The sequence below is a fragment of the Mauremys reevesii genome, linkage group 2, assembly GCF_016161935.1.
Source record: "Mauremys reevesii isolate NIE-2019 linkage group 2, ASM1616193v1, whole genome shotgun sequence".
Taxonomy (NCBI): domain Eukaryota; kingdom Metazoa; phylum Chordata; order Testudines; family Geoemydidae; genus Mauremys; species Mauremys reevesii.
The window spans coordinates 221,158,072-221,394,877 of NC_052624.1; the positions used below are offsets into that span (position 1 = coordinate 221,158,072).

General features: G+C 43.3%; 2 protein-coding genes and 1 pseudogene across 9 annotated transcripts; all 3 read left to right on the forward strand.

Moving 5' to 3' along the window:
• Window positions 1-29,707: 29,707 nt before the first annotated feature.
• LOC120396583 lies at window positions 29,708-46,584 on the forward strand (annotated as a pseudogene).
• Window positions 46,585-48,181: 1,597 nt separating this feature from the next.
• On the forward strand, window positions 48,182-93,822 carry TGS1 (trimethylguanosine synthase 1). 3 transcript variants are annotated; one of them, XM_039527542.1, is made up of 13 exons: window positions 48,182-48,443; window positions 56,059-56,123; window positions 57,698-57,876; window positions 62,315-63,176; window positions 65,375-65,495; window positions 66,261-66,347; window positions 67,215-67,389; window positions 70,893-71,238; window positions 72,523-72,705; window positions 73,738-73,881; window positions 77,929-78,145; window positions 80,082-80,160; window positions 93,501-93,822. In XM_039527542.1, exons 1-13 carry the CDS (start codon window positions 48,343-48,345, stop codon window positions 93,615-93,617), a joined length of 2,676 nt encoding a protein of 891 aa, XP_039383476.1. In that variant the 5' UTR covers window positions 48,182-48,342; the 3' UTR covers window positions 93,618-93,822. The 3 variants fall into 3 exon arrangements, with proteins under 3 accessions (XP_039383476.1, XP_039383477.1, XP_039383478.1); XM_039527543.1 differs by lacking the exon at window positions 93,501-93,822 and adding an exon at window positions 90,481-90,856; XM_039527544.1 differs by lacking the exons at window positions 77,929-78,145; window positions 80,082-80,160 and having other exon boundaries at window positions 48,183-48,443.
• Window positions 93,823-107,203: 13,381 nt separating this feature from the next.
• LYN (LYN proto-oncogene, Src family tyrosine kinase) lies at window positions 107,204-230,937 on the forward strand. 6 transcript variants are annotated; one of them, XM_039524486.1, is made up of 13 exons: window positions 107,204-107,222; window positions 178,577-178,713; window positions 180,388-180,436; window positions 180,528-180,633; window positions 181,345-181,443; window positions 181,553-181,656; window positions 182,476-182,625; window positions 185,263-185,415; window positions 200,387-200,569; window positions 201,453-201,529; window positions 213,567-213,720; window positions 215,219-215,350; window positions 228,420-230,937. In XM_039524486.1, exons 2-13 carry the CDS (start codon window positions 178,582-178,584, stop codon window positions 228,620-228,622), a joined length of 1,542 nt encoding a protein of 513 aa, XP_039380420.1. In that variant the 5' UTR covers window positions 107,204-107,222; window positions 178,577-178,581; the 3' UTR covers window positions 228,623-230,937. The 6 variants fall into 6 exon arrangements, with proteins under 6 accessions (XP_039380420.1, XP_039380422.1, XP_039380421.1 ...); XM_039524488.1 differs by lacking the exons at window positions 107,204-107,222; window positions 228,420-230,937 and adding exons at window positions 147,509-147,979; window positions 221,430-221,900; XM_039524487.1 differs by lacking the exon at window positions 107,204-107,222 and adding an exon at window positions 147,510-147,979 and having other exon boundaries at window positions 178,577-178,650.
• The last annotated feature ends 5,869 nt before the right edge of the window (window positions 230,938-236,806 follow it).

A 236,806-nucleotide genomic window follows, 5' to 3' on the forward strand; every position in this document is an offset into this window, starting at 1 on the left:
ATAGTTCCAGTGGTTAATTACTTTCACTGTTAGATATTTGCACCTTATTTCCAGTCTGAATTTGTCTAGCTTCAGCTTCCAGCCACTGGATTGTATTAAACCTTTCTTTGCTAGACTGAAGAGCTCATTATTAAATATTTGTTCCCCATGTAAGCACTCAGAAACTGTGGTTCTTCTCTGAACTCTCTCCAATTTATCAACACCCTTCTAGAATTGTGGACTCCAGAAGCAGTCACACCAAAAATAGAGGTAAAATAACCTCTCTACTCCTATTTAAGACTCCCCTATTAATGCATCCAAGAATTGTATTAGCCCTTTTGGCCACAGCAGCACATTGGGCGTTTATGTTCAGCTAACTATCCACCATGACCCGCAAAGTCATTGCTTCCCAAGATAGAGCCCCCCCCTTCCCCGATTCTGTTAGTATGGCCTACATTCTTCATTCCTAGATGTATATATTCACATTTAGCCATATTAAACCACCTATTATTTGCTTGAGCCTGGTTTACCAAGCAATCCAGATTGCTCTGTACTAGTGACCAGTCCTCTTAAGTATTTACTACTCCCCCAACTTTTGTGTCATCTGCAAACTTTACCAGCAATGATTTTATGTTTTCTCCTAGGGTTTTGGTAAAAATATTAAGTAGCATAGGGCCAACAATATATCCCTGCAGGACCTCACTAGAAACACACCCACTCAATGATGATTCTCTGTTTAAAATTACAATTTAAACCTATCAGTTAGCCAGTTTTTAATCCATTTAATACATGCCATGTTAATTTTATATTGTTCTAGTTTTTTAATCAAAATGTCATGCAGTACCAAGTCAAACGCCTTACAGAAGTCTAAGTATATTACATCAACACTATTGCCTTTATCACCCACACCTATAATTTCATTAGAAATAGAAGTCAGGTTAGACAGGATCTATTTTCCATAAACACATGTTGATTGGTATCAATCATATTACCTTCCTTTAATTCTTTATCAGCCACTCCCAGTTGATGTCAGACTTGCAGCCCTATGATTACATGAGTCATCCTGTTTACCTTTTTAAAATATTGGCACAACATTAGCTTTCTTCCAGTCTTCTGGAACTTCCCTAATGTGCCAAGACATAGTAAAAATCAACATTAGCAGTCCAGCAAACTCCTCAGCCAGCTTTTTTAAAATTCTTAGATGAAATTTATATGGAACTGCTGAATTAAAAATGTCTAACTGTAGTAGTTGCTATTTAGCATACTCCCGAGATGAGACTATATGATCTGTTTTTCCCCCAAATATAGAACAAATATTTATTTATTAAACACATCTGCCTTTCCTGAATTGTTATTGCTAGTTCTATCATATCTATCTAGTAATGGACCACTACCATTGTCAGGATTCTTTTTCTTTCTAATATACTTGAAGTCCTTATTGTCCTGAACTTTGCTGGACATAGATTTCTCCTTGTGTCACTTTGCTTCCTTTATCAGTTTTCTACAGGTCCTAGCTTCTGATTTATATTCATTACTATCAACTGCCCCTTTCTTTCATTTGTGATATATTATATTTAATAATGAAGCTCTTTTCAAGCTCTTTTTCTTAACTTTGAGTGCTAGAAGCTTTTATTAAAAATGAGAACTGATTCTTATGCAATTGCAGGACTGCGTGAGCTGAGGCTTAAGAAAAGCTCAAACTGTTGCGACATTCGCAAAGTAACAATTTAAATTGTGGAAGTTGACTGCACCACCTGCCCCTGTAATGCCTTCTGGCACTGACACTTAAATCCTGCCATGTGGAGCTGCTTACCAAATGGCCAGAATAGTGTTATATTGCTAAGAAACACTCTGCGGTTCCAACCCAAAAAGCATTTAAGCATGTGTGTAACTCTAAGCAGGTGACTATTTCTACTGAATGCCTGAATGCTTTGCTCCATTGAGGCCTCAATGACTCGCTTTACTGAGTGAGCTTTTTTGAGCCTTGAGTGAGATGGGATCCTACAAATCTCTCCTTCACAGAGGTTGGATTGTGCAAGTAATGGACAGCACGTAGTTGCACTGCCCCAGGAGCACCTATGAAAGTCACAGTGTAGCTCCGGTTTCCTCCTTGTTCCACAGGGGAAAACAGCTGCCCCTGCACTTCTCCTCCATGCCACCTGGCTGCAGTGGCTGGTGCACTGGGTGTGGTGAGCCAAGTGTCTTCTCCCATCAGTGAGAAGAGGAGCAGCAGCAACTACTCTCTTCAGCATCACCCTGTGTATGGTCTGATGAGGCAGATAATCCATGCAAGGGAGTAGGAGTAATTCTCACTCCCCCTTTAGTCCCATGTGTAAACATACAGCCAGGCTCAACTGCATCCGTAAGTTTATTATATCACCTTGTATGCATTGTCACTCAGGTCACAGATATCCATTCTTCAAATATATGGCATTAAGGGGTAGGCTGGGTCTCCAAGGATAAAAGACGGTTACTCACCATTGTAACTGTTGTTCTTCGAGATGTGTTGCTCATATCCATTCCAGTTAGGTGTGTGCGCGCCGCAGGCACGTTCGTCGGAAGATTTTTACCCTAGCAACACTTGGTGGGTCAGCTGGGCGGCCCCTGGGGTGGTGCCGCCATGGCGCCGGATATATACCCCTGCCGACCCATCCGCCCCTCAGTTCCTTCTTGCCGGCTACTCCGACAGTGGGGAGGGAGGGCAGATTTGGAATGGATATGAGCAACACATCTCGAAGAACAACAGTTACAACTGTGAGTAATTGTCTTTTCTTCTTCGAGTGCTTGCTCATATCCATTCCAGTTAGGTGATTCCCAAGCCTTACCTAGGCGGTGGGGTCTGAGTGAGACATTGCAGAAAGCAAAACTGCTGAGCCGAAGGCTGCATCGTCTCTGGACTGTTGGACCAATGCGTAGTGTGAGGCAAAGGTGTGAATCGATGACCAGGTAGCTGCCCGACATATTTCCTGGATGGGGACATGAGCCAGGAAGGTGGCAGAAGAGGCCTGCGCCCGTGTAGAATGAGCGGTGGGATGGCGTGCAGGAACGTGAGCCAAGTCGTAGCACGTTCGGATGCAGGATGTCACCCAAGATGAGATTCATTGGGAAGAGACCGGCATGCCCTTCACGCGGTCCGACACCACTACAAAGAGCTGGGGTGAACGCCGGAAGGGTTTGGTTCTCTCTATATAAAAAGCGAGAGCCCTACAGACATCCAAAGTATGTAGTTGTTGTTCCCGGTGCAATGAGTGCGGCTTCGGGAAAAAAACTGGGAGGAAGATGTCCTGATTGACGTGAAAGGCAGACACCACCTTAGGGAGGAAAGAGGGGTGTGGCCATAGGTGTACCTTGTCCTTGTGGAAGACAGTATACGGGGGATCAGCCGTCAAGGCACGAAGCTCTGAGACTCGCCTCGCCGAGGTGATAGCGACGAGGAAGGCCGTCTTCCAGGAAAGGTACAGCAGGGAGCAGGTGGCCAGAGGCTCGAAGGGGGCCCCCATAAGCTTGGTCAACACCAGGTTTAGATCCCAGGTGGGGGTTGGGTGCCTAACTTGTGGGTACAACCATTCCAATCCCTTAAGGAACCTGGAAACCATGGGGTGAGAAAAAATAGAACGGCCACTTTCGCCCGGGTGGAAGGCAGAAATAGCTGCCAGATGTACCTTTATAGAAGAGACCGCCAGGCCCTGCTCTTTCAGGGACCAAAGGTAATCGAGGACAGTAGGGATAGACACCTGTCCGGGAACTAAGTCACTCTGAGCGCACCAGTGTGAGAAACGCTTCCACTTTGCGAGATAAGTCGTCCTAGTGGAAGGCTTTCTACTTCCCAAGAGAACCTGTTGCACCGAGGGAGAGCAACACAACTCAGATTGGTTCAACCACGTAGGAGCCATACTGTGAGATGAAGGGACTGCAGGTCTGGGTGGTGAAGCCTGCCGAAGTCCTGCGTTATGAGGTCCGGCCACAGTGGCAGGGGGATCGGATCTGCCACTGAGAGGTCGAACAACAGGGTGTACCAATGCTGCCTCGGCCACGCTGGAGCAATGAGGATCAGGTTGGCTCTGTCCCTGCGGAGCTTGAGTAGGACTCTGTGAACAAGGGGAAATGGCGGGAAGGCATAAAATAGGTGCCTTGTCCACTGGAGGAGGAATGCTTCTGAGAGGGAGCCCGGGGAGCGTCCTTGGTAGAAGCAGAACACCTGGCATTTCCTGTTCTCTCAGGAGGCAAAGAGGTCTATGCGGGGAAAGCCCCACCTCCGGAAAATGGAATGGATGACGTCGGGACGGATCGACCACTCGTGAGACAGGAAAGACCTGCTGAGGCGATCTGCCAGAGTGTTCTGGACTCCTGGGAGAAAAGACTCTACCCAATCGATAGAGTGGGCTATGCAAAAGTCCCACAGGTGAGTGGCTTCTTGACAAAGGAGGGAGAAGCGTGCCCCGCCCTGCTTGTTTATGTAAAACATGGTAATTGTGTTGTCTGTGAACACTGATACACAGTGGCCTTGGAGATGGACCCGAAACACCTGGCATGCTAGACGGACCACCCTCAGCTCCCTCACGTTGATATGCAAGGCCAGCTCCTGGGGCGACCAGAGGCCTTGAGTGTGAAGGTTCCCGAGTTGGGCACCCCAACCCAGAGATGATGTGTCCGTGGTTAGTGCCACCAAGGGTTGAGGTGGGTGGAACGGCATCCCTGCGCAGACTAGAGTGGGGTCTAACCACCAAGTGAGGGAGTCGAGAACCGACCTGGGGATAGTGATCACCGAATCTAGATTGTCTCTGTGTGGACGGTATAGTGATGCAAGCCAGGTTTGGAAGCACCGAAATCGCAGCCTCGTGTACTTGGTCACAAAGGTGCAGGACGCCATGTGACCTAATAGGTCGAGGCAGGTGCGCACCGACGTTGCCGGGAAGGATTGAAAACTTCGAATGATCGAAGTTATTGCCTGAAAATGTGGCAGAGGAAGGCAGGCCCTGGCCAGATTGGAGTCCAGAACTGCCCCAATAAAGTCTATTCTCTGCGTTGGAGTCAGAGTAGACTTTTCTACGTTGATCATGAGGCCTAGCCTCCCGAAGAGGTCTTTGACGATACACAGGTGCTGTGATACTTGCAACTGGTAAGTCCCTCGAATGAGCCAATCGTCAAGGTACGGGTAGACGTGTATTCGATGATGGCAGAGGGAGGCAGGTACCATGGCCATACATTTGGTGAAGACTCTTGGGGCCGTAGAAAGACCGAAGGGAAGCACCGTGAACTGGAAGTGCTGTTGTTTGACCACAAAATGGAGATACTGTCTGTGCGGCAGGTAAATGGCAAAGTGGAAATACGCGTCCTTCATATCGAGGGCAGCATACCAGTCTCCCAGATCCAGGGATGGGATGATGGTCCCCAGGGATACCATGCGGAACTTCAGCTTTATCATGAATTTGTTGAGTTCTCGCAGGTCCAGGATCGGTTGGAGACCGCCCTTTGCCTTGGGGATTAAAAAGTAGCGGGAATAGAATCCCTTGCCCCTCATGTCCTCTGGCACCTCCTCTGTGGCTCCCAGATTTAGGAGCGTGTGGACCTCTTGTAAGAGGAATTGCTCGTGAGAGGGGTCCCTGAAGAGGGACGGGTAGGGAGGGTGGGATGGGGGTAGAGAAACAAATTGTAGGTGGTATCCCGTTTCCACCGTGTGGAGGACCCAACGGTCAGAGGTCAGCTGGGACCAGGCAGGGAGGAAATGGGAGAGGCGGTTGAAAAAGGAGGGAGAAGGATCCGGCAGGGAAACTGGTGGGCTGTCCTCAGATGTCCTATCAAAAGTTTTGTTTTGGCCCTGTAGGTGGCTGACGGGGCGGTTGACCTTGGTTTCCCTGAGGGCCAGACTGTCTCCGCCAATTCCCCCTGCCGCACCGTCTGGTGGTATCCTGACGCGGCCTAGGCTGGTTGTAAGGGCGGTATGGTTGGGGCCTGAAGGACCTACGTTGGGTCACCGGCGTGTGCATACCCAACGAGCGCATTATGATTCGATTTTCCTTCAGACTCCGCAACCTGGGGTCAGTTTTGTCTGAGAAAAGGCCCTGGCCCTCAAAAGGTAAATCTTGAATTGTCTGCTGCAATTCTGGGGGAAGGGCTGAAGCCTGTAGCCAGGAGATACGTCTCATCGTTACGCCGGACATGAGCGTTCTGGCTGCCGAGTCCGCTGCATCCAGAGAGGCCTGGAGGGAAGTTCTTGCCATTTTTTTCCCCTCTTCAAGTAGGGCCATAAACGCCGCGCGGGACTCTTGGGGAAAGAGCTCCGTAAACTTTCCCACAGATACCCACGTATTAAAATTATATCGACTTAGGAGGGCTTGTTGATTTGCCACGCTAAGTTGGAGGCCTCCAGCCGAGTAAATTTTACGGCCTAGGCGGTCCATGCGCCTAGCCTCCTTCGCCTTAGGAGCTGGTGCTTGGCTGGCCATGACGCTCCTGTTCATTCACCGACTGGACAACCAGGGAGCAGGGAGGTGGGTGGGTATAGAGATATTCGTACCCCTTTGAGGGGACCATATATTTCCTCTCTACTCCCCTAGCTGTAGGTGTAATCAAAGCTGGGGATTGCCAAATTGTGTCCGCATTAGCTTGTATAGTGCGGATGAACAGGAGAGCCACTTGAAGGGGTGCATCCGCTGATAAGATGTCCACGACCGGGTCCTCTATTTCAGGAACCTCCTCCATCGGTAAATTCATGTTCTGGGCTACTCTCCTCAAGAGATCTTGATGGGCCCTGAGATCGATAGGAGGAGGAGGATGTTCCTGCTACGGCCTCATCGGGTGAGGAGGAGGAGGAGAGGCCCGGTATCAACGGGTCCTGAGGGGGGGTGTGGACTGGTGGGGCACCATCTGCATCAGGTGGAACTTCAGTGTCTGCAGACTGAAGTGGATCCTCGTCCGTGCCCGCCGGGGGAGGACGGCTCATTGTCGCTTCCGGAACCCTGTGCTCTGAGGGGCCTGAGCGTTGAGCCACTGATGAGGCACCTTGGACCTCATGGTATGCCCACAGAGTCCAAAAGGGCCAGTGATGAGGACCTTGTTCATGGCTTTGTGTCTCTGGGTAGTGGCTGGGAGCATCAGAGCCGCGTTCCTCATGGTAGTAAGCACTACCAGCCTGAGACGACACTGATGGTTGCCTCGAAGGCCACGGTGGTGCCGAGAGATCTTGGGGGGGTGCCACTGATCTTGGTGCTCGGTCCTGGGGTGGTACCGGTGATGAGTGGTACCGGGCTTGTCGGTGCCACGAGCGAGACCGGGACCTTCTACCGTGCCGGTGCCGGGAGGTCGACCGGGATCTCAAGTCCCTGTGCCGGGAGTGACTGTGGGACGCATGGTACCGAGATCGGTACCGAGAGTTGGATCGGTACCGGGAGTATCTGTCTGGTGACCGAGATATTGAGCGTCTCCGCGAGTACGACCAGTACCGCGATGGAGAGCGGAGCCGGGACTGCGAGCAGTGCCGGGATCGGGAATGGCGGGAGTGGGAGCGTCTCCGAGACCACGACCTGGAATGACGTCTCTCCGGTGGACCGACGGAAGGAGGCCTTATCAGGGCCGGCTTGCCGACGGATTGGATAACCCACACCGGCGGTGCCGGGGGTTGAGGCTGCATCGACTTGGTCAGCACGATGAGCTCTCTTGCCGTCGAGAAGGTCTCCAGCATAGAAGGGAGAGCGAGCTCAACCACAGCGTGAGCCGGGGAGCTATGTGGCACCGGACTCAACGGCCCTTGTGGAACCGGAATCGACGGTGCCGCGCTAGGAGGAGCTGCCAACTGCGGTGCCGGTGTTGACGGTGCCACAGAAGTTACTGGGGTCTGACGGACGGACTTGGATGCGTGCTCCTACTATGGCGTTTCCCAGTCGGGGAAAGGGAGCGGTGCCGCGAAGCTGGTGCTGGCAGATGTCGGTGCCGGGAGTCCTTCTCGGTACTGGAGTGAGCCAGTGCCAAAGGTGCGCTCCTCACCGAGGCAGTCTGTTGAGTGGTCATTGCCAGCGCCGCAGGACTCAGTGCCGACTCTATGAGGAGCTGCTTTAATCAGAAGTCCCACTCCTTTTTCGTTCTTGGTTTGAACGACTTACAAATGCGGCACTTGTCCGTCAGGTGGGATTCTCCTAAGCACTTTATGCAGGAGTCATGAGGATCCCCTACTGGCATCGGCTTCTGGCACGCCAAGCACGGTTTGAATCCCGGTGCCTTGGGCATGGGCCCACATCGGGTTGGAGGAAAGGGGCTAATCCCCAATCCCCCGTTCAGCTATATACACTAACTATGAATATAATTACTAAAACTAACTATAACTACAAGCACTTGAACTATAAACACGATAAAGAGTAAATAACTATGAGAAGCTAGGGATGTGGAGGTCAGCAAATCCGCTCTCCACAGTTCCAACGACCGTCACGGGCGGTAAGAAGGAACTGAGGGGCGGATGGGTCGGCAGGGGTATATATCCAGCGCGATGGCGGCGCCACTCCAGGGGGCGCCCAGCCCACCCACCGAGTGTTGCTAGGGTAAAAATCTTCCACCAAACGTGCACGTGGTGCGCGCACACCTAACTGGAATGGATATGAGCAAGCACTCGAAGAAGAACTATAGGCATTTCAACAGCCCCAACAGTAATTTTCTGGTCTGGGAAGTAAGTCCCTTCCTGCAGCTGCTCAAACAGCCCGGAGTTCCTAAAGATGCAAGCATCATGCACCTTTCCCAGCCATCCCATGTTGATGTAGGTGAAGCGTCTCTTGTGATCCACCAGTGCTTGCAGCACCATTGAGAAGTATCCCATGCGGTTTATTTACTGGTTGGCAAGGTGCTCCGGTCCCAAGATAGAGCTATGCATTCCATCTATTGCCCCACCCCAGTTAGGGAACCCCAATGCAGCAAAGCCATCCACTATGTCCTGCACATTTCCCAGAGTCACTACCCTTGATAGCAGAACATCAGTGATTACATTGGCTACTTGAATCACAGCAGTCCCCATAGTAGATTTCCCACACCAAATTGATTTCCGAGTGACTGGTAGCTGTCAGGCGTTGCAAACTTCCACATCGCTTCTCAACAGTCAGGGCAGCTCTCATCTTGGTATTCCTCCACAATGGCTGGTGATGGTTGTGTAACATCCACTCAGCCATTTGGTCAAGGGCCTTGTTGCCTTCTGGGCTACTCCCAAATTTGCAGCATATTCATTAACACCATACAGCACAATCTCATAATTTCATACACTTTAATGATATACATATTTCGACAGAACAGTGGGTTTCAGCAAATCATAACCTTTCCCATGATACCTTACATGGCATGCTTTATATGGAATATAAAGAATATATACAAATGATGACTATGGGGCTTACAGAGCACAGTACACCACTCCCCCAAGGTATAGCAGAGAGCAGTGGCTCTCAAACTTTTTTACTGGTGACCTCTTTCACATAGCAAGCCTCTGAGTGCGACCACCCCCCTTATAAATTAAAAACACTTTTAATATATTTAACACCATTATAAATGCTGGAGGCAAAGTGGGGTTTAGGGTGGAGGTTGACAGCTCGTGACCTCCTCATGTAATAACCTTGCGACCTCCTGAGGGGTCCCGACCCCCAGTTTGAGAACCCCTGGTATAGAGTGTCAGCTAGAAACTCCAAGGCTTGAGACTTTTAAAAGGAGACTGGACAAAACATGCAGTAATGATCAGCCCTGCATTGGCAGGGAGATGGACTGAGCCAGGATGATCACAGAGGGCTTTTGCCCCTGTAACTTCTATAATTCCATCTCACTCTCCTGGGAGTACAAATTCTGGTACTAAAGACCTGGTGCCTGGATCCCATATTGCCTTGCACTGGGATTTGGAATTAGTGCCCTGACGTGCAACTCCTTTTATTGGGCCAGTGTAGATCCTGCTGTTAGTACAGCTATTTGCAGTGTCCTTGTGTTTAGCTGAACCCTTGGACTCAGTCCCTGACTGTATCCCCACTAAACTGAGAGCTAAATTGACACTACTATCCTGCTGTGTGGATCCCAGTGTGCTTGTACTGTGAATTTTTGGCATGCACACATGGCTATATTTATCTCATTGTGCTGGTAGTGCTACTTCCTTGGTGTGATGATGACATTATGTTAAGATGAATCCTGAAAATACTGCCCTGGTGTGATGCTCACTCTGTGCTGTTCATGTGAATCCTGCATTTTTGTATGCTGTGTTGTTGTAGCCCGGTTGTTCCCAGGAAATTAGAGCGACAAAGTGAGTGAGGTAATATCTTTTATTGGAGCAACTTTTGTTGGTGAGAGAGAGTGACAAGCTTTGGAGCTTTCACAGAGTTCTTCTTCCTGAAGAAGCTGGTCCAATAAAAGATATAAACTCACTCACCTTGTCTCTCTAATGTGAATAGCCTCCCTCCAAAACTGGCAGAGGTGCTTGGAGGAGGGGGGGAAAAGAAGCGAGCGGTGAGCAGGTGGGGGAAGAGATGGAGAGGGAGTGGGGCCTAGTGAGGGCATCCACTGGCAAACCCAAAAGTCAGTACCTATGCCCCCACGAAAGACAAAAGTTTTGCCTAAGCAAGTGGCAGTGTGAACGCAGCTTTGTCGGCAGAAGCGCTCCCCTGCCGACAAAGCTAACATTGCTCCGGCTGGAAGTATTTGATCAGCAAAAGTGCCAACAAAATACCGACAGAGAGCATTTACACACACTGACTTAAAGCAACAAGGCTGTGTCAACACAGCCTTGTCGCTAAAAGCTGCATAGTGAGACAAGGCCTTAGTGAGATCACACTGACAGTTTTTGCATTTTTACAGCATTTTTTTTTGCTACTCTGTTTGCTGTCTCTACATGTGGCTGGGATCCAGGCTATTTCAATGTTTACTCCCATCTGTGCCAGTAACAATTTTTCATTAATTATATCATTTCTGCTATCTGAATTCCCATTTTTGATTGCCCCTGTCCTGATAGTGAATCTCACAAGATGACAGTGGTGATAGGTTGCATGTCCAGTATGCACTATAACATCAACATTATCCCTGCTAGTTTGACCATCACAATGGCTACAAAATTTGATAGTCTAATCAATTTCTTTATTCCAAGTGTTGGGGTGCAGAATGCTGTCCCCATCACCTGGTTTTCTCATCTTCAGACTTCTTTGTAAACATCTGGAAATGTTTGCCCCACCCCCATATATCACTTTATATTGATTTGCTACATTTAATACATTTCGCTCTCCTTTCCCCCTTTATATAGTTCCACATTTATTTTGGGGAAGGCATGATTTTCCACTTATAATTCATTTTCTCATGGCTATATGTGCCAATTTCTTTGAGGTCTTTTCTCTAGTTTCTTTGTCCATAATTTAATTATATTAACATGAGGTATTTTTGTTTTTTCCCTCCATGGTGTCCACTGACTTTCCAGCATTTTCATTCTTTAATATTCCAGCCATTTCACCAGCAGCTATCTGCACTACACACAAAGGGGTCATGATAAAGTCATCACATACAATGCATAATGCCTGGGCTTGAATTGCATCTAGCTTCCTTAGGTTCATTTTTGATGCTGAATTAAATGCTTGACATCCACACTCAGTGCCTATTCTTATTAATGCTCTAAAAGCTTTACTATTGCTTTCCTATCTGTGCCCCAAATGATTCTGGAAACAGTTTTGAGTAGACTGATTTTATGTTTACATTTATCTACAATATTTTCAGTGTGATCCTTCCATGTTAGCTTGCTAGCAAATGTCACACCCAAGAATTTGTAGCTTTTAACTACACTTAATAGCTATCCATACAGAGACAGTTTGCAATCTTTTAAAATTTTCCTTTAGTTTTGAGAATTGAAAATGTAAAGCCTCACATTTCCCCATTCTGCATGTTTCCTATGTGCTTTATTAATTTGCTTCTCAGATATTTCCTGGTTTCTGTTTTTATCCCATATGGCACAGTCATTTGAAAACAAGGAAATGCCTATTCCTGCACTCATCCTTGGTGGGAGATTGTTTATCATTATATAGAATTAAGGTAGGGATGATGACACTTTCCTGTGGAGTGCCATTTGTGATTGCTAGAGTAGGCACAGATTGCCAAATCTAGTATTTAGGAGTTTCTATGGGAAAAGGACAGTCTGTTAATAAAGATAGAATTCAGGTGATAGCATCCTTACCCATTTCCACAGATAAGGCAGTTTTGCACTCCTTGAATCTTGGTATAGGTTCAAGTACCTGACGCTGAGGTTGTCACTCCAGAACATAAATACAGTCCTTGCAATACAGGAGGCCATTCTGTAGTCGGAACTTGGAGTCAGGTCAGGTGCCAACATTGTTCAGGGTCTGGAAGATCTGGGTTGCAAACGGGTCATCGGGGAACAGGGGGCAGATTGACATCAGATTGCTGTTTATCATCCTGTGGACAAAGCTGAACACCTTGAGCACGGTGACCAAGGGCTCTTTGTCAGGTTTGGAGAACTGGACAGATGGTCCTCTCCTTTCTTCTTCCTCTGATCCTAAAGGTCCTTCAATAGACTCTTATACAAGGCCAGACAGTTCTCTGTAGCTTTTGGTTGGCCTTTCTTGTCCCAATGAACTAATCATGCTTTTAATAAGAGATCCAGTACTGCTTCCTAAAACCTCAAATTGTCTGTTCGACAGCAATCTAAACGCTTCAATCCCTCGCATGGATGTTAACCACAGAGATTGAAAAGTAGAAATTTCCATCAAGCCCTTACTACTCAGCTAAAATTTTGATGCCCTATCCATTCTAAAGTATTTTACAGAATTTGCAGAATTCTCTATCTAGAGCTCTAGTAGAAATGTTTCTAGCCATTGGTTTGTGTTCGTGAGTCTAGCTTTATTTAAAGAAGGATTAGATTAAGAAAACATCAATTCAAGGACCTTAAAGATCCAAGACTCTTAGAGAAGTTTGGTTTGATTTCCAAGGAAAGCTTTAGTCTCTTCCTCCTCCCCCCTCCTCTGGGTAAGTCTAGATTTAATTCTCCTTCTCTCCTTTGTATCTAGGGGAAGATCTCCTCAGGGCTAACCCAGGCCCAGGCCAGGGCTTTGGCCTACACACTTGCATTTTTAAGGGATTTTCCCCCTGTCTTTGTTTAAAGATGCAGACAGCTAAATCCTGAGTTGCTATTTTGATACTTGATTGTTTAGAGGCTGATGCCAAGTTTATGGCACAGGCTACGCTGCTCCAAACAGTCAGCCAAAGCTTGCAGACTAAGGTGGAGAGTGGTTGCAATACCAGACGTGGCTCTGAAGGCGAACTACAGAGCAGCCCCACCTCCCACAGATGCACCTATGTAATTATGGTGGCAGATAAGTAAGCCCTTTTGTTTTCAGTTTAAACTGATTTTTACCAAAAAAAATCACAAGTTTTACAAAAAGTATTATTCAGGTTTTTCTTATTTTCACTTTACTTTTGTATCATTCAAATATATATATAAAAAACTTGTTTTATTAGGAAAATGCAATACATTGGATATATATATATAAAACGATAATACATTGGTCTGTGTGTATATGCAAAGCTGCCTGTTGAAGTAAGGCTATGTATTAGTCTAGAAGATACACACAATAAACAAACAGGCACACACTCTAGCTATGAAGTGTGTGTGCATCTGAATGTACTGATGAATCTCACACCCACCAGTTAGACATTTCAAGCTGCTAGCAGATAACCGTTTAAAGATCTGACAGACTAAAATGATAAGAAAAAAACCTGTATCAGAATACATTTCAGAACACAAAGAAGTATTCGGAAGTTTAAAAAAAAACAAAAACAGGAGAAAAGGATGAAGTTGTGTGTATGCACTGCAAATGGTGTGGCCCAATTATTAAATGTAAATATTTATAGGCTAAAACTTCTAAGTCTACAACAGTAAACTATTTATGCAAATGAAAAGTTTTATTTGGGGATTAGAGATATATTGTTTTCTTAAACTCAGAGGTGGCATTGTGTTTTGAGTTCTGTTTCGGTTCTGCAGCAAACCACATTGATGAATGGAATTCAAAGCTGAATACCTTGCTCCCCTGTCTTTCCAGCCACCAAAATAAACCCTGATATTTACCCAGAAAAATTATTATTAATTTTTTGCACTGATTTTCACCAATTTTTGTTGTTGTGGTAATAAACACTGATAAATTCCTGGGAAAAATTAAATACAATAAAAACTGAAAACTAAGGACCTTACAGATCAGCTGCTGTGCTGGCCCAGACTGAACTCATGACTTCTGAGCAGATAATGTGGCTGTACTAGCTAGTCACAAAATCACTGTTTTTGGTGGGTTTTGTGGTTAGGCCCCTAATGTTCTATTCAGCTTGAACTAAAGCCTCAGACTACCAGACTCCATACCTCAGCCTTGGTCTTATCGAGTTGTCCTATCACCCTTGCTTTGTGCTTACTCCCCATGGATAGTTCCTGCTCTTCTTGCTTCCAAGGTCAAACCAATTTTTAAATGCCGCAGTTCTCAGGCCCCATCTCAAAAACTCTTATGTAGAAAGAAGATCTTGAGGCTCTGATCATACCAGATGACTGCTTCGTGCAACAGATATAAATAATTTACCTGTGTGGAATCTTGTATCTGAAACTGTTTCCTATTCAGAAGCCCAGGACTAGCTTAGGTAATACTTCAAGTCAGTGTAAAGCAAATCTTTTGGGGAAAGGCTGTGATCTTGTAGAGGAGGAAACAAAGCAGCTAAGGGACAGAATGTATTACTGAGCTGAGAGGGAGGAAAGGAAAATTAGGAAAGCTGCCAACTCCCTTTCTCACATGGGCTAGCCCTACTCTGACATCTCTAAGGCTTCGCCTTCACTGGGGAAAAAAGCATATTCTAAACTTGAGTTAGCTAACTCAGGGTAAAATCCTAGGGAAGACAAGGCAGTTAGCAAATCAACTTGAAGAGAGGGAAGAGAGGCTATGAAGACTCACTTCTAGTGTCCTTGTAGTGTAAGCAGGACACTACTTACTCATTACCATTAGAAGGTACAGGAGAGGTTCACTACCCATGATTAACTCAAAAGTGTACTTAAGGCCTAATCCAAAGTCCATTAAAATCAATGGAAAGACTTCCACCGACTTCACTGGGCTTTGGATCAGGCTTTTTAGTGGAAAAAATGAGTTATCATTGGGAATGACACTTGGCAAATATCATTATAAAGGGCCTGGAGAAGAAATCGATACATAGTAAATATAAAATCAATTCAATGGAAGTGAATCAACTCTGGCTCCAACTGAAACTGTATTTATATCTAGGGCTTTGTATATACCACATGAACAAAACGTTAGATTTGAATGACTAATGAAGTACATTTAATATCTAGAGAGAAGAAACACTGCGTTTGGTTTCTGTATATCTTTCTGTTTTAAATCCCACCAACCTGCCCATCACTTTTTGTTGTCTGCCATTTCTAACAGAAACATGGAACCATGGTCAATCTTCTGAGGTCAATGCAGTGTGAGTGTAGACATCATGGCAGTAAACAGGCTAGTGGCATACAGGTCTGGGCAGTTTTAGGACACCAGCAGCAGCTGTGCTCTCTGTGCCTTTGTCAGAGGTGAAAGTCAAATTGAACTCTTACTGGTACGGCTCTGGACCCCCAAGAAGGGGCGGGGCTGGGGGTCAACGTCCCCCAGCCAGCCCATCCACACTGCCCAGTCTGTGCCACCCAGGGCTCCAGCAGCAATTTAAAGGGCTCAGGGCCCCGGCTGCTGCTGCCATGGTAGCAGCAGCGGCAGCTGGAGCCCTGGGCCCTTTTAAATTGCCGGCCCCAGAGCAGCTGCTCCTTTTGTCCCCCTCACCCCCATCGGCGGGACCCGGCAAGGTTGCTGATGGGGGGCACAAAAGGGCCAGCGACGTTAAAGCGCTGTTATGGCAGCGCTTTAAGCAGGGTCCTTGAAGCGCTGCCATGGCAGTGCTTTAAAGTCAGTGGTACAGGCCGGTATCTGTAGCCACTTTTTACCAGTATGCTGTACCAGCCATCCCATACCGCCTTACTTTCACTCCTGGCCTTTGTTACCCTCGGAAGTGAGATTAGCTAGACTAACCACCACTTGTGGAAAATAGTGCCAATATTCAGTGCTATTTTCCTATACTTGTACCTACAGAAACAGGGACTGAAATTGTATTGTTTCATACAATCAAAAATCTTTCCCCCTGCTCCTGCTCCTCCTCCTCTCCAACCTCCTCCCTGCCCCCCCAGCCCGGCTCTCCATGGCTGGAGTTGGAGAGTAGTACTGTGCTGTTGGTATCCTGAAACTGCTCAGGCCCATATGCCTGACCACAGATGGCGGACAACAAAAAAGGGCCAGGAGGGTTTGTAGGCTTTAAAAAAAGTTGTGAAAATTAGGTGATGTGGCTGGCATTAGAGGATAGAACAAGTTACAAGATGGGAACATGATGCCTAGATCCCTCTGTGACTCATTTCTACCCCACAACATGTTGCAAAAATTTCCCAAATGGCATTGCGCCAGACAGTGGCAAACTGGGAAACCTACCCATAATGCACCACACTTCATTGTCGCAAGCATTCCTGGTGAATATGTGAAGTGCCAATATAAGTGATCAAGTATACCTGCGCACAAGCGATTTATTAACTTTGGTGATTGTATGCCAATGTAACTTGCATCGACCAAAGTTTGTAGTATAGACATGGCCTCAGAGAGGTTTTCCAAGTCTCTTCTTAAGGCTGTGCCTACACTACAAAGCCTATACCTACATAGAAATGTCAGCGTAGCTTTGCCAGCATAAACCTGTAGTGTAGATGCAGCCTACACCGATGAGAGGGGTGTTTCTATCTGTGTGAGAATACCACCTCCCTGAGTGATGGTAGCTACATTGATGGAAGCATTCTTCCATTGACATAGTTGTGTCTACACTGGGGGTGAGGGTGACATAGTTACATCCGTCAGGGGTGTAGCTTTGTTGACCTAACTTTTAAGTGTACACCAAGCCTAAAATGTTTCTCAACCCTTTACATGTTAATAAATGCCTCAATGACCAGTTCCCCTCTGAGTCAGGATTATGTGAATCACTGCCCTTCCCTTTTGCAACCCTGGGACAATTAAACTGATTGCTTTCATGAAAAATAAATAGGGAAAGCTTTTATTGTAGTGTTCTTTCAGTGTAATTTACTAGCTGGTAACAAGTTAAACCAGCACCTGTGACCAACCAGCTGTCCTTTCGTATACAGCAAGTACTCTATGCATCACTGTTTGGAAACCTCAGGTGTAAATTACTGAGGGAGTGTGGCAGGGAAGAGGGTTCTGAGATTAAAACTAGAGCTGGCAAATCTCAGAATTTCCATTCCACAGGAAATTCCAACATTTTAAAATTTCCTTTAGTCCTGAATCAGAATGAAAAAAGTAAAAATTTCAAAATGTGCTGCACAACAAAAAAATTTTAAATTTTGTTTTGGAAATTTCAACACTACTTTATCAAAACTTTTATGTATATTATAATGATAACATTGAAATGAAGCACTTTGCTAATGTTTCATCAAACATTTTGACAAAAATCAACATATACCTGCAAAAGGTTTCAGTTTAATTGAATCAGCATTTTCTAATAGAAAACTGTTCTGTCAGAAAATTTTCAACCAGTTCTAATTAAAACAATGTACAAATCTATCAAGAATTATGAGAATTTAAGACAACGAGGTCATGAATAAATGATATCATAACAACAGCTATCTGTTAGTGAGCAACTGTGTAACAGATGAGTGAGGTACTGTAAGAAAGCATTACTTTATAAGAAATGAATAGACAATTTAAATAGAGAACACTGGTGATTTCTCTTTTTAAACAGAGAATCAAATTACTGGTGGGGGTCCCCACGTGCTAATGGAATATAAATAAATAATAGGCAACTCTCCTCCCTTGATTGTATCAACCTTGCACTGCATCAGATAAAATGAAGACTTTCTGGATAGAAGTCAGCATTTGGTTCTGGAGGCACAACATGCCAAAGAATCAGAGAGGGCAGCGCAGAACGGGGAAGAATATTGGCAGCATGTGACCTCCTGAAGAAGAATGAGGGAGAACCCATGTACCCCCTATGCAGATAGAGGTAAGAACCCGTTTTCAAGCTCTCTGCACAGGTACTACTGTGGAGAATGATTTGGAAGAGCCATCTGAGGGAAGAGATCAGAAAGAGACCCCATTGACCAGAAGGCATGAGATGCATTGTTCTATGGATTGGGGTTCCATGACCACCACTCCCAAAAGGAGGAGATGGGTGGTGGTGGTGGTCGGGGGCTCTGTCTTACGGGGGATGGAGTCACCCATCTGCCGACCAGACGGAGAGACTCGAGAAGTGTGCTGCTTGCCTGGAGCTAGAATTCACTAAGTGATGGAGAGACTGCCGAGACTGATCAAGCCCTCGGATCGCTACCAGTGGTGAGCTGAAGACAGTTCGCACCAGTTTGCACGAACCGGTTGCTAAATTTAGAAGCAACAAAGAATCCTGTGGCACCTTATAGACTAACAGACGTTTTGCAGCATGGGTGAATACCCACTTCTTCGGATGCAAGTGGTGGAAATTTCCAGGGGCAGGTTTATATATGCAAGCAAGAAGCAAGCTAGAGATAACGAGGTTAGTTCAATCAGGGAGGATGAGGCCCTGTTCTAGCAGTTGAGGTGTGAAAACCAAGGGAGGAGAAACTGGTTCTGTAATTGGCAAGCCATTCACAGTCTTTGTTTAATCCTGAGCTGATGGTGTCAAATTTGCAGATGAACTGGAGCTCAGCAGTTTCTCTTTGAAGTCTGGTCCTGAAGTTTTTTTGCTGCAGGATGGCCACCTTAAGATCTGCTATTGTGTGGCCAGGGAGGTTGAAGTGTTCTCCTACAGGTTTTTGTATATTGCCATTCCTAATATCTGATTTGTGTCCATTTATCCTTTTCCTTAGAGACTGTCCAGTTTGGCTGATGTATATAGCAGAGGGGCATTGCTGGCATATGATGGCATATATTACATTGGTGGACGTGCAGGTGAATGAACCGGTGATGGTGTGGCTGATCTGGTTAGGTCCTGTGATGGTCTCCCCCGCCCCTTGGAATTCTGGGTTGAGATCCCAGTGCCTGATGGGGCAAAAATCATTGCCGCGGGTGGTTCTGGGTAAATGTCGTCAGTCACTCCTTCCTCTGGGAAAACAACGGCAGACAATCATTTCGTGCCCTTTTTCCCTGGATTGCCCTGGCAGACGCCATTAACATGGCAACCACGGAGCCTGTTTTGCCTTTTGTCACTGTCACCGTATGTGTACTAGATGCTGCTGACAGAGGCGATTCAGCAGCGCTACACAGCAGCATTCATTTGCTTTTGCATGATAGCAGAGATGGTTACCAGTCATATTGTACCGTCTAACATGCCATTGTAAATTGGCAATGAGATGACGGTTACCAGTCCTTCTGTGCTGTGCCATCTGCTGCTGTCATAGGTGGCCCTCGCTGAGATCAGCCGGGGGGCACAAAAGACAAAATTGGGAATGACTCCCCAAGTCAATCCCTCCTTTATGGTATCTAAAAATAGAATCAGTCCTGCCTAGAATATGGGACAAGTGTACTAGAGAACCAGTGTATCAGAGAACCAGAGAGCACAGCCGCTCCGTGTCAGATCCCTCAGAAATGATGAGCTGCATGCCATTCACATGGGGTGCCCCTGCAACAACCCCACCTGTTGCTTCCCTCCTCCCCCAGCCTTCCTGGGCTACCATTGCAGTGTCCCCCTATTTGTGTGATGAAGTAATAAAGAATGCAGGAATAAGAAACAGTGACTTGTTAGTGAGATAAAATGAGGGGAAGGCAGCCTCCAGCTGCTATGATAGTCCAGACAGGACATTAAGCAGTGTGGGGGAGAGGAGCCCAGCATCCCGCTGCTATGATAGTCCAGGCAGTACAGAATCTTTTCTTTACACATGAAGGGTGGGGGCTGATGGAGCTCAGCCCCCTGTTGCTATGATGAAGACGGTTACCAGCCGTTCTGTACCATCTACTGGGAATGACTGGGAGGCCAGCCAGGAGCACTTATGGGCTGATGATGAGGACGGATACCAGTCCAACTGTACTATACCATCTGCCACAAGGCTGATGATGACGATGGATATCAGTCATATTGTACCATCAGCCACCAAGGGGGGGACTAGGATGCTACAGTTCACTGCCGCAGCATCGCATCTACCAGCAGCATTCAGTAGACATAGGGTGACATTTAAAAGAGTCAAGAGATTATTTTTTTCCCTTTTCCTTCTGGGGGTGGGGTGGGGGGTAAATTGACGAGCTATGCCCTGAACCATCGCGGACAATGTGTTTGACACTACAGGCATTGGGAGCTCAGCCAAGAATGCAAATGCTTTTTGGAGACTGCAGGAACTGTGGGATAGCTTGAGTCCTCAGTCCCCCCTCCCTCCCTCCATGAGCGTCCATTTGATTCTTTGGCTTTCCGTTACGCTTGTCACGCAGGAGTGTGCTGAGTCCCTGCTATGGCCTCTGTCTGGAGATTTTTTAAAAATGCTTTGGAATTTCGTCTTCTGTAACGGAGATCTGATAGAACAGATTTGTCTGCCCATACAGCGATCACATCCGTACGGTCCATGCTGGAGCTCTTTTTGGATTTGGGACTGCATCGCCACCCATGCTGATCAGAGCTCCACGCTGGGCAAGCAGGAAATATTATTCAAAAGTTCACACGGCTTTTCCTGTCTACCTGGCCATTGCATCCGAGTTCTGATTGCTTTCCAGAGTGGTCACAGTGGTGCACTGTGGAATACCGCCCGGAGGCCAATACCGTCGATTTGTGGCCACACTAATCCTAATCCGATATGGTAATACCGATATTAGCGCTACTCCTCTCGTTGGGGAGGAGTACAGAAACCGGTTTAAAGAGCCCTTTATATCGATATAACGGGCCTCTTAGTGTGGACGGGTGTGGCGTTAAATCGGTGTAACGCTCCTAAAATCGGTTTAAACGCGTAGTGTAGACCAGGCCTTAGGGTTACCATACAGCCAGCAGCCACTGCTGCTGCTGGGAGACGAGACACCTCGCTCTGTGCAGCTAGAGCGTTCTTTGCCCGAGAGCTACCTTCCCCTGTTTGCCTCGCAGCCCCCCGAACCTCGTCACCCCCAATTCCTCTCCCCCCCTCAGCCTCATCACCCCCGGATTCCTCCCCTCCCCCGATTCCTCCCCTCCGAGTCTCGTTTTACCTTGGGCTCCAGCAGGCTGATTGAATCAAACTGAAGCTCTCCTGCCCGAGCTGATTCAGTCACTCTGCGGGAGCCCAAGGTAAGACGAGACTTGGAGGAAAGGAATCCAGGGGTGACGAGGCTCGGGAGGGGGAGAGGAATTGGGGGGCTGCGGAGCAAACCTGGAGAAGGTAGCGCTCGAGCAAAGGACTCTCGGCTCTTCAGCTGCACAGAGCTGAGGTGCCTTGTCTCCCAGCAGCAGCTGCCGCTGCTGCGAGGGGAATCAGACTGCAGCTGGCAGCCTGCGGAGCCCAAGGTAAGAAGGGGAGGGGAGGAATCAGAGAGTGACGGGGCTGGGAGGGGAGAGGAATCCAGGGATGACGAGGCTCGTGGCGGGAGGAATTGTGAGGTGACGAGGCTGGGAGGAGGAAGAGGGATGGGATCCCAGGGTGGCAGTGAGTTCCCTGTCTGTATGTACTAAATAATAACAGCTGTTCCCCTAGCAAAATCCTCTCCTCTACATTTCCTTTCTATTTTTGCCTCATTTTCTCCAGTCTACAGTTCTGTTTTTAAAGCCTATATTATCTATTCATGTTAATCTGTCTCTTTGTTTCTGAAGGGTTAAATCTGTAACTTGTTTTACATAGAAAAATAGCTAGAGAGATAATGGTAAGACTATATCACCCAGCATTCTAAAGAGGATCTGTCCTTTACACTTTGTGACTAGGAAAAACAAAACTTGTCTTTGAATTTTATTAACCAATGTAATTGCTTTTAACACATCAGGAAGAAAGGCAATAACTTTAAGACCTGTTTGTATAATAATGGAAATACTATAGTTTCTCACTGGCTAACTGTTAAAACATCATTTCTTTTGTTTACAGCCACTGGCAGTAGCTATATAATCCCTTACCCCACAATGGTGTTCTGTAACATTTGCCATGGCTACTGTCTAAATTCTTGCCAAGCTTTTCATCATATCCACAGAACAGAGATTAAATTAATGTAACTGCTAGCTTCAATTCATACTAGTGCTTGTAAAAACTGCTTCATCAAAGCACTTAGTTCAATTTTGCAATAAATATCAGAATCCAATAAAGACTATTAAATCTGACTTATTGGCTACATACGTCTTATATTTGGAGATGCAGTCAGCTATTATTCAACAGTGAGTTTCGGGGGGCGCCTGTCAGGGGGCAGGGGTGTGGAGGAGGTCGGGGCAGTCAGGGGACAGGGAGTGGGGCGAGTTGGGTAGGGGTGGGGACCTGGGGGTAGTTAGGGTGGGGGGATCTTGGGAGTCGGTGGTCAGGGGACAAGGAGCAGGGGTGGGGTTGATGGATTGCAGGTTCTGAGGGGGGCAGTCGGGGGCAGGTTGTGGGGGGGTGTTGGATGGGGAAGACAGCTGTTTTGGGAGGCACAGCCTTCCCTACCTGGCCCCTGATACAATTTTGCAACCCCGATGTGCGGGGCCAGCTTTAGGAAGTGTGGGGCCCGATTTGAACAGTTTTGAGAGGGCCCTGGCAGGGATGAACTTAAAAAAAAAAAAACATAAAAAAACACATGGGGCTTACTCACCAGGCAGTGCTCCAAGTCTTCGGCGGCACTTTGGCGGCGGGTCATTCACTCGCTCTGAGTCTTCGGTGGCACTGAAGGACCCGCCGCCGAAGTGCTGCTGAATACCCGGAGCGAATGAAGGACCTGCTGCCAAAGACCCGGTAGGGAACTGGTTGTTAAGATTTTGGCAGCTCATCACTGATCGCTACCCTTTCCTACTTCTCCCCGTGGGCACCAATGATACTGCCAAGAATGACCTTGAGTGGGTCACTGTAGACTACGTGACTCTGGAAGAAGGATAAAGGAGTTTGAGGTGCAAGTCATGGTCTCATCTATCCTCCCTGTTGAAGGAAAAGGCCTAGGTAGGGACCATCGAATTGTGGAGGTAAATACGTGGTTATGCAGGTGGTGTCGGAGAGAGGGCTTTGGATTCTTCAACCATGGGATGTTGTTCCTGGAAGAAGGTTTGCTAGGAAGAGATGGGGTCCACCTAACGAAGAGAGGGAAGAGTATCTTCGCAGGCAGGCTTGCTAACCTAGTGAGGAGGGCTTTAAACTAGGTTCACCGGGGGACTGTGATGTAAGCCCTGAGGTAAATGTGGAAGTGGGATACTGGGAGGAAACACAAGAAGGAGGGTGCAACGGGGTGGGAGGGGGCTCCTGATTCATACTGAAAAAGCAGGGCAATCGGCTAGTTATCTTAGGTGCATGTACACGACTGCTAGAAGCCTGGGAAACAAGCAGGAAGAACTGGAAGTCCTGGCACAGTCAAAGAACTATGATGTGACTGGAATAACAGCGACTTGGTGGGGTATCTCACATGACTGGAGCACTATCATGGATGGGTATAAACTGTTCAGGAAGGACAGGCAGAGGAGAAAAGGTGGAGGAGTTCCACTGTGTGTAAGAGAGCGGCATGATTGCTCAGAGCTCCAGTATGAAAATGGAGAAAAGCCTGTTGAGAGTCTTTGGGTTAAGTTTAGAAGCAAGAGAAACAAGGGTGATGTCATGGTGTGTGTGTACTATAGACCACTGGACCAGGAGGATGAGGTGGTTGAGGCTTTCTTTGGACAATTTACTGAAGTTTCGAGAACGCAGGCTTTGGGTCTAATGGGGGACTTCAATCACCCTGACATCTGCTGGAAAAGCAATACAGCAGTGCAGACAATCCAGGAAGTTTTTGGAGAGTGTTGAGGATAACTTCTTGGTGCAACTACTGGAGGAACCAACCAGAGGCCGTTCTCCTCTTGACCTGCTGCTTACAAACAGGGAAGAAGTGGTAGGGGAAGTAGAAGTGGGTGGCAACCTGGGCAGCAGTGACCATGAGATGGTTGAGTTTAGGATCTTCACAAAAGGAAGAAAGGAGAGTAGCAAATTATGGTTCCTAGACTTCAGAAAAGCAGACTTTGACTCCCTTAGGGAACTAATGGGCAGGATCCCCTGGGAGGCTAATATGAGGGGAAAAGGAGTTCTTTATTTTAAAGAAGCCTTATTGAAGGTGCAGGAACAAACCATCCCAATGTGCAGAAAGCTTGGTTTAATAGTGAAATCTTCTGTGAGCTTAAACACAAAAAGGAAGCTTACAAGAAGTGGAAACTTGGACAGATGACTAGGGAGGAATATAAAAATATTGCTTGAGCATGCAGGGGTGTAATCAGGAAGGCCAAAACACAACTGGAGTTGCAGCTAGTAAGTGATGTGAAGGGTAACAAGAAGGGTTTCTACAGGTATGTTAGCAACAAGAAGAAGGTCAGGGAAAGTGTGGGACTCTTAATGAATGGGAGAGGCAACCTAGTGATGGATGATGTGGAAAAAGCAGAAGTACTCAATGCTTTTTTTGCCTCGGTCTTCACAGACAAGGTCAGCTCCCACACTGCTGTCCTGGGCAACACAGTATGGGGAGGAAGTGAGCAGCCCTCAGTGGTGAAAGAACAGGTTAAGGACTATTTAGAAAAGCTGGACATGCACAAGTCCATGGGTCCAGATCTAATGCATCTGAGAATGCTGGGGAATTGGCTGATGTGATTGCAGAGCCATTGGCCATTATCTTTGAAAACTCGTAGTGATTGGGGGGGGGGTCGATTGGAAAAAGGCAAATATAGTGCTCATCTTTAAAAAAGGGAAGAAGGAGAACCCGGGGAACTACAGACCGATCAGCCTTACCTCAGTCCCTGGAAAAATAATGGAACAGGTCCTCAAGGAAACCATTTTGAAGCACTTGGAGGAGAGGAAGGTGATCAGGATAACATGGATTCACCAAGGGCAAGTCATGCCTGACCAACCTTATTGCCCTCTATGATGAGATAACTGGCTCTGTGGATATGGGAAAAGCAGTGGACGTGACATATCTTGACTTTAGCAAAGCTTTTGATACGGTCTCCCACAGTATTCTTGCCAGCAAATTAAAAAAGTCTGACAACGAAAATGATCAGGGGGCTGAGGCACATAACTTAAGAGGACAGGCTGAGATACTGCTCTTGTTTAGTCTGCAGAAAAGAAGAGTGAGGGGGGATTTGATAGCAGCCTTCAACTACCTGAAGGGGGGTTCCAAAGAGAATGGAGCTCGTCTGTTCTCAGTGGTGGCAGATGACAGAACAAAGAGCAATAGTCTCAAGTTCCTAATATCCAATAGGTTGGATATTAGGAAACACTATTTCACTAGGAGAGTGGTGAAGCACTGGAATGGGTTACCTAGGGAGGGAATGGCAGGGACCAGCGGACCCTCCGCAGGCAAACCACTGGAGGCAGCCTGCCTACCGTGCTTGGGGTGGCAAAATCCCTAGAGCCGCCCCTGGATGAATCTACTCTGGTTACCTCATAACAAGTTTTTACACAGTTAGAAATCCATTTTTGATAGTCTTTGAGTCAAGATTACCTTGCCTTTCATCATTGCCCTCAAATGACAAAGAATCTTGGTGAAAATCTGAACTGCATTGTCCTTTGAAGATAGAATGCATGGGTGTGGAGAGTTTCTTCCATCTTGGAAGCATGCAGCTTAGGAAAGAATATGGGCAGGTGAATTTGTTGATTCAGATGGAATCCCATGACCACCTTAGTTAGAAACCTCAGGGGCTGAATTCTTGTACACGCACCCAGTGCCATTATCACTGGTTGTGACAGCTGTGAACAAGAAGTTGCAACAAAACAGAGCTACACCAAGAATTGATTTATTTGGCTGCAGTGCCAGGCATACTCTTCGGTGAGACTACAGTTTTGGGTCACCAACTATTAGACTTTTATGGTCAGGTACAATTTCCATATCTTCAAGAGCTGACACCCTTTTCCACCACACTTCCACCAGTGGCCAGAAAAGAGTCTGTCTTCTTAATCAACAAAAGTCATTTGGTGGCAAAGTCCAGTCTCCATGCTGCATTGGATACAGCAGACACTGCCTCCGATCAATGGCCACAGCAGTGATTATGAGTCAGTCTTACTGATTATACACTATTATAAAAGCTGGAGGTGAAGTGGGGTTTGGGGTGGAGGCTGACAGCTTGTGACTCCCCATGTAATAACCTCATGACCCCCTGAGGTCCCAACCCCCAATTTGAGAACCCTTGATTTAAACATATCACAAAACAGAAAGGAGTTCATAAAGATAAAACTGACCTGCAAAGTGTTTTTAAATAGTTGGGCTTGTGCCCCTTTTTGCTTCTTTATGAGGCATGGACAATTTGGAAGGGTTTGTTTGACTAAAAACAGTTTGGATTTTTTGCTTGTTTTTTTACTTTAGAAACTTCAAAAAAAAATCTTAGTTCTGGTTTTACTGGAGAATTTTTTTTGAGGATCTCAGACATGAATTGTGAACTCCCCTTAACTGAAAGGTTGGGGCAATCCTTTGGCATTGTGTTATATTGGGTGCTAGCAAAAAGAACATATAACTCCCCCTTCCATCCTGTGCTTTAAACAGTCTAACTTAAAAACCTGTCTCTAGTCAGATTCTCGTGTCACGTGATGTCAGCATTGCACTATTTCTCCAGTAGAGACCCATATTTGCCTTTATTTTACCCAATCACAGCCTTTTAGTATTTGCTATTAATTTTTATGCCCTAAAGGGGAAAATGTTGTATTTAAATTACAATCTTTTTGCAACAGACACTTGCTTAAAACAGCAAGAGTAAAATCTTATCAAGAAAAAAATACCAACCTTTCTAGATATCAAAGTTAGGCTGACTGATGCATAATTCCCTGACTCCAGTTTCCGTCTCTACCTCCCCCTCCTTTTAAAGATAGATTCTATGTTTGCCCTTCTCCAGTCCTCTGGGATCTCACCTGTCATCCAGAGTTCTTGAAAATAATTTCTAATGGTTCGGAGATTGCTTCAGCTAGTTCCTTAAGTACCCTAGAATGAATTTCATCAGACCCTGCCAACATGAGTACATCTAACTTATCCAAATATTCTTCAACCTGTTCTTTCCCTGTTTTGACTTGCATTCCTTCCCCCTTGTTGTTATTAATTTGGTGAATATCTGGTCACCATTAAACTTTTTTGTGATGACTCAAGCAAAATATGGATTAAACACCTCAGCTTTCTTGATGTCATCACTTATTAGATCTTCTTCCCCCTAAGTAAAGGACCTACAATTTCCCTTGTCTTTCTCTTTCTCCTGATGTATTTTAAAAACCTCTTCTTCTTGCCTTTTACATGTCTTGCTAGATGTAACTCATTTTGTGCCTTAGCCTTTCTGATTTTGTCTGCCATGTTTGTGCTTTTCTTTTGTACTGCTCCTTAGCAATTTGTTTATGTTTCTACTTTTTGTAGGATTCCTTTTTGATTTTCAGATAATTAAAGAGCTCCTTATGGAGTCATATTGACCTCTTACTATTCTTTCTATCTTTCCTTTGCAGTGTGATAGTTTGCAGTTGTGCCTTTAATATTGTCTCGTTGAGGAACTGCCAGCTCTCCTGAACTCCTTTTTCTCTTAGATTTGCTTCACATGGTACCTTAGCTACCAGTTCTCCAAGTCTGTTAAAGTCTGTTTTTTATTTGAAGTCCATTGCCCATATTCTGTTGCTCCCTCCTTTCCTTAGAATCAGGAAATCTATAATTTCATGATCATTTTCACCCAAATTGCTTTCACCCTTCAGATTTGCTACCAATTCCTCCCTGTTGGTCAGAATCCAATTTAAAATGGCTGCCCCCCTGGTTACTTCCTCCACTTTCTGTAATCCAGAGTTGTGCCCAATACATTCCAAGAATTTATTGGAAATCTTGTGTTTTGCCATATTACTTTTCCAACAGATGTCTGGGTAGTTAAAGTTCCCCATTATTTCTAAGTCTTGTGTTTTGGATATTTCTGTTGTTTGTTCTAGAAATGCCTCATAAACCTTCTCTTCCTGATTTGAAGATCTATAGTAGATCCCTGCCATGACATCACCCCTGTTTTTTTACCCCTTTTATCTTTACCCAGAGACCCTCAACTAGTCTGTCTCTCACCTTCTTCTGGACCTCAGAACAAGTGTATATAATCTTGATGTATAATGCAACACCTCCTACCTTTTTATCAAGCCTATCCTTCCTGAACAAGCTATACTCCTCCATATCATATTCTATCATAAAACTTAGCATGCCAAGTTTCTGTGATGCGAATTAAGTGATAACGTAGCTCATGTACTAATATTTCCAGTTCTTCCTGTTTATTCCCCACACTCCTTGCATTTGTGTATAAATATCTAAGATGTTGAGCAGATTCCCCCACTGATTTCCCTTTTGTTGTTCTTGTGACCCTATGATAATTTTCCATGTCCTCTACAATATCTAACCCTCTATAAAGGTCACCCTTTTTTATACTTACCTGTGGGCTTTTGTCACCTGTCCCCTTTGAGCCTAATTTAAAGCCCTCCTCACTAGGTTGGCAAGTTGGTGCGTGAAGATGTTCTTCCCCTTCTTGATCAGGTGGACCCAACGGCGTCAGAACCAGAGAAGCCAGGGGGCCATGCCCAGCAATTTTAACATGGGCATAGTTTGGAGGGCAGGGAGCAGTGTTGTCCACCCAAACTGAAAGTCTCGGGAAGGTGTGGAGCAGTTCAGCTCCGCCACCACGAAGCGCAGCCCCTGCCAGTGCCATTCTGCTGATTATAGTTGGAAATGATCTACTTTATAGAGGGAGTCAACATCACAAAATTGGTTTTACATCTGTTTCCCCTTGCTAATGGGAGAATGACAGCCCACGTCCAGACTAGATAAGACATAGATATGTTTTAAGAAAGTTATATGATTATTTATGTATGTATTTTGTAATATCTTCTCTGGAGAAAAACTGTAATTTTTAAAAGTTACAGTAAATTATGTAGTTTTTAATATTTTACAACAGAATATGTAAATTTAAACATACTGGTAATCTTTCCAAGTCAATTAACCCAGGCTCTGAGACTCAGCACTGCAGGTTTTCTTTGAGGTGTTAGACATACAGCCTACTGCCCCCAAGGAGCCAGGGGCCACAGCTTCAGAGGGGATACAAGAATCAGAACTGCTGAGGTAACATCAGGGGTGTGGCTTTGTCCTACGACTGAGTAATGTAGTTATACTGACCTAATCTCCTAGTGGAGACCATACCTGAATCAGTGCAAAATTGTGTTTAGAAAAAAGCCTTTGTTTCATAAAAAGTAATGGATTGTTCAACACTGATATATTTACAGAAGGATAGGAAAGTAAATTTTAAAGATAAACCTGTTTTCAAAAATATACAAATTTGAGCCCTGCGCACCCAATATAACCAACACCTGTCCATTCTGACCATACCACTGTGCACAGGGCTTGCTTTAGGAATTCAAGGAGGGCTGATGAGCAGGACTTCAAAGTCTCATGAATTTCACATGACATTCATACATTCAGCAGCTTTGTCACACCTTCCTGCATTCCAGCTGGGATGTCACACTCGCCTTGCAGTCCTATGGGATTTCCTCTGTAGTACGTCATCCCCCACACCAGGGGATGCTGTGGCAGTGCACAGCTACAGGTAACCAGGTGCCCCCTTTGTTTCCTCTCATGCTGATGCCGGGTTCTCTGCTGGATTGCAGCCAGCCAGGCAGCCACTGGGGAGGGGCGTCTGCACACCCATGGCCGGCAACGGTGAGGAGAGCGCAGGGATCACGAGCTCCTGACTCCCAGCCTGATGCCTCGTGCCCCCACCCAACTGTCCTGACACCCCCCAACCGCCCTGACACCCCCCAACTGCCCTGACACCCCTCAACTGCCCCAACACCCCCAACCGCCCTGACACCCCCCAACTGCCCCGACGCCCCTCAACCGCCCTGACACCCCAACCACTGACACCCCCCGACTGCCCCGACACCCCAACTGCTCTGACATTCCTCAACCGCCCTGACACCCCCCAACCACTGACACCCCTCAACCGCCCTGACACCCCCAACCGCCCTGACACCCCCAACCGCTGACACCCCCGACTGCCCCGACACCCCCAACTGCTCTGACATTCCTCAACCGCCCTGACACCCCCCAACCACTGACACCCCTCAACTGCCCTGACACCCCCCAACCGCTGACACCCCACAACCACAGACACCCCCCCGACTGCCCCGACACCCCCAACTGCTCTGACATTCCTCAACCACCCTGACACCCCTCAACCACTGACACCCCTCAACCGCCCTGACACCCCCAACCGCTCTGACACCCCCTGACTGCCCCGACACCCCAACTGCTCTGACATTCCTCAACCGCCCGACACCCCCAACTGCTCTGACACCCCAACCGCCCCAACACCCCCAACTGTCCTGACACCCCCACCTACCTGTTCTGACACACAACTGCCCCGACATCCCCACCCGACTGCCCCCACACCCACCCACCCCGGCACCCAACTGCCCCGACACCCCCAACCAACCGCCCCAGCACCCAACCACCCCGACATCCGAAACCCAACTGCCTCAACACCCCACTGCCCCAACACCCCCCAACCAACTGCCCCAAAACCTCCCACCCATCTGTCCTGACACCCCACTGCCCTGACACCTCCCACCCACTTGTAGTCTTAGGCTCTGATCCTGACAATGCTTATGAACATGCTTAACTTTAAGCATGAGTATTTCTATTGAAGTCAAGCATACATTTGTGGGATCAGAGCTTTGGACTGGAAGCTGCTTGGAGCAGAGACATATCGTAATATGTGCTTAATTACAGTGCCCAGTACAATGGGATACTATCTAATATAAATAAAAAATAACACATATTTATATGTAACCATAGTATTAGCCATATATCAAAGTCCTAGTTTACATAGGACAGTAAGTTAATGTTAAGAACACCATTTAAATTAAATTAAAATGTGTGGAACTTCTCTGCTAGTAGGAAGAATAAAGGATAATGTCATCTTTTCCTAGTGGAAAAGCTAAGAAAACTGCCTTGACTATGAAGAGTTTTGGACTTAGTTTGTTTCATTCTCTTTTTAACAGGAGATGCTAAGCAGAAGTAAATCCAGTATTTCAGAGCAGAAACTTGTAAACTATATGACCTATCTGATTTACATATTGGAAGAATTGACTGGTCTGGAGCACCTTAAGACTATCTGGATTAGGTGTTCTACTTCTTGTTGCTGTTAATTCCATTTATAATGCTGCTTGCATTTCATATCGTTCTGTTTGGTGTTCTCTACCTTTCCAGTCTTCTCCTTCATGTTTACAAGAGAAAGAATCACCTAAAGGGGGATTATTCCAGTAAGTTATGGGACAATGGCAGGCAAATGGTGATATGTCTTTGGGACTTGTATGGAAAGTTATGGCATGGTAAGCAAGATTTTTTTTCTTTAAACATGAATCCAAGCCCTCTTATATAAAGTGACAGCACTAAAGAAAACCCTGGTCTCCAAACAAATACTAGCTGGTTACTTCCTACCCCATGCTGGCTGCTCCTTTAACTATTCCAGAGCAAGTTGGCTGGCTGGTTCAGTGTGACAAGGTCTTTTTTATGATAAAAAAAAATCCTGTGTCAATGCCCTGTCATTCACTCAGACATTTGTGTTCCAAACTGATGCTTAAGCCTTTCAATATTATGAACACTTACTGCTATATTTGAACTGAAATCGCTTTCCATAAGAAACTAAATATTACAGAATTGAGAAGGAGTATTTAACAGTCCTAGGGCTAATATGTTATCCCTCCAGTACTGTCTTTTACAGATTGTTCCCTATTGCATTAGCTTAATATTTCAAAGGACACCGATTCTTGGGTGATCTGGTGGTATCTAGCTTTGCAGCTGTATGCCTTCCAGGTGCAGGTATGGACATCTCGGTGAGATGGCTTATGGGGAGTAGAACACCAGCCATCCAAGTTGGGAGGTATGTAATGGGTGGTACACTTTGGACCCCAAAGAAAGGTGCTCTTGGACCTGATTCACCACACCAAACTCCCAGTTTCTGTAAAAAGCAAGGCAATATCCACCTAGATCTCTTTGCCACCCGCCCCAATGAATGGCTAACCTTCCCCCCAGCCCCCGATCTTGTTCATGATTCCCAGAACCCCAGGTCTCTCAGGCAGGATCTGTTCTGGTCATAAGGTCATATTCATGTTTCCTATTCTTCCCCACTTCACTGAATCATAAAGGCTACAGCCCATTGAGCAGATGCCTTTATAATAGCTACTGTGAAGCAAAGACAGTTTGCTGTAGAGGTTTATTTCCCTCTTACACAGTTCCTTCAGTAACAACATCACCTTATAATCAATTTTACCTTGATATCAGTGACATGGCAAATGAGAAGTTAATCTTTGGTGCAATTTCCTTTATAACTTCCTGCTGGTATCTAGTAAGGAACTTACGTTAAATCACAGCATGACTGGTAGAATGACTTTGTGTACTTTGTGTACTTCACAGGTTATGAGCTTCATGGTGTGGAAAACATCCCAGAAGGACCAGGGCTGATTGTTTATTACCATGGTGCCACACCTATAGACTATTTGTACTTTCTGGCTAAATTATGTAACCAGAAGGGCAGACTCTGCCACTCAGTAGCTGATCACTTCACCTTTAAAATGCCAGGTAAAGCATTTTCATTGTACTGGGCAAGTGAAGGGATAGGAGGACAGTTAGAAATATTTTAAATTCAAAGATACTTGGTGAAATTCATACATTAATACTAGAGATACATACATTAGTACAGGCACTTTCAGATTGCTTTCCAGTGTGTACTACAAAAAATAGTGTAATTTCAAATGTCTGAGGAAATCTGAGGTCTTCTGAAGTTCATAATAGCTATTGGTTCACAGATTTCTAAAAACTTTGCATGTGGCATTAAGATAAAGAAGGGGCAGTGTTCTTTCTTCTGTTAAGTATCCCACTTAATATTTTTGGTATAATTAAGGCTGTTGTGAGTGAAAAGAATGCACTATTAAACTAGTTTTATTATTGACTTTCAAAGTTGTAACTAATATATAAATAGGGCCCTACTAATTCATGGCTATGAAAAACACGTCACGACCCATGAAATCTGGTCTTTTGTGTACTTTTACCCTATACTATATAGATTTCAAAGAGGAGACAGCATTTCTCAAACTGGGGGTCCCAACCCAAAAGTGGGTCAGAGGGGGCATCATAAGGTTAATGTAGATGGGGCCGCCCAGCTATGAAGGCAGCAGCGCAGAAATAAGGGTGGCATGGTATGGTATTGCCACCCTTACTTCTGTGATGCCTTCAGAGCTGGGCGGCCGGAGAGTGGAAGCTGCTGGCTGAGAGCCCAGCTCTGAAGGCAGCAGTGCAGAAGTACGGGTGGCAATACCATGCTGTGCCATCCTTACGTTTATACAGCTGCTGGTGGCGGCGCTGCCTTCAGAGCTGTGCTCCCAGCCAGCAGCTGCCACTCTCCAGCCACTCATCTCTGAAGGCAGCACTACCGCCAGCAGCAGCACAGAAGTAAGGGTAGCAATAGCCAATCCCCCTACAATAGACTTGTGACCCCCCCACAACCCCCTTTTGTGTCAGGACCCCTACAGTTATAACACCCTGAAATTTCAAATTTAAATATTGGAAATCATGACATTTATTATTTTTAAAGTCTTATGACCACAAAATTGACCAAAGTGGATCATAAATTTGGTAGGGCCCTATATATAAACTATTCTATTAAAGAAACTTTCTGTATCGGCATGATAAAATGTTATATTTTACTTATGTAGGAATGTGTCATATGTATCAACATTCCTCCCCTCAAGACATCTGTCCTCCAAGTGTACATATTAACTGTTCTGTTTCTATTCTATTCAACAGAGGTTTTTATACTGCACTCATCACCTTAGTATCTGAGTGCTTTCCAGTAGTGCATTAAGCCACGTGACTACATATCTGTCACATGTTGTTTGTTCTCTCATCATCTCCCCAGAGGGAGAAATGTGTGCAGCGGAGTATCTTGTTTTGGTAGGGTGTGACTTTTTAGAAGGCAAAGTCAAAGAAATGCACCTTGCACCTGAATTGATGATGTTTATGATGGTCCTTAGTTCCTGGGGGAGTTCATTCCAAATTCTCAGACACCCCCCAGAGAAAGTTTTGTCTCCTGCATAGACAAGTTTTACTCTTATTGTTGAGAGTGCCATTGTGCCAGAGGAGTCATCAGCCATGGTCTTCATTCCAGAACTTTAGATGGTTTTTCACATATCCTGGGCCCAGGTCATGGAGTTCTTTGAAGATCAGGACTGATTCAATATTCTATTGGAAGTCAGTATAGAGAGTGGAAGACAGATCTGATATCTTCCCGGTAGCCTGTGTTGCTGAAGAGATGCACTGTGGCATTCTGTACTAGCTATAGTTTGCTAAATGCTGAAGGTTTCATGCCTGAGTCTTCATAGAATCATAGAACTGTAGGGCTGGAAGGGACCTTGAGAGATCATCAAGTCTAGCACCCTGTGCTAAGGCAGGACCAAGTTAGCCTAGAGTGACCATCTCGGACAGGTGTTTATCTAAACTGTTCTTAAAAACCTCCAGTAATGGGGATTCCACAATCTCCCTTGGAAGCCTATTCCAAAACTTAATGACCCCTATTGTTAGAATTTTTTTCCTAATATCTAACTTAAATCTCCTTTGCTGCAGATAATTCATTACATCTTGTCTTACCTTGAGTGGACATGTAGAACAGTTGATCACTGTCCTATTTGCAACAGTCCTTAACATATCTGAAGACTATTGCCAGGTCTCCTCCTCAGTCTTCTTTTCTTAAGTCTAAACATGCCCAGTCTTTTTAACCTTCCTCGTAGGTCAGGTTTTCTAAGCCTTTTATCATTTTTGTTGCTCTCCTCTGGACTCATTCTAATGTATCCATATCTTTCCTAAAGTGTGGCATCCAGAACTGGACACAATTATCCAGCTGAGGCCTCATCAATGCCAAGTAGTGTGGGCCAGTTACCTCCCATTTCTTACATATGAAACTCCTGTTAATACACCCCAGAATGATATTAGCCTTTTTCACAACTGTGTCACATTGTTCATTCATAGTCAATTTGTGATGCAGTATAAGCCCTAGATCCTTTTCAGCAGTCTTTCGAAACCACCAGTAATACAGTAGGGATGAATTTACCTGGCAATTTTTATGTATGTCAGCACTTTTTCTGGAACAGGTATATTTCAAGATTTCTTGTATTGTATCTTTCAACTGATGTTCTAAAAGACATCAGCTTGCACTGATCAGGGCTGCTCACTACCAAATTCCTCTGGCAGTATTCCATCCATCTTAGCTGTTTTATTCATTGTAGGACAAAGGCCTCTCTTGACAGTAACTTTGTCCATCATACTATAGTATACTGTACAACTGAAGCAACATGTGAGGGGGCATGTGGGGGTCAAATGCCCCCACAGATTGCTTGGTCACATGGTGCAGCCAGGCCCCCTCCCTGCGAGGCAGCTGAACCGGTGAGTTGAGAGCTGTGCCAGGCAGGGAGAAGCAGAGGTGGAGGAACAGCCTGGGAGCTGCAGGGAGGGGCTGCTGCTTTCCAGGAGGGGGGGGAGCACTGCTTTCTGGGTGGGGGTGCAGCCTCAGGGAGCGTGACTCCAGCTGTTCTACGGTTGTGCCCCCCCACCCCCATCAGCAGGCACAGACCGTCTCTGCTGTTTTATACCATATAGGTTCTTATATTGACCTCACCACCATAGTATCTAAGCGCCTTCCAGTAGTGCATTAAGTGGTATGACTAACATCATTTGTAGTTTGTCACAGAGTTTATTCTCTCACACTCTTCTCAGGGGGAGAATTTTGTGTACAGTGTGGCGTTCTGTTGCAGTAGGGGGTTTTGTTGTTTCTTTCTTTTTTTTTTTAATCTACACAGTGCTATGTTGTTTATGCTAGAGAAAGCAAGGTGAAAGAAATGCACCTTACACTTGGTACTGAAGATGGGGAGGTCTGTGATGGTCCTTAGTTCCCATGAGAGTCCCTTCTACAGAGAAAGCCTGGTCTGCACAGATGAACTTTACCTTTAAGGTGGAACGTTTCATTGTGCTGAGGAGTGACATTGCTGACCATAGTCTTCAGCCAAGCCATTGAGCACCTTGAAGATAAGAACTGAGACCTTGAATATGACTTGATATTCTATGGGAAGCCAGTGTAGGTAGTGGAGGACAGGTTTGACGTGATCACTGTAGTCCATGTTGCTGAGGAGATGTGCTGGAGCATTCCGTACTAGTTGAATTTCCCTAAGGACTGATGGCTTCGTGCCCAGGTTGTAGCCAGAATTTTTGCTATAGTTTGAAAGTGCAAATGCCTTTCCATACAATGGTGGCTGAACATGTCAGAGTGTCAGTGCCAATAATATCGGAGGATTTTGTTATGCTAGACTTGTTGCTATTGACTATAACAAAATGTCTTGTCTGATCGATATTTAAAGTGTAGTAACTTTGGTTGAATGTGAGGACTAAAGAGAGATTGTGTGGATTACCAATAGGTACCTTATTTGATTTGTGCTCATTACTACCCTGGGTTTCTGGCCATCCCAGGTACTGATGTCTGGATAAGAAACATCCAGTTTACAGAACTTTCCAATTTTATATAAACAAAAATCAAACAATAACATAAAATAAACAAATCAAATTAAGATTGGTCCATTGATACTAACCTGATTAATCTAATTATCAGGTTAATTACTGCCAAATACAATAATTCCTTCTCCGCTTTATCTAATAATTTGGGAAGGTGGCAGACCATTTTTAGCTATCAGCCCCAAAATAACAGGGTACTGTCAATCTCAAGGTCTATTGATATTACAATAAAAAAGCTATGTTAAAAGAACATAAAGGTTGAAAAATCAAGCAGTCAAAAGTTAGGAAATGTTAGAATTAAGGTTGCTCATACAACGTTACTTTGTCCCCCTTGTGCGTACGCATTATGATACAGTCTCTAATTACATGATCATATACTATTTTTCCACAAGACCTCTGCCTTATTCAGTACACAAGATAGACTATGCTCTGAAAATGCATTAGAGTTGTGTAGGCTGTTGGTTGTAAGACCCTGGCCCTATTTGTTGCAAATGTTGGAAGGTGTGTTGTGAAAGAGGTAGGGCATTGCAGAATGAGAAGGGATGGTCTCATGGTTAAGGCAGCTGAATACCACTCTGGAGAATTAGATTCTATCCCTTCCTCTGCCACAGAGTTCCTATGTGATTCTGGGCAAGTCATTTAAACCAAACTTTTCACAGGGAGTCACTAATTGTGCATTTTGCATTTTCTGGGAGCCCAGCATTTTGCATTTTCTGGGAGCCCTAGGGCTGATTTGTAAAAGTGTTGAGCATTCACAGCTGCAACTGAAGTCAATGGGATCTGTGCACTGAACATATAAAGTGATATAGAATGCTAAATACTCTGAAAATCAGGCCATATATTTCCAAAGTGGGCACTTCAAATTAATGGACACTTCGGAGCTTAATTTCTCTGTACCTTGGTTCCTCATCTGTAAAATGAGGATAATAATAGTGCCTCATCTCACAGGATTATTATGTAGATATATTCTTCAAATTCTGTGCAGCACTCAGATACTGAAGTGATGAATGCCTGTGATGGGTATACAAACCTGGGACCGGCCAAGTGAGGGTTAATGAAAAGCTCTGGGCCAGACTGTTTAACCCCACCTCAATCTTCAATGAGTGGGATGGCCTAAAAGGGAAAACCATAGCTCAGATAGTGGCATATGTGGGAGAAGAGCATCTCCCAGAGAAGAGTTTGGTTAAGAGCAGGGATTGCTCAAACAATTACTTCCTGCTGGAGCCCTCTGAGAGTTCCATTATAATGTAAACTGGACATATTTCTTACAGGTATTAAACTGCTTTTAGATATTTTTGGTGTGATGCATGGTGGAAGAGAAGAATGTGTTCAAATTCTGAAGAATGGCCACTTATTGGGTGTCTCGCCAGGCGGAGTTCGAGAAGCATTCTTTAGTGATGAAAACTACAACCTCTTGTGGGGTAATCGCAAAGGCTTTGCTCAGGTGGCTATAGATGCAAAAGTGGTAAGTACCACCTCCTGCATGTATATACAGATGTATTTTCTATCTTGAACATGGGATCCAAAGACTAACAAAATAGTTCAAGTATGTTTTATAAGATAATGGATTTATCTTGCCCTCAGTGTCAGAGGGTGCTTCTTCAGTTACCCCATGAGCAGTGCAGACTAGCTTGTTTTCGTGGCCTCTCACTCAAAACCACACACACAATCCATTTCTCTTCCACCACGTGAACCTTTAATCCTTGCTTTCTAAACAGTATTGGACACAGGTATTGAACAGGAGGAGCCTGTCACAAAGCTTTCGTCACCCTCTGAGATTTTCAAGACTCCCTGATCCTTCCAAATATATATCCACCCAGTTACTGAGCCAGTTGTCTCATTAGCCCAGCAGTTATCACCCAGGGTCAGTAATTCCCGCTAGGAACGTGTTGATTGACCCAGTCAAACCTGCAGCCTTCTCTGTGCTGCAGCACCTTCAGTGAACAGGGGACTATACCCAGCACTCAGTCATGATCAGTCACACAATCTGTACCTCTATGTTCACCCCTTTTACAAGAATATGATAAATTTTATACAAAGTATGCCCTGTGAGGCATAATTTGAAAACTCATAATTTGCTGATCATTATTGTCCTGGTAAAATATGTGTGGCAACGTTGCATGTCAAGTTATAAGATTCCTCTGTATGGTATCACTGACATTCCACATCTGGGGAGCAGCCACAAACCAGTTCCTCAGAGACAAAAGGCTAGCCAATGCCTCAGTTGGGTGTCAACAAAATCAAATGGACCATCACCTGGTTAAGTGGCCATTCTTTGGCAGGAAAGAGGATGTGGGTGAAAATTTACATCTTGACAAAAAAACAGCTGGGGGTTCCCATCCACCCAGACTTTGTCTCCTGAACCTCAGCTGGAGATGATCCTCAAAGAGGAGAAAGAACTATAAGAAGGGAGAGCAGCTGCACCAAATTATCTCTCCCTTTCTCTCTAACAATCCAGAACACCTGAAGAAAAAAGGAAATAGCTTTGGACTGGGAGAGGGATCCTGACTGAAAGAAATTCAGCCAGTAAAACTGCTGAAACGTGGGGAGAGAGACCTTGGCTTTGAATTCACGTAGCTTGTTAAGTTAGGCATTGGACACATTATACTTTTATTTTCCTGTAACCAATTCTGAGTTTTATGCCTCATTATTTGTAGTCTCTTAAAATCTATCTCGTTGTAGTTAGTAAATTTGTTTTATTGTTTTATCTAAACCAGTGTGTTTGGGATAACGGGATTTGTGCATGTCATTTTCTATTAATAAAATGACATACTTTATAGGAGCTTTTATTGTCAATGAAAGAGGTGGGCAGTACAAGACATACATTTCTGGGAAAGTCTGGGACTGGGAACTTGCTGGTGTTTCTCTGCAGTGTAATGCATGAGCAGCTGGCTAGAGCACTCATACACTATAACTGGGAGTAATTTACATGCTGGAGGCTGTGTATGAGCAGACCGGAAGTGGTAACTTGCACAGTAAAGCAGTGTAAAAGGCACCTGAGGGTAGAGAACTGAGGGGACACAGCTGTTCATGGTCCAGATTACACCCTGGGTAATGTCAGTGACAAATAAATTCAAACTTAGTTAACATTTTTATTTGCATAATATTAAACCTGAACAGAGATAGCAACATATCTTGAAAAATACACAACCACAACTCTGTGGCAAGTACAACAGCAGTCTTGTCAAGCTCTGAGACTACTCTTGTGAACACAAGAGCAATTTGAATAGAGCATTTCAGTGTTTCAATTGATCATCTCCAACCAAGTAATATATTATCTGTAAAGCAATAGTCTCATTTGTTATATATGTATGTTATATATTTATGAGAACCTATATAAAATGTCGTTATCTAGTATTATCTCATACCACTATGCAGCTTTGGGAGAAAATATTTCCTGTACCAGAATACTTCTTGTACAATAAGCATAGCAAAATTTACCTGCCCCTAATGAAACAGCACTGAGGAGAGTGTTATTTTGTATGCTTCAGAGATCCCTATCAGCAGTCAGTAGGGAGGCTAACCAACCATAAGGCAGACAGTAGTGGATAGGGAGTAGTGATGGAGAGCTCATTTTTTTCTCCCCACCTCATGCCATCTATATCGGCTCTTCTAAAATTGCAGAATCTGTGCAAATTTCCTTTAGGACTTTTGCTTCATTTGGTTTGCCTACCTGCAAGAGTTTGCAGCCAATAATATATCCGGATATTTTTTGAGCTTGCTATTTTAGGCAAAACCACAAAAAACAAACAAAATCCACCAGGATTATGCAGGGCCGGTGCAAGGAAGTTTCGCGCCCTAGGCAAAACTTCCACCTTGCACACCCCCTCCAGCCCTGCGATAGCTCCCTGCCCCCCCTCCACCCTGAGGCGCCCCCACCCCGCGGCAGCTCCCCTGCCCTGAGGCTCCCCCCCCCCAGGGAGCCGTGCAGCACATCCCCACCCCAACTCACCTCTGCTCCGCGTCCTCCCTGAGCACGCTACTCTGCTCTAATTCTCCTCCCAGGCTTGCGGCGCCAAACAGCTGATTGGCACTGCAAGCCTGGGAGGCAGGAGAAGTGGAGCAGCGACCGCGTGCTCGGGGAGGATCCGCTGTAAAAAAAAAATTGGGGGCACCACTTTTTGGCACCCCCAAATCTTGGCGCCCTAGGCAACTGCCTAGTTCGCCTTAATGGTAGCACCGGCCCTGGGATTATGTCTCTGATGCAGTCCCTTTGGAATGGTTCTGCACATTTATGCAATCTGTTCTTTCTGCTTCTAAATTTTATGCTAACTATCAATGTTGTTTTAGTGTTTGTGTACTTTGGGACTCTATCCAACACCCCTTGAAGTCAATGGAAAGATTCTTATTGAGAATCTCCCCTTTTAAGTTAGATCAAGCCCATGGTACATAACTAGCTGTAGTTTTTCTAAACAAACACATGACTTCTTTCATTTACTAATAAAAATTTATCAGTTTCATTTCAATTTAGTGAGATGATAACATTAGCTATGATCATGTGATAGATGGAATGCCTCTCTAGTTCAGAGATGATGGATTTTTAAAAAATTAGACTGAAATATTGTCCAAATCCTCACCACTTCTTTTTTCTCATTTATTAGCCCATCATCCCTATGTTCACACAGAATCTTCGGGAAGGATACAGGACACTTGGAAAAATATGTAAGATATAATCCATATGTATCCCTTCAAGTTTAGGATTTTTTTAATATGTGCAATATATACTATATGTTAGAAATACACTTGTAAATCTATGGAGACTTCTGTTTTAACTCTGGTAACTTTTTTTTATTGTATTAATAAGGGTGCATATCAAATATGTATGAGGTAAAGCAAGGGTAAGTAGAGGGTTTGTTTCCCCACCATCCCCCAAAATTCTATGCCATGCAAACTGTCTTGCTTATTTTGTCATGGCTTTGGTAAAATGCTCATCACTTTGCAAACTAAGGCCTGGTCTACACTGGGGGGGGGGGTCGAACTAAGGTACGCAACTTCAGCTACGCTGAACTACCTTAGTTCGAACTACTTACCTGTCCTCATGGCGCAGGATCGAAGTTCGCAGCTCCCCCGTCGACTCCGCCACTGCCGTTCGCGGTGGTGGAGTTCCGGAGTCGATGGGAGCGCGTTCGGAGTTTGATATATTGCGTCTAGATGAGACGCGATATATCGAACTCCAAGAAGTCGATTGCTACCCGCCGACCCGGCGGGTAGTATGGACGTACCCTTAGCAATCCAGGCATTCTTTGGATTAAGGAACTCAGCTAGCTTCTAACCTATCGCTCGCCATTTACAATTTTTTTTTTAACTCACAGGGTCATTTAGGTGGCTTTATGAATATACTCGATTGCCAGTAGTTCCTCTATATGGAGGGTTCCCAGTCAAATTTCGCACATATATTGGCGATCCCATACCATATGATCCAAATGTAACTGCTGCAGAACTAGCTGAAAAGGTAATTTGATTTTCTGAATAGTCAAATCTCAAGTATTCTATATTTAAATTGTTGCTTTTCAAGGGTATAAGGCAAAAATAAAATGTCTGATAGTTTTTTATAAAGTAAAACAGTTTTATAGTCATCTGTCACATAGTGAACTATTGCCCACTAACAGATGCTAGTGACTGTAATTGGTAATCGGTGGTTGCCATTGGCTCCTGACCTCATTGTCTTAAATTGTCATAATCTTTCATAGATTTGTACATTGTTTTAATTAGAGCTGGTAAAAAAAAATTATGATGGAACAGTTTTGTGATAGAAAATGCTGATCCAACTAAATAAAAAACTTTTGCGGGAATGTATCGATTTCATTAAAAAAATTGACACAATTATCAAAGTAATTAATTTTGACTTGATTGTTTTGATATATATATATATAAACATTTTCATATGGTTGTGCTGATATTTCTGAAAAAAGTGTTCTGTACATTTTTGTTTTGCAGGAAATTCTGAAACTTCTATTTTCTTCATTCCAATTGGGACAAAAGGCAATTTTGAAATGTCACAATTTCCTGTAGAATGGAAATTGTGAGTTTCAACCAGCTCTGGTTTGAATCTCAAAACCCTTCTCCCTGCTGCTCTCCCTCAATAATTTACACCAGAGGTTTCCAAACAATGATACATGGAGTACTTGCTGGTTATTTATGGAGAGCTACCACGGGTGCTGGTTGGACTTGTTACCAGCTGCTAAATTACATTGAAAGAAGTAAACATTTCATTAAAAGCTTTCCCCATTTCTTTTCCCTGGAAGCAATTAGCTTGTCACAGGGATGTTACCTCGTTGCAAAAGAGAAGGGAGGTGATTCACATAATCATTACTCAGAGTTAAAGGGTTTGGGAAACCTATTCTATTCTATTCAGTGGAGTGGAAAACGTGATGCAAAGGCAGTCAGTTTCAGGGAACTTGATTATTGTCAGCAGGTAACTGGCCTCTTTAAAGGGAGATGGGGCCAGCCCCACCTGTGCAATAATTAATTAGCAGCTTCCCACACTGAAGGGTAGAGACAAGGAAGCCAGCTGATGCTCTATTAAACACCTGAGCCTTATAAAAAGACAGAGGCATCAGTCTGGGAGTGGAACTACACAGGGCAGAAATAGGCAAAGGTTTCGTAACAACTCAGCCTATCTGACACATCTACTATTTAAATCCTACCTCTAAACCTCATGAATACATATCAGAACCCTTCAAAATGTGTAGCAAAGGATCAGAATCTATGGTCTCTTTTTGCCTTCAAAAATAGACAATCACACCTCTGAAAACATTTTTCAGTTGTTAATATATGGACCTACTGAATTCCAGCATCCCCAGTCTTTACTATCTACCACTCAGTTTCCTCCCTTAAATATTTCAGTTTTTCCTCCCAGGTAGCCTCTTCTGCATGGGGAAAAACTCCCTGATAAAATCTGATCAGCCACTACCTCATCCTTCTCCAAAATCCTCCTTAAAACTCTCCACTGCCACAATGCTTACAAAAGCCAGCATGCTAATCATAGCTAGTTACAGAGTGGTAGTCGTTTTAGTCTGTATCAGCAAAAAGAACGAGGTGCCACCAGTACTCCTCATTCTCATAGCTAGTTAGATGACAAGCTGTGATTATTACTATTCTCCTATCCTTTTCCTACACCCTTCCTGTAAAACCAATTTAAAAAAACAACCCTACAATGCACGTAACTGTAAGCAAAGATGAGTCAATTCTTCATGTTATTAATTTGGCTTTGTGCATATCCCCATCCCCTACCCTTCATGTGTTTGTCTCTATAGATAAGAAGTCAGGGAAAGGGCTCTCTCTTTTTCTGTTTGTACAGGTCTCAGTAATGATTGGGGCCTTTGCGTACTACCATAGTATAAATATTTGTTGTCTGGAAGTAAAAATTGTTAGAGCCATTGGTAGTAGTAAATAATCTGAATATATAGTATTGTATCTTCCCTTCAGATAGTCAGTAAATTCAATACAGACATGGTCTTCTCCCAGACTTTCCCAGCCTTCCTTTACTTAATTTCTTCCTCCATTCTCTCCCTAGGTTATTTGCTTGTGTGGTCTGACGAAGAGTTCACATGCTTAGCTAACACTGGGCATGACCAGGATATAGCCAAATCCTGCAGTGAGCTCCCTGAGGGCACACCCCATTGCAGGATTGGGGTTATATTCAAATATACTGGGGGCTTTTAATAGCTAAATATGTAATACTTTCTCATCATGAGTTTTAAAGGATATTGAGGGGGATTCCTCCTCTCCCCCTCCTAACAGCATTTTCCACAGATTATTAAAAATATGCATCGTTAGCAAGCATGATAGTGAGTCTATGAGCTGCAGTGTTCTTATAAAGAAGTAAAATTCTCTGTTTCTTCTGCTTAACAGGCAAAGACTGCAATCCAATCTCTAAGAGACAGACACCAAAAAACACCAGGAAATATACTAAGAGCTCTATTGGAACGATTCGATAAACATCAGAAAGATGACTAGTGTGTTTAAATATACTGAAACATTTACGCATTTGCTAGTAAAAGAGCGTTACAATTGCATGTATTACTGTAACTTGTGATTTCTTTTAAAAAGCATTATTGTTAATTCTTCAATAATTATTGCTGTGTCTCACCTGATGTGCTCCGGACATAAACAGTACCTTTCCTACCAGCAGAAAAAGGGTAAAAACAAACAAAAAAAAAGGTTTTTTTGGTGTTGATTTCCCCATATAAAGTAGATCACTTCCAGCTATAGTTGGTTTCCCCGCTTTGCTAAAGGCTTGTCTACCCAGGAAAACTTTCTAGATTAGCTCCGCTTGTAGATGCTCTATTCTAGAATAAAAGTAACTTTGTTCTAGAATAATTTGTGTGCCAAGTGCTAAATAAGTATAATGAGCAGAATAAAATTTAGCAAGAATGTTTGAAACAGCACTTGGTTGGCTAGTGCTCTTTTGCTCACATTTTTCCATTACTGTTGTAATGCGTTTTACTGTGATGTTGTCATTTATGTTGCAGAAAATGTTCCTTGCTGTGAATTTCTAGTTTGTAATTTATTTGTCTTTGACTTAAACTTGAAGGGTTAGAATTTAAGCAGTGAAAAGCAATATTCTTTATGCAGAAATCGCAAGAATCTTAACTATATACACTTGTCTGTTTGCAATCAAGGGAAGCCTATATACCTATATAATGACAGAAAATACATTAGATAGAAAGTATCCAATTATCCTATTGCTCTATGGAGATTTTACCCAAACAAGTAGGAACGACAACTGCTCCTACCCCTGGTCTGCCAAAATGATTATTAAAACCAGACTTTTGATTTTAACATTAATTTTTAAATGTTATCCACCACAGAGGTGTCTGTCTTCTTATGGCTCAGTTTTGCATTCCTGTGTACCCATGAATGAATGAGTTTGGGCTGACAAATAAGGAAGATCAAGGCCTTGCTGTTCCTTTGTAATGTACTTAAAACAAAGAAAGTGATTTACAGTGTTTCTTTCCAGTTTCTATTATCAAACTTAAATGTGCAAATCATTTATATCCTGCTTTTGTGCACAGGGAATCAAATGCTTAACCATTCAAAATGTTTGAATATATGACAGATCAAACAGTTCCTGCAAAGCATTTTGAAATAATTGGGTTTTTGTCCCTTTTTGCTTCTTTGAGGTATAGACGCTTTAGAAGAGTAAATTTTACCAAAAAGAGTTTGGATCTATTGGGGTTTTTTTAAGCTTAGAAAGGTCATAAAACGTAGATTCTGGTTTTGCTGGAGAACTTTTAGAGGATATCGGATGTGTCCTGTGAGTTGTTCATTGAAAGTTTGGGGTGTTCCTTTGTTGGAGTGTTTCCATTATGTTGTTATATAGGTGCTAGCAAAAAGAACAAACAGCTTCCCAACCCTCCCCCAGTGCTTTAACCAGTTTGACTAAAAAACCTTTCCCTGCTCAGCTTCCAGTGTCCTGTGATGTCAACATTACTTCTCCAATATCAATACATTTTGCCTTTATTTTACACAGCCATTGATTGTTAGTATCTATTAATTTTTACGCCCTAAAAGGGCAGACAAATGTTTATCCTGTTGTCCTTTGAAATTTAATCTTCATGTAATAGCCACTTGATGAAAATGGTAAGACTAAAATCTTATTGAGCAAAATTAGAAATAATTTGTCTTTTAGTACAAGGTGTTTTATTTAGTATTTAAAATGTGTCCACTGAGTTTGAAAAGTCAGTGGTCATTTTGCATAAAAACAAATGCACCTCAGAAGTCTTTAGATGTTTTGTCTTCTTCAAAATCTGATTTTTAAAGTGTGGAAACAGAACAGTGTTCTGGTGTCAAAATCAAATGCAATAACTCTTCTCTCAATGTTAAATGTACTTGTTTAGTCATTCAAATCAATTTGATATGTACAATAGATAAAGCCCTAAATAAAAATAAAGTTTCCATTGGAGCCAGAATTGATTCACTTCCATTGAACTGATTTTATATTTATCATATGTGGATTTCTTCTCTAGATCATATACAATGCTATTTACCAAATGTTATCCCCAATGATCACTCATTTTTCCACTAAAAGTCCTGATCCAAAGCCCAGTGAGGGCAACGGAAGTCTTTCCATTAATTTCAATGGTTTTTGAATTAGGCCTTACATGCACTTTTGTGTTAATCATGAGTAGTGAACCTCTCCTATACCTTCAAGTGGTCAAGAGTAAGTAGTGTTCTGCTTACTCTATAAGGACACTAAAGGTGAGTCTTCATAGCACCTCTTCAAGTCGACCTGCTAACATATGTTGAAAACTGAAAACTTCCTTGTCTTCCCTAGGATTTTACCATGAGTTAGTTAACTCAAGTTTAGAATATGCCTTTTTTCCCCTGAGTGAAGACAAGGTCTTAGATGTCATATTTTCCTTTCCTCCCACTCAGCTTAGTAATACATTCTGTCCCTTGGCTGCTTCATTTCCTCATCTAAAAGATGTCTGTTTCTGCACAATTGTGAGCAATGAGGGAGAAGTAAACAGGTAGCAGACACTCTACAGGGACAGAACAATGATGAAAAACCTGACCATTTTGATGAGTGACCATACTGGTCCCACGACAGTTGAACATGATGTATTTGGTGATCTATTTAGCCTGTGGTTTCTACCATATTAGAGTTGAGCCTTGAGTTAGGCTTCACATGCCTGCTAGGAAATGGACAATTACACAACACCTAAATTAGGAGGAGGTGATATGAGGGAGCATCTCTTTGGCAGGGGCTCCCAGATATATGCTGCTGACTATCCATTGAAAGAGTGTAGCATATGATGAGGCTAGTACTGCTGTCCCCTTGGAACGGTCATTGCACTCAGTGCCAGGGATGGAAATGAAACAGGTGTAGTGGAGGCATGTCCTCCTCCAGTCTGGTGAACCTGTTAAAGAGTTGTGCACCATCTAACAAAGCTTTAAGGAAGGAAAAAATACACCATAAATATAAAGAGAGAGAAGATAAAATACCTATAACAAATGCAGAAATCACCGAGAGACCAACATGTACTTAAAAGGCACAAAGAAGGACAGAAACAATATGTTTGAAATGTCCTGTATACCAGACACCTCTGCCCACTTAAAGAGGACTCCAGTACTAGAACAGCACCTTATCTCAGGAGAGGAAATCACTATTGTAGGGACTTGAGAAGCCGCGTCCAACAGTGTTCAGATAACAGAAGAATTTGTTCTTAACAAAAAAGCCTGGTAGCAATTACCGCGCTGCAGGGCGCGGGAGCGAGTCTGGCAGGAAAGCAGCGCGCTGTGAAGCACGTGGGGACAATTTCCGAGGAGTAGAAGGCGGCCACCGGCTTCATCCCCTAGTGCCCGGGACACGGACTCTGCCCCAGGGCCAGCAGGGCGCCCTGCGCTTCACTTAACGCGGGAAGCGCCGGTGACGAAAGGCTCAGCCAGCTGCGGGGTGAGCTGCTGGCCGGGCGGCCCGGGCTCCCGCTCCCACCCTCGCCGCGGCAGCTCCCCCTTCGGCCCTGAGCCATGAACTCCGCCCGGACCCCATTGGGTGCGACACCCCGACCCCGCTGAGGCCGCTTCCGGCGGAAGGAACGCGGGGCCTTTGCGTGCGCAGCGCCCCCGCTTCAAGCTCGGGCTGACCCGCGGCGGCCGCCAGACTTGCACAGCAGCGCGTGCCGGCTGCGCCCCGCCTTTCCCGCGGGCCGCGTGCGGGATGCCGTACGAGCCGCGGAGCCGCCTGGTGGCGGAGCTGCTGCTGCAGGCGGGCGAGGGAGCGGGCAGCATCCTGTGCCTCTGTTCGCGGGCCTTTGTGGAGTGAGTACGGGCCCCTCCCCCGGGGGTGGCACCTCAGCTCCCTGGGCGGGCCTGGGGGCGCTAGTGCAGGGGCTGCCTCTTTCCATGGCGTGGGTCCCTCCCTGTGCACTGGGAGGGTCGGGGCTTCACCTCTCTAGTGGGTGTCACCAGAAATGTCAGGTCAGCAGGGGAGATACCTGTGTGCTCCACAGCAGGGCTGGGCATTGGACCCGTCCCCAAATAATTGGTCTGGGGACTGGCCAAACATTGGTCCAATATTTTCAGAGTGTCAAAAATGATAAAATGTTTAAAATTGCTATCATATTAGAATGGTAACAAAAAGAACAAGATCATGGCTACGCAATTAAGTTGGCCTATGTTACATTGACATACAGCCACCGCAGTAATTGAATTGTTTTTGCATGTCCACACCATGGTCCTTGTGTTGGCCGTGCATGTCCTCACTAGGAGCGCTTACCAATTTAACTGTCTATGTAGGGCATTGCGGGATGGCTTCTGAAAGGCAGCAACTGTCAATGTGAGCAAAGCAGTATCTGCACTGACACTGCATCAACCAAACTACATCGACTTCAGCGCTATGCTTCAGTTAATAAGTCGGTGTAGTGGGCAAGTTATATCAGTGGGATCTACATTTTAGTGTATACACTTAGAGTTAGGTCAGTGTAAACTGCCTTATGTTGATCTAACTCTGTAATGTAGACCAGGGCCAAGTCTTTTTGGTCTCCAGTAGGCTCAGCCGTATTACAAACAGCAAGTTATTTAACTATGTTATTTTAACGCAGAAAAATCTCCAAAAGGAAAATAATGTCTTTACAAATGAAAGAATAATTATTAGTGGCTTTTTAGCCATGTTAGGTGGCATACAAATGAGAACATTATTCAAGACTGAGCAGTTTCAAAGAAAAATAAAATTTAAGCAGCAATAAAACAAACACATAGCAACTATAAAAGAAAAAAGTCATTTTTAAATGCACGCCTGCTAGGTAAGCAGCTGGTCAACTCTTCAAGCATCTTTCTTTTTTTATCTTCATTTTCTTTGTCAGCTTCAACGGCTTTGTCGATATCTTTGTCCTCATCATCGCATTCATCGGTATCTCCTTCCTCTTTATCTGACATATTGAGTCAACTTTTCATCTACATTTTGTTCTCCAGTCTTAAATTATGATATGTTGTCACCAGCTTCCCAGAAAGAGGAGGTCTTCAGTTTCTGGTTTTTGAATGGATGGTTCCTCAAATGGACCAGTTTTGTTTTGCACATGCAATAATACATATGTTAAGAAAATCTGCCACTGTAACTATAGTGCAAGGAGTACACAACCCTCACCACAGTGAAGGAGAAATCTGTTTTCATTCTGCTGCTGAGACTGCACTCCATGTTATTTTATGACTGAATGGTCTACCTTTTGCTTTATACTTTCTTACCTTGTTAGTGGTGTTTGTTCATTTGACTATCCTTTAAAATTTGCAATAGCCAGTATGAGGTCGCCAGTTGAAACAAATTAATCATCAGTAAGGTCTTGGCCCTAGAAGCATAGGTTAAAAAGCTAGGCAGCATTATCGGTGGGAATGATCACTTGATTTTTCTGTGATTATTTTTTTCTTCAGCTTTTATAAGTGGACTGTGTTTTCCCAAATATGTTCTTAACTTTCAGGAACTCATTCTTGGCATCAGACAGTGTAGAACAGGGGTTCTCAAACTGGGGGTCGGGACCCCGCAGGGGGTTGTGAGGTTATTATATGGGGGGGTCACACTCAAAGGCTTGCTGTGTGGAAGGGGTCACCAGTACAAACGTCTGAGGACCCCTGATGTAGAACTATTTTCCGTATTCGGAATGGACTGAAGTAGGGTTCACGCAGTAAAATTAATTTTGAATTTCACATCCAGAATTCATTGTCATCAGGAATGTCAATGCAGATAACTCGGGGACAACGTCGCTTACGCCGATTGAAGAGCTTTCTTGTGTATTTGAAAATCTTTGAGACATTTAATAGAAGATGCCCATAGGGTACCACAGGACTTACTTGGAATGGATGAGACTGAGTACTGTACTAAATTATGCTGAAAAACGTGTTTGTTTTTTAAAAGCTTGTCAATGCTTTTTAGTTCTGACAGATGTGATAAGAAAGTTGTCAGCTCTTCAACCTCACCAATGAAAAGGTACGTCGTATAGGCAGCACATCAGTAACACAGAATGTTTGTATTCTCATTTATCAACTAAAAGTCCAAGCAGCTTTCATGTTACTCCGTTGTAGGTCACAACCAAAATAACCTTCCATGGATCCAATTCATTGATTATATTTTTTAACTGGTTAGCAATATATTGGGCTGCGTGGGGTGATTCTCAGTTGTTCACTGGAATGAGTAAACACTTGTTGTGGAGTTATCATGAAGGTGATGATGTCCTCATTGCAAATATTGCTCCAGATACTAGAGACATGTGAGGAGCTTTTGCGATAAAACCAACTCTCTTCTTCATAATTCTCTTTGACATTCAGAAGACTGCCTGCACTCTGCTTCCTAATAGGTACTTTGTAAATTGGACACAATTTATGAAAACATTCTAGCATATTTTTATATTTATGCCATTTCATATAGACATCTAGCAAACACAGTGAAATTTATTTTTCTGGTCATGGGACATTCTACCCAAAAATCTCTTGATACCAGTTTGATGAACATTGGAAGACTTTCCAGGAGTAGAAGTTTTTGATGCTGAAGCAGATGGGGTAGCAAAATTCATATTAGAAGATGAAGAAATTAAATTAGCTTCACTTTCATTGTCACTTATATCACTGTCCTCATCAAAAGACTCCAGACTTCATGATGGTGCTGCCAAAGACAAAGTAGAAGGAGAATGCACACAAGAAAACCAAATTTTGATGCACTCCAGTTTTCCCTTTTTTGTTGTTTGACTGCAGTAATCTATCTTTGACAGCAGCTGGACATATACCACAAGAATTCAACAAATGTTACTCCATTCTACCTACATGTGTCACATACTCAGAAAACCAGAGGTTGCACTTAACTTTGGCAGTTGTTGCATGTTCATGTCTATTAAAAAAAAAAATGTCCATGCAAATTATTTTGGCTTCCCCTGACTCTGCATAATAGATTATCAAGTATCTCTTAGAACTGAATGTCTACGCTTAGATTGAAATCTATTTCTAACTCCTGCTGTTCCAGAAGATTCCAGCCAATCAAAATGTTTTTGGCCATGCTGCCCTCTCCGTCCTAGGACCCTTACAGATTCTCAGATCCTGTGGAGAGGGCGGGGAGCAGATGGCCTCTCCTCCCCGTAGCAAACATAAGGGACTCATAAGCAGCAGTTGGAGGAGGAATAGAGCAGGATTTTTGGGAAGGGAGGGGCCTCTACAGAGATATGATGTCAACACTCCTCATTAGCATAAAATATTTTATATTCTCAGCAAGATTTGTGTGGGAGGGCTTATGAAAGGGATTTTTATTGAGGGGAGAAATGGTTTATTTACATGGGCATTTAATGTGGGATGTTTTGTTTGGTGTGAGTGGGGAAAGTGTTTGAGGGGGCTTAATAGCTGTGATACTTTAGTTAAGGGAGAGGCTCAGTGGCTGCGCATCTTTTCTCTGTGTTGGGAGAGGAGGTTTAATGTCTATGAATGTGCTTCTTCCTCCCCCACTCCCTTCTAAGTTAACTTTTGTATATTTGTCTAGTTTGTTTAAGTCAAACTCTTTGGGGCAGAGCCAGAGTCGCTTAACTTGTTTAATGTGCTGTCTGGACTGCCACAAACATTGATGGTGTCGTATATAAGGTATCCATGTGTACATTGTTTGTTCAAGAAAATTCCAGCCAACCAAGGTGCTCAGCTTTCACCCAGTTTACCTTTTCCCCCATCAAGTGGCTGTAAGCTGGCATGGCTATCCCTCCGCATCTACGTGGCGGGGGGGGGGGGAGGGGGCACGCCTCCTCGCAGTTTGGGTCCATTAGAGCCTTCTCCGAGCAAAGGAAAAAAGGGGGGAATTAGCAGTTCTCAAGGGGCCCATCCTTCAAATGGAGCGAGGCCATAAACAGTCTGGGCTCTATCCTGTAACCAGGCAGAGTGGTAACAGTCTCTTCGCCCAGCCATTAAGCAGGGTGGGGCAGCAACCACCCAAGGCTCTGACCGGCAATCAGACAGCTCTGTAGTACCAGCCCAGTGTAGGGGTGAGCGCCACACTCAGTCCCTGGGGGTGTTATACCAATATAATAAAAACCAGCAGGATCTTATTAAGAGGGATAAGGCAAAGATGCCACATTTATTGTAAATACCATAACAAAACAAAAAACTATGTTTTTCTACTTGTTTCTATTACTACTTATTCCTTATACATACATACATACATACACACACACACATATATTCATTCACACAATCATTCATTCAGGTTCTGTATAGATGTTATAGTTACCAGCCTAGATGTTGCTCATGCCAAGTTACTGGCCAGGTATCTTGGTCATGAGGATGGAGCCGAGTCTGTGTCAGATGCATCTGGTGCTCCTGGAGGCTGGCAGCAGAACCATAGACTCAAAGTTCTTATTCTTTAGAGTCCAGTTTTATAGGGATTTTTCCCTATGTTAGTTCATAGGAGTTGCTTCATTTTGCTGTTGCTAAATCAATCAGCAGGTGGCTGGCTTCATGTTGTTAGATGTTTTGTTTTTCCTTCCTTTGAGGTGTGGTGGGTGGATTCCAGTTTGCCCTCCGGGGGTCATCTGGTTGATCCCACTTGACACCTTCTTCAGCCAACACTGAATTCTTCAGGCTGGTAACTCCCTAACCATTCATTCACATACATTCTCTATCTTAATCACATCTATTTCACTGTCTCTTTACCTTTTGGGGTGTGACCAATTTATGTGAGACTCCCTGTCTTTTAACAATCAAAGATAAAGTGAGATGAAAACTTACGGAGGGTGGGGGTCTCTATTTATACACTATAACAGCTACTGTTTTGGCTTACTTAGAGTTAATTAATGTTTAACAAGTTTTATACAAAGTATTTCTTTGAGCAGGCTTCACACAGACACAGCTGGTGGCTTGCAGGTTAGAATCACAAATTTACTTTTAACATAAACCTTTAGTTATAAGGCATCAGTTAACAATAAGTCATTTTTCATATAAACCATGTTTAATATAAACCTTCTTTAATATCCCTACAGGGGCTCAGGTACGGGGTGAGCTGAGGAGCACAGGCCTCCTGGCCTAAGGAGGGGGAGCATTGCCACACCAGTGGCGGGGCGGACATGGGCTTGCCCAACTCTACCGCGTCCCAATCCAGGGCCCTAACAGTGGCGGAGCAGTCTGCCACTGGGTCAGCGGGGATCTGCCCACAACATGCTGACCTGATTTGAGGCTCACTCTCTACCAGACTCTTGCCCGGTTCTCCTGCATTGCTTCCTTCTCTCTGCCTCGGGCATACTTGTGTTCAAGGGTCGTCCTCAGTCTCCCTGAGATACACTGCCAGAGGTAGTGGTAGCAGTTCCTCCACTTTGAGAATGTTGTGGGTCCCTGGGGCAGCAGCGGTTCTCCTTGGTGCTTCATTCCAGCAGCGGGGAAGAAACATCTGTCTCCTCCAGCAGCTCCCTCTTAACAGCTCCTGGGCTGGCCTTTTATATTTCCCCTTCCTGTCCCGTCCCCCCCTGCTTCTGGCATGCAGGATGTGGCCCTCCTGGCACTGCCCACCAGGTGGCTTGTTGTGCTCCCTCCGTGTCCACTTCTGAGAGGGGCCACACCTCCTCACTACAGTGGCCTTAACGTAGTAAAGCGAGTGATCAAGACTAGGGCAGCCAAGCGATTAAAAAAATTGCACTGTTAAATAAATGGTATTCTATTATTGTTTAAATATTTCTGGATGTTTTCTACATTTTCAAATATACTGATTTCAGTTACAACACAGAATACAAAGTGTACAGTACTCACTTAATATTTATTTTTTATTACAAATATTTGCACTGTAAAAAACAAGAGAGTATTTTTCAGTTCACCTAATATGAGTACTGTAGTGCAATCTCTATCATGAAAGTTGAACATACAAATATAGAATTATATAAAAAAAAACTTGCATTCAAAAATAAAACAATCTAAAATTTTAGAACCTGCATGTCCACTCAGTCCTACTTCTTGTTCAGCCAATTGCTCAGACACACAAGCTTGTTTACATTTGCAGGAGGTAGTGCTACCCGCTTCTTGTTTACAATGTCACCTGAAAGTGAGAACAGGTGTTCTCATGCCACTGTTGTAGTCGGCATCGCAAAGTATTTACGTGCCAGATGCGCTAAAGATTCACATGTCCCTTCATGCTTCAACCACCATTCCAGAAGACATGCATCCATGCTGATGACGGGTTCTGCTTGATAACAGTCGAAAGCAGTGCAGACCGACGCATGTTCATTTTCATTATCTGATGCCACCAGCAGATGGTTGATTTTCTTTTTTGATGGTTTGGCTTTTCCAGTTTCCGCATTGGAGTGTTGCTCTTTTAAGACATCTGAAAGCAAGCTCCACATCTTATCCCTCTCAGATTTTGGAAGGCACTTCAGATTCTTAAACCTTGGGTCAAATGCTGTAGCTATCTTTAGAAAGCTCACGTTGGTACCTTCTTTGCATTTTGTGAAATCTGCCGTGAAAGTGTTCTGAAAATGAACAACATGTGCTGGGTCATCATCTGAGACTGCTGTAACAGGAAGTATATGGCAGAATGCGGGTGAAACAGAGCAGGGAACATACTCCCTCAAGGCATTCAGTCACACAAATGTAATTAACGCTTATTTTTTTAATGAGCATCGTCAGCAAGGAAGCATGTCCTCTGGAATGGTGGCTGAAGCATGAAGGGGCATGTGAATGTTTAGCATATCTGGCACGTAAATAGCTTGCAATGCTGGCTACAAAAGCGCCACACAAATGCCTGTCCTCACTTTTGGGTGACATTGCGAATAAGAAGAGGGAAGCATTATCTCCTGTAAATGTAAACAAATTTGTTTGTCTTAGCGATTGGCTGAACAAGAAATAGGATTGAGTGGACTTGTAGGTTCTGAAGTTTTACATTATTTTGTTTTTGAATGCAGTTATGTAACCCAAAAAACCCTACATTTGTAAGTTTCACTTTCAGGACAAATAGATTGTACTACAGTCCTTGTATGAAGTGAACTGAAAAATACTATTTATTTTATCATTTTTACAGTGCAAATATTTGTAAGCAAAAAATATTTGCATTGTAAAAAATGATGCTAGCAATGAGCTTGGCATTGTGCTAGGAGCAGCATTGGGGGTGACAAGGCATATTCCACTCAGCACCCTCTCAGAAGAAATCTGAGCACTTGGGCCCTGATACTGCCATGAATGACCATTGATCTTGCAAGGGGCACCCGTGAACAGTTATTTACAGAATTGGGGCATTAGATTTTCCTTCTGTCTAGCAGGTGGAGGAGGCCCTTATTTCTCAGTCAGTCTTTACAGCTTTTTCTTGTTCTTGCTGATTTATTCTGTGATTCGTCAGTGGTGTTGCCTTTTCATGGTTGTTGTGTTGTTTTTCTGTTTCTTTTTATGCCCTTGATGATGATGATGTGTTTTAATGTTTGTGGTTTTTTCATTTGTTTTATAGGGATCGAAAATTGTACAAATTAGGACTAAAGGGGTTTTATGGTAAAGAAGACTATGACAGTACAGGTAAAGTATGCTTGATAATTAAAGACACCAGGGTTGATTTTAGTTCAAGTGGCTAAAATAATGACTAATTATGTAGTAAATATGTGCGTTGTGGTAATATGTGTAATTATGTAGATTACATTAGTTATTCAGGGTGCGGTAGTGCTGTATAGTTGCTAACCCATAATCATACACTCATTTTTCATCCATTTCTCAATGCTTTTGCTAAGAGGACCTGACCTGCTTAAGGATAACATAATTATAAGTGTACATTGTGTTTTGGCAACTGTAACTTCCTCTGCTCTGATTGGCTACCATCCTTAGCACTCCCCATCAAGATGCCTACATGAACATGGTTCCCTTGACATCTGATTTCCTCCTTACTATCCTGTCACTCCTACCCGGCCCGGATAGAAAATATTTTGTAAAGCAAATGCTCTGCTTAGAGAGGAGCCTAAACTTTCCACACATGTTGACAATGAAAGAACTTGGAGTTGTCAGAATGGTGGGGGTCAGAAACGGAGGCAATCGTACTTGTTTTAGGTATATGGATGAATTCGGGGGCCAGTCACCAACCAAAGCATAGAGGTGAAAGGAAAGAGAGCACATTTTAGTACATGAACTTGAAGATGATCCTTGTTATCTGCATAATAAATATATTCTGAGCTAAGAAACTATGATTTTTTTAAATGCTTAAGAATCAATTTTCTCTACAGAATTACAAATTTCTGCATTTAGCCAGCCTCATTAATATGCAGTGTCTACTTTGGCAGTGATTTTTGTAGCACTAAACAAATTTGTAATTATGTCAATTTTTTTTTAATGTAAAGACTGAGAGAAAAGCAAATTGATAGCTGTCTGTATCCTTTTTTAGATGATTTAGTGACATTCTTGTCACGCCGTGTTTTGTAAAATTGTATGATCTTTGTTACCCCATTTATGGTACACTCGTAAAGTTGTTGACCATTTCCATGGTTTAATGATATGCCAAAAGAAGTCCTGTGAAGCATTTACTTTCTGTACTCTCTCCCTTGCTTTTAGATTTTTGGCCAGATACTATCAGGCAGTATGTGTTTTATAAATATTTAAACAGCTGGGACTTGATTTTCAAACTGGGTCTTCATTTTGTAGGCACAAAATTGTGCCTGTAGTGAATTGCACCCACAATTCTATGTCCCCACTCCATTCATGCTTTTTCTTGGGAATTTATTTTGAGTGCAGTTCATTGCAGGGGCAAAAATCATGGAGGCAAAAACCGAGGCCCTTATTCTGTTACAATTAATTGAAATAATGACATCATTCAAAAGTTCAGAATTCATGTATGTGTTTCTTGGCTGCTGTGTTTAAAAAAAATCAACAAAATTAGTCACTTCAGATGAGTTGGAGATAAGTGATTTTGCTGCAGTGATCAACTAAAGCAAGAGATGGAGAAAGCTGTGCCTACTAAGCAGCTTTCAAATGTTATTATAGAATGTAACTGGGGAAAGAAACTTGCGGTGCAAATCTCCAGATTCTCCATCAGAAAGATACAGAGCAGGGCTGGGTAGGATTGAAACCAATTTATGAAATTGTAAATTAATATAACTTGTTTATAGGAGAAGAGCAAACAGAGGAAGAGAAGGAGGGGAATCATCATCCCAATGTGGCAAAAAACTCAAACAACAATCATTCTTTGGGCCTGGAAGAGGAGGAACTGGACTCAGAGGCTGAACTCATGAGGAGTATGGGGTTACCACTTCAGTTTGGAGGACTATCAGCTCACAAGGAATTTGTGGTAAACCCCAATTTACTGTGCTTTTTATGCGTCTTTGTATTTCCAGACTCTGGGCTATGAAAGTAAATTGAATGCTGTGTGATGTGCGTCTCTCTGCACATGCGTGAAGGAGCTGGTCCACAGAGCAAGTTGTAGGACTAGGAGCTGATTAATTTCTTGAATGAACCATGGTTGGGTCATTACACTAATTGAATCTATTTCCCTATGTTAAGTTCTCCTAACACCTTCTATGGGTCATCTCAATTATCACTTCAAAGGTTTTTTTTCTCCTGCTGTTGATAGTTCATCTCAGGGTACGTCTACACTACGAGATTATTCCCATTTTACATAAACCGGTTTAGTAAAACAGATTGTATAAAGTCGAGTGCACGCGGCCACACTAAGCACATTAATTCGGTGGTGTGCGTCCACGGTCCGAGGCTAGCATCGATTTCTGGAGTGTTGCACTGTGGGTAGCTATTCCGTAGCTATCCCATAGTTCCCGCAGTCTCCCCCGCCCCTTGGAATTCTGGGTTGAGATCCCAGTGCCTGATGAAGCAAAAATCATTGTCGCAGGTGGTTCTGGGTAAATGTCGTCAGTCACTCCTTCCTCCAGGAAAGCAACGGCAGACAATCATTTCGCGCCCTTTTTCCCTGGATTGCCCTGGCAGACGCCATAGCATGGCAACCATGGAGCCTGTTTTGCCTCTTGTCACTGTCACCGTATGCGTACTAGATGCCGCTGACAGAGGCGATTCAGCAGCGCTACCAGCAGCATTCATTTGCTTTTGCATGATAGCAGAGATGGTTATCAGCTGTTCTGTACCATCTGCTGCCATTGTAAATTGGCAATGAGATGATGGTTACCAGTCCTTCTGTACTGTACTCTCTGCTGCTGTCATGAGTGCCCCTGGCTGAGGTCAGCTGGGGGCACAAAAGACAAAAATGGGAATGACTCCCTGAGTCAATCCCTCCTTTATGGTATCTAAAAAAAGAATCAGTCCTGCCTAGAGTATGGGGCAAGTGTACTAGAGAACCAGTGTATCAGAGAACCAGAAAGCACAGCCGCTCCGTGTCAGATTCTGCAGAAATGATGAGCTGCATGCCATTCACAGGGGGTGCCCCTGCAACAACCCCACCTGTTGCTTCCCTCCTCCCGCAGCCTTCCTAGGCTACCGTTGCAGTGTCCCCCCATTTGTGTGATGAAGTAATAAAGAATGCAGGAATAAGAAACAGTGACTTGTTAGTGAGATAAAATGAGGGGAAGGCAGCCTCCAGCTGCTATGATAGTCCAGACAGGACATTAAGCAGCGTGGGGGAGAGGAGCCCAGCATCCCGCTGCTATGATAGTCCAGGCAGAACAGAATCTTTTCTTTACACATGAAGGGCGGGGGCTGATGGAGCTCAGCCCCCTGTTGCTATGATGAAGACGGTTACCAGCTGTTCTGTACCATCTACTGGGAAGCAGTAGCACTCATGGGCTGATGATAAGGACGGATACCAGTCCTTCTGTACTATACCATCTGCCACAAGGCTGATGATGACGTTGGATATCAGTCATATTGTACCATCAGCCACCAAGGAGGGGGGGCGAGGATGCTACAGTTCACTGCCGCAGCATCGCGTCTACCAGCAGCATTCAGTAGACATAGGGTGACATTTAAAAGAGTCAAGAGATTATTTTTTTCCCTTTTCCTTCTGGGGGTGGGGTGTAAATTGACGAGCTATGCCCTGAACCACCCCAGACAATGCGTTTGACCCTACAGGCATTGGGAGCTCAGCCAAGAATGCAAATGCTTTTCGGAGACTGCAGGAACTGTGGGATAGCTTGAGTTCTCAGTCCCCCCTCCCTCCCTCCATGAGCGTCCATTTGATTCTTTGGCTTTCCGTTACGCTTGTCACGCAGGAGTGTGCTGAGTCCCTGCTGTGGCCTCTGTCTGGAGATTTTTTAAAAATGCTTTGGAATTTCGGCTTCTATAACAGAGCTCTGATAGAACAGATTTGTCTGCCCATACAGCGATCACATCCATACGGTCCATGCTGGAGCTATTTTTGGATTTGGGACTGCATCGCCACCCGTGCTGATCGGAGCTCAACGCTGGGCAAACAGGAAATGATATTCAAAAGTTCACGGGTCTTTTCCTGTCTACCTGGCCATTGCATCCGAGTTCAGATTGCTGTCTAGAGCGGTCACAATGGTGCACTGTGGGATAGCGCCCGGAGGCCAATACTGTCGATTTGCGGCCACACTAACCCTAATCCGATATGGTAATACCGATATTAGCGCTACTCCTCTCGTTGGGGAGAGTACAGAAACCGGTTTAAAGAGCCCTTTATATCGATATAAAGGGCCTCTTAGTGTGGACGGGTGCGGCGTTAAATCGGTTTAACGCTCCTAAAATCGGTTTAAACGCGTAGTGTAGACCAGGCCTCAATTGATTGGACTCTTCCAGTTGGTATGCATACTTCCACCTTTTCATGTTCTCTGTATGTATTAATATCTCCTGTCTGTGTGTTCCATTCTGTGCATCTGAAGAAGTGAGCTGTAGCCCACGAAAGCTTATGCTGAAATAAATTTGTTAGTCTCTAAGGTGCCACAAGTACTCCTGTTCTTTTTGAATGAACCAGTTAGTGAATAAATTGATCAAAACACAATATTAAAAACAGTGGTACACAAAATATGAATGGGAAATGAATACACAGTACTTTTAATTTATAGAACATTGGTAAGAGTGGTGGTGCTTTACAAAGTGTATGTTAAAATAAAGTATGGTATGAGGGCTGTGAAGGAAGTAACATCAGTGAAAGACTGGTATTCGTTCTCTGGAACTAACTTCTCGATGGTCCAGCTTTTGCCTCTGAAGTGGCCACACACAATCTGAAGAGCAGGTTTGAGTTTAAGTAACTCTCATATTTGACTTTTTTCAGATTCATAATAGAAAAGTTTTGTTCTTAAATATAGGTACTTCTAAAGATATTTGTACAGATAACAACCCCATTAGGTAACTCTGGATGTCTTTTATCCAGCAGGCATTAAGGAAAAATGAGTAAGATTTTCTTTGCCAAACTTGGATCACAGCATTTCAGTTCTAGCTGAACTTTGACAGCAACTGAAAATGGATTTCCAATTTAACAACTTGAACACTGCTTGTTCTTTTGAAAGTCTCAGCCATTGATGCAAATGAACTTTGAAGCTTCTTTCCTCAGCACTACAAAGCTGAGTGAAGCTGACTGTGATTCAGAAATAAGTTTGGGGACGTACTTCTGTGCAGGATAAGGGTTTTTTTTGTAGCTGTTGGCCCTAGTAAGTTGTAGTCAGTGAAAAAGGATTATTCTCTTTCCATCTTACTGCCAAATTAATAGTTTCATGGATTTAGCCGAAGATCCACTGTCCGGCACTAGTGAAACAATTTCTTGATCTCTGTCGATGGCTTTTAAAAATGACTACAAGCCAAATTCGCTGCTTATCTAAACAAGCATTCCTGCACCAAAGTGAATGGAGTTTCATTTGTTTATACCAATGATGAGTTTAACACCAAGTTGACCATCTTATTACTTTTTTCCTCCTATTAGTTGTTTCCCTGTCTCTTCTCCTTCACCATTAGATAGCTTTGTCAGGTTTGCCTTGTATCTTGGGCAGCAAATGGAAGGGTTATTTGCTGTGGCAGAAGTTCATGTCTTCCCCTGCTCCTCTCCAAAAGCTTCCTTAGTATCTTCTACCAGTGATCTCATGAGTAAGGCTATGATTTTGTCACGGATATTTTTAATAAAAGTAATGGACAGGTCACGGGCAATAAACATGGAAGCTGTGATCTGTCCCTGATTTTCACTAATAATATCCATGACAAAATGGGGAGGGAGGAGGGTCCAGCACTCTGCCCCACTGCATGCAGGGGTGGGGAGCAGTAGCTCCCCTGTCCAGTGGCTGGGGTGAAGGGAATCCTCTGTTACCCTACAGGGCTAGGAGCTCAGGGATCCCCTCACTGCCTACGGTGACTGGGAGCTCTGGGGGTCCCCCACCACCTGCTGGGGCTGGGGAGTTCTGGGGGGTCCCCTCTGGTGGCTGGGGTACTCAAGGGCATACCCTACTTCCTGCCAGGGCTGGGGTGCTCTGGGGGGATCCCCCTGCCTTGCAGGGCTGGGAGCTACAGGGGGATCCCCTGTCTCCCTGCAGGGGTGGGAGTTGCGGGGGAGGCCGCCACCCATGACAGCTGGGAGCTGCAGAGAGTCCCCCACTGCCACAGTAGCTGGGCTGTTGCAGGGGCTCAGTTTCACAGAGGTTGTGGAAAGTCACGGAATCTGTGGAAAAAATACTTGCATTAGCCTTCTGAGTAATGAATGGAGGGCAGAAGCAGGAATGTCCCTGAAGACAGAACAAGGAAAGAATAAATTCTCTCTTGTGAGTTACTTGGTTCTGGGCATTTTTTAAAAACACATTTTATTTCTCTTTGATTTTTAGACATCAGAAAATTCCAGAAAGAGAAATAAGATAGTGAAGAAGAAAAAGAAGAAAAAGTTGCAGCAAAAGCGCTTGAATGAGATCATGCGGGAAACCTGGGAAGAAGATTGTGAAGACCATAACCAGTCTTTTTCAGATGATCCAGCTTTACATACAGAACAAACTGAGGAGAAAAAACCATGCCAGCTTCTGAATGAGGACAACTGTGAAAAGAGAGATTGCCCTATTAATGATGCTTTACCCAGTGACCTGAAAGAGAAATGGGAAAAATATTGGAGTGAGTATGGAGAAGGTCTTCTGTGGCAAACTTGGCTGGAGAAGAACATGGAAGTAGAATTGTCTGAGAATGCACCTAACTCAGAGCCTTGGAACTCTCCTGACACCAAGGAGAAGTGGAAGCAACATTATAGCGAACTATACTGGTATTACTGGGAACAATTTCAGTACTGGGCAAGTCAAGGATGGACTGTTGACAGCCTAGATGATGGCACAGAAATCAATGCATTTAAACTCGAAACAGGTCCGCCAGGAGAAGTAGACTGTGTTAGTACAGATGCTGTATCTCATCAAGTGCTGGACTCACAACTTTCTTCTTATCCTCCCTCCAGCATCAGTTGTAAAGAAAACCCTAGTTCACGTGATGAGTACCATAATGAAATCCTCTCTGGGATTAGTAACATAAATCTGGATTTGGAGGCAGTGGAGGAGAGCAAATTAGCCCTAACAATTTATGATGGCCGTCAAAACCTGAGTTCAACTAGTAGTATAAGGCAGTGTCCTTGTGTTTCGAGCCAGAAGGAATCATGCAATGGAGGAACCAGGAAAAGTGCATCTTCTGAAGAGAAAAGCGTAAACCAGTCAGGTCTGTGTAGGATTAGCTAATATTGATTCTGGTAATATTCCTCCAGATGGATCTATATAACACAGGGGTCGGCAACCTTTCAGAAGTGGAGTGCCGAGTTTTCATTTATTCACTCTAATTTATGGTTTCGCGTGCCAGTAAAACAATGTAATCTTTTTAGAAGGTCTCTTTCTATAAGTCTGTAATATTCACTTTACATATAACAATAGTTTAGTTATATAAGTTTCAAAATGTTTCAGAAGCTTCATTTAAAATTAAATTAAAATGCAGAGCCTCCCGGACCTGTGGCCAGGACCCGGGCATGTGAGTGCCACTGAAAAGCAGCTCGTGTGCCTCCTTCGGCACGCGTGCCATAGATTGCCTACCCCTGATATAACACAAGAACCGACCTTAGCCCTGTCTCTGTTACTCAGTTTAACCCTGGGAATTGAGTATTTTGTAGAATGATTAACAACTTAATTCTGTTTTCTTCTGTCTGATTGACTTAAGCCTCATCTCTCTCCTCTTAGACCTTATTATTGAACGTGTTCTTTGGATAAAAGTGTTTTAATGGAATATCTCTTTTTTAATAAATCTCTGGCTGTACTAGAGAAGTGGTGGGATAATAGTATTAGTGCTTCCTCATTTTAAGTCCTTCTGGTATGCAGCTACTGTACTATCCATATACAGGAAAAGCTGTGTTATCAGGCACTTTACAAACCAGAAAGCTCTATAAACTGGTCTTTCGGGAGGGAGTGTGGGGCGTGGGCTCTGAGAGGGAGTTTGGGTGTAGGGGGGGTTTCGGGGTACTGGATCTGAGAACTCCCACCCTCTTAATTAACTGGATTTTTTGACTTAATGGCACCTCCCATTTCCCCAACATGCCATTTAACAAAGCATTTACTGTAAAAAGACAGACCAACTGGCTTCCTCCTAGTATATATCTCACTCAGTAGGTTAGAGTAAATAGAACAGAAATAGATGTTTTAATAAATCTGGCCTGTGAAAGATCAATTTTGAAGGAAAGTCCTTATGAACATACGATCCTTTCTTCACTCCACCTCATGTCTGGCCCCCAAATGCTGTACCTGATAATCTGTTTTTTGTTTGATTCAATGTATGTAATATCACAAGGCATCCATTTTCGTACTGCTCTATAAACTATTAGCTATGAGCAAATCAAGTTGGTGGTACTATATAAGCCAGGTGGGCAAAGTACGGCCCGTGGGCCACATCTGACCCGTGGGCCACATCTGGCCCGCCAAACCATTTATTCTGGTCCTTAGCTCCTGCTAGGGAGCAGTGTTGGGGGTTTGCCCTGCTCCGGCGTTCCAGCTGGGGAGCGGGGTTGGGTGCTTACCCTGCTCTGCGTGGCTCCCAGGAAGCAGCTGGCATGACCCTCCCCCCACCCCCCCCCGGCTCCTACGTAGTACACGGATCCCGGCCAATGGGAGATGCAGGGGTGGTGCCTGCAGACAGGGCAGCTCACAGAGCCGACTGGCTGTGCCTCGGAGCTGGAGGTGGGGACATGCTTCCAGGAGCTGCTTGCCTTCTGCCTGCCTGCACTCCCCAGGGACAGCACATATAACCCTTTTGTACTGCTCTGTGGTTTCTTCTGGTTAGGAGGAGGGGTGGAACATGCAAGACTAGCAGTGGCTGAGGTGTTAGGAGGTTGATGCAGAAACCTGTAGTAGCCACTGCTGAGGAGTGTAAATAGCGAACAGATTTTCCCCCTTCTCCTGGCAGCTTCACAGAAACACCAGAGGCAGGAGCTTGGAGCTGAGTCTCAGCAGCCTCCCTCCTTTCCTTCTGAATGCCCTCTATTCTCCTTACATTGCTAATCCTGGGACTGCCAGTGAGTTTTGTTTGAGTGCTGCTGTGAGGTCGTTAGCCAATGTCACTGCACTATCCTGGCAGACTTGCTTTCAACCATTAAGATGAGAGAAGGGATGAAAATCCTAACTTAATATCTTGTGGTTATTTTTTTAAAAAGGGCAGGGAAGCCGTGTGGGGATTGTCCTGTATAGACTTTTCATATATGGAAACCTTTGAGTCTCTAAAACTGATGTTGCAAAATATTTAAAGATCCTTTAAAACAGCAGAGGAAACATAACATATAAGTCTACTTAAAAAAAAAAAAAAGCTCCAAAATATTTAGTTTTTTGTACACTGGAGAAGAGATGATTGGACAAACAAAAACAGTTTTTATACCTCTTTAGATTCACAGGAGCCATCTAGACCAAATTCAAATGACAAAAGAGGATCACACAACAATAATAAGAAAGAAGACGAAGAAGAGGAGGAGCCACCTGAATATAGACATGCCAAAGTCAAGAGGAGGCAAGTAATTCATTGGTTTTTTCTATTTCTAAAATCTGTTTCTGTGTATTCCCATATATTAGAAGGGCTTCTAACACAATGGAGCTCTGATCCTGATCGGATCTGTTGGCTATTCCTGCAATGCAAGTAATAATAATTGGCTTTCCTGCCTCCTTACCTTCCCATCTGACAGCATGGAGCGTCTATGTTGGTTGGAGGTCTCTCTCTCTTTATTCCAAGGAAAGAATTTAGAGCCCTGACTTTCAAACTCTGTGGGAGGTATATACACGCTTGTCACCAGATTGTTAAATTGGATGGGATGCACCTTCCGTTGAGAATGGACTTTTTTATGTAATTGGCATAAAAACTTGCTTTTTTATTTTTGGGGATGGTGAGAGAAGGAATGGGAACAGTATTAAGTAGTTACTAGTTTAGGTGGTGATGCTAATGTGTTAATGTCATTTTAGTAGCATAAGAACAAGAAATGCTTATGCCTTGAGGTAGAAAAAGCCTATTATCTCCATTCATATGGACAGATTGCCCTTGTCTAGCTTGTGACTTGGAGGATATAAATGGAAGGTCACTGTCTGTGATACTTACTGATGTGTATATTAAAACTTCATTAATACTTGGGTTTCTTCATGATGTAGCCTTTGAAACCCAGAAGATAAGAGTACAGGCTGTGGAGTCTGCCAGTGTTAATGGGAATTTTCCTCTCTTAGTAGGAACTGTAATAAAAATGGTAACTTTTTACAGAAAGTAACCGATGTCTGGGTTTCTTTATAGCCATGAACTGGATGCAGATGAAAATCCTGTTGCAGATCCCGAGGAAACCTGTTCTCTTCTGGGACTCAAGCATGGTACAGGACAAAAGTAATGACTTATAAGCAAATTCAGTGTCCCTGTCTCCCTCCCTCTCCCCCCAAAATTAGCTCCTTTTATGCACTAGCTGCCCCATATTTTTCAAGTGTTATTTTCAAGTGTACCAGCAATCTCTGTTCCTTTTGACTATTAAGTTATTTGAAGGTTGTTTTGAAAATTAGTGTTTGTGCTTAATAATACTGTAGGTTTGACTCTAGGTGTTATAGGAGTGGAAAGGAGGGATGCAAAGTGTTAAAGATGAATTAGAGAATAATAAAAGTGCTTTGAAGTGAAGGTAACAAATAACAAAGGTTTAAATTAGATGGCATCCTAAAGTATAAATCATTTTTTGTTAAAATGCTTGTGGTTTTATAGATATCTTGGTTTTGTGAAATTATAAATTAGTCTCTTAAATTCTGTGCTCCTGAGGGTTCTGATTGTTAATCAGCTTTTAAAAGTTTGGTGTCTAGTTAGGAGCCAGATAGGAACTTATTGCGGCTTCGTTATATTAGGACAAAGCCACCGACCTGTTAATGCAAATGTTTTATTTCATCATGAAAACAGTTTCCATTGGTTCATGGCATGGTCTACAAACTTGCGGGGGAGGATGTTTTAGTTTGGCTCCATCCAGTATGGTGTCCATTTTACTTGGCTCTGGGGCTTCTGTAAGATAAGGTGTCACTAACATACATTGTGTAATATGCAAATATTTTAATTTTATGGGGAGATATGGATAGTTAAATTTGTATTTAGGCTGAAAAGTGTAATTTTAAGATAATGTTTGGTCTGTCAACCCTGACAGTCTCTCTCTAACATTTCGTAACAGCTGAATCCCACATATTTAAACTTCTGTTCTTAATCAATTCTTTTTTATTGCAGATATGGGGGAATTTCAAACTTTAGCTGCAGAAAGGTCCAGTATCTGGAGAAAAATGCAAAGCTGAAATCCCAGTTCTTGGACATGCGCAAACCAGTCAAGAGAAAAAACAAACACATCTTCTTCACTGAAGAGTCAGAAATGTTATCTTGCCAGAAAAGTAAAACTTTGAGTAAGGTATAAATATTTCTTATAAGTTTATTTATTAGCACTGGTATAGCAGAGCACCCTAACCGCAGTACCATAGATGTATCCATGTTTGTTCTGATAACTATTATTGAACTGTGAAAACGGGAAGGTTTAGGCCAGTAAAGATCAAATGAATGCACATTATTAAGCATCAACCTGAGTCTCTTTATTGCGTACACATCTTTCCTTAGTAAAAAGCACTCTAGTCAGGAAGCATCTCAAAACAGTGAAAAACTCTTCATGAGTTGTTTTGAAGAATGTCACTTTTTAAGAATGTCATCTTAACAGCCATCTTATATAAACAGCTTTCCTTACCTCTAGATTCCTCATTTGTTCAGTAATGTGTATCTATGTTTCTATATATAGACCAGTGGTGGGCAGCCTGCAGGCCGGATGCAGCCCATCAGGGTAATCTGATTGCGGGCTGCGAGATATTTTGCTGATGTTGACCACCTGCAGGCACCACCCCCCCCAGCTCCCAGTGGCCGCGGTTCTCTGTTCCTGGCACAATGGGAGCTGTGGGACGTGAAGCCTGCAGGTGAAGGGGCCACAGGGACGTGCTGGCTGCCACTTCTCACAGCTCCCATTGTCTGGGAACAGAGAGCTGTGGGGGGCGGTGCCTGTGGGTGGTCAGCATCAGCAAAATGTCTCACGGCCTGCAATCAGATTATCCTGATAGGCTGCATGCATTATCCACCACTGCTATTGACCATTGAATTACCTGCATTTTTTAAATGCATGTGTTTGCATTTTGAAATACATGCATTAATAGGGAGGAAAAAATATTTGTATGCTATAGTGAATTGTATACACCTCTATAACTTTTTTATTGCACATAAAAATACCCCCCCCCCAAAACTTTATCCATTCTTCTGTCCATCACCATGACATTTGCTATATTGTTGCTGTGATCACCCAAATCATTGGTTTAGGTTTCAGCCTGACTCAACAGAAGCTGCTAGATTGTCCACTATTGTAGATTGTAGCCATTGATTTTTAGTCATCACTTTTTCTCCCTTGTTATATTATTTTGATAACTTCAGTAGTCTTGTTGGGTTTGTTTACCTGTACTTATTGTAATGTAATCTCAACCTTAACTCTGCTGAGTTTTTTCCTAGGAATTAGTAACATATTTAGAGAAACTTGTTATACAAGTGATTTTTCTAGTTAACAGCCTCCTTTTTAAGATTTATCATCTCACATTCTTCTAGGGCTCACAGGATTTCCAACTCTCCTAATGCAAAATTTATTTTCTACACTGGTGGTTAGTGGTGCGTTGAACCTTAAACTTGTCACTAAACTCACTGATCTAAGACTGAGTATTACCCACCCTGCCTGCATCTGAAGCCAGTGTAATTCTGGGGAAAATTCCACTTTGGGGGGATTAAGAACGAAATATGTAGCTATTTGAAAATAATGGTATACAGTAACTCTTCACTTAACTTCTTCCTGCTTAATGTTGTTTCAAAGTTATGTCGCTGCTCCATTAGGGAACATACTCGTTTAAAGTTAAGTTCCTCTTCTCCCCCTCTCTCCCTCCCAGTGCTTCCCCTGCCTCCAAACAGCTGTTTGGCGGCGCTTAGGACTTTCTGGGAGGGAGGGAGGGAGGGAGCGAGCAGGGAAGCTACCCATCCCCCTTCCTCCCCTGGGGCAGGCAGGGCCACCCAGAACACAGGGGCTTTAGGGCCCTTGGCTAAGGGGGCCTGGGGCTCTGGCCTGCAGCTCTTAAGCCCCTTTTGGAATGCAGCCCTGTGAGCACGGGCCAGAGGACTCAGGAGGAGCAGGGGCAGCCACGCAGCCAAGGAGAAGCAGCACTTCGGCACTTTCACTTTCAAAGCTGGCCGGAGAGAAGCCCCTGCGTTCCGGGTGGCCCTGCCTGTGTGGGGGGGGTGCAGCTCCCAGAATCATGGCTCCCAGAATCGCGGCCATGAGGGTGGTGCTGCGCTGCGCAGAGCCACCTGCACACCCCCTGCACCAAACAGGAGCTGCCCCAGGTAAGTGCTTTGCACCTCCTGCCTGCCCCAGCCCTGAGCCTCCTCCCACACCCTAACTCCCTCTCAGACCCTGCACCCTCAGCCCTGAGCCCCAGGGGTAAACCAGGGGCACCTCCCCACCACAGTTCAGTGCAGTACAGTACAGTATATAATGCCTTTTGTCTGCCCCAAAAAAATTTCCTTGGAACCTAACCCCCCGCATTTACATTAAATCTTTAGGGAAAATTGGATTCGTTTAACATCATTTCACTTAAAGTTGCATTTTTCAGGAACATAACTACAACGCTAAGTGAGGAGTTACTGTACTTCCTACGGTTTACATGAGGGGGGCTGTCTCCTGCTGATGTAAGCCCAGTCTTGCAAAGATAATAGCGGTAATGTTAAGGTTAACCATATGTGGAGATCTTTGAAGGATCAGGGCTCCAATTGTTAACATTAGATAAGGCATTCTGGTAGTTTTTTTCCAGGGCATTTCACATTGAAGATTTCTCTCTCTCTGTCTTCTAAAGAGAGAATAAACTTATTTTGATGGAATTTCCTACTACACGCAGCCTTCCTTAGGTACAATTCAGCGGATGAGGTTGCTAACGTGGAGCTCATTTACATGCACTTTGCAGCCTTCTTTAAATGCAGTTCACAGGATGGGACAATTAACTAAAAAGCTGTAAATTTGGCCTACATATGCCAGAAAGTTTTTTTTCATATTATTCTTTGTTTTCATCTCTAATGAATTGTGTGAAATTGGATTATTGTACTACTTATATTAATTAATTGCATGGATTTTGTCTCCTGCATACACAGAGAATGTGTATCTAAAGTTGTAAAGGAAAATTTGTATTATTATGTATAATTCTATATTGAAGAATTAATCTGATCATATATTGATTCATTGGCCCAAAGACGCAGTTTGCACATTCACTTTTAAATGTGCAAACTTAACATTTTCAACAGTTTTTTAGGGTATATAATACGTTAATATGAACTATTGCTATATCAGCAGAAGAGACTTTTAAAGCAGTGATTCTCAACCAGGGGTACACGTACCCTTGGGGGTACGCAGAGGTCTTCCAGGGGATACATCAACTCATATAGATGTTTACCTAGTTTTACAACAGGCTACATAAAAAGCACTAGCGAAGTCAGTACAAACTAAAATTTCATACAGACAATGAATGACTTGTTTATACTTCTCTGTATACTATGCACCGAAGTGCAAATACAATATTTATATTCCAGTTGATTTATTTTATAATTATATGGTAAAAATAAGAAAAAATAAGCAATTTTTCATTAATAGTGTGACACTTTTGTATTTTTATGTGAGATTTTTGTAAGCAAGTAGCTTTTAAATGAGGTGAAGTTTGGGGGTACACAAGACAAATCAGACTTCTGAAAGGGGTACAGTAGTCTGGAAAGGTTGAGACCACTGTTTTAAACTGCCTTTTTTCATCGTGATGATGGTGCAATCTAATTATTTGTGATACTTGACAATTCCAGGTAGAGAAGTTCCTAAAACAGGTTAGTGAACCTGTGGAGGAAGCTATGTCCCAGGAATCCTTTGCTCAGGATAAGGTGCAGGACTCCTCTATAAGCAGTGACTCAGAGGAACAGGAAAGTTCACAAAGTAATAATCTCAGTGCGAAAAAGCATGATCCGCTATCTTCCAGCATTGTTAGTTATGAACTTGAAACAAATAACCTTGAAGAAAAGGAGAAGGAAGACGCAGCAGCAAGTGGCTCTATCTCTCAAAGCTCAGGAAGACAGGACTGTCATTCTGGACGACAGCTAGTTGCTCTGGATATTCCAGATTATCTTCAGGTAGAAACAGAAAGTGTGAGTCAAGGTATGTACAGTTATTAATAACTGGAGACAAATTGGTTATAAACTTTATCCTGTAAGGTTTCGTTACCAATCTATTTGTCATTTTATATTTACTTAATGAAACTTACTATATTCTTAAATTTTTCAGTCAAAATCTTGCAAACTGAGATTTGGTTTGTGCAGTGCTAGTGCAGGTGAAGGTGGCTTTGGCATTTTTGTGAATAAATTCTGACCTTGCCACTGCTTTTAATGATTCTTTGTGGCTTGTAATGAACAGCAAATTGTCAATCTTCTTTACTCCAGTGAACTCCCTCATTGCAGCTGCATTGTTTCAGTAGTGAGGGAGAGTCCTTAGTAGGGATTGATTCAATTAAAACAGAAATGTCTGGACTGTCAAGAGTTTGGGGTCTCAGATATGTTATTGCAAGGAACATATAATGTGTCAATACTAACATGACTTTATTTTCTAGAAAAAATCCAGTATTTTATGAGCCTTTTCTTTTTTTAATTATTTAACACTTACTGTACTCCAAAGGAATAGGATTACTGAGGATTCTATATACATTCCATTATTCCTGTGGTTGCAGTTTTCCTTATTTTAATATAAGATTGGTATTACATAATTCTCCTGTGTAGATCAGTTTTGATTTCTGGTTTAAATACAATGTATAATTCAGTTCCTTATACTTGGTCATTAAATTGCCCTCTGATTTGGTTAACAGTTGTTAATTATGCAATGTCGACTATATTGCCATCCGCTGAAAAGAATGGTAAATCTGCTGAGATTCACCCCTATGCCAGTTAACCAGTCAGCCTAACAGTTAAGTCAGGGGCGATAAGTACAGGAACCAAGCAGCCAAGATAACTAGACTTGACATTGGTGAGCAGAAGGGAGTGCAGATCAGAGATGCTTGTCAGGCGGTGGTGCTCCAACTGTAAATTCACCCCAAGTTCTTAATGCCACTCTGAGCTCTCATTCTCTTCCCTTTGTCCTGCCAATCCAAATCCACCACAAGACGCTTCATCGGTATTCCCCTTTCAGTCTTAATAATGGGTTTGTGGCCTAGCTATATCTGTACTGGAAATTTGGTGTGGAACACTGCAGCCTGCACAAACATAACCATGAGCGTCTCTAGCTCAGGTCACCAACCTGCAGAATCCTGCAAATGACCGCATATGTAATCCAGCAGTATGCTTAGATAGGGCATTATAATTGTTGCCATATATTACTTACATGCTACAGTCCGCACCCTTGAAATGAAGGATTTCTGTAATGATGCTAAACTTTGTAATTTGGTGTTTTCAGTTGTAGCTGAACCAACTGAAAGAAGAAATACCCAAAAGAAGAAAAACAAGAAGAAAAAAAAGAACAGAACCACACCACCATCTTTACCTGCTGAGATTGCTGCTGATCCTGAGCTGGCCAAATACTGGGCACAGCGTTACAGACTGTTTTCTCGGTTTGATGAGGGGATTAAATTAGATAGAGGTATGCTATTAGCTGGAGCATGCAAACATTGCAGTGTAAAGCTATTTAACCCTGAACTTTCATCATCTGATAAGAAACAACAAAGCAGAAGTGAATAATAATTTATGAAAAAATTTATAGTGATTTAGTGCAGATCAGCATAGCTCATTGATTTCAATAGAGCTATGTTGATCTCTGCTGAGGATCTGCCACATATGTCAGACCTGATCTTTTCTGAAAACTTTGCTGCCTGTAATTACATATTCTGTTTGATTATATTTTGTCAGCAGTGGTCTTCAGAAATCAGATGGCAAAAGGTGTAATCTGTATATGGCCAAATAAACTTCCAGTGTTGAAATATGCTGATTACATGTCATGTTTGCATATTAAATGCTCTAAATTTAGTCAGTTGCTAAAATACAGCTTTACATAGATCTGTATGGGTTCTCCAAGGGAAAAAGTCATAGATTTGCAGAAAGGCTAGTGATTGTATAACAACTTCTTGTGGTTCTTTTATCATCTTACTTCAAGCAGCCCCCATTTTCAAGCAGTCCCCATGTAAATATAAGGAGAAATATTAGGCATACAGAACTTCAGTTATAAAAAACCATATTCTGTCTTCTCTGCCATTTTACTTCAGCTCTGTTTTAATTTTAACATAAATTCCGGATCTGCTGTATATTTGTTTGTAAAAGAATGGTGGTGTTGTGACTTAAGTACAAACCATTATTTTTTCATCACAGTATTGTAGGGCTTGATCCTACAAGGTGCTGAGCACTTTGGCTCAGTCTAGTACTGAAGTACATGTTTAGCTGTAATTACATGAGTAGGCTGACTTAAGTGGGACTACCCCTAGACTTAAAGTAAACTGCTGTATCGAATTAGTATTCAGAACCTTACAGGATCAATCCTATAATTCCCTAGTAAAATGCATGGTGCCAAAGTTGCTGAGCTTAATTTAATGTTCAGATTCTGTTTAGTTCTTTTGAATGATTGATTTTGGAAACAATTGACTAATTTTCTTTCCATCCCTTCCCACACTGCCTCCATCAGAGGGTTGGTTTTCTGTTACACCTGAGAAGATTGCTAAGCATATTGCAAGCCGTGTCAGGCAGTCCTTCAACTGTGATATAGTAGTGGATGCGTTCTGTGGAGTTGGAGGAAATGCTATTCAGTTTGCCTTGGCATCAAAAAGAGGTAATCATCCTGTTTGTATATAGTGATTTCCCCACCCCATCCCCTGGTCTCTCTGCCAGTAGTCTTGATACAGACTTTCTACATGTGTTTTACCTTATTCATTATGTTCTACTGCAATATGTACTATTGATGAATTTTTTTACTCCAGCATAAGCATGTCAACCTTTTTGTTTATATATTTGAAAAAAAAACAGGGCTGCTCTTGTATTTCTGCCATACATATTTTAATCAATTTATTTTAGCCAAAGATGATCACTTGTTGCATTATTCAAAGTTATTTTATTTATCACGTGTTTTAGTAAAATAGCTAATCTTTATGATGTGTATATCCCAATCCCAAGTAGACTCCCATAGCTCTGTAGGGATTGGGCTGGGATAATTTAATATACAAATAAATAACACAGGGGCTACAGTACTGATTAAAATAAAAATGAATACTACAAATTAATGAAGACCCTTAATTTTTAATTTGAATGAAGCTGCTGCAAAATTTCCAGTCTCCCACATCAGAGTGGTGCAGAATCTAAAGAATTTGCTGTGGAAGTTAGGTCCAGCTTGTAATAGATTTCCTGGGACAATACCTATGAGTAACTAAGGCCTGGTCTACACTAGGAGTTTGTCGAATTTAGCAGCATTAATTCGACTTAACCGTGCACCCGTCCACACCAGGAAGCTAATTAGTTCGACCTAGAGGGCTCTTTAGTTCGAATTCTGTACTCCTCCCCGACGAGGGGAGTAGCGCTAAATTCGACATGGGTATGTCGAATTAGGCTATGTTTGGACGGATGTTCTGACCAGCCACGCAGGAAATGCCCAGGGAAAATTTGACACACTCCGGCGCCTTGTGGATGTTCTGCAGGACCACAGGCAGGAGGACAGAGCCCCCCTGCACTGTATCTGCAACTGCCCTCCCCCGCCACAAAGTCCCAACCCCCCCTCACCCAAAGTAACAAGAAGGAGGGGCGACAGGGGCCGTGAAAACTGTCACTGCACCCCTGCAGAGTGCACAAATACAAGAAGGCTCTCATTCCCTAAATGTTGAGAAGTCCTTCCCTTCCTGGCTCACCGAAGCCCCAATCTCAGTTTCATCCCCTAACTGTGTAGTTGATTATTAAAAGTAGTTTTCTGTTAATTACTATTTCTGTCAAGTTTTTCTACAGAAGACTGTCTGTGAAGGGAGGGGGAAGGGGGTTGTTAATTGCATAGGACAAGTATCAGAGGGGTAGCCGTGTTAGTCTGGATCTGTAAAAGCAGCAAAGAATCCTGTGGCACCTTATAGACTAACAGACGTTTTGCAGCATGAGCTTTCGTGGGTGAATACCCACTTCTTCAGATGCAGATGAATACCCACTTGCATCTGAAGAAGTGGGTATTCACCCACGAAAGCTCATGCTGCAAAACGTCTGTTAGTCTATAAGGTGCCACAGGATTCTTTGCTGCTCTTGCATAGGACAGTCACCTTTACCAGAGTACAGACACGGGGGCAGGATCAACAGCAGGTCACACACACAGTGCAGTCAGTAGGCACCCTGGTCGGTCTGGGAGGTGTTTTCCATGTTCTGTGTGGGTGGGGGGTACGTGACTTTGTGGCATGGGAGGGCGGTTACAGAACTTATGCAGCGGTCCTTGTCCCGGACCACAGAGCCACGCAGCAGGGGAATCCTCCCCCGCCACAAGGTCACGTTGCCCCCGCACACAGAGTCCCAAAAAGGAGGAATGGCAGGCTCCGTTGAAACAACCAGTCCGGCACTGCAGACCGCTCTAGGAGCAGGAGCCTATCATTCCTCAAGTGTAGAAGCGGTGTTAACATCACTGCACACCCTACCCACCACAGTCTGCGTCCCTGTTTCAACCCTTTAACGCAAATTCATTAATAAAGAAAACGTTGTTAATTAACAATGTTCCATTAACTTTATTTTTAAACGTGTGTTGGAAGGGGGGAAACGTGGTGAACGGGGTATGTAACTGCAGAAGAAAGTCAACAGTAACTGAAGCAGGGGCAGGTTCAGCTTCTCTATAAAGAAACTGAACAGTCACAGGTTACCCTGCTCCCTGAGGAACCTAGCTTTCAAAGCCTCCCGGATGCACAGCGCTTCCCGCTGGGCTCTTCTAATTGCACGGCTGTCTGGCTGAGCGTAATCAGCAGCCAGGTGATTTGCCTCAGCCTCCCATCCCGCCATAAAGGTCTCCCCCTTGCTCTCACAGAGATTGTGGAGCATACAGCAAGCTGCAATAACAATGGGGATATTGGTTTCGCTGAGATCCGAGCGAGTCAGTAAGCGTCTCCATCTCCCCTTGAGACGTCCGAAAGCACGTTGGATGATGACAGTTACCCAAGACCACCCTCGACACATTTTTCCCCCCAGCATGCATTGTGGGGAAATCCCAGAATTCAAATGGGCAGCGGGGACTGCGGGAACTGTGGGATAGCTTCCCACAGTGCACCGCTTCCAATGTCGACGCTTTCCCCATTAGTGTGGACTCACAAAGTCGAATTAGTGTCCTTAGTGTGGACACACAAATTTGACTTTGTAAGGTCGATTCCACAAATTCGAATTAAGTTAAATCGAACTAATCTGGTAGTGTAGACATACCCTAAGGGGCATGATTGACTGGCTCTGAGAAAAGTGCCATCTAGTCTTCCCTACCAAAAAAGAGATGAAAAGAATTTGGGAGGAAAATGCTCTTCACTCCAAGAGGTTAAGAAAAACAGTGTATAAGAGATGTTCCCAAGAATAGTTTTTCTCAAGAAATCATTTATCAGGTTTAATAATCCCACAGTCCCCAAGAATCTTTTAGGTTTTTTTTTATTCAGTTGATCTGATTCTGGTGAGGCACAGAAAGTTAAGCTAATCAGCAGTGTGTGTGTCAGAAGAACAGCTTACAGCTTCTTTTTTCCATGACAACTATGCAGTATGCAATTGTACGGCTCTTATAAGCACATTACATGTGATCTATAAAATACTGCCAATAATGGGAGCACATGCTGGTGCAGCTGAGTCAGTTGCTGCAAAGTAATGTTAATCTAAACTAAGCGTATTTTTACATGGATAATTTATTGCTACTGCACTAATGGAGTGAAAGCAACTTCTTCAGTGAAAACATATAATACTAAATATTGTGCTCCATGGAATCTCTCTCTAAACATTCATGGGTGTAAAATAGATTCATATTCTAGTGCTGAATATTTTCTGGGGAAGGCAGGTGATGATGTGATCTCTGCTAAATTTGGCAGTTCACATTCAGTTATTTCTGTAACTATTCTTTTCATCTAAACTTAGTTATTTCCTTTATATTTTGTGACTGAGTTTTGTGTAAATGTTTATACTGTATCATAACAGCTCTCTTGCTGTACCAGGTGCACATAGTTTCAGTTTACTTTTCAGAAGAGTTATTGATTAGTGTCATCTCTTGCAGCCTGTCTTTCATTTATTCTTGGGGTGAGATCAGCTGCCAGCCAAGGAGTTTGAGCCATGTATCCTAGGGGGTTCTGCTGATGTCAAGGAAAGGAGTCTTTGCCCTCCCAGAATGCATTACCTACCAGGGCTCCAGCCCAATGTTGAGTGGGTAGATCAACATAGTAGCAGATGCACAGTTCCAAATACCCCAGCTCAGGGATGCACAGGGAGTCATTGCAGAACGGTGCTTCACAGCATGCAGGGTATGTACAACCACAGCCAGCTTTCCCAGATCTCACCTGCTTTCCCTCCTTCATGCAGTATGACACTCTACTGTTTCTGCAGCATCTGGGAATCTCTGCTTTGCAGTGTTGGAGAGTAAGAATTTGCCCCTTTGAGGAAATATAGCTTGGTGTGCTTTAGCAACAAGATTGAGATAATTGGCTATTGGTATATTACAGAAGTTATAGAAGTCCCGAATGGGAACACAAAATTAGTGGGTTTATAAATGCGTTATGCACCTCAGAGAACTACAGTATAGCACCTTAATCAAAGGAACATCTTGTTTTGCAGTATGGACATCTGCCCAATGGCTTTGTCAGCTTGTGTTTCATAGTGTTAATTCTTTTTCCTTTCACCTTATTTTCAGTGATTGCGATTGATATTGACCCTGTTAAGATCAGTCTTGCCCGCAATAATGCAGAAGTGTATGGAGTAGCTGATCAGATAGACTTCATATGTGGAGACTTCATGTTGCTGGCTTCTCATATAAAATCAGATGTTGTGTTCCTCAGCCCTCCGTGGGGGGGTCCTGACTATGCCACAGCAGAAATCTTTGATGTTAGAACAATGATATCACCTGATGGATATCCTTTCAAAGTCATATGTTCACAGCAATAGCTCTCACACATTAACAAGAGCTTCACTTCTTTTAGCAGGATAAAACAATGTGTGATTCTTTGATTCTGTTTTGTTCTGTTGATACTTTGGGCTCATTTGAACTTGATTTGGAATTGCAGGTGCACAGCACTCTTGAAAATCAGGCCTTAGATGTGTGATGTTGGATACCCCAAAATTGAGGTGCTCAGAATTAGTGGACACACTTACGAAACTTGGTCCTTAGTGACTTGCCCATGCAGAGAGTAGTGTTAGAGCTGGAGTTAATGCTCAGGAGCATCTACCTTCAAGATCGGTGTGCGATGGGTTTAGATCTCGTGTCTCCAAAAATTATCAAAAACAATTGTTGATATCGCTTTTGATTTTTCTTCTTTCAATTAAAAAAAAAACTATGAAGTATATTTGTTTGAAAACATGATCTTGTTGCTTAGGATTTTTCATATGTTTCCTGCCTCTCTTTTCTTTCTTGAGGCCACAATCTTATGTGACATGATCATCTTCACATTAATCAGTTGTGGTGTTGCAACCAGAGGATTATGGGACAGATTTTTTCTCCTTTTTCTCCAGAAGATTTGGCCTTAAGAATTCAAACGAGGACTAAGCATCAGGAACATATGAAGACTCCTAAACAACTGTTGCCTTTTTTTTCCATGCAAATATACTTAAAAAAACTGGAGTGGGCGAGAGTAGGCAAAGTTGGCTGCAAAGCAGACTTCTATTTCAAAAAAATTAATGAGACTATGGTAGGTCTTTAAATCGGTGCATCACTATTAATGGCATTTGTCATGCTGATGATAAAACCAAGATATTCTTAATATTTTGCTTTGTTTCGATATCAGGCTGGGACTTGAATTTGGAACAACTGCTAATTTTTTGGTAGCTTTTTGACAAACAAGAAAACTTTTTTTTCATGTAGGCAGTAATACATAAAGCATGTGATAAGACCCATCTGTGAGCTACAGAAATATATCAGCTTTCTAAATTCTAGTAAAAAGCTCCCAAACAAACATGGTACCCTAATTATCTGCATGTTCATTAGATGATATGATAGCCAGATTTTTAAAAATACAGGCAATCTTTAATTAAATATAAATAAACTGTACATATATACTTAAGATATTTTGTTCAAAATTGAAAAAAATGTTTTAAAAGCTAGAATTTCTACTAAATGGGAAAAATGTTATAAATTATTTATAAAACATTCATCTAATACTCTTGAGCTCCTTTCCAGTGTGTTAAAATATTTCATATAAAAATATAAATTCATGTAACCAGACAAACTTTCCCTAAGTCAAGAAATTACCTACAAAAACACATGGGCTGTGTTTCAGAGTTAGTTACCTATTTTCTTATCGTTTTATGAATAGTACATCCTAGTTACTTAGAATCTTTTTCCAGACTGTCTAAAACGTAGTAGATGCCTGTATCCTAGGAAGCCAATCAATACCACAAAACAGTCTTATTGTTACTGGATCATTTCTGTATTGATATTTTGTAGCAACCTGGTGGCCTCTTGGTAACTTGATAATGAATATGTGTGTGTGTATAACTTTCAATTAATCTTTTATATATGTGTGATTAATTAGAAGGATCAAGCCAGAATATGGGATAGAAAAAGCCAGCAAATGAAAAATGTGTGACAGTTTTAACAGGTACTATATTCATTGTAAGAAACAATTTTAGTGAAACTCTGACACATGAAACACTTCATAACATCTGGGCAAATTTATGGAATGTGAGGAGTTTATCCATTTTGGTAGTGCTAGGTCTGACATTTCAAAAGAGTTCTAATGTGTAGCACCAATAGACTAATTAGAAGAATAAGTCTTTAATCACTAGATGGGGGATATTCTAACATAGCAAATGAACCCATGTCAAGCTTTTTTTTCCTTTACTGGCCTCTACATTTGAAATTTTCAAGCTGTCCCAGAAGATCACAAACAACATTGTGTATTTCCTGCCACGCAATGCTGACATTGACCAGGTAAGTTATCATTCACAAGCAGCTTTCAGAAGCAACTTTGCTGATATAAATTTATCTTTTAACCTTATTCAAATGAATCAGTTGTTGTAGTAGAGGACTATAGTTAATAACTTTTACCTTTACAGCGTATCTTAACATATTGGGAAACTGGATAGTGAATAACTCATATCAGTTTGTTTTTCCTTACTGCATTCTAGAACAACAATACGTTACTCTCTCAATTTTGTGTGCCGCTCTCCTCCAAACTCCTATGTTTCTGGCAGGGTGCGTAACTAATGCATCTTCATATCAATCAAACTGGTTATAGCATGTGTCTTTAACCAGCGATGGACTTGAGGAGAGTTGTTGAATAACAAAGCTCAGTATTCAGATTTTCAGTACATAAAGCTGAAGAAAATACAAAATAAACAATGTTTTTGGGCTCTAGAATATCAGCGGAGCTGACATTAGTTACCTATACAATTGCTTGTTCACATATAGGCAGCTCATGAATATAAATGACTAGATGGAGGGTGTTGGGTGTGGGTGAGAGGTTTTTCTTTGGGGTGGGGGAGGAGATAGGATTGTTAGAATGTTAGGAAGCCGCCCCATACAGACCCTGGCTGACCCCAAGCCTCTCCCCTTCAGTCAGGCATGTTTGCTCCCCTCCCCCGTCCCCAGGCTTAATGCTGTCACCCCACTACTCCTGAGCCAATGCTCCAGTCTGTCGTCGTCGTCCCCCCACCCCCACACACACACTTGGCATTCTGAATCCCAGTCTGTGACCCACCCAGCAGCCTTGTGTGCCCCACTCTGTCCTAACTTGGATCTGTGGGTAGGGTGCTGTGATGAATTCTGCTCCTGGGGGAATTCTGTAGCACTGGGCATAGAATTTTGTATTTTCCCACATGAAATACATTTTGCCTAAGAAGTGCTGCAGTTCTGCCTTTTACCCACCAGAGGCCACTATGGCACTAAAACAGCTGGCATGAACACCGCCTGGTGGGCAAAAGATGGAACTGCAGCACTTCTTAGGCAAAATGTTTTTTATGCAGGAAAATACAAAATTATGCGAGACAGATGAATTCTGCGCATCCGCAGATGCACAGAATTCCCCCAGGAGTAATATTGACCTGTTTTCCTTTCTCTCAGATTGTTAATACCTTTGCTAAGAGTTTGACCTAGGTTGGAGGAGATGTTCTTTCTAGTACACCCATATATGATCTGACTCTTAGGGTACGTCTACACTACGGGATTATTCCGAATTTACATAAACCGGTTTAACAAAACAGATTGTATAAAATCGAGTGTGCGCGGCCACACTAAACACATTAAATCGGTGGTGTGCGTCCACGGTCCGAGGCTAGCGTCGATTTCTGGAGCATTGCACTGTGGGTAGCTACTCCGTAGCTATCCCATAGTTCCCGCAGCCTCCCCCGCCCCTTTGAATTTCCGGGTTGGGATCCCAGTGCCTGATGCGGCAAAAATCATTGTCGCGGGTGGTTCTGGGTAAATGTCGTCAGTCACTCCTTCCGCTGGGAAAGCAACGGCAGACAAGCATTTCATGCCTTTTTTTACCTGGATTGCCCTGGAATATGCCATAGCATGGCAATCATGGAGCCTGTTTCGCCTTTTGTGACTGTCACCGTATGTGTACTAGATGCCGCTCACAGAGGCGATTCAGCAGCGCTACACAGCAGCATGCTTTTGCTTTTGCATGATAGCAGAGATGGTTATCAGCCATATTGTACCATCTACCATACCATAAATTGGTAATAAGATGATCGTGGCTACCAGTCCTTTTGCACTGTTCCATTTGCTGCTGTCATAAGTGCCCCTGGCTGCTCTTAGCCAGGGCACAAAAAAATTGGGAATGACTCCCTGAGTCAATCCCTCCTTTTTGGTATCTAAAAATAGAATCAGTCCTGCCTAGAATATGGGCAAGTGTACTAGAGAACCACTGTATCAGAGAGCACAGCTGCTCTGTGTCAGATCCTGCAGAAATTATGAGCTGTATTCTATTCACAGGGGGTGCTCCTGCAACAACCCCACCTGTTGATTCCGTTCTTCCCTCAGCCTTCCTGGGCTACCATAGCATTGTCCCCCCACTTGTGTGATGAAGTAATAAAGAATGCAGGAATAAGACACAGTGACTTTAGTGAGATATGAGTGGAAGGCAGCCTCCAGCTGCTATGATAGTCCAGACAGGACAGTAAGGAGTGTGTAGGAGAGGAGCCCAGCATCCCCCTGCTAGTTCAGGGGCACTTGAATCTTTTCTTTACACATGAAGGGTGGGGGCTGATGGAGCTCAGCCCCCTGTTGCTATGACGATGATGGTTATCAGCCATATTGCACCATCTACCAGGAAAAATTAGGACCAGGCACCCTTGATTGACCTAACAGATTCTGGTCATCATGGTTGCCAGTCCTTTTGCACTGCCCCATGTGCCAATAGGCTGATGACGAGGACAGATACCAGTCATTTTGTACCATCAGCCAGCCATAGCGTGGGGGGAGCAAGGATGTTGGTGTTGAGTGCTGCACCATCGCGTCTATCTGCAGCATTCAGTAAAGATAGGGTGACATGTAAAAGAGTCAAGAGAGGATTGTTTTCCCTTTCACTTCTGGGGGTGGGGGGGGGGTGCGTAAATTACCGAGCTATGCCCTGACCCACCGCGGACACTGTTTTTGACCCTAGAAGCATTTGGAGCTCAGCCAAGAATGCAAATGCTTTTCAGAGACTGCAGGAACTGTGGGATAGCTTGAGTCCTCCAGTCCATGAGCGTCCATTTGATTCTTTGGCTTTCCGTTACGCTTGTCACGCAGCAGTGCGCTGAGTCCCTGCTATGGCATCTGTCTGGAGATATTTAAAAAATGATTTTGAATGTCGTCTTCTGTAACGGAGCACTGATAGAACAGATTTGCCTGCCCTTACAGCGATCACGTCCGCATCATCCATGCGGGAGCTCTTTCTTTATTTTGATTTTTAACTGCATCACCACCCGTGCTGATCGGAGCTCCACGCTGGGCAAACAGGAAATATTCAAAAGTTCGCGGGGCTTTTCCTGTCTACCTGGCCACTGCATCCGAGTTCAGAATGCTGTCCAGAGCGGTCACTGGTGCACTGTGGGATACCGCCCGGAGGCCAATACCGTCGATCAGCGGCCACACTAACCCTAATCCGATATGGTAATACCGATACTAGCGTTACTCCTCTCGTTAGGGAGGAGTACAGAAACCGGTTTAAAGAGCCATTAAAATCGATATAAGGTGCCTCCTAGTGTGGACGGTTGTGGCGTTAAATCGGTTTTACGCTCCTAAAACCGGTTTAAACGCGTAGTGTAGACCAGGCCTTAGGCTTCATCTACACTGGATGCTTTCATCACTAAACTTTTGTCGTTCAGGGGTATGAAAAAAATGTACACACCCTGAACGACAAAAATTTTGCTAACAAAAGAGTGGCTACACTGTGCAACTTCTAGCAGCACAGCTGTGTTGCTAAAAGGTGCGTAATGTAGACATAGCCTTATAAGGAGAACTTATCACGGTTAGGTCCTAACATGACACATTCATGAGGTTTCTGTCCAGTGTTATTTTAAACAACACAAAAGTTAACTCTGAGACATCTATTCTATCATTAAATGGCAAAAATGAAATTGGTTTTGTGGAGTGGCCCTCCTCATATATTCTACTGAAATCCTGCATGTGACACCTCTGATTAAAACTGTGTAGGATTTTTAACCTGGCAAAAAGAAAGAATTGGAATAGCTTAATAAAACGACGGGAGAACACCTAGTGCCAATCACCCACAGGTGGTAAAATTGGTTTTCCAATTCAAGTATCAACTTAATATGATTTTTTTACCAGTGTTGTTGGGGGCTAATTACCAAGAAGCTTCTGAAATTTGGAATTTCGCTAGCCACTCTGACTCTGGTTAATTAGCTTCCATGATACTGTATTCTGAGCACTTGAGTATCCTATTTTTAATTTTAAAAATCATCAATTTGCATTCAAAGTTAGTAGTTATGAGTGAATATTTACTTTTTTTTTTTCTTTTTGTAAAAAGACCGTTTATAATATGTGTTACCATGAATTATCCTTATTTCCTAACCCGGTCTGTTTTCAGTTCTGTAAATAGGGCATGCAATTGTAAAACAATTAAAAACAACTGTTACAAAGTGCCCTTAGTCCAGTAAACAGTTTTCACAGGTTAAAATCATTTGGGTCAAATTTTGCAAGAGTATCTATTTTTGGGAGCCTCTGTTTTTGGGTGCTTAGATTGAGATCTTGAAATCTGATTTTCAGAAAGTGCTAAGCGTTCACCTTCTGAAAATTGGGTCCCTTTAAGGCAAAGGTTCTCCAACTGTGCCCCTGCCCCCACCCCGGGGAGGGGGTGACACAGAATATATTTGGGGGGGGAGGGCATGAGAAGTGTTACCCGGGGCGGGAAATGTACTGTGCACATTTTATCCAAAGCAATGAATAATTAGCAAAGCTGATTCGTCCAGACATATCAGGTCCTCAGATGGTGCTGTGCATTTGACTCTAGATGGGGCTGTGCATTTTGATGGATTTCTATTAAGCTTGCACAGCATTATACAAAGTTGTTACCATCTATACATTAATCCGTTTGCTAGGATGTAGTGAGCACATTTAATTGTAAGCATTGACCACAATCACAGTTTTGCTCTTCCTCTTGTTACAATGGATCGTTGGCTCTGTTTAAATCAATGCCTTACTGTTCTTAATATTTAGTGAGAGTTGCATGTTGATTTTTTGTTTATCTGTATATGTACTTATATGGTGGGGGAGGGAGGGTGTAAACTACTACAGACACAAAGAAGGGAGGAATGATCAAATAGGTCTGAGAATCACTGCTTTAAGGTGTTTCAAATTGGGTACCCAAAATCACTAGTCCCTTTGGAAAATCTTGGTCTCAGCATACAGTAATTAACCTGCTGTAAATTGTCTCCCTATCATTGGATTTTATTCAACCAACTCTGCATTATTTCAGCAAAGGTGATTTGCAATCTTTAACTATCAAGACTAATGACAATTGGGTTAGCAACCATGAAAGCACCCTTGTTATTCCCAACAAGCAAACTTTCATTGGCCTTCTAAAGTAATCTGCACTGATTCTTTTCAACAGTGGTTCTCTTCTTCTCCCCCACCCCCAATGAAAATTTTACAGGGGTGAGAGAGGGAGCAGGATTCTTTTCAGAAAGCATTAGTAATAATGATTTCTCATTTTGGCCTTCTTTGTTACAAAGGGTGAGGGTGAAGGTAGCCTCAAAGCAGTGTACAAATGCTGATTTATGTTAAACCATTACATTGCTTCACAGAGCTCTCTATTCGAGCTCTTTAGCTGATAGATAGGAGATAAGATTTCTCAGCATGCGTCTGTTAGGATTGTAAGGATGAGTATGTATAATCCTCCATAAAGGTTAAGCCACAGATAGATTTTCCATACAAAAGCCATTTTCCCAAATAACTTTGTGTAGCTTTGCTATCTTTTAAGCTGTATAGAAAGTCAGTTTATCCAGATATTTTCCACATCTAGCTGTAATTCCTTACTTCCTTGGCAACTCCTCGTGCCCTCCCATTCCTTCTATGGTCTCCTTGGTCCCTCTGTAGTTTCCTTTAACATCTCTCCAGCTTTCACTATCTTCAGAGAAAAACTTACAGTCTAGAAGGGAATAATGAAGTAAGTGGATTTTGCCCATCTGTGACAGAGCTACGCTCTGTCCTGATGCCCCAGAAACTGCTCAGACCCACTTTCTTCTTGTATGTTGGCAGCATTTTGTTCTAAACCCATTCACCAGCCCCAGTACAGTGCAACATAACAGTTTTAACCTCTGCTTCTTTCAGCCCTTCTTTGCTAGGGCCCTAAAAGGAGAGGAGGTCTCCCTCTGTCTAAGGAGTGCCTTCATTCTAGACTCAACTAGCCAGGTCCTCCTCCCGCCACATAACACTTCCTTCTTGGCTTTAGCGAGGTCTAATTAGTTCCTTACCTCCTTAGCCTCTCCTGCTGATTAGCTATTTATTCAATCAGCCATTACTGGGGAAACCAATTCAGACCACAGTGATCAGAGTGCTGACCCACCTATCACATCTCAGCACTCTGTCTCACCATCAAGTCAGTCTTAACTGGCTTTGAGATCCGACAAAGTGGGTATTCACCCACAAAAGCTCATGATCCAATAAGTCTGTTAGTCTATAAGGTGCCACAGGACTCTTTGCTGCTTTTACTGCTTTAAATAATGCAGATTCTACACTCACACTGCGTTGACCAAAGTAGGTTGACCTTGGCTCTGTGCTGCTCAGGGAGGTGCTTTCACTGTCTCTCTGTTATGGGATGGTTATGTCAGCCAGAGGCAAATTTTGAACATAGACACATGCATAAATATATTGACACAAGGTGACTTGCATCGACCTAACTTTGTAGTGCAGAACAGGCCTAGATCTCCCAGTGTTATTACTCAAATATTTTCACTTAAAATAGATTTTGATATTAAGCCATATGGAGCAGAGAGTATCTTTTTGTTCCATGTTTGTACAGTACCTAGCACAAAGGGGGTCTTGATCTATAATTGGGGCCCCTGGGTGCTATGTTAATACAAATAATATATAATAATTAGGTGGTGAATTATGTGGAGTTACACTCTGTAAGTGATTGACATTATGATCAATCGTGTTAGGTCTAGAAACATATTTTTCATGAAAGTTTTTGCAAAGATTAGAGTGATTCTTCTACATCCCGAGAGGCTTCTTATTTGGTTTGAAAAAATAAAATTAGGTGGCTTGTTCTCTTGCAAAAGCAGCAGGATGCACAAATTTTCAGATGAGGCCTTTCACCTTTATATTATTCTAATAAGCCAAATCAATCAAGATAGTATTGAGCTTCTATTTGATATATTAAGACTAGGCAATACAGGATATAGTGATATTGTTAAAACCTGTCCATAGTAACTACAGATAAAATGTCTTGTATTGTTCATACAAAAAGGACTAGTAAAAACTAATTTGAGAATCAAAGTGGGTTCGAGACAGAGACAAATCTCTCTGTAAATTGAGTAAACGTGGTTTCAGAGGGAAAATGCGTATACGTTAAATTGGGAGGCCAGAATGTAACTCTTTCCTGGGGTTCTGAAGGGTGTCAGGTATGTTGCCTTTGTGCTGATGATTCATATTGTCCACTAAAGATCTTCTGAAGCTTTTTAACTTGCTGTTCACTATTTACATTGTAAGATATTTGCACCAGCAGTTTATCAGTAAATACTGAAGTAACTAAAAAATAGTGGTGTAAAATATTCATCAAGAGCGGGGTGGACTTTTGCTTTTAAGCATGAAGCGAGAGTCTAGTTTAATTTCTATATCAGTGGCTTCCCAATGATATTTTAACAGAACTTTGGCTTCCATAAACTGAAGCTTTTTTTTTTTTTTTTAATTAAGAGGAAAGGTCTTTTCCTGTTAGTTGCCACAAAAATATTCATCAAAAATTCTTCTCTTCAGCTGCTTTTTTTTTTTTTTTTTTTTTTAGTACAGCATATTAGTTGAATACTACAGAAGAAAAGGAGCAGTGCTACTTCTGTTTTGTGGGTAACATCTAATGACTTGTGCTTCAGCTTTTAGCACTTGAGCAAATCTCATTTCTCTTTAACTCTCCTTTATAAAAAAAAATTAAACTTCACAAGCAATTGGATAAGGTGAGGAAAAATGAACACAAGAGACTTTACTGGAAGGGGAGCTATTAATTGGTGACTTGTTGGCCAAATGAATCATAATTATGTAAAGCTGACAGAGCCAACAAAATACTCATGTTTGGAATAATAACCGGAACAGCATGACACAAATTGTAAGGATGATGGTTTCTAAGATGTCTGCAGATAAGTTATTACTCAGTGGCTGCACGGGAGTTCCCTCTGAATTTAAGGGAAAGATTTAGGCAAACTGCCCAGGGATGTCAGCTAAAGTCTTGTGCAAAACAAAATCCAATTCTGTTTCATTAAACGTGCAGTGAAAGCAGGATTTCTTTTACAGGCATAAGCCAAGACTGTAGCTGTCCACAGCATTTTAATCCACATTTTCCATGGCAACATTAACGTCTAAAGCATGAAATATCAAATTCTAGGCATGCACCCACTGCATTTTTTCAGTGAGTTTACGTCTAGAAAGGACCATCAGATCATTTTGTATGATCCTCAGTATATCACAAGCCATTACATTTCCTCCATATACCCCTATATTAAGCCCAAAGGCTTTTTTTAGAATAAGAATTTCAGTCCTCAGAAGACTCAACTGGCAGAGAACAGGACAGACTAAAGTATCACCAATGCTTGAGGCCCCTGTAATGACAGGAAATTGATTAGGTGAGATATGTCTGCATGATCCCAGCAGGCAAACCACACCCCACAATGCAGGGGAAGGAGGAGAAACTCCCAAGGGTCCTGCTAGTCCTTCCCAACCTAAATCTGGCAATCTATGTAAGCAAGACGCACCATCCAGGCATCTAGAAAGAGGTATTTCTGAACACCTCAAGAGCACGGGTCCATCCTATACAGTGACCTCTCTTCAGCTGTGGTCAATCTCTGATGCTTCAGAGGAAGGGGAGAAAAAAAATAAACCAGAACACATCTAGCTAGTTATGCGTTGGGAAAAAAAATTCCTTCCTGACCCCTGCAGACAACCCCCTGAAGCATGAGATTTTATTATAGTTTATCTCATAACCTACAAGGCATAGAAAAGAATGTTGTGTAGCTGAATCCAGCTTTCAGATGTTGTATGACATTCATTTCTATCTCTGTAGCTTTGTGAGGAGTTGGTCCTTAAAACTGCTGCTGATCCCTTTGGTTAGCATTGCTTTTTAGACAAGGTCCAAGACTAAGACATAGCAAAGCCTGACCCTCTGATCTATATAGAGATATATTTCTTTTAACTTCCCTTCCAAATAGTTAAAGGCAAAGAGTGAGAAACAGTGAGATCTTATGTTAATTTGAATGTGCAGTGATTGGCACAGGAGAAGAACTTAGATTCATAGATTTTGCCAGATAACAATACTTACTATACTTCGCTTTTAAAATGCATCTCATCTATTGAATGTGCAGTGATTGGCACAGGAGAAGAACTTAGATTCATAGATTTTGCCAGATAACAATACTTACTATACTTCGCTTTTAAAATGCATCTCATCTATAAAACAAACTCAGCTTCTCTAGTATTTAATGAAGACTCAAGACAAAATAGAAAGAATCACAGGATCAGTTCTGGATTTCAGACTTGCTAAATTTCAAGGTGCTTGGATCTTGGATTTTGGTTTGGGCTTATCTCAGTTTTTAAATAACACCAGAGTTTTGAGGGGTTTCCATACATAGTTATCATTCTTCATTGAGTCTTTAAAGTATTTACATGAAAAATGCTGCCTGCAAGGATAGCGGGTATTTGGAACTTCATTGTATTCTGTGTAAAGCCCAAAGCATTTAAAGAATATTATCTTTCCTTAACAGGTTAGGATTTTTGTTAGCTTCTAGGTTGTTAGAATATTAATTTTAATTTTCTATCTGCATATTGTATAAAGTGACATGGGTGCTACAGCACTGTTGTAAGACTGATTCTTTAGAGAAAGCAAAATGGCAGTGTGAGCAATCAAAGAAGTTGAACATTTTAGGGGAGTCTATTCATTGTAAGTCCAGCTAGTGGAGGAAATTGATGCCTAGATTAGCTGCTTTAAGGAATTCAGGTCTGAAGAAAGTAGGAGAAAAAGAAGAGGACAGAGAAACATTCCATGCTGGATCAGATACTCTCAGCATATATAGTAACTTTGCACATTACCTTATTTGCTAACCCAAATAGATCCATAATTTTTAATCATTTTCTAAGATCACGTAGCCATCCAGATCTAATTTTGTGCTCATATTTCCTTTTTCACATCCCCTTATATTTTATTTAAAATGTAACTGGAGTACAAAGGAGAAATGTCAAAAAAAATTGTGGGGTTTTTTGTGGGGTTTTTTTGGTTTTTTTTTAATAATTTTACTAAGAATGGGAGGTGCATGTTGATATTTCTAAGAATAATGGGAGATGAAAGAACAGAATGTTTGGAAATAACAAAGGGGGGAATATGGATCGAGGACGGCAGTGATTGTAGTTTTTAAAAGCATTTGTCAATTAGTGTGTAGTTAGTCTTGTGTAATGCTGGGGTTTTTCCCCCTCTATAACTGTCAGGGTTCATTGAACCCTGCTAATTAGAATTGCCAGCAAGTATCTTTTATGTAATTAGATCTCGAGTAATTTGTACATCAACATAATCGGAAAATGTTCTTAGATTTTTTTTCCCGCATGCAGGTTGTTCCATATGAGTGATCAGCACTTCTGTACTGAATTCTGTTTGTTTCTGTGGACCTCCCCTCAACAAAAAGAAGGTTGAGGAATTAGCATAGAGTGTGGGTGGGATTTGAGCAGACAACCTGTGTAGTTCATGACATTCTGGAATCTTGAGACTTTTATACTACATTTTGTTTAATTTTCCTATATTCTTTATACTTGTATATTTAATTGGCTTCAAGGAATCTTGTCACATTTTGTTTAAGTATTTTTAGTGATTGACTGAAATTGTAACTATACTCATCCTGGATCTAATAGTATGAAACTATAAATAGCCACACACAGTGTAATTGTTCAAATGTGATTCAGTACGTGCCACCTTTCTTCAGCGCTTATGTCCTGCATTCAGGGGCAGCTCTAGCCATTTCGCCGCCCCAAGCACGGTGGCACGCCGCGGGGGGCGCTCTACCGGTCGCCGGGAGGGCGGCTCCGGGGCACCAGCGGACCCTCCGCAGGCACGCCTGCGGGAGGTCCACCGGAGCCGCCCTCCCGGCGACCAGCAGAGCGCCCCCCGCAGCATGCCGCCCCAAGCACGCACTTGGTGTGCTGGGTCCTGGAGCCGCCCCTGCCTGCATTTCAGCTAAGTCCAACATTTTATTTTTCTTTGTATTTATACACTGTTGTGTAGTTTCCATTTGGCTTACTAGGAAGCTGGAAAAATTAAGGAAATCGGTCCCTTTTTTGTCTTTATCAAACATTTTTATTAAATGCTTCTGTTGCTTAGCAGGAATTCATTAGTTATGCACAGAAACATTTCATGCTGCAAATTGTATTCCTAAGTGTGTTGAAATAATATTGAAATGCCTTTTTTCTGGCATTGTGTAGGTACCTGCTCTCATACTGAGTAGTCTCTTTCAAAATATTGATGTAATAACTTAAACAAATCTAATTACGAAACATACGTATTCCAACACTTTTGAAGGGATTACTACTGCTTTTTCTCATACAGAATTCTTAAAGAAGAGTAGCACAAAACTAACATCCTTACATTTGTTTTGCCCTCAGATGTTAACAACTTTGCCATTAAAACTTCAAGTAAGAAAAAATAAGTCAGAACATTTAACATTCCTGACCACTTGCCAAATTCAGATTCTTGTGCTATTTATAAATACTTCAGTCAGCTTCTGCTTTTTTGCCTAAGTGTTAGGTTGCATTTTGACAAGAACAGTGTTTTTTCTTTTTAACATTAAACTGGGGGATGAAAAAGCTTTTAATGCTTTTGTTCTTGTCTGCTGCTGTAAGTAAGAAAATAAATGTCTGTTTCAGATTAATATGTGGTAATTATTGATTTGCATAAAAAAGTTCAAAGTAGAATTTAAATTAATGTTATTTCCTCTCTATTACAGTAGCTTTTTTTTTTCTAATACAAAAATAAGAGGAAGTTCAGCATGTTTAAATATAAACTCATGTATAAATCTCAAAGGAGTATAGAAGAGGTAACAGTGCATACTTAACTTTGCATTTTAGCAGCTGCTACCATGGACTTCTTGGTCTAAAGGTCAGTTAAAATCTACTGCAGGCTTGCAGTCCATGACCCTAACATTTTAGTCAGCATAGAATCACTTTGTACCTTTGCTTTCTTGGGAGCAATTTGAATGCAAAACTGAGGCAAAGACAGTAAAGTGTATCAATTTATCATATTGGGTGCTACCCAGTCATTTAACAGCTGCAGGCAGACTGCAGCACATGTGGGGAACCACATTGAAATCAGGAGGCCGTGCATCGGCACAACTGCCTGCCCATGCACATTGCCAGACCAGGGTCTTCAGGGATACCTTTTCTTTTTTTTCTTTAAAGATACATTTTCAGTTACTTTCCCTATATTTTTTCTTTCCTTCTTGTGGTAGTCCATCAGATGTACTGCTGTAATAAACAAGTATTTCCTATTGCTCACCCTTGGCACAATGGTACTGCATACTGTAAATATGAAGTAGGAAGAACACTATTACTGAATGCTATAGTCATAGAATGAGAGCACCTGCTGCAGCAAGTTCTCTTTGCTACTGTCCTGTAAATATTCCTTTAAAATTAGTGGAGCATTAAGGATGTACAAAGCATAGTAACTGAACATCAGTAGATTCAGTAGACATTTTGCCATTGACTTTAATGGGACAAGGATTTCTATCTGGAACATTCAACAGCAGCCAGTCAGTTTGCTAGCTGTTTAAAGTCTCACACAATGTTTAGAATAAAAGTAAAAAAAAATAGTGTCTAGTCAAGGGTTTTTTTGTGGCACATTTTTCTCATCCCATATTTTTTCTTGAGCAATCAACTCCCATGCAATCTTTCGTCCTTTCCTTGATTCTTAAGATTTAGCTCTCATACTCTATAAAATTTTGGGACTGTCTGGCATTTTGGTGCCTTCCTGTTGCTGTTTGCTGCAAGTGAGATGGACAAACTGCAGTGCTCTCAAAACACTGAGGGTCCTGTACCCCAGAATTAACATTTATAGTAACCTGTTTTTAAATAACACTGAAGTGTGAAACAATAGCAGGCATTTTTCCACATATGTCGTCCTACTGTTCTAATAGCTATGAAGGGGGGAGATTTTTCAGAGACACAAATGGCACATAGACACTAATCAGCCATTGTTTTGTTGTTTGTTTGTTGTTTATAAAGGGGGGAGGGATAGCTCAGTGGTTTGAGCATTGGCCTGCTAAACCCGGGGTTGAGAGTTCAATCCTTAAGGGGGCCACTTAGGGATCTGGGGCAAAAATTGGTCCTGCTAGTGAAGGCAGGGGGCTGGACTTGATGACCTTTCAAGGTCCCTTCCAGTTCTAGAAGATTGGTATATCTCCAATTATTACCTTTATTTTTTTTATTACCTTTAAATATTTAGGGGGAAAATTTTGAGTGTTACCGAGGAATGTGTCCCCGTTTTAATAGTAGCAAAGAAAACACTTTTGATGATGTTTGGTTATGTGAGATGAATGAAAGGCATGCTTTGAAATTGCTTGTTTTTCTGTTTTTATTCTTTTTAGGTTGCTTCCTTAGCTGGGCCAGGAGGTCAAGTTGAAATAGAACAAAATTTTCTCAATAATAAATTGAAGACAATAACTGTTTATTTTGGTGACCTAATCAGACGAGATGCATCTTGAACTCAGTGCATATATACCCAACTAAGAAATGGATCATGGTGTTCTAGGCTTCCTAATAATATAGACTTGATTTCACTTTGTCTCTAATTATTGGCTTTGGTTAAATTTCTTCTGTTTAATTTTTTTCTCCTTTCATTTTTTGTTTAGAGAAATATGTTTTCATCCTGTTCATTGCAAATAAGTCAATAAAATACTTTTATAATAAGATTTTCTACATTGATGCATTTCTTTAATTAAAATAACAAAATAAAACTTTAGTAGTTTTCATTATCAAAGATCTTATTGTAAATCTAGGGAAAGCTGCCTTCAGAATGATACATGTCACAATACCAGTCTAAGAGGAGTTCAAGGCTCTGTTCAAATATGCATGCAGAACCTAAATTATATTTTATATTAGGTATTTTTGTGCTTATCAATTTTCCAACCCTGCATAATATTCAGAACAAATTGAGAGATATCTAATACTTAGTACAAACTAATTCCAGAAACAAATAATGAAAATGGAGTTTCTCTGAAAAAAAAATGTATAAAGATCTATAGTCCATGCTTAAATAATTAAACATAATAAGCTACTATATGGGAAACCCTACCAAAGACTTACCAAAATCAGAGTTAAGCAGAGTTCAATTCAGCTAGAAAACATTTATGTGATCATTGTTCATCATGCTAGGGTCCACAGACTTGTTACCAGGGGTACTTCAGTCTGCTTGAGGCTTGTGGGCAGGACCAGATTTGTCAGTCCCTGGCAGCAGGGCAATAGCCTTCCCCCTGAAATTCCCTCCAGTCTATTTGCCTTCCCAGTGGCCGGTTGTTCACTCAGCCCTTGCTGCTGCAGAACCTTTCTGAAGGAAATTCCAAACTTTATTTCAAATTTCTAACTAGCAGTGTGACTCACTGTTGTGTCCCAGGGCTGCGTTTGTCTGCTTCCCCTTCTGAGGTGTTTGCAGTGGCTGGGGCCCCTGCAGGCTTCAGAGAGAAAAGCCATAAGCATAAGGAAAGGTCTGTGTCTTACTCCCCCTTATTGAATGTCTCATTGGGGAACTCACCTGGCTCTGTGGGCAGAGTGTGGTCCCAAACCAGGTAGGGTTGGGTTGGCTTGGCCCTCTGCCGTGGGAAGGGAAAGAGGCAATCAGGATTGGAAATGAACTGGATCCAAGGCAAGCAACTCCCCTCCCCCATCTCTGAGGGGGGAGAATCCAGAAGGGCAGTGTGCCCCATAGAAGATTGCACCTGAGTCCCTATAGACCACACCTGCAGCCACATTCTGTTGAGCTCATCCATCTACTCCCCCTTCTCTCAGACTGTAGATGGAGGGCACTGGACACCCCATGGGACACTGCCAATGCCAGGAAGTGTGGTAAGGGGCCTTTGGGCCCAACTCCCTCTCCTTGCTACCACTTCCTATATCAGACCTCCGGGATCTCTATTGATATACCTAACTCAGGCCTCTGGGGGAAATGCAGACCAATGTGGCCCCCGTACAGTAGAAAGGGGTAGAATCTCTGAGGAGTTGATTCTTGAACAACAGTATCTTTCCCAAGAGACCCCAAGGGGACCTTGCTGGGGAGAGAAGACAACAAATCCAGCTTCTTTGGGGGCAGGGGATTGTCATCCATTTATTTTTCTGAAGGGATGTTTGAGTCAAATGTTGCTCCTCTCTAAGAAGCAGCATCATAGGGACTGAGACACACAAGCCCATTTGTGATTCACTACTCTCTGTCAGCAACTCTTGTCAGGCCCAACACACTCTACACATGCCACACTGTTGTCATAATCTGTATGTAAAAAGATGGCACGTAAGGCAGTGGTTCTCAACCAGGGGTCTGGGCCCCCTAGGGGCCCGCGAGCAAGTTTCAGGGGGTCTGCTAAGCAGGACCAGTGTTATATTCACTGGGGGCCAGGGCCGAAAGCCTAAGGCCTGCTGCATAGAGCTGAAGCCTCTGGTTCGGAGCCCCACCACCAAGGGCTGAAGCAGAAGCCTGAGCAACTTAGTTCTGGCGCGGGGACCTGGGCAACTGCCCTGCTTGCTATCCCTTAATGCCGGCCTTGGCTTTTATATGCAAAAAGCAACTTCTTGTGGCACAGGTGGGCCATGGAGTTTTTACAGCATGTTGGGAGGGCCTCAGAAAGAAAAAGGTTGAGACCCCCTGGTGTAAGGTATCCTCTACAAACTAGTAACACAACTGGTCCTGAAAATCTTTGTGTGGTATATTTACAGGGTGTGTACAAAGTTATAAATATGTGCTAGAATTATGTTCTTAAAACTGTGGCAAGCAATGCATAAGCCCAGTCTACCCTAGACAAAAGAATGTGTATTTGCTTGTCTGACCAGCCTGGTCATTGGGCAGAGACAATGAAGGGACACACACTAGCAAACAAAGCTATCAAGTGGGGAGGAAAACAGCATAATGTCTGTACCCCATCAGGAAAGAGAAACTTTGTCTGGGATTACTTGTCAAAGTACCTTTCAGTGGCTTACTAGAATATTAAAAAAAAGGAGCTAGAACTCCATCATTATCGGTCACCTAAAGAGTCAAAAAATCCAAGCACTTTGAGTTCCGTGTGTGGGTCCTGGCTAAAGAACGGGCCAGCCATTCTGGAAGAATAACTGGTGAGACAAACTTCTTTAAACAAAAGACACTGAGTTTTAGTCTTAGAAGCATATTTTTACTTTTGTTTGTAACCATTATGTCCTTATACTTGGTATCACTTAAACCTATGTCTTTGTTAATAAAACTTTTTATGTTTATCATAAGCCAGCTCAGTGCTTTGATGGAAGTACAGGGTTTGTCAATCATGTTAATACACGGCTGTGTACTGTCTCTCCTTAAAAGAGCAGTGAACTTGACAAGGTTTTGTGGGTGCTACAGTAAGAGGGGCTGAGTGTGGCAGAAAAAGATTTTTTGGGAAGAACTCAGGACTGGGAGCGTGTTAGTGGAAGCTGGTGGAAGTCAGGGTGAGGCTATGTGCACACTGTTGGTGTCAGGGTGTGACGGAGCGATTTTGGCGGGACCCAATTGAGAGTGCCAAATCAGGACCAATTGCTTAAACAGGGCAGTCATAGCCCTAGGCTGGGGTTTTTCCACCTCTAAGGCAAACCAAACCAGCCAGACAAAAAGGACTTTGGTCTCACCCCACTGGCTAACCACAAGTCACACAAGCAATTTCCTTAGACACTCCAGTCTCCCAGTATCACCACCAGTGCACTCGTCCTGGGGATAAATGGTTATGAAAACCAACACCCCAATAAAAGAAAAAGGTTCTCTCAATCCCAAAGGACCAAGCCCCAGACCCAGGTCAATATACACATCAGATCTTACCCACAAATCACGCTGTTGCCAATCCTTTAGCATCTAAAATCTAAAGGTTTATTTACAAAGGGAAAAAGGTAGAGAAGAGAGGTAGAATTGGTTGAATGGAATCAATTACATACAGTAATGGCAAAGTTCTTAGTTCAGGCTTGCAGCAGTGCTGGAGTAAACTGCAGGTTCAGATTAAGTCTCTGGAATACATCCCCCCCTGGGATGGGTCGTTCAGTCCCTTGTGTAAAGCTTCAGTTCATAGCAAATTCCCTCCAGAGGTCAGAAGCAGGATTGAAGACAAGATGGAGATGAGGCATTAGCCTTATATAGACTTTTCCAGGTGTAAGAATCCCTTTGTCTTCACTGTGGAAATTTACAGCAAAATGGAGCCTGGAGTCACATGGGCCAGTCCCTGCATACTTTGCTGAGTCACGAGGCGTGTCTGCCTTCTCTCCATGGGTCCATTGTGTAGCCGATGGCCCTTAATGGGCCATCAAGCCAGCTATGCAGGGCTGACATCAGCTTGTCTGGGACACTTCCCAGAAGCAGAGCATAATACAAAATATAGACATTACAGAGCCAATACTTATAACTTCAACTACAAAATGATACACAGACATACAGACAGCATAATCATAACCAGCAACCCAGAACCTGGTCTTAGACACCTTATATGACCCCCTTTACTTAGGATTTGGTGCCACTACAGGACCTTGGTTGCAACCCATGTTCTATATGGTCCCCATTTATATCAATAACGTCACACAGGGCTCTGAACCAAAACTGCTCAGCACAGAGGCACTCAGTGACAAAACCCATTTCTGGTCTGGGTTGAACCCCAGGATATCAGAGGAACAAATTCCAGAAAGACTAAATCAATGCTGGTTCCTTTGTTCACCTTAATGTAATGCAACATGGTAGATAATTCTCAGGGTATGTCTACACTACGGGATTATTCCGATTTTACATAAACCGGTTTTGTAAAACATTGTATAAAGTCAAGTGCATGCAGCCACACTAAGCACATTAATTCGGCGGTGTGCGTCCATGTACCGAGGCTAGTGTTGACTTCCGGAGCGTTGCACTGTGGGTAGCTATCCCATAGTTCCCGCAGTCTCCCCTGCCCATTGGAATTCTGGGTTGAAATCCCAATGCAAAAACAGTGTCGCGGGTGATTCTGGGTAAATGTCGTCACTCAATCCTTCCTCCGGGAAAGCAACGGCAGACAATCATTTTGCGCCCTTTTTCCCTGGATTGCCCTGACAGACGCCATAGCATGGCAATCATGGAGCCCGTTTTGCCTTTTGTCACTGTCACCATATGTGTACTGGATGCTGCTGACAGACGCGGTACTGCCCTGCTACACAGCAGCATTCATTTGCCTTTGCAAGATAGCAGAGATAGTTACCAGTCATGTTGCACTGTCTGCCATTGTAAATTGGTGATGAGATGACAGTTATCAGTCGTTCTGTACCGTCTGCTGCTATCATGGGTGCTCCTGACTGGCCTTGCTGAGGTCGGCCGGGGGCGCGTAGGCAAAAATGGGAATGACTCCCCGGGTCATTCCCTTCCTATGTTTTGTCTAAAAATAGAGTCAGTCCAGCCTAGAATATGGGGCAAATGTACTAGAGAACCAGAGAGCACAGCCGCTCTGTGTCAGAGCCCCAGAGATCCCGCAGAAATGTTGAGCTGCATGCCATTCTAGGGGGTGCCCCTGCAACAACCCCACCCGTTGCTTCCCTCCTCCCCCAACCCTCCTGGGCTACCATGGCAGTGTCCCCACATTTGTGTGATGAAATAATAAAGAATGCAGGAGTAAGAAACACTGACTTTTTAGTGAGATAAAATGAGGGGGAGGAAGCCTCCAGCTGCTATGATAGTCCAGGCAGGACATTAAAGTGTGGAGGGGTGAGAGGAGCCCAGCCCCTGCTGCTATGATAGTCCAGGCAGTACAGAATCTTTTCTTTACACATGAAAAGCAGGGGGGCTGATGGAGCTCAGCCCACAGTTGCTATGATGAGGACAGTTACCAGCCATTCTGTACCATCTGCTGAGAATGACCAGGAGTCATTCCTATTTTTACCCAGGCGCTCCCAGCCAACCTCACTGAGGCCAGCCAGGAGCACTCACAGGATGATGACGAGGACGGCTATCGGTCCTTTTGCACTGTACCGTCTGCCACCGGAGAGGGAAGGGGAGAGGATGCTGCGGTTTAGCGCTGCAGCACCCCATCTACCAGCAGCATGCAGTAGACATAGGGTGACATTGAAAAAAGGCGAGAAATGATTTTTTTCCCTTTTCTTTCGGGGGGGGGAGGGAAGTGTGTAAATTGACGACATACACCCTGAAACACCCGGGAAAATGTTTTTGATCCTTCAGGCATTTGGAGCCCAGTCAAGAATGCAAATGCTTTCCGGAGACTGCGGGGACTGTGGGATAGCTGGAGTCCTCATTCCCCTCTCCCTCCCTCCATGAGTGTCCATTTGATTCTTTGGCTTTCCGTTACGCTTCTCCGTTACTGTGCTGTGGCCTCTGTCTATCATAGCCAGGAGATTTTTTTCAAATGCTTTCTCATTTCATCTTCTGTAACGGAGCTCTGATAGAACAGATTTGTCTCCCCGTACAGCGATCAGATCCAGTATCTCCCGTACGGTCCATGCTGGAGCTCTTTTTGGATTTGGGACTGCATCGCCACCGGTGTTGATCAGAGCTCCACGCTTGGCAAACAGGAAATGAAATTCAAAACTTCATGGGGCTTTTCCTGCCTACCTGGCCAGTGCATCCGAGTTCAGATTGCTTTTCAGAGCGGTCACAGTGGCGCACTGTGGGATACCGCCTGGAGGCCAATAACGTCGATTTGCGGCCACACTAACCCTAATCCGACATGGCAATACCGATTTCAGCGCTACTCCTCTTGTCGGGGAGGAGTACAGAAACCGGTTTAAAGAGCCCTTTATATCGATATAAAGGGCCTCATTGTGTGGACGGGTGCAGGGTTAAATCGGTTTAACACTACTAAATTCGGTTTAAACGCGTAGTGTAGACCAGGCCTCAGTGAATAGTCCCTCTGCTCACCTTAGAGTGCAGTATGGCAGATTAACAGAGAAAAGACTAAGCAAGAGATCAGTGCTAATTCCACTGGGTTCACAAGATTAGTTGCGTATAATACATCAGTAGATCGTCTGCAGGTAATACAAGTCAGTGCTATGGAAACCAGTGCTAGGGGAATTTTTGATAGCTATTGCAAAAAGCTTTATAACCAAAATAAAAGAGAGAAAACCCCAGTTAACTCTAGTCTATGCTAGCAGTAGGAGCATATCCTTGGTGTCGCTGAAAAGAAGGGGGAGCTAAGGGGTTGCCACAAATATGAATATTAGCGAGTGAAAGTTGCAGAGAAGAAACACTAGTGTACTAAAGTTAGGATCAAACCCAGCAAATTAAGACTACTCAATAAGATCAAAAGCTTTCTCTTCCAGAGGAGGTGCAGCTGCTGAAGCAGACATTTTTACATAATACAAATAACATTACTGAAAGTGCTTATACCATCAGTTTGTTTCTTAAAACAATCTAATCACTGGATATTGAACGTTATCACTGTGTGGTGGGGCGGCTGCCCCTCACTGGCATGTAAGGGGTTAAAGCCACCCTGGGGAGGCTGCGCGGGAGGCAGCCAATAAGGAAAACACGTGTAATGCCAGCCTATTAGAGGAAGGTTTATTGGAGGACTGCATGGCCAGGCTGACCCATATAAGAAGGGGCTGCTGAGCAAAGCAGAGCCAGTCACTCTCTGGAGTTTGAGGGAGGAGGACTGGCTGGCTGCTTAGAGGGCTGGTGCGCCATAGACAGAAGAGCACTGGGCAGGGTCAGCAGAGTATGAGAAAGCTCCAGGTTGATGGCTGCCAAACTGAGGCCCTTATGGAAGGGCAGAGGAGGTGCTGGGGATGTGGGGTAAGTGGCACAGGGAAGGAGAGGGTGGAGTTGGAGGAGGGGCAGTATGTGGCTGCTGGCTATAGAATCCCTGGGTTGGGGCCCAGAGTAGTGGGTGGGCCTGGGCTTCTTTCCCCCCCAGCACCTTGCCCCTACTGGCCGCTGAGGGGAATGGCCCGTGCATGGACTGCAGTCTGCCACTGAGATGAGTGGCTAGAACCTGTACTGCAGATTGCCACTGAGGCAAGTGGTTGGGCTGAGGACTGTCGGTCTCCTGGAAGGGGGGAAAGTGCTGAGTGGGACACAGCTGGAGGACTGTGTCCAGAAAAGGACAACGCTGTCCAGGGAGCGATGTGGGTCCTGGACAAGAAACAGGAGTGACAATGGGCGAGACACCAGCAGAGGATGGTGCACTGGCAACCCCGAGCTAATTCCCAGGATGGCCAGCAGGAGATGCCACTGTGGTGAGTCAAACCCGATTACATGCTGACTCTTTCCTTTCCCTGTGATTCTAAGTACTGAGGTCAGGGTGGGGAGGAATAGCCTTGAGATTCATATTTAGTCTAAACTAATTCACCCAATCGATTGTTTTAGTCTGTCTAGTTCAGGTATTTCTAACATTCCTGTCACTGGGATATCTTAGTGCTGTACAGTGTACTAGAGATGGATTTTCAGGAGCTAGCAAATTGTAAATTTCTATTTTGAAGTGTAACCATTTTAAACTAGTAAAAATGCAGCTAATATACATTATTCCTGATTAAGGACTGTAGTGGGCCAGCAGGACTCCCTGGCTCAGTACTGCTCCATGCTTTGGTTTCGAATGGGGTCTGTAAACCTCATCACACACACTCCCCCTCAGCTCCAGAGTTGCAGATGCACTTGTGTTGACAGACCTTTCCCCATCTCATGGAAAATATCTTCATTTTTATGATCTCTGCAGCTTGGTGTACTTTGAAGTGGAACGATTGCAGAGACAAGTACCACCACATGATTCAGGAGTTGTGATCTTTCGTGGACTGTCGCCATCATAGGGTGAGATCAGTTGCTAGCCAGAACAGGTAACTGTTGTATCCTTGGGGGCAGCCGGTTTAGGAAGAAATCACTTGAGGCCAGACAGCAGACAGCTAACAAAACTACCATTTTATTTACAGACACAGAGCTCACCCAACCGGCCGAAACCGGCTGGGCTATCCCCTAATAATCTAACTCAGTTGCCATAGGAACAAAAACCATGACAACCAAATACACAACATATTCCTCCCCCCCCCATAAGAACATCCCCTAAATAAAACACACACTAGACTAGAGAAGGAGGGTAGACTGCCTCCATTCCCAGCTAAACCCTGGGGATTATTTTGCCCCATAACCGTGGGTTCGCCCTAGCTAAAGATCCAGCCGATGAGTAGGCCTTCTGTCTCTAGGTGGATTACGGCGAACTTCTGGTGTTGTTGCACCTGAAAGTACCATGGGCTCTGGGTCCGCAGCACGAACAGGTGAGGAGGTGGTATCAGCTCGTGCTGGGCAAAGGGGTATCTCAGCCACCGGCAGTAATGGAGGAGAACAGTCAGAAACAGGTGATTTGTGATTCGGTGTCTCACCAGAAGTGGTGAAGTCAGACCCCTCAACTGCAGATGTGTCCTGAGGACTGGCATGACCTGGCAACAGCTGATCTACATGTCGCCACCAGGTAAGATTCTCTGCAGTCCGGACTGTGTAGGAAACAGGTCCTGTTTGAGTGATGATTGTGGCAGGGACCCATTTAGCTCTAGAAGTATAATTCCGAGCCAAAACTGGCTGTCCCGGGCTAAAGGTTCACTCTTTTGCTCTGGGTGCCCGTCTGATAACTTGATTTTGCTGCTGATGTTGCACAATTTGTCGGGGTTCAGAAGGTTTCAGCAGATCAAAGCAAGTGCGCAGCTGTCGTCCCATCATTAGAAAGGCCGGAGATGCGTGGGTCGTAGCATGAGGTGTGTTTCTGTAGGAAAGTAAGAAGGTATCCAGACGCTTTTGAATGGAGTGTTGTCCCCTTGCTGATTTCAAAGCGTGTTTCATTGTCTGCACAAATCTTTCAGCTAATCCGTTGGTGGATGGATGATATGGTGCTGACGTGATGTGGTGTATCCCATTGCCTTCATAAAATTTTGAAACTCCTGAGAGACTAACTGCGGTCTGTTGTCGCTCACAAGTTGTTCTGGCAGACCAAAACGACTAAAGAGTCCTCGTAGTTTTTGGATAGTACTCTCTGCAGTAGTGGACTGCATTATAGAGACTTCTGGCCATTTAGAATGGGCATCTACTGCCACTAAGAACATGCTTCCTTCAAGGGGGCCAGCGAAGTCAATGTGAATACGTTGCCACGGGTTTTCAGGCCAGTCCCATGGGTGTAGTGGTGCCCACTGGGGTGCATTCCTCACACCCTGACATGACATACAAGCTTTTGCCTTCTCTTCAACAGCACTGTCCAATCCAGGCCACCAAAAATAGCTTTGTGCAATTTCCTTCATGCGCACTATTCCACAGGGACCGGAATGTAGCTGTTCTAACATCTGTGATCTCAGTGGTGGTGGAATAATGACACGTCTCCCACACAACAAACAACCAGATTGGACCGATAACTCCGTCCTCCTGGACATGTAGGTAACAAGGTCGGGTGAGACCGGAGAGGTTTGTCGAGATTTTCCATGCATCACCAGGTCCATAACTTGGGACAATACTGGGTCAACGCGAGTTGCCTTCTTTATCTGAATAGCAGTGATGGGTGTATTCTCTACCTGTTCAAAGTAGAAGATTTCCTTTTGGGCACTATCTTGATGTTTGACCGGCAAAGGCAACCTTGAGAGGCCATCTGCATTGCCGTGCAGAGTGGATTTCCGATATTTGATTTCATATGTGTGTGCTGAAAGTAACAATGCCCAATGTTGCATACGACTAGCAGCTAATGGGGGAATGCCTGTGTAGGGTCCAAAAATTGACGCCAGAGGTCGATGGTCTGTGAGAAGAGTAAACTTTCGCCCAAACAGGTACTGATGAAACTTCCGAATTCCAAAAACAATTCCTAATGCCTCACGTTCGATTTGGGCGTAGTTAGTTTCTGCTTTGCTTAGAGTGCGTGAAGCAAAAGCAATAGGTCTCTCTTCTCCCGAAGGCATAATGTGTGACACGACTGCTCCTACTCCATAAGGGGAAGCATCGCAGGCCAATTGTAGGGATGGATCAAAGTGCGTTAGAACTTCAGAATTTCTGAAGGGTAGGCGACAGTATCGATAAAGCCCCTTATGAGTCACAATAGTCAACAGCTCTTGGGACTTTTCATCGACGTGCATCTGTAAATATGCTTGACTCAGATCAATCTTACTGAACTTTTGTCCCCCAGCCAGGCCTGCAAAGAGGTCATCGATGCGGGGAAGCGGGTATTGCTCTGCACACAACACTGGGTTGACAGTGACTTTAAAATCACCGCAAATCCGGAGAGAGCCATCTTTCTTCACTATTGGAATGATAAGAGTGGCCCATGAGCTATGGGTAACTGGTATTAGGACTCCATTGGTGACCAGGTGCTCCAGGTCTGCTTCAACATTTGGCCTGATGGCATATGGCACAGTTCGGGCTTTCAGATATTTTGGTGGACTGTCAGGTTTAATGTTCAATGTCACAGTGATTTCCTTCATACTTCCCAAATCATCTCCAAAAACAGCAGCATGTTTCCTTAGTATAGGGGTTAGACTGGTTTCTTCTTTAGTCATCCGGTGCACTTCTGCCCAGTTCAGCTGAATCTTCCCAAGCCAAGACCTACCCATTAAGGCTGGGTAGTTACCTCTCACCACAAACAGTGGCAATTTAGCAGCCTGTCCATTGAGCTCCACCTTAACATCAGTAGTGCCCAACATGGGCACAGCTTCTCCCGTATACGTCTTCAGAACAGTTTTTGTTGCCTTAAGCGGAAGATGCTGTAGCTTTTCTTTATACACAGTCTCGGAGACCAGCGAGACGGCTGCACCGGTGTCCAGTTCCATGCGTATAGGTTTGCCATCCAACAACGGGGTTACCCAGTATTCATGTGAGCCCATTGCCAAAGACAAAACATGCAGTGGCACTTCCTCTTGCGATGAGGTGTCACTTTGATCTTCCTGGGTCTGCTCTAGGATATGCAGGGTTCCTCTTTTTGTCAGCCAGACCACAGGCCTCTTTTTCTTTTGTTTACAGGCACACTCAATGTGTCCCTTTTTGCCACAGTGTCGACACACCAGGTCCTTACACCAGCATTCTGATGCCTGGTGACCCAGCTTACCACAGCGGTAACATTCCTGACTCTGCACAGTTTTGTGGGTCGGTTCTTGTGACACGTTTTGCACCCTAGGGGATGCACCGATGTATTGTGCCTCCCTTGTAGCCAGTTCCATGGAGACAGCAATATCAACAGCCTTCTGTAATGTAAGCTGAACCTCTGTCAGTAGGCGCTTCCGTATAGCTTCACTGTAGAGGCCACACACTAACCTGTCACGCAGGGCATCATTTAAATTCACAGTGTTCTGCTAGCTTTTTTAAAATTGCTACAAATTGTACAACTGTTTCATCTTCCTTTTGGTCTCTTTTGTGGAACCTATATCTTTCAGCAATTACCAGTGGTTTTGGGGAAAAATGGGACCCCAGGATTTCCACAATGTCACTGTAAGATTTAGTCACTGGCTTAACAGGGTGTAGTAAGCTGCGTAGCAGGGAGTAGGTTTTAGCCCCTACAACACTTAAGAATATTGGCACCTTCTTCGCTTCTGTAATGTCATTTGCAATAACAAAAAGCTCAAAATGCTCAGTATACACATGCCACTGCTCTATATTCTCATCAAAAGGTTCCAGTGGCCTGGTCAGAGTAGCCGTGATTTTTAGTTTCACTTTCACTGTCAGTGCAAACAAGCAGCTTTTTTGTTTGTTTGTTCTTTACCTTGACTTCTACTTCCTTCTGTTACTGGAGCAGCACCAGAATCCCACCCTCGTCGCCACTTGTTGTATCCTTGGGGGCAGCCGGTTTAGGAAGAAATCACTTGAGGCCAGACAGCAGACAGCTAACAAAACTACCATTTTATTTACAGACACAGAGCTCACCCAATCGGCTGAAACCGGCTGGGCTATCCCCTAATAATCTAACTCAGTTGCCATAGGAACAAAAACCATGACAGCCAAATACACAACCATAACCCCATAGGTAGAAATGTAGGGCATCTACAGCCCACTTTACAGATAGGGTCTCCTTCTTGATAATCAAATAGGCAACTTCCCATGGGAACAACTTCCTGCTAAGATATAGGACAGAATGTTTCTCTCCTCCTACTTATTGTGACAGTATGGGTCCAAGGCTGACAAATTAATCTGTTTGCAAAATAAAAGGGATTGAGAAGTCAGGGTGAAACAAAACAAGTTCCTGGATCAGTGGTTCTTGTAATACCTGGAAGGCTTTGTCACGGGCTTCAATCCAGAGGCTTTTCCTTGATGAAACATCTTTTTCCAGATCAGTTAAAATGGCAGCAAGCGTGGCAAAGTCAAGGATGAGACACTTATGGTTTCCTGCTAGCCCCAGAAGCAGCACACTTGTTTCTATGTATTAGGGAATCGAGCATTCTGACAAAGCCTTCACCTTTCCCACCAATGGGCATCACCACCACTACTCCCCCACACACACGCACTGTTTCTCAGGTTGTTCACAGTTGGCTAAACAACATTTAGCAGGGTTGGCTGTCAGTCCTGCTTTCTGGGGTGCCTGTAGGACCATTGTGAGGTGTCTCAGGTCGTCATCCTAGGTCTCACTATAAATGACAAATATAATTGATACAAGTGGCTGCATACTGCCTATGTGATCATAATACTTTTTCCATTAACCCCAGAACATAGTGGCGGCCCCATGCAGACCAAAGGGTGTAGTTGTAAATTGGAATAAACCCATGGGTGTATAGAAGGCAATCTCCTGGGATATGGGTGTGAGGAGGAATCTTGGTCTGATTGAGAGTGGTTATATACCTGGCAGCTTCCAACCTATCCAGCAAGTCATTGACACATGGCATGGAATAAATGTTGAACTTGGACACTGTGTTCACTTTTCAAAAGTCAATGCAAAACTTTGTTGAACTGTTTGGTTTGGACACAAGTACAATTGGACTTCACCACTTGCTGTGTGACTCCTCAATGATACCCTGGGTCATCATAATCTGCAGTTCCTGCCACACCATTTCCCACATTTTCTTGAGTAGTGGTCACATGTTCTTCCATGGTTTTCATCCAGGTTTGGTTTCTATATGGTGAGACACCAGGTGAGGTCAACCTTAGGTTGCAGAAAATACGTCAACGCCTCAGCACCTTCCCATCCGTATCTGCTGGTCCTGTTCAGGTAGTAACTCTTATCTGATTGTTACTGTCTCTGGGTGGGGAACCATCATAGCCTGGGAGCCGAGTTCAGAAGGGAATGGAACAACAAGAAGTCCCTCCTGCTCTTTCCACACTTTCAGCAGGTTAACATGATACATTTAAGTACACTGTATGGAATATGGGTGACCATTTATGATATTGTTGATACAATATCATAAAATTGCAAGGAATATGACCAAATATGTCATGTAAGGTATCTGAAAATATTATGAATTGCCAAGTATGATGATTTTGTTTATACTTTTGTATCTCCTTTGTATTAGAGTTATAGATATGTATGGTATATCTGTATTTCCAAATTTGTGCTGTGCATCTGGGTGACACCCCTGGACAGATTGGCATCAGCACTGCCTAGTCTGGCCCATCAGGTATCATCAACTGTACAATGGACCCAATGAAAGGAACCAGGGGATACCTGCCTTGCTAACGCATAAGAGGTGGTATGGCTGTGAACAGAACTCTAAGGCTTTTCCATGCCATGTGCTGTGAAGCATGTGTTTGGGACACAGGAAGTTCAAGCCATATGGCAAAAGGAATATAAAGAGTAGCTGCATCTTCTCCGTTTTTGTCTTCATTCCTGCTTCTAACCCCTGGAGTAACTTTTTTCTGTAAACGAAGCTCTGAACAAAGGACTGAATGACCCATCCTAGCTGTGGCTGAATTCCAGAGGGACTTTCAAGCCAGTAAACTCACCAATACTGCTAAGAACCTGGCTCTCCCTCAAACCCTAACAGGCATTCTCGGACCATCGTCTGACTACACCCCAAATCTATTAAACTTTGCATTCTGACCCCATTAACCTGCAGTGAGACCACCAATATTTTTGGGGGGGGGGGTCCCTTCTTGTGAGCTCTGGATTCTGCCACCCAGATCTGCCCTGAATTGCAGTCCATTGGAAGTGGCCCAGTTGTCCACACATGAAGCAGTTGCCAGACAGTGTAGGGCCTCCATTGCTTGTCTCCCGCATTGAACGGTGTTCCCATGGAAGTGCCTCTAACCAGGCTGGAGCCTCCCTCCTGTTTCATCTCTCTGTGGGGTTGAATTCCCAAGGGCAGTCTCTGGTCAGTTGGCCATCCCAACCTTGAATTGGGAAGCCAGGTTTCTCTTGCACCTCCCCTCCTTGCCCTTCCTCTGCATTGAGCATGGTTGAGCTAGATTCCACCTTTGGTATTTCCCAAACCAGGTCTGGCAGACTGTATGTAACTTTGTCATTGTCACTACTTTTGGAAGACTCTATGGTTGGTGTCACACCACCAACTTCCATACTCTGGGTGGGAGAATTTGGAGAAACTGCTCCAGCTTGACCCTTTTTGCCACCTGCACCCCTCTTTTATTTCTTCAGGCCAGAGCCACCACCAGCAATGTTCCTTTGGCGTCTGGGCTACCACCTGGGCCTGAGGACACACGCTCGAATTTTCCACCAATTTTGTAGTGGTGGAGTTTGATAGCTAGCTGGCTTGGTGGTCAGGCAGTGGTTTCACATTTCTTTTCAGTCTGCCCCTCCTAGAGGGCACCCTGCTAAGTCATATACGGGGGGCCTCAGTCTCTCCTGTGTGTCTCCCTTTCTCTCAAGACAAGGGGCAGCATGGTTGGGGGACCCAGACCCTCCCACTCCACCAGATCCTGACCCAGGATCCTGTTCCCAGTATCCAGACTGCTCACTTCCTATCGGTCTGTGGTGCCTCCATTTGGGGCATGGTCAGCCTTAGTAGTACCTGCTTTGTCTGCCAGGGGACGACATCATCCCAGTCTTTGGGGCCTTTCATAGGTTCTTGGCTCCAAAGAAGTGTGGGAGGAAATATGGACCACTGCTCCCAGAGTGGCCTTACCAATGCTGCAATTGCTCTGCTAAAACTCCAGGCATCAGCCTCGTTTCCTGGTACAGCCTGTAATTTTCCTCCCTCTCACTGGGCTTCCAGCTAGAGATGGGCAGTGCGTCCCTGACCCATTACCACGTCATGCCTTCCTCTGGTTTAGTGTGGGGTCTGTAAACCACATCACATGGACAAAATTTATTTCTCAGTGTTTCCTTAATTACTACCTCATTGTCTTGACTGCAGGAGTTTGGAGTTGGGGGAACAATTGCATGACCTATCGGCTAGCAGTAACACTGGTATCTGCTGAAGTAAATCAGAGTTGTGTAGCATAGTAAAATCTGCCACTAGGATCTGGGTTTCATGATGATATAATTGGACATCAGAGCTAAATGCAAGCAAAACAATGGTATCTTTGCAAGTGTGTGTCAGGTTAGGACAGCCTACAGTACATTGTTTAAACATTTTTATAATTTAAAAACAAATGATAGGAATAAATGCTGTAAAACAGTACTTGGAAATTATATTAGCTGCATTAATTTTTTACTTGTCAAATGCATTAAGATGTCAAGTAATATTCAGCTCACTGAAGGGTATAATCTATTCATACAGTGTGCAAGTACGTGCAAGTATGATCTGTACAAAGTCAGTCAGGTGCAGAACTCTCAAAACTCCTCAAATAGCCACATAATGTTTCCACTAACCCTCTCCCCTTTTCTAGGATATAGCCACCTAGAAAAGGACCTAATCTGGTGTTATGGGACCTGCAAAAAGGCAACTAGATTTGTCTGTAACAGCAGGGAGTTATTTTCATTTACTAATAAAGGAGCTAGGATATTGACCTTGCGGGGGAGGGGGGGGGGGTTTACAAAGACATGGCCAAATCCTAAGCTATGGCCAAGCAGTGGTCAGAGAAGTTGAGGAGGCGGGAGCAAAGATGTCCTTTGCATACCCTAATTCTGGGTTCCTTCACCCACTGGTCTGGTTTCCAGCATAAAGAAGTGTTGGTCTTCTCTATGCTGGCTTTCAAAGACACCCCTGCCCCCCCCCAACCCCGAGCTGTTCCAGCAGCTAAGAATTGCAATGGCCATGCCTGTTCTCCTCAGCCCTACCCTGACACAGGTGACTAGGAAGGATAGGGGGTGATCTAGGAGGTGCTACAGCAACTATACTCAGGGCCGGCTCCAGGCACCAGCTAAAGAAGCAGGTGCTTGGGGCAGCCAATTCCAAGGGGCAGCACTCCAGCTGCTATTGGGGCAGCATGTCCTGGTCTTCAGTGCAGGGCCGCCCAGAGGATTCAGGGGGCCTGAGGCAAAGCGGGGGAGCTGCGGTGCTTGTACTCACCCGGTGGCGGTCCAGGTCTTCGGCGGTATTTCGGCGGGGAGCCCTTCAGTCACTCCACGTCTTTGGCAGCACTGAAGGCCCCCCCCCCCCCGCCACTGAAATGCCACCAAAGACCCGGAGTGACTGAAGGGCCCCCCGCTGCCGAAATACCGTCGAAGACCCAGACCGCCGCTGGGCCAGGGCTCGCAGGGCCCCTGTGGGGCCTGGGGCAAATTGCCCCACTTCCCCCCCCCCCCCCGCCCGGGTGGCCCTGTTTCGGCGGCGGGTCCCTCAGGCCCTCTCGGAGCGAAGGACATGCCGCCGAATTGCCACCGAAGAGTGGTGCGGCGCAATCTTGCTGCCACGGCTTTTTTTTTTTTTTTGCCGCCTGGGGCGGCAGAAAACCTGGAGCCAGCCCTGACTATACTCTACCTAAGGATTCCCTGAAACTGGGGATGGTGGGGGTGGGAATTGTCCAGTGACCTGCTGAGCTGTGCTAAACAGCTGTAGTAATGTAGAGTAAGATCTGGCCATTTGACTATTCTTCCTATTACCTGGCAGTTAACCCTGAATTTTTGTGTATCTTCAACATTTACTCTTTCTTTTAGCAAATGTACCAACAATAGTGTTGTCTACTAGCATATCTGGTCTCTGGGGAGCAGGGGTCCTGGCTCTGCAATCCTGGCTCTTTAGGTGCCTTTGTACAAGTCATACACAAATGAATTTTCAAATGCCTTCCTTTTGGCAATCAGTGGAGGTGTTGGCCAGCCACTCTGTGGTTCTCTGAAAATGGGGAGTTTTAAAGCAGTTCTAGCTACCTGTGTTTATTGAAAATCTGCAGTATTGTATGCATGCTATGTGGGGTGTGCAGCCAGTGACATCTTCAAAAACTCACCAGTATATGATTTTGTGGTCTTCTGACAGCCCATTCTCTTTCTCCCTAAATGTCACAAGTCCTTCCCCTCCCCTTCCAAACTGACCCCAGACAATACAACAGCTTTCTCATGGGGACACCTGTGGTCTATGGGGACAGCACAATGAACTCATCAACACCTGGATGGAAATAAATTCCTCATAAACAGGGGCTGTAGGTGGTAATAAAGCACTTTCCCCATTCTTTGTCCTAACACTGTAAAAGCAGAATGTACAATGCAGAGAAGGAGGCTTTGCTGCCTTTATACCACAGATTGATATACTTTGAATAAATTACCTTTGTCACATCTTAGGACACTGCCATCTAAACCTCTGAGAGCTTGTCACATTTTTGTGCCAGGACAACCAGCAGTTCTTATTCTGGTAAGTGGCTTTTGTGCCCACTCAGCTTTACTGTGAAACAGAGTCATGGCTTGAGAGCAGGACAGGTCCCAATGGCTTAATTATCTTGTACCAGGTGCTGTGACCTAGACAGCTGACAAGTAGGGCAAAGGTGGTAACGAACTGCATGCTATGAATTCTTGATGTATAAGTACTTCATATGAAAGTCTCCTCAGAAAAGGTTAAATGCAGGAAGCCTTGCCCAGCAATGCCACAAGAGCTGACTACAGCAATCACATTTGGATAGGGGATTGTGTGGATTACACACTCTCTGGTCCAGATGTAGACTCAGAGAAGCCAGTGCCAATGGACATTAGTTATCACTGAGCCTAATGGTGGAGTTCCTTTTTACTGTAGAGCAGTTGGACCAGTGGAAGAGGATATGTTCCTGGCAAACAAGTAGTTAATTACAACTCAGGCTCACACAGATGCTCCAAGGAGGGATCAAGAAAACAAGTGTTCCAAGAGCAGGAAGTTGGAGGTTTCCTGGGAGAAGGCCAAGAGTCTGAGTAAGAAACCTTGTGCTGGGAAATGGTCTTTACATTTTTTTTATTATTATTATTCTCAGGGAGAATTGCATAATGGGACCAACCTTGTTTTTATGCTGAATTGCAATTTACAAGGGGTTAATGTCCCAAGCATTCACCACATATACAACAAGTGAAGCCTCATATAATGAACAACAGTTTCCATGTGACTATGCCATGTGACTTATGGCACAGGGCTTTCCCATATGAGTGTATGGGGTGGTGGGGTGGGCGTGGCAGGCAGGATGCAGAAACAAATTGTATGGTGAAAGCAGGACATAGAGGTCCAGCTTCTAGAAGGAGCTGCTTGCTGGCTAAAGCCGAACTCAGTGGTGCCTGGGCTGAGGCAAAGAATCCAAGATGACTTTGTAATCTCAGCTATGTCTGGTTTAGTGAAGTGACCTTTAGAAGGGACTATCAGTTTGATCACCATGGACCATGTAGTTTTCTAAGAGAGACAATTGAACCAAAAAGCATAGCCAGCTGGGAACTTGTGAACAGAAATGAGCTGGCATGAGGATGTACGGCCCTGGTGAAGAAACTCCAAGTGTCAGGAATGAGAGTGTGTAGCTCTGCCTGCTGGGTCTCCTGGCAGCTTATGAGCACAGCTGAGCTGCAGCAGGGGCTCCTGGTTGATGACACTGCCTGATTGGTGGAGGGAATCAGCAACTACTGCTCTCTCACTACTCAATATGCAGTCCTGCCGCTGTGCTCGCCTGTGGGCCTGCCTTGCACTAGTCCTAATCCTGCCTTGTTTGTAGCCTTGCTCCTGTTCTGCACTGGCTTCCTGAATCCAACTCTGACCCCTGGCTTTGGTTCCTGACTCCAGCTCTGATCCTTTGGCTCTGGTTACTGGCTGCCCGGCTCTTGCTCCGGTCACTAGGCCTAACAGCCTAGCTCCTGGTTTGTGACACCAAGGACCAATGCCGACCACCCTAGCAGTCAACTGGTTGGATGAAGAATGAAAACAACTAACCTGCATGGGTAAAACAGATTATTTAAAACTCCTCCCTACTTTGTTTGTAGTTCAGAGGCTCATAGAGGAGAGTTCAGATTCATCCTGCTAGAATGATACAACATTTGAGGGAAAAGATTGGGGGCAGGAGCGTATTTGGACCACTTTAAAGTGGTTGCTTTTATGTTGGAGGCTGCCATTTTGTACAGCAGACTCTTAATTAGCAACTATAAACTCATGCCAGTTTCATCTTCTAACAAATAAAACAAAACACTGGACACAATCCACACCATACTAAGCAAATGCTGGGGGCAGGGATGTGGGGGGAGGTCTCTCTGTCTCTCTCCTGCAGGTCTTTTTTTTGCGGGGAATGGGGGGACAGGTTGCCTTTTGCTTTAGATCATTCCTGAAGTCATTTGATCTCCATGAGCAGCGCTAGCTATTTATGGCTACCAAATAGCAAGAGGCAAAGCCAGCATCACTACCAATTATATAACAAAGCTTATCACAGGAAAACAGTGCCATAGTTCAATGTCAGTCATATATATTCAATAAAAACTACCATTGAGTGACTCACACAAGTAGATATAAATAACACACAAACTACAGCAAACCATTCTTCTTCACTCCTGGGAAGAAAAACACAGACTAGGGTGAAAGTTTTTAACATTTTAAATATATTTAATGCCTTGTTACAGAAATCTGATTGTTCTACCTTGATGTCAGTGGACTTATACCAGGGATGATTCTGGCTCAATACGCATATTCTGGTAGCTAAAAAGAGTATCCTGATTCTTTCACCCAAGGGCTCCAGACTTGCCACACTCTTACAAATGCTAATACCAGGCATTAAATTATGCTGGAAATAGCAGGTGATTACATGTCTAGTTTAGGTTTTATGTGAAAACCTAACCACTCTTATGTTTAAATGCTATGGCAGCTAATGGCCCATCTCCTCCCTTATCTGACTGGGGCAGATCCCTGGGTGTTCATGTGCATTGTCCTATGTGTATAATTTTTCCTATGTCTGTGCATGCTTGGAGCAGGAGTGGGGGGAGAGAGGGGAGCTTTGGAGTGATGCCAATGAGGTTGACACTTTATACATAATTCAGAAAAGAAATTATGCAACCAAATCTAGATTAACAAAGAAGTGAAGCAAGTAGGGCAAAACTGTTTTGAAGTGATAAATTAACATTGCATGTTAAGCTGTTTGCACATCTGGGCTGATGAGTACAACGGTGTGGGTAGTGTACCATTATGCTCAGGAGAAGTCAGTCACATGGCCTGATGTATTCAATGTGTATATATGGCTGGTGGCCAACCAGTCTGTTTACCCATCAGTCCAAAGAATACTGTAAATGTGACCAATGTCAACCAGCTGGCCAGTCAGGAAGGACAGAGGGGGAGCACAAAGTGTAAAAACATTTCTCATGGAAATAAATGGACAGCTAATTTGTCCACAGCCGGAAACTCACAAATCACAAACCTTGTGTGAGGCTACAGAAATACTAGCATATGCGGTACCCCTTAGTCAGTCTCCTCAGCCAAACCAATGGTCAGTACTAAGTGCTGATCTCCATTACAGCAGCATACATCCAGAGTAACTCACTGGGCCAGGTTCTTGATCCTTACCAAACTGCACTTAATGCAGGACTGACAGAAGAAGTTGGAGGAGGGCAAAACTGGCTTTACACCTGTGAGCCTGGGTGTCTAGGGCCACCCTCACTGGAAATGCCAAGGTCAGAGCAGGCTGCAAAAGGGAGAATAGATACTCCTAAAGACTGGTGGAAAACACTGAAGTTAATCTCCCTAACCAGTCACAAACTGTGCTTCTGATCCCCACACTGATTATCAAGAAGCCAAAAAAAGAACTCACACAGCCCCTTTTATTGCATTCCAGTTCTCCGGCTCCCAATCAACACCTCGATCCAGTAAAGTGAGAAGTTCTTTAAAAAACCTCTGCTCACATACAAAATGTTCTTCTGACTCCAAAGGGTCAGCCATGTTACCAGATCAGTATAGGTTTGGATCTTACCCAAAATACCAGGCTGCCAGCCAATCCTTTAGTGTCTAAAACGAAATGTTTATTATAAAGAAAGAACACGAAGAGAGATGTTAAATGGTAAAGCAATCACATAAATACAAGGATTCAAAGTCCATGTATCAGGTTCTTAGCAGTATTGGTGAGTTTGCTGGCTTGAAGAAAGTCCCTCTAGAATACATCCACAGCTTGGATGGGTCATTCAGTCCTTTGTTTGGAGCTTCGTTTGTAGAAAGGTTACTCCAGATGTAAGAAGCAGGACTGAAGACAAAATGGAGATGATGCAGTCGCCTTTTATATTCCTTTTGCCATGTGGCTTGTACTTCCTTTGTTCCAAATGCAAGCTGTCCGGCACAGGGCGTGGAAAAACCTTAGAGTTCTGTCCATACGCATGCCCCTACATAACAGTAGGGTTAATTGTACCGTTGATGTCCCTTGATGGGCCATCAAGCAGGCCTAGTGCTGATGCCAATCTGCCTGGGGGTGTCACCCAGGAACACAGCACAAGTCTGGAAATACAGATATATTGTATATATCTATAACTCGTGATACAAAGATATAAACAAGATCATCATATTTGGCAAATCATAACATTTCCACAGGTATCTTACATGGCATACCTGGTCAGATTCCTTGCAATTTTACAATATTGGTATTTATAATATCCTAAAGTGTCCCCCAGATTCCATACAGCATCACAACATCATCCTGGCAGCTTCTAGGTTTTTGGGGGGTTGGTTGGAGGCAGGTTCAGCCTATGCATTAAGTTCTGGCTCCCAAAGATGGCTCTGTCTGGGTCTATTCCTGGAGCTGGAAATACTGGAATACACTGGATGTGGCTGGAGCACCTTTGTAAGCCCTATGACCACAGGGAAAGGGAAGCTGAGATGATAGGTAGCACAGAACTGTTCTACTCTACCTACAGATTACTCTTGGGGGAAGGGGGATTCCCAGGTAGCTATTCAAGCTGAATTCCTGGCTGCTTTGCACTGCCAGTAAATTACTCTAGACTTTCATCGGCGCAATGGAGATCATAATCCATCCAAAGAAACTTACAGGGCCAGGTTTAGAGCTTCTTGTGTCCTAAGCAAGATTTATTGTTCTCTCATCTGGGCCCAGAGGAGATGGGAGAAGCCTGAGAGCCATTACAAACATCTTAATGGGACACCAAGTTAGTGTCAAGTGCTCATAAAGGCAGATGTTGGACAGTTTATAGATTATAATTACTTGGAACAAGAACAAGTTTCCAGCCTGTTTCCTGTTTGAAGCCAAAATGTGATAGTCTCTTCATTTTACTTGCTTCACTTCACTCTGAGCTAGCCCTGACCTAACCTTGACTGTTTTTCCTAGTCTAGGCACATCCATGTGGGGTTTGGTTTTCCCTCCCTAATCTAAACTTACTTTAAGAGTGTGTGTGTGTGTGACATGAGTATGTTGTATGTAGATGCTCACCTTGCTATGCTCATGTTTAATTCCCAAGAGTACCTAAGATTTATGTATGCGGTGAGGAGAAAATAGGACCAGACTGCTGACTGATAGCAGAAGAGACCTGTAGTCTCTCTCAGTTCAGAGTGAAACTATGAAATATGCTTACTTTGTATTTGTATTGATGTAATATCTAGAATCTCCCATCAGAATTAGTGGCCCATACTCCCATGTGTACAAACACAGCCCCTGCCCTGATGGGTTCTAGGGTTGCCAATTTTGGCTGGATGTATTCCTGGAGGTTCCATCACATGACAAAATATTTAATTAAATATTAATCTTTAATTCCTGGAGACTCCAGGACAGTCCTGGAGGGTTGGCAATCCTAATTAGCCTAAAATAGCAGCATGAATCTCATTCAAGGTTAACATGCAATTCAGAGGGTAAACCTATGTATACCATTCAAGACTTGTGTTCTGTTCTTTGTGTGATATCTTAATCCAGCAACAACAAAAAGTTCAGACTTAGTTGTGAATGATAGAATGAGCTAATTAGAACAACATTATCATAGAGTTGCATCCCATCTCACCAGGTCTGGATTTGGTTTATAGTGTTTTGACCAGTGATTCATATTATGGTGAGCAGATGTAGGGGCGGCTCTAGCTTTTTTGCTGCCCCAAGCACGGCAGTCAGGCTGCCTTCAACGGCTTGCCTGCAGGACATCCGCCGGTCCCACGGCTTCGGCATACCCGCCGCCAAATCTGCGGGACCGGCGGACCTCCCGCAGGCATGCCGCTGAAGGCAGCCTGACTGCCGCCCTCACAGCGACCGGCAGGGCGCCCCCCATTGCTTGCCAACCCAGGCACGCGCTTGGAGCGCTGGTGCCTGGAGCCACCGCTAAGCAGATGCTTGTTGTTGTGCAGTGAAGAATCATGTACGCGGAGTTTGTCATGGTTTTTAATGCCTTTGTAGAGGAGCTCTTTAAATGATGCTTGGGTGCGGAAGTTTGTCAGGGTTCCGGATTAGCAGAGAGGTTTTATATACAGATTAGTGCAGTGCAGGAGCTCAGTCTTCTAGTGGGTGGTTTTTGTTTTTGTTAAAATTTGCTTTGGATCAGCAAATTAGTGTAATCATTTCTTTACAGTAATTGGTATTCTGAGTTTACTTCTGCAGCTTGAGATCCATTTGGTTGCTTGTATAAGCAGTGGGGGCTGGTTGCCACATGTGTAAAGCTTTTAGGTCTCTTCCCTAAATAGTCTGTAGTGTCCCAGTTTTTAATTCATTGCATCCCACAGAGATCCATTCTATCTTGTCTTTTTTCTGCTACATTTTGTTGACAATAGTCTTGGTGATTTATTTACTATTTTATCTTCCATCCATTGACACATTTTTACACTATTTTTCTGTGTATTTGAAATAACACTTTCATTTCAGTGAAGAAGTGGTTACCAGCCTTTGGCATGTGCCGATTCAACCTCTTGTGAGGTGGTGTTGAGTTTACTGTAATCTGCTTTAACGAGAAGCTCCTGTGCTAGGCCCTCATGCAATACTATTCCATTTCCTATTCAGATGTGACGCATTATACGATGCATCTTAGCCTACTCCAAATCCCAGTAGGGTAAGTATGAGACACTTCAGCTAATTGTCAGACTTGTACTGAGCAATCTAAAATGTACTGTAATTAGCACTCAAGTAACTGAAATGGTGAGCCCTCGGCTGGCACGACTGAACTCTTCACTGATAAAGTTGCTTGAAAAGACTGTATTTGGCAAATGTAAAAGTAGGCAAGTTCCAGGGTGAGATGGCTGGGGAAACATTGTACTAGTCAATACACATTTGGGTGTAAACACCAAGGATGGAGAGGATTTATTCAGTGGGCAACGTAGTAATAAAAGAATGGAACTAAGAAAATAAAAATATATCTGACCAGCAGGAAAAATGTATTGTTTTGTGCTGGGGAATGGTTTCCAAAGGGAAGATGTCCTATCACTTGGAGAATTCAAAAAAATAGACTAAACCAAGCACTAGCAAATGTTTTGTAGGGAACATTCCTACTTTGGTCCTGGAGAGATGGACTGTGTGGTGAGTTTTTTTTTTGTTTGTTTGTTTTTGTTTTTGTTTTTTTAAACAACCTCTGAGGAGGCTGTATGTACATTTTATTACCATCTCCTATATATGCATAGGGGATAAATTTCTACAGGGCCTCCAAATTATGATGTAGTCCTGCCCTATTTAATTAGATTGGGGTAATGCACTTTGTGCAGGGCTATACCTTGAGACTGTTCACAAGCTGAAGCTAATGCAGAATGATTCAGCCCACTTCTTAAGTAGAGTTCCATTTGCAGAGCATGTTAGACCAGTGCTCCGTGACCAGCAGTGCTTTCCAGTAAGCTTCCTATAGAATTCAGGGGCTTGGTTTTGATCTCCCAAAGTCATAAATCATTGGGATGTGATTTCCTGCCAGATTGCCTGTCTCCCCATGATATACTGAACAGAGCTGCAGTTCCCTCAGTAAATAGGAGGGAGCTGCTGGCAAGATATTCTCTGCAAGGTGTCCTCAAGTTTAGAACGTGTACCCCACCCTGGGTTTGCCAAAGCCCAGGTTAGTTAACCTTCTGGGCACACTGCAAAGCTTATCTTTGCTGAGAAGGGTATGGGTAGAGCTAGATATACTTAGGGGCTTTTGTTTATGTGGTATGTTAATTTATGGGACAGGCACCCAAAGCACTAGGTGGATGCTTATTTTTAAAAAAAAAGTGAAGTCATAGTAAATAATATGTAACTGCTATGGCATTCTGGGAAGCCCTAAAGAAGAGCTCTGTGGAAGCTCACAGCTTGTATCTCTCACCAACAGAAGATGGTTCAATAAAAGATATTACCTCACTCACCCTGTCTCTCTAATGATAAGCTCAACACTTCTTCCCATGTTTGGCTGTTCTTAGTAGTCCTCCCTCAGGATTGCTCAGCCTACACTTTAGATCCCCTGAGCCCTGCAAATTGCTCCCATCCCTCACTTATATGCAGGTGGCACATGCCTCAGTGAGTCAACGGAAGCCCTTTAACTCTCTTCCAGCAGGAGCCATACTTGCTAACCAAGTTATATTTCCCGAAAACGCTACCAGCCTGTTACCCAACTACAATTTCAGTTATCAGTGTAGATCTAATCAATAATATGATGAGGAGAAGATCTAATTAAAATGGTTCTGTATCACTGAGGATGATTTCTTTCAATATTATATATAGCTCAATGTTTTGCAATTGTACTTTGAAAGTTTTGAGTGGAAACTTATTCAGTAGGTGCTGTTTTTCCTGGCAGTGAGTCAATAGGCCGCGCCTGCTGTTTTTATTACTCTATGGAGTAAAGAGCTCTGAAGTTTGCCCTACTGTGAAACACTCAGTGTCTTCTGACTGGCAGCAATAATCCCTTGCTGGGTTGCTGTATCATTTGTAAGTGCTTGTGCACATTGCGATTTCTGAAAAACAGGCTAACGGGGAATCATCAAACTTTTCGTGTACACAAAAACAAACGATAGTCTGGGTATGAGACATTTCAGCCCATGAGATTATTTATCTGGAAAGTGCCTGAAAAGAGGAAGACTGACTGAGTCTTAACTGTAGTATTGTTACATTGCAGAGTACTTTTTGTATAAGAATGGCTTTTTTTTAAAAAAAAAGCCAATCCTGCATGAGTGTGGCAGCAAGGTCCAGTGCACAGGGCACTGGATGAGCAGTCAGGAGAATGGGTTTCTATTCTTGGTTCTGCCACTGACCTGCATGTGACCTTAGACAAGTCACTTCACCGCTCTGTGCACCTCTTTGCCCTCCCACCTTTTGTCTGTCTTGTCTATGTAGACTGTAATCTCATTGTCTCATACTGTTTTGTCCAATGCTTAGCACAATGAAGCCCTGATCAGGGTTAGGGTTTATTATAATACAACTAATTAACGTGCTATAACACACAAAATTACATTGACCGCAATGAGAAATGTTAACATAGTGATTGCTATGTAAGATATCTCAAATAATTTGATTATTTTAAGAGTATATCATCCTTTGTGTATGCCCAAATCCATAGGAAGGGGTGATATCAGTAATATAGGGGCAGAGCCAGGGAAAAAATAGACTGTGTTCAAATTGTAACTAAAAATTACAGGGGAAGTGGGCAGCACCTTGTCAGCAAATATGCTAGCATGGAAGATATGTATATGGATTCAGTGGCTGGCAGTCCTTGCATATTGGTTATGCAGAGGCAGCAGTTCACAGGTTGGATTAGCAGCCACACAGGAATTACAGTGAAACCCCTGTGGGGGGAGGGATAGCTCAGTGGTTTGAGCATTGGCCTGCTAAACCCAGGGTTGTGAGTTCAATCCTTGAGGGGGCCACTTAGGGATCTGGGGCAAAAATTGGTCCTGCTAGTGAAGGCAGGGGGCTGGACTAGATGACCTTTCAAGGTCCCTTCCAGTTCTAGGAGATTGGTATATCTCCAATTATTACCTTTATTACCCATAGCCCTCCGCACAGACTAAGGGTATGTCTATACTACCTGCCAGATGGGTGGGCAGCAATCGATCCAGTGGGGGTCGATTTATCGCATTTAGTTTAGCTGAAGTTGTGTAACTTAGATCGATTTCCCCCCACCCTACTGTAGACCAGGCCTAAGGGAGTAGATTCTGAGCCATTAGTTTCTTAGCCAAAGTTCATTTACAAGGGCTTCATGCTTGTTATCAGGGTCGTGAAACTCACTCTGGAAGAAGAGGACAGGAGTAACTGGTGACTATGTCAGCAAAGTTTCCCCTTTATTTAATCTCCTCATCAAAATCTTTGTTGTGATATAATGCTTTCAGCACCTGAGATGAATAGTGAATGCATGTTATATCATTTAAATGAAAGAAGTAATGGGCCAGTGCCTTCATTCCTTGCTGACTTAAAACTCCCATTAACTTCAATGAAAGTTTTGGGTGTATGAGAAATGCTGGCTCAGTTTAAGCAGATGTTAGCCACAGTGATATTCAGGATATGCATTGAGCACTATATCTGAGGGGAGAATAAAGACCCCTGTGACAGAAACCCAAAAATGAATTACTGTATTTCCAGTTAATCTCTCCAGTGTAAAGGCTACTATTCTGAAAAAATTCTGCCATCCAGTAATAATATGCAGCATTAAGTGCTAAAATAATTCAGCCTGTCCAGCAGATATTGTTCATAATTTATTGACTTGTGCAGGAAAGCCATGGATGCTAGTTTTCCATCTAGCGATGGGCAGGCTTTATGGCAGGTTGGAAAAGAAACCATGAGATTTCCCATCCTCTTGTGCTCTGCAGTCTCCTATGCTTGATCAGTCAGTCAATCACCCAAGACTGAGTTTAGTGCTTATGAAAGGAGGTGGCATAACAGCCCTGAAAATTGATCTACACTTAAAGCATGGATGGGGCAGTGTAAGCTTCATATGTGCCTGAACTATGTTTTGCATAGGAAACACGAGTAGGGAATGAAGTCCACTCTAGATCCATTCATTCCTTGTCTAGAAGGGTGGCACTTGTGGTGGTGATTTTGTGATATGGACTTTTGTATTGAACTACACTGAGACCATCAATTCCTTCCATATATGCTGCTAAACAGCCATGAAACCGCAATTACTCCTGGTTGCTATTGACCCGAGCAGGATTTGAACTTGTGACCCAGAGGTAAAAGACACACACTCTCATTACTAACCCAGAACACTTCCGCCCGCTCTACTCACAGGAATTACTACTCCTCCCTGGACAATAATTTACAAGTACATAATGCCTTTCATTGAAAAGCTCCTCAAGTGTTTTATTGTTTGTACACATTCAGCACCACTAGCACACAGCATACTGCCCAACACTAGGAAACAGACTTTGGCTAAACATACTGGGGCACCAACCCTCCCCTTACAAATAGAGCTGGTCAGCGTGCAGGTGGTTCTACAGGCAAATTTGACTTTGCAGCAAAAAATTGTGGCTAACAACCAATTTTTCAGAAATAGATCTGAAATTTTCAAAAATTCAGAAATGCTGCTGGGGCGCCTCATGGAAGTTGTAATTTGGGTGTCTCATGTGCCATGATGAACCAAGGGCTCCTCTCTTGCTGAGCTGCTTTGGTTCATTGTGAGAGTGAGATGAGCACAATGCATCATGGGAGTGAGATGTAATCCAGCTGGGGAGCCCAGCCCATAGAGGAGAATGGGTGGGGGGGGGGTGAGGCATCCCAATCACAGCTCCCATGAGCCACAGCAGCATTTATGAAGTGAAGTTTTCAACAAAAAAGTTTTTGGTTTTCAGCTGCAGTGTTTTGAATGGTCTGAGTCTTTTATTTCCCCCTCTCCCCCCAAAAGCTGTAATTGTTGCATGAAAAACAGACTTTTTTGGTGAAAAGTTCAGTTGAAGCACGTGGGGGGAAAGAGATGGAAAATTTTCAGCCAGCCCTACTTGCAAAAGCTGCCATGTGATTTCTAATGTCTATTCAGGGCCAACAGGGCCTTGGTATTTAAAACACTCATCCTTGCAAGGTCCCAACAAGATAGATGGGCTGATACGGGACTGAAAACAGCTTCTGCTGAGTTGTGTGGAGATGCTTCTGTATGCTTTATTATGTGTTGCCAATATTTTAATAATGGGCTTTCACATATACTTTCTCCCTTAGAGTAAAGATGGCCTTGTGTTTAAGGAATTGGACTGTGACTAAGTAGATTTGAGTTCTCTTCAGTTTTGCCAAAGACCTCCTAATTTGACTTTGGGAAAGTCACTTAATCTCTTGCTGCCTCCATTCTCTCTCTCTCTTTTCCCCCTCTCTTCATAAAGTGGGGACAATGATATTTTCTTTGTCTTGTCTATTTAGATAACAAACTCTTTGGGACAGGGACTGTTTCTTACTATGTGTACATACAGTGCCTAGTACAATGGAGCCTTGATCTTAGCTGGTGCTTCTAGGTGCTACTGCAACTACAACAAATAATAATTAGCCTGTAATAACCTCAGTGTCCCCAGGTTGCAGGTGCTTTCATCAGGGGATGAGAGGGACACGGAAATCATTCATTATTGTTTCTTTCCCATTTAAACAAAAATACTTTTTCGCAACCACAACCAAAGAAGGAAACAATACCACTGAGTGAACATACTTAAATTACACACGTGAGCAGGAGATGTTTATATTTAGTCCCTAAAAATTGTACTGAGGTGAAAATTTTCCAAAATGATTCTAACTTTAGGCACCCATGAAGAGCGAGTATGCCTTTTGGAATCCACTAGTTTGCACCACATAGCAGATATGTGTGCACACATTTAAAGGGGCCAATAGAAGTGGATTCCAAAGGCATGCTTGCTCTTTAGAAGTGTGTGGGGGGTGGGGGTGGGAATTGAGCCACAGAGATAAGTTATGTATCAGAGGGGTAGCCGTGTTAGTCTGGATCTGTAAAAAGCGACAGAGTCCTGTGGCACCTTATGACTAACAGAAGTATTGGAGCATAAGCTTTGTGGGTGACGTGTGTCTGACGAAGTGGGTATTCACCCATGAAAGCTCATGCTCCAATACTTCTGTTAGTCTATAAGGTGACACCTGTCGCTTTTTAGAGATAAGTTATGTCCGCAAGAGATGATTTAGCAGTAGCTACTACATCAGAGGCCAGGAGATCAGACCCAATCCATCCTTCTTTACTGTGGTAGAATTTAACAAGGCTCCCTGCAGTATATACTGTCTGTGTGAGGCACAGCAGGAAGAGCTGATGATTGCATTGATGAAGGGTGACAGTCTGTATGTGTGTAGCATTCCCCCACCAGCAGCCAGATGGGAGGGGAGCGAAAAACAGGGGGATTGATAGGATTGGAGGGGGATGCAGAAAAAGGTGGAGGAGGGAGAGAGAGAAGAAACAAAATCCCAATCTCCCTCAAACCTCTGGCTAGAACTCTTCAGCTTTGTTGCTGACTGCTAGGTGCCCTTCCATTAGTTTTCCTCTGAATGCAATTGCAAGGGAGTTTAGACTTGCTTACAATTCTCTTAATGTGGGTATTACCCACTGCTGTATTCATTTTCTTCTTTAAAAAATAAACTCTATTAAAACAAAATAAAGAGCAGATTAACCCTTTAAGTTACAGACAAAGAGTACATTCTTGGTCAATGTCATCTCCCTCCCCCCCCCCCCCAAATCTGGACATCATAGTTTGCTTTCAGACGATGCATGTAACTGGGGTTTTGGAAGACATAGGTGCATGTCATGTCAAGTGATGTTATGTCTTGAACAACATACTTTATAATAACCCAGAATAATAAGTTCCCTTATTCTTTCCTCATACTGCACTAGCTTTAGGACTTCTCCAGTTAGCAAAGTTTTGTATTTTAAAACTTGAATACTTCATATTTTCAGGAAGAAATTTTAAAAGGAAACATACACAATAATTTCCGATCATCACATTTTTTGGGTGAGTCATGCGCCTGCCTAGCTAGATAAACGCACAGGACATCCTGTAGCTGTTGTACAGTTTTCTTTAACTTCTAACACTTTTTTTTTAAGTAACACAAAAAGTGAATCAATGCAGAGATGAGGGAAATGGAATCACACCCTTGCCCCAGGATTGTGCATCCTTCTCCACTTGAATCTCCTCCCCAGGAGGAGGTCAGTCAACCCTGTAATGTGGCTATACCACCCCAGTCCCTGCACCCATGCAGTACACTCTGGGAATGTGCATGTGTGTAGTGTGGGGACAAGGACATTTATATGTGGTGTCTCCCTAGCAAGCAACAGAGAATCCAAAGACAAATGCAACCACAGGGAGATGAGAGTAGCTGTGTTCACTTTTCTGTGCCCTCCCCTCCTGATGAACTGTGGAAGAGATTTCAGACACAACCAAAGGGGAGGGAGTCCGTAGCTGTATGTCTTTCCTGGAGTTCTGCTGGCAAGGAACCAATAAGAGGTCAGAGGGCCCCTGAGGACATGTGGATGTATAAGATGTCTATGCCAGGGGTTCTCAAACTGGGGGTTGGGACCCCTCAGGGGGTCGTGAGGTTATTACATGGGGGGGTCATAAGCTGTCAGCCTCCACCCCAAACCCTGCTTTGCCTCCAGCATGTATAATGGTGTTAAATTAAAAACATTTTTTGTATATTTATAAGGGGGAGAGGGGTCACACTCAGAGGCTTGCTGTGTGAAAGGGGTCACTAGTACTAAAGTTTGAGAACCACTGGTCTATGCCAATGATTCAATCCCCTGGCAGATCTTGTCAAGTGTGTATGTTTGGGGGGAATCCTTGGATTTATAGCAGTGGTCCCCAACCTTTTTGGTCTGGCGGGCGCCAGATGATGCGCCACGGAAGACTGTGGCGGCGGACGAGCATCCGCCAAAATGCCACTGACAAGCGGCAACGTCAATAGGTGTCACCACCGAAATGCCGCCGACAAGCAGCGTCATCCAGAGGCGTTGCTGCCAAAATACTGCCGAAAATCGGCGGCATTTTGGTGGCAACGCCTCTGGATGACGCTGCTTGGCGGTGGCATTTTGGCGGATGCTCGTCCGCCGGCCAGTACACGGGGGCACTTAGACGCCCCAGCAGGTGCCATGGCACCCACGGGCACTGCGTTGGGACCCCTGATTTATAGAATCATAGAAATGTAGGACTTGAAAGAGACCTTGAGAGGTCCCTTTAGAAGCTAAACTCCTTGTTTCTTCTGTGTAAGGAAGAGAATCCCTACCCCAGTGGGAGAATCTGCAGGAGATTCTGTGAAGGGGATGTCAGAGTTTTCCATCTAGGTAGGCCTTTCTCTTGATGCTGTTAAACAAGATATTGTCTCATACATCTGAGGGAGGAGGAGGAGGGCAAACTCTAAGAATTTCATCCACATACCTGGTTTATGTATACATAACAGAGTAAGGAGAAAAATATCAAAACACCCTGACAAGAAAATATCTTCCTCATTCCAAACTGACTGCAAATACAAATAGTTTTGAACTTCGTATCTGCAGAAATCCAGCTACCGATATTTCCTCAAGGCCTTGCAGAAAATAACTGGCATCAGGTAGATGATGATCTAGTCAGAGATTTTTGTAATAGATTTGAGGCACAAGTAGCTTTCATTTATGTATAACATGATGTCAAAAAATTAAATAAGCTGTCTCATAAATAAAATGGTGACTTAAGAGGGGCAATTACAGAAGAGAGTCTAACTATAAAGGTTTTTCCTCCAGGTCATCTACTTATATCACTGCTGTGAATGTTACTGTCAAAGAACACCAGGAATTTGTCATCTTAATATGCAGTTTAAATGCCTCCTCTCTCAAGTGGTGTTGTGCCCACCTTTGAGTTACAGGAAAGAGTATCCATAGGTGGGAATGATTGTTTCCCAGTACGTCCAGGGAGAGATGTTGTGTGCTGTGGCTGGCAGTTGGAAGCTGTGAGCTTCAAAGGAAGGTTTGAAAGCTAGAAGCCTCTGTTAATTGGCTGAGCCTTAGTCAGTGGGTGAGGCTATCAAGCAGGCCAGGGCTTTATAAAGCAGTGCACAAGTGACCAGGGAGCTTTGCTAACAGGGAGTTTCACAAGGGAGTGGGAAGGGGGCAAGAGCCCCTTGCTGTTCTTTAAAACTATAAACTAAACTACATTCAAAACTTCTTGAGCTAAACAAAATCCTTTCATTAACTAGGAGACCATGCCGGCAGAAGCCCAGCAGCAGAGTGGGGGCTATCCAGTTTATTGCGCTGAGTGTAGCATGTATGATTACCTGCCCTGTGGGTGGGTGGCATATGTGTGCATTCGGTGCAAGGAGGTCCTGGCCCTCAGAGACTGCGTACGGGCTTTGGAGGCCAGGGTGGCGGAACTGAAGGAGCTAAGAGAGGCATAGAGGTATGCTGATGAGGCTTTCCGGGACACTGTAGAATTGTCCCACCTCTGGTCAGACAGCCCCTGCGCTGTTGAGGAGGATGAAAGGCCCAGGGAAGCAGAGCAGTCAACAGGAGCAGAGGGAAACCTTCCCATAGTTGGGACTCTTCTTCCAGATGATGGTAGGGTATCCTCTTGCACTGAGGTTACCTCTCTGGGAGAGGGAACTCCAGTCACTAGGAAAAGGCAGGTGTTAGTAATGGGAGATTCGATCATTAGAAACATAGATAGCTGGGTTTGTGATGACCGGGAGAACCGTATGGTGACTTGCCTGCCTGGTGTGAAGGTTGCAGATCTCTCGAGGCATCTGGATAGACTTATGTGTAGTGCTGGGGAGGAGCTGGTGGTCGTGGTACATTTAGGTACCAATGACATAGGGAAGGGTAGGAGAGACATCCTAGAGGCCAAATTTAGGCTGCTAGGGAAGAGACTGAAATCCAGGACCTCTATGGTGACATTTTCAGAAATGCTCCCAGTTTCACATGCAAGGCCAGGTAGGCAGGCAGAGCTTCAGAGTCTCAATGTGTGGATGAGACAATGGTGTAGAGAGGAGGGGTTTAGATTCATTAGGAATTGGGGAAACTTTTGGGATAGAGGGAGCCTATACAGGAAAGATGGGCTCTACCTAAACCAAAGTGAAACCAGACTGCTGGCACTTAACATTAAAAAGGTTGCAGAACAGTTTTTAAACTAGAAGATGGTGGAAAGCCGACTGCTGCAAAGGAGCATGTGGATCGGACAGAGACTTCTCTTAGAGGAGAGTCTATTGATAGAGATTCTCTAGGTTATAGTCAGGAGCAGAGGATGGAAGAGGATAATGTAAGGGCCAGATCAGACAAGAAACATTCACATAAAGAATCGGACACATCAGAAAAGGGCAGACAAAATAAACGGTGATACATTTTTAAAGTGCTTGTATACAAATGCTAGAAGTCTAAATAATAAGATGGGTGAACTAGAGTGCCTCGTGATAAAGGAGGATATCGATATAATAGGTATCACAGAAACCTGGTGGACTGAGGACAATCAATGGGACACAATCATTTTGGGGTACAAAATATATCGGAAGGACAGAACAGGTTGTGTGGGAGGGGAGTGGCACTATATGTTAAAGAAAATGTAGAATCAAATGAAGTAAAAATCTTAAGTGATTCCACATGTTCCATAGAATCTCTGTGGATAGTAATTTCATGCTCTAATAAGAATATAACATTAGGGATCTATTATCGACCACCTGACCAGGACAGTGATAGTGATGATGAAATGCTAAGGGAAATTAGAGAGACTATCAAAATTAAGAACTCAATAATAGTGGGGGATTTCAATTCTCCCCATATTGACTGGGAACATGTTACCTCAGGACAAAATGCAGACACAAAATTTCTTGATACTTTAAATGACTGCTTCTTGGAGCAGGTGGTACAGGAACCCACAAGAGAAGAGGCAACTCTAGATTTAGTCCTGAGTGGAGCACAGGATCGCTTGGAAATAGTGACCATAATATAATAACGTTTAACATCCCTGTAGTGGGAAGAACATCTCAACAGCCCAACACTGTGGCATTTAATTTCAAAAAGGGGAACTTTGCAAAAATGAGGGGGTTAGTTACACAGAAATTAAAAGGTACAATGATTAAAGTGAAATCCCTGCAAGCTGCATGGGCCCTTTTTAAAGACACCATAATAGAGGCCCAACTTCAATATATACCCCAAAATAAGAAACAGTAAAAGAACTAAAAAAGAGTCACCGTGGCTTAACAAGCATGTAAAAGAAGCAGTGAGCGATAAAAAGACTTCCTTTAAAAAGTGGAAGTCAAATCCTAGTGAGGTAAATAGAAAGGAGCATAAACACTGCCAAATTAAGTGTAAAAATGTAATAAGAAAAGCCAAAGAGGAATTTGAAGAACGGCTAGCCAAAAACTCAAAAGGTAATAACAAAATGTTTTTTTACGTACATCAGAAGCAGGAAGCCTGCTAGACAACCAGTGGGGCCCCTGGATGATTGAGATACAAAAGGAGCACTTAAAGACAATAAAGTCATTGCGGAGAAACTAAATGGATTCTTTGCTTCAGTCTTCACGGCTGAAGATGTTAGGGAGATTCCCAAACCTGAGCCGGCTTTTGTAGGTGACAAATCTGAGGAACTGTCACAGATTGAAGTGTCACTAGAGGAGGTTTTGGAATTAATTGATAAACTTAACATTAGCAAGTCACCATGACCAGATGGCATTCCCCCAAAAGTTCTGAAAGAACTCAAATGTGAAGTTGCGGAACTATTAACTAGGGTTTGTAACCTGTCCTTTAAATCAGACTCTGTACCCAACGACTGGAAGTTAGCTAATGTAACGCCAATATTTAAAAAGGGCTCTAGAGGTGATCCCGGCAATTACAGACCATTAAGTCTAACGTCGGTACCGGGTAAATTAGTCAAAACAATAGTAAAGAATAAAATTGTCAGACACATAGAAGAACATGGTTTCTGTAAAGGGAAATCATATCTTACTAATCTATTAGAGTTCTTTGAAGGTGTCATAGGTTTCTCCCCCACTTGGAGCTTTTGGGTTCACAAGATGGGGACCTGCATGGACTCCCCTAAACTAAAATCCTAGTTTAGATCTGGTTCTCACTGCCACCAATCAGTTTTCTAAGTGTCTGACACACTGCCTGTTCCCCCCAAAACTTCCCCTGGGAACACAGATTCAATTTTCCTGAATCTCTACACACAGGGAAGCAGCCCACTTCCCCCCTCCCTCTCTCCTAGCCACTCTGGAGAGATACACACCGATTCAACTCTGTGAATCAACCTCAAGAGGAACTCACTCTTCCCCCCTCCCCTTCCCTTGAATCTCCCTTGAATCTCCACAAGAGAAGGAATTAACCAAGTCCAAAGAAAAGAAAAGACTTCCCCTCCCTCCTCCTCAGCATAATCAAAGTAACAGCAAACAGGAATAAAGAATTTCTCCAGCAAACACACAATTGCAAATGTAGAAATCAAATTATAAGACTAATTCGCCTTTCTAACTAATACTCACTATTGGATAGTAGGAACTACTCCAGGAGAACTTGGAGACATGTCTGGCCTCTCTTAGATCCAAAGAGAGAACACAGAGCAAACAAGGAACACAGACAAAGGCTTCCCTCCACAGAGATTTGAAATTATCCTGTCCCTTGATTGGTCCTCTGGTCAGGTGTTTCTCAGGTTACTGAGCTTGTTAACCCTTTCCACGTAAAAGAGACCTTAACCCTGATCTGTTTATTTATGACAGAAGGTGTCAACAAACATGGACAAGGGGAATCCAGTGGACATAGTGTACTTAGATTTCCAGAAAGCCTTTGGCAAGGTCCCTCACCAAAGGCTCTTATGTAAATTAAGTTATCATGGGATAAGAGGGAAGGTCCTTTCATGGATTGAGAACTGGTTAAAAGACAGGGAACAAAGGGTAAGAATTAATGGTAAAATCTCAGAATGAGAGGAGTAACTAGTGGTGTTCTCCAAGGGTCAATCCTAGGACCAATCCTATTCAATTTATTCATAAATGATTTGGAGAAAGGGGTAAAGAGTGAGGTGGCAAAGTTTGCAGATGACACTAAACTGCTCAAGATAGCTAAGACCAAAGCAGACTGTGAAGAACTTCAAAAAGATCTCACAAAACTAAGTGATTGGGGAACAAAATGGTAAATGAAATTTAATGTGGATAAATGTAAAGTAATGCACATAGGAAAAAATAACCTCAACTATACATACAATATGATGGGGGGCTAATTTAGCTACAACAAATCAGGAAAAAGATCTTGGAGTCATCATGGATAGTTCTCTGAAGATGTCCATGCAGTGTGCAGAGGCGGTCAAAAAAGCAAACAGGATGTTAGGAATCATAAAAAAGAGGATAGAGAATAAGAAGTATTATTGCCCTTACATAAATTGATGGTATGCCCACATCTTGAATACTGCATACAGATGTAGTCTCCTCATCTCAAAAAAGATATACTGGTGCTAGAAAAGGTTCAGAAGGGCAACTAAAATTATTAGGAGTTTGGAACGGGTTCCATATGAGGCAAGATTAAGGAGGCTGGGACTTTTCAGCTTGGAAAAGAGGAGACTAAGGGGGGATATGATAGAGGTATATAAAATCATGAGTGATGTGAAGAAAGTAGATAAGGAACAGTTATTTACTTATTCCCATAACACAAGAACTAGGGGTCACCAAATGAAATTAATGGGCAGCAGGTTTAAAACAAATAAAAGGAGGTTCTTCTTCACACAGCGCACAGTCAACTTGTGGAACTCTTACCTGAGGAGGTTGTGAAGGCTAGGACTATAACAGCATTTAAAAGAGAACTGGATAAATTCCTGGAGGTAAAGTCCATTAATGGCTATTAGCCAGGATGGGGTAAGGAATGGTGTCCCTCACCTCTGTTTGTCAGAGGATGGAGATGGATGGCAAGAGAGAGATCACTTGATCATTACCTGTTAGGTTCACTCCCTCTGGGGCACCTGGCATTGGCCACTGTTGGTAGACAGGATACTGGGCTAGATGAACCTTTGGTCTGACCCAGTACGGCTGTTCTTATGTAACATGTTCCTATCTGCTGGCCTTTATTGATAAGTGGCTGTTTTATCTTGAATCTTGGCTGAGGATTCATCCAAAAATACCATCATATCAATAGCTGCTGATTTGTTAACAGTTTGCCAAGCTACCACCTACCTCTGCCATGATGCCTACAAGTCACTACTCATGGGCATTGGTTAGGCCGCTTGTAAGCCAGTGGTCTGAATGAGCTCTCTTTTGCCATCTATTGTCATATCCCTAGACCAGAAATTCTGTGGGGAAGGGATTCTTTGTTGTGATAGACCCAGGCCAGTTGGGAACAGCAGAGTAGTCGAAGGGAGATATACTGGCCACTGGATGAGCAGTTTTCTGTTCCCTGTGTGACCAGAGCAGGGGCTGCTCCAGGCTAATGAGAACACCTGACTCCAATTAAGCTGCTAAGAGTCAGGTGAGGCAGTTAAGCACCTGACTCTAATTAAGGCCCCTCTGATGCTATACAAGGGCTCATTCCAGTCAGGCCAAAGGGAGCCAGAGGAGAGGAAGTGTGTGTGAGGAACTGGGAGCAAGAGGCGTGCAAGAAGCTGAGAGTGAGTAAGCACACTGCTGGAGGACTGAGAAGTACAAGTGTTATCAGACACCAGGAGGAAGGTCTGGTGGTGAGGACGAAGAAGGTGTTGGGAGGAGGCCATGGGGAAGTAGCCCAGGGAGTTGTAGCTGTTGTGCAGCTGTTCCAGGAGGCACTCTAGACAGCTGCAGTCCATAGGGCCCTGGGCTGGAACCCGAAGTAGAGGGTGGGCCTGGGTTCCTCCCAACTCCTGATCAAACATAGGAGGAATTGACCTCGACTGTGGTTTCTACCCACAGGATGAATTTGTGAGGTGAGCAAATCTGCTAATAAGTGCAGGACCTACCAAGGTAGAGGAGGAACTCGTTATCTCTAGCTTGCTTCTTGCTTGCATGTATATACCTGCCCCTGGAAATTTCCACTACGTGCATCCGACGAAGTGGGTATTCACCCATGAAAACTCATGCTGCAAAACGTCTGTTAGTCTATAAGGTGCCACAGGATTCTTTGCTGCTTTTGTCACATTGGTTTTTACTGTTTGTACAGTGCCTAATACAATGGGGCCCTGACTCCTGACTGAGACCTCAAGGTCCTACTGCAGTAATAAAAGATATGTGGAGAAGGAGTTTTAAACAGATTATCTTGAGCAGGGCTGGCTCCAGGCACCAGCGGAGGAAGCACGTGCTTGGGGTGGCATTCTGTCCATTCTTGGGGTGGCACAGTCTGGGCAGCTTTTTTTTTTTTACTTGGGGCACAAAAAATGGTAGAGCTGGCCCTGTTCTTGAGTGAGTGATATTGGTTTCCTAACTTCTCACTAACAAGAGAAGAACCACTGAGGAATTTCCTTGTGGCCTTACTGCAGCCTCCCTCAGAGACTTTTCCCCTCTCTGCTCTTCTTCTCATTCCCTTTGTTCATCTACCACCAACCTACATCCAGTCCCCTCATATTGTTGTCAGTCGTCTTCCATCTGGGACAGCGTTGTCAGCTTCATTGTCTCCACCTCTCTTCAAATCTCATTTTAAGATTTACCTTTCTTTTCCCTCTTAATTTTTCCTCACACTATCCTTAACACTCTGTGTTAGTTCTGTAAAGTCTTGTGAAAGACACTAAAGGAAAAACGTGTACCCTATTTCAGATGGTATTTTTTCATAAGATTACTTATCCAGCTGGCTGTGAATGTCTTATTGGTTACTGTACTAGCACTTTCATTATGCTCTCATCATTTAATAGGTCTAATCACACAATTAATTCTCTTTATACATCAGAGAGCACCTAACAAAACTGGTTTAGGAATGTGTTTATGAACAGAAGATTCAGGCTGCTTGTATGCAGTGGTGACCTGACAGTAATTTAATTGGCTCACAAAAAATAAGCATGTTTCCTTGTTCCTTAAGGGAAAAAAGCTTTTAAAAATTGTCAGGCATGTCACACACAATGCAGGTTTTTTTTTTAAAGTGTATGGTGTGATGGGCTTCTCACAGCTGTTACATTTCTTCTAGAGTCTATTCTTCAGTGCACCTAGAATACACAGAAGCACATCATGTATACACAGAACTTCAGGTGTTTATGCCTTCATAATTTTGTAAATTGTTTTAGCGTAACATATGATAGCATATACACTGCTAGGGCTACTGCTTAGTCCAGTTAACAAACAGTTATTGCCACCTTTATCCATTTCCTCTGCAAGAGGATGGTGGGATTGGTGCTCTGAAAAGCACACTTGCAGGTGGCTCTGTAAGCATATAGGCCAATGACATGATCCCTGTGACCCAGGAGCAGGGAGTCTGGGAGCAGGTGGAGACTTGCTATGCATTCACTGGGCTCCTCCACCAAACCTCTGAGCTATCTATCTTTATTCCAGGCCCTGAAAGTTTATTTCAACAACCAAGTGCATGATGGCTACTGGGAGGAAGACCCAACTTCCTGCACAGGTGGTGGAGGTTGTCTTAGGGCACCAGAAGTTGGTACTTGCTGATGTTACTTTAATGAGAGACCTCCAGGTCCCTGACAGACAGGACTAGTTGGACCGTATGGTGCTTGCCCAGTGCATGGGGTTGTCCACCCACCCTGTGTATCACATTGTGTGCTCCAGAGGTGAAAACTGCCCTAACTCTCCCGCTTTTCACAAGCGAGTCCTGCAAGAAGGTGCTTCCTGCCAGCCCTGTGCCATGAGCCCTCCTGACCATCCCAGCCAGCTTAATGATAGTCTGCACCATACCTAGATACCATCACTAGGTGCTCACACCCCAGGCAGTGCATTTCCTTGTCTTCATGTCCCACCCTGATATCAAGTGGTGGGATGTTCTTCCACCTGCGAGGGTGAGGAACCCTGGTGCACTTAACAAGCTAGGGATATTAGTTAGCAGCTCCTGCATGGAGTGAGGAGCATGGGCATGTGGCTGGCATGGTTCAGATGTCCCCAAAACCTCAACTTTTCTTAGACTGATGGAAACCCCGGCATATGCTTGTCACCAGTGCACTGTGTTGCAGCTCCTCTAGAACCTCCTGCTGAGGTTCTAGGTGCACTTTTCCCCATGTCTTCATTGAAGCACCCCTCATCTATACCACAAAGTCATGAGACCTCCTCCTGGCACTGGCCGCCAAGATGGACATATCACTATCAGTTTAGGAGGAGGAAGCTCTGCAACTCTTATGTATCCAGGCAAAGTTCCTCTGGCCAGTGTCCCCTGACTCGTTGGACTCCTTCATGGAGCAGTGAGTTCTGTTTGGGGGTCTCTGCTTGGTATCTCCATCCAATAACCTCATTTTGAATTTATGACCTGCGTTCCCATTCCTGTGTGTTTCATTTGTTGTCCCCTGTAAACACATGGCCTCCTCCTAGGCACTCCATTGTGGCTCCAGGGCAGCCTTGAAAGTGGCTCCTTGATTCAGTTTCCCTCTTCACTCTTCAAATAAACTCAATACAACCTTTCCAGCCTCACTCTAGTCCCTCTAGCTGGGGTCTTGCTCTGCCCTGTTTCTTTCACTGTTTTTAGGATTCCAGTTCCTGCCTGGAGACATCAGCAGGATCATTTGCCCAGCCTTCAGCCGTCTCTGGCCTCCAGCCAGCAGGCATTTCCTTCTGCTGGTCTCAGCTTTCAGCACTTTCTGGCCAGGGCTCTCTGGCCTGGGGAAGTTTGTGGATGACCTCCTGACTGCCTTCACCATTCCGATCTGGCTCCACTGCTCAACCAGGGAACTCACCACTCTCTCTCCATCAGGGGCATTTCCTCCCTGAAACTCTCAGCCCAGCCCAGCTCTTCTCTTCCTCTGAGCTCTTTTTACTCTCTCCTTTGCTAGACTCTGGACCCTGAACTCTCATTTACAACTCCCAGAGGTGCCTCACCCACCTCATTACACCAAACTAGGGTTCATCTGGATTGCAATAGGAGTGCTGAACCTGATTTCATGTAGTGGGCCAGCTACCCTGTTCCATTTTCCATCCTAACTTCTGTGGGCCCTCCCTCCCTCCACCGCCTCCTAAGATTCAAATAGGTCAGCATCATTAATAATAAAATACCTAGCTCTCATATAGCACTTCTATCAGCAGCTCTCAAATCACTTCAGAATCTTTAATGTAATTATCCTCACACACCTGTGTGAGGTAGAGAAGTGCTATTATCCCCATTTCACAGATGGGGAACTAAGGCATAGGCAGGCTCAGTGATTTGCCCAATGGCTTGCCAATTACAGAACCAGTTTCTCCTCCCTTGGTTTTCACACTTCAACTGCTAGAACAGGGCCTCATCCTCCCTGATTGATCTAACCTCGTTATCTCTAGCTTGCTTCTTGCTTGCTTATATATACCTGCCCCTGGAAATTTCCACTACTTGCATCTGAAGAAGTGGGTATTCACCCACGAAAGCTCGTGCTGCAAAACGTCTGTTAGTCTATAAGGTGCCACAGGATTCTTTGCTGCTTCATCATAAGGGAAGTATATCAGGGATTTGAACACAGGTCTCTAAAATCCTAGGCTTGTCCACTAACCCATACTTTCTCATTCAGAAGTGCTAAAGTCACAAAAACGTTGCGGGGGAGGAGGGAAATAATCACCCAAGCATTCAAGTATAGCAAACGCTCCCATTAGGTACATCTTGACCTTTATTTAAACAAATAGTGCTAACCTTCTTTGCATGCCTTACAGGATATAATTCTAAGTTACCATAACTGTGTGATCACTAGAATTAGTCAATAATGGACTCTTGCCAAAACTACAATTAGTAATTCCCATTCAAGGACCCATGCTTTGTTGACTAAAGCAAGGGTATAGTTGCTTGGCGTTCAGTCTTTAAGTGCAACACAGATATTTTGCTCTGGCAGGAACTGACCACAGCAAAAGTTAAACCCCTGTAATTAATCGTGTCCCTTTTCGTATGCTGTACCTTAATTGTACACTTGTATGAAAACTGACATTTCCCTATTAGAACAGTGAATTTAATAATTTACTAAAGCACAACTTTGGAAATCAAGATCATGTTTCCAAAAATCTTTTTCAGACCCTTAAGAGCTGGGTGGAATTTACACATGGTTGGACATGTCTGTGCACAGGCTGACCACAGCAGCAGGGCCTGATTAGAGGCTTGACTTCACATCAAACATCCTGTTTGTGGCTCTTACCATATGAGGTGCTGTTGCTGTGTGATAGATTTCTCCACGTGTCCAACCTGCAGGTCAGCCAGGAGTCCATGTAACTTCTGCTCCTACTGTAAAGTGGGTGACTAGTGGGTATTAGAAAGAGCCAATGAGCAATTGCAGCACATGGTGCATTAGTGACACCCTGATCAGAAGCCTTGTATGGGACCCACTTTGGTTCTAGCTTGGGGCTAAGTGGACCCTATCTGCTGCTGATTGGTGGCAAGTGGGGGCAAAAGGGATGAATGAGGGTTGAACATGGAAAGGGAGAAAGGAAAACTTATTTAGGAAGTGGCCTGGGGGAGGGCTAAAGTAGATTATGTGGCACAAAGGCCACCCAGGAGAAAAATGGCGTGAGGAGAAGTGGACCGGGGGAAGGAATTGATTGTTACAGAGAGGTAAAAGGTCAAGGAGGATGGGATGAGGGGAAAGAAAAGTTAACTTGAAGCAAAACAGACCCTGAAACCTGAGGAAGCAAGGTTGGCATGGGCAGAAGAAGAAAGAGGCGGGGAGGGAGAAGAAAAATAAAGGAGCCACAGTAGTCCAGCTTCATCCCTGTTGAAACTCTGCTACAATGTATGAGTTAAATCAGTGAAGAGTTTGGCCCACTAAGTATGGTCCTGCTGAGTCATAGGGATAGTGTCAACCTGGATCTTTTTGAAAATGGCTAATCTAACAGGGTGTGTGACATAAGATCATCTGATATGGATGTTTTCATTCAGCCTTTTTTCCTTCTCACAAAGATAGTTAAATTGTGTAACACAAACAGATGTGGCGGTGGCATGGAGGATTCCTTAGCTTTCTGTATTGCAGCAGACATGGTTGTGAGCTGGTTGTGTGGCCAATTGTCCTTTTACTAGCAAACTTTAAAGAATTCTGAGCCACATGTGATGTGCAGAAGGCAGCTGTGCAACAACTGTGACTTGGCAGTTCCTTGGTTGTCAGTGCTGTTTAACAGTAGCAGTCACTACTAGTAATAAATTTCTTCTACTGCAGTGGGAGAGTTGTGAACTATTCCTCTGATCGTGAGCTTGACAGATCCACTGGTTGTTGCTCAGTAACCCCCTCAGCATGCTTGACAGATACTGTTTTGACACTTCAAGGCGTGCAGCTACTTCAGAGGTCCGGTTACGTCTATCCTTGACAGCATTTTGCATTTATGCAAAGACGGTGGGAAAGCATAGCGATGTTTTAAGCAACATCACTGAGCTACAGGACATCTAGGACTGTCTGAGCAGTCTGCACATTTTCAAAGGCCTTGGACTTTAAACAAAACAAAGTGTGTAATAATCCACCAGTCTAACCAGTGAAAATTTCTGGGATTCTTTGACAGTTTTCCCTGTTACTTTATAACTCAGCCAAGCAGATATTTACCCTGAACAGTAGGCTGCAGATTACAAGACACAGACACCTATTTTTCTGACTAATCAGTGTGTTTATTATAATAAACTGGAGAAAACGTTAGCTGTTGATCAGTCCTATAGTCTACATCCAAATCAATGCACATTTAATAGAAATCATTTAGAAATCCTTGAGGAGTGAAAATATTCATAACTTTTAAAATGTTCTTTCCAGCCTAAATCCACAGTTGAAGGGAAGACTAACCATCTGACTGCACTGTTTATGAAACCAAGAACTACGAAAACAGGTGGGGCCAGATTCTCTGGCCTGCTGTACCCCATTCCTCCTGAGACCCAAAAAGGATGGAGTCTAGCCCTAGCTCCTTTGCTGGGGATATTATCCATGTTGGGGGAGTCCCTCGTGTGTGTAGTCATGCTAGCCTGCTCCTATGCCAACCTCCCTGAAGGCCTTTGCCAAATGGCTTTGATGGGAAGTGGAGAGGTGGGGAGGAGTAGTGGCCGGAGCTGTGCCCTGACTAGTCCTTTAGGGTCCTTTGCCTGCTGGTACAAGTTAGAGCAGTTCCCAGGCCAAAGAATGGCTCCTTGATGCCACCTCTGTGTTCAGCAGAGAATCTGGCTCACAGTAATATTATCTGTTCACTCTTAGCAGAAGCAGTAGAATTGGGAAAAACTTAGGCAAACTAGATTAGCCAAGAGGCTTTCATTTATTTGAAATGTCCACAATGCATATGACACTTTCTGGTACAAGTTTTCAAAGACAGGCTCAAACATTTTATGCTCAAAATGGTTGCCAGTGACTCTAGTGATCGCTGAATAAAACAAGAACTCTCAGTTGAGTCTCACCAGGTCTGTCTTTAAACAGTGGAAAGAGGAGAGTCCAATGGTGTCTAGGACTCCTTAGACAGAGCCCATACCACTAGGTAGGAACAGCTGTCCCCACTCTCTCTCTGGGATTTGGCATCCCTACGGCCCTTGCTTAGTGAGTGAGGTTCCCTCAGTCAGGACAGGCCAAGTACAGTTCTGCTGTCCTTTACTCATAAAAATAAGGATAACATTTAATTACCCCTGCACTCAAGACTAAAGTTACTTGTAACCCAATAGCAGCCAACATTGATCACTTTGGCAAAGCAGCTCTCTCTCCTGCAGATAGAATGTTTATGCAAATATGGTCTGTTCCTGAAGTCCTTTCACACACCACCACCACCACCCTAGCTCATAGATGTCAGGGAAAGCTCACTCAGACCATGCTTGCTACTTCTTATGCACATCATGAGTGACATATGAATACCCCTTGGATACAGCTAGTTTCCTCTGTTTCTTAGAATTATATTCATGTGAACAAAGAAACACATGGATCCGCTCTTTAGTTTCTAATGGATCCCAGGTGTGTCTTCAATTTTTTTTATGGTATCCCTGTTCTTCCAAAGACTCTTCAGTTAATTTGACATGCCTAGAAAAAGGCAAATTGTATGTACTGTAGGACATGTGCAGGCAGCTTCCTCTTTCTTTAGGTCTATTTCACTAGTGCCATGCCACCAAAGCCTAGCTAATGGCAAGAGCTTTTAAAGCGGACTGCCAGTGCTGGAGGGATTTGCTTCAGGTAATCAACAGGCTATCCACTCACTTTGGAGCAGGAAGAAATAAACAATGAAGAATTCCTGACCAACAAAAAAGATGGGGGAAGTTGAATCCAATATTAAACATACCCACAAAATCACAATCTAACCAAGAAACTCCCTGTTTCTCAAACCTCAGAACTAGGGAAGCTCCCAGTAAGCATTTTTCTACTAAGGAGGAGTGGTACAAGGGTAACTAGCATTAACAAGGTGAAATAATGAAGGGTAAATTTAGGATGTGCATTAGGAACATTTCAATACAATGAGATCTAATAGGCTGTGGATTAGTCTCACCATTGGCATCTTTCCCACAGATAACTTTTCCTGCTTTAACCATAGAGTGTATATAATTTTAGTCTGTCTGGTGTTCAAAAAGAGATTGAGTCAATATATAGATTTTTTTTTTCCTCCCTGAAGTATTTAAAAATGGAGTCATTTTAACTTCTTAGAGCATTGGTCCAGAATATGAACTAGTAGGCTGCAAATTTCCATTAAAAATAATCAAAGCCATTTAAGAGTAATGGGAGTAAAAATTAACAGCTGGGAAACTAACTGTTTGTACTCCTAACCTTTTAAAAACAGCTAAATAGATTCACTACCCACCACTACTGATTTTTACCCAGAAAAAAAGTCTGATAGTGACTGCAGAATATCCAGGGGGTGGGTGGGTGGGTGTGTGTGTGATCCCCATAGTGTTCAAGCTTGAAAATAACATTTCTTTACTAGATTATTTTTCCCTTTTCTGTTTTCTTGCTTGTCAAATATCTCCTCGGTCATATCAACAGCACATTGAGGAATAGGATTTGTAAATGATCTTGTGCTTTTTGTTAGCTGGATGGCCTCCTCTAAGATAGCCACACCAAAATGTTTGTCATGGAAGAAAGAAAAAAAAGCCAAAATACATTGCTCTTACCTCTTACCTTTCGTATTAAAAGAGGAGGGAGAAAGAAATCTTGGGGAAAGACTGGATTTTTTTTTTTAATAGAAAATGTCTTCTGGATTTCAATCAGACTATGAAAACTGATTGATTATAAAACAGGCTAACAATCTGGACCTAAACTACTTGATAATTCTTCAATTAAAAATAAAACTAGGAGAAATAATGCAACCATTAATCATGCAAATGGTGGAATTTCTATAGGAAAAAACGTTTCCACTTGTTGGCACTGTTGGACTCAGATTTCAAACCCCTAGCTCAGTCTCGCGCTCTCCAAACCCATTCATTTTAATGTACCTTTTTATTGAAGCCCAATCCACAAATTGAGATATGCAAGTACTTCATAAGATTTGCTGACCTCTTTATGAGAGGTTCTTTAAACCAATTTTATTTTGCACTCTGCTTTTTATTTAATAGCATGTTTTAACTGTCGTCCTTACATTTCCAAGTGCTCTGCATTGCTTCTGACTGCCTGTACTCTTATGAAGACCTTTCAGTCTTTACACTTTTGTTCAACACAATGATTTCCCCTCCTTTTTAAATTAAAGGACTAGCCAGTCTAAGTGATCTCCCTCAAATTATTGCTTTGCCTATTCCACATCTGGTACTATCACTAATATCCTATGTGTTATTCAGTTTTTCGTATTCAAGGACACCCACAGAAGGCCCTCAGATAGTCTGGTGATAGAGGGGCCATATAAGACCTTATATAGGCCTTTTCAATTTTTTTTGCCTGTGTTCAGGTTCTATACTGTCCAGTAAGTTCCTTCTTTTTCTTCCCCGCAGTGTGTACATTAGCCCATAAAGTGACATAATGTGGCCAATAATAATATCACTATCCCCTTTTTTCATACCTTATGTAAATGTTTACAGTCTGGGGGCTTAATCCAAAGTCTATGGAAGTCTTACCAGTGACATCCAGGCCACCAAAACACAAAAGCTATTCTGTAAAACAAACACTGAATCCTCAAATATGACAAAGCGACAAAGAGTCCTGTGGCACCTTATAGACTAACAGACGTATTGGAGAATGAGCTTTTGTGGGTGAATACCCACTTCGTCAGAAGCATATAGTGGAAATTTCCAGAGGCAGGTATAAATATGCAGGCAAGAATCAGTCTAGAGATAACGAGGTTAGTTCAATCAGGGAGGATGAGGCCCTCTTCTAGAAGTTGAGGTGTGAACACCAAGGGAGGAGAAACTGCCTTTATAGTTGGCTAGCCATTCGCAGTCTTTGTTTAATCCTGAGCTGATGCAGTTCATTTGCAAATTTGACACCATCTACTCAGGACACTCCATACACTAACACCGGAACAAATCAACATACCCTTAGAGCCTTGACTGGGGTTATTCTATCTACTACCCAAGATCCACAAACTTGGAAATCCTGGACGCCCCATCATGTCTGGAATTGGCACTCTCACTGAAGGACTGTCTGGATATGTGGACTTTCTACTCAGACCCTACACCACCAGCACTCCCAGCTATTTCCGTGACACCACTGATTTCCTGAGAAAACTACAGTGCATTGGTAATCTTCCAGAAAACACCATCCTAGCCACTATAGATGTGGAGGCTCTCTACACAAACATCCCACACACAGATGGAATACAAGCTGGCAGGAACAGTATCCCTGATGATGCCACAGCACAACTGGTTGCTGAGCTCTGTGACTTTATCATCACGCACAATTATTTCAAATTTGGTGACAATATATACCTCCAGACCAGTGGCACCGCTATGGGCACCTGCATGGCTCCACAATATGCCAACATTTTTATGGCTGACCTGGAACAACGTTTCCTCAGCTCTCGTCCACTCATGCCCCTTCTCTACCTACGCTACATTGAGGACATCATCTGGACCCATGGGAAGGAGACTCTGGAAGAATTCCATCACAATTTCAACAGCTTCCACCCCACCATCAACCTCAGTCTAGACCAATCTACACAGGTGGTCTACTTCCTAGACACCATGGTACAAATAAGTGATGGTCACGTTAACACCCAAAAACCCATATCGAAAACCCACCGATCACTATGCCTACCTTCATGCCTCCAGCTTCCATCCTGGACACACCACACGATCCATCGTCTATAGCCAAGCGCTGAGGTACAACCACATTTGCTCCAACCCCTCAGACAGAGACCAACGCCTACAAGATCTTCACCAAGCATTCTCAAAACTACGATACCCGCACGAGGAAATAAGGAAAAAAAAATCAACAGAGCCAGATGTGTACCCAGAAGCCGCCTGCTGCAAGACAAGCCCAAGAAACCAACAGAACTCTACTGGCCATCACCTACAGTCGTCAGCTAAAACCTCTCCAACACATCATCAGTGATCTACAACCCATCCTGAACAACGATCCCTCGCTTTCACAGGCCTTGGGAGGCAGGCCAGTCCTCGCCCACAGACAACCTGCCAACCTGAAGCATATTCTCACCAGCAACCATAGTAACTCTAACTCAGGAACCAATCCATGCAACAAACCTCGATGCCAACTCTGCTCACATATCTACACCAGCAATACCATCACAGGACCTAACCAGATCAGCCACAACATCACCGGTTCATTCACCTGCACGTCCACCAATGTAATATACACCATTGTGTGCCAGAAATGCCCCTCTGCTATGTACATCAGCCAAACTGGACAATCCCTACGTAAAAGGATAAATGGACACAAGTCGGATATTAGGAATGGCAATATACAAAAACCTGTAAGAGAACACTTCAACCTCCCTGGACACACAATAGCAGATTTAAAGGTAGCCATCCTGCTGCAAAAAAAAAAAAAAAAAACTTCAGGACCAGACTTCAAAGAGAAACTGCTGAACTTCAGTTCATTTGCAAATTTGACACCATCAGCTCAGGATTAAACAAAGACCGAAATGCTTGCCAACTACAACAGCAATTTCTCCTCCCTTGGTATTCACACCTCAACTCCTAGAAGAGGGCCTCATCCTCCCTGATTGAACTAACCTCGTTATCTCTAGACTGATTCTTGCCTGCATATTTATACCTGCCTATGGAAACTTCCACTACATGCGTCTGACAAAGTGGGTATTCACCCATGAAAGCTTATGCTTCAATACGTCTGTTAGTCTATAAGGTGCCACAGGACTCTTTGTTGCTTTTAACAGATCCAGACTAACACGGCTACCCTCTGATACTCTCATATGACAGTCTCTCTCTCCAGCATTTCAGTGATAGATTTGGGGTATCTCTTTTCATGTTTTCTGACCTGCACAAGTTGTTTTATTATTTAGACTTTTTTACTAGCTTTAGATGGGAGACCCAATTAAAGTGCACTGTCACCAATAAAATGCCCCTGAGATGCAGAGCTGGTCTGAACAAAAAAATTATTAAAGTGTTTTCATGTGGTGAATATGTTTGTATAGGCAGTTTCTTGCCTAGCTATAGTTCCTGAGATAGGTATGCATCTACTTTCTTTATCTATTACTTGACCTGGGAAGATTTTTCTGCTAAGAATAACCACACCTCTGTTTATTTTTCTTACAAAACACAGAATATATATCCCAAATCCAACCGCTCTTCATATTAGTCAAATCTTCTTGAAAAGATGTTTCTTGTTGATAGAATCATGGAAACGTAGGGGCTGGAAGGGTCCTCAACAGGTCATCTAGTCGAGCCCTCTGCACAGCGGCAGGACAAAATATCATTCCCGATAGGTGTTTGTCTAACTTACTGTTTAAAATGACAGGGATTCCACAACTGCCCTTCCATTGATGCCATGGTAGCATAGATGCCGCCTAGAGTGCCCTAGCTGTGCTGCTGCAGTGTAGACATACCCTGAGTGGCAGTATAGATGTCAGGGATAAACATCAGCCCCAGTTTTGAGTTTCTGCATTCTTGTGCTAAGTGAAGGTATGGAGGAGAGGAGGCAAAGGTGGCTTTAAGCCACCTGTATTTCAGCATCATTACAGGACTGATTTGGAGCTGCTTTAACTTTATGCTCAGACTGCTATAGCCTTCCAGAGACCAAGCAACAGAAAAAATAGCTGGAGCTCAGTGTGGTCCGGATACATCCCCTCTCGTCGGTGCTTCCTGTTGGCTGAGTGTGATGCTGCAAGCTGTCCTGCCCCAGGCGCCTCCCATAGGTTGTTGACCTCTTTAGGTGGATCTTCAGTACTTCAGCCCTTTGGCCAAGTCACACAGTCTAAAATGGATTAACCATTCCAGAGTAGCAAAAGTCCAACAAACTGTTGGCCCTCACCAGGGTCTTCAGCCTCATCTCTGGACCCTTTAAATCCAGTGCTGTGCTTGGGCTTCTAAAGGAGATTTGTCCCCTTCTCGGGGCTTAGACCACTTACCCAGTGACTGTGAGGGAACCCAGCACTGCCCACTACTTCAGGTCCCAACCTAGGGACCCTATAACAGCCTGGTACCACTGCCTTCAATTTGCTGCTACTATTCCCTGGGCCTTTTCCCATATTTTCTCTTCACCCTTACCTCAGGGCTGTGTCTCTCAGATCCTCCTCCTCACTGAATGCAAATGCCACCAGAACCTGTCTTCCATGTCTCTCTCTCAAGCACCCTTCCTTGCTCCTCTGGTCCCAGCCAGAGACTGACACGCTCAGCCCCTGCACCTCCTTTTATCTGAGCCTGTTGGCCTCTGACTGGCTGCTTCTATGCGACCTCTCTAGGCAGGCCTGACAGACCCACCTTAGCCACTCCTTTCTTGGGGCACAGTTTGGTAGGACCACAGGGCCTCGAGCAGGAGGCCTCAAAGGGCCTGGTACACCCCGTCACACCCCCTCCCTCCAGTTCCCTACCCTGATACACACAGCCTGTGGCTAAGGACTGTGTCATAGATTGGCCTGGACTTGCTCTTCCAGTTGCTGTACACCAGCAGATGGGCCCCAGGCTCAAGGGGCTCCAGCTGTGGAGCTAAAAATAGTGTAGTTGTTTGGGGTCTGTGTTCAGCCTCCAGCCTGAGCCCAAACAACTACACTGCTCTTCTATAGCCCTGCAGCCCAAGCCTCAGCCAGCTGACCCAGGACAGCCACTGCTGTGCTGCAGGTCTTTTATTGCAGTATAGATGTACCCCTGCAGGCTGAACAGGCCCTTAGCTAGCTTCAAAATCGGAGAACTGCAAAGAAGGCATAAAGGTACCTTTGCTTCACATTGTGTCCTGCACCTAATACTGCTCAGCTACTCCCAAGATTTGGGCCCGCTATAGTCAATACCCCAATTTAGTGCTCTGCTTCTGAAATTCTGACTTTGAATTCTCACCACTTTTAATATTATTTAATCTTTTATGGTCAGAAGTCGGTTGTTCAGTAAGTAGACTTATGCCTTTCTCCACTTTTAGAGTTTTTTTGAGTTGCAGCTTCTGGATTTCTTGTTCAGACCTCCCTGCTTGGGGCTTGATGGTCTCTAGGGGCTGATTCCACATCAGAGCAGTGTTCTAGTGAATCCTAATTAAAAACTGGTAATTTTACCTTTTGGGTTTCTTTCCAAGCCTGCTTCTTGTATATCTTAGAAATTGCTATGTTTAAATGTTTGGCAGGGTTCATGGTGGATTTCTAGTGCCCATCATCAGAGTCCTCTTCCTTATGGGAACATGTGACATCCCTCTCAGATCTTTCAATGTATTTTTTATTTCTTATTAATAAATAAGAGTTTCTACTCATGCTGATGAAGGAAACAGACCAGTCTTGGACATAACAAGCAGAATCATGATCAAAGCAGAAATGTTTCTATCCTATTACCCACCATAGCCCCCTTTTACATTTTCCCCTTCAGATTCATAAGATGTTGGAGCAAGGACTGCCATTTACTATGTGTGTACAGCACCTAGCACAATGGGGTGTTCTGCTGGTTAGCCTCCAGCTATTACTGCAATAGTAATGTTTAATAGTGTTAACAGTGCTGCCCTGCTCAGGCATACCTCACAAGTTTCCCTAGCTCAGGAGGGACACTCATTACACTTTAGCAAAATATTTAACTTGCATTCCTTCTAAACTCTCTCAGACTCCTATGTGCTCCAGTGGAGCTAAAATAGTTTATTATCCACCAGGTGAGAAAGGGAATAGGAGAAACTGCCTGGATTTCCCTTACTGCCCCCTCCCCCTAGGTGTGTGCAGCCTCTGCTCATTTAATAGGTAGAAAGAGTGAGGCAAATAGATGGTTGTGAGGGCAGAGCACGCCCTCCTCCCACTAGCCAGAGGGAGGGAGGGTTGAGGGCTCCTCTAGTTAAAATGAAACCAGCTAACAGTAATGATCTTCCTCCTCCTGAAATCCCTTCTCATCTATTCCGTAGTTTATTGCTGGTGGAAATATCTCTGGGGATCTTGTTTGTGTCTCTGCTTCAGCCCCTCCTATGAAACCCTCACCCATTGTTTTGATTTATTAATCAAAAGCTGAACAATACTTTTTATTTTTATTAAAAATCCTCCCTTCTCTCCCCCCCCCCTCCGTACCCTTTACTGATATTTATGCAAATCTCCTAATACCAGGAAGTAAACTGAAAACTCTCAGCCAACCCACTGAAACCAAGCGAAGTTCCTTTTCTGCAGCTCACAGGGGTGGCCTCAGGCAGACTAGCGGCTTGGCTGCTCTGGAGTCTTTCTCTCTCTCCCAGCTGTAAAATCCTGTGGTCTTTAAAAAACCCAAGCGTGTAGCTTTTCCTTTCCCTGAGGATAATCAGCTAATTTAACTCTGAACTACACCCTGGCTCCTACCCCCACTCTGTGGCTGAAGTAACCGTGGAGTTTACTTGCTGCTTCCAAAGTTTCACACTCAGGGAAGTAAGTGTCTTTCTTTTGTCTCCTAATTTGGAAGTGGGTAGCTTGTTCGGGCTACTGTGTCCAGCGGTAATTTCTGTGATCCTTTCAGACCAGTGGGGAATGCAGGGAACAGCCCTGCACTGGCAGGGTACGGATTAATGGGACTTCCTCTTTAATTCATACAAATCATGGGCTTCCGACATCCCTAGAGTTTGTCAGAGGGAACGAGTGCTTCTCTCTGGTGATGAGAGGAAAGGCGTCTTGGAACCTTTTTGGCAGCTGCCCCTGTTGCTTTGGTGACAGTTTTTCCCCACCTGGATCTACCTTGCAGATCAGAGAGAATAGACGCTTGTTTGTCTGTTGCATAAAGCAGCTTATCACAGGAGGCTGGGCTTTAGTTATTTTTTATTGTTGTTAGCTCTCATATAACACGCTGTCTTTAATTACATTGAAATTTTTTGAGATAACCTGCCCTATTGGCATACCAATCATTTTAGGGAAAGCTAGTCTATAAATACATGTTGACATATTCCTCTAGTCTCTCCCCTTCCTTCCTTTCCCCCCCCCCCCCCCAAAAAAAAATGAAGAGAAAAGCAAAGTTTTCAGGCAAGAGAAAGAAGGGACTGATGGAAGGCATTCTAGAATTATTACTGAATTAGCTAAAGAGTGATTGATTTGTCGGGTCATGGAACCTGATCTCTCTCATTCATTGAAGTGAACAAGAAATATTAAATGAACCATGTGTTAAGGATATAGCCAGTTCAAAAGAGGAAGTGTGACACTAATGGGCAGCTTGTGTTTCTACCCCTTCAGGGAACAGTTCTTTGAACCTCAGATACAATTTATAGTACATTAGTTAAAAGGAAGTGAGAGTTCTTTTTGGACTGGTTAGCTTTTCCTTTAGCCCAGGGGAAGGGGTGTAGCTGCAGTCTAAGCTTTCCTGTATGGTTCAGCTTTTAAGGAAATACAGCAATTTATTTGAGAAGAAGACTTTAAAAAGGGATTACAGTTGGTGGTTTGTTTTGATCTTCAAGGCTATATTGTCTTCAGCCAATCTTGACTATTCCTAATTAAAATAAAAAAAAAAGTTGGAATGCTAGAAGAATGTAGTATTACACAATGCATTTTTTCTTAGTCACTGTCACAAGCTAAGACAATAGACTTGGTTTAACTACGAGAAAAAATATGGCCTCTGGATATTCTGTGTTTAAACTCTGGATTTTAAACCTACAAGTGTATATATAGTAAAGTAATTCCTGGAGCATCTTCAAAGTAAAACTGCTTCCTCTTAGCTAGATATTAAAGTGTGCTCCTGCTTTGAAAAAAATGAAAACGGTATTATGATGTTCCATGTTTAATATCTCTCACTGGCTTCCAGTCCAAGTCTGCTCAGTTTCTAAAAACAAAAACAACAAAAAGCTCGCTTTTTTATTTTAAACTGCCAGACCTGCAAATTCTGTCTAGAATCTGAAAGTCAAGCTGGTTCTTTCTCGGTCGAACATCATCCTCAGTATTCTGCAGTTAGAATTTAGTTGACAGTCGTTTTTTCTCAAGCAAGAATAAAATTCAGCTTAATAGTCAAAACTAATTTTAGTCATTAAAGTAAGCAGATATGATGACTCTGAATACACACAGGGAACAAAAAAGTTGAAGTAGAAGTTGCCATTTTTGCTTTCATTTTTCACAATGGAAGAGCACTTTAGATATTTCAGCCAAAACCTAAACAAACACTCTTCTCTCCCACACTCCCTGCAAATCCCCATCCCATCCCACCATCTTAAAACAGCACAAATTGATGGGGAACTTTTTACCCTTGTACAGTATGATTCCTGCATGACCCTTGGAATGCCTGAATGCTGGATGCAAATGGTTGTAATGTAATATCTGGTGGTAGATAAATTGTGGAACACTTGCCAAATGATTAGAAAAAAAATCTGCAGTATAGAACTGTTTTAACAAAATAAAGATTAAATTGTGTTGGGGAGCCTAGTTTTCAAGAAGGGTTAATCAAATTGCTTTAATGTGAATCTTTCCTGTTCTAGTACTGGATGCAGAGCAGATGTGATGGTTTTATAAGTTTAATAAAGTGGGGACTTCACATCTGTATAATAAGTAGTGACAACATTGCAACTATGGACTGGAAGAGCCAAAGAATTTTCTCAGTAAAAGTAGAAACAGGGATGAAAGTCTGACTAATAACAGGAGTGTTATCTAACAGGAGTGTATGGAATCACAGGAGACAATTAAAATTCATGGATTCTGCAGCCAATAGGTTTCACATTCTGTTGACCTATTTCAAGATTAATATCTTGTATCTGGTGCCAGCTTTGTAAGTGCCGTAGAAAGTTTTCTTGGTTTAATAGGATAAAGATTTCTTTTATCAGTAAACTGTTGAGATAGCTGTATTACTGCAATGATGATGTATATAACAAGCATTTTAGCAACTTCTATAGATTGGTAGATGTGAAGTGGTTCTGCTTTTCCTGTGTATTCCTCTGGGTAATCAAGACTTTGTTGTAAAGGTGCCCAAATAATTGCAGAAAGGCCTTTTTTTTTTTTTAAATAATATTTTGGTGAGTAAAATCATTCAATGACTGTTTTTGTTGACAGTGCTTTTGACTACAATGATACATCACCTGCTAACACTAGGCATTTTATACTCTATTAGCATTCCAGTTTTCAGGTGTGTTTTACCTTGTCCAAATTATTGGATGTATTTTCTACAAATTTATAAATCTTTGTGTATTTATTAATTTATATATACTCTTTCCATAACATTGCCTCCCCAACTCTCTCTTTAGAAATGAGGCACTGTGTTCTGTGACCCTATCAGCTCTCATAAGCATAACAGCAACATGCTTGGTCAGTTTTTGTAAGGGAAACCTCATAGCCCACCCAGGTCCTTCAGCAAGTGATGTAGATATTTCAGTTGGGAGATTTCTCCCTGAATCAGAACTTAATTGATGTCTCAAGATTGACTTAGAGGCTGCTGGAGGTCCCATCTCTTGAATGACACAAAACTAAGGTCCTCCTGGCCACCTGTGGCCATTAAAGATTACATGGCACAATTCTCAAGATAAGAGGCATTGCACTTGGTCCTGGTTAAAGTAAACCTGAGGTAGCATCCTACCTAAAGATACCCTTAGATTGATTAGATAATGTACTCTTCATGTCTTTTCACATGGGACTGCTGCACTAGGGATGTGGGGAGTTATAGCTAATCCCAGAAGTAATTGCATTTTTGTGATGGAAAAGAGGTGTGTGTTTCAGTACTTCATTTTGAGTATTTAAGTGTTTTGATCGTTAGGATGAGAAGTACTCACTTTGGGCCAGATAGTACCATACCCAGAGATGGGTATGGTACTATGTGAGAGGCAGCAAGCACCTTTCCCCTTTTCTTTGTGGCCTGTGTAAGGGCCAGACATAATTGTAGCCCCTTTGCTCAGGGAAACTCAGGGTCTGCTCCCTCCTTCCCCACCCCCATGTGAGTTGATGATGCTTCTGTGAAGCTGGGCCAGTGCAGCTGGTGGGCAGGCAAAGGGTGATGGTGAGAAGGAGGAGCAGGGCCTCCCAGAGGATTCAGGGGGCTTGGGGCAAAGCAATTTCAGGGGCCCCTTCCATAAAAAAAAAAATTGCAATACTATAGAAAACTATATTCTCGTGGGGGCCCCTGCGGGGCCCGGGGCAAATTGCCCCACTTGCGCACCTCTTTTCCCCTCTCCCCACCTCGGGCAGCCCTGGTAAAAATAAAGATTTAAAAACCTTCCGCATCTCGGCACAAACCCAGTTTTGAGACAACTTCTTTTCAAGTCACCTTTACAAGGTATCACTGGTTCTCAGCATCAGCTGGTGCTGATAATGCGTACAATGTCTGCTTTCCTTCAAAATTTGTTGAGCTTTTTTTAATTGAAAAGCTGAAATTAGTCTGCCAAAACCTGAACATGGTTTGGGGCTTCAGAAGTATGTGGCCAAATATTTGCTGCTTGCTGTGTTTGTTTAAAGAAACAATAAAAAAAATCTGCTTCAAAAAAATCCAAAACTTTTGAACCTCCTCAGTTTGTGACCAAACTCCTGAGCCCATCCAGTCAGAGATTTTTCCAGGTTTCTGATACTCTGCTGGCTTCCTTGACTCATATCTGTCTCCATAACTTTGGGTTCATTTAGGTTAGAACATAAGAATGGCCACACTGGGTCAAACCAAAGGTCCATCCAGCCCAGTATCTGTCTACCGACAGTGGCCAATGCCAGGTGCCTCAGAGGGAGTGAGATCAAGTGATCTCTCTCCTGCCATCCATCTCCACCCTCTGACAAACAGAGGCTAGGGACACTATTCCTTACCCGTCCTGTCTAATAGCCATTAATGGACTTAACCTCCATTAATTTATCTGTTTCCTAAAGACTGGCTCCATGGGGGGGTCCCTCACAAGCTGGAGACGGTTACTGTGGGTTTGTCGTTAGTATAGCTTATGTACATACTCCACAAACTGAGCATTTGAGCTTGTTCCAGAATCTGGGAGAGTCTATATTGTGAAAACGGAAATGCTCAAAATAGCACATGCGTGTGAATGGACACGGGGTGCTAAAATTAAATTAACCCAGGGGATCTCAAACTGGGGGTCGGGACCCCTCAGGGAGTCACAAGGTTATTACTGGGGGTCGCGAGCTGTCAGCCTCCACTTCAAACCCTGCTTTGCCTCCAGAATTTATAATAGTGTTAAATATATATGTGTTTTTAATTTATTAGGGGGGGTTGCACTCAGAGGTTTGCTGTGTGAAAGGGGTCACCAGTACAAAAGTTTGAGAACCACCGAATTAACCCCTCTAGAGTCTCGGGGAATGCAGGGGAGGGTGGGGGTCTCCCTTGGTAGGGTTGGGAAGGAGGTAGGTGGTGTAGGATATTGCTCTTCTCATGTGATCCCTCCCCCATGGCTGTCTTGGCTCTATCACTGTTAATCTAAAGTGGCTAATTTTAAATGACGCTACCCTCCCCTGACATGAATCTCTCTATGGTACTGAAATTAAATGTAGACTATAATTTGGCATTTGAGAAGTGAGAGGGATGGTAGCCCTGAGGGAAAAGTTAACAGCTTGGCTCTTTGTGTTAAATAACTGTCTGCAAGCTTCAAACTGCTGAATGAGCTTTAGGATAGGGAAGGCTGTGCCTCCCCAAACAGCCTGGCCCTGCCCCCTATCTGACCCCACCCACTCCCTGCCCCCCCAACTGCCCCCCCTCAGAATCCCCAACCCATCCGGCTCCTTGTCCCCTGACAGCCCCCCCCCCCCCCCCCGGGACACCCCCCCGCTCCCTGTCCCCTGACTGCCCTGACCCTATCCACCCCCCTGCCGAGTCCTGACAAACCCCAGAACACCCACGATCCAACCCCTGTGGACGTTCCCCATCCCCTGACCCCCCCCCCTCGAGCCTCTGCCCCTTCCCTGTGTCCTGACTGTCCCCAGGACTCCTTGCTCCTTATCCAACTCCCCCGGCCCCCTTACTATGCTGCTTACCCTCGCCTCTCCTGGAGCCTCAGCGCACCGCGTCCAGGAGCAGCCCTGGACAGCACTGCAGTGGCGTGGCTCTGGCAGGACCTGAGCTCCTGCTGCTCGGCCACAGCTTGCAGCCCCACCCCCTTACCATGCGGCTCCAAGCGGCAGGCACTCAGGTCCCATTGGAGCCACGCTGCGTTAGCTCTGTCCAGGGCCGCTCCTGGACCCAATGCGCTGAGGTGCCGGGGGATGGGGGAAGGCAGGGGGGAGCCTCTGACATTCTCGTGGGGGCCCCTGCGAGGCCCAGGGCAAATTGCCTCACTTACCCCACCCTCTCTGGGTGGCCCTGAGGACGAGGGGGTGTAAACTCCACCTAATGCAAGGGTGAGTTAGGATTCCTTGCAGCAGCCTCCCAGAGGTATTATGGCACTATGCTGCCCCCAACATGAGGCTGAGCCTTGATGGTATCAATGAGCCTCAACTCCGTGTGAGACAGTATTGCTATAAAGTAGAAGAAAAAGAAGAAATCCATAGGGTGTGTTTTGTTGAATTCCTGCTGATAACTTGTACTCATAGTGTAGATATTTCCATTAAAAAGTGCTGAGCACTTGTTTGAAACATTATGCTAGAGAGAGCTATTTTTCATCTCTGTAAATTATTTTTAATAACATACAAGTTTTTTTAGATCAACCCTACTGATGCAATTGTCAGTACCCATACACAATGTAGTAACCTATTAACTATTTAAAAAATGTTTTAACGTCTATCAACTAAATTCCAATGATGGTATTGAACATTTTTAGTTAAATTGTCCTTCAGAGAAGGATGGGAAATGCAGTGTTCTTTTTAGCCTCATTAAAATACGCTTCCACTAAATTTGATGTCTACAGATGGAGTCAGTCTGAACAATCTTCAGCATCTTTCCTGAAGATTACTATCCTAGCATAAAGATGGAAGCAGAATCAGTCTTGTGTAGTGTTTGTATGACAGATATGAGAGCTGCTTGTTCTGATATTCATAATGAACCTCTATTTAATGTCCAAGCCTAAAGAACTATTCACAGGGACCGGGATGCTAGATACATTAGTGTGGGAAATAGCCTCTACCCTCATGGATAGAGATGACATTTTGACAGAAGCACTTGGCGGGGAGAAATGTTGTTATGAGAGTACTGTCAAATTCAGTGTTTGGGGAGGAGGAGAAGAACAGCATTATTTGAAATGAAGACCTTCAACCTATGTATCCTATACATTAGGACTGTATTGTCTTTCTTATTTAGACTGCAAGCACCTGGGGTAACTATAATGTATTCCTTTGTACAGCATTGAGTACCCCATCATACACTGTCCCAGGTATAATGATAACTCCCAGTCTAAGCAACATGTCCTCCTGCCTCTGAGGCCTTTGGTGCACATAATGTAAGATCAACACTTCTCTTCCTGGCTAAGCTGTGGTTGATATACTAAAAAACTCACACCTGCTTTGCTCACTTACATCTTCAAGTTCTATTTTTCCTTTATACATTCTTTTGATCGAGCCTATCGTCTCAGTAACAATAACAATTGGATTTTTTAGTTCTTCTGAAGACCAGTTACAATATAGTCATTTTGTGAAATATTGAGCTGAACCATGCTGCAGTACATACTAGGAATTAGTGTGCATGGTACATTTGCACTCTGAGCTTGGCATTTTCTGTAAATTAGTTTACAGTATCTACAGCCATTTATTTACAATTCAGACTCGATATACATACAAAGGGGACAGATCATATCTTGGAAATGTGTTTTCCGTCTTCTTTAGTGTTTGGTTAGTTGAAAGCAATTCGGGGACTTCAGCAAATGTACATATTGGCACAGCAACCCTATTGTTCATGTGTTCTGGTGTGTGTGGTTTTCATTTGTACTTTTAGTGCTTTTTACATCTTAGTCATTGTTTGGTACAGGCACACCCATATAGACCTGTTTGATCAATAGACTTTTGACTATGCTTCATATGCTAGACTTTTTTATTAGACAAATACTGGAACAATATGGTTCTGCAGAAGATAATGTAGAAGTATATTCTTTTCCCCTCCGTATACTGTAGTATGTTACTGCATTATGGCCTTCCAACAAAATAAATACTAAGGAGCAACAAGCGCCATTCCCGTGGATAGATGTATAATTAATTTGATAAAGGTGACATTTGTTAATCCACAGATCTGTATTACTGCTGCTTTTGACTCCTATTGTTCAGATTAGATCTTGGTAAAGAAAATATTCAAGCGTAAGTTTTCCAGTGGTATAAAATTGAATGAGAAAAGATACTAGTTTTATTGTCATATCTGCCATATTTATCTGAAGAGGATGTTCTCCAACCGTGCCATCAGCAGGACCTGGAGCATCATGGAGATTATGCCTTTAAGGTCCAAATGGAAGAGACTGTACTACGCTGGAGCAGCCCCTACACACCCAGCTAAGCAGACTGGTAGTGGCCTGGCCAGCCCTTTGCGTAATAGGTTGAGTGCTTTTGTGTAACAGTGATTCAAGTATGAGAGGAAAGGAGATGGGGAACACAGTTTAAGATGTTTGCCAGGATTTGAGTCTTTGTCATTGAGGAAGTGAAAATTTCTTTGGTCAATACTCAGGAAGGGGAGGGAGGAGAAAGAGGAAATTCGTCATTTGGATGCATGGGGCTCAGCTGTTTCAATACAAATTGCAAAACTTATTTGAATCTGCAGACAGCAAGATAACACAACATGCAAATGAAATTCAAAATAGGCTTTGGAAACTGCAAAATACCAAGGAACTTCTAAACTCTAGGCAGAGGCTAGAAAGATGTTCTTATAGTGCTGGAGAGGGATTTGGAGATTTTGTTCCCCCTTTGCTTTTCTCAGTGTCTCCCCTGCTCTTTACACCTTGTTTTTTGTCACCATTCTGTGCTCTCCATCTTCTTTCCCCTCATTCTGACCTTGCAAGCAGTGTGGCAGCTCTTCTTCTCTCTGTCGTATCAGTTCCACCACACTGCCTGAAAAATATGATCGAAGCAGGGAGACCAGCACCGATCTGGGGAGCATTAGCATACATTAAGCAGAAAGGGGAGCCCATCTATTCTTGGTGCTTGGCTGTCCACTCTGACTAGTTTTCAGCACAGTGGCTGATTGACGTGGCTGAAGGAGAGGGGTTGACAGGCAGTGTGCAGCATTCCCATGCTGCTGGCAGGGCCAGGGAAGCAGTAATCAGCAGTGTCATCACTAAGGCTGATGAAATGCATTTCCTTTGCTGTAGGATTTGTGACAGAATCAGTGTGCTGTAGTGGAACTCTATCCTCTCTGCCATGGTACCTATCAATACTGCTTGCTAAGCATCCTTAGTGCTGTGCTGCTTTGAGTCTTTCTATGAGTTGAGTTGATTTTTGTTTTTCTTGAAAAACTACATCACCCTTTTGCTTTTACCCAGCTATAGCAGCGACCTCTTTCTGCTGTCTCTCTTGGTGTTTTTCTGTTTTTAAACTCTTTCCCCATTCCTGGTCTATTTTTTTTCTTTCCCATCTGTCTTTATCCTTTATTCTCTTAGGGCCTGTCTACAGTGCAGGGAACTCATCTGACACAGGTACAAGTGCTCTTGATTTATACCCCACACTGCAGCTCCCCTCCTCTGCCCCCACCCCCAACAAAAACCTTATCGACCAAGTTTTGTGCATTAACATCTACCATACTGCCTTATTCTATGTGTATCACACCTGTGCAGCTATTCCAAAGTGCCTCAGAAGAGGACAGGGGGGCTGAAGGATGTTTCAACTTGTGACCCTGCACCCTAAGATGGCCTAAGGAGAAAGGGGGACTAACCAAACCAGTGACACACTCATGATGAAGAGTGACACTGCAAGCAGACTGTGCACTGAACCTCTTACAGAAAGGTAGCTATGTGCCATTATAGCCACTGGGAAGGGCAAAACACTTTCAACCATGTTGTGTCTAGGCACAAGCCATCTTTGGAGCCAACCGTAGCCTGGACTATTTATATGCTGTTAAAAACTGTGTGCAGACAGACAGGGCTTTGTCCAATGTCCGCTGCCTCTCCTATTTCCCTCCTATTGTTTCCCCCTTCAGGAGTTGCTCTGGTAAGTTTTTTGCTTCACTTGTTCACAGTATATCCTGTCCTCAGGCAGCGGCGTATTATCGCCTAGGCCAACAAGGCCTAGGCCTAGGGCGGCAAATTTGCAGAGGCAGCAAATGTGCTCACACCCCTTCCCCAAATCCCCGGCCCACCTCCTCCCCAAGGCATGCCGCGCTTCCCTCCTTCCACCTACCTCCCAGGCTTGCCGCGCGAAAGCGCTGGGAGGGAGGGAGAAGTGAGTAGCGGCACTTGGAGGACGCGGAGCAGAGGTGAGCTGGGTCCCGCGGGCGCGGGGAGTAACCCGGGGGGGGGGCCGGGAACTGCTCCCCGCCCCAGCTCACCTCCACTCCACTGCTGCCATCTTCCGAGTGTGCCGCAACTTCCCTTCTCCCCCCTCCCTCCCAGGCTTGCCGCACGAAAGCTGAGGGAGGGAGGGAGAAGCGAGTAGTGGCGCACTCGGGGGATAGCGGAGGTGACCTGGGGCCGGTGGGCACGGGGAGTAACTCTTCGTGTGTGTGTGGGGGGGCGGGGGGCAGGGAACCACTCCCTGCCCCAGCTCACCATCGCTCCACCTCCGCCATCCCCTGAGCGCGCCACAACTTCCCTTCTCCCCCCTCCCTCCCAGGCTTGCCGCGGGGGAGAGGAGGTGAGCTGGCGTGCGTGGGGGTGGGGGGGCGGCAATTTTTTGAGGGCCTCGGGGCGGCAAATTTGTTAATCCACCACTGTCCTCAGGGCAAAGTGAAACTTACCAAAGCCGGTAACTGCACTGTGCGGTCAGCTGCTGTTTTACAGAGCCAGCACCCTGAGAAGCTGTTACTGGGAAAGGGAAAGAGAGGAAGAGCAGCAACAAGCAGAAAAAGCACTGATATGATGTGGGAAAGCTGGAGAAAGGTGTCTTATATGAGACACGTCTGCTTCAGTGGGAAGGTTAGCATATCTGGCTGCATTATTCATTATTTGTATTACCATAGTGCCTAGGAGATGTAGTCGAGGACCAGAACCCCATCGTGCTAGGCACTGCACAAACACAGAACAAATAGGTGCAAAAAATAAGCATAAGTGAATTAAGCAAGAAAGTTTGAAATAAACATTGGTAACATTAGACTTTTCTGTGACAATAATGACGTGGGCTGTATTTGATTATGTACAGCAGAGTTTTCAAATAAACTTGAGAAATGTGTAACTTTATTTTCACTTTAAATAGAGCTGATTTTTTTTTAAATGTTTGAATGCAAGTTTTAAGGTTCTAAAACCAGACTGAATTAGAAAAGTTATTCTAATGGAAATGCACCCGACCCTTCACTGCTCAGTGACATAACCAGCTGCCTGTAATGTATTAGTTACTGGAAAGCATGCAGGGCTGACTCTTGCTCTGTGTTGCTTAAAATCTTGCTTTAAATTGCTAGAGGTACTGAGTGGAGTAAATAGGCAGAAGGACTCTCTTCTGCCCCCAATAGCAAGCACCTGCATATAAACAGGCGAGTGCTCCCGTTAGCCTTGTTATGCCCCTACTAGTGCTCCTCAGTCCTGTCATATGACAGAATCATAGAAAGAGCCACTTTCTTCTAACATTGAATATGGAATATTTTTAATAACAACAAAATTGGTATTATCTCTATCACTAATCTGTCTCACTGCTTCTGCCTAGAATCTTTCCAGTCCTGCCTAGCTTCTTGGTACAGATTTAAAGAAACAGTAGACATAGGCCTGGCCTACACTTAAAAGTTAGGTTGACATAGCTATGGTGCCCGGGGATGTGAACAAATCACATCTCTGAGCACAGTAGCTATGCTGACCTAACCCCCAGTGTACATACGGTTAGTCAACAGAAGAATTATTTTATTGACCTAGGTAATGCCACTCAGAGAAGTTACCTACAGGGATGGAAAAATTCTTTCCATTTCTGTAGGAAGCATCTATGCTATGGAGCAGAATGCTGCGAGAACTGTGTTGCGACAGAGCCGGTAGTGCGGAGATGGCCATATTCTCAAAGAGGCATGTTCTGCTTGCTTGGAGGCATGATCAGGTCCCTAAAACCTACTTTGCAGGTTCCTGGCCTTCTTAATAGTTAGCTTATTGGAGATGCTGCAAAACTACCTTTACACAAAATAAATAATATAATCAAATGTTAACCGTCTCAAAATATTATCACCAAACAAACAAACCAAAAAACACTTAACCCATTGCTAAAGTTTTACTCCTTAACCTTTTGATTAGTTGTTTTTCCACAAAAACAAAACAGTTTCCAGTAACTCTACTAGTAACAGCTTTCAGCTGGCCTTCCATTTCAGAACTTACTATTTACAAAATATTTAATGCATAGGAAAAGTGTCAAAGTTGATTCAGAAACTAAATCAATTTGTATCAGGAAAACTTTTAAAGAAAATCCTACAGAATACTTAGTCATTTTCTATCATGTCTGGAAAGAAAAAGTCCTCTCTTTTGCACTTAGTTGTCAAAGCAAAAGTAGTAGTGAGATACCTCCCGTACTATTGTACAAACAGGCCTTTGCTCCTTCTAACACAGGAAATGTCAACCCTCTGAATGTCTGAAAAAGACCAGTGGTGTCAAATTCATTTGGAGGAGAGGGCTAGATTCCCTGTTTAATAATTATCTGTGGGCAGCAATATAAACTCAGGATTTCTGTCACTGCCCTGGTAAATAAAGCTCCACCTGCTTGACACTCACTAGGCTACTGTGTTTAGGTCCCACCACGTGGGACCCTCTTAAGCTTTCCCTGGTTTAAATAGGATCCACCATTATCTCTTTCTTTTGGCCTTGCTGGTATCTTCCTGAGCACAGACTCGTTTTGACCGTCTGTAAACCAGTCTCACAGTCCAACTGCCCAGGTCCTCAAATTCACTGAAGTTTGAAGTTTATTAATATAGAATCTTAGTAGGGTTGTCAACTTTCTGATTGCAGAAAACCAAACACCCTGGCCCCACCCTCTGCCCCACCCCTTCCCAGAGGCCCCACCCCACTCACTCCACACACACCCCGGTCACTTGTTCTCCCCCATCCTTGCTCATTTGCTCATTTTCACCAGGCTGGGGCAGGAGCTGGGGTTGCAGGAGGGGATGCAGGCTCCAGGGTGGGGCTGGGGCTCTGGGCAAGGGGGGATGGGTTCAGTGTGCGGGAGGGGGCTCCGGGCTGGAGCAGGACATTGGGGTGCGGGTGTGTGTGTGGGTGCAGGCTCTGGGAGGGAGTTTGGATGCAGGAAGGGACTCAGAGCTGGGGCGAGGGGTTGGGGTGCTCACTCTGGGCAGCGCTTACCTCAAGCGGCTCCCAGGAAGTAGCAATATGTCCCTCTGGCGCCTAGGTCAAGGGATGGCCAGGAGGCTCCATGCGCTTTCCCTGTCTGCACATGCCACTCCTGCAGCTCCCATTGGCCATGGTTCCCAGCCAATGGGAGCTGCGGAGCCAGTGCTCGGGGCAGTGCTTGTGCCATGGTCAGGGGCAGCGTGGGAGCACCCCTGGCCACCCCTAAGCCTATGAATCAGAGGGACATGCCAGCCACTTCTAGGAGCCAGCCGCTGCAGCCAACTGCATCCTTTCCTAAAGCCAAAAGTTGTGAGCGCTCTGGTTTATGGCTTACCTCTTCAGAGACATGTGATAGTTGAAGCACATAACTCACAGGCATTTGTAAAGATTTCTAACACAATTACTCTTTACTATAGATAGCCCAAGAGATATACAGATCTAGACAAAACAGTAAAACACCTCTGTGCCTTTCCTTGTTTCAGTTTCCTTATTACTCTTGCATGTTCTTTGAATTTTGATCATAGTCCTCTAGGGTGTCCAGGATCACATTTCCTGCACACGGCTTCTCCTCCAAATCATGGAGTGTGCGTGTCTCTCTCTCCTGCATGCAGCCAGCTTTTTTCTTCCTTGGTTCTGCAATCAAAAATGACCCCTCTACTACAAAAGCATGCCTCTTTTGTTCTTCCCTGCCAGAAGCCTCCTGTGTCCTTTTAAACCGGCATTGTCACCTCTCTCCCTTTTGTTCCCCTGTTAGGTATTTTCACTCTCCACTCCCCACTTTCTGCAGATAAACTTGGTTAAACTAGTTTTCCAGCTCAGGCTCCCTTCTTAGCATATCCATTGTTTGGGCAGTGCCTAATTGTTAAGGTTTACCTCTTCTTTTGTTTGTTGCTTATCTTCTTCCAAATAGGGTGGGTGATGTATGTAAAGTGACCTTATTAGCTTATAACTGACTCACTACACATCGAGGCAATTAATGACAGAGCAATTTCATAAAATTAGAATTAATGAATTGTATGTAGACAGATTCCTCAAATTGTCATATTTCCTACTCCCTTTACTCTATCTTGGCTCTCTCACTGGGGCCAATAGGAAGTTTGTACAAAGAACAAGAAGCAAGTACTGCCTTTACATAGTAACTAAACTTTTATTTATTATTTGTTCAGTACCTTATTGTCACACTTAATAAGAAATTCTGCTACCCTTTAGGCCACCACTATTTCTGCCCATTGTTTCTCAACCTTCCCCATCTTCTTATATCTGTTTCTCTCCCTCTGCTCTGTATTTTATGTATCTAATCTATTCTTCCTTCTACATTTCCTTCCCAGCAGCAAACCGAGTTCTGAGTCTTGAGGACTTGTGATACAGCTATAAAACTCACTCTTTATACACCCTTGCAATGCAAACTCGAGGATTAAGCCTGCAAACACTACTGAGCCTACTTTACTACTTCAGGCCCTGCTCCTGCAATTTGTTGTGGGTAGGCAGATTGCAACTCCCACATCAAGCCCCATCACAGTCACCGGCGCTCCATGTCGGTGCATCATTCTGCCCAGTTGTAATGAATTGCAGGACTGGGCCTCAGTCAGTGGGACCATTTGTGGTAGTAAGTGATTGCAGGAATAGGCCCTTGAGCACAAAAAAGAATCCGAATCAATACAAACTATTACAATAGCATTGAATCCAATCATCATAGCTTGTGAAAATGGAAATAAAAATATTCAAAGACTGAAAACAAGAAATGGCCAGTCACATTCAAAATCATAACAGTGGAGTATTAAGGCCGATTCATATTAAATACATCTGACATATGAGTGCTCTAGTTTCTGCAAATGGGGAAAGAATTAGCATCTTCCAATGCAAGAGAGAAACACATGTGTGATCATTACATTGCATCCTGAATCTGGCTGGAGAGAGTTCCATGTAATTCAGAACTATGTTTCAGAACCCCTTATTTTAACCTAGCAAAACCTCGTGTGTAGTTTCTTGAGCCTTTTGTAGAAGCCAGGTTTTGTGCTTGCTCACTACCCTGCCAGACTTGAGGCACCAGAAATCTGCTGTCCTTTTTACCTGCCTTTATGGCTATTTAATAATAAAACTTGGCACTTAACAGTTTTGCAAACATTAATCACTATAAAATAGTGGAGGTACTATATCTAATGATTGGAGCATGGGTCTGAGTCACAGCTCTTGGATTTTATTTCTAGGTCTGCTAATGACTCCATATGTGACCGTGTACTTCACCTGTTTGTGCCTCCATTTGCCTGACTGTGAAAAGGGTGCAATAATACTTACTCCCCTGAGGATGGCTGTGAGAGTTAGGAGTGAAACCAGCCACCTCTTTCTTCCTTCTCCCCAACCATGGAAGGCTCTTGCGTAGTGGAGATGGTGTGGGAGGATTGCTGTCCACCTACCCCCAGGATATATCACCAGCACCTGGCTGGGCATTGCTTTGCAAGAGGGGGTGGAGCTGGGTATGGGTGGGAGATACGCAGGCTGTGTGCACGTTCATTCTTAAATCCCAACTCTTAAAGAATTTCAGGGGTTTTGTTTTAATATTTTGTCTAAATCTTCCAATTCATGTTGTCTTTTGTCTCATTTGGCTACATTTGTACTGAACCGGTGGCTGAAACAACTTCCAAAAGATTGCTGCAGCTTACTTAGCTGAGATAAACAAGTTATCAACCTAAGCTGGCTGCTGTTTCGTGCTTTCAAGGGATTATTATAAACACAGTTTAAAGTTGTGCAAAAAATGAGTTGTTTATAAATTAACTCCCCCCAAAAGTCATAACCTCTTCCTCCAATAGAATTCAAGGGGAGTTTTGATATTGACATCAATGGGAGTGAGATAGGTGCCTCTAACTTGAAAGCTTGCACAGTTAATCAATACTCTATTTTTACGTTATCAGTAACAAGATGGAAATTGCATGAGATTATTTTCTCTATGGTTGTATAACTTATGGGCACCAGATTCAGCACTGTCGTATTTTCAAGTACTGTTCCAATTTCTTCTTAAAACAATTCTGATTTGCAAAATCAAACCAGAGTTCACAGGGTTCCAAGAGGAACTGCAGTCTAAAATAATGGTGTTAGTTTAGTTCAAACTAGACAACTTAGGCCAAAATGTTCAAACCTGAGTGTCTCTTGTTAGGGTCCTAAATCCATATTGGGCACATAAATACAATGTCCTAAGCTTCAGAAGTGTTGAGCATGCCATTGATGTCAATATAGCTTTACTGAGAAGCCATATAAAGAGGTTCACTAGAAAATGAAAGCTCCTTCCCCTTGTCTATCATAGACTTATATGTCAGATTTTTTTTTCAGGTGTGATTGTTTTTGCTTTTTGAAGTGGCTGAAAGAGTTTGAGAATTTTTCATTTGCTAAATCTATCAATATGAATGTCAATTTCAGCGCTAAGTACTTTACGTGTTTATAAATACGGATTTGACAAACTAGAAATAAGCCTGCAGAAAACCTTTTTGACCTCAGCATGTCTTTCATTAAGCCCTCCATTAAAGACTCCATCATGGACATTCTTCAAGGAATTTTCCTCCCTCGTGTCATCATTGGCATGTCATGATGTAGCTTGATGATGTTTAATGGGCCTCATATCCATTTTCAGATAGCTGTAGAGCACTCCTTGCAGGAAGCAAGTTCATTCCAAGAAAATAAAAATTATCCTAGAAAAGACAGGGTGGGTAACCTATCAGAGATCTCGTACGCTGAAGTAAGAACAGATAGTGGATTTGCGATAGTGTCCATTAAGGATCCACCCTAATGAATAGTCAAAGAAAGCACTCCCTGAGACACATGCAGGTGCCATATTTGGTTGGATTGAAAATTTTGGGACCCATAGATACAAATTTACATACACACTCATGAAGGGAGGAGAGGGTTCATTTTAATCATCACTTAAGGTGCAATCTGATAATGCTCCCCCTGAGCATTGACTAGGCCACAGGTCTTACTAGCTTGGTCTATGTAGGAGGGGTGAGTAAAATGGGTGAAGAAACTTCTTGGTTAATCCTTCCTTCCATCCATTCTTCTTGTAATAGTGAGGCCAAGTTTCAAATAAATCCAGACTAAAGCTTTATATTTGTTGGAATCAATACCAATGTTTTGCATGTTTATAAATTAGGCATTTTGCCCTGGTATAAATATTCTAGATGTGCAAAGTTAAACTACATCCTGCACTGGGAGGGTTTGCATGCGTGCGTGGGAGTGTGCATGCGTGCATGGGGGGATGGGGTGGCTAAGCTGTGGCTCGGGAGCCACATGTGGCTCTTCAGAAGTTAATATGCGGCTCCTTGTATAAGCACTGACTTTGGGGCCTGGAGCTACAGGAGCCAACTTTCCAATATGCCAGGGAGTGCTCACTGCTCAACCCCTGGCCCTGCCCCCACTCCACCCCTTCCTGCCCCCTCCCCTGAGCCTTCCATACCCTCGCTCCTCCTCCGCAGAGCCTCCTGCACACCACGTAACAGCTAGTCGGGAGGCACTGGGAGTGGGGGCGTGGAGCTGATGGGGGGGCTGCTGACGTATTACTGTGGTTCTTTGGCAATGTATAGTGGTAAATTCTGGCTCCTTCTGAGGCTAAGGTTGGCCACCCCTGGGGTAGGGGTTTCAGCGCTGTAATTCGGATAGAATACAGAACAGACTGTGTGAAAGGGAACCAGCTCAAATTCACTTTAAGCAGGAAGTGCTTAAGTTTCCACGGAAACTGCAAGGAGCTCTGTCCATCCACCTTCCTATAGAGCAGTGGTTCTTCAACCAGGAGGGGTACACGGAGGTCTTCCTGGGATACATCAACTCAGATATCTACTTAGTTTTACAACAGGATACATAAAAAGCACTAGCAAAGTCAGTACAAACTAAAATTTCATACAGACCGAATGGGAAAGAAAGCAATTTTTCAGTAATAGTGTGCTGTGACACATTTGTGTTTTTATGTCAGATTTTTATAAGCAAGAAGTTTTTAAGTGAGGTGAAACTTGGGATATGCAAGACAAATCAGACTTCTGATTAGCTTAAACATTTAAAAAAAATTAAGGACCATCTTGTGAACCCCATTCTCCCATTGGTGAGCATTTACATGCATAAATCTCACTATGACTAAGGACTGGTGAAACTGATTAATTCATTGGTGCTATTGATTCAAAATCCTGGAGGATGCAGTTAGGCAAAGAATTGCAAAAAAATAAAGTGTGATCACATCAGAAAACAGATGTTAACTTATCATAAAACAAGTTTTAATATTGGTGCCAGAAATGACCACATAAAGCTGGAACATGTTCCTAATTCTTTAAGTCCATAATTCATAAAATCCATTATGTAATTCTTTACGAATTTCTATAATGTTAACAAAATGGCAACCTCTCGGCAGAGTGATGTTATTTTAATATTTTATTGAAATAAACAAGGAAAAGCTGAATTTATGGTTCATATAAATTCAATTGTCCTTCCCTTTAATTAAAGCTACTTTTATTTCATTTCAAAATAATCTTTCCATCTTTCAAATTGTAGTAATGACATGATTATAGGTCCTATTTAATACTCCTTGTTTATGTTTTGCCTGGGTAAGGAATGATATGAGGCCAAGTTTCTAACAAGTCTAAACAAAAGGTGAGAGAGATTTATGGAAAGCCAAAGGAGTTTTGCCTGGGAAGGAGTTTTCCTTAGATCCTTGTAAGTGTTACTTCCCCGTAGATGGTCTTGTTGTTGATTTCTATTATGGTAGCGCCTAAGTGTCCTAACCAAGATCGGGATCCCATTTTGCTTGGTACTATAGAAATATAAAGTACGTACATGAGTACTCTGCAGTCAGGAGCTGTGAGTGCAGAACTTGTAGAAATACCTGAGCTTACAGTTCAAGTAGCAATAGCAGTGAAGCTGTGGCAGCATGGGCAGAGGATGGGCTAGCCTGTGGAGCCGCTTAACTGCTATTGTTCCTCAAGCTAGTTTTGATTAAAGATAGCTCAGGTATGTCTACAAATGCCACAGTCACACCACCCAGTTGCATGGTAGTGGGGAGAGAGGCCCTGTCCCAAAGAACTGTAATTTTAGAAGCAAAGCTCTCTTAATACTTAGTGTCCCAAATGTGTGCATGGCTTCTACTGGTAGTGTCCCTTACATACAAGACATAGTTGGAAAACTAAGTCAGTGTTTGAAATGAAAATCATTTATTTTATTGTGTGTTGAATGAATTGTGAGCACTATAGTGCACACACCTTTGCTGCTTTGTGTGTGATAGAGGTTTTCTGGTTTACAAATAGAAATGATAGTTTATTATATTTCACTTCCTGATTCACTAATGAATAATCCTCTGTCTATGCTATGTTCCCATGAACTGTTCTTTGCTCTGTTCCTTTTTAACTGCTAAAAACTCCAAATTCAGCAATCTTCAGCTGTCTTCCTATGTGCAACATTGCTCAACTCCAGGTTATGCAAGCTTTAAAAAAATATTTAGCAGTCCAGTGGCTCCTTTTACCTTAGTAAGCACAGTGAAGGACAACCTTCTACTGTAAATATTTGATCAGGCTTTTTATGAGCAAATGAGTGATTTGTTAAGAATTATAAGACTATAGCTTGAATCTTTATTGTTTGGTACACTGAGCTTTATCAGTATCCTCCATGCTGTCTAGAAATACATAATAAATTATCAGAGGGGTAGCCGTGTTAGTCTGTATCCACAAAAACAACGAGGAGTCCGGTAGCACCTTAAAGACTAACCAATTTCTTTGGGCATAAGCTTTCATGGGTAAAAAAACCTCACTTCTTCAGCTGTATAGTAAATTATGGTCCCTGCCCCAGACAGCTTACAATAAAAAGGCCCTATCTTGTTACCAATGAAGCCAGTATGAATTTGCCATTGGCACAGGATTGAACTTAAATGAAATGATACTGTTGAGTAAACAGGAAGAAGTTTGGTCTGCAATCAGTGCATATATCACTGGGAGATCATCATGGAAAACCGAAGTGTTCAGATATTGTAGTGATGGGTTTATGCAAGTATCAAATAATCTAATAGATTTGTAATTTTAAAGGTCCATAACATGGGAATTTTGGATTTTGACTTGAGTGTAAGCAAGTTTAACAAAATCCCATGGTACCTTCATAAATTATTTCTCAGCCTATATAATCCTTTACTTTAATGGAGTTACACTAGGAATTAATATGTCCTATTGCTTTTGGCTGGCTCCAAACATATGCATATTAAAATATAATTTGGCTTTATCTCATTTTTCCCAGATAAAGGTTAGGAAAAGTGCAAGAATTTTAGAAATGTTGTTGTCAGAAGGGAGACCAGGTGCAGCAATGGACTTGAGAAAGACTCTAATTCTCACCAAGGTTGCCAAGTGTCTGGTTTTCGACCGGAAAGTCCAGTTGAAAAGGGAACCAGCAGTGTCTGGTCACCATGAAGTAGAGGGAGGCACTAGATCATTAACCCACACCAACCCCTGCTCAGCCAGGGCGGCCACCTCCTACCTGCAGGCAGGCTCTGCATCAGGCTGCAGCAGCTCCTGTCCCAGCCCTGGAGCAGAGGGAGCCCAGCTGGGGGACGGGGCGGGGGAGGGGGGAAGAGGTGGAGATGATCCAGTGACAAGTGTGGTGGGGAGAGCAGTAAGTGACGGGGATGGGGGAAGAGGAGCGGGTGGGGGGCAGGGCCTGGGGAAGAGGCAGAGCAGGGGCGGGGCCTTGGGATGAAGAGGCAAGGTGGGAGGGCAGGGCCTTGGGGAAAGTTGGCAACCGTACTTCTCATGTCAGTGGGACTGATGTCACAGGGAAAAGGTTCTTGGGACCAATTCAGATCTCATGTAAAACGATGCAAATTCATTAATTTCAAGGGAGCAGCCCATACTTGCACCAAGTCTGATTAAGGGGCTCTGCCTGGTAGAGTTTGAGTTCAGCCTTCACTAACACTTCACATGTTGAATGGACTGCTTGTGGGGCAGGGGGAGGGGAGCAGCATGATAGCCTTGGAAATGCAATGCCCTTCTGTGTGGTGTTCTCTGGTGCATGTATGTCTGCCAGGTAAGGGATTGGATTAAAATGAGGAGGGAATATGAGGGTGGTGGGCTGGACCAATAAGAATGAATTAAATAAAGAGGGGACTAAAATTGATGAGACAGGAAGTGAATAATATATGCATAAAGATTTCAGCAGAAAGTCAGTCAATGTCCCAGAGGCAATGTTCTGGAAACTAGTGTAAAAGGGAGAGGTAGGAAAGGAAACAAGGTTAGGGTGCAGATTGATTAAAAGGTTTCTGGGCTTGGGAGCCCAGGGAATGTCCTGAGTTAATGAGAATAGAATCAGAGACATGCAGTAGGCCAAAAATCCTTTTTATGAGTAGTGGTGGAATATAGAATCATAGAAAATGTAGGGATGGAAAGGACCCTGAGAAATCATCTAGTCCAGCCCCCTGCGCTGAGGCAGGACCAAGTAAACTTAGGCTGGGCAAACACCTGTCAGGGATGGTCTGTTTCCAATGATTCCACAACCTCTATTGGAAGCCTATTTCAGAACTTAACCCTTTTAGTCAGAAAGTTTTTTCTACTCTCCAGCCTAAATCTCCCTTGCTGCAGATTAAGCCTATTACTTGTTCTCCATGTCCACTGAAGGTAGGACAAGAATTGATCACCGTCCTCTTTATAACAGCCCTTAATATATATGAAGATTGTTATCAGCTCCCCCATCAGTCTTCTCTTCTCTTCTCAAGACTAAACTTTTTTAACTCTTCCTCATATGTCAGGTTTTCTAAGCCTTTTATCATTTTCTGTTGTCCTCCTCTGGATTCCCTCCAGTTTCTCCACATCTTTCCTGAAGTGTGGTGCCAAGAATTGGGCAGAGTACTCCAGCTGAGGCTCCCAGTGCCAAGTAGAGCAGGACAATTACCTCCTGTGTCTTACATATGATACTCCTGTTAATACACCCCAGAATATTAGCACCACATTGTTGACTCATGTTCAGTTTGTGATCCACTGTAACCATCAGATGCTTTTTCAGCAAGACTACCACAGAGCTAGTTATTCCCCATTTTGTAGTTGTACATTTGATCCCCACCCCCGGAGTACTTTGCACTGTCTTTATTGAATTTCATCTTGTTGAATTGAAACAAATTCTCCAATTTGTTTCAATTCTTTTGAATTCGAATCCTGTCCTCCTCCAAAGTTCTTGCAAGTCCTCCCAGGTTGGTGTCATCTGCATATTTTATAAGCATTCTCTTTGTTACCCAAGTCATTAATGAAAATATTGAATAGTAACAGACTCGGGACTGACATCTGCTGGACCCCACTAGAGAGACACTCCCAGTTTGACAGAGAACTATTCATAACTACTCTTTGAGTGTGGTCTTTCAAACCAGTTGTGTATCCACCTTATAGTAACTTAATCTAGACTGCATTTCCCTAGTTTGCTTATGAGAATGTCAAGTGGGATTGCGTGAAAATCTTTACTAAGATCCAGGTTATCACAACTACTGCTTCCTGCACCATCCACTAGGCCAGAAACCCTGTCAAAGAAGGAAATTAGGCTGTTTTGGCATGATTTGCTCTTGATAAATCCATGCTGGCTATTCCTTGTAACCTTATTATCCTCTAGGTCAGATGTGGACAAACTACGGCCCATGGGCCACATCTGGCCCCCGGGACTGTCCTGCCCGGCCCCTGAGCTCCCGGCCAGGCAGCCTAGTCCCTGGCCCCTCCCCTGCTGTCCCCCCCTTCCCCGCAGCCATGCCACCGTGTGGGCCGCACTCTGGCCCACTGCTCCCGCTGGGCAGCATGGGGAGCACAGCTGGCTCTGGCTGGGTGTCATGGCTGCAAGCTCCTGCTGCTGGTAAGGGGGCGGGGAGCGGGAGGTCTTGGGGAGCAGTCAGGGAGGAGGGGGCGGTTGGATGGGGCGGAGGTTCTGGGGGGGGGCAGTCAGGGGATGAGGAACAGGGAGGGTTGGGAGTGGGAGTCCCAGGGGGCCTGTCAGGGGACAGGGAGCAGGAGGGGTTGGATAAGGGGGTGGGATCCCAGGGAGCAGTTATTGGCGGGAGGTCCCGGGAGGAGGTGGTCAGGGGACGAGGAGCAGAGGGCGGTTGGATAGTGGTGGGATTCCTGGGGCTGTCAGGGGCGGGGTGTGGATAGGGGTCAGGGCAGTCAGGGGACAGGGAGCAGAGGGGTTGGAAATGGGGTGGGGGTCCCGGGAGGGGGTAGTCAGGGGACAAGGAGCAGGGGGGGTTGGATGGATTGGCGGTTCTGAGGGGGGCAGTAAGGGGGTGGGAAGTGGGAGGGGGCAAATAGGGGGTGGGGGGCAGGCTGTTTGGGGAGGCACAGCCTTCCCTACCCGGCCCTCCATACACTTGTGCAAGCCCGGTGTGGCCCTTGGTCCAAAAAGTTTGCCCACCCCTGCACTAGGTGCTTACAAACTGCGTGTTTAACTATTTGTTCCAGTATCTTTCCAGGGATCAACGTTAGGCTGATTGGTCTATAATTCCTTGGGTCATCTTTGTTCCCCTTTTTAAAGATAGGTACTATGTTTGTTTGCCCTTCTCTTGCCCTCTGGGACCTCACCCATTTTCCATGAGTTCTCGAAGATAATTGCTAACATTTTTGAGATTGCTTCAGCTAGCTCCTCAAGTACCCTAGGATGAATTTCATCACACTCTGCTGATTTGAATACATCTAAATATTCTTTAATCTGTTCTTTTCCTATTTTGGCTTGTGTTCCTTCCCACTTCTTGTTAATATTGGTTGTGTTGAGTATCTGGTCACCAGTACCGTTTTTTCGTGAAGGCAAGCAAAACCGGCATTAAATGCCTCAGCCTTCTTGATGTAATCTATTATTAGCTTTCCTTCCGTGCTAAGTAGAGGACCTACACTTTCCTTCATCTTTCTCTTGCTCATTGCGTATTTAAAGAACATCTTCTTATGCCTTTTATGGCAACTGACTTGAATAAAACAAAAACCTAAATGTTTTTTAAGATTTGAATTCACGAACTCTCAAATTTACTCCCTTCCTATGACCCCCCCCTCCCCTCTAGCTAACATTGTTTCTTACCGTTGTGTTAGCCAGAGCCCTCATCATGACCAGCAGGTTTAAAAGAATGCTGCCAGATCCACGTAAATCTATGCTGAGCCCTGGTGCTTTGATTTAAATTTTTCTGTTGTGTACTCTGAGGCAGATATGCTACAGACTGCATCAAGTGACTGTGCCAGAAATGTGGTATTCCTAGGGCCAGGGCCGGCTTTAGGCCTATTCCACCAATTCCCCTGAATCGGGCCCCGCGCCCAGTGAGAATCCCTTCCCTGTCTAGAGGCGCCTTTTTAATTTTTACTCACCCGACGGCGCTCCGGGTCTTCGGCAGCACTTCGATGGTGGGTGCTTTGCTCGCTCTGGGTCTTTGACGGCAGGTCCTTCAGTGCTGCCGAAAACCTGGAGTAAGTGAAGGACTCGCCGCCGAAGACTCGGAGCATCACCCGGTGAGTACAAGCCCCACGTGTTTTTTTTGTTGTTTTGTTTTTTTTAGTCATCCCTGCTGGGGCCCCGTTGAAACTGTTCAAATTGGGCCCCGCACTTCCTAAAGCCGGCCCTGTCTAGGGCCCTCAAAGATGGAAGTGTGAGCCCTTACTGTGGAGTTGGTCCTTACAACACAGGCAGGAGAGAGCTGCGGTACTGAAAAACAGGGTCCTAGAAATACTCTGGTAAGAGGGAAGTGGTCTTTGCCAGGCTGGATGGGAGAAAAAAGGTCATATGAACTGAATTTCCAAACCTTTTAAGGTTTTTTCCATAGCTACTTTTGCCTAGAAAAGGAGGCTTCAATATTTGAATAAATCTGTTTAGATGGTTATGATGGAGATGCCAAGAAAACAACGGTCATCACTGGACAATTTTAAATCACGTTTGGATTTTTTCCAAAAGACATACTCTAGTTCAAACTTGAATTAATTCAGGGAAGTCCTCTAGCCTGTATTTATGCAGGAGATGAGATGAGAGAGTCAGGCAGCCTGGGGAGGCAACTGGCCAGGGCCCGCTCCAGGCACCAGCTCAGCAAGCAGTTGCTGCCGCTGAATTGCCGCTGAAGAAGAAAGCGGCGCAGTGGAGCTGCCACTGATCGCGATCGCGGCTTTTTTTTTTTTCTCCCTGCCGCTTGGGGCAGCAAAAACCCTGGAGCCGGCCCTGCAACTGGCCCAGTAGTCCTAGACCCTAGACCCTGGAAGCCCATTGCAGGACTTCAGGCTCCCAACTCTGTGGCAGAAAGGGGTTCCGAGCTCTGTGCTGCGGAAGAAGGAGCCTACGTTCCGAGAACCCTGGCTAGAGCCAATTCTCCCTGGGCTTTTGGGACTGCAGAAAGCCCTGGCATGGGGAGGTTTCCTACAGATATGTATCCTGGAAACCTGGAGGACCCTGGCTCCAGTGCAGTGTGAATGGTGGGGCTCTCGAGCAGCATGCCACGTGGGCTGGCAGGGAACCAGGCAGATTTCTGACAGAAACTTTCCTGTGATTTACTAAAATTCATGGAACCTGATTTGCTTTCATGAGACATTTTGGGTTTCAAGAACCAGCATTTTCCAAGAAAATTCTGTTTCATTAGGAAATTTCCAACCAGCTCTATGTCTGGCCTTATAAACTATGAAAAAAGAACAGAACAATCAGTGTAAAAAGCCACAGTGAGAGAAAGTGGGATGAAATTGGAAAAAGACTAAAGAGAGAGAGATTTTCTTTTCAGCTTTCTAAGGGAGTACTAATACAATTTAAAGTTATAAAAAATGCACTTACCTGTCATTTTAATTTTAACCTTTTTGGAATGTGCAGGTGAAAAATAGGCTGTTTTTTCAATTCTAGATTCAGAGTTCTAAATGCAAAGCATTGCCCAATGATGACTTTTTGGATTTTGGTTTTTTTTTTAAAAAGCAACACTGTTCCCTCACAGCAGATTGCACAGTTAAGATATGAAATATAATTTACAAAAATAAATATTTCAGTCTCATACAACAGGCAGACACTATAAATAACTGATGATTAACTATTGTTTAAAGTTATATTCTACCACCTATAAAGCTTGCAATGACATATAAATGTCTCATTTGTACAGTAAGTATCCATATACTTACTGTACATATGCAGGGGAGGGATAGATAGCTCAGTGGTTTGAGCACGGGCCTGTTAAACCAAGGGTTGAGAGTTCAATCCTTGAGGGGTCCATTTAGGGAACTGAGGTAAAAATCTGTCTGGGGATTGGTCCTGCTTTGAGCAGAGGGTTGGACTAGATGACCTCCTGAGGTCCCTTCCAACCCTAATCTTCTATGATATATAGAGATATTTATTAAGAGTTATCTATATTTTATCACAGCTTTGGGATTGTTTAGTCAGCTCCTTGAATAGATACGATTAGGCAGTTTGCATACTGTATGTTAGTGCATTTTACTAATCAGAGGATATGGATTTTATAACAACTTTTAAAAAAGCTATTATAAAAATATTTTTGTCAGTTTTGAAAATTAAGATTATTCTCCAGTTTATACTAAGATTAAACTAAAACCACTCTAAGTGATTGAAAAATGTGTTGGGATTTGAGAAACATTTTAGTAAAAAGTGATTGGTTAAGAAAAGCTCAGGCATTCAAGTTGATTTTGAAACAGTTGTTTACTCACAGCATAATTAATATGTGTAACAAACATCACTAGAAGAGGCAGCCGTGAACATATTGAAAAATGTGATAAGATACAGATGACTAAGATAGATAAGCACTTAGAGGAAGCAAAACATCACAGGCTACAGACACTGTAGTGGATGGACTTGTAATAGTCACGTGATCTTCCACTATGAGTATTAGGCTAAAATACTTGTGGTTTTAGTTAAATTACATTGCTGGTACTGAAGCAACAGGCAGATAAAACAGCTGTGTTTGTCAGAAGGACAGCAGCTTTTAAAATCCAAACAAGTACATTGCAGGCAGTTTCTGGTACCTAAAATCTACTTGAAATCAAAGAGAAAGCTAAGCAAAGAGAAGAGACAAAATACTACTGGAGTGAGATGACATGCTGGCAGATGATGATGGTCTTGAATTCTCTTTGAATACTACATCTTTGTAGACATCAAAAGAAAGGTTGGTGGTTTATAAAACAACATTAAGAAGCTCATAGTTATCTTTGTAGTGAGTGTGTGTGTGTGTGTGTATAAAAAAACTTAGGTTAATCAAAAGAGCAGTCATGTCTTTAAACTTCATTTTACCTTTTAGGCCATGTAATAAAATCAGATGCTTTTATTCAATAATAATTTAAGTCAAATTACTTAGTTAAGTGTCTGCTTATAGAAGTTATCCTCTCTTATATAGTTTCTTCTCATCCACATGTACAGCATCTTTCATGTCTAGAAAAGTGGATAGGAAAATTGATTAAAAACATTGATGAAAAGTAACATATCGCCTACTGCAAAACATTGTGGGAATGAGAAATGTCGTTAAAGGGACTGAAAGTATTACCTTTGTCGTACAAATGATTCTTATCTCAGAAGAACAAATACTCTAATCTGTAACAATGTTGTACTTCTGAACAGCTGAAAGCTTATCAAATCCTCCTCTTAATACCAGCAAAAAAGAACTTCCCTGTCACAAAAGATTAAACTTACCCGATGTTTATTGAGGTAAGTGGGGGGAAAAAGTAATGCAAATAAACATTTTACACTAAATGCAATATTCATGAATAAACCTACTTTCCCCATACTTTCTACAGAAATATATTATAATTTAAGAAATAGATATGCTTCATTCATTACATATTTTCAATACTTTTTCAGTAATGTATTTTTACTAGGGTTGACTGTTTATATTTTAAGGGTTAAAAGAGGCAATTACATAGTATAAATATTTTAAAATCTATCACTTTTAGCATATGGCTGGTCAAAATTTATCTTACAATGTCTGCTGTTAAGATTAGCTTTATGGAGTTTTTATTCTCATGCCATTCTAAGGACCTTCCTGCCCAGGTGCAAGAAGTGAATTTGCTTTCAATGTATAATGTTTATCAGAGATGCATAAAGTACTGGGGACACCCATGGAAGTATATGATCCCAAGGCTGTGGGAGAATTCATAGAAACTCTAATTTTGCTGTTACTGCATTTTATTCTGATACTATAAGTGGCAAAATTCCGAACATGTCTTAAATATTTTTCAGTTGCTTTATGTGAGATGAGGTTTTCAGAATCTTCATACACTTAATTAGAAATCCTGTAAATCAATTTGTCTGAAAGTTAAACATGCACTTAATTTACCTTAATCTGTTGCAGTTTTTTCAACTGCTTTTTTAGAAAGATTTGAGAGAGTAATTAATAAAGGACAGGTAAAGGGCTCAATCCTATAAGGAACTGAGATCCAGATCCACAAAGGTATATAGGCTCCTAACTTCCATTGGATTGGAATTCCTTTGTGAATCTGGCCCAGAGTACCCCTAACTCCCATTGAAATCAATGGGACTGAAGAGTGCTTAGCGCCTCTTTGGAGGAGATTAGTATCTTGCAGAATTGGACCCTCAATCTGTAACACGTTCGTGTTCTAGTTTATCATTGCTGTGAGTTTAATCTTGGATGACGCATCTGAAGTATATGGTACTAGATGGCTGAAATTTAGTTGTGTGTGCAAAATATTCATCAAATGATTTTACTGTCACCATTGTGAATGACACAATTACAACTAAAGTTGACATCCTTTTTTAACTTTTGGGGGGATGGATCTTCAATCTCTCTTCTTTCTCCCTCCCACCATAACATACATTTTAAGGTCCCCGCATCACATTAATCCTTTCCATCTCCAGTGGATATAAGGCTCTGAACTGGGAGTCAGAGTTTCTTTTCCCTGCTCTGCCACTGATATGCTATGTGACCTTGGGCAAGTCACTTTATATCTGTCTGATTGTCTCATGGAATAACACCATCAGACTCATTCTTTTAGACTTCATCCCATTAGTGAGGGAGGTACTTTTCTGTCTGTGATTTAGGCCCCAATTCAGTAAAACGCTTAACCACATGTTTAACTGTAAGAATTGGATTAGTCCATTTTAAATCAGTGGTACTTAAAATTAGGGCATGTGCTTGACTACTTTCATGCCAGTTTTTTGAGAGTCTTCAACTTCAGGCTGTGGTTTTGAAGGTGCAAAATTGTGGTCACTGGTGTTAACATGTAGATGACTGAATACCTGATTTATTCTGGGTGCAGTCAGGTAGTTAGACATCTAATAATCAAATATGCACACACAAACCCCAGCTTGCATATGTGTATACAGGGGTTACCCATATATATGTTTGTCATGTTCAAAAGTGCAAGTGAGTTTTGCATGCCCACAATGAATTGTGCCTGAAAACTTGGAGGGTGCTTCTGTTAGTGCTCAAATGAAAGAAGGGGTGTGTGTGTGTGTGCGTGCGCGCGCGTATCTCCCATATGGAACTGGAGATCGGGAGGATTTCCAATGGGGTTTTCACAAAGCAAAAATGAAAGCATTAGAGGTTTCCTATTGTAAGAAAAGATCCTAACAGAAATGCAGCCTCTCCACCTTACACTGGTGAGTGGAAATGCTGCAATCATTGATATGCCAGAACTGAAAACTGCACTCACTTTTCTTGTGGAATGAGGGCCCTTGGGCACTTTTTTGTTTTTTGTTTTTAATTTAAGAGAACACAAGTAACTAGCTGGTTTGGAGATCAACGAGCTCTCAGTTGGTCACTGAACTCAATGGTGCACTGACCAGTGAGTTTATTCATGGACACCCAAACTTTGATGTCAAAGGGCCACATCTAATTTCCATAAAACGGGGCAGACTGCAGCTACCCTCATCTCTAATGTAGAGGAAGAGGTGCAGCCCACAAAGACTATAGTTCCCAACATGCAGTGCTCCATCTTGACCTCGGTGGAAGGCTATAACTGGTGGAAGCATAACATGTTGTGGCTGTATTCCTGGAGGGCTGCTTCTAAGGCCAGGTCTACACTTGCTAGCTGTACTAGTATAACTGTGTTGGTTAGGGGTGTGACTCTTACTATAAAATGATTTGTATTATAAAAATACATAAGCCCTATTGTGGATGTAGTTATACCACTATAAAAGTGCCTTATATGATATGGTGCCCTTGTGGTATGGAACAGTTATGGCTCCTTTACACTGATACAACTCTCCTAGTGTGGATTCAGTTATATCTCTTTAACCATATCAGTATTGTTAAAGAGGTACAACTTTCTAGTGTGGACAAGGCTTCTCTACTAAAGATGTGGGCAGACACAAGACCTGGTGTAAAATTCAATGGGCTGCTTCAGCTCCGCAGCCCGTGCTTTGGCTACCCCTGGTTTACTTGCACCTGTAAGTGCCCCAAGCCCATTCCATTAGACTCTTTGACATGTATACACTTTTTTGGTGTCTTCAAGGCAGGTCCTGTGACAAATAAAGGTAGTTACTGCCCTGCAAAGGAGGAAGATAATTTGTTGCGGGTGCTTTCTCAATAAATGCATAATTACATGGGTGGATTCCAGTTATGTAGATACTAGTAGCTGTACCCAGACAGTCCTATCTTGAAGGCAAACACTGACATAAGGATTACCTAGATATAGAATGTATTGGGGAACTACTAAAGCAGTGGTTCCCAACCACAGGTACATGCATCAATACTGATACTTGAAGCTTTCGTAATTGATGCTCAGGTATTGTGCATGGAAAGAAAGTTTGTGTTACAGAGTCAGATGATTGCATGGAAAGCTACTTGGTTATATAATAAAACACTTTTGTTTAATACCTTTTTTTATTCCAACAGGAAATATGGGATGTATAAAATCAAAAAGAAAAGAGACTCTGCATGGAGATGGGCTAGATTTGAAGAACCAACCAGTACGTAAAACTGAACGAACTATTTATGTGAGGGATCCAACGTCCAATAAACAGCAAAGGCCAGTAAGTAGATAGTCTCAGGGGAGAATTCCAATAGCAAGATCAAAGCATGACTGGCATGATTTAGATTTAAATCAAAAACACATGCATGCAGAAGCTATAATTGTTCATTTTTGTCTACAGTTTTGCTTTGTAGTGCTGTGCAACTCACCGTCAAAAGGGTATGCAATATTTTAAAAAGCCCTTGGCGGTTTATTGCTTCGTAAATATTGGCTCTGCCTTCTTTTTGTATAGAGAAAATACTCCCTGACATGTTGTTGGGTTGCAGGGGGGGGAGGGGGGGTTGGGGAGAGGGGAAGGGAGGTTTGGTATGTTTGATGCTTTAAAGGAATGCTGAGTGACTCTAAGGAAGTCTGAAATAGTTTAGAAATCATTCTAAATGCATCAGTATTTTAGAAGCCTTTTGCACTTTTAAGCTCCATAGGAACTGTAGAGCATCAGAATTTCTTTGTAAAAGCACCACCCCTTTATTTTGAATGTGTAGTTCTACACTGATGGAACTGTTGCATTTAGTTACAGTGCAGCAAACCTTGATTTCTCACCTCTCTCCATAAGCATATATGGATTGAATGGCAGCAGAATGGATACAATTCTGCCATATAGGGTGAAGCAAGCCAGCGGAAAACCCCTGTGTGCTGTGGAGCAGTGCTCCATCCACAGTAGCAAAGAGAGGGTGTTGAAGGCAGGCCACTGGTGTAACTCATGGGTCTGCTACCATGCAGGTCCACTAGTAAAACCCCTCGCCTGAGTAGGGGGGAAACACAGAATCACCTGCCAAGTATTTCTGCAGCCAGGAGGGGGAAGGATGCCATGAAATCTCCTGTGCAAAACCCTATAAGATGACCTGGTACAGAGGAGATGATATGGACCTATAAGCATTTTTCACCCTAAATTGGCAAAATATAAGAATTGTCACTGCCTGGATAAAAATGAAATAATTCCTTTTTCTCAGTTGCTCAGTCAGCGATAAACATGTTTCCCCACATCTCCACTCAGTAAACGAAAAGTAAATATATTTTATAGGGCTGTCGAGATTTAAAAAATTAATTGCGATTAATCACAGTTTTTATCACACTGTTAAACAATAATAGAATACTATTTATTTAAATATTTTTGGTGGTTTTCTGTATTTCAGATATAGGTGTGGGGCTCTGGTCTGGGGCTTCTGCCCCCGCTGCCAATGCCTCCCTCCCTGCTAAGTATGCAATCAAGGCATTTAAAAAAAAAAGTAATGCATTAATTTTTGTTTTCCATCAATTGCAGGCATTTAGTGTAATTAATTGACAGCCCTAATATTATTTTTAGCATTCTAAGGGCAGATCCTCACACTGATAATTATTGCTCTGTTGCTCTGTTAAAGTAGCTTTGTCAAAGGTCAGTGCAGCAACAGCAAAGCTGTGAATTTTACACTTCACTTTTCAGCTTGGTGAGGTGTGAGCTGCTAAGTTCAAAGTCTAGTTGGGACTTCTTCAATGTTTACTTTATCATTTGCCTTTAAAATTGCGCAGGAAAAATAGCCACATGCTTCTTTTTAATTAAAGTTTTGTGGATGTTGTCTTAGAAATATGTAAGATGACTCCATGCCAGCTGAAGAATCTTTTATATTATGTACTGTGCGTATAATATATATAATCCCAGTGATCTACAACTGCTTAATTAACAAATATTTTGTTGTAGGGAAATACAGAAATGCACCTTTTACCAGGGCAGAGATTCTGTAAAGAAGGTACGTTTCCATAAGAACGTTAACAACTTGTGATAGCCATATATGAACAAATATAATAGTAAGAATGTCACTTGGCTTTCTGCATTAATAGACGCGGAGGAGCATGGGGACATTGTAGTAGCCTTGTATCCTTATGAGGGAATTCATGAAGATGACTTGTCCTTCAAGAAAGGAGAAAAAATGAAAGTTCTTGAGGAGTAAGTATAGCAGTGTTGGCTTTACTGTACCTTATCTCTGGATATCACTGCATCCCCATATAGATGTTGGTTTTCTCTCTCTCTCTCTCTCTCAAGGAAAAAAGCTCCTTTCCATGCAGGGCCGGCTCTACAGTTTTCGCCGCCCCAAGCAGCGCACGGAATTGTCACCGCGGATGGCGGGGGCAGTCCGTGTGCCCTTAGGGCAGCAGGTGCATTTCCGCGGCGGTGGCAATTCGGCGGCAGCTTCTATGTTTAGCTGAAGCTGCCACGGACAGCTAAACATAGAAGCGGCCGCCGAATTGCCGCCACCGCAGAAACGTGCAAACTGCCCTAAGGGCACACGGACTGCCCCCCACGGCGGCAATTCAGCGCGCTGCTTGGGGGCAAAACAACAGGGACTGCCGCCCCCTGCAGAAAGCCGCCCCAAGCACCAGCTTGGAATGCTGGTGCCTGGAGCCGGCCCTATTTCCATGTGAAAGTGATACTGTGTCCTTTCCCCCAGCCCCTGTAACACTTGGGCAGCTGATCAGGTGAGCGTTGTAGCACTTTGCTCTGAAGCTGAAGTTTCTGAGATGGCTGAACTTCAGAGAGAAATGCTGTTTTTTTTCCCCTCCAGCCCAGCCAATGTCCTCAGCAGCACCACAGAAGTAGCTGAATAACCTTTCATTATTTTTGTTCGCATGTTGTGAACACTGTTATTTTGTGTTTCAGGCTTGGAGAATGGTGGAGAGCTAAATCGCTGTCAACAAAGAAAGAAGGCTTCATTCCAAGCAACTACGTAGCAAAAGTAAACACCTTGGAAACAGAAGAGTACGTTCTTCTATATTTCAGCACATTTGAAACTTTCTTTTCCACCCTGTTGCATATCCTTAGGGGTAGAAGGGAAAAAAAAACCTAACTCTTTCAAAATACTTTTCAGATGGTTCTTCAAAGATATAACCAGGAAAGATGCAGAGAGACAGCTTCTAGCACCAGGAAACAGTCCTGGAGCATTCCTTATCCGAGAAAGTGAAACATTAAAAGGTAGGCAATGGATTACTTTGGGATTTGTATCAGAGTTAAAAATGAACTCATATCATCAAGATCTGAAGTTGGCCCAATATGTTATGTTGTTTGCTGCATATATCAGTGAATTCAATTAGACTGTGGTAAAGTCTCCAAAGGAAGTGAGGGAGTCCTATGGCTTAACACTTAAAACCTACTCAGAAAACTGTGACTTCTTGGATGGGTTAGATCAGTGAGTCCTAAACTTGTTCTGCCGCTTGTGCAGGGAAAGCCCCTGGCAGGCCGGGCTGGTTTGTTTACCTGCCGCATCCGCAGATATGGCTGATCGCGGCTCCCACTGGCTGCAGTTCGCCGCTCCAGGCCAATGGGAGCCGCTGGAAGCGGCGGCCAGTATGTCCCTTGGCCCGCGCCGCTTCCAGCAGCTCCCATTGGCCTGGAGCAGTGAACTGCGGCCAGTGGGAGCCGTGATCGGCTGAACCTGCGGACGCGGGGTAGCGGCGGCTGGGCTCCAGCAGTGATTTAAAGGGCCCAGGGCTTCCTGCAGCAGCCGGAGCCCTGGACTCTTTAAAGCACGGCCCGAGCCCTGCTGTTGCAGCCCTGGAGTAGTGGCAGCAGGGCTCCAGCGGTGATTTAAAGGGCCCAGGGCTCCACAGCAGCCAGAGCCCCAGACCCTTTAAAGCGCCGCCGGAGCCCTGCTGCTACCGTGCTATATGCGAACCCATGTTATATCGGGTCGCGTTATAGCGGGGTAGAGGTTTATTAATCTTGAACTACAGCAATGTGTGCAATATAGGTGTCCTATCTACTAAACAACATCTTTGCACTGTTTCTCCACAGGCAGTTATTCTCTGTCCATCAGGGACTATGATCCACAGCATGGTGATGTTATTAAGCACTACAAAATAAGGAGTCTAGACAATGGAGGATATTACATCTCTCCAAGGATTACATTTTCCACCATCAACGACATGATCAAACATTACCAAAGTAAGTTAACTCAGTCAGTGGCTTGCTTATCAGACATTAGGCATTGTTTTCATTAAAGTAAATACAGGAACTCCTCACTTAAAGTCGTCAAACAACGTTAAGCTGCTGATCAATTAGGGAACGTGCTTGTTTAAAGTTGTGAAATGCTCCCTTCTAACGTCTTTGGCAGCTGCCTGTTTTGCCCATTGCTTGCAGGAAGAGCAGCCCTTGCAGCTAGCTGGTGGGGGGTTGGAACCAGGGTGGACCAGCAGCCCCGCATCAGCTCCCCACTCTCTTAAGTTCCCTGTGCAGCAGCTGTCCCTCCTCCCACTGCCATGTGCTGCTCCTGCCCTCTGCCTTGGAGCTGCTCCCAGGAGCCTCCTGCTTGCTGTACGGGGGGGAAGAGAGGGGCTAATGTCAGGGTGTCTCCCCCTCCCCCCAGCTCCTGCACCCCGCTTACCCCATCTTCCATAGAGCGGGTAGCACACGACAGACAGAGGAAGCTTCTAGGCAGTAGCTGTGGGTCTCAGCAAGCTGATTTTAATTAACAAGGCAGTGTACTTAAGCCTGGGGTCAGCTAGTTAAAGGGGAAATGCACATTTTGTCTCTCACAGGCAGGGTGTGTGTCTCTGTCTGCCCTCCCTCCTTTCCTGCTGCCTTGTAGAGCTTTAAGAGAGTTAACCCTTGAGGGCTCAGTCAATTGCTAGTTCATTTAGCAGTAAGGCATTCCCTGGGAAATATCCCACCCCCTGACTCCTCCACCTCAACCAAGCTTCACAATCATCACTGTGTACCAGTATTAAATTGTTTGTCTGGTGAAAAACATTTCCCTGGAACCTAACCCCCGCATTTACATTAATTCTTATGGGGAAATTGGATTCGCTTAACATCGTTCTGCTTAAAGTCGCATTTTTCAGGAACATAACTACAACGTTAAGTGAGGAGTTACTGTAATCAGAATGTTTTCCTTGTTCTATTTCAAGTCTTTCCACATTTTTTGTAAAAAATCCAAGTACTGAGAATTGTAGCAAGATGAATATTAGCCTTGATTCTGACCTCTCATATGCCTGTGTAAATGAAGAGTAACTCCATACACGTCAATGTCACACCAGAGAATAATCAGGCTCAGTGTGAATAAGTGCTGTTTTCATAAGTGTAAACAGATATATGTGGACATCATGATATGCTGGAATTCTAAATATTTGTTATACATAAATGTCTTCCAGTATTGTATCTAGTGATTTATATGAAACAAAATCAACGCTGTAATTTTCTTGTGCCAACAATGACATTTTTTGTGAGTGACTTTATGATGGGAATGCAAAATTCCCGTTGACTTCAAAGGGAGAAGGGATTGGGTCCATAACAAGTAACCTCTTATAAAAATGTTTACAGCTGCTCATTGAGTACAAAAGTGACTTTTCATTGCCTATGTCTTCTTGAGGTCAGGAAAAGGAGATTAGGGGCCCATTCTGTAGCTGAAAAATATACAAGGTTGAGGTTTTCAAAGCCACACTGACGGTTTAGCCACACAATTTTGATTAATTTTAATTTATGATGTGTGGTAAATCCCCTGCACTGACTGGAAAATCTCAACCCTACTTTATTACATTTATTTTTTCCTTGTAAGTGTGCAGTGACTGGGAAAATAATTATTATCTATTTAGTGGGTGGGTGGCTACTGTATAATTTAAGAGCTGCACAGAAATGTAACAAAATACTAGGCTCAATCCTGATTTTTATTGAAGTCCAGTGGCAGCTTTTCCATTATCTAGATTTCACAGGATAGTAGCCAATATTTCCTCTAAAGGGAAAAGAGAAAACACATCAGCATCCTTCACCAAACAGCACTTAGCCTAGAAAATACTACGGGTGTAGATTACTTTCCTACAGTTTGGCACGATGTCTTTTGGTATGAAACACCTCACAAGCTAACTAAATCACTCTTTCTTAACTGACTGAGCCAACATACTCTGTTCCTTACTGTCATCAGATATATGCCACTGTATCAAAAACTCTCCCATCTTAAAAGGCAGCATGTCTAGTGGCCTGAACATAGGACTCAAATCAAGAAATTCCTGAGTTCTATCCATAGCTCGGCTATAGACCCTCCTTTGTGAACTTGTGCAAGTTACATAGTTTCAAACTCAGATGCCTAAAATTAGGCATCTTAATAAGTGAGTCTGTGCTTTAGAAATGCTGACTGAAGTCAATGGAAGTGGTACGTACTCAGAACTTCTCCTGATTTGGATCACGTACTTTACTAAGCAACAAGATCTTTTTTTTTCTTAAGCAGTATTTCCTATTCTGTCTGTCTTTAACATACTTTCAGCAGTTCGAACATACATTTTATTTACCTTGGCTCTATTTATCTTAGTGCACTGTTGAAATAAAAAAAGCAAATCTAATGACAATATGAGCAACAACAGTCTCTTTGCATCTGCAGATCTATGGCTTCTAATGCAGATCACACATGTTATAAATTGGCTCCAGAATGCAAGAACTCCCAAATCCCAGCATGGAAGGTTAAAAATAGTATGAAGGTTGTAGTGAAGTTGGTTCAGGGCTGCAGTTGCACATGCTTTTCTGTAGGCACATACATGTAATGTAATTACAAAATGTAATGGATTTTCTACTTGGTTTTTCTTTGAAAAATAGAGCACTCAGATGGTTTATGCAGAAAGCTGGAAAAAGCATGTGTTAGTCCAAAACCCCAAAAACCTTGGGATAAAGATGCCTGGGAGATTGCACGGGAATCGATTAAATTAGTGAAGAAACTTGGAGCTGGTCAGTTTGGAGAAGTTTGGATGGGTAAGTTTACAAGCCTTTGGTTTGCTTAGCGTTTTGAAAAGGATCTGTAAATATTCAAAATGTCACTGAAATATAAATATATTCAGTGAAGTTTCAAGGATCTAGATTCATCCCTGGTGGTGTTACTTAGATTTCATTGGAGTAACATCAGGCATGAATTTGGCTCTCTATATATATTTGCGATCAGCATATTAAGTCTCAGAAAATACCCCCTCATGGGCAGTCAAACTCCTTGTAGAATTTTCTCTGATAGCTGTTGTGGGGAGTGAGGAAAACCAATCCAGTCTTTAGGTCTCGATGTCCCTAATGCTGCTACTCACCCTTCTCTGAATCTTCTCTTCACTTTCATAGGTCATCTTTAAAGAATAAATATTTTAACATGTTTTTAAATTATAAGATACAGTAGGCAATGCATTTCTAAGCAATGAAAGTATGCCTGAAAGCTAGTCACGAGGTACAAAGATAGGACAGAGTGATTCTAGCCACCCAAAATAGCATAACAGTCTCATAGGAACACACTATTTGGAATATTGTTGTTTTGAAATGGGGTGTGTGTGTGTATATATATGTATATGTATGTATATATATGTGTATATATATAGTCAAAGATGAAATGTATCACTGAATTAGACCTTTCTGTTTGACTATCAAGGATGCCACACCCATGGCAATATATATATTTATAAAAGTAAAGATCTAGATCTGTATATTGCCATGGGTGTAGCATCCTTGATAGTCAAACAAAAAGGTCTAATTCAGTGATCCATTTAATCTTTGACTATAAAACATACTAGTTGCGCTCTGCTTATATAACTGTATTATATGTTATGACTGAATGCAGCTTTTTTCTTCTCTCATGAGAAGAAGCTTGAAGGCCCCTAGCTGTGAGGCTCATGAGTGATGCTTACTCCCTGGTTAAGACAAGGGTCAGCCATTGTGCATTTTTTCCTTGTGTAATACACCAGGTCAATAAATATTGTGACTGACACTGAACTGCTATAGAAAAGTCAGCGTGGTATGTTGTCATCTGTAGAAATTGCAGCTAATTTCAGGAAACTGCTAGTTCTGCATACACATGCAGAAAAATTAAAAGGGGGTGTTTCTGGTTCAAGATGTTTCCTCTTGTTTATGTGATGATCTCGACATGGGCTTAACATTTTCCTCTGTGGATTGTTGTTACATTATGTGGGAAATTACTGTACTGTGAAGTTGAGTAGCGTGTTTCCTCTCACTCTCTGCATCTTTTCTGAAGCAAGAGAAGCTGATTTGCATGGTGGGGATCCTTTCTGAACAAGTGTGTTTAATCTTAGAACTGAAGACGTTATAGCTGGAAAAGACCTATTAGGTCATCTAGCCCAGGCCCATGCCAGGACAGGATTGCACCACGGCCTCATTTATTAATAGTCAGCTCCTTAATGCTTCCCTTAGTTTGGAAATAAGATGGTTATATTACTTCAATGATAAATTACTTCTGCCTTTATGGGACAAAGATGATTCTTTTAAGCAATACTATGTACCAGGTACAAACCACTATTGATGGCTTGATTTCTGAAGAACTTTCTGTTAGTAGAAGTAGTGTAACTAGTTTTATAGTTACAAAAGGGTGGAAGGGAAGAGGGGTGTGCAAGAGAGAGAGAGGGAGATCACATCTGCTACCAGCAGTATAGTTATGGGTCTGTCCGCATCTCTTCATGTTTCATTTTTTTTCAAGAGTTTATAGTTCAGTCGTAAACATTCCTGGGGGGATTGAAACTTGGTGTAAAGTGTTTCATCTATGATTTCTTTTGGGTTTAAAAGAAGTTGGCTTGACTCATAGGACAAGTCAAAACACACAGAGATCTGCCTATATCTCCTTTTGAATATGTACCTAGAGCGGTGCCCTTTGCTATCTTTATATGCCTGCGTGGGGAATAGGTAGAACTCTGTTGCTTGTGTGCCATTGGTGCTAACCACGCCAACGTTCACATGGCTGAGCTGGGTGTGGAGGTGGAGTTGCCGTTCCACTTCCCCACCACAGTGGTTAGGAGATGATGACCGATGTTGAGGGAATCGCACGATCTAGGCATTGAAAAGGAAGTAGAGGAGTCATTGCTCATTGTGCTCCTGGCCAGTGCCCAAGAAGTATTCTGCCTGTTTCAGCCACTATATAGCCTGAGATATTCTGTGGTTTTAAGACAATTTTTACTTCAATAACTCAGACTAGGCTCTTAAGATATAATTTTGCAGGCAATTATTGTTTTTGAGCAGGGAATGAAAGGGTATATTGTACAGGTTAAAACAACAAGGAGTGCTTGTGGCACCTTAGAGACTAACACATTTATTTGGGCATAAGCTTTCGTGGCTATAACCCACTTCATCAGATGCATGGAGTGAAAAATATAGTAGCAGGTATAAATACACAGCACATGAAAAGATGGGAGTTGCCTTACCAAGTTGGGGGTCAGTGCTAATGAGGCCAGTTCAATTAGGGTGGATGTGGTCCATTCCCAACATTGACAAGAAGGTGTGAGTATCAACAGAGGGAAAATTATTTTTTGTAGTGACCCAGCCACTCCCAGTATTCATTCAGGCCTAATTTGATGGTGTCGAGTTTTCAAATTAATTCCAGTTCTGAAGTTTCTGGTTGAAGTCTGTTTCTGAAGTTTTTTTGTTTGAAGAATGGCCACTTCTAGGTTTAAGCCACATTAGCACTGACTCCCACTTGGTAAGGCAACTCCCATCTTTTCATGTGCTATAATATATATTCTGCTTACTGTATTTTTCACTCCATGCATCTGATGAAGTGGGTTCTAGCCCACGAAAGCTTATGCCCAAATAAATTTGTTAGTCTCTAACAGGGGCGGCTCTAGGCACCAGCTAAACAAGCAGGTGCCTAGGGCGGCGAAATTTAGGGGGCGGCGAAATGACGGGCGTGTATGTGCCCGCTTACCGGAAGAGCGGCGGGAGCTCTTCCCCGGCTGCAGAGGACAGGCCGCTCCTCGGCTTGTCCCCGCGGGTGCACACCAAGAAGCGGCCCCTCCTCTGCAGCCGGGAAGGGCGCGCTCCCAGCTCCGCGTGGGGGGGGGTGGGGCGGGGGTTGCTTACCGGGAAAGGCGGGAGCCGGTAGCGCAGCCCTGCCCGGGCTGCAGAGGAGGGGACGCTTCTCCTCCGCTTGTCCCCGCCGGTGCACCCCGAGCCGCGGCCCCCCCCCCGGCAGCGGGGGTAGGGCCGCGCTCCCCGCTCCCGCCGCTCTTCCGCAGTAAGGCCCCCCCCGGCGGAGCTGGTAGCGCGGCCCTGCCCCAGCTGCAGAGGAGGGGCCGCTCCTCAGCTTGTTCGCGCTGCTCTCCTGCGGGCAGCGGCCACCCCCCACCCTCCAGACCAACCGGTAGCCAGCTGCGGGCCGCCTCCCTTGGGGTTAGAGGCGGGCTGCGCTGCTCGGGGGGCGGGGGCTCGGGCTGCGGTCGGCGCCGCTGGGGGGGGGCGGCGCTCTTCTTTTCTTCCTGGGGCGGCAGAAAAGCTAGAGCCGGCCCTGGTCTCTAAGGTGCCACAAGGACGCCTCGTTGTTTTTACTGATACAGACTAACACAGCTACCACTCTGAAATCTTGTACAGGTTAGTTCACTAGTCTTTCATCTCTGGTTTTCGAGCTCTGTAATGAAAATCCCTTTGGTTTATAATGGATATCGCAAATCCATATCACAGTTTGCTATGACTGAATATGTGCAAAAGTGTAGTGTAAGTTTGGGCACCCAAGCCCTTGCTCCAACCAAAATGATCATTCTCTGGGCCATATTTAGTCCTGAAGTAAACATGTACTGCTCCACTAACTTCAGTGGGATTGCATTCTCACATGTAGAGACGTCTGTGGCCCTCTCATGTAACTGGATTGGCAAATTCCCGATGCCTACATGTCATTTTGAGCTCCACATTTCATTTTAAAAAGCATTAACTGTATGCTGAGTTACTACTTTCCACCATACAATTGACCAAGATTTTTAGAGTGTTGTGTTAATGCATTTGTGCAGCAGTTGCATTGACATGATAGATCTAAACAGCACTATAGAACAGTGTGTCCATGTTTTATGCATTATTGTCCCCAGGTATTTACCGACATGAATCATAATATACTCTGGCATTAATAATTGAGTGAAAGAGTTCTCAGCTAGGCCAAGAGAAAAGTTAACATAAAAGGAGTCCTGATGGTTTATTTTATTAATGAGACACATTGTTCTTGTATCTCTGGTGTAAAGGATTCTTGGGTTTGTGGTAGTCTGGATGAGAGTGTCTGTCTGTAATATTGCACTCTTTTTAGTATTTTTATACAACTATTAAAGAAGGGAATGGGAAATTTATTACTGATAATTTCCTTTCTGCTAGTAGCATTTCCCACAATCCTGGACATTTGGGTTGCTCTCCTCTCTCTGAAGCTCGTGGAGGCAGATCAGTGTTTTGACACCACACACTCTGGCCATGCTCATTTGTTCCTGCTTGCTATTGTATGAGTTATTCCCAAGTTGTAAAATATGTATATCATTATTAATGAATTTCCAGAGATAATGAAATAACTATGTATACTAGACCAAGCAAGATGGTCATATGGTAATGAGTCCACTTACATCTGACCCTTGCTTGTATAAGCCATCCAGAGTGAGTGGAAGATGCTGCTAGCAGAAAGGAAAGGATCAGTAAGCAAGTTACCATTCTGCAACCCAGTGTCTCCACTGTTTCTGGACATCTGGGAAGTAGCAAGCAGTGAAAAGATGTAGAAAGGGTTATGAACCAAAAATCTCGTAGGAAAGCAGTACCCACCTTTTTCTGTGCTTGCTCAAGAGTGTCTAATATTTCTGGGCCATCACATGCAGCATGCTCCCACCAAAGAAGATCTCTGCAGAAGTTAGAAGATCCACCTTGTAGAGCTTGCCTAATGAAGGTGCTAGCTATAGACCAAGTGGTTGCTTTGCAGCTCTCCAAAGTGGATGCACTTGCTCGTTCCGCTCTGGGGATTAAGTATGTCATCAGGTGCGCCTTGATTTCTTATGGGACAGGAACCTCTGATTTTAGGCTTCCACAATACATAGTCTAATCTATCTAGCAATGGAAGACTTGCTCTGAGTCCCTGGCATTTTGGGTGGAAGGACATAAATAGGGAGCCCGATCTTCTCATGGATTCTGTATGCTCTTTTGGTGTCTAAGGTGTCCCAGACCTTTTCAGTTGGATGTTGTGGTTTTGGACAGAATGAAGGATGCACAACCTCTTAGGAAGTGTGGGAGGAGGAACTTACCGTAGGAAGTTCTGGTGTGCTGAACGCCACCTTCTTCTCTTGGAGCATGAGGTAAGGCTCCTGTACAGATAAGGCTGCCAGCTCCAACACTCACCTGGGGGACATGCCAGCTACTAAGAAACTAATCTTAATGGTTAAATAAAAGGTTGACCCTGAAGTCAGAGGCTCAAAGGGATGACTAGTCAGGGCCCTCAAAGCTGGAGGAAGGTCCCATTTCAGAAAGAGAGGCCTGACCACTTGTCTGGCTAATTGTACTGCTCAAAGGAATGGAATTACCTGTGGATTGTCTGCCTGGGAGCCCAAGGATCCTGCAGATAGCATGCTACTAAGGGCAGACACCTGACATACATTTAGTGCTGGGCTGACGGCCTCTGTCTATGCCTTCTTGAAGAAAGTCTAGAATGGTTGGAATCCTGGATTTCTGGGATTTGCATTGTGCTCTTTGGCACCAGTAGTTGAATCTGGACCAGAAATAGGAGTGTGCTCTTAATGTCAATACTCTCCTAGACAAAAGCAGTATCTTAATAACTATGGAGGACAGACTGAATCCTTCTAGTGCTTCCCTCTGGGCAGCCAGGTTGTTAGTTGAAGCTGTTTTGGTTGTGGGTGAAAGAGGTTACCTCTGTGAGAGGATGTCCGGTTCCATGGACACTGGAGTGTCATCTCTGTCAGGTCTGAAAACCAAGGACTCCTTGGCCAATGAGGCGTTATCAGTAGTAGAAAAGGTGGAAACATGTAAAGTAGGCTCTGTGGCCAACTATGCAATAAGGTATCTGTCTCCATGGATCTGGGGTCTGCCTTCGTTGTGAAGTATGTTGGCCATTTTGTATTCGTACAATTTGGAAACAGATTGATTGAAGAGGGGTCAAATGTCTGAAGGATGAAATAAAAAACCTCCTGATTCAGGTATCACTCAGAGTTGTTGACCCTGACCTGAATCAGTGGCCCTGTGCACTGCTGACTGTGATGGGGCTCTGATCAGGATGTTGCCCAGGAAAGGGTGCAGATGAATCCCCTGCAATCTGAATTTGGCTATTACCACCTACAACCTCTTTGTAAGAACCTGGGTGGGAGGACAGGGGCAGGCTGAATGGGAGTGTTGGGAATCGATGATGTTTCCTGCCATAGATGAACCTCAAAAGTCTGCAGTGGCATGGTCTGATGGGGATGTAGAGATTGCACCTGCTATATCTACTGAAGTCAAGAAGTCCCCCTGGAGCATGGATGACACCACAGATGCCAGGATCTCCAACCAAAACTTCATTGTCTTCATCCACTTGTGGAGTCTTTTGAGGTTAGGAATGGCTCTCATACCCACTATGTGCTTCTGTACAATGAAGACGATGGAGTAGAGCCAAGAGAATCTTTCTTCTGAGAGAACACCCTCTATCATTCCCACATCCAGAAGATATTTTGTTCTGTATCAGGCTGTGTGGTTTTTGGCATTACAGGAGCTGGGTGACTGGAAGAAGATCAGATGGGATGGAGTCCACAGCTCAAGGAAGTATCCCCTGGCTCATTGTTTCCCTGACCCACTTGTCTGTGGTTAATGGAAACCCTTCCATGAGAAAATGGGAAATCCTGCCCACTAGCTCCAAGTCAGGGTAGAGGCCTATCCGATCTTTATCATTAAGTGGATTTTGGGGGGTGGGGCTGAGGTCCCTCTGGACTTCCCCAGACCTCAGCTCTATTGTTTTTCCTCAGAGAATCTGTTGCCTCAGTGCTGGTACCTCTGTAAATATGAGGAGAGAAAGCAGCACCTCTCTGTGAAGGCCGATCTATATTCTCTCCTGAGGGCCTTTAGTGGAGAAGGGAGAAACTGTTTTGCCACACTGCAGGGCCGCCCAGAAGATTCAGGGGCCTGGGGTCTTCGGCGGCGGGGAGCCCCCGCCACTGAATTGCTGCTGAAGACCCGGCACTTCAGCCACGGGTCCTGAGGCGAAAGGACCCCCCAACGCCAAATTGCCGCCGAAGACCCGGAGTGGAAGAAGCTCCGGGGCCCGGGGCCCGTGAGAGTTTTCTGGGGCCCCCAGAGTGAGTGAAGGATCCCGCTCCAGGAGCCCCAAAAAACTCTTGTGGGGGCCCTGTGGGGCCTGGGCCTGGGGCAAATTGCCCCACTTGCCCCCCCATTCTGGGTGGCCCTGCCACATTGCCAGCCTCCATCTTTTCTCCAGAAAAGGAGAGAGCCTGTGAATTTAGAGTGAGTATTCACCTTCCAGGGTCAGAGCCACAGGTGGTGCCTGGCTACTGAGCTGGAAGCCATTGCTCAGGTTGAGAATCTCATTGCATCCATTGAGGCATCAGCTACAAATGTGATTGCTAGGGAGACTTTTTTTTTTTTTTTTTTTAAGTGGAGCCAAAGTCAGGGTGATCTCTGTCCTTGAGGCTGTGAGATCTTCCAGCCAGGAAAGAGATGCTCCTGCAAAGCAGGTAGCTGCCAGGGATGCTCAGAAGGTGGCGGAGGAGGTTTCAAAGCCCTTTTTGAGAGTGGCCTCCATCTTTCTGTATGTGGGGTTCTTAGGGTAGAACTCGCCTTCTGAACAAATAACTGTATCACTGCGGAAAGAGGCTCCAGTGGCATCAACCTTTGGTGTCTCAGCAACAGAGCCCTTTGACTGCTGAATGTTACAGAGCCTGAGGTCACTTTTGCTAATAGCTTATCAGGCTTGTCTATTCATTCCTAATCGGTTCCTCAAGGAGGAAGAAGGGGTATTGCAGCCTGAGAGAAGGATTTTGAGGAGAGAAATTTTGAGGCTTACTCTCAGGAGCCTGCTCAGGTTTCACAGCCAGACAGTTCACCTTCCCTCAGTGCGGGGTGAGAGGGAGAGAGAGGATGTGGAGGAATCGAAGGACTAGTATCTCTGGATTTTTTTTGTACTTTTTTTTTCTTTCCCTTTTTAGATATTTAATTTTTTTTAACCTTTAATAGGGCACTTTGGGAGTACAGAAGTTCTGCTGTGGCTTTGGTAAGACCTTTTCTTGGCTTGCCTTCCTTTAGGCCTGGAACCCTCTCGAGAGGTCTGCCTCAGAATCCTCCCACTGCTCCCATTCCCTCCCTCCCCCCCAGGATTGCAGGGGAGAGGACATCCTTGTTCTTGGGCAGGAGGGAGGCAGGCTGATTAGAAGCCCTATTTCTTTCCTCAGGGTGCACAGGGCCCACTTTAAGATGTGGCATGGTGGGGGAGACAGGTGGTTGCACAAGTCTCTCCTCTTTGTTCTGCAGGGATTCCCTGGGACTTACCTGACTCGAGTGGTCAGGGTTATCTTTGCTTTTGGAGCCTCTTCCTCCTCCACACTGGGGTTCTTGGTCCTTTTTTCCCCGGTGGGAGTTGCCACGTTGGTGGGTCGCAGACCTCTGCCTGTCCGAATTGCAGCCCTAGGACCTAACACAGTTAGGCACTGACGACTGGGTGCAGGCTGGGCACAACTCACCCTCTGCTGAGCCTGGGAAGGCTGCCTCCCATGTAGAAAGAATTCATTGAATTTGACCCAATGCTTTCTTGGCCACTCTGCCATGCCTGTAAGGGGCAGAGGAGCCAGCAGGGAAATGCTGCAGCAGAGGCTTAAATCTTTGAGGGGTTAACTGATCCTGGGAGGAGGAGGAAGGCTGAGAAGGAAGAACACTGCTCCTCACTGCCCAAAAAATGGGCAGAAAATTTAAAACAGATGGAGTAAGGGCAGGAGCAAAAGGAATCGCTGCTGTGGAGGCAAAGAATCTGGCCACAAGCAGAAGCTGAGGGGGCATGGCTATACATCAAAACACTGTTCAGCCTCTGTGTGCTGCTGAGAGGAGAGCAGCCCAGGCATCCAGAATTGTGGGAAATACTGGGCTGCAGAAAATAAGGTGAGCCACAACAATACCTTCACTAAAATGAAGGATTTTAAAAATGTACCAGCAAACCTTGTTGGCACATCTGACAAAGCAGTATATAATTTCCAGTTTTACGTGCACAGATGTGGGATTTTGCAGGCACCTATGGACGTGTTTGCAAATATCACAGGTGCATTTTTACTATTTACAAACATGCTGAAAATTTATCACACAGGGGGTTTGACTTAAACCTTTAAAAAGGAAGAAAGTTTTGAGTTAAAGCAGGAACTTCATTTACCATCTCCTTTATATCTGTTTACTGAAGGTAGCTAAAAAGAGTGGGTGATCACTCATATCCTATAGATCACAATAGCAGGACACCCTCGGGTGTGTGGTAGACCTTGAGCCAGATAAACTTCAGTCAGTGAAGACAGTGGAGGAGGGCCCAAGGTAGCTGAAAGTCTGCTGGGGGTGGAGGAGAGGAGGGGTTTCCGGCTGGGGAGGAAGTGGCATAATTAAGCTAATTCCCATTACAACCTCTGCCAGAGGAATTCCTTTGCAGCCTCTGCTGAACTTTAAATCTGCTGTCACCTGGGGCAGGCCCTAAGGAAAGGCAAAAGTGGAAATGCCACCTGCCCACCCTCACTTTGTACACATACAGGTTTATGCAAATTCAGGTGGCCTGTGCAGATAGAGCACAGCTGCAGAGCAGCCAAAACTATTATGTAAATGGTAGAACCAGGAAATTATTATTATTTACTCTTTGTACTGCGGTAGTGCCTAGCAACTCTAGTCATGGACCAGGCATTGTGCTAGGCATTGTGAAAACAGAACAAATAGACAGTCTCTGCTCAGCTTGATGTCACTGGCTTGTACAGACCCAAACCTGAAGTCTCTCTCATTCAGTGTGTATTGTGTCACATTTTGTGCCAGCTACATAGATAACGGGGGCTGTCAAGCTGTCTTGCAGTGATTCAAGAGTCTGAGTACCAGTCTCAGGGCAGAATCTTAGGAGACAGGGCACAACCCCAAATTGGTTGTGAGTTCTATACTTGGATTTCACCAACCAATTATCAAGTGCATAAATGTCAATATTACCTTACAATATGGGATACAGCTGCTATAAGAGAGATTAATGCATGCAACAACTCATCAGCTTTCAATATAGTCTAAACACAGTCTGATAATTCTAATATCTATTTAACAATACTAACACACAGGTGAGCCAGACTGATTCCAGCTGTGTATCTGTCAGTGTTCAGTTGAGACATGGGGATCTTGGCATGAGCTGGCACCTGGTCTGCCAGCCTCGCATGGGCCTGCTGCAGCTGCCAGCTAGGTGACAGTCCTTTAGCTCAAATCCTAAAGACTTATGCTCTTAACTTGGAGGGACCTGATTCAATCCTCAGCAATGACCAAGTTGATGGTCATTACAATTATGGAAAAATCCCTTCAGGATTCAAGTTGTGAGGAGTGTGTGTGTGGGTGGGGAGGGGGGCGGTTCATGCGTTATACATCCCTTGGATTTGAAAGGAGTTTTGCCTGAGTAAGGGGTACGCGATTGGATCCAAGCACATTCTGAAGTAGTTAGGAACACAAAATCTGGTTATTGCAACACTTCTCTTTCATCTGGTTTTCTCAGCTCTGTTTGACGAAGCAAGTGATTTTTCTCTCCAAATTTAACAGAGGGCTATAGAGGACCTACTGGACAAATAACTGGTGTTGCCTCTTTATTGCCTTGGTCAGGCTTTTGTTTTATTCTGTCAACATAATAGGATTATGCTAAAACAGACTTTATTTATTCAGGGAGGTGCTGAAGTCAAAGAACCATAGAAATGTAGGGCCAGAAGGGATCTCTAGAGGCACCAAGGCAGGACCAAATGTATCTAAACCATCCCTGCCAGGTGTTTCTCTAACCTGTTCTTAAAATCCTCCAATGATGGGGATTCTCCAGTCTCCTTTTGAAGCCTGTTCCAGTGTTGAACTACCCTTATAGTTAGAAAGCTTTTCACAATATCTTTCCTAAATCTTCCTTGTTGCAGATTAAGATCATTACTTCTTGTTCTGCCTTCGGTAGACAGGGAGAGCAATTGATCACCACGTATTTGAAGGCTGTTATCAGATTCCCCCCCCCCCCCCGTCGTCTTTTCTCAAGGCTAAACACTGCCCAATTTTTTAAACCTTTCCTCATAGTTCAGGTTTTCTAAACCTTTTGTTGGTTTTGTAGCTCTCTTCTGGACTCCCTCCAGTTTGTCCACATCTTTCCTAAAGTGCGGTGCCCAGAACTGGACAGAGTATGCCAGTAGTGGACTCCACCACAGCTGAGTAGAGTGGGACAATTACCAACTATGTTTTACCTACAACACTCCTGTTGAGATTAGCCTTTTTTCTTGCAACTGCATCACATTGTTGACTTGTAATTGATCTGGGATCCACTATAACCCCCAGATCCTTTTAGCAGTATTACTGCCTGCCCAGTTATTTTCCATTTTGTAGTCATGCATTTGATTTTTTTTCTTCCTAAGTGTAGTACTTTGAACTTATCTTTATTGGATTTCATCTTGTTGATTTCAGATCAATTCTCCATTTTGTTATAAATGTTTTGAATCCTAATCCTATCCTCCAAAGTGATTCCCATGTTTGTTTCAATATAGCAGAAATTGTAAAAATGCAGCATTATCCTTTTTAGCTGAGAAGAATATTTAAGACCAATTTTCCTAAAGATAGGATCCATGTGCCTGCACATCTAATTGAAGAATTTGATCCTTAATTACATTAACAGGTCATCTTGAAGTGCTTGTTTCATGGTTTTTGACTGCTGTTCAAGAGACATTCTTTCTTATAATCTCAGCTGAACATTTTTATACAATGTGACAGGCCTTAAGACTGCTTTCAGAATTCCTTCTTTGTTCTCTGGAGCGGAGAGGAGCGCCAATGTGGTGGTTAGGGCATTAACTTAAGACTTTGGAGATGTTGGTTCTATTCCTTGCTCTCCCACAAACTTCCTTTGTGCCCTATTGCAAGTAAACTTAGCCTCCCTGTGCCTTCACAGGAGTGCTGTGAGGACAAATACACATCCGAATGTGAGGTGCTCAAATGCTACCATGATGTAAGTACCTCAGATAGATTGATTGATAGACAGACTAAGGAACCCTGACTAAACACACACCCTGGAAAAAGCAGAGCTTTCCTAGATGATTCAGACGCTGAATGTTAGAAACTAAACAAAAGTCTAAATAGGAAAAAATATTGTTCAATATAGATTACCTGTCGTCAAGTCCCCTAATGAAAATAAGCTTCCACCTTGTGGTGGAAGAGTCAAAAAATTGTTCAGGTGTTTGTCAGGAACAAGGATTTGGCTCTGGGGCATTGAAGGGAAAATATCTACTGACTTCAATGGAAGCAGAATAAGAGAGAGCCTTTTATACGTGCAACTACAGATCGCAGTCATATATATGAAATCAGAGCCTGTTGTAAAATGAATACACAGCATGATGACAGTCTTTATTAATGTATATTATAGTGCTGGTTTTAAGTTTACAGTCTGAAATACTTGGGATTTTAATGAAGTCACATACCCTCAATACATAGAAATAAATATTTTTATTGAATCCCTGCACTAGAATTTGGCATTCACACCTCAAGTGACACAAAGAACTAGCAGAGATTAGTGAAGCAGGGTGACCTTTAATTTTAGTACAAATTTGGGCCCCTTAAAATAGAATGGATGAAATTCTGGCTCCTTTGAAGTAAATGAAGAAGCTGCCATTGATTTCAATTGGGTGAAAATTTTATCCATATTCTCAGTGATATTTTGTTCCTTCCTCCTGCCCTTCCAAATGATGGACATTCTGGAGTAGGATTTCAGCTTTAGGCACACACAGTTGGACAGGCAGATTTGCGGGCACACTAATTGAATATCTTTGCCTGCCCATGGCTTTGCAATTTGTGCACAAATATTAGATGTTTGCAGTCATAAGCGAGGCATGTACTTCAGTGTAAGTACTTAGTTGCCCATATCTAATTTTACAAATCGGGGTTCCTAAGGGTTTTTTTAATTAATTATTCTGGGTACTAATAATTTGTATTTTCAGAGCAAATGAAAGTCTCATGTTACTATCCACACATGCTATATAATGAGATTACTGCTTTATCTCATATTGAAAATGTTAAATGAAATGAAAACTTAAAAAAAAAAATTGTAGGACCCAATTGAGAAGGGATACATAAAATGGTGTCAGATCTCCTTAGATTAATTTTGCCTCTCTTACACTCAGATTCTCCTAGATTTACTTACACATTCCCCACATGTAGAGAGTCTAAGGAGTGTTAACTTATATAAGAAGGAACCGTTAAAGATGTAAGGTGAAGTAGCCCCCAGCTTCTTTAACATTCACTTTCTTCTTGCTCGTCACTGTGCAAAACAGACTGAGGGCCTGTCCACACAGTGAGTTAGTGTGCTGCAAGCCGGGGTGTGAATCAACAGCACACCACTTTGCTGCGCGGTAACTTGCCACATAAACGCCACAACAGTGCATTAAAAGTCCTGGAGTATGGCTTAGTGTGGAAAGCACAGCATTACTACATGGGATTCACATAATGGCTTTCCATGAACTAACTCACCATGTAGACAAACTCTGATTTACAGTCACACTACTAATGCGTAAGGGAGTTTAAGTAGAGATTAAGGAGTTGCTGACTTTCAGGTAGACACACAAACTGTGTTGAAATTGTACAGATTGTTGGGTAGAGAAATGTAGCTGGTGTGTTGAGTCATGAAAGCTTACCTCTTCCTGTACGTATTTTTTTCAGTGTTGAAATACATAGATTGCAGCACATAGAGATGAGGTCTGGTTTTATTAGTGCACTTGTGTTAAGAATGGCATGTTTATATCACTTCAGTAAAAATTAAATAACACAGGCTTTTAAAGATTGCTACACCTGAATAAAATATTACTTTATCACTAAAGTATATGTATTAAGAATATTATACATTGATTCCATCAGAAAATATTCCTTTATCTTCTGAGCCATGTACTAATCTATATGGGTAATTAGCATATTTCACGAAATCTCAGCACATACAGTTCAATACATCATATACTTATTTTATACCAAATTATTTCTCCAATTGATGCTGTTTGTACATTTTTAATGTAGTTTAAAGGGCAACACTGATATTGAGTTAAGGCAAAGCTCTATCTGGCCTTAATATAGGTTTGCAGGGAGGTTTGTTAGGGCTTTCCCTTTATTCTTGAGCACTAACATACTTTTAAAGTAATTAAGGAAAGCAAAACAATCTCCTCCCCCCGGCAAAAGATCACCTGACAAGCAATAATGAGGTCTTAAAACTTCACCTGAGTGCTACAGTGTTGCACTCCTGATGCATAATTTAAAAAATGTATTAGGTCACACTGAAGGTTCTATAAGGGGCTAATAAACGATAAATAAATATTAAAAACGTTACAGGTCTGAGTAGTCTTCTTACAGGGATATAAGTTAAAGATGCGATTAGAAAGTTATAAGCAAGCTAGTGACTTGCTGAATTCTAGACAGACATTCAGTAAACTATCTATTGACCCTTTATTTACCTTTTATGAACTATTTATAAATGAAACCTTACTATAGAGAGTGGTCGTTTATTTTTAATTTGAGTTTTCAGGTAAATGACTTACACAAATAGAACATTGCGCATTAACTGACCCTCTCTCCATACATTGATATGTTTTATTGCAAAATATGGTATGATTATAGTACAAGTAATTTAATTGTGCTGTGTCTGGACACTTCTCACCAGGTTTATACCATTCATGAAGTCCAGCCTGGTTTCTGACCTCTCCTAACAGTCAGTGCACTGTGCTGAATGAGTTCTGTGCCATAATAATCCCTTCCTTTTTAGGTTACTATAATAATAGTACAAAAGTGGCTGTGAAGACTCTGAAGCCTGGAACGATGTCTGTGCAAGCATTCATGGAGGAAGCCAACCTCATGAAAACACTTCAGCATGACAAGTTAGTGAGGCTGTATGCTGTAGTCAGCAAAGAGGAACCTATCTATATTGTAACAGAATTCATGGCAAAAGGTGAGAGTTGTTGGACTCTATGAGCACATCTTAATTAAATGTCAAATCAACCCCTAGTAACAAAAAAGAGGAGAAATAATTGTGTTAATTTTACTTTTTTGTAGTTTTTATATTAAATGATCAAGTATCTAGCTTAAGAGTGTACAAGAGTTTTCATTTTATGTTTATGTTGTGTTTTAAGATGCATCCTTTTAGAAATCTCTCAAGCACTCTAAAAATAGTTTAACAAATAAGAAACATATCACTTATAATATCTTGATGACTTTGCATAATGAATCCAATAGTCATGTTTTCTGCCAAAGCGGGTGAACGCTTTGAACCATATGCTGCTATCCTGCAGTTAAATTCATGAACAGTCCTGTTGATGGGCCCTGCAGGAAGGAATACTATACCATGCTTTTATGAATAATTACTACACAGTGCTAGTCAGGACTGCAGAATCAAGTCCTGTGTAAATAGATATTTTAGTTGTTTTTTACTACCAAAGGGCTCAGCTTCCCTTGAGTTAGACATGCTTTTTGTGACTTTTTAAAATTTTGCCATTGATAACTAGGTTGATAATTGTGGATGATTCCCTGAGGGCAACTTTGCTGATATTCCTTAGAACGAGAAAAAATCAATCACTTAAACAATGATCAACTCAGGAGAAGCTTGACCTTTTAGTTTTGCATCACAGAAAGCTGCATAGCTGATCAACTCAGATATTGGATCAGCATTGTTGTTATAGCATGTAAAGAACCATTTAACTAATTTGTGGCCAACTTAAAAATATGTTAAAACAAAACATAGACCACTAAAGCTCAACCATGCAGAAGGTAGTGAGGCTGGCTATAGACTTACTACTTGTGAACTGTGCTGACTTATTCTTTCTGCATTGAAACAGGCAGTCTGCTGGATTTTCTGAAGAGTGATGAAGGAAGTAAATTACTGCTTCCAAAGCTAATTGACTTCTCAGCTCAGGTAAATGATTATAATATAAAGAACACTAAGAAGCATTTAGTGTCTTGGAGGCTGAACCTCATATCAGGCACTGTTGAAAAAATCTGTTGTAACAGTGGTCTTCCAAGACTTTTTGGTGTGATGTTCAGAGCTATTTTTGTGGGAGATAGAAAAAAAAATAGATATTTCACAGTCTGTGTGTTTGATTAAGCCTACACGTTAACATTAGTAATGTCAATTTTTTGTCAGTGTTACGTTTGTTTTGTTTGCAACAGGGGGGATTGTTTGCAGTTCTAGCAGATACGTGTAAGAGGGTAGTACTAGTTCCATATATTACATGCATTTGCAAATCTTTAAAATAAGGCTAATGTATTCTTTTTCACCTTTCCTTGAGCTGAGTTAGCTAGTAAAGAAATTCTGTTAAGCGTCATAGATCACTATCACTTTAAACTGATTTGGGGGTAATTTTGTTCTATAACTGAAATGTATGTGAAGGATGGTTCAGAATACCAGCACATGATTTACTAAACCAGCTGGCAGCCCCCAGGTACAAACAATACATGGGATACCTTGTGCATTGTGGGTAAAACTTTCAAAAGCACCAAAATGACTTAGGAGCCCACTGAAAAGTCGATAGGGCTTATGCTCTTAAGTCATCTTCATGCTTTTGAATGTTTTAATGTGCTACTAACTTAGAATAATAGTTTGCTTCTGGTAGGGTATTGGTTTTTATGAGTGTTAGACTGGTACAGACTCTTTATTTTGTAGCTTGCTGTACTGATTTTGTTACAGTGCATGAGGAAAGGCAATAGAAATGTTATATAATGTAATACAGTAATAAAAGGTAATACATGTACTCTGTGGGAGAGAAAAAATGTGTGAATTGGTAAGGCTAACAGAGACCCAAATGCAGACATCAAACCCCACATGAATTTATAATCTGCCAAAAAAACCAAAGCAATTTTGGACTGCATGTGCAAAGACAACAGATGATGGATTGGATAGGTTCTGGTGTATTTGGAATATTGTGTTCAGTTCTGGGCACCACCTTATCAGTAATTCAGGGCCTGGAAAAATTGATTTATGGTGAGGAAAGAGCTAAAACGCTAATTGTGTACAGCTTGGCTAAGTGACTACTAAGGTGATGGGACAGTGATAACTGTTTACAAATATCTGAAGAATGAAAACACCTGTGGGGATGAAGACTTAAACCTGCACCCAAGCAGAGCCCCATTGAAGTGTGGGCCTCAGAGATTCAGTGCCTTATTTACCCCCCCCCCCCCCCAAATAGAACTAGGTCTGAAGATGAAATTTAAAAAAAAGACAATTCAGGGTGAAAATCAGGAAAAACCTCTTGAGACTGAGATGTGGAATAGTCTCTGAAGGGATGTGCCGGAAACTCTATCGGGACTTTTAATATTACAGTGAACAAAGCACTAGAGAAATTTACAATAGGGATTGGTACCTGGAGGATGGAAAGGATGATGGACTATTTCTATTGCTAACTCGTTTGATTAAAGTCCTTTAATAAAATTCATCATTCTTTAGGGCCTATTTTATTTTCAAGCTGTGTTGTTCACCTTCTAAGATATTCAGTTTTAAAAAATGGTAACTTCGCAGCAAACCTGTCAGTAAATCCAGTGGTACAAACTCAGTTTTCAACAACACAGACTGGGCTAAGAACAGAGGGGTATGAAAAACATGTTTAATAAAATTTTCAGGATGTGCCTGGCTTGTGCATTAGCTTATGCTTTCTGCATTGGTTCATATCTCCATGCTTATCCTGAGGGAAAAGAAATTGGAAAGCTGTGTCGCAACATAAATAAATAAAAGGAAATTCCCATTAAACTGCTTAAGCCGAGACCAGCACATTTTGCTTTGGGTGACACAGACTTGAACTGTGTGTGACAGTCTAATTCACACCACTCTGGCAGGCTCTGTGCCAGCTTATTCCAACTTCCCAGGAAAAAAAGAAAAAGCAGCAATAGCATGAGGTTTTCTCTTTGCTTGTACGTTCACTTTGCTGTTGCATCATGCTGACCTTTGTCACAAACACACAGCTCTTGGGGGGTACCATTGTTTTGTGAATACCCTGAAATAGCTGTGCATTGGTGCTGTGCATGTGTGTGTACACAAACTATTTGAGAGAACCAGCACTCGTTGCAGAATAACAAATTAACCAAGGGTTTGTGGTGCAACAGGAAGAAAGTAAACAGGAAGCATCCAGAGGAATGGTCGTGGTGATCTGAAGTGGCCTGTCAGATAGGGGGGGTGTAAAAAAGAGAGAGGATGTGGTCACTGTGACCGTCCGACAGCACGAAAATAGACACAGCACTTAATGGCCCTTAAAACCAAACACTTAGTTGAACACTGCTGACTTCTTACAGCATTATTTGATATAAATTTGAGTTGGCATTTCCAGCACAAGCCCCGTTTTCAGGGCTTTATAACCCTGCAAGTTTAATTCACAATTGTTCAGGGGAAAGATCTTCAATCTTTGAAAGGAATGGTTTCGATCTACAGAGGTTATAGTGTTTTGGTTGTTTCAGATTCTTTTTAAAACCAAACCAAATAGAAACATCCAACTAAAATAGGCCTCAATTTAATAGCTGGCATCTTTCAAGCAAACAGTCAAATTCACACTTGCTGTAATTGTACTGAGCCAGTGGAGTCACAGCAAGGATTAGTTTAGCCAGCAGACCTTGGTTTGGGTTGCTGCCCTTGGATTTTTGATTGTTTGTTTTAAATGGAACATTGGGCTTTCACTATAGGAGACCTGAGCTGAAATTCTGGCTTGGCTCACATGTAGAGTTATTTTGATCTCTAAACCTAGAGCCTAATAATACAGCCCTAATTCTGCTGCTTTGTTAGCAGAGCATGTAAGTTCATTGAACCACCCCCAAATAATAAAAGTACATGCATGCCCAGTGCACCTTTGTTTTACTGGTCAGCCAATGGGGGCTGCGGGAAGGGCTGCCAGCACATCCCTCGGACCATGCCGCTTCCCGCAGCCCACATTGGCCTGGAGTGGCGAACCGCGGCCAGTGGGCAGGGGCGGCTCCAGGCATCAGCATGCCAAGCGCGTGCTTGGGGTGGTAAGCCACTGGGGGCGCTCTGCCGGTTGCCACGAGGGCGGCAGGCAGGCTGCCTTCAGTGGCTTGCCTGCGGAGGGTCCACTGCGGAGGGCAGCCTGCCTGCCGTGCTTGGGGCGGCACAATGCCTAGAGCCGCCCCTGCCAGTGAGAGCCGCGATCGGACAAATCTGACGACGCGGCAGGTAAACAAACCGGCCCAGCCTGCCCGGGGCTTTCCCTGAACAAGCGGCGGACCGGCTTTGAGAACCACTGATGTAGAGTACACCAGAAAGGATGTTTGGAATAATAATGGAGAACCAAACATCAGAACTGAATTGTCCTTCACAGATTCCCCTGCTAGCTCCCTGTTACACCACTATTTGTCTTGCACAGCTAGTAACACATCAGCTGATTGTATAATTTCCTTAGTCTGGTGCTCAGGAGCTAACACAATTTACAAGAAGTACCACCCTCTCTAAACTCTCCTGCTTGTCAGCAGAGGGGATTGAGAAATTCCAAGGTGCTGTACATTCTTTAGTCTCCATTTAGCAGTTTGAAAACTGTATATATTCCACCAGCTTCTTTTTCAAGCTATGCTAGCAAAGCTTGTTAATATAACAGTCCAAAGCTAATCAGCATGCAAAATGTTTATGCCCTCTTGTCTCCATTCACAACTGACAACAGCTCCCTGCATGGCAATTTAACTAGCACAGCTAACGAACTCTATTTGCTTCATTAGTGGATCTTGTCCTTGATTCAGAGCTAAGGGGCTCCTGAAGCTGCCAGGTGATGAAATTTCCCTAGTTTCAGAGCTCACATGTGCTTGTGTTTACAAGCTCCATAACCTCTCCCTCCAAAGCTAGTGACCCAGTGTACTTTATAATCTCCTTCTGCTCCAAGAGATGAGTTTCCAAATTTCTTTAACCATTTACTGCAGTTAGCTAACTGCACACACATACAGCATCCAGCTTTAACTGCATAGATAACTCAACAGAATTTCTACTGAAGTTGCTCAATCCTCCATTTTGAAATGCTCAAAGCATTGTTATTGTAAAAATAATTGCATTCAGGCCTGTTTAATCACCCAGTCCGAGTTTGTAAATTCATTGTTCTATGCAATGTAGTTATAGCCGTGTTGGTCCCAGGATATTAGAAGGACACGATGGTGAGGTAATATCTTTTATTGAACCAGGTTCTGCTCATGAGAGAGACCAACCCAAAAATCCCCAAAATCTTGAGTCAGTGTTCTAACCCAGGGGTCAGCAACCTTTCAGAAGTGCTGTGCCGAGTCTTCATTTATTCACTCTGATTTAAGGTTCCGCGTGCCAGTAATACATTTTAACCTTTTTAGAAGGCCTCTTTCTATAAGTCTATAATATATAAGTAAACTATTGTTGTATGTAAAGTAAATAAGGTTTTTAAAATGTTTAAGAAGCTTCATTTAAAATTAAATTAAAATGCAGAGCCCCCCGGACCGGTGGCCAGGACCCGGGTAGTGTGAGTGCCACTGAAAATCAGCTCGCGTGCCGCCTTCGGCACACGTGCCATAGGTTGCTTACCCCTGTTCTAACCCTTTTTCAGTAGGAATAAAATAAACCATAAGAGACATGTAGCAATTATTTTGTCATAATTCTTATCCAGCATTAGAGGTCTCAATTTTTTTTCCAGTTCCTTTTTTTTTTTTTTTTTGGTTAACGTTACATTCTGGTAAATGATTGCCCAACAAACTACTGTTTCATTTTCCTTAGTTTTGTGTGGGCGTTTTGCTCTGTTTAGAATACAAAGCAGCTAACCAAAGCTAAAAGCCTTCCCTGCCCAAGTTTTTGCTCACATCTTTAACATAAACATTGATATATAATATTTCTTTTCATTTTATAAGGTGTCTTTAATAAGTAAAAACCCAAACCAAACCTGGAGTATGTTTCTGAAGAGTTGTAGACTGCTATCATTGTTCACCATGGTGCTAGCCTATTAACATTTTGGTCACATCAGGATTAAATCTTAATTTTTATTTTTTTTTAATTTTTTTTTTTTTACATAAACTGAGTCCTCTTGATCACTATTTCTTCCATTGGCTAGACCAGGGGTAGGCAACCTATGGCATGTGTGCCAAAGGCAGCACACGAGCTGATTTTCAGTGGCACTCGCACTGCCCGGGTCCTGGCCACCGGTCCGGGGGGCTCTGCATTTTAATTTAATTTTAAATGAAGCTTCTTAAACATTTTAAAAACTTTATTTTACATACAACAATAGCTTAGTTATATATTATAGACTTATAGAAAGAGACCTTCTAAAAAGGTTAAAATGTATTACTGGCATGCGGAACCTTAAATTAGAGTAAATAAATGAAGACTCGGCACAACACTTCTGAAAGGTTGCCGACCCCTGGGCTAGACATTTGTGACCGGAATCCCAGGGGAGCCAGCTGAGGTTACTCAATTCTGGTGAACTGCACAGAATGGGGCAGGCAATCCCCGAGCTTGGTGGATATTCCAATACCCAGATTTACCAAGCCAGCACAAAGCAGGTTCTATTATACCTCACTGGTTACGAAGTCAACAATACAGTTCCCTTAGAGTAACCCAGCCTCAGACCTCCACCTAGACACCCAAGTCAGGTATGAGGAGGATTTCTGAAAATCTTATTCATCGTATAAAAAAGGTTCCACCAACCCCAAAGGATCAGACACATCGCCTCCCAGGTTAATGAATATTCCAGACCTTTCCCAAATACACGCTTACAGCCAATTTTTATTAACTAAACTAAAATGTATTAGAAAAGGGAAAGAGAATTGGTTAAAAGAACAGCCTACATACAGACATGAGTCAGTCTTGAGATTCATATTCAAAGCAGAGATGAACAGGAGTACTTGTGGCACCTTAAAGACTAACAAATTTATTTTAGCATGAGCTTTCGTGAGCTACAGCTCACTTCTTCTTCTTTGCATCCGAAGAAGTGAGCTGTAGCTCACGAAAGCTCATGCTAAAATAAATTTTAGTCTTTAAGGTGCCACAAGTACTCCTGTTCTTTTTGCGGATACAGACTAACACAGCTGCTACTCTGAAAGCAGAGATGGAGAGCTTTGTAGATGCAAAGAGTTCCATAGGTTATAGTCCAATGTTTGTATTCATGGCGGTCCAGTCAGAACTGGGATCTCAGTCCTTTTGGCTTAGGCTTCTACTGTATGAAACCTCAAGCAGATCTAAGATAAAAAGGATTGGGACCCAAAGGTGTTTTATACAATTCCAGGCTAGGGTGACCAGATGTCCCAATTTTATAGGGACAGTCCTGATATTTGGGGCTTTTTCTCATATAGGCACCAATTACCCCCACCCCCCTCCCGATTTTTCACATTTGCCATCTGGTCACCTATTCCAGGCCTTCTTTGACAGGTCAGAGTACTTAGTTGAACAATAGGCATTCATGTGGACTTTGAAGTGGATCCATTTCCTAAGCATAGCGTAATTATTCACACAGATTAACATAAGGCAATTGCCTGTTTTTCCACCATTCTCAGATGATTTGCAATACATTTTCAAAAAGAGATGAATACAGCGATATCCTATGTTTACAGTTCATTTAAATGTTAAAATGTTCTTTTGATCTCTGAATTAACAGAATACAGCATAGACAGGGAATGTTTGATTACGTTGTTAACCTCTACCAATATATGTGTAAAAACACAAACATTATCTCCCCATATGTTTTTAAGGGTTGAGTCATTTATCCTGCAGGATGCTTAACCCTTTCTGGTCATGCATCACAACATTATTTAAGGAATCTGGTTGTGGTTAATTCTAGGCTAATAAAAATCCCATTTAGTGTGATCAGTACCATGGCCATTCACTAAAGGCCCTTCAGGACTGGAGAATGCTCTTAGAAAAATATAATGATTCTCTCCCTCCCAACCCCCTAGCCCAAAATAGAATTCTTCCAGCATTATACCACAAACAGTTTAAACCTCAAACCCCCCTGCACTATTGGCTTCTTTTACAGCCTAGGCACCAGATTCTACCTGTGTAGTGTGGCCGCTTTGCACTGCCCTGTCAGTTCAATCAGGCCTTGAAGTTTGGTATATCTGTCCCAGGAATATGATTCCAGTTTAAGTGTGTCTCTAGTAGTACACAGCTGACAATGGCTCTTAGGCCACTCTTCTCCCTGCTGCAACATAGTAGGGAGGAGGGAATATGACTGGGATGCCCTAGTTGAATACTGATCCCCAGCTGTGGCTTCAGACCCTTAGAGCAGCCAGGGCAATTCAGAGTCTCTGCAGAATCAGGATAATGTAGAGGGGACAATTGAGCCACCTTTACACACACATTCCTGACTTGCACTCTACAGTTTGACAGTAGCAGAGGATAAGAACCTTAATTTTAAGCTTTTTTTTTAAAAAAAAAAAGCCATTTATTAAATCTAAGAGGGAGAATTTAAAGATTCATCTGAAATATGAGGGTCACATAGGTGCAGTGGCTGATTAAGGTGCTTGTAGGTCAGGGGTTTGAGTCTTGCCTGATTTCATGCTGAAAGGCCACCTCAGGTTCGTGCAGCTGCAAAATGGGCACCTCATCCATAGGGCAGTCAAAAGCAGTTGGGCATGATCCTGGCCACATTGGTCCCTTGTGTACCCTTGGCAATGAAACTGACGTGTCTTAAGAGTGTCAGCCTGAAGAGCCATTGACTTGGGGGAACTTTGAGATGAAACAACAATACTGAGCCCAATGAAACACAGTTTGGTAACACTAGGAATTCGTATTTTTACATGCAGCCTAGAAACAAAAAGGAGCATCTGTTTAACGTACCATTAAATGCATATTCTCTGTAAGTTAACACGCAACAGACAGCATTGCAAACTATGCTGAAATCACACGTTAGAGAAAAAACTACGGCGGAAAAGATTATACACCTTTCTGGAGTGGAAACCAGAAGAAAAGAAAGAGGACTGTGTGTGAGTTGAACTACTGCACAATCAGGGCTCTGAGGTTCTTCAGTCTTGTCTGCTCTTTCATGCTACTTGCTCCAGCAGCATTCAGTACTATCTGGTTTATCTACCATTATCTTTCAGCAGTCATTTTATTTAGCACTCGTAATAGTGCTTTTCATTTTGAAATTACTCTACATACACTTACTAATTAATTTTCCACAACACTCCTGTGGCTGACTCAAGCATCTTCCCAGTTTTACACAGGAGGGAACTGAGACAGAGATTACAGTATAAAGCTAGTCTAAGATCACAAAACAAATCAATGGCAGAGCTGAGAAGAATGCTGGCTCCCAGCCCTATGCAACGTTGAGCCTGATTTACTGTGTATTTTTCTATGTAGCTTTGCAATGGGGAAGCTGGTTTATGGAATGGTTTATTTCTGCCACAGGATACTGGATCATTCAACATTTTGATGCGACGTACATAGTTTTACTGTTTGGAGATTGGATTTTCTATATATATTGTCCTGATAGTCCTGGAAGCCTGGCAATAAATATTTAAAGGGGGGAGGGGAAATAGAATACTATTTGTTTAGTAATCACAGCCATGCAGTAAATGTAGAAAGTGTGGAAGTACTCCATGTCCTAACTAGAGTTGCCAACCCGCCAGGATTGTCCTGGAGTCTTCAGGAATTAGATTATGTCATGTGATAAAACCTCCAGGAATATGTCCAACCAAAATTGGCAACCCTACCTACCATATAGGCAATAAAATCAAAACCAAAACTAAAACCAACCTCATAGGCCTGTCTAGAGTTTGCAGGTAGCTGAACAACAGCTGTTTGGTTGCTGATTTTTGTGTGTAAACTATCTTTACGTGAGTGGGCGAGAGTGACTTCATTTTCCCTTTTCATGCTCATTACTTGATTTTTACATATAGCACCCATGGCTTGTCAATGAAACTCAGATGATTATTATTGGAATATACAATTATTACAATGCCCGTGGAAGCTCCTGTTTAGTGGTTGAACCTCTATGTCACCCCCTACTATGGATAGTGGCTTATGCCACACCTGAGCATTGTTTGTGTAAAAGTATAAACCAGTTTTCAGTTGCTTTGCTTCTCGCCCTCTCTTTACTCCTGGGGGAATTCTGCACCAAAAAATTAAAAATTCTGTACAAAATATTTTAAAATTCTGCATACTTTGTCAAAATAACACATTACAATCACAGCAGTTTCAATTATTTTGGTCATTTATTTCAAAATACTGGTCAGCAACTATGTCTGTAACAATAGACAACAAAAAAAGATTCAGGAAATGTTTTTTGACAAATAGATTCCTTACTAGGCATATTAATACAGAATTCTTAGTAATAATTCATTTAAACTACAACACAGAAATGTATTTCCCTCACTTCTCAGAAGCAGTGCAAAGGCTTGGGGAAGTCCGGACTAATGGAGGAGCAGCGGGAGAGGGAAGTAATTGCTGGGAAGGAGTCTGGGGGTATGCATGATTTAGGCGTGATTTTGGAGCTTCTACATGATTCAGTGCAGACAAAGGATTGTCCTGAAATGTCATGGGAAAAGAGTAATTTTCAGTTCAAAGTTGCTCAAAATGTAATAGATTCTTTTTTTTTTTTTAAATAAAGGGCCAGACCCTCAGCTGGTGTAAATCAGCTCTATTGATGTCAAAGGATCTGGCCCCAATATTTATTTCTTTTTTTTTTTAAGTTCTTTCCTACAGTGTTACTGGGATATTGCTGGCAGGGTTGTGGAAGTACATATAGAATTTAAAAGTCACCATCACAGTCTGTATCCCATAGTGTTGTCCTGTTCACTATGCCACATTGACCATTCTTGTTAATGTGTGTAGGGGAATGATGGGAAAGTTGATTCCTTCAGTGACGCTGGTGCACTTTTCTGCCTGTCAACTGAGTTATTGTGAAACCAGATAAAACCGACATCAGTACCAATTATAGTTTGCTCTCTGCTTCTTCCCCAAACCCCAGTAATCCAACTTCGTGTGGGGCTAGGGGCACAGAATTCACTATCCCAACTTATGGCCAGTCTTTAGGTCTCCGAAAAAGACCTTTTGCAGCAAGTAGTGCAAGCCATAGCAGCTACTCCTTTCATGTTATTTATGATATAAAAAGTTCACACACATGCATTCTGTTCATCACAAAATATTGGTAAAAATACTTTTTTTGGTTCAGCATGAGAACCTTTATTTCTGTTTTACAACTTAAACTGCACACACTTGTCTGAAGAAGCAGCACTGCCGCAGTATATTGGTTTATAAGAAAATGCTCACCGGGGGGGGGAAGGGGAATGCTGTTATTTTTCCATTGCCTGCCTCAAAAAAGAGGAACAAAGAGTGTGCAGTAGCTGTTATAAATGCTTGCCAATGCACTTGGCTTACCCGTCAGGGACTTTTTTATGACATTAGCGGAAGTGTCTACTTTTTTTTTTTTTTTTAAATTAGAGTCAGATGCTCTGTCTAGCACAAAATGGAGCAAGCTCCTGTACACCTGTGGCAGTGCAAGGGCAGCCACACAACACGCAGACTGGTGCTAACTTCTCCTGCACTGACAAGGAGACCGCTAATGCGCCGGTGGATTGGGGTTGGAAAATGTTTCCTATGTTCTCTTCCTACCCCAGCATATCCACAGAACAGACAGCAGTGTTTTCCCCATACAAGAGGAAGGGTATTATAACATACCATCCACAGGAATTTTGGAAAAGCAGTATCAGAGCAGATTAGTCTGTATAGTCCGGATTCCTTGCTTGGCAGTGGCTTTCCAAGTGTGCAAGGTTTATTGTCCCGTATAGCAACTAGGACACACTTTGGTGGTGTATGAATATATCACCCAATGTTTTCACACACCATTTTAAAAATGAAGTAATGATCTGGGCAAATGCTGAAAAATCATCTGATAACTGCCAAAATATTTACCACTTTTAATTTGGTTTGGATAGTTATGAAATAAAATTACTATTTTTTCTTTGTTTACGTATGAAATTAGGGTACGTAAGAGCAGGGGTTTGCCAAACATTCCTAGTGTATGAACAGATGCATACAGTAAATGGGAATAAGCACAAAGTTAGTTGACCTCTGTATGATGATTTTCTTGAAAATGTTCAAATTTGTATTAGATATTATATTAGCAACCTGTGGAACTCTTTGCCAGAGGATGTTGTGAAGGCCAAGACTGTAACAGGGTTCAAAAAAGACCTAGATAAATTCATGGAGGATAGGTCCATTATGGCTATCAGCCAAGATGGGCAGGGATGGTGTCCCTAGCCTCTGTTTGCCAGAAGCTGAGAATGGGCGATGGGATGGATCACTTGATGATTACCTGTTCATTCCCTCTGAAGCACCTGGCATTGGCCACTGTCGGAAGACAGGATACTGGGCTAGATGGACCTTTGGTCTGACCCAGTATGGCTGTTCCTATCATTTGCAGTTTTGCTAACACTTCAAAGTCTACTTTCTTGCCTAATCTCCCCTTTAAAAGGGACAGTTTGTAATAGGAAATCCATACAAGGCTTTTATTTATTTATTAATCCTATTCCATTTTATTATTTGAACATGTTAATTTATGACCAGTTTTTTTATAGGGAATTTTTGGGGAAGAAATCCCACAACATAATTTTAATATTTCTTTATTAGTATGAAGGCCCCGGTTCAGGAAGGCTTGTAAACACATGCCTAACTGAATTCAGTGGGACTTAGCATGTGCTTAAATTCTCTGCCCAATCAGGGACTGTAACTGGATGTGGCTGTGGAGGGCCCAATCCTGCAACCACTTATTCACACAAGCAGGCCTTTTGGAATCACTGAGATGTCTATTGTGAGTGAAGATTTGCAGGATTGGCACTTACGCTAAAAGCTTTTCTGGGCAGGGACTTTGCCCCCATATATATGTAAAATGCTCAACACATAGTTGATGCTATAGTAATTAATGAAGGTTACTGATGTGGTAAAGGAGAAGAGCTCATTGTACCATACTAAGCCACTGTGTGCTGCAAAAATACCAAAAATGAAAGCACTGCTCTTGTTACAGATTGCAGAGGGGATGGCATACATAGAAAGGAAAAACTACATTCATAGAGATCTGAGAGCAGCTAACGTTCTGGTTTCGGATTCACTGATGTGCAAAATTGCTGATTTTGGACTAGCCAGAGTAATTGAAGATAATGAATATACAGCACGGGAAGGTATGTATCAATTTATATTTTTTCAGCTCTGTAAAACTCATTCTGTTAAGAGCCACAGATTTATGCATTTGTTTAACATAAAAATGAGAAGCACGTAGCACAGTGTGACAAATGCCAGAATAATTTGTTAAATACGGTATTCTAATGACAAAGCTGTTCTTAAAAATTACTCTGTCCACTCATTCCAGATTGTTCAAACTAGAAAGTTTATGAAAAGTACAGTTTGTACCTTCTTTAAGCAACACAATACATTTTACAAATCAGACTAATTAACTATTTGGCATAACATAGCAAAGCTTTTCATCTTGTTGAATTAGACAATGAACTGAGTTTTTCTTAATTGCTAAGAGAAAATGTTAGTATTTGTTTTTATCCTCAAACGCATAAATGATGTGCTCGAGCATCCTTTCCACAATAGAGGTGGTTAGTAAAAGTGAGAGGATTTTAAAATATGATTAGAATTTGCTCTGCACCAACTTGCTTGTGTTGTTTAATATAGTTGGACATGAAACAAAGGATTAAATCAATTACAATTATATTGGAGGTAGACTTGTGCCTAATTCTGCATTTCTTACAAAGGCAAAACTCCCAGGGAAGTCAAGATTCTATATATGGAATGGAGTTAATTAGGGGTAATATTAATGACCGTGATGCAAAGTATTTGAGTGGCACAACCATTCCATGAAAACTCTCATCTTTTGATTCTGAACTGATAAATGTAGAGGACAATAGAGCATAGACACTGGTGGGTTGAAAAGCAATGTATAACTTTTTTATTTTTTCGGTCTAAATTTGTAAGTAAATGTAGTAGTTGTGAAAGGTGTTAGGCTGACAACACAATAGAACAAAGTCTTCAGTTCACTCATACAAGTATGGCATTTCGTGTCTGCGAAAAGTTTTCCCCACATTATCATTCCAGTTGGTCTGAAACAACCTCTGAGGTACGAGAATATATTCAGTCAATCCCGTGCCCATTCAGGGTGGGACTGGAAAAGGAGACTGAGGAAGTTAGATACTGAGTTCCTAACTCCCTTAGATTCCTTTGAAAACCCCAAATTCAATTCTTAACTTCTCTGAGATGTCCAGGAGACACACAGGGTGTGTGAGAGTACATCCTGGTGGCTCCATCTGATCCAGCTCTTAGTACATCTGTGCAGTGCTTATGTAATGAAAGAGGTGCCAGGACTCAAGCAATTTTTTTACATTCACAACTGATGCAGCAAGCCCAGAAGTGCCGGGGCTATGAACTGCCAAGCTTAGAGGTGCCGGGGTTCAGCCCTGGCACAAATTAAGCACTGCATATGTACAATAACTCTTGGACAGGAAGAGCAGCTAATGCCTTTTAAGTCCTCTAAAATAAAGACAGGATTTTGTATTAAATACTCACTGTATACCCTATACTTAATGGAAATAATAGATGAGTCTATAAAATATGTTAGTAGTTATATTTTTCAAGCAACTTATGTATTTGGTTAATTGAGAATATATTGTTTCTTAGGTGCAAAATTCCCTATTAAATGGACAGCACCAGAAGCAATTAACTTTGGTTCCTTTACTATTAAGTCTGATGTGTGGTCCTTTGGAATTCTTCTGTATGAAATTGTTACCTTTGGAAAAATCCCTTATCCAGGTATGGACATTTGCTTATATATCATTACATGGTATTTATATTTTGATGCTCTTTTGGAGAGTCACAGAAAAGAGTTAACTGAGGGGGAAAAAGTGAATATGTTGCAATAATGGCAGCACTGTGGATCTGAAGTGTGCATACTGCAGCCTACCTCAAAGAATTTTGAAAACTCTCAGCCATTTTATATGTACCTAACACTGCATGCAGTTTGTGGGAGCTTTAAATCAGCAAGTTATGTGTAATCTAAAATACAAATCCTGCACTGTTGTACTTTTTTTGTACTAGAAGTTAAAATTGTAGTAAATGCTGAATTCCAATAATTGTCACTGAGCCTGATTTTCCAAAGCTCACTTCAAATGGTTTAATGATGTAATGATATCTGTCTAGTCTAAGTTCTAAGATTGTGTATCATTGCTATTTGTAAGTAGTGAAATGTAGCTCCTGAATAGGTGGAATTTCAAATGAAACCAACTAAGCAATTCGGCTTTTACATAAACAGCCATAATATTTTGTTAGCATTAGGCGCTACAAAAGAACATGAAAGCGGAATCTAGAGAAGTGCTGATTTTTCCATTGGAATATTGGCACTTTGGTGATAAGGTAGCTGGGACATAGGGCTACACTGGAGGGTTCTTACATTAGGCAGACCTGATTAAGCAACCTAATGCTGATCTATTTTTCTTTGAAGATATTTTTACAGGAAAACGCATGTGTTACTGTAGTTTCCCTGGCTTAAGCAAACAGGAAAAACCTTGTGTAAAGGTGATAGATATGATCAACAAAAAACTTTTGATAATGCAGAATTAAGATTGCCTGGTGGTATCTCGTGCCTTTCCAGAAGGTCAAGCACAGCAAAACTCAAACAGCTGAAAACCAGGAAATAAAGAGTGAAAGTAATGGTGACACTAACACAACCTTAACTCTGCCACTCTGGAGCTGGCAGGAGCCACTGGGAATTATTTGCATGCACTTCAGACCACGGTGTTGGTCTAGCTGTGTAGCATGGTGGCAGGATTAGTTGGACCAACTTATGGGATGTGTGATATGAGGAGACCGGGAGGGGGAGGGGGATGGGGAGGGGGGCTTTGGGGCAGGGGAGGGGCAGCTAAGCCTTGCTCCCTGCCCTCTTCCCGGTGTGAAAAGAGGTGCCTTGAGAGATCCAGTATGTCTCATTTCAGCAATGAGCTATGTAAATTACGCCAATAGTGGGACAGAAGTGTCTTCTCGCTGTGGAGACAGTGAGGTGGGGTACAAGCATGATCTATGGCAGGGGTTCTCAAACTGGCGGTCAGGACCCACTGGGGGGCATGAGGTTATTACATGGGGGTGGGTGGGTTGTGAGCTGTCAGCTCCCACCCCTGACCCCGCTTGGCATCTACTATTTATAATGGTCTTAAATATATTTTAAAGTATTTTTAATTTATAAGGGGGGGTTGCACTCAGAGGCTTGCTGTGTGAAAGGAGTCACCAGTACAAAAGTTTGAGAATCACTGGTCTATGGGTAAATGGAAGTATAGTATTAGATGTATCCTGTGCCTAAGGGTGAAGGGCTGTAAAATTTAGCAGAGGTAGGGTCGTTTATGTGGCGTGGGCTGTGTTTGAGTAAAGGGCAGGTGTAGGTAGCTCCTCTTCAGTACATCACACCTCAGCAAATAGAAGGTGTTAGGCTCTATCCCACATGGTGACGTGCCTTGTTCCCGGAGTGTTCTGCACTATCTACAGAAGTAGAGTGCAAGTATAAATGATATGGGTGTATTGGGGAGGAGCTCAAAGAGGACAGATTTAAGGTTGCATTAGCACAGACCGTATTTCCTGGTTTTCAAAGGTTTAAATGTGTGTTATTTTCAGGGTTTCTAGATCCTGGTACACAGACAGGAGCAGGGAGAGGGGTTCAGACCATGCCCTGGAGAGGCAGGGCCCCCAGATCCCAGTGTACACACAGGGGCAGGGAAAAGGTCTCAGACCACCCAGAAGGGCAAGCCCAGGAGGGGCCAGGGAGAGAGTGGCAGGACCTCTCAGGTCCTGGCACACACGAGGGGGAGCAGAGGGAGGTGCTAGGGTCCCCTCCAGATCCCAGCACACACAGCAGGGGAGAAGTGAGGCTGACAGCTCACTTGCTCCTAATCCTCTCACTGCCACCTACCCCCATGTCCCAAATCCTAGTGTCCATCCCCACCCTGACTTAAGCCCCCAAGCCCCACTCCCTCCCCTTGCTGCAGCCTTAAACACCCCTACCTTATTCCACTCTACTCTTCCACCCTTTAATCTCTTATCTCCCTGCACTCCCCACCTCCCCAGCACTGTGCCACAAATGTACGTGTCATTTCTTTTGAAAATAGTATGATCCACTTCTGAATTATCTGCTGTAGTCAGACTACATTTCCCAGCAGTTAAAAACAAAAAAACAAGAACTATCACTTTGCAGAAGCAGATAGCAGCAGCATGCCTAACAGATCTTCCTTGGACTTCTGCCAAGAGTATGGTCTGAAGTTACAGTGCTGGGGTGTAGCTCAGGTTCCAGGGCCACCGGAGGTCTCCTCGAGCCATCAAGGTCATGTGAAGCCAGGCTGGCTGGAAACCTTCTTGCCTGGTCTTTTTCTGCATGTGTACATTGCAATCTGTTTGGCATGCGAGTGTTTGGTACGTTCCATTCTAGAAAGCTAGACTCTTCCTTTAATAATGTTTTCAGTATTGCTTCCCCAAAAGGGCAGTGGGTGCCATGCACTAGCTGAGATACATTGCTGAGTGAGCGAGAGCAGCTGGGGGATGATCAGAGCCATGGTTTGAGCCCCAGGTAGAATGGGTAGAATCTGTGGACTTTATGAAATGCTTTTTTTTCCTAAGGGGCTGTATCAAGGGAGCCCCTTGCTCAAATGACCCCACATTTGGACCATTTCCCTACCCCGTACCTCCATGAGGCATAGCAAATTTCAGAACAATCCAAGTAAACAAGCAGAGTTTAGAACATTTAGAAAAAGTCGCCCTTTAAACAGGAAGAGGTTCTCAGCTGTAACTATAGCTGACCTGGCGCTCCACAACTATATATAATTATTCATCTATTTCCCCTGGCTCAGGCATCACTTATCAACTCCCTCAAATGTTCCAGGAAGCAGAATGCCATCATGTAAATACACACTGAGCTTCATCTTTGAGGTTCTGAAAAGTTCACATACAAATCACCCATCTTCCTGAGGGAAAGTTGGAAGGTTTAACCACACTCCTATGTACCCACTATCTGCACTTACTGGATGGTATAGTTTTGAGGAAGAAGAGTCCTAGAGGCCTTCCATCTTCCCTCTTAATATAGCCCAGAGTAACTGACGGCTGCATATACCCATTCAAGCGCAGGAGTTCTTAGAAATGCATTCTGCTAGGTCCTACAGCTCTGGCTGTTTAAACTCTGAAAACACTGAAAGCACCACTGTGCAAGCAGTCCCAGACTGCATAAAGCTTCAAAGGGCTAGAGCAGGGAGTTCAAGTCCCGCTGGGCTAGAATGGTGGGAGCAAGCCTGCCATCCCCACCTGGATTAGGGGGGCCAGACTTTCCAGTTGCTCCTCTAATGAGAAAGAGGGGAAGGGTGAGTCTCCATCAGCTTAGAATAGGGGAAAGTGTATTGACCAGGTCACCTCCAGAAAAGGTAGAGTGAATGTAGGTATGTTCATTGTTCCTGAAGACTCTGATCCAGCAAACCACTTAAGCACATCAGTACTTCTTGACTTCAATGGGACTACTCAAGTCAGTGGGACTGTTCACATGCTTAAAGTTAAACATGTTTAAATGCTCTCTTAGGTAAGGGCCTGAATATGTGAATGGGTAGCAGGCCCAGCAGACACCCACTCAACGTACTAGAGTGAGTTAATCAGCCATTAGGCGCCATTTCCTCAAGAAAGTATCAGGTGGAAGTTGTGTGTGGTGGGAGGATTTGTGGTATCCTCCCTAAAGCTGAGGTAGTCTGATATACATGCTTATCATAACTGAACCCAAATGCTTAACATTTTGAGGGTCACCCAATTTACCTATCCGTGGGTATCTTGAAGTTTGCTATTAAGAATTATAATTGTGAAATGTAAAATGTGTGCAGAGATATTAAAAGAAAAACCTAGAACCTCACAAAAAAAGTTTGTTTTAAAGTTTTGCAACAAATCCTATCTTCCATCTTTTCCTCCATAAAAGCAGTGCCATGCTGCCATTTATGCTTTGTTCCAGGAAAATATGTGGAGTATATTGACAGTACAGTACAGTGTTCCACCTGTTTGATTTTAAACTAGTGAGAGAAAGGGTGTTCTGTGAGAAAAATCTGGGCAATATCTTCCCCAAGGGCTTTTTTTTTTTTTTTAAATACCTAACACCCAGTGCAGTTTGATGCATCCCACTGGAAAAATAGTAATTCTCTGCAGAGTCCCGCACTTAGGAAGGAAGAATCCCATGCACTGCTACAGACTAGGGACCAAGTGGCTAGGCAGCAGTTCTGCAGAAAAGGACCTAGGGGTTACAGTGGATGAGAAGCTGGATATGAGTCAACAGTGTGCCCTTGTTGCCAAGAAGGCTAACGGCATTTTGGGCTGTATAAGTAGGAGCATTGCCAGCAGATCGAGGGACATGATCATTCCCCTCTATTCAGCATTGGTGAGGCCTCATCTGGAGTACTGTGTCCAGTTTTGGTCCCCACACTACAAGAAGGATGTGGAAAAATTGGAAAGAGTCCAGCGGAGGGCAACAAAAATTATTAGGGGGCTGAAGCACATGATTTATGAGGAGAGCCTTAGGGAACTGGGATTGTTTATTCTGCAGAAGAGAAGAATGAGGGGGGATTTTATAGCTGCTTTCAACTACCTGAAAGGGGGTTCCAAAGAGGATGGATCTAGACTGTTCTCAGTGGTACCAGATGATAGAAAAAGGAGTAATGGTCTCAAGTTGCAGTGGGGGAGGTTTAGGTTGGATATTAGGAAAAACTTTTTCACTTGGAGAGTGGTGAAGCACTGGAATGGGTTACCTAGGGAGGTGGTGGAATCTCCTTCCTTAGAGGTTTTTAAGGTCAGGCTTGACAAAGCCCTTGCTGGGATAATTTAGTTGGGGATTAGGTCCTGCTTTGAGCAGGGGGTTGGACTAGATGACCTCCTGAGGTCCCTTCCAACCCTATGATTCTATGAGCTACATAGATAATTCATATATGTCAGGGATGAATGAACTGTATCCAGAGATTGGAAGGGGGACTCCAACCCTTACATCACTCTGTTGACAGGTTTTAAGAGGCTCCCAAGAGCTTTCTCCAGCACAAATCTGCACAAATGGTGTGTGTGTGTGTTTTTAAAATACAAAGTTAAATCTCCTGGTTTATACTGAAAATGTAATACATGAAACCAAAATAACTGTGGGACCGGCAAACAGCTGTGAAAACACAGCTTAGCAAATTAGTTGGGTTAGATCGAGTCTAGGACATAACACTCCAGGAAGAAAAGTATGTCCCAACTTTGTCCTACCAATATTTAGTAGCCAGGCAAAATGAGTCCCCCTAGAGTAGAAATAATAAATAGTATAAAAAAATAATCAGCTCTAGTAAGAATACACCTCTACCTCGATATAATGCTGCCCTTGGGAGCCAAAAAATCTTTCCGCTTTATAGGTGAAACCATGTTATATCGAACTTGCTTTGATCCACCGGAGTGTGCAGCCCTGCCCCTCTTTCCCCCCTCCCCCCGCTCCCCGGAGCACTGTTTTACCACGTTATATACGAATTCATGTTATATTGGGTCGCTTTATATCGGGGTAGAGGCGTACCTTACATTTTTTTTTACTAACAGTTGAAAACTAGCTAACTAAATCTAAGGTCTTATATGCAGTCCGCTTAAAGCTCTGTGAAATGATTTGAATTATATTTGACAAGGGGTTAACACCAGTATGAAAGGACTATAAACATACAATTTGGCAGAAAGATTTACAGTCAAAACTGAGTTTTTGTGAGCTTTGTTTCTAACTTCAACAGCTGTTTTTCTTCCTGATAATTTTGAAGTGATTAGTGGGATTTATAGTTACAGAAACTATTTTGAAATATAAAATGCAAATATCTGTTTTTTTTAGGCAAACAATTTGAACCAGTTGTTGAGAAACTAATTTCCAGCTGATCATACAATATGTCAAATATTGGATACATTCAGACTCACATTGCAATGGCATCATCTGCTCTCTATTACATGTACCTCCTTTCAGATCTAGATTCTCCCTCCACACCTGTGATCAGTTACTCCTAACAATACTGGATGTTAGTAAAATAAAAGGGCTCAACATAAGGAATTAGTTCTGCAGTCTGTCAAGTTTAATGGCTAACTTTTGTTAGCACTGCCTCAAACTTGTAAGTTAGCATCCTGTATAAGATCATGAACTGCGTAAGAGATGTGCATTCAGGATGAATTTCAATTAAGTAATATATGGTTCTGGTGAAACTGTTAATTAAGAAATAGTTTACTCATAATAATGTCTTGGAAAATTAGAGACACACTGCTACTCCTTTGTATCTTTAACTTATACCAGAATCTATAACAACCAATCAAGCTGTATAGCTGGGAAATATTATTTATTCAGTATACACATTTGTATGCATGCTCATCATGTTGTGTCTTGGCATGTGTACTTAAAATGTGTCATTAATAAATATTGATTAACAGAAAGAACTCCTCCTTATTCTCTTGAAAACTATAAATCATTTTTACAGGTGGGATTTTCACAAATTGACTGAAGCACAAAATGGGCATATTTGCCCCATGCATTCAGAATGCAACAGAACTAGGGTGACCAGATGTCCCGATTTTTATAGGGACAGTCCCAATTTTTGGGTCTTTTTCTTATATAGGCTCCTATTAGCCCCCACCCCCATCCCAGTTTTTCACATGTGCTGTCTGGTCACCCTAAGCAGAACAGTAAAGGTGCTGAACATTCTAGCCCTGATCCAGCAAAGCACTTAAGTACATGAACAGTCCCATTCAATGGCACTATTCACTGCTTAAAAATAGGAACATGCTTGCGTGCTTTTTGGGATTGGAGCCAGAGTGCTTAACACCTGGCAGGATGAAGCCCCTGGTGAGCAACTGTTGTTCTTGTGCACGGACGCTCATCAGATAACATTATTAAATCTACAAAAATAAAGTAATTGTAATAGAGCATTGGAGCAGTGGCATGGAAGATAAATGTCTCATTGACTTGCTCTCTACTTTTATTTTCCATAAGTGCCTTGACCTTTGCTCTGCATTTGTGTAGCAGCAAGTGACTCTTGTCCTATGACAACATCCTGTTTCACTGATCTCTCAAAAGCAAGTGCATTTGCACTATTGTAACTGGGACCATTTCAATGCTTTTCACCATATGGAAAATTGAATGCAAATATTAAACCTGGTCCCAAATGAAGAGTTCTGATCCAGATCCAGATTTCATACCTGAGATCTATTTTTGTGCTGGGCTGACACCAAAACCCTGGATCCAAACATCTCTGAAATTTGGAAATGTTCGGATCTGGATCTGAATTCTCTGACTCAGGCCCATTTCCAGTGTTAATATTTAAGAAATTATTTGCAGGGAATTAAAATTATTAATGTTAAAAAATAAGACTTCACCTTAAAGGACTGTAAGAGAGGACACCCATCACTGTTTCTTTTAAAAGGAAAAAGCATTGGCTTATTCATCCAATAAGGTACTGTGGATGGCAGAACTTTCACAAATGTTATAATTGTCATTCATGTAGACATTTTGAATATAAAAATAAAGTTGGCAATTCAGTTGTAGAGTGCCTGCACAGCTTCCATTATCTTTTGTCTGCTTTCCTAGTGTATGTTGGCTCACGTTATGGAGATAAATGGATTTACCTCCTCTCTGCCCCTTTTTGAGACAGTATGGACCCCACAGACACATGGAGAGAGCAGACCCTGTTCTCTGTGCATCCACAGAGAACCAGGCATAATGTTGTCCTCCGTTAACAAAGCAAAGCATAAAACTCCCCTCCATATTCTCATATTTCCTTTGTTCTGTCCTGTTGCCTCCAGCAGCCTTGCTGCAGCACTCTTCCTGTAGTTTAGAGACCAAACAAGTGCTTTCCTTTATTTCTAACACCACAGTCCATAAATAAGCTGGCAAAATGTGCTGTTAAATACAATGTAACGCTATCCCTTCCACCTAATGAATGTGTTGGTCTCTGAAATGTGCTTAGCTTTGTTCACCTCGGAAAGATCCACTTCATTCACATCTGCCAGTTGACGGTATGATTTACTGACACACTGTTATCTACTCCCCTGCTTGTTGAACGAAAAAAGCCGCATTCTGATTGGCTACACCAGAATAACTCAAGTGGTTCTAATGCAATTACTTCAGAAATACACTGGTTATCTGAATCTGGCCCAGTAGACGTTATTAGCTAACTTTTGAGTGCACTTTGATGTTTCCCCTTGCATTTCAGAGATGATTGTCTTCTAAGCTTATGCAGAATAGAAAATAAAGCATCTGATTCTTGCTCCCCTTTATGGTAGGTTTGATGTGATAGGAAAAGTAGCTTCTGCACAGAGTGCTGTGGGTATAAAGCACCTTGCGCTTCTTGTTAGTTCTGTGAAAGTCACTGTTCTATCATCCAGATTCCTTGTGCTAGATCTGGCCATTCTCTCTCCTCTATCGGGCTAGGAAGGCTCCTGGAAGCCTTCCTCAGGTGTCACAATTTCACAAGAGGCTTTGGTTATTTTGTGGGTTTTAGGGAAAGAGGGGCAGCTGCAAGTTTGAGAGACGATGGAAGCGTTCCCTGAAAGCTCTTTTCCCTGCTTCTCTGGATTTAGCCCGCGTCCCCCTTGATTTGCTTCCCTCTAGGCTGTATAATGGAGAGAATGACAAAGACTGTTTGCCTCTGCTCCTCCAACTACAATTATTCTTTATCCTATGCTCGGAAGCAAATGGTAGAGTGAATGATCTTGTAGTTAAGATGCCAGACTGGCACTCAGATCTGGGTTCAATTCTCAGTTTGATCACAGATTGCTTGTGTGTGACTTTGGCCAAAGCATTTAATCGCACTCTGCTTCAATTCCCCTTCTGCTGATACTACTGCACAGTACCTTTCTCTCAGCTGTCGTCTAGTCACAGGTTCCAGCAGGGTTTCTGTTCACAGCTGATTTTTCTAAGTACTCTAAAATCCCCATTCACAGGCAGATTGCCTTGAAACTTACTGTGCCACAGCAGGGGTAGGAGTAACGTGTGTGGCACAAGTTTGGGGTCATTTGCCCAAGGGGTTACCAACATAATCTGTTATAAAACTGCCCTTATGTGCCCACAGATTGAGTGCAAAGGAGAGAGGGAACATGAAGTATCTGGTACTAGGACACCACTCTAAAAATCAATTAATAAAAAACTCGGCTGATTTGCTTGGTTCTATAGTGTGCCAGTGCAGTTGCTGCTTTGGTTCCTACCAGCTGGAGCTATCTACCCACCACAGATTTTATTACTGACTCTCCTACCTGTACATGAGATGAAGGCAACTGGCATTCTTCATACCTGCAGCAGTTACACAAAGGCATTTATAACAGAGCTGGAACTTGAATCCAGGACCTTTTATATGGCAGTCTCAAGCCTCAGCACTGCACTGCCTTTTGAAGTACATGTGTGAAATGAACTAGTCACATATGCTAGACTATTAGCATAGAAACTGTGTGTAATGAAAGGGGCAGGGACTATAGAAAGAGCTGGATGTGTGATTTAAAGGAATGGTCTAGGATGTGAGACCTAGGGTCTGTTCCAGGCTCTACTGTGATGTTGGGCAAGTCACAAAAACCATATAATTAGATGGTGGCTACTTTGAGAGGATGGTGTAGAGCCCCACCTTCAATGCTGAGAGGCATAGGTTGAAGGATGGTGTTTTAGCTAAACATTAGTTTAGAACTGAGCAGCCCTTGGTTCTAGTCTTGTGTACTCTGTGGAGTACTGGCCTTTGTTCAGTAGACACCGAGGTGAAAAGAATAAGGTACTGTGATCTCCCTTATGCGCAGAGGTTAAGGTTATATCAAAGTGTCACCTTAAAAAGATTTTATCATTCAGTGGGGGGGATAATACTCTGGTGTCAAATCCCAAAACTATGTCCATTAAAGAACTCCACCAGCATTCTCCTTGATATGATCCTGTGTGGTAGAGGGGAGTTCACTCCTACCCACCTCAGTTCCTTCTCCCACTCCTGAGACTCAGGCTGTTATACAGAATGCTGAAGCAGAGGGGAAGATGGGAAGCTTATGTGAATGCAAACAACAGTTACAAGTTAGTAACGTTTTTCTGCTCTAAAAGCCTCTCTGTATTCCCACTTGTGCCTGAGCAGCTGGAGAGTAGGCAAGAAATTCTTACCTAAATACCAACTATAGCACCAGGTTCCTATACTGGGCCTTGAACCACAAAAGTGGTGGTGGGGGAGTTATGGAGGGTACAGCAGCTCTCCTAACCTGAGTCTTTAAACCAGGGACTAGTAATTTGCTACCCAAGACTTACAGCGTTCAACATTTCCTATGCCAGTGAGGCTGCTTGGCAGTAGGGTCTCACTATTTGTAAAACAGGGGACGAAATGTTAATTTTAGAAGAGCAAGGGCCGGAAGTCACAAGGGGAACTTAGGTGCTCAAGGTAGGAGCTAGAGCCTTATGTCCCCCAGTTAGGCACCAGTGGCATTCACAGAATCTCTGCCCAGCTGCTGTGAAACACTATATGCACTTAAGTTTCCAGTGTTAAGTCACTGGGGGACCCAGGCCCACACAGAGCTACCTAAGTCTTGACACCAACGAACAGCTCACTTAGGCTTAGTTAGCATGTGAAACGTGATATTAAATTATATCTAAGCATGTCTCTTGTCTTTGGCCATGATCTAGGAGGCATGCTTTGAGTAGAAGAACCTGTTTATAATCTTTAACCCAGTGATGAGAGCACTCATCCAGGTTGTGGGAAACCCAGTTTCAACTGCACACTCCCCTGGAAGCGGAGAAGGGATTTGAAGGGTGCCCTATTCAATGGGTTATGGTATAATTTGCCACTGTGTATTAATTAAACAAACAGGGGCCCTGGAAACTGAGCTTCCCAGGGAAGTGCTCCCCACGCTTGCCTACAGAATCCCTCCTACTCGGCCTGGCCTAAATCTTCCTTGTGAATTCCACCCCAAATCTTTAGCAGGTAAAGACCCAGCACCTGTAAGACATGGAGATGAGGTTCCCTAGAGTTGAGTACGGTGCCAGAAAAACACAGATTGAGAGAGGTGGATATCAGACTACTTTAGTCATGAAGGGACTTTTGTTTTTTGGTTTATAATGCTAAAGAGGTAGAGTGGCCATCAAGCCCTAAACTCACTCACCTTCAGAACAGATGTAATTGCTAGGAGGAAGGTTATTTTGATTAATATGCTTGAGAGGTTCAAGCCAGAGGCTCATCAGGGTCCAATAACTTTGTTAGGGCAAGACTGCAGTCTCATGATGGCAAGTGAGACTATCTGGGCCACAGGGGAGGGGCTGCATATCTTTCCATGATGTGTGGGTTTGAGGTGAGAGAAGAGGTCTGGTGTCCTGAGGTAGCCTCCAAGTACGAAGAGGTTGAAGGTACCCTGAAGTGTTTTCAGATTGGGACCAAAGGAGCAGGTACAGGCAGTGGAAGAGTATGTGGCAGGGTGCCTAGCAGCATCACTGAGGGGTATCTACCCATGTTAAAGGTGTCATTAGGATCCAAACCAGTGAGACCAGTGTTGAGCATCCAGTTCTGAAGGAGTACACAAATGAAATTACAGTGGTGCTATTTGAGAGGCCCCAGGGGTCTGGGTGTTCAGAAGAGAAAAGGATGTAAAACAGAATAAAGAGGAAACACCTCCTCTGGGGAAATGTGTTATTACACAATCAAACATCTAGTCTGGTCAGAAGGTACTAAGAAAGGCATCTGAGCTCAAGGAGTAGCACTATGGTTACTACCTGTGGCACTGAGGCTTCTGTCACTTTAAAAGGCTGTGCCAGTTTGTTCTTCAATGTGGCTTTAGATTTAACCAATACTAGATTGTGCAGGGTGAGGGATTGTCTTGCAGGTTAGGGCTAAAGAGATGATCGAAGGTGGTGCTGAGACCAGACTGGTAAAGTGTCTCTTGGGTCTTGTGTAAGAGAAGCTCTGCACAAAGGCTGGTGTTGGTACCATGAATGGGCCCAATCGAAGATCTCCCCCTTTAGGTGCAGGGAGTAAAGGTGTCTCAAAAACAGTACATAAGATTACTGAGTGATCTAAATATGGGATTCTGTCTCCAGTATTATCAATGGGTAAGAGGTGCACCTGTTGAAGGCCTTAGGTGTTTCAGGTTGGACGTAATCCAGGTAAAGTACTAAGGTCTTCTGGGACAGTGGAAGGGCTGCTTACTCTAAACTAGCCTATGCTACTCTAAACTATTTACAAAGCCAAAAGCTGGGCTTGAGAAAATATAGTCCCAAGGACACAAAGGTTCATTCCATTCACTCTCTGCGGTGACCATCAAGGAGCAATGGCCATGAGGGCATATCCCTTATGTAGAATAACATCTCCCTCATGAAAGACAACACCTGACACAGCTTTTCAAAGTAGTTACAGAGCCTGATATGTCACAGCCCACAAGTTGTGAACACAGAGAGGGTTTTTCCTCAAGGCCCTCTATTTCCTAGTTTTCCAGCAGTTGGATTTTTGGAATTTAAAATGTGTTCTGGAAAGGCATGAGGAACAGAGCACTGTCTACAACCTTAACCCTACATTAAAGGGTTTTTGCATGTGAATTTATATTTAAGCTCTGTGAGCCACAGACCATCTTAGATGCTGTGCATATACACAGTATCTAGTACAATGGGGACTCTGACCCCCAAGACAATACTGTAGTACAAGTAAATTGCCAGGAGATGAGAAAAATATTTCTCATTTACTGTGTCTCTCTGCTAGCTTTAATTAAAGGTAAAAACCCCTTGCCCTGTCCCCTGAGATTAATTGATTTTTTGGGGGTGTGGAGTAGCAGCAAAAGAAGGTGCTCTACTTTGATTATTGATGCACAAATCTGCTTCTAAAAATCATTTTTTTTGTTTTAGGTATGAGTAATGCTGATGTGATGGTTGCTCTTCAGCGTGGCTACCGCATGCCACGCATGGAAACCTGCCCAACTGAGCTTTATGATATCATGAAAACATGCTGGAAAGATAAAGCAGAAGAGAGGCCAACATTTGATTATTTACAGAGTGTGCTAGATGATTTCTACACAGCAACAGAAGGGCAGTATCAACAGCAGCCATAGAACAAAGGAACACGTTGCCAGTTGGCACAGACCATTGTTCGGACAAACTTGGCAGACTAGTTGTTTCATGTATTTGGATATCCTAACCGATTGTGGCTTCTGAAAGTGGAGGCTGAAATTCCACAGGAAGAATTATTTTGCCTAGAAATAAACCATGTTTTTCCTATGGTTAATTTAATTTGAATGATCACTCTGCTTGAGGTTAGAGTTCTCTTTAGATGTTATCTTTTTATTTGCCTAAACAAACATCCAAACAAGACAAGCTTTGAAGACAGAGACAGAGTGCAGTCATACCAATACAGACTTACAAAGTATTTGAAACTGCAAACAGAATTTGGGGAAATCTTTAAATGATCATGCCTTACAAGAAAATGTATGAAGTCTGAAGATCAATATGAACTTATGAATGGAAAAGTTAAAGAATTTCTGCTCCCAAATTAGCTTTTTGAAAGAGAGTACATCATGAAAGTTGTGCTTTGTATTATTTTTTTATAGCCTCTGGTTATCTTACATCAATATCTGGAGAACAATATCTTGTTGCAAGATTCAAATATTTAGGATGTAATCATCCTCTTTAACCCTTTCTTAAAGGTAATTTTTACACTTAATTTAATTCTCTTTGGCATTTATGCACAGCTCAAGCATTTACACTGTTAAGATTTGAAAAGTGTCTTTTACAGGCACCAAGGTAAGAATAAGACCTGCAATATTATTGCATTATAAACAGTAATTATTGTGCTAGATGTGTCAGAAAAAAAAAGACAGCATATTGTCTTGCTCTGTATATAGAGCACATGAATTTAAGCCTGGAACCACCTGCTCAAAAATTTTTTTTCCCAGGTTAAGTCAGCGGCAAGTCTCCCCTATATTTTGAAGGATCTGGCCCTTAGTAGTTTGAAACACTGTGATCCATCTATTACCCATGCAAATGCTTTCTATAAGAATCTTAATATATTCCTCACATTTTTGCTGTTTCAATTAATTGAACTGAAAGCCATTTTAAAGATTAGCCAAAATGAATGTTTTAAAATGCACCACACCTTATAAACATACTGTAATCAGTGAAATTACATTGAAGTGAGTTAGCACCCTGGGTTTTGCTTTTCAGTATGTAATTATTACTAATTCATAACACCAACTATGTAACAAGTAAATCAGTCATGTTTTTAATTGTTGGTTCTTAATGCATAGTTTGTTAGGATCCAGGCATATTAACAAAACTGTATTTGAACTAATTCTCAGTCATGAAGTGAATCATCAAGTTGAGTATGTTTTAGTTATCAAAAAGCATAACTAGTGCAATTACCAGGTGACTGCCTGTTTCTGTCCTCCTTTATATAAAGTGGGACTGGGTTGTTCTTACAACCAAAACATGTTATGGTAAAGGGTACTTATGGAAGCTTTAAAAAGAGGCTAACTACTGCTGAGGCTTTAGTATACCTGCAGTCCAAACAGTGATCAGTATAAACATTCATTGCTTTTCTTTTTTAGTAAAGCATAGCAGGTTCTGAATGAAGTCAGTCAATATGCAGATTAACCACCAGACTGTGTAAATATTTTTACTGTATGGTGATTTTAATAAACTCTTTAAATTTAAAACTTGTACCACTGTAGTTCATCCTGCAAATTACAGTAAGTAGCCAACTTTATAGGCCAGGCTGACAGTTTTGTGTACAAGGGTCTGATCCTGCATTCCTGTCAGTGTCCAGATGTTAACTAAAAGAACTATTTTTGTTTTGTATAGCATCACAAATAAATCTTGCTTCTTTTATACCTGTTCATCTCAGAGGAGCAGTTCAGAAATCTCAAGACAGCCATTTCACTGCTGAATATTTTAGCAGAAATATCCAGCTAAGTAGTTCTTATCCTACAATTCTGAACTACCCACCACAGTAGTAAATTGCAAAATATCTTCAAAATAGCTGCTAAAACCTCACTATACTGCAGTGCCAATAGGCACCACCGTTTACTGAGCCATTTAGGAAAGCCTGAACACATGCAAAATTTACATTAGCATTTGGAAATGCGAAGTCATCTTAGTTGCAGAAAAAGAGTCTAGGAGCCATACATTGGATCACATTCATTATATGCTTACAGAGCTAGTGCAGCACTGAGAAATGCAGGTGTGCTGAACTGTACTCAGTTACTTGTTCAAACATAGGTGAAAGATAGAAGCATGTTTGGTTTAACTTAAGCCATATTTTATGTAATGGTATGGGGGAGGGAGAATGATACAGACCGAGCTTTGTCTAAACTTAAATCTATTGACTGGGGTTTATCAAGATTCCTATTTGTTACCAGATTACTGTAATAAACCAAAGTATTGAAAATGAGAACCTCCATTTATTAGCCTCATTTCTGATCTTGTCCTGAATGCCAGTGATGGACATAAGATGATCTGGCTGGATATTCAGTTTAAGGACTGAGCTAGAGATTGATCCAGATGGCGTTCAATCTGCAAGAAGGCTGTTTTTTTGGAATTTGCCATGGTTATGATGAGACCATTTATAAACCAGTGAACACCTGTTTTGATAGGACAAATAACCCTGCTGGATATTGGTTTTTGGAAGAGAACCTGGTGCATTTGAGATCAGAAAATCCCCATTCCTAATGGAATTTACATATTTATATGAAGTCCTGAGTACACAGTGATAGAGTTTTAACAGACAAAGACTCACTTAACCAGTTAGGAGTATTTGGTACTGACAAAGGAAAGAGGAAATTTCAAGACCAGGGCTTTGAATTACAGGAACATGATAGTCTAAGGGTACGTCTACACTACAAGACTATTTCGAATTAACTTAATTCGAATTTGTGGAATCGACCTTATGAAGTCGAATTTGTGTATCCACACTAAGGACACTAATTCGACTTTGAGTCCACACTAACGGGGCCAGCGTCGACTTTGGAAGCGTTGCACTGTGGGAAGCTATCCCACAGTTCCCGCAGTCCCCGCTGCCCATTGGAATGCTGGGTAGAGCCCCCAATGCCTGCTGGGGAAAAAAAATGTGTCGAGGGTGGTTTTGGGTAACTGTCGTCATTGAACCGTCAATCACGCCCTCCCTCCCTGAAAGCGCCGGCGGGAAATCTGTTCGCGCCCTTCTCTGGTCGGTTACAGCGCAGACGCCACAGCACTGCGAGCATGGAGCCCGCTGTGATCATCGCTGCACTTACGGCCATTGTCAACTCCTCGCACCTTATCGTCCACCTCTTCCACAGTCAGCTGCTGAGAAATCGGGCGAGGAGGCTCCGGCAGCGCAGACCTCTCACAAAGCAGGGTACGCCGCGCAGTGGAGATCATGGTGGCAATGGGTCAAGTTCATGGTGTGGAACGGCGATTCTGGGTCCGGGAAACAAGCATGGACTGGTGGGACCGCATAGTGCTGGTCTGGGATGAATCACAGTGGCTGCGAAACTTCAGGATGGGTAAGGGCACTTTCCTTGAACTCTGTGACTTGCTGGCCCCTGCCCTGAAGCGCCAGGACACCCGGATGCGAGCAGCCCTGACTGTGCAGAAGCGAGTGGCCATAGCCCTCTGGAAACTTGCAACGCCAGACAGCTACCGGTCAGTAGCTAACCACTTTGGCGTCGGCAAATCTACTGTAGGGCTTGCTGTGATTCAAGTAGCCCACGCAATCGTTGAGCAGCTGCTCTCAAAGGTAGTGACTCTAGGAAACGTCGGTCGTCAGAGATGGCTTCGCTGCGATGGGATTCCCAAACTGCGGTGGGGCTATAGATGGGACTCACATCCCTATCCTGGGACCAGCCCACCAGGCCAGCCACTACATTAACTGAAAGGGCTACTTTTCTATGGTGCTGCAAGCACTGGTGGACCATAGGGGACGTTTTACCAACATCTACATCGGGTGGCCGGGCAAGGTTCATGACGCGCGTGTGTTCAGGAACTCTGGTCTGTTTAGACGCCTCCAGGGAGGTAGTTTCTTCACGGACCACAAAATAACGGTTGGGGATGTGCAGATGCCTACAGTGATCCTTGGGGACCCAGCCTACCCTCTAATGCCCTGGCTCATGAAGCCCTATACAGGCGCCTTGGACAGTGAGAAGGAACTCTTCAACTACCGGCTGAGCAAGTGCAGAATGGTGGTGGAGTGTGCTTTTGGACGTCTCAAGGGGAGATGGCAGAGCTTACTCACTCGCTCGGACCTCAGCAAAAAAAATATCCCCGTTGTTATTGCAGCTTGCTGTGTGCTCCACAATCTCTGTGAGAGCAAGGGGGAGACCTTTATGGCGGGATGGGAGGTTGAGGCAAATCGGCTGGCTGCTGATTACGCTCAGCCAGACAGCCATGCCGATAGAAGATCCCAGCGGGAAGCGCTGTGCATCCGGGAGGCTTTGAAAGCTAGGTTCCTCAGAGAGCAGGGTAACCTATGACTGTCCACTTGACTTACAGAGAAGCTGAACCTGAACCTGAGCCTGTTTTAGTGACTGTTGACTTCGATCTGTGGTTACATACCCCGTTCTCCAGGTTTCCCCCCTTCTAACACACGTTTTAAAATAAAGTTAATTGAACACTGATTATTAACAAAGTTTTTTCTTTAATTATGAATTCCTGTTCTAGGGTTGAAACATGGACGCAGAGTGTGGTGGGTACGGTGTGCACTGATGTACAGACCGCTTCTACACTAGAGGAATGACAGGCTCCTGCTCCTACAGCGGTCTCTGGGGGGAGGACGGTTGTGGGTGGGTGTGCAGGAAGGGGTGGGTTTGCAGGAAGGGGTGAGGGGTGCCGTCTTTGGGACAGAGTTTGGATGCAGGCTCTGGGCTGGGGCGTAGGGAGGGGTGTGTGGGAAGGGTGAGTCTAAAAAAATCTGTTACCTTCTCAAAGGAGATCAGGTTGGTTTGACACGATCTATCTTTTGTAAAACCATGTTGTATTTTGTCCCAATTACCATTGACCTCAATGTCCTTAACTACTTTCTCCTTCAAAAATTTTTTTCCAAGACCTTGCATACTATAGTTACTCGGATCCCCTTGTTTCCCCTTTCTTAAAAATAGGAACTATGTTAGCAATTCTCCAGTCGTACGGTACAACCCCTGAGTTTAGCAAGAATTTTTAATGAATCAGTAATGGGCTTGCAATTTCATGTGCCAGTTCAATATTATTCTTGGATGAAGATTATCTGGGCCCCCTGATTTTGTCCCATTAGGCTGTTCAAGTTTGGCTTCTAGCTCGGATGTGGTAATATCTACCTCCATATCCTCATTCCCATTTGTCATCCTGCCATTATCCCTAAGCTCCTCATTAAAGACTGAGGCAAAGTATTTGTTTAGATAGTGGGCCATGCCTAGATTATCCTTAACCTCCACTCCATCCTCAGTGTTTAGTGGTCCCACTTTTTTCTTTGTTTTCTTCTTATTTATATGGCTATAGAACCTTTTACTAGTGGTTTTAATTCCCTTTGCAAGGTCCAACTCTACATGGCTTTTGGCCTCTCTCACTTTATCCCTACATGTTCTGACCTCAATAAGGTAGCTTTCCTTGCTAATCCCTCCCATCTTCCACTCCTTGTAGGCTTTCTGCTTTTTCTTAAATCACCTCTCTGAGATGCTTGCTCATCCAGCTGGGTCTACAACTCCTGCCTATGAATTTTTTCCCCCTTTCTTGGGATGCAGGCTTCTGATAGTTTCTGCAACTTTGACCTGAAGTAATTCCAGGCCTCCGCCGCCTTTAGATCCACAAGTTCTTCAGTCCAATCCACTTCCCTAACTTCCTTAATTCTTTAAAGTTAGCCCTTTTGAAATCAAACCCTAGTCCCAGATCTATTTTGTTTATCCTTCCGTCTAGTTTGAACTGAATTAGCTCATCATCACTCGAACCAAGGTTGTCCCCTACAACCATTTCCTCTATGGAGGTCCTCACTACTCACCAAAACCAAATCTAAAAATGGCGTCCCTTCTTGTTGGTTCAGCAACTACTTGGTGAAGGAATCCATCAGCTATCACATCCAGAAAAATCTGAGCCCTATTACTATTACTAGCACTTGTCCGCCAGTCGATATCTGGGAAGTTAAAGTCTCCCATGATCACACAATTCCCATTAGTGTTTACTTCATTAAAAAAACATTAAAGAAGTCTCTATCCATATCCAAATCAGATCCCGGCAGTCTATAGCACTATCCCCAGGGAAGGCTCTAGTAGCTTTCTTTCCCAATGTGATTTTTGCCCAGACAGGATTGTCTTACCCATTCCATCACTTATTTCTTTACAGTTTACCTCATCATTGATATACAATGCTACTCCACCACCTTTGCCTTTATTTCTGTCTTTCCTAAACAGCACATACCCTTCAATTCCTGTACTCCAGTCATGACTACTATTCCACCATGTTTCTGTTATCCCTATAATATCCGGTTTCACTTCCTGCACCAGTAGCTCTAGTTCCTCCATTTTGTTACCTAGGCTCCTCACATTAGCGTACAAACATCTCAATTTTTGCCATTTGGCTTCACTGACATTCCTTTACCCGATTAGGCAGACATTCTACCACCAGTATCACCTATTAGGCTGGTATCTACACTACTCTTCCTCCTTATGTCCATTCTCCTACCCATGGCTGTATCCTCTCTTACTTAGTTTTCTTCCCTCTCAATGTTAAATTCCACTGTGGAGATTACTTGGACATCTCCCAAATATCTCCCCCAAATTCCTAGTTTAAAGCTCTCTTAATCAGTTGTGCCAGTCTCCATCCTAGAAGTCTATTTCCCTCCATACTCAGGTGAAGTCCATCCCGAGAGAACAGTCCTCTGTCCATGAATGCTTCCCAGTGGCCATACATCCCAAAGCCCTCCTTATAGCGCCACTGCCTGAGCCATCTGTTGATCGTCATAATCTTGTCACACCTTTGTTGCCTCTCTCTAGGAACAGGCAGAATCCCACTGAAGATCACCTGATCCTCAATTTCCTTAAGCATCTTCCCCAGTCTGGCATAGTCTCCCTTGATATGTTCCAGCGAGAATCTAGCCATATCATTCGTTCCCACATGAAGGACGATCAGCGGATTCTTTCCCACTCCCGTTAGGACCCTTTTCAGCCTCAGGTCCACATCCCGTATCTTAGCACCCAGCAGACAGCACACCCTTCTGTTCTCCAGATCAGCTCTAGTTACAGGGCTGTCTATTCTTCTCAGTAAGGAGTCCCCAATCACATAGACCTGCCTTTTCCTGGTGACAGTGCAATTCTCCGGTCTATCCCCTGTTCCCTCTGGCTGCATGTCCTCTCGATTTCTACTGTCCCTTCCAATCCTCCGCAACCCATCCCGTATCATCCTGGGGCTCATATTTGGTGTTGTCTCCATTGACTCTTCCCTTCTTCCTATAGCGCTAGCTGCTCTTCTCTTCTTTCTTGCCCTCTCACCTTCAGCAACCACCTGCTGTGCCCCTTCTTCATTTTCCAACTCTGCAAACCTGTTCCTGAGCTCTATTTCTCCTTCACTGGCCCGTCTTTTCCTCTGCCTGGTTCTTAGTCACAAGCTTCTACTGTCCACTTTCCTCACCCAGCAGTCTCCCCTCAGAGTTCTTTGGCCCTACTTCCATCTGCAAGTCTGAGCTTTTCCCTTCAGCCTCCTCATGTCTTCGCTCCATCATCTGCTCGAACCCCCTTCTAACTCAGTTTCCACCTGCATCTCCAATCCTCTGATCTTTTCTTCCATCAGCTCTATCAGGCGGCACTTCATGCAGATGAAACTTACAGTTCTTACAGCAATGAAAAATAAAAACATCTGTCACTGTAGGCTGCCTCTATAGTATAGGATTATGCCACTGTAGTCCCTGTAAATATGGCCTCAGTCAGGAGGTGGGGTTTTTTTGGTTTGTTTTCTGAGGTGTATAAACTTCAACACCTCTAATCTTTGTACTCCAAAGATATAGGCTACTATGTTTTGCAAGCCCAGGTTTCTCTGACCACAAGAATGCACACCACTCACTTAACTCTCCAACTATTCGGCTTCCCTTGCTTGAAACCTTGTTTCGTGACTTAATTGTTATGTATTGCTTAATTCCTACATAAAGCTCACCTGCTGCATAATTTAGCAACTCAGATAATACATTCAGAGTTGGGGGGTATGGCTAAATCCAAAATCAACACTATTTACATCAACACCAACACCACTGACACCAAAATATCATTTTGATCATTTCTAGTTTTCTGCGTGGCACTGCTTGAAAG

Bases quoted from the DNA above. Each gene is read 5' to 3' on its own strand.
- TGS1 (XM_039527542.1), top strand. From the start codon at position 48,343: ATGCCGTACGAGCCGCGGAGCCGCCTGGTGGCGGAGCTGCTGCTGCAG. The intron at 71,239-72,522 runs GTATGTACAGTT...TGGTGTTTTCAG, and splicing joins AACAGAAAGTGTGAGTCAAG to TTGTAGCTGAACCAACTGAA. The intron at 72,706-73,737 runs GTATGCTATTAG...TGCCTCCATCAG, and splicing joins GGGGATTAAATTAGATAGAG to AGGGTTGGTTTTCTGTTACA.
- LYN (XM_039524486.1), top strand. From the start codon at position 178,582: ATGGGATGTATAAAATCAAAAAGAAAAGAGACTCTGCATGGAGATGGG. The intron at 181,444-181,552 runs GTACGTTCTTCT...AATACTTTTCAG, and splicing joins AACACCTTGGAAACAGAAGA to ATGGTTCTTCAAAGATATAA. The intron at 215,351-228,419 runs GTATGGACATTT...TTTTTGTTTTAG, and splicing joins TGGAAAAATCCCTTATCCAG to GTATGAGTAATGCTGATGTG.